The sequence below is a fragment of the Saccopteryx bilineata genome, chromosome 7 (assembly GCF_036850765.1).
Source record: "Saccopteryx bilineata isolate mSacBil1 chromosome 7, mSacBil1_pri_phased_curated, whole genome shotgun sequence".
NCBI lineage: Eukaryota > Metazoa > Chordata > Mammalia > Chiroptera > Emballonuridae > Saccopteryx > Saccopteryx bilineata.
The window spans coordinates 70,595,869-70,862,013 of NC_089496.1; the positions used below are offsets into that span (position 1 = coordinate 70,595,869).

The 266,145-nt window shown below is 49.1% G+C and overlaps 9 protein-coding genes, 1 long non-coding RNA gene, 4 other non-coding genes and 1 pseudogene across 23 annotated transcripts; 5 read left to right on the forward strand and 10 right to left on the reverse strand.

Annotated features, from left to right (window-relative positions):
• The first annotated feature begins 26,340 nt into the window (after positions 1-26,340).
• On the forward strand, positions 26,341-30,702 carry LOC136310492 (uncharacterized). The gene is made up of 2 exons (XR_010726575.1): positions 26,341-26,420; positions 30,330-30,702. It is a non-coding gene; the product is annotated as an uncharacterized lncRNA (long non-coding RNA).
• Positions 30,703-39,435: 8,733 nt separating this feature from the next.
• Positions 39,436-92,338, forward strand: TICRR (TOPBP1 interacting checkpoint and replication regulator). 3 transcript variants are annotated; one of them, XM_066238844.1, is made up of 22 exons: positions 39,436-40,366; positions 45,014-45,293; positions 46,594-46,835; positions 48,906-49,140; positions 50,038-50,167; positions 56,721-56,860; positions 57,375-57,587; positions 65,657-65,808; positions 68,152-68,252; positions 68,544-68,637; positions 68,762-68,841; positions 69,021-69,260; positions 69,734-69,830; positions 70,461-70,518; positions 72,220-72,363; positions 76,982-77,072; positions 78,687-78,742; positions 81,584-81,718; positions 82,481-82,638; positions 89,376-91,377; positions 91,471-91,596; positions 92,220-92,338. In XM_066238844.1, exons 1-22 carry the CDS (start codon positions 39,698-39,700, stop codon positions 92,327-92,329), a joined length of 5,553 nt encoding a protein of 1,850 aa, XP_066094941.1. In that variant the 5' UTR covers positions 39,436-39,697; the 3' UTR covers positions 92,330-92,338. The 3 variants fall into 3 exon arrangements, with proteins under 3 accessions (XP_066094941.1, XP_066094943.1, XP_066094942.1); XM_066238846.1 differs by having other exon boundaries at positions 72,223-72,363; XM_066238845.1 differs by having other exon boundaries at positions 46,597-46,835.
• Positions 58,166-58,297, forward strand: LOC136311398 (small nucleolar RNA SNORA42/SNORA80 family). The gene has a single exon (XR_010726786.1). It is a non-coding gene; the product is annotated as a small nucleolar RNA SNORA42/SNORA80 family (small nucleolar RNA).
• Positions 92,339-93,404: 1,066 nt separating the features above from the next.
• Positions 93,405-122,996, reverse strand: KIF7 (kinesin family member 7). Of its 4 annotated transcripts, none has more exons than XM_066238850.1 (19): positions 122,949-122,996; positions 115,887-116,238; positions 114,515-114,715; positions 113,744-114,137; positions 112,995-113,529; positions 112,198-112,308; positions 111,494-111,721; positions 110,513-110,655; positions 110,059-110,174; positions 109,661-109,813; positions 99,369-99,571; positions 97,744-97,941; positions 97,221-97,346; positions 96,935-97,108; positions 96,008-96,223; positions 95,317-95,523; positions 94,216-94,411; positions 93,988-94,134; positions 93,405-93,773 (listed from the first exon to the last, which is right to left on the reverse strand). In XM_066238850.1, exons 2-19 carry the CDS (start codon positions 116,212-116,214, stop codon positions 93,409-93,411), a joined length of 4,041 nt encoding a protein of 1,346 aa, XP_066094947.1. In that variant the 5' UTR covers positions 116,215-116,238; positions 122,949-122,996; the 3' UTR covers positions 93,405-93,408. The 4 variants fall into 4 exon arrangements, with proteins under 4 accessions (XP_066094947.1, XP_066094944.1, XP_066094948.1 ...); XM_066238847.1 differs by having other exon boundaries at positions 96,935-97,111; XM_066238851.1 differs by lacking the exon at positions 122,949-122,996 and adding an exon at positions 122,639-122,869 and having other exon boundaries at positions 96,935-97,111.
• On the reverse strand, positions 117,261-117,367 carry LOC136311311 (U6 spliceosomal RNA). The gene has a single exon (XR_010726714.1). It is a non-coding gene; the product is annotated as a U6 spliceosomal RNA (small nuclear RNA).
• Positions 122,997-126,743: 3,747 nt separating the features above from the next.
• On the reverse strand, positions 126,744-141,545 carry PLIN1 (perilipin 1). Its single transcript, XM_066240493.1, has 9 exons — positions 141,467-141,545; positions 140,760-140,818; positions 136,125-136,329; positions 134,397-134,479; positions 132,976-133,240; positions 132,518-132,690; positions 129,776-129,967; positions 129,152-129,403; positions 126,744-128,158 (listed from the first exon to the last, which is right to left on the reverse strand). The coding sequence occupies exons 2-9, from the start codon at positions 140,802-140,804 to the stop codon at positions 127,850-127,852; spliced, it is 1,524 nt and encodes a 507-aa protein (XP_066096590.1). The 5' UTR covers positions 140,805-140,818; positions 141,467-141,545; the 3' UTR covers positions 126,744-127,849.
• On the reverse strand, positions 131,431-131,596 carry LOC136311276 (U2 spliceosomal RNA; annotated as a pseudogene).
• Positions 141,546-144,272: 2,727 nt separating the features above from the next.
• PEX11A (peroxisomal biogenesis factor 11 alpha) lies at positions 144,273-152,556 on the reverse strand. Its single transcript, XM_066240495.1, has 3 exons — positions 152,417-152,556; positions 149,600-149,715; positions 144,273-146,883 (listed from the first exon to the last, which is right to left on the reverse strand). The coding sequence occupies exons 1-3, from the start codon at positions 152,470-152,472 to the stop codon at positions 146,312-146,314; spliced, it is 744 nt and encodes a 247-aa protein (XP_066096592.1). The 5' UTR covers positions 152,473-152,556; the 3' UTR covers positions 144,273-146,311.
• A 48-nt stretch (positions 152,557-152,604) lies between these two features.
• Positions 152,605-200,038, forward strand: WDR93 (WD repeat domain 93). 5 transcript variants are annotated; one of them, XM_066240487.1, is made up of 17 exons: positions 152,605-152,661; positions 154,752-155,093; positions 158,815-159,007; positions 161,054-161,118; positions 174,473-174,551; positions 176,605-176,720; positions 178,935-178,973; positions 185,623-185,707; positions 187,323-187,494; positions 189,228-189,298; positions 189,880-189,966; positions 190,986-191,105; positions 192,757-192,970; positions 194,946-195,009; positions 196,911-197,067; positions 197,379-197,568; positions 199,715-200,038. In XM_066240487.1, exons 2-17 carry the CDS (start codon positions 154,791-154,793, stop codon positions 199,806-199,808), a joined length of 2,049 nt encoding a protein of 682 aa, XP_066096584.1. In that variant the 5' UTR covers positions 152,605-152,661; positions 154,752-154,790; the 3' UTR covers positions 199,809-200,038. The 5 variants fall into 5 exon arrangements, with proteins under 5 accessions (XP_066096584.1, XP_066096588.1, XP_066096586.1 ...); XM_066240491.1 differs by having other exon boundaries at positions 192,904-192,970; XM_066240489.1 differs by lacking the exon at positions 152,605-152,661 and adding an exon at positions 152,662-152,908.
• On the reverse strand, positions 171,729-171,835 carry LOC136311323 (U6 spliceosomal RNA). Its single transcript, XR_010726726.1, has one exon. It is a non-coding gene; the product is annotated as a U6 spliceosomal RNA (small nuclear RNA).
• LOC136310470 (mitochondrial transcription rescue factor 1-like) lies at positions 172,632-173,552 on the reverse strand. Its single transcript, XM_066239115.1, is given in 2 exon segments — positions 172,632-173,262; positions 173,264-173,552. Coding segments are annotated over 2 exon segments (720 nt in total). The 5' UTR covers positions 173,368-173,552; the 3' UTR covers positions 172,632-172,646.
• Positions 200,039-203,858: 3,820 nt separating the features above from the next.
• MESP1 (mesoderm posterior bHLH transcription factor 1) lies at positions 203,859-205,130 on the reverse strand. The gene is made up of 2 exons (XM_066240494.1): positions 204,444-205,130; positions 203,859-204,203 (listed from the first exon to the last, which is right to left on the reverse strand). The coding sequence occupies exons 1-2, from the start codon at positions 205,128-205,130 to the stop codon at positions 204,129-204,131; spliced, it is 762 nt and encodes a 253-aa protein (XP_066096591.1). The 3' UTR covers positions 203,859-204,128.
• An 18,799-nt stretch (positions 205,131-223,929) lies between these two features.
• MESP2 (mesoderm posterior bHLH transcription factor 2) lies at positions 223,930-226,130 on the forward strand. Its single transcript, XM_066239076.1, has 2 exons — positions 223,930-224,754; positions 225,489-226,130. The coding sequence occupies exons 1-2, from the start codon at positions 223,930-223,932 to the stop codon at positions 225,756-225,758; spliced, it is 1,095 nt and encodes a 364-aa protein (XP_066095173.1). The 3' UTR covers positions 225,759-226,130.
• Positions 226,131-229,155: 3,025 nt separating this feature from the next.
• ANPEP (alanyl aminopeptidase, membrane) lies at positions 229,156-253,073 on the reverse strand. The gene is made up of 21 exons (XM_066238352.1): positions 253,016-253,073; positions 246,188-246,996; positions 244,725-244,867; positions 244,475-244,614; positions 243,994-244,120; positions 243,751-243,905; positions 243,398-243,511; positions 243,150-243,293; positions 242,906-242,971; positions 242,685-242,750; positions 241,041-241,216; positions 240,728-240,810; positions 239,366-239,499; positions 239,222-239,277; positions 237,984-238,131; positions 234,763-234,854; positions 234,218-234,328; positions 233,923-234,090; positions 232,992-233,132; positions 232,540-232,621; positions 229,156-229,765 (listed from the first exon to the last, which is right to left on the reverse strand). Exons 2-21 carry the CDS (start codon positions 246,793-246,795, stop codon positions 229,613-229,615), a joined length of 2,907 nt encoding a protein of 968 aa, XP_066094449.1. The 5' UTR covers positions 246,796-246,996; positions 253,016-253,073; the 3' UTR covers positions 229,156-229,612.
• LOC136311336 (U6 spliceosomal RNA) lies at positions 231,079-231,184 on the reverse strand. Its single transcript, XR_010726737.1, has one exon. It is a non-coding gene; the product is annotated as a U6 spliceosomal RNA (small nuclear RNA).
• Positions 253,074-266,145: the final 13,072 nt, after the last annotated feature.

Consider the following 266,145-nt stretch of genomic DNA (forward strand, 5'->3'; position numbering starts at 1 on the left):
CAATTCATACGGAGGACGTGCAAAACCAGGGAAGTCTGAGAACCTGCCACAGACCAGAGATGAGACATCCCAGTACGAGGTGGTACCCCGACTGCAGCCTGGGACAGATGGAGGGTGTCCGTGGGAAAACACGTGAAATCCAAATGACGCCTGAAGTTTAGAAACCGTCGATTTCTTAGTTGCGACCAATGCACGCTGGTTACCTAAGATGTTAACAGTAAAGGAAATGGGGGAGGGGTATACGGGAACTCGACTATCTTTGCAACTCTTCCGTGAATCTGAAATTATTCCCAAAGAAAGGGGTTTCGAGTAAAAATTTTATATAAAAGATTGTAAGAATCTGAGTTTTGCACAAGTTTATTGGGCTATGATCAGGAATTGTGTATTGGTTAACGGGTGTGCTTTTGACATGTGTTAACTATAGATTTTGAGTTAAGTCTATGCTTAGTCCATATTTTGTCAAAATATATTTGATTTTCTAATTTTGCTTAGAAAAGAGTAATATAGGTATATTGTAGAGATTTTGGAGGAAGGGACAGAAAAACATAAAGGAGAAACCAAAATCCACCTGTAATCTCACAGCCTAAAAACAACACTAATAAGAGAGGGAGTCATACTATAACACTGATTTATAGCCTGCTTTATTAGTTTAATATTTTGTAAAATCTTCTCTTATTATTATTCTTGTACAACCTTATTTATTTATTTGTTTGTTTATTTATTTTGAGAGAGAGAGAGATACAGGAAGGGGGAGAGATGAGAAGAATCAACTTGTAGTTGTGTCACTTGAGTTGTTCATTGATTGCTTCTCATACATGCCTTGACCAGGGGGCTCAAGCCAAGCCAGTGACCCTGTACTCAAGCCAGCGACCTTGGACTCAAACCAGTGACCTAAGGCTTCAAGCTAGTAACCATGGGATCATGTTGAAGATCCCATGCTTAAACCGGTGACCACAGGGACCTAGGTCCTCTGCACCCCAGGTCAATGCTTTATCTATTGCATCACCACCAGTCAGGTTACAACCTCATTTTTTTTCTTTTTAAATTAAGTGAGGGCATAGAGGCAGAGAGACAGACTCCCTCATGTGCCCTGACCGAGATCCACCTGGCAAGCTTCCTAACAGTAAATGCTCTGCCCATCTGGGGCCACTGCTCTGTTGCTTGGCAACTGAGCTATATTTTAGTGCCTAAGATAAGGCCATGGAGCCATCCTCAGCACCCGGGACCAACTTACTCCAACCAATCGAGCTGTGGCTGTGAGAGGGGAAGAGAGAAAGAGAAAAAAGGGAGGGAAAGGAGTGGAGAAGCAGATGGTCGCTTCCCCTGTGTGCCCTGACCAGGAATTGAACATGGGACTTGCACACACCAGGCCAACACTCTACCTCTGAGCCAACTGACCAGGACACAACCTCATTTTTGATGACAGTACTTTATGTAGCCAATCTCTGGTGTTAGACAACAAGGTTGTTTTTGATGTCTGGGGTATTATAAATAACACTATTATGAATATCCAGGTACATAAGTCTTTGCACAGGTTTCAGTGAATTCCTAGAGGCAGAATTATTTTAAGACATATCACTTGATTTCCCCCAAAACAAAGCATGCACCTGTGACTCAGGTGTGAGAGTGGTACCCATGCACCTTCACCAATGATGGATTTGAAAAAAATTGCTGCAAGTTTGGATTCCAGACTTGTAAAAACCAAAATGCCACATAGAATACTGACCAAAATACTGGAAACTTGAATGTGGCCCCACTGCACCAGCATAGGGCACCAGAGTGTCCCCAGTCTCTTGGCACAAGAAGCAACCTGCTTCAAGATGCAGACAGACACTGCAGAAACAATACCGGCGAGAGGGGTCATTTATCATGTGCCTGCTGTGGCCAGACTCTTTAAACATATTCTAATGATCAACAACCCTTGCAAGGTGAATATTGGAACCTATCCTACAGATGAAGACACTGAGTTGTCAGAGAGGCTAGGGACCGGGCCCGATTTCAAACACTGGGCTGTCTAATCTCATTATCCCATGCTTAGCCTCTCTGGGCAAAGCCAAAAGCAAGGTCTGATTTCAGATATGTGCACTCTCCAGAGAAAGACGTCTAAGCACACAGTGAGGGGAGTGAATGGAGGGCAGGGTGGCAAGGGCTTCACCTTGGGGATGAAGTGGGATGGGGCACCTAGTATCCATTCCCACAGGGGCCAGGAGCTCCTACAGGATAGGGGTGATGTCTTATTTATACCTCTCTCCGCTGCCCACGGCACAGTGCAGGTGAGGAGCAGGCACTCAGGGATCATTAGGAAAGGATGAAGGAAAGGGTGAATGATGTTTTTAACACCTACTATGTGCCAGGCACTTTTATTTTTTTTAAGATTTTATTTATTGATTTTAGAGAGAGAAGAGGGGGTCAGCAGGAAGCATTAACTCATAGTAGTTGCTTCTTGTATGTGCCTTGACCAGGCAAGCCCGGGGTTTTGAACTGGCGACCTCAGCATTCCAGGTCAAAGCTTTACCCACTGCACCACCACAGGTCAGACCAGGCTCTGTTTTAGATGCTGGAATATACCAGTGAACAGAAGAAGCAAAATGCTGTTCCTCATGGAACTTGCATTTGTTTGGGGGAGGGGGAGGGGACAAAAAGCAAACAGATGGGTGAGTAAAGTCTGTAGTATGTTAGAAGGTGATAAGTGTCATGGAGAAGAGTGACCCCCCCACCTCAGTTTGTCTTTGTAAGAGAAGGCACAAGTAATTTATCCCAGTGGCTAAAGCATAAACAAGCAATTCCTAGGTAGTTGAAGAGCTTGGGGTGAGCGGGCACTGGGGTGATCAGGGTGAGCTTCATGGAAGAGGTGAGCAGATCTCACATTTGCAGAGCAGATAAGAGGTAGACCTTTCCACTTCTGTCCTCTAACTTTTCTTGTGTCATCCACCCACAGTAGAGGATTCCAGGCCACCTCCCCAACCCAGCTCCATAATTTTGATGACCATCAGAAGGCTGGAATCCTGGGTTTGTCCTCTAAGACCAGGGTTCAGGAAACCAGTTGCTCAGGTTTATGGAGGTAGGCAGGAGTTTCCCTGGGAAATCAGCCACTTCCTTCTAAACTGTGGGTGCCTTGATGAGTAGTAAGGTAATCAACTTTTTTACAATGAAAAGGAGGACAAAAATAAATAGAAGAAAACAATATCGTAAATAAAAGAAACATTTTATTCATTGCAACAATAATACACTATAATATGATAGATGCATAATAAAAACATTTGTAATATTTTATATTGTACTTATACTTACATAGCTATTAATTTTTAATAATAATTGTAAGAAAAAAGTATTCATTTAGATCAGGAGTAGTCAACCTTTTTATACCTACTGCCCACTTTTGTATCTCTGTTAGTAGTAACATTTTCTTTTTTTTTTTTTTTGGTATTTTTCTGAAGTTGGAAACAGGGAGGGAGTCAGACAGACTCCCGCATGCACCTGACCAGGATCCACCCGGCATGCCCACCAGGGGGCGATGCTCTGCCTCTCTGGGACGTCGGTCTGCCACAATCAGAGCCATTCTAGCGCCTGAGGCAGAGGCCACAGAGCCATCTTCAGCGCCCGGGCAAACTTTTGCTCCAATGGAGCCTTGGCTGTGGGAGGGGAAGAGAGAGACAGAGAGGAAGGAGAGGGGGAGGAGTGGAGAAGCAGATGGGCACTTCTCCTGTGTGCCCTGGCTGGGAATCAAACCCGGGACTCCTGCACGCCAGGCCGACACTCTACCACTGAGCCAATTGGCCAGGGCCAGTAAAATTTTCTAACTGCCCATCAGTTCCACAGTAATGGTGATTTATAAAGTAGGGAAGTAACTTTACTTTATAAAATTTATAAAGCAGAGTTACAGCAAGTTAAAGCATATAATAATAATTACTTACCAAGTACTTTATGTAGGATTTTTGCTAAGTTTGGCAGAATAAATCTTTATAAAACAACTTAGTATAGTTAAATCTTTTTATTTATACTTTGGTTGCTCCACTACCGCCCACCATGAAAGCTGGAATGCCCACTAGTGGGCGGTAGGGATCAGGTTGACTACCACTGGTTTAGATACAAATACGCCACATCACACTCAATGGATCGACTCTGCATCGATCGAATACGTATATTTACAGATTAGTCTTCCAATATCAAAAAGGAGGACATGTAGGAGGACACTTTTCAAGGGAGGACGGAACTTATAAAAGAAAGACTGTTCTCCCTAAAGAAGAACGATTGGTCACCTTATGAGGAGGGCTGACAGGGAGGCTGACTGGGACAGGGAGCTGACATGGTTCCCTCCCCAGGGAAGAGAGGTAAGGTGTGGCTGCCACATTGGCAGGCAAGGGGGTTGGAGTGCTGTGGGTTGAGAGTCAAGGTGATTCAGGTTATCCTGCTCTGAGGAGGGGTCTCCCTGCTCTAGGCCTGGTGGCTGTGGTGAGGGAGACATGCAGGGACAGTCACTGACTCATCCTTCCCTCTTCCCATCCCCCTTGGCAGGTCCTCATGAGCACCCTTGGCCTCAGTCCCAACAGCAGCCTGAGCTTGTGACAAGGGCAGTAGGCCAGGACTCGGAAGTTCTTGGGACTGGTCCCAATACCACAAATTTGGTCAGAATACATTAACTTCTATGGGCTTTATTTCCTCTGTCTGCAAATGACTACCTCTAGTTGGCCCTGCCCACTACTCTGCTCTGCTCTGCTGTGAGGCTCCAGGGAGAACACACAGCATGGTACGTCACACCTGGACACAGAAGTTTAAAAGGGCCAGGGTTCGAGTCCCAGACCTGCTACTTTCTAGCTGGGTGACCCTGGGCAAGCTGCTTAACCTCTCTGGGCCTCCATTCCCCCATTCATACAATGGAGTGACAGATATACCCACCCTTCAGGTGGGTTGTGAGAACTAGATGACTCTAAAGCAGGGGTCCCCAAACGTTTTACACAGGGGGCCAGTTCACTGTCCCTCAGACCGTTGGAGGGCCGGACTATAAAAAAAACTATGAACAAATCCCTAAGCACACTGCACATATCTTATTTTAAAGTAAAAAAACAAAACGGGAACAAATACAATATTTAAAATAAAGAACAAGTAAATTTAAATCAACAAACTGACCAGCATTTCAATGGGAACTATGGGCCTGCTTTTGGCTAATGAGATGGTCAATGTGCTCCTCTCACTGACCACCAATGAAAGAGGTGCCCCTTCCGGAAGTGCGGTGGATAAATGGCCTCAGGGGGCCGCATGCGGCCCGCAGGCCAGAGTTTGAGGACCCCTGCTCTAAGGCATGTTGTGACTCAAGGCAGCTCACAACCCCTTTGGGAATGAATGACTCTGAAATGAATGACTCCAGTTACCTATAGTTGGTGCTTCGAGGAGGCAATAGCTCTTACTTGCATGTACAAATGAATGGGAAAGTCTTTTGTAAGGTATAATCAATATAACTGGGCTTGCTTCTGTGATGCAGACCAGTGATTTTCAACTGGTGTGCTGCAAGAATTTTTAAGACATGCGTACGTAGGCCCTGGCTGACTCATTGGATAAAGCTGTGGCCCTGGCATATGGACATCCCGGGTTCAATCCCTGGTCAGGGCACACAAGTGAAGCAACCATCTGCTTCTCTCCCCTCCCTCTCCCCCTCCCTTTCCTCTTCTCCTCCAATAATAAGTGACTTGATTGGTTTGAGCGTCAGGCCAGGCACTGAGGATAGCTCAGTTGGTACAAGTGTGTCAGCCTCAGGTGCTAAAAATAGCTTGATTGATTCAAGCATTGGCCCCAGACTGGGTAGCCAGGTGGATCCCGGTTGGTGCATGCGGAGTCTGTCTCACTATCTCTCTTTCTCTCACTTAAAAAAACAAAACAAAAAAAAATGTATACCTGACTATTTAGTCAGGGACATTGACCTCTTTTCCCTTAAATCAGGGGTAGCCAATCTTTTTATATCTACCGCCCACTTTTGTATCTCTGTTAGTAGTGAAATTTTCTAACTGCCCACCAGTTCCACAGTAATGGTGATTTATAAAGTAGGGAAGTAACTTTATTTTATAAAATTTATATAGCAGAGTTACAGCAAGTTAAAGCATATAATAATAATTACTTACCAAGTACTTTATGTAGGATTTTTGCTAAGTTTGGTAGAATAAATCTTTATAAAACAACTTACTATAGTTAAATCTATCTTTTTGTTTATACTTTGGTTGCTCCACTACCGCCCACCATGAAAGCTGGAACGCCCACTAGTGGGCGGTAGGGACCAGGTTGACTACCACTGCCTTATGTTGTCAAATTTTTTAAAAATGACAATTAACACAATAGCCACCTAGTGTGAATGAATCAAAATTATATCCTTTTTGGGGGGGTCAGATCAGTAAAATATATCTATATTTTTCGGTGGACTACAAAATTTTAATAATTAGTATAGGTGTGCTGTAGATGAAAAAGGTTGGAAATCTCTGATGTAGACAATGGCATTCTTCTCTGGGGCCCTCTGAAAAGTGGAAAGACAGGACCCCGGAGACGAAACCCCACACCCTCTCTGGGCCAGTGTGGTTAGCCTTTGGGGTGAAGGAAGAGGACACAGGTCTCTGTGCAAAACTCACCCCTTTATGACAACTTGTGGAGTCAAAATTAAGCTCACCAATCATGGGAAATGAGACAACCTGTGCTCCCTGATGAGCTGACCCAAGAAAGAAATAATATCTCATCCGTGCTACTGCTGCCAAAATGCATACCCGGGGTATAATCATGTGGAAGCAGCTGCAAACCCGAAGTGAGGGACATTCTGCAAAGCAACAAGTCCTGCAGGGTTACGTTTACTTAGCTCTTCTCCCCAACTGAATTCTGGTCGCAGGGGGTCAGAGGCCTGGTGGAGGGGCAGTGAGCGGCAAGGCTGGGCTGCGCCTGGCATTAGGGCAGTTTGACAACTGAGGTACCCTTTTTCCTCCAGCTCCCTTTATAGGAATTGAAGGTGGGTTGGGCTCTGGACCTGGAAGGCGTTAGGGATGAGACAGACCATGAGACAGACCGTCGGGGATAATAAAGGAAGAAGAGGAACAAAGGCCCATGTGGCCATGCTGATCCCAGAATCCCTGGCATCTCCAATGTTGGACCGCACTCCATAGGCCCTGCGCCCTCAGCTCAGGGTTCCTCTGTTCCTACTGGCTCAGGTGGGAGGTCTGCCCAGGCAGATCTTCTCATTCTGCTCCATTCTGGCAAGGCTCTCCCCCCCACCCCCCACCCCCCGCCACATCTGATGAAAACCCTTGTTCACCTCATTCCAGCTTTTCCAAACCAACCTCTCTGAAGGATGCTGCCTTCCCACTGCTCCCAGCAGCTTCCCCTCCAACCAGCCTTCTCACTCCTTTTGTAAGTATAATTTTCTTTCCTCTTTCCTTTCCTTTCCTTTTCCCTTCCCTTCCCTTCCCTTCCCTTCCCTTCCCTTCCCTTCCCTTCCCTTCCCTTCCCTTCCCTTCCCTTCCCTTCCCTTCCCTCCCCTCCCCTCCCCTCCCCTCCCCTCCCTTCCCTTTCCCTTTCCCTTTCCCCTTCCCTTCCCTTCCCTTCCCTTCCCTTCCCTTCCCTTCCCTTCCCTTCCCTTCCCTTCCCTTCCCTTCTCTTCCTCCCTCCCTCCCTCCCTCCTTCCCTTCCTTCCTTCCTTTGGATTTTTCCAAAGTGAGATCAGAAAGGCAGTCAGACAGACTCTTGCATAAATCCAACCAGGATCCACCCGGCATGCCCACCAGGGGGCAATGCTCTGCCCCTCTGGGGCATTGCTCCATTGCAGCAGGAGCCATTCCAGCGCCTGAGACAGAGGCCATGGAGCCATCCTCAGTACCTGGGCCAACTTTGCTCCAGTGGAGCCTTGGCTGAGGGAGGGGAAGAGAGGGATAGAGAGGAAGGGGAAGGGGAAGGGTGGAGAAGCAGATGGGTACTTCTCCTGTGTGCCCTGGCTGGGAATCAAACCCGGGACTTCCACACGCCGGGCCGATGCTCTACTGCTGAGACAACCGGCCAGGGCCGAGTATAATTTTCAATTATTTTATTTTTTGTCCTACAACAATGCATATTGGTTTGTTCTCCTTTGTGTAAACAGTGTCAGGGCCTTTCTCGTGGCCCTGGCTCCAAACCTCTCATCCTGGTCTCCAGCTCCCATGTCTGACTTCCAAGGTCAACTCTTCCTGAAACTGATCTCTCCAAGATCTATGTTCATATGGAACATCGTTTTTGTTTTTGTTTTTCTTTTTATTTTATTTTATTTTCTTAGTAGGACAGAGAGAGAGAGAGAGAGAGACAGACAGGAAAGGAGACAAATGAGAAGCATCAACTTGTAGTTGTAGCACTTTAGTTGTTCATTGATTGCTTTCTCATATGTGCCTTGACCAGAGGGCTCCAGCTGAGCCAGTGATCCCTTGCTCAAGCCAGTGATCTTGGTTTTCAAGCCAGTGACCTTTGGGCTCAGGCCTGCAACCATGGGGTCTTGTCTATAATCCTACACTCAAGCCAGTGAACCCACACTCAATCTGGTGAGCCTGTGCTCAAACTGGCAACTTAGGGGTTTAGAACCTGGATCTTCACTGAGTCAGGTTGATGCTTTATCTATAGCACCACCACCTGGTCAGGCTTAAATTTTAAAAAATATTTATTGATTTTAGAGAGAGAGGAAGGGAGGGAGGAAGAAAGAGAGAGAAAAAAGAAATCTATTTGTTCTTCCACTTATTTGGGCATTCATTGGTTGACTCCCATATCTGCCCTGACCGGGGACTGAACTTGTAACCTTTCTGTATTGAGACAATGCTCTAATCAACCGACCTACCCGGCCAGGACCTGGAACACTTTTTAAAACTAGGAGAAATTAAAAAAAAACAAAAAACAAAAAACCTAGGAGAAATTTGGAAAAAGCACTGGCTTTATTCTCAGACACAACCAATGTTCCATGTGGGCTAATAATCTCCAAATGCACCTGACCTATGGTGGCGCGGTGGATAAAGCATCAACCTGGAATGCGGAGGTCGCTGGTTCAAAACCCTGGGCTTGCCTAATCAAGGCACGTATAGGAGTTAATGCTTCCTGCTCCTCCCCCCTTCTCTCTCTCTCTAAAATGAATAAATAAAGTCTCTAAAACTTTTTTAAATAAATAAATTAAATAATCCCCCAATGGATCTTTTATCAAATGATGGTCCAAACATGGCAAAGGGACCCGGCACCCAGGAAGGGTCCTGGGCAGGGGTTCGAGTAGTGAGAAGGATCCCTATTCCTGCCCCCGCACACCTCGGCTTCAAGGGGCTCTAGGAGTTGAGCAATGACAGAGTGAAATGTAACCAGAGCTTCCTAGAAGAACTGCTGTCCTTCGGAGGGAGCAAAGGGACCAGTTTTTCTTCATTTTTATAAATCCTTGTGGAGAAAACAAAGGACACTGTGTTAATGCCACAGAGAAGATCGGGGCTTAAAATAAGGAAAAATTGCCAAACTGGTGGTGAGAACCATGGAACCGGGCATGACCTGGCAGGAACAGCTGGCAAGCCCCTTCCAGAAGGTCCTGAGCACAAAGAGAGACCCTGCTTCAGCTGCATTTGTGGGGTGGGCCCAAGCCAAGCCCTGCACTCGGGGCTGCTGCTGTTGTAGGACCAGGCAGGCTGGGCGCCAGGGTGGCAGCAGCTGTACCCACAAGACGGTCAGGGTGCTGTTCCCGCCGAGAAGGTTTCTGGGCAGGGCGGGGGCTCTGGAGGATGGGAACCTGCAGCATCGACACATGCCGTGAGGATGGTGCTCTAGTCACTGTCCTGAGTGACTCCTCCTGTTAGGGTTCAGCCTAGGTGTCACTTCCTCCCGGAAACCCTCCCCTGGGACTCCAAGCACACATAACTGAACTCTAGGCCTTAGCTGCTTCCCTCTACAGACTGCAGGTCCCTTGTGGGGACAGTGGGTGATACTGTCCTACTGACATTGTGTCCCTTGTGCTTGGGAGATGTTTGGGAGAAGTGGAGGGAATGAGAGGAGGACGGTTTGGAGGGAGGAGGGAGAGAGGATGGGAGGAGAGATGGAGGAAGAGAGGGAAGCAACATGGAGTGGGGAAGGATGGAGGCAGTAAGGGAAAAGAAGGGAGAAGGAGCCTGACCTGTGGTGGCGCAGTGGATAAAGCGTCGACCTGGAAATGCTGAGGTCGCCGGTTCGAAACCCTGGGCTTGCCTGGTCAAGGCACATATGGGAGTTGATGCTTCCAGCTCCTCCCCCTTCTCTCTCTCTCCTCTCTCTCCTCTCTCTCTCTCTCTCTCTCTCTCTCTCTCTCTCTCTCTCTCTGTCTCTCCCTCTCCTCTCTAAAATGAATAAAAAAAAAAAAAGAAGGGAGAAGGATGGGAGGTTGGGATACTTCACCCCTGCTTGATGGACAGTTTATCAACAGCGACATCGCTGGGCTTCCCTGCAGCTGGAACGCATGCTCTGCCCCACGCAGGCCCAGGCCAGGGAGAGGGCTCAGCCCAAGGCCAGTGGGTCCTGAGCCTGGGATTGTGGGGGGTAGCAATGAGCATAGGCTGGTAAGTGAGGGCAGGCAACTTGGGGGGGCTAAAGGGGAGTCCAGCAACAGATGGGACTGTGCAAATTCCTATGAGATCTAATTTCTTGTTCATTTCAAGTTGACTCACGTAATTTCAGAGCTGTGTTCTTAGAACAAAATATGCTTTTATTTAACTTAACGTTTTTCACAAAATGACAATAGCATTATTGTTATTCCTGAAAATAAAGGAAAGGAAGCTCATTATGACCAATGCAAACAAAGGAAAGAATACAAAAATGACCTGAAATCCCAAAGATAATTATTGTCAATAACTTTATTTTATTGTCAATCTTATTTTATTTATGGTTTTAGTGAGAGAAATGGAGAGAAAGAGAGAGAGATCAATTTGTTGTTCACTTATTTATGCTTCATTGGTTGATTCTTGTATGTGCCCTGACCAGGGATTGAACATTCAACCTTGGCGTATCAGGATTATGCTCTAACCAACCAAGCTACCTAGCCAGGGCTATTATTAATCTTTTGTTGCACATCAGTCTAGAAGTTATACAGCCTGACCTATGGTGGTGCAGTGGATAAAGCATTGACATGGAATGCTGAGGTCCCAGGTTCAAAACCCTGAGGTTGCCAGCTTGAGCGTGGGGTTACTGGCTTGAGTGCGGGATCATTGACATGATCCCAAGGTCAATAGCTTGAGCCCAAGGTCGCTGTCTTGAGCAAGCAGCTTAAGCCCCTGGTTGAGGCACATGTGAGAAGCAATCAATGAACAACTGAAGTAAAGCAACTATGAGTTGATGCTTCTCACTCTCTCTCCTCTTTCTCTCTCTCAAAATTCACTAAAAAATAATAGAATTTATGTATTGTATGTTATCTATAAGTTTTAGAAATAATCTTGTAAATGAGCAGTATTAGTATTCATTAAGTCAAGTATTATAGGAGAAACAAAAAACTGGGCAACATCTGTGACATAGGCGGTTGATAGTGAGGTTGGGAAAGGCAAGGTCTCCCCTTATAGGACAAGTACTGCACGATTCCACTTGGGTGAGGTACTTAGAATCAGCAAATTCACAGAGACAGGAAGGACAACAGTGGTTGCCAAGGGCTGGGATGCTGCGGCAATGTGCGTTAGGGTTTAATGGGCACAGAATTTCAGTGTGGGAAGAAGAAACCAATTCTAGGGGTGGACGGTGGTGATGGTTGCACAACCGTGTGTATTATACACGTAAAAATGGTTAAAATGGTCTATTTTGTGTTATCTATATTTTACCACAATTTAAAAATAGAATTAAAAAATCTGAAGAGAGGCCCTGGCCGGTTGGCTCAGTGGTAGAGCGTTGGCCTGGCGTGCAGAAGTCCCCGGTTCAATTCCTGGCCAGGGCACACAGGAGAAGCGCCCATCTGCTTCTCCACCCCTCTCCCTCTCATTCCTCTCTGTATCTCTCTTCCCCACCCGCAGCCAAGGCTCCATTGGAACAAAGTTGGCCTGGGCGCTGGGGATGGCTCCATGGCCTCTGCCTCAGTTGCTAGAGTGGCTCTGGTTGCAACAGAGCGACGCCCCCCCCCCCCGATGGGCAGAGCATCGCCCCCTGGTGGGTGTGCCGGGTGGATCCCGGTCGGGCGCATGCGGGAGTCTGACTGACTGCCTCCCTGTTTCCAGCTTCAGAAAAATACAACAACAAAAAAAATCTGAGAAGAAAAAAATCCCGATGGGAGCATATGTAGCACCATGAAGATGGGTGTCTGGAGTGGAGGTGGAAATAGCTAGAGAAGGTGGACAGGGGACAGCTGTGGGAGGGAGACTTCACTGTGTTCCTTCTAATACTTTGTCAGTGACTCTATTGCCTATTCAAAACATTAAGCACATAATACTTAAAAAAATCCTTCCTGATATTAAACTAAAGCCTATCCTATAACCATGTTGAAAGGTCAAATTCCTCATGAACTCATGAGTATGGCAGAAGTGATGTTATGTGACTTCTAACACTAGGTCATAAGATACCATGCAGTATTGACATGGTCCCTTGAGATGCTTGCTGTGGTGGGGAAGTTAGCCCCCATGTAAGAAATCCAATAACCCAGATGCTGCATGGACACATATACATGGTCCGGTGGACAGTCCCAGATGGAACTCCAGCTGACACATCAAGTACCAACTGCCAGCCGAGTGAGTGTGACATCTTGGACATCCAGCCCAATCTAGCCTTCAGATGATGGTAGACCCCTCATCCAACAACTGCCTGGGAAACCCCCAGCAGACATTCCCAGGTGAGCCTTCCCAAATCTCCAACCCACAAAACCTTGAACACAGAACTGACTGGGGTTTTTTTGTTTTGTTTTTTTTTTTAAATTTTTCTGAAGCTGGAAACCGGGAGGCAGTCAGACAGACTCCCGCATGCGCCCGACCGGGATCCACCCGGCACGCCCACCAAGGGGCGATGCTCTGCCCATCTGGGGCGTTGCTCTGTTGCATCCAGAGCCATTCTAGCGCCTGAGGCAGAGGCCACAGAGCCATCCTCAGCGCCCAGGCCAACTTTGCTCCAACGGAGCCTTGGCTGCGGGAGGGGAAGAGAGAGACAGAGAGGAAGGAGAGGGGGAGGGGTGGAGAAGCAGATGGGCGCTTCTGTGTGCCCTGGTGGGGAATCGAACCTGGGACTCCTGCACGCCAGGCCGACGCTCTACCGCTGAGCCAACCGGCCAGGGCCACTGACTGTTTTAAAAATGCTGAATTTGGGGATTATTTGTTACACAGCAATAGAAACTATATAGAAACTCGCTTGCTTGCCTGTTTATGTTCCCCCACAGAAAATTATATTTTTCCAGCAAGAGGAAAGATAACAGGAGAAAAGGCAATGAAACCTACATGTATTGAGTCCTACAGATAAATCCTTTTCATATACCCCCTCATGTGAAGCTCTCATGAGTCTGTGAGTTGGGGACAGTGACCCCCTGCTTGAAAAAAAAGAATTGGGGCTCAGAGGGGACAGGCACTAGATAAGTGTCACTGCAGAGCTTGTGCTTTTTCTGCACCGCAAGCAAGACTAAAGCAGCAGGGGAGGGAAGAAGGTTTAATTTAACAACATGATGTTGCAAGATAAAGATTACTGAAACTCTGAGGTTTTTAAAAAAGGATTAAAGTATCCATATTGCCTCACCCAACACATTAGTCAAAGGACGGGTGGAACATACAGTCTGTGAGGTGGGGCTAAGGAATGAGAGCTTTCACAGAACCTTCCAGTGACAGAGTGTTGCAATAGCGTGACTTTCTGGTGCTTGTAAACCACCAACCTCAGCGCTCAAACAATTCTGTTAAGACCTGGGCTGAGCACTCCAGCAGGCGATTAGCCTTGAGGTGGAGAGGTGGGATGCATTCACATTAAGATGGGAACTAGGAGGCTTAATCTTGGTGAGTTCCTGCTATGAGCTAAACATCTTCCTTAAGCCCTCAAGATTGACATTGTTATCCCAAGTGACAAGTGGAGATGCAATTACAGGTTATTAAGTTATTTGTCTCAAACATCACACAATGAGGAAGTGCAGGTTAAAGAAGTATTCCACTTAAAAAGAAAAAAAAAGTGTCCCACTGGGGTGGAGAAGGCAGGTTGACAGGCAGTGACACCAGCCCCTGCAAGCTGAAAGCACAGAGAGCAGGTCCTGGAGGAAGAGCTAGCAGATGTGGGGTCCCCAGAGGCCAGTGAGTCACAGCTGCTAGGGAAGGAGACCCCAGGACCCACATCTCGTATTCATTAACGCCCCAGCTAGCAGGGGCCGTGGCTGCAGCCAGAGGGGACTTGCTTACAGGCGTCAGCAGCGGACAGGACAGCAGTTCATGTTCCTGACTCCTGGGTCAGTTTTCTTTTCAGAGTCCCCTTCTTTTGGTGCTGGGGATCAAACTTGAGTTATAAGTAGGTAACCTTTTACTTTATCGTCCAAACAGAGCGAGAGGGGCATTATTAATAATTACACCGGGATAGCAGATGTAAACAGGACTGCCCCGGGCTAATGGGACATATAATCACCCTAGCAGAACAGCTGACTGCCACCGACTTTCCCACCAGGAAAGCTTCTTTGTGGTGGAAAGGACCTGGGAACATGTCATCACCCTCCGCACCCGGTGAGGGGCAGCCTTGAGGGTCCGGCCTTCCCGGGGTTTTCAGGGTGCCCAGAACCAGCTGCTCTGTAACTGGCTTCCCTCCCCGCCTGGCGCTGTGTACGCATAAACAGAGGCCCCGTTCGTACTGTCCCCACCTATCAGAGGACTAGTGTCCTGCCAAGCCCTGCAGAGCTCCGGTTTCGGGTGCTTCCTTCTGGGTGGTAGCCACTGAACTGAAACTGACCTCACCGAAGAGTGAACACGGGCCCCCTGTGGGCCACAGGGCGTGGGTCCTTCCTGGACTGTTAGCCAGGTCACAACAGAAGCTTCTAGGATTTCTAGGATGTCAGGAGCACACCCGAAGGCCTGGGCTAGTTGTGCTGTCTGCTCCCCCTGATAGTCACAAGCTTCTCAGACTTCACTGTGCACACGACACCCCCCCCCCTCGAATATGCATGTTCAGCGGGCCTGGAGAGGGGCCCGAGTTGCTGCAAGTCTAACAAGTCCCGGGTGATGTCAATGCTGGTGGTCCAGGGGCCGCTTGAGTGGCGAGGCCAGAGGTGTCCTGCCTTTCTTAGATACCTACTGCTACAAACAGCCCTCCTCAGGGAGGCCTGCCCTGACTACTCCCCCTATTCCAGTCCCCATTACAGCATCCTGCTCACTTCCCTCAGAGCAACCATCATAATTCGACACCGGCTTTCGTGTTTGTTACTGAGGATGGGAGATTGTTACAGTCTGTCCCTGACTGATCACTGATCGTGTTTTCTCTACCCCACACACTTTTGTTTTTTTAGCGAGAGAAACAGGCAGGCAGGCTCAGACAGACAGGGACAGACGGGAGGGGAGAAAGATGAGAAGCATCAATTCTTTGTTGAAGTACTTTAGTTGTTCATTGATTGCTTTCTCATATGTGCCTTGACTGGGGGGCTATAGCAGACCAAGTGACCTCTTGCTCAAGCCAGCGACCATGAGGTCATTCCTATGATCTCTCGCTCAAGCCAGCAACCCCTACTCAAGCCAGTGACCTCCGGGTCTTGACCCTGGGTCTTCAGCATCCCAGGCCAATGCTCTATCCACTGCACCACAGCCTGGTCAGGCTCTACCCACCCTCTTGCGAAGCCTCTTTCCATAGTGATGCTGGGCCTGGTGCTGTTATTTGCTTGGGCCAGGGGCACACTGGGATTCTGGCCTCCAGCACTGTCAGATCAGAGCACAGATTTGTGTTGTGTAAGTCTGTAGGTGTGTGGTGACTTGTTAAGGCAGCAATGGGACACTAGCACAGGTACCATCCCAGACCCACCTAGTCAGAAGTTGCAGGTAGGCCTGGCACCCTTGTTTAACAGGCTCTTGTGGGGGATACAGGGCGGCACTAAAGTTAGAGACCATTACTCTGTAACAGTGGTTCTTTTTTTTTTTTCAAGGGAGCAGAGGGGAGATAGAAAGACAGACTCCTGCCCTGGCCGGTTGGCTCAGCGGTAGAGCGTCGGCCTAGCGTGCGGAGGACCCGGGTTCAATTCCCGGCCAGGGCACACAGGAGAAGCGCCCATTTGCTTCTCCACCCCTCCGCCACGCTTTCCTCTCTGTCTCTCTCTTCCCCTCCCGCAGCCAAGGCTCCATTGGAGCAAAGATGGCCCGGGTGCTGGGGATGGCTCTGTGGCCTCTGCCTCAGGCGCTAGAGTGGCTCTGGTCGCAACATGGCGACGCCCAGGATGGGCAGAGCATCGCCCCCTGGTGGGCAGAGCGTCGCCCCTGGTGGGCGTGCCGGGTAGATCCCGGTCGGGCGCATGCGGGAGTCTGTCTGACTGTCTCTCCCTGTTTCCAGCTTCAGAAAAAAAAAAAAAAAAAAGAAAGAAAGACAGACTCCTGCATGTGCCCTGCAACCCCCTCTGGGGCTGATGCTCAAATCAACCAAGCTATCCTCAGCGCCAGGGCTGTGCTCAAACTAATCAAGCCACTGGCTGCAGGAGAGAGAGAAGGAGAGAAGGGGGAGAGGGGGAGAGAAGCAGATGGTCATTTCTGCTTGTGCACCCTGACCAGGGATCTAACCTAGGATGTCTGCACGCCAGGCCGACCCTCTACTACTGACCCAACAGGCCGGGGTCCGAGAGTGGTTCTTGACCTTCTTGTGCATAAGACTCGTCTAGGGAGTTTCTAAAACAAAAATAACACCCCCAGAATTTCTGATTTCATTGGTCTGGAGGAGGCATAGGCATCTCATTTCCAAAAGCTCCATGATTCTGTGCCCTGTGAAAATCAACCCGGGGATTCCTTCCCTCCTCCTGCTCCCCTCTCCCCAAGTGCTGGTTTCATCTTGATCTTCTCTTCCCCTTCTTGGCTGAACACTTAGTGGGACTTCTTCCCAGCAAAGGACAGCTTTGCCAATTTTTTTTTCCTGTATTTTTCTGTATTTTTTTTTTTTCTGAAGCCGGAAACGGGGAGAGACAGACTCCCGCATGCGCCCGACCGGGATCCACCCGGCACGCCCACCAGGGGCGATGCTCTGCCCACCAGGGGGCGATACTCTACCCTTTCAGGGCGTCGCTCTGTTGCGACCAGAGCCACTCTAGCGCCTGGGGCAGAGGCCGAGGAGCCATCCCCAGCGGCCGGGCCATCTTTGCTCCAGTGGAGCCTCCGCTGCGGGAGGGGAAGAGAGAGACAGAGAGGAAGGAGAGGGGGAGGGGTGGAGAAGCAGATGGGCGCTTCTCCTGTGTGCCCTGGCCGGGAATCGAACCCGGGACTTCTGCATGCCAGGCTGATGCTCTACCACTGAGCCAACCAGCCAGGGCCGCCAGTGTTTTTAATTAAAGAAAAAAAATGTATATATTTACCTGTCCCAAACCCAACGCTGTAGCTCAGGGTATATAAGTAAGAGTCGCATACTCCTAGAAGGAACGGATCTTGGAGAGTATCTGGTCCAGCCACATTCTTTCCAGTTGGGGAAACTGAGGCCCAGAAAGAGGACATGACTAGTCCAAGGCTCTGTAATGAGTGAGGTGCAGCGCCTGGGACACAACCTTAGTATTCCGGTTCGAAGCCTGCGGTCCTTTGCCCTCCCCACGTCACTCTTGGACTCAGTGCCCCGGGAGTGGAAAGAGGCTGACTCCAGGCGAGTAGCTGGCTCTTTAAAACCCTCCCCCATTTCCAGGCAAGGCAGAAGGGGGCCTGGGCAATGAGCAAGCACTGGAACCCTCTGGAGGTGACCTTGGGGCAGGAGAGGGAAGGCATGGCAGCGGAGGTTCGATGGCCCCAGATAAGGGCGATCTGGGGGGGCAGGAAGGCGGCCAGCTGAGACTGTCACTGGGGAAAGCAGGTAGCCCCGTTCCCAGGCAGTTAGAGAAAGGAGGGTGGAGTGGGAAGGGTCAGGGAGGGCATGGGGCACGGGCCAGGAAAAAAATAGCTTCCTCCCCACCACAGGGGCCCTGGGCTGACAGACAGACGGGATCAGAGGGAAGGTAACAGTGACCGAATGATCTGGACTCTGATGCTCCCCCTCATCCTCCCCCAACACCTGCAGGACCCTCCCCCACAAGGGGCAAGAGTGGGGAGGAGGGTTGGGTGGAGGGGACTCTACCTGGTTTGGAAGTAGCAAGTTTGGGAGGGGCTGCCTGTGGCATCTATAAAACCACAGGCAGCGTTTGGAATCCCACGGGTGCAGATTCAAATCCTACTGCCTGTGTGAGGCTATCTATCTCTCTGCCTGGAAACCCGGCATGGCAGTACCTGGTTCTTGTAAGGGTTCTGAGAAATCACATATACGCGTGGGTGCACGTGGAGCTCAGAAAATTCCTGGGTGTGCACAGCGATCTGTTTGGGCACATACTCCCGCTGTAAACCGTAAGGTAAAGGTGTGAAATCATACAAAATAGGTATGTTGGTTTGTGGCTCAGTTCCTGGCACAGAGCTCTCTTGGAATTTCCCAAGTGCTAAGAGCACCAGCAGCATCTCTTACTCTGTCGAGGAGACTCTGGGGGCAGGGGCCTCCTGGGCGGGGCAGGTCACAGAAAGATCAAGCCACCGTTAGATACTTGGAATTTTCAGCCCCACCCCCTCCTAAAAATAGAGTTAATAATTGTAGTGCCAACATGAGGAAGCCTCGGTAAACTCCCAAAGGGACAGGGTTCAGACAGTTTCCAGGTTGGCAAACACACCCACAGCGGGAGGGTGATGCTCTCCACCTCCACAAGGACAGGAGTTGCTGGGCTCAGGACCCTCCCAGACCTCACCCTCTGTATCTTTATCATGTCCTTTAATTAACCGGTAAATGTATATTCCTGGCCCTCACTGGTTGGCTCAGTGGTAGAGTGTCAGCCCGGCTGGTGGATGTCCTGGGTTTGATTTCTGGTCAGGGACCATCTACTTCTCCTCCCCTCCCCCTTCTCTCTCTCTCCCTCTCTCTTCCCCTCCTGCAGGCATGGCTTGATTGATTTGAGCTCATTGGCTTGGGTGCTGAAGATGTCATCAGCCCCAGATGGGGGTTGCTAGGTGGATCCCAACTGGGGCATATGCAGGAGTCTGTCTATCTCCCCTCCTCTCACTTGGAAAGAGATGGAAAAAGAAATGTATATGTCCCTGAAGTCTGTGAGTTGTTGTAGCAAGTAAAGCCAAAGGAGAGGCAGTCACGGGAACCCCAATTTGTAGCCTAGTCTGACAGAAGATGTGGGTGGCCTGGGACCTCCTTGCAGTTGGCATCTGAAGTGGGGGCAGTGTCATGGGACTGAGTCCTAACGGTGGGGTCTGATGCTGTCTCCAGGCAGGTGGTGTCAGAGTTGAGTTATATTGCAGAGCACCTGGCTGGTGTCACCGAGAATTGTTTGGGGGGGTAAAATACCACATGCCTGGTGTCAGAAATGTCGTGAGTGTGTAGTAGTGTGAGAATAAGGGAGAAACACAGGAGGTGGACTTAGGGTTTCCCTCTGAAAAGTTTCCTGTGAAACTCCTGTCATCAATCAAAAGTGCGGCAAGAGGGCTCTTGGTGAATGAAGGCTGAGTCAGGATAGGCGAACGCCGGTCCTCTGCTGAGCCAACCTCATGCTTTCATGAACTCTGTGCTAAGCGCTTTCTGTGGATTAGTTATATCCCGTAGAACAACCTGTAGGGTAGCTACTATCATCACTCTTATGTTAAGAATGAGAAAACTGGCCCTAACCAGGCGGCTCAGTTGGTTAGAGTCATCCTGACATGCCAAGGTTGCAGGTTCAATCCCCAGGCAGGGCACATACAAGAATCAACCAATGTCAGCATAAATAAGTGGAATGAGTTGATGTTTTTCTCTCTCTCACTCTCTCTCTCTCTCTCTGTCACTCTCTCCCTAAAGTCAATAACTAAAAATAAAAAAATAAAATAATGAGAAAACTGAAGATCAGAGAGGTGAAGTGAATTTCCCACAGCCACATAGCCTGTGTGTGGTGGTGGTGGGGGGATCAACCCCAGAGCAGTCCTCCTTAACCACTACACGACCCTGCTCACCCATGTGCACAAATCTCTGATGTACAGGGTGGAATTCAAGACCTAAGGCCCTTTTCTCATTCCCTGCACATCGTGAGAGTTTCCAAGATTACTGTGTGTGGGTGGAGAGAGAGAGAGAGAGAAGGGGCAATAGAGAAAGAGCACCCCAGTAAGGACTAACGTTGAATTTCCACTCTAGCCTGTTAGAGTTAGACTTCAAATGATTAAAAAAAAACAAACAAAAAAAAACTATGATATTTCTTGCACACCTAGGATGTGCCGTCAGTCTCGCATGCTATACAGCCTTAACTTATTTAATTCTCAAAGGACATGTCTCCCTTTTACTGGTGAAGGTGAAGCTCCTAGAAATTCAGAGGGTGGCTGAGTCACAGAGCTGGGGAACGGCAGAGCAGCATTCCTTGCTGAACTTGTCCTCCTAATTTCACGGCTGACTCGACCTTTCCACAGAACCAGAGGGGAGGGTGAGCAGGTGCGTGTACCCCACACCGCTTGAGGTGTACAACATAGTGATTTGGCATTTATATCCCTTATGAAATGGTCATCACAATGTCTATAATTATCTTTTTTTTTTTTTTGTATTTTTCTGAGGTTGGAAACAGGGAGGCAGTCAGACAGACTCCCGCATGCGCCCGACTGGGATCCACTTGGCACGCCCACCAGGGGGCGATGCTCTGCCCATCCAGGGCATCGCTCTGCCGCAATCAGAGTCATTCTAGCGCCTGAGGCAGAGGCCACAGAGCCATCCTCAGCACCCAGGCAAACTTTGCTCCAATGGAGCTTCGGCTGCGGGAGGGGAAGAGAGAGGGGGGAAGAGAGAGACAGAGAGGAAGGAGAGGGGGAGGAGTGGAGAAGCAGATGGGCGCTTCTGTGTGCCCTGGCAGGGAATCGAACCCGGGACTCCCGCACGCCAGGCCGACGCTCTACCACTGAGCCAACCAGCCAACACCTATAATTATCTTTTATTATACAAAGTTATTCCGATGTTAGGAACTCTATTCCCTATGCTGTACATTAGATCCCTGAGTTAATTATTTTGTACCTGGAGTTGGTACCTCTCACTCCCCTTCACCTATTCCAGCCACGCCCTCACCCTACTGCCCTATGGCAACCATCAATTTGTTCTGTGTCTTGAACTTGCATCCAAATGGCTGCCCCAGGTCAGAGGCCAGAAGATAAATCTGGCCCAGACCAGTTGCCTCAGTGGTAAAGCATTGGCCCAGTGTGTGGAAGTCCTGGGTTTGATTCTTGGTCAGGGCACACAGGAGAAGTGACCATCTGCTTCTCCCCTCAGCTCCTCCCCTCCCTTCTCTCTCTCTCTCTCTCTTCCCCTCCTGCAGCCATGGCTCGCATTGGCCCTGGGCACTGAGGATGGCTCTGTGGAGCCTTCACCTCAGGTGCTAAGAATAGATCAGCTGTGAGCATGACCCCAGATGAAAAGAGCATCGGCCCCAGATGGGGGGGTTGCCGAATGGATCCCAGTCAGGGTGCATGCAGGAGTCTGTCTGTCTATTGCCCTCTCATTGAAAAAAAAAAAAAAAGATAAATCTTAGGCTTCATCCAGTGATGTGGGAGAAAAGCCTGCATATGTGCACATGTCAAGTTTATTGATATAAAGAATATGTAGCATACAACTTACAAATAATAATAATACAATAGAAAATATTCTTTTTTTTTTTTTTTTTTCTTTTTCATTTTTCTGAAGCTGGAAACGGGGAGAGACAGTCAGACAGACTCCCGCATGCGCCTGACCGGGATCCACCCGGCACGCCCACCAGGGGCGATGCTCTGCCCACCAGGGGGCGATGCTCTGCCCCTCCTGGGCGTCGCCATGTTGCGACCAGAGCCACTCTAGCGCCTGAGGTAGAGGCCACAGAGCCATCCCCAGCGCCCGGGCCATCTTTGCTCCAATGGAGCCTTGGCTGCGGGAGGGGAAGAGAGAGACAGAGAGGAAAGCACGGCGGAGGGGTGGAGAAGCAAATGGGCGCTTCTCCTGTGTGCCCTGGCCGGGAATCGAACCCGGGTCCTCCGCACGCTAGGCCGACGCTCTACCGCTGAGCCAACCGGCCAGGGCCAGAAAATATTCTTTATTGCAAATTCCACACAATGGATTGTCACAAAGTACTTTTTATTTTTGCCAAACTCTTGTATCTATGGCCAACCTATGGTTGCAACTCACTGTTTCTTTGTTTGTTTGTTTGTTTGTTTGTTTGTTTCTTTCTTTCTTTCTCTTTCTCTCTCTCTCTCTCTTTCTTTCTTTCTTAAAAAGATTTTATTGCATGACGAGGCGGTGGCACAGAGGATAGAGCGTTGGATTGGGATGCAGAAGACCCAGGTTTGAAACCCCAAGGTCGCCAGCTTGAGTGTGGCTCATCTGGCTAGAGCATGGGCTCACCAGCTTGAGCATGGGATCATAGACATGATCCCATGGTCGCTGGCTTGAGCCCAAAGGTCGCTGGCTTAAGCTCAATATCCCTGGCTTGAGCAAGGGGTCACTTGCTCTGCTGTAGCCCCCCCCCCCCCGTCAAGGCACATATGAGAAATCAATCAATGAACAATTAGGTGCCACAACGAATAACTGATGCTTCTCATTTCTCTCCCTTCCTGTCTGTCTGTCCCTCTCTGTCTCTCTCTCTGTAGCAAAAAAAAAAAAAAAGAAAAAGATTTTATTGCTTTGTTTGGATGGCTTGGTTGGTCAGAGCATCCTCCTGAAGCACAGAGTTTGCTAGTTTCATCTTCCATCAGGGCACATACAGGAGCAGATCGCTGTTCCTGTCTCCCTCTCTCTCCCTTCCTCTCTTGCTGATTTTTAGAGGGAGAGGAGAAAAAGAGAGGGGGGACTGGAAGCATCAAGTCATAATAGTTGCTTTTTCTATGTGCCCTGACCTGGCAAGCCTGGAGTTTCAAACCAGTGACCTCAACATTCTAAGTTTAACGCTTTATCCACTGCACTAGCACAGGTCAGGTACAACTCATCATATTTCTTTTTTTTTTTTTTTTGTATTTTTCTAAAGCTGGAAACAGGGAGAGACAGTCAGACAGACTCCCACATGCGCCTGACCAGGATCCACCCAGCACGCCCACCAGGGGCGACGCTCTGCCCACCAGGGGGCGATGCTCTACCCCTCCGGGGCGTCACTCTGTTGCGACCAGAGCCACTATAGCGCCTGGGGCAGAGGCCAAGGAGCCATCCCCAGCGCCCAGGCCATCTTTGCTCCAATGGAGCCTCGACTGTGGGAGGGGAAGAGAGAGACAGAGAGGAAAGAGAGGGGGAGGGGTGGAGAAGCAAATGGGCACTTCTTCTGTGTGCCCTGGCCGGGAATCGAACCCGGTACTTCCGCACACCAGGCCAACGCTCTACCGCTGAGCCAACCGGCCAGGGCCTCATCATATTTCTGACATGAATGTTTGGTCAGCACTTCTGTTCATATAAAGGAGGAAGTTGAAATAAGACATATGTTGGGCCTGACCGGGCAGTGGCACAGTGGATAGAGCGTCAGACTGGAACACAGAGGACCCAGGTTCGAAACCCGAAGGTTGCTGGCTTGAGCATGGGCTCATCTGGTTTGAGCACAGCTCACCAGCTTGAACCCAAGATCACTGGCTTGAGCAAGGGGTCACTCACTCTGCTGTAGCCCGGCCCTGTCAAGGCACATATGAGAAAGTGCCGGGGTCCAGCCCTGGGGGGAATCCAGGGGTCCCACAGGAAGAGACGGCGTCGGCACAAATCGAGTGAGAGAGCTGAATTCTTTTTTCTCTCTTTAGCATTTACTGCCAGGCATCTCTGCCAAATGCTGGTCTCGCTTTATTTTTATACACACACACTAAGTTACAATCACATGGTATTCAGAATACATTGATTAATCATTGTTTTTGTTTCACTATGGTTACATATTTCTAGGTAACAGTTAATTCATTTCTATAAGCTATAAATCAGGTGGTAAGTCATTCAAAGTACAGTTATACAATAACTTGAACAGCAATAACAATATTGGTACAAACTTCTAAAAGGTCAGTACTGATTAATAACTCTACCTTACCTAATGTCCTATTGTCTAGTCAAATTGTATTTATCTACTATATTCATACACTGGTTAAGTTCTAACTTTATTCTTCTCAGAGTGTTCCACCACCTGCAGGTCAGGTATGCAAGAAGAAAGGAAAGTTTCTCTACTCTACCACATGAAAAGGCTAGGGAGGTAAAGTAATGAATTATATGAAGGCTGAAAGGTGCTTCTGTGTATAGTTACTGTTTCCTACCTATTCATAAGTCACCATCTATTTTTTCTAACATGATTAATAAGAAGGAATTCTCCTACAAACTTAACCCTTTTCGAGGGATATCATAGCCAGCCTCTTATGTCTATGAGTCCAGGCAAAGGGGCTTACAGGCTTTTCTGTGGAACTCACACCCTCTGTCTCATTTCCAAAGAAATTACTACGAATCTACAGGGAAAGCACGGTGCTATTATCCCTGTGCCATCAATGATAGCACACACCCAGAAAAGGGGGGACATAGGCCAAATTAATTCAAAAGGTCAAAGGGGGAAGTATCGTTGTGCCTCTTCTCTGCTGTGACTTTGTCAACCAGCAGCCATTGGTCTTCTCTGCTGTGACTTTGTCAATCAGCAGTTTTGGATCTTCTTTTGTTGTGACCTTGTCAGCCAGCAGTTGTAGATCGGCTTCCGACAAGAAAGCAATCAATGAAAAACTAAGGAATCACAACGAAGAATTGATGCTTCTCATCTATCTCTCTCTCTTCCTGTCTGTCTGTCCCTATCTGTCTCTTTCTTATCTCTGTCACACACACATACACACAACAACAACAACATATGATGGAACTTTATTAATTAGTCCAAAATGAAGCTACTTCAGGGAGGGACACAGGTGTGAGTATATAGGCATTCATTCTGTTATTTTTCTTTAAAACAGTTCAACTTTTATATGTTTTGTATTAGAAAATATTTTATACTTATAATTATGATCTTATAATATAACCTTTTTAAGAAAGAAGGAAAAGGTAGTTGTAAAGAAAGTTTTAAAATGGGGCTCTGCAGGCCCTGGCTGGGTAGCTCAGTTGGTTAGAACATCATCCTGATATGCCAAGGTTGAGGGTTCGATCCCCAGTCAGGGCACATACAAGAATCAACCAATGAATGCATAAATAAGTGGAACAACAAATCAATCTCTCTCTCTCTCTCTCTCTCTCTCTCTCTCTCTCAGCCCTGTGAAAATTTAGGGGTGAGCCATGCTAGGCACCCAGCTTCAGCATTGGGGTCCACAGCTGGAGGACAATTTAAACTCAGTCTAGTTTGCTGTCCTGTCCCCTTTGGTTCCCCATGGATGGGGACAGTGTCTTCTCTACTCTCTGACCCTATAGTCCCTTATCCATGGTTCAAGTTGGGCTCTCACAAGCCCCTCCCCTGGTTTGTTTTGTCTTCCTCTCCCACTTTTACTTGTCGTTTACGATACCCAATAGCTGGCTGACATCCCACAGGTGTTTGTTCAGGATCAGTGCTGTCCGGTGAGTTCTGCCTCTATCTTCAAAGGTTTCACAGTCTCCTTGTGGGATTAGGAAAGAGTTAAGTAGCTCAGAGGCTCTCTGTGTCTCCTGTGTTCATTACATAGATTATTACTGTCAGATGTGGGTGATGGACAATAGGGAAGACACCATACAGGTAGTAATTGCAATGAATATTCATTTAATGTGTATAAGCACTCTGCATGCATTATCTCACTTCACCCATGAACCAGGTAGTAGTATTATCCCTGATTTTCAGATAATGACATTTATCTGTAAGAGGTTAAGTAAGGCTGCACACGTGGTCAGAGGAGAGTCAGCCACGTGATCTTCACAAGGTGTCAGGCTCCTCTGGCTTCTTCTAGGTGCTTGTCTAGGGAACCAAACACCCAGAAAACCACTGAAAGCCTTTGAGGATTACGAGAAAAGACCCCTCATGTGTTCACAGAAAGCCCACAGAAACATCTTCATCCTCTAGACCTTCTCCGAGCAAAAAGCCCACACAGGAGTTAGGGGACAGTTTACAAGCTCACTTTCTACTCCTCTATCTATCTATCTATCTATCTATCTATCTATCTATCTATCTATCTATTTTAGAGAGAGAGGAAGGGAGGGAGAGATAGAGATAGACAGAAATATTAATCTGTTTCTTCATTCTTTTTTTTTTTTAATTCATTTTAGAGAGGGGAAAGAGGAAGAGAGAGAGAAGAGGGGAGGAGCAGGAAGCATCAACTCCCATATGTGCCTTGACCAGGCAAGCCCAGGGTTTCGAACCAGTGACCTCAGCATTCCAGGTCGATGCTTTATCCACTGCACCACCACAGGTCAGGCTGATCTGTTTCTGTATGTGCCCTGACCAGGAGTCAAACCAGCAACCTTTGCATACCTGGATGATGCTCTCTAAACAACCATCCAGCCAAGGCTCCACTCTGCTTCTTATCTTTATGAATGAATAGGCAAGTATGGAGCATGTGGATGAGACTTTGAACATGTCACTTAACTTCTCTGTGCCTTATTTATTTATTTGTTTGTTTGTTTGTTTTTACAGAGACAGAGAGAGTCAGAGAGAGGGATAGATAGGGACAGACAGACAGGAACGGAGAGAGATGAGAAGCATCAATCATCAGTTTTTTGTTGCGACACCTTAGTTTTTCATTGATTACTTTCTCATATGTGCCTTGACCGTGGGCCTTCAGCAGAAGAAGTAACCCCTTTGCTCTATCCAGAGACTTTTGGGTCCAAGCTGGTGAGCTTTTTGCTCAAGCCAGATGAGCCCGCACTCAAGCTGGTGACCTTGGGGTCTCGAACCTGAGTCTGCCAAATCCCAGTCCAACGCTCTATCCACTGTGCCACTGCCTGGTCAGGCTGTGCCTTATTTAAATGGAGATTGCAACGGTCCTTACTTCAGGAAGTTATATGCAAATAAAATGTTAATACATGCATCATTTTTAGCACAGTGCTTGGCACATGAAAAACACCATCTAAATGTTGACTATTACCAAGTTTTATTATCTGCGTCTAAGTCACCCAGTGACGACTCCTGAGAATTTCAGTATGGCTGGCTGCTACAGGACCATCCTCACCTGTGCCTAGAGAGTTAAGTTCCTGGTCCAAGTCCCATAGGAAGGCGGGAAGGTGGGCAGACCCAGTGTTGAGGAGGTTGGACTGGGTGAGTTGAAGCTCAGTGGAGTCACAGGCATGGGCATCCCCCCTTCCAATCATTGTGTGTTTTCAGGGCCCCCTGGCAGATGGCTGCGTCCAGGATGCTCACGGGCTTCATCCCCACAGTGTTAATAGAGTAGCCAGAGAGCGTTGTTTGGACAAAAAAGCTATATATGAGTTGGCTAATTGATTTGGAAAACTGTGTATACTCGTTGTCAAGAGTCTGAATCCCAGCCCTGGCCAGTTGGCTCAGTGGTAGAGCATCGGCCTGGCGTGCGGAAGTCCCAGGTTCAATTCCCGGCCAGGGCACACAGGAGAAGCGCCCATCTGCTTCTCCACCCCTCCCCCTCTCCTTCCTCTCTGTCTCTCTCTTCCCCTCCCGCAGCCAAGGCTCCATTGGAGCAAAGATGGCCCGGGCGCTGAGGATGGCTCTGTGGCCTCTGCCTCAGGTGCTAGAATGGCTCTGGTCGCAATACAGTGACGCCCCAGATGGGCAGAGCATTGCTCACTGGTGGGCATGCTGGGTGGATCCCGGTCGGGCGCATGCGGGAGTCTGTCTGACTGCCTCCCCGTTTCCAGCTTCAGAAAAATACAAAAAAAAAAAAAAAAAAAAGAGTCTGAATCCCTCTGTAGGTATGGTTTTCTTTTCTTTTTCCTCTTTCTCCCCCCCACCCCAGATCCACTGCACTAGTTCTCTGGGAGTCTTGAGGATCAAAGAACCATGGGGAGCCCTGGCCGGTTGGCTCAGCGGTAGAGCGTCGGCCTAGCGTGTGGAGGACCCGGGTTCGATTCCCGGCCAGGGCACACAGGAGAAGCGCCCATTTGCTTCTCCACCCCTCCACCGCGCTTTCCTCTCTGTCTCTCTCTTCCCCTCCCGCAGCCAAGGCTCCATTGGAGCAAAGATGGCCCGGGCGCTGGGGATGGCTCCTTGGCCTCTGCCCCAGGCGCTAGAGTGGCTCTGGTCGCAACATGGCGACGCCCAGGATGGGCAGAGCATCGCCCCATGGTGGGCGTGCCTGGTGGATCCCGGTCGGGCGCATGCGGGAGTCTGTCTGACTGTCTCTCCCTGTTTCCAGCTTCAGAAAAATGCAAAAAAAAAAAAAAAAAGAACCATGGGGAAAAAGATCATGGGGTCCTGGGACCAAGGTGATACTTCCCACTGAGCTCCAGGAGCATCCGGAAAGAACTGTTCATCACAGGAGATTTTAAGTTTCAAATGAGCTCTAGGGAAAATCCGCTTGGCTGGCTTGGAAGACGTTAGGCTCTCATTTGTCCGCTCTGATTAATGAGACCAGCTCTCTCGTGAGTTTTACGCAAACGGAAATGCCTTCAAGGGCCAGACAGGTTAATTAGTGAGTGAAGTGAGCAGGGGGATTGGCACACGGGGGACAGCTGAGGGATGGAAGGAGCAGCCACTGTTTGGTGCCAGATGTTCCCATTTGGAAAGATGGACCCAGTGGCCAGATGCTCTGAAGGTTCTAGAGAAGCCAGAAATCTGGATTTCTTTACATGAAATCTCCCAATGTTAAAATGTTTGCTCTGCCTGACGGGTGGTGGCACAGTGGCTGGAGTGTTGAGTTGGAATGCTGAGGTTGCTGGTTTGAAACCAGGGCTGGTCTGGTCAAGGCACATACAATAAGCAACTACTATGAGTTGATGCTTCCCACTCCTTCTCCTCCATTTCTCTCTCTCTTTAAAATCAATACATAAAATCTTTAAAAAAAGTTTGCTCAAATATTCTTGATCTTTAAAATTTTTTTATTATGAAAAATTTCAAACATACAGAAAAAGTGACAGTATGAGGAACACTCACATTCAAATATATTCATCATTCATTTATCACTTTTAATATTTTGCCATATTTATTTCACCTGTTTTTCTTCTTAAATATTTTACTGTAAAATATTTTCATCTTTAAATACTTCACTGTCATTTCAAAACATATTTTCCTAAATAGCTACAATAATACTTAAGAAAATGAACAAGTCTCTTGTTTTTATTTAAATTTCTTTCACTATCCCCAAAATGACATTTTTTTTAAGCAAGAAGAAGGGAGATAGAGACAGACTCCTGCATGCGCCCCAACTGGGATTCATCTGACGACTCCCGTCTGGAGCCAATGCTCAAATCAACTGCGCTATCCTCAGTGCCTAAGGCTGATGCTTGGGCCACCCGAGCTATCCTCAGCACTCAGGTCTGACACTTGAACTAATTGAGCTACTGGTTGTAAGAGGGGAAGAGAGAAAGAAGAGGGAGGAAGAGGGGAAGAGAAGTAAATGGTCACTTCTCATGTGTGTCCTGACTGGGGATCGAACCCAGGATGTCCACACACTGGCCTGATGCTCTATCCACAGGGTCCCAAAATTACTTCTTTAGATAGATTGTTCAAACCAGAATTCAATTAAGGGATCAAGAAGTGGCTTCAGTTGTTATGTCTTAAGTATCTTCTTTTTTTTTTTTTAGGTTTTTTTATTTATTGATTATAGAGAGAGGAGAGAAAAAAGGTAGGGGGTGGGGAGTGGAAGGTATCAACTCATAGTAATTGCTTCTCGTATGTGCCTTGACAGGGCAAGCCCAGTTTTCAAACTAGCAACCTCAGCATGACAGACTGACGCTTTATCCACTGCGTCATCACTGGTCAGGCTGTCTTAAGTAGCTTTAATCTAGAAAAGGTCCGTCCGTACTGGTCTGTCTTGTTACAGTTTCGTGTGCTTTTGCTGACATTGATTTGAAGAACTCAGACAAGCGTCTTGTTGAGTGGCCTGCCTAGATACGTCTGATTCTTTTCTTATGGTGGCCTTTGTACCCTGCATTTCCTGCAAACTGGAAGTCAGATCTAAAGACTTGATTAAATTTAGGTTGACATTTGGCAGGAACATCCCCCAGGTGCTGCTGACTTTGCCTGTAGATGCTTTGGAGCACGGGAACTCTCTCTTCAGCTCCAGATGAGGCTGGCCTGACATGCTTTCTGAGCTAACCACAGTAACACCTCCTTTTTTTGTGTGTAGTCAAATATACTTAACATAAAATTGACCATATTAACAAATTTTTTTTTTTTTTTGCCTGACTAGGTAGTTGGCGCAGTGGATAGAGCGTTGGACTGGGACACAGACGACCAGGGTTTGAAACCCCAAGGTTGCCGGCTTGAATGAGAGCTCACTAGCTTGAGTGTGGGGTCGCTGGCTTGAGCATAGGATCATAGACATGACCCCATGGTCGCTGGCTTGAGCCCAAATGTCACTGGCTTGAAGCCAAGGTCCCCGGCTTGAGCCCAAGTCTCTGGCTTGAGCAAGGGGCCACTCACTCTGCTGTAGCCTCCAGGTCAAGTCACATGTGAGAAAGCAATCATTGAACATCTAAGGTGCCGCAACAAACAATTGATGCTTCTCATCTCTCTCCCTTCCCGTCTGTCTGTCCCTATGTGTCCCTCTCTCTGACTCTCTCTGTCCCTGTCAAAAAAAACCCAAAACAAACAAAAGACAACAATTTTTTTTTCTTTTTCCAAGTGAGAGGAGGGCTGATAAAGAGACAGACTTCCACATGTTCCCTGACCAGGATCCACCAGGCAAACCCTCTGGGGCCGATGCTCTGCCCATCTGGGGCCATGCTCACAACCAAGCTATTTTTTAGTGCCTGAGGCAGAGGTTCCAAAGAGCCATCCTCAGTGCCTGGAGCTGATATGCTTGAACCAATTGAGCCATGGATGTGGGAGAGGAAGAGAGAGAAAGACAGAGAGAGAGAGAGAAGGAGGAAAGAGGGGGGTGGAGAATCAGATGGTCACTTCTCCTGTGTGCCCTGACCAGGAATCAAACCCGGGACATCCACACACCAAGCCCATGCTCTACCACTAAGCCAACTGGCCAGGGCCACCATGTTAACAATTTTAAAGTGGACACTTCTATGGCATTAAGTATGTTCACATTGCCGGGCAGCCATCACCACCATCCATCTCCAGAACTGTTTCATCATCCCATATTGCGGCTTCATCTTACAAAATGTTTTCCATCTGCCCTTGCGCTTCTGAGGAATAAATTAAGGGTAATTCCCCAGGCCTTCACCCCCAAATCACTTGGCAGCCCTGAGATTCCTGGTGAGAGAGAAATTATTTCCTCGTGACTCCTTTTAGCTGGTCCAGGCCTCCCTGGCTTAGCTCAGCTTGGGGCTGTGAAACTGCAGGTTTATTCTCCTAAAGGGGCAGGTGAATTCCAGGGATGGGGTGGAGCCTCAAGATTCCCTCCATCTCTCCCTTCTGCTCTGGCCATGGAGGCTGTAGCACCCCTGCCCCCCCCCCCGCCTCCAAAATACCATCTGGGGTCTCTATTGCTTCCTACCCATCCACCCATGACCCCATGGCTTCTCTGAGCCTCTCCAAGTCCCTCTGAGTGTAGTAAGGGGAATTTGAGCGTCTTCCTTAAAAGTGAGGCTCTTCCTTCTTGGGCAGGTAGCAGGGGTGGTGGTCACAGTGCCAGTTCATATACCAGAACTAGGTTCTTTGCAGCACAACTGGCTTCAGAGAAGGAGTTTGATCTTATCAGGAGTTTCAGCCCAGCTCAGCAGCCAGGGCCCCATCTGCCTCAGCTGCATCTCCTGAGGGGCTCCCTCCCGGAGCCTGGGCCTCCTCCCCAGGGGACCCTCCTTTCGTCCTTGGGTTCCCACATCAGTGAATGGACCCAGTGTTCCAGACCATTCCCACAGGGGTTTTCCGGGCTCCGCACTGTCCTGATAAGGCAGCCCTGGGCCATGCTTCACTGGCTTCAGCCATGGCTTGGCTCTCTCAGGTAGAAAGGGGAGGGGCAGTCTTGTAGGCTCTGGGCTTGTTCTGGCCCTCAGATGTGGTTTACCCAGGGAGCACTGCTGGGTGGGAATGAAAGGGGGTGAGAACAGAGAGTAGGGTCCTAGGCCTCAGGCTAGCAGGGTTCAGAGAAATGGCGGGGTAGGGGTGAGGCAAGCACCATTCCGCCTTACCCCTGCATTTAGGTCTACGGCTTTGAATCACAGCCCTGCCCCTCCAGGAAGCAGAAGGACCAGTCAGCTGTGTGATATGCAACAACTTACTTAACCTTTCTGAGCTGTAAAAATAAGGGTTAAAAATAATACTCAGAAGAGTTTAGGGAAGATTAAATACAAATGCTCCTAGTACAATGCCAAATACTCCAAAAGTGTGTAATAAATGCTATTTTCCTTTCTGCTTATTTCTCCAAACAGCTTTCTCGCGCATGGCTGTGGTTTGATTAAGGAATCTATGCAAGCTGGCAGTTCCCAGGAGGGCGGAGGAGCCACTCCTGTCTCTTTGTGCCCTGAAATACCGCCACAAAGGGCCTTGGTTAGGGCATCATCCCGACATGCCAGGTTTGTGATCCCTGGTCAGGACACACACAAGAAGCAGCCAATGAATGTACAACTCAGTTGAACAACAAATTGATGTTTCTCTCTATTTCTCTCTCTCTTTCTCATCAATCAATACAGTATGTCCGTAAAGTCATGGTGCACTTTTGACCAGTCACAGGAAAGCAACAAAAGACGATAGAAATGTGAAATCTGCACCAAATAAAAGGAAAACTCTCCCAGTTTCATACCTATTCAGTGCAGTTCGATGTGGGCTCACGCACAGATTTTTTAGGGCTCCTTAGGTAGCTATCCCTTATAGCCTCTACAGACTCGTCACTGACTGATGGCCTACCAGAACAGGGTTTCTCCACCAAACTGCCGGTTTCCTTCAACTGCTTATCCTACCGAGTAATGTTATTCCTATGTGGTGGCGCTTCGTTATAAACGCGCCGATATCACGTTGCACTTTGGTCACGGATTCGAATTTAGCGGGCCACAGAACACACTGAACTTTCCTCTGTACCATCCACATCTCGACTGGCATGGCCGTGGGCTGCTCCGCTGTATACACGGTGTTACGTCATCATCTGCGCATGCGCACATGCTGCCACATCATCCTACAGAAACTGGGAGGGTTTTCCTTTTATTTGGTGCAGATTTCACATTTCTATTGTCTTTTGTTGCTTTCCTGCGACTGGGTCAAAAGTGCACCATGACTTTATGGACACACTGTAAATTTTTAAGAATTAAAAAAAAGTAAAAGCGGCCCTGGCCGGTTGGCTCAAAGGTAGAGTGTCGGCTTGGCGTGCGGGGGACCCGGGTTCGATTCCCGGCCAGGGCACATAGGAGAAGCGCCCATTTGCTTCTCCACCCCCCCCCTCCTTCCTCTCTGTCTCTCTCTTCCCCTCCCGCAGCCAAGGCTCCATTGGAGCAAAGATGGCCCGGGCGCTGGGAATGGCTCCTTGGCCTCTGCCCCAGGCGCTAGAGTGGCTCTGGTCACGGCAGAGCGACGCCCCGGAGGGGCAGAGCATCGCCCCCTGGTGGGCAGAGCGTCGCCCCTGGTGGGCGTGCCGGGTGGATCCCGGTCGGGCGCATGCGGGAGTCTGTCTGACTGTCTCTCCCCGTTTCCAGTTTCAGAAAAATACAAAAAAAATAAAAATAAAAAATAAAAAAAAGTAAAAGAAAAAAAATACTGCCACAAATGGATAGCTTTCCTCAGGGGTTGCCAGGTAACAGTGGAATACTGGAACCTTGGGCAGAATGGGTGCTTGGCCAATGGCTGTGGTGGAGGAGAGACAATGTCTCCACAAGACCTGCCCCTTAGCCAGGGCCACCAACAACACATATTCCTTGTATCAGTAAAAATCTCCCAAACGGAGACCTCAAGACCCCTTACCCAGCTGGAACTGGCATTGTCTAGATACCTCAGCTGCCTTTTCAAAGGAGGGGAAGGACATCCTCATTGTCATCATCCCCTTCAAACAGAAACCAGAGTCCTAGAATGGGAAAGAGTTGACTCATGTGCCCATTTAGTTCAGTTAGAATCTTTGGGGTTGAGGCCAGCTTTGGGTGTTATTTAAAGTCTCTGACTGCTTCTCATGCTTAACCAGGGTTAAGAGCGACCAGTGGTGGTGCAGTGGATGAAGCATTGACCCGGAACACTGAGGTCCCTGGTTCAAAACTCTAAAGTCATCAGCTTGAGCATGGGGTTCATGGCTTGAGCGGGGGATCATTAACATGATCCTCAGGTCACTGACTTGAGCCCAAAGGTTGCTGGCTTGAGCCCAAGGTCGCTGGCTTGAGCAAGGGGTCACTGGCTCAGCTGGAGCCCTCTGTTCAAGGCACATATGAGAAGGCAATCAATGAACAACTAAGGGGCTACAACTATGAGTTGATGCTTCTCATTCTCCTCCCTATCTCTCTCTCCCCTTTCCTCTTTCCATTTCTCTCTCAGATAAATAAAAAACTAAGAAAAACCTCACTAAACTACTGGTTAACTCCAGAATTCTCATTATAGAGATAAAAACACACAGAGTGCAAAACAACACCAGAAAGGTAAGTGCCCCAAGAGTGAGACTATTACGATTTCATTATTTCTCTCATTTCCCTACTAGAGTCAACGGTCTGCTGACATTTACAAATTTTTTTAACAAGGCATCTCATGTTTTCACTTTGCCCTGGGCCCAGCAGGTTGTGTAGCTGGTCCTGGCCCTTAAACTAACTACACAGCTTTTAAAAGCAGGGTAGGTTATCACCCAATTGAAGAAAGATGAGGGATACAGGGACTTACGCAGGGTTCAGAGGCTTGCCGGGTGTGGAGCTGGCCTAGCCTGGCCCTGCACTGCCCATGAAGTTTCTTCTGTCTGCTCCGTCACGTCACGGGGAGGAGGCTGTCCTCACATCTCTTGGGAGAAGCAATGCAGAGCTTAGCTTTCCCTCTTACTAGCTGTGAGATGCCCTCTGAGCCTTGGTTTTCTCACCTGTAAAAGAGAGGATATAATGCCTGCCTGCAGAATTACTGTGAGGAGTGCACGGAATAATGACTGTCCCATTAAGGTGCTGGAAATATGAGTCTTTCCTTTCCTTTATAGCGAGAGAGGGGAAGCATTTTTTTTCCCCGAAAGAATGGGACCCATGTACTACAGGTGCAGCCTTGTCAACCCGCAAGGACTTTTTTTTCCCTGGGAAGCTCAACTAGAATAAGTTCCCAGAGGTCTGCTTTTCTCACTTAAACTAAGGACAAGCAGTTCTGGGGAAGGTTTCATAGTGAGTGGGACAGTGAACATCGGAGCCTTTTAGTAAAGGGTGGCTGCTACTGCCCTCTTGTGGTGAGTTATCTTTATCTGCACGAAATCTAAACTTCTGGGAAAGAAATGCTTGATAACATCACCACAATTCAATTAAAAAATAATTTATTGCTACTTTGTTAGGCACAAAAAATACAAAGACAGATAAAGCACAGTTCTTGCCCTCTCAGAACCCACTGTTTAGAAAATGAAGTGAACTCTTAAAGAGATAGCTTGAATAGTTACAATAAAAACAAGGACTCTGACTTCTGGTTCCAGACAAAATGGAGTGGATACTTTCATTTATTCCTACTCTTCCCACTGAGTGGATAGAGTGTCAGCCAGCCTGGTGTGTGGATGTCCCAGGTTTAGTCCCCAGTCAGGGCACACATGAGAAGTGACCATCTTCTTCTCTTCCCCTCCCTCTCCCCCTCTCATAGCCAGGGGTCCAAGTGTTGGCCCCAGGAGCTGAGGATAGCTTGACTGATTTGAGCATCAGCCCCAGACAGGGGTTGCCAGGTGGATCTCAGTCAGGGCACATGTGGCAGTCTGTCTCACTATCTCCCCTCCTCTCACAAAAAAAAAAAAAAAAGAATAGAAAAAGAAAAAAGAGATTAAAGAAGCAACAGACTGGTTGGGGATCTTGAGCCCTCAAGGGCCACATGGAGTGAGTTTCCTGAGGTTTCTTGTTTAGTTTGTTTTTGCCTTTTATATTCTGACTGGATTCTGGAAAAGCTGGCTACCCAATACACTCACCAATTAATTCTGGCAAAAAGAAAAGGCCCAAGAAAAGAATGCTCTAGTCAAAAGACCAGGAAAGGGGCAGACTAGCAAGACAGAAAACTTTTAGACGAGAATCACTCCAGTCCAGTCAAACTCCAGGAAAAGAAAAAGAAAAACTATGGCCCACAGCTCCCTTCCCCTCCATTTTCCGTTTCTCACTAATACCCATTTCCTTTACCTGTCAGTGTCCTAAAGGCATCTGGATCTTCCACCCATGATAAAATGCTCTTCTACACTCTGATCCTTTCCAGTCTGCAGTGAGGGTGGCACATCTGGCCACTCTAACTCACTGTGATGGTTTCATTTTGAATGGTTCCTTCCTTTGGCAATATTTTGTTTTATTTTATTTTATTTTATATTATTTTATGTGAGAGGAAGGGAGATAGACAGACCCCTGTATGCACCTCAACCAGGATCCAACCGTGGCCTGGCCGATGCTCAAACCGATGGAGCCACTGGCTGCAGGAGGGAAAGAGGGAGAGAAGGGGATGGGTAGAGGGAGGGGAAGAGAAGCAGATGGTTGCTTTACATGTGTGCCCTGACCAGGGATTGAACCTAGGACATCTGCAGTCAGGGCCAATGCTCTGTCCACTGAACCAACTGGCCAGGGCCCTTTGGCAATATTAAACATTCGGTTTATTGGGTTTTGCATTGAACTAGTCACTAATGCATTTTGGGTATTGTTACTCTTAATTCCTTCTAGGGAAAAATACACTGCTCACAAAAATTAGGGTATCAGGGGACGTGTAGATACTCCAGTACTTTCAGGCTTTTGTATAGTACAATTTCACTAATGAAATAAAAGTTAGTTTTGCTTCTCATTTGCATAATCAAATAACTTTCTTTGGCTTGTCATTTGCTTTTGTGATGTTCTTGTTTAATAAAAAACAAATGCTTCTTTTTTTTAATTGCTTCAAATTCATTTTGAAATATCCCCTAATTTATGTAAGTAGTATATTAAGGCTTATTCTTCCTTTACATCTATCCCTCACTGCCCTTAACAGTAGGCAGATAGGCAATAACTTTTTTAACTAAATAAAAGGGTAGAAGAGAGGGAGGGAAAGGAAAACAAATATTTAACAAACAACCTTTAAGGGAGATTGTTGCCATGGGGACAGAGAAGAAATGGAGATTGAATAGCCCCATTCTAGTCATTGTTTTAAACTAGCTTTACTCTTTCAAGTGTTGAGTCTCTCCTTATGAAGCTGTTTTGTTTCGATCTAGGCTGCAAGTATTGGGTCTAGCGATCTAGACCTGCTTTTTGGAATGTGACTTTGATTCCATTTGTGGTTTTGCTGTATATGAAATCATGGAGGAGATTCTTAATTACTGTGAGTCTCCCTTTCCTCTCTTTGTAAAATAATGAATTTAATAACTCTTAAGAAGTTAAGCTGGGAGCCTGACTAGGTGATGGCACAATGGATAGAGCATCAGACTGGAATACAGAGGACCCAGGTTCAAAACCCCGAGGTTGCTGGCTTGAGCTTGGGCTCATCTGGTTTGAGCACAGCTCACCAGCTTGAACCCAAGGTTGCTGGCTTGAGCAAGGGATCTGCTGTAGCCCCCTAGTCAAGGCACATACGAGAAAGCAATCAATGAACAACTAAGGAGCCGCAATGAAGAATCGATGCTTCTCATCTCTCTCCCTTTCTATTTGTGTCCTCCCCCCCCCCCCCCCCCCCCCTGTCTCTGTCACACACACAAAAAGAAGAAGTTAGCCGGGATAACAAGAAAACAAACTCTTGTCTAATGGCTTTCGCACTTGCTGTTCCCTCTTCCTGGAACCCTCTTCCCCTAGAAATCCATAGGGCTCTCCCCCTTATGTTCAGTTGTCTTTATTGAACTATTTGTCACCTCAGTGTGGCCTCCCTGACTATCCTACTTGGAAGTGCATACTCCTACACACTCATCCTCTTTTTCTGACTTTCTCCAAAGCCCTTATCACCACCTAACATATTCTATATTGTACTTATTTTGTTTATTGTTTGGCTCCCTTACTGGGAAGTAAGCTCCCCAAGGGGAGGGATGATTATCTGTTTTGTTCCCTGTAATAATTATTTGTTGAATGAATGATAAATAATACAACAGGTGTGGATGTTTTTAGCAAGTCCCTGACACATTAAGACTAACAAATGTGTGTTGCTCTAAAATCACAATGGGTGGATCAGAAAATGTTAGTTTAGTTTATTCATTCATGTATTTCATTCTGCACATCCAGCAGTCTCATCTCCCTGTTGCATAGGGTCCACTTGTTGGGCCACATAAACTCTGGTCAGTTCCACTAGTAGCAGTATGTCCTTTAGGATGTTATGAGTGTGGGTGGCCCTGGGTGTTGGCCAGTCAGGAAAGCATGATTTGGTGGCCTTTCTTGAAGCAATTGACACAGAGACTTTCAGTAGTGGACGGAAACGTAAAGGCAACCAGTCCTAGCTAGAGAGTTTAAATTCTTCTCTGCTGTTACAACCGATAATAGGTACTGCTCCCACCAAAAGTCACAACCATTTCTAAAACTGAGGATTCTTCTATTTGCAACAAGAAGATTCCTTCTATTCATTAAGAATATCCCCCCACCACTGTTAAAGATAATATAGAAATACAGAATTGTGAAAAACTTAAAAAATTCAGAAAGTATAAAATTAAAAAATTTAAAAATCACCATAATCTCATACCCAGACAACTGCAGACAAGTTTTGTTCACAGCATTAGCTTAACAGTTTAAAAATATACATATGGATAGAAAGTTTGGGGATCTCACTGTATGTGCTGTTTGTAGTCTTTTTTTTTTTCAATTTAACATTACAATAAAAATATTATTTTAAAAAGCTTCACGACGTTCCTTCCTTTTGGGTACCATACCTATTGGAGCTGTTTCCAATTATGTTCAAGTTAAACTCTATGATGTACATATACCTTTTATTTGGATCTGATTACCTTCTTCAAAAAAACTCGTAAGTTAACCGGGACAAAGGGAGTGAACTTTTAATTTTTAATAACTTAAGTTACAGAAAATTAAAGTCTTCACATCGAATTATAGTCCATTGAAAGTCTAGGGTGGCTTCAGCCCAGCTGGATTCAAACCATCCCAAATTCCGTCCCCGTGCTGTTTTCAAGGACCTAGTGAACATCTATCTCCTAGCTGTCCGCAGCCACATCTGCCCACAATCGCCCAAATACACACCTTCCCAGAAGGGCAATTTTACAGACACACCTCTTTAAATTTTAAAACGAAGGCGCAGGCCAATCAACGTTAAGTTTTTTCCAGAACACAAGGCCCCGCCCACGGACACGCTTTCCGCCAATAGAGCAAAGTTTTTTCCCCAATGCCCTTCCAATCAACGCCAAGGAGGGCTGTCGCTCCCGTAAGTTACGTAAGACAGGGGCCAATAGGAGCTAGAGCTGGGGGCTGGCTCCGCCAATGGTAATGTTTCCTGGAGAGCGCGGGAGCCTTTTGAGCAGGCTCCCTAGGAGAAGTGAATGGCGTTCGTTCCCTGAAGCCGGGGTCCAGGGCAGAACCCGAACCCAAGGGCGGTAGCGCGGCCGACATGGCCTGCTGTCACAACGTAATGATGCTGCTGGACTCCGCGGGCGGAGCCGCTGACCAGAGTCCGGTCCGGCGGGCTGCCCTGCGCCTCCTCATCTACCTCAGCTGCCGATTTGGCCTTACTAGGGTCCGCTGGGCCTTCCGGTTCTTCAACTCGCAGGGGGCGCGGAGCCAGCCCTCCCGCGTGTCTGACTTCCGCGAGCTGGGGTCCCACTCCTGGGAGGACTTTGAGGAGGAGCTGGAGGCCAGGCTCGGGGATGGCGGTCCCGGCGCCCACCTGCCAGGCCCCGCGCCAAGGGCCACCCACACGCACAGCGCCCTGATGGAGACACTGCTGGACTACCAGTGGGACCGGCCCGAGATCACGTCGCCCACCAAGCCGGTCCTGCGCAGCAGCGGCAGAAGACTGCTGGACGTGGAGAGCGAGGCCCAGGAGGCCGAGACTGCGCTCGGGGGCTTCGGGAACGCCATCTTCCTGCTGGCCCCTTGCCCCCATTCGCAAAGGGAGCTGCTGCAGTTCGTGTCTGGCTGCGAGGCCCAGGCCCAGGCCCAGGACCCGCTGCTCACTCCTAAGCAGGTGATGGAGAAGTTGCTGCCCAAGAGGGTCCAGGAAGTCATGACCGCCCGAAAAGTCACCTTGTACTGGGTGGATACCACCGAGAGGTCCAAGGTGAGGTGATCAGGAACTCGGATTTATTGCGGGGTGCTCTCATGGCTAACCAGACCGGGCAGCGTCTGCAAAAGGACAATCTAAATAGTAAAACGGGAAGCTTCTGGGTTATCTACTAAGTCAGAATGTCGGCAGCTGCGGAAAGGCACCAGGTGTTATCCAGGTAGTCAGACCCGGCTTTGGTTCAGCAACCTTGGTATTTGAATTCAGGCCAAGAAAGAATTCAGAGCCAAGACGAACTATAAGAGAAAGTTTATTTAGAAAGTAACAGACGTAGAAGAAATGGGTCCAGGAAACAAGTGACAGAGACCAAAAGCAGGGGCCCTTGGAGCGTAGGGGAGAGAAAGGTAAATGAACCAGGGAGGGGGGAGAAAGCGGGGGAGCGCTCCTGGAGGTAGAACCGCTGGCTGAGTCCTCCCGTCTTAAGGGCTTTTAAGGGTGGGGATTTCAGGGGAGGATCTCAATAGAATATTCTTCAGCTTTCCAGGTGTGTTCTTTCAGGGTGGTAATCTCCACTGATTGCACCAGGACTGGAGGTCGTTAGTCAATACAGCTGGTGCTAAGGTCAGCCATGGCTGGCTTGTCTGGTTTTGCTGCTTTTTGAGGCCTGGAGCCCATACGCAATGGAGGTCTAGATGATATCCCTAAGGGTTAATGTTTAGGGGAGTGGTCACACACTGGACCCGCAAAGGAGTCGCATGAGGCCACTCTTCTGCCCCTTGTTCCACCTCCAACGGGGTCTACCACATAGCTAGTGACATGCCAGGGCAGGAAAGATTACCCTGGGGAAGAGGTCCTTGTTTTCCCCTTTGATAGGCATCCGGGAATTTTCACTGTGGTCACCTTCCTGCCTGGCCTGTGGTCCTTGATCCGCTCTAGTTTGTCTACTGCCTACCACAAATGCTTGAAGATCCATCACTATTTGGGTCCTATCTGCCTTCCCAGACTTTATATTTCCTACACATGACCATATCTCAGCATTCTGAAGCATAGTCTAGTTGGTGGATAGATCTGACTGCTTGTTTGGTCTTAGTCACGTGGGACGTCAGTTTGGCCCTTATTTATTTATTTATTTATTTAGTGACAGAGACAGAGAGAGGGACAAACAGACAGGAAGAGAGAGAGATGAGAAGCGTCAACTCATAGTTGTGATACCTTCGTTGTTCATTGATTCCTTTCTCATATGTGCCTTGACCAGGGAGCCCCAGCTGAGCCAATGACCCCTCGCTCAAGCCAGCAACCTTGGGCTTCAAGCCCCGACCATTGGACTCAAGCCAGCGACCAAGGGGTCATGTCTATGATCCCACGCCCAAGCTGGCAATCCCGTGCTCAAGCCAGTGACCTCGGGGTTTCGAACCTGGGTCCTCAGTGTCCCAGGTCAACACTATGCACTGTGCCATGGCCTGGTCAGGCATTATGGACATTTTAATGATGTTAATTCTTTCAATCCATGAATACTATATATACTTTTGTTCTGAGTTGGGTCTCTTGTAGAAAGCATATAGATAGACCATGTTTTCCTAACCATTCAGCTACTCGATGCCTTTTTTGTGTGTGACAGAGACAGAGAGAGGGACAGATAGGGACAGACAGACAGGAAGGAAATGAGATGAGAAGCATCATTTTTTTAAAAATTTTTTTATTTATTCATTTTTATTATTAGAGAGAGGAGAGAGAGAGAGAGAGAGAGAACAGAGGAGGAGCAGGAAGCATCAACTCCCATATGTGCCTTGACCAGGCAAGCCCAGGGTTTCAGGTCAACGCTTTATCCACTGCGCCACCACAGGTCAGGCGAGAAGCATCAATTCTTTGTTGTGGCACCTTAGTTCATTGAATGCTTGGGGGACTCCAGCAGAGGAAGTGACCCTGCATTCAAGCTGGCGACCTTGGGGTTTCGAACTTGGGTCCTTAGCATCCCATGCTGATGCTCTATTCACTGCGCCACTGCCTGGTCAGGCTGTGGTTTCTATGTCCTTTTTAATGCTTAACTATCTCTTTGCGTAAGTTCTCATTGAGATCATTCTTTCTTTAAGTTCCTTGAGCATCATTATAATCATTGTTTTAACCTCTGCATCTGGTATTTTGGTTGCTTCTATTTCATTTAATTCTTTTTCTAGAAATTTTTCTTGTTCTTTCATTGGGGCATTTTTTAAAAAAATTTATTGATTTTTAGCGAGAGAGGAAGGTGGAAGAGAGAGAGAGAGAAATATCAATTTGTTCCTATATGTGCCCTGTCCTGGGATTGGCCTGGCAACCTCTGCTTCAGGTAGATGCTCTAACCAACTGAGCTCTCTGGTCAGAGTTGGAGCATATTGCTTTGACTCCCAAGCTTGTTATGAGGGCTTTCTGATGTAGGTGTTTCGTGGGTCTCAATGGCTCAGTCTTATAAATCACCCGAGCTATATGCTCCAAAATGATTCTTGTGTGTGTTACGTGCTCTCTCTTATTGTAGCTGAGTCTTGAATGCTGTTGGCCAGTTCGTGGATAGCGTTAACCCACAGGCTGGCTGGCTCTAAGGATAAGCCTCATTCAGCGATTCTGAACCACTGTTCAAGGACTGCCCCCTGAGGCAGAGTTGTTCCCGGCAGGATCTGGTGTCTGCTAGAGTCCCCCTTTGGCTGTACTGTTTGTGTGGCTAGTGGGTTGAGCTCTGGTGTGATTTGAAGCCCACAGCTGGTTGTATTGATTTGGGCCTTCCTGGCCAGGGCTCAGGTGCAGGTTGATGTCAGACATTGTATGTAACTGGCCTTGGGTTACCTGTCAGCTACTGGATACGCTTTTTGTGGCACTGGGCCTGGATGTGTGTGGTAAGAGCCAGGCTTTGGACTAGGGTGGGCTTCCTGAAACTTTGGACCCGGACTCCCTCCAGAGTCTTATGAAGAAAAGCTGTAGAATGGGTCTGAACTGCCCACACCCTTAGACCCTTTTATTGGGCTCAAGCTTGGTAAGGCAGGGCGATGGGGTCGGGAAGATGAGGCTAGGAGTTCCCTACTTGGAGGCAGTGCGGTCAGTTACTCCATGGGGAGAACGTGGCCCCTAATCCAGGCCATGCCACTAAGTCTCTGTTAGAGTCTCCAGCTCGAGCTCCTCCAGGGGGGCACACACAGGTTCAGGTTGCTGCCGCCAGCTGCAGGAGCAGACTCGGCAAAATGGGGCCACTGGTACTTGGGCAAAAGCCTTGGTTGGCGATGGCACTGGCTGGGCCACGGGAGGGAGGCGAGCGTTACTCCTCCCCTTAGCTCTGTAGCCATGCCTGCCTGAGCCGGGAACTGGAACCTCTGAGGGGAGGCACTCTGAATGTCCCAGCTCTGAGAGAAGCCACCTTCCCCCCAGCCGTGGAACTGAGCCCAGCAGGACGGGGCCAGTGGGATTTGGGAATTCAAGTCAAGGCGGCCCTCCGCTGGGGTGTTGCCGGCCCGCGCGGGAGGGCAGCAAGCTGCCTGCCTCCCCTTAGCTCCACAGCCACAGGGCTGGAGACCCTCACAGGGAGTCTTCTGTTGGGGGTGGTGCCCGCCTGGCCCATGGGAGAGGGGAAAGAGTGGCCCCCTTTCCAAAGCTACACTGTTCAATGACTGAGAGTCTGCCTATAATTTCTTCAGAAAAGGAATGTACCTCATGTTCCTGCTGGGTGTAGCCAACTGTCCTTTCTGCAGGACTCGAGTTTGGCAGGGCGGTCATCAGTATTTAGAGGACCGGGTTAGTGCAGTGCCCCAGCTGGTGCTGTAAGAATAGCAGTGCCTGACCCTGGAAGGTGGCCCCTGAGGGCGATATGGGATGTTGGCTCAGGACTAGAACCTCAGTAGCCGACCTCCAGACTTTCTCTTTGTGGCTTCTGTATGCCCTGAGTCGCCCTTCCTCTACCAGAGCCCTGGTGAGCTCGGTGCCCGTTAGCAGACTCCCTCCTCTTCCAGGTGGGTGGAGTCCCTGCTGCTTTTCACTGCCAGGTGCTACGCTGGCTCCCCTTCCTGGCTCTGGTGCCCTGGTTTGGGGGTCCTCAGGGAGGACTTTTGCAGCCAAAATATCCCTCTGGCTTCTCAGCTTCCACGCCTGAGTGCAGGGGCCAACCCTCTCCACGTCTCTGCCCCTCTTACCAGTCTCTGTAGCTTCTGTAAATTCTTGGATAGAACACCCCTGTTCAGCTGCCCTTCAGCTGATCGTTCAGGTTGATTATAGTTTGGCTGTAAATCGGTTTGGTGCCGGGAGGAGATGTGTACAGCTTCCACCTACTCTGCAGCCATCCTGGATCTGACACTTCTGACTCTTAACATTGTATGATGTATCCCCAGTGATTTGCATCATTTCTGTTTCTTGAAAGGAAATAGAATTAAAGTAGTATTTTCACTAACTGGACACTTTCTTGAAGGCATATTATGTAGTAATTATATTTTGGGGCTGTATAGTAATAGGATGCTGGCCATTATTACCTCTGCTGGGTTCCACAAATACATCAATTGTGGCATTTGATCCTTCAGTGTAGAAATCAACTTTCTCCTAGAGCTGTTTTCTCTGAACATATGTACCCTGATTTATCAATGTCACCCCATTAAAATTAACCCAAAAAAAAATCAACTTTCTCTTGATCCTCTTAGCTTTATTTCTTAATGCCTAATTTAGAATAACTTGAGGTTCTTTGTAATTTTATTTTAGTTGCGGGGGTCCTCAGACCACGTTGGGTACTGGACAGTGTGTGAACTGCTCCACCACGTAGGAGGCACTGTCTTTCCACTAGAAACTTGGAGCCAGGATTGTACAAAAGCTGGGAAAACGCTGCTTGGCAGCGAACAGCGGCTGTCAAGTGAACCTCACCTCTCCTCGTGGATTTTAACTCTGCCGACCGATTCCACCTTAAACTGGTTGCTCTATAATTCTCCTGAGTATGAAGCCTCATTTCCACGGATGGAAGGGACATTATTTCTCCCTGTTGAAGGTAAGCAAATAATGTTGGGGGCGGGGAGGTCTGTTCCTCAAGGCAGCCCTGGGCTTTCAAGCTTCTTTAGAATTTCCAGAAGCCCAGGCACTCAATTAGTGCTTGTAATTTAAATATGTCTAAGCACAATCAGAGGTACCATAGGAAAGATTGAACTCTGGTACAGTACGACTGCCAGTCCATGTATAAAAAGAACAAGTGGATGATTTCAAAGAGTTTCTCAACTGTTTGCAAGGAAAGATAATATTCCCCAAAGATAATATGCCCAAGTAAATGGATGGTAAAATTTCATTGCCTCATAGAAGAGACTGCTAAATTAAAGACCATGGAGAGACATGATTAATAATAACATATTAGTCCAGTGAAGCTGAAAGTGGTACTTGTTACCAGAAAGAGCCAGCATGTTGGAATCTTTTTAAATTTGCTTTACAATATTATTTCCTATACCGTAATCTCCTTTTGAATTATTATGAATTCACACAGAAGTAGTATTGTATACAAACGTGTACATAAAACTATGTTATACATTATGTGCACTTTAAGGACATTTTAAGAGTAGTTTTTTTAAAGTAATTTTGTCTTTAAAATTTAATCTTCTTGGCCCTGGCTGGTTGGCTTGGTGGTAGAGCATCGGCCCAGCGTGTGGAAGTCCTGGGTTTGATTCCCAAACAGGGCACACAGGAGAAGTGACCATCTGCTTCTCCATCCCTTCCCCTTCTCTCTCTCTCTCTTTCTCTCTCTTCCATTCCTGTAGCCATGGCTTGAATGGTTCAAGCAAGTTGGCCGTGGCTGCTGCTGATGGCTCCATGGCCTTGCCTTAAGTGCTAAAATAGCTCAGTTGTTGAGCAACAGAGCAGTGGCCCCCAGTGAGCAGAGCACTGGCCCGTTGGATGCTTGCTGGGTAGATCCTGGTCAGGGCACATGCAAGAGTCTGTCTGTCTGCCTCCCTGCCTCTCAATTAAAAAAAAAAAATCTCACAAGATATGCTATGTGTTATATTTTATGGATTTAAAAAACGATGTCTTATTTTTGTAAGTAGTGAGTATTGCTTGCATATTTACTTCTATGTCATAGTTACTGAGAAGTTCTGTCCTCAGGTCGTGCCCTTGTAATAATTTTGTTTGTGGACAACTTTGTCGAGCTACATGAGCTTGCTGTTGGCAGTAGAATGAGGGTTGAGTGAGAACTAAGTGGCAATACTAGTATCTCGACCGACAATCTATTTATTTTTCTTCTTACTATTAAACCTATTTTTAGTAACTATTTATTACATTAGAATTTTAATAGTCTTTCTTTCTAGCAGGCAAAGAGATTCAAGAACCATGGGCAGTCATCCTGGAGCCCTTGGCCATGCATCAGAGACATTTTCAGAGACCAGTCAGAATTTTTCTGAAGGGCACAGCCACCCACTGGTCTCTCCCAATGAGCGGCACTTTGGGCACTGATAGCTGGATGCTCCACAGTCCGGAGGGGAATAAATCAACTCAAAGGACATTATTTCAGCAGCTGGTAAACAGGCTGACTGCTGAGGAATTACATCTGGTAGGTATCATCCATGCACTAAGTCATTCTGTCTAATAACACGCTGGTAAAGTGAAACAAGAGTGTTTATGAAATACCAAGGGTTGCCCTACATGAGATTGTCTCAGTGAAACAGATGGTGGTTTTGTAAATAATAGTGTCTACACTATAGCAGCATGACAATGCTCATTAGTTAAGAAACAGTTTATAAAATTACATGTGCCTGGAATCCCCCTAAGTTAAATAAGTTAACTTATATGCACATAAGAAAAAAGGTCATGGGCCAGTGCAATGATTATACTAGGGGGGTGAGTGATGGGACAGTTTTCCCCCACCCCAATCCACAGTTGAATGCCATCTGAAATATTAAATGGATAATTTCAGAAATAAACAGTTTATAAATTTTATGACCTTTAAATTACAAGCTGTTCTGAGCGACGTGATAAATTCTTGTGGGGGCCTGCCTGGGACGTGAATTGTACCTTTGCCCAGTGTGTCCCCGCTGTGTATATATTGCCCGCCCGTATATATTAGCTTAGTAGCTATCTCGGTTATCAGATTAACTGTTTTGACATCACAAGACTTGTGTCCAAGTGACCCTATTTCACTTAATAATGTCCCCCAAGTGTAAGGCTGGTGACAGTGACAATTCAGACATGCCAGAGAGAAGCCAGAAAGCCCTCCTTCAAATGACTAGGTAAGGATGGTACAGTGAGCTATTTTGAGAGAGACAAACTGCATTCACATGGTTATTTTTACAATATATTGTTGATTGTTTGTTGTTGTTGATCTCTTATCGTCCTAATTTATAAATTAAACTTTATCATAGGTGTGTATATATTAGAAAAAACATGTATATAGTGTGTGGTACTGTGCAGTTTCAGGCATTCACTGGGGGACTTGGAACATAGAGGGGACTACTATATGTATTTGTTCCTTTTGTGTAAAAAAATACATTTCATTTTTTAAAAGCCCTACACTGTAAAATATAATAGTATCCAATAGTCACACAAACTTAGAAATGCCTTTTGAATAGGACTGCCTATCCAATTAAAGGTGATAGTTATTTTTAAGCTACTAGCAAATTCTTTACCTCCCCCCCCCCTTAAGTGAGAAGCTAGGAGGCAGAGAGACAGACTCCTGCATGTGCCAACCGGTATCTACCCGTTGTGCCCACTAGGGGGCGATGCTCTGACTATCTGGGGCTGTTGCTCGGCACCTGAGCTATTTTAGTGCCTGAGACAAGGCCATGGAGCCATCCTCAGTGCCTGGGGTCAACTTGCTCCAGCCGAGCTATGGCTGCAGGAAGGGAAGAGAGAGAGAGAGAGAAGGGGGTGGAGGGATGAAGAAGCAGATGGTTGCTTCTCCTGTGTGCCCTGGCTGGGAATCGAACCTGGGACATCCACATGCCAGACTGATTACCACTGAGCCAGCTGGCCAGGGCCCCTTACCTTGCTACATGTCTTTTGCCTTTATAACCTCAGAAAGCTTCTATCTTCTGAATCCCACTGGGAAACATTCTAGAGCAAACCTGAGCAGTCATCTGAATAGGTGTTCTGAGAGTTATGAGCTCTGATGGAAGGAGCACCCAGAGGGGAGTCAGGTGATCTGGCTCAGGTCCCCTCTCTGCTGCTAACCATGTGATCTAGTATCTCCTTTAGTGGCCCTATTGCCTTGTGGTTAGGAGCATGGGTTTGGAATTCATACCCACTTCACTTCTGCCTCTTACTAACTGAGTGACCTTAAACATGTTACCTGTTCCTCAGCCTCAGTCTTCTTCTATAAAATGGGAATGATAATCATTTTTACCTCAGAATGGTTGGGAAGGTTCAGTAAGTTGTAAGCCTACAAGACATGCTTAGTAAGTAAGTATTTCTGGTGACTTTAGGCTTTTCTTATTTGTGAATTGAGGAGTTAGGATTATACGATCAGTAAGTTCTATTCTAGCACTAATATCCATCAAGTCAGTCTCTTCCATATTTTTTAACGTTAATCATGGTTGGGAGGAACTATCATTGCCTTTTACTGAGCTACATTCTCCTTTACACACATGTCTACAGTCTTCTTGACTAACTAGAACTTCTTGTGTAGGTTGTCAGTGTGGACCCTGGTGAAGGCTGGCCCCCCATCACCGGAGTTATTTCCCCCCTCTCTGCCAATGCTACAATTCTCACTGTTTTCCGCATGGAGGAGGCTGAATTTCAAAGACATCTTCTCCAAACAGCTGTGGCAGAAAGCCCCCAGGATACAGCTTCCCTTTTTCCTGAGGTGGTGGACGTTGTGTTGACTCAGCCTCACAGTTTACTGGAAGATCCTGCGACCTCTGGTAAGTTCTGACCCGGCAACTAACACACCCCAGCGCAGTGGTTTAGTCTCTTCCAGCTTCAGAATTATTTTTTCACTGTGCTATTAGGAGAACCCCAATATCTGTTAGAAACAGGTAAAAGCAAACTGTAGTATTTCAGGCAATTTAAGTCATCATTATTCATTGAAATCCTGAAGGACTGCTGAGGAGGCCAAAGGCTCTGGGAAACCAGTTTGAAATCCGAGGCCTCTGATGAAGCCCAGTTTGTAACATATTTCATGCGGACTGCACGGAATACTGTTGTAATTCTGTCTGCCTTCCAGTTCGTGGCATTGCTACTTAAGCTAGGTAGATAAAAATCAAATTAATTTGATATTTCTTCCATGTATTCAACAGATTTATTGAGTGCCTGCTACATGTTAGGCACTCATCTAGGTATTGGGAATACATCAGTGAACAAAATAGGCAAAGGTCTCTGTTCTCATGGAACTGACCATTTAATCAGGAGAGACAAGACAATAAAGTAAATTAGGGAATTATATATTATATATAGTACATTTGAAAGCAATAAGTGCTATATAATAAAAGTAGAAAGGGAATGGGCATGTTAAGGGGTGGGAGGGGTGCAGTTTTGAACAGGCCTTGTTGAAAAAGCAGTATTTGAGCACAGACTTGAAGGAAGCAACAGGGAAGGAGCATCCCTCATAGAAGCCCTGGGCCTGGGTGTGCATTTCCGGAGGAGCAGTTTTCAGACACAGAGGCCTGTCCAAGTTGGTACGGGTGAAGGAAAGTAGTTAATGCTGCCGCTTGGTGTGTCGTTGGTGAGAAGGAGGGGGGTCCTCAGCAGGAGCAAGCGTGGGCGTTCTCCACTTTGGTTCTCATGCCTCCTTTATTCCCTGTCTGCTCTGGCCCTTGTAGCTCCTCCCTGTCCAGAGTGGGCCCAGCAGGAGCTCGGCCGCACCGTGCCCTGGAGAGCTGCTGTCGCTGAGAGGTGGTTTCTCTTCTCTAATCTTAGTGGCGCCAGTTCACATTTGATGGAGTCATTTTGGTAAAACTTTTATTTTTTCCCCCTCTGGGTATTGCTAATTTTATGAGTACAATTCAATATGTTAAAAACAAATTACATAACTGTGATGACAGGTAGGTACTAGACTTAGCAGGGGATGACTTTGTAAGTTATATAAAAATGTCTGACCACTACGCTGTATACCTGAAACCAATACAAAATAACATTGAATGTCGCCTGTAATTAAAAAAAAGAATTCTGGCCCTGCCCGGATAGCTCAGTGGGTTAGAGCATCTTCCCAATATGCAGAGATTGCTGGTTCGATCCCCGGTCAGGGCACATACAGGAACAGATGGATGTTTCTATCTCCCTTCCTCTCTTTCTAAAATCAATAAATAAAATAAAAAAGAAACAAATAAAATGTAAAGTTAAAAAATAAAAATAAATAAAAGAATTCTGGGAAGCAAAATTAAAACCACTGGGATCATATTAAAAACCACTTCTACTGGAATTAAATGAATTGCAAAGTTAAATGAATAAATAGGCCCTGGCCATTTGGCCAGTAGTAGAGCATCAGCCAGACGTGTGGATATCCCAGGTTAAATTCTCAGTCAGGGTACACAGAAGAAGTGACCATCTGCTTTCCCCTCTCTCCCCTTCTCTCCCCCTCTCTTCTCCCCCTCTCCTCTCCCTCCCCTTTCCTCCTTTTCCCATCTCCTTTTCCCCTTTTCTCTCCTCCTCTCCTCTTCTCTCCCTCTCTTTCCTCCCTCTCTCCCCCTCTCTCCCTCCTCTTCTCCCTCTTCCCTTCTCCCCTCCCTTCCCTCTCCCCCCCATTCTACCCCCACTTCCCCCACCTCTCTTCCCATCCTGTAGCCATGGCTTGATGATTGGTTTGAGCAAATTGCCCACCCCTCAGGGTGGCTCCACCTCAGGTGCTAAAAATAGCTCGGTTGCTAAGCAGTGGTCATAGACGAGCATAGTATCACCTATAGGGGGCTTGCAGTGTGGATCTCTGTTGGGGGGGTACATATGGGAGTCTGTCTCCCCTCCTATCAAAAATAAAAAGAATAAAACTAATTACAAATGGTGAGTATTGTTCAATGGGTATAAAGTTTCAGTTTTACAAGCTAAAGAGAGTTCTGGAGATGGATGGGGGAGTGATGGTAGCACAACATGATGAATATACTCAATACCAGTGAACTATGTACTTAAAAGTAGTGAGGTGAAGTGGGTATTTTACCCCCTTAAAAAAATTAGAAAAGGCCCTGGCTGGTTGGCTCAGCAGTAGAGCGTCGGCCTGGCATGCGGGGGACCCGGGTTCGATTCCCGGCCAGGGCACATAGGAGAAGCGCCCATTTGCTTCTCCACCCCCCCTCCTTCCTCTCTGTCTCTCTCTTCCCCTCCCGCAGCCAAGGCTCCATTGGAGCAAGGATGGCCCGGGTGCTAGAGTGGCTCTGGTGGCAACAGAGCGACGCCCCGGAGGGGCAGAGCATCGCCCCTGGTGGGCGTGCCAGGTGGATCCTGGTCGGGCGCATGCGGGAGTTTGTCTAACTGTCTCTCCCCGTTTCCAGCTTAAAGAAATTAAAGAAATAAAAAAAAAAAAATTAGAAAAAATTAATTAGAAAAATAAAATGTAATCTCTAAAAATGAAAAATAGCAAACTTGTATAATGCAGCTAAATTTATACTTAAAAGAATTTATAGACTTAGACTATCTTTTAAAGAAAAAAATTAAAAACCAATTAGCTAGCCCTGGCCAGATAGCTCGGTTGGTTGGAGCATTGTTCAGATGAACAACAGTTGTGGGTTTTATCCCAGGTCAGGGCACATACAGCAGATTAATGTTTCTCTTCCTCCCTCCTTCACCCCCTCCCTCTCTCTTTCCCACTTATCTCTCTAAAGTCTATTTAAGATAAAAATTAGCTAAATGTTCAACACAGAAAACAGTACAGGAGAGTAAACCAAAAAATGAAAGAACAAAGGCACTAGTAAAGATAAGAATAAAAATGAATCAAATAGAAAACAAATGATAGAAATAAGATAATTCTTTGAGAAATCAAAGTTATCTATAATAAGATTGAGCAGTTTCTAAAAAGACATAAATAAACTATTAGAAATGTAAAAGCAGAAATTCAAAATATTTTTTGTTTGGTGTTTTTTGTTTTGTTTTGTTTTTACAGGGACAGAGAGAGGGATAGACAGGGACAGACAGACAGGAACGGAGAGAGATGAGAAGCATCAATCATCAGTTTTTCGTTGTGAGACCTTAGTTGTTCATTGATTGCTTTCTCATATGTGCCTTGACCACGGGCCTTTAGCAGACTGAGTAACCCCTTGCTAGGGCCAGCGACCTTGGGTCCAAGCTGGTGAGCCTTGCTCAAACCAGATGAACCCGTGCTCAAGCTGGCGACCTCGGGGTCTTGAACCTGGGTCCTCTGCATCCCAGTCCGACACTCCACTACGCCATCGCCTGGTCAGGCAAAATTCAAAATATTATTGATATAGTGGACGTTTACTTCTCCCCAAAGATAGCCAGTTGTTACAACTCTTTTGTTAAAAGACCATTTTTATTCACTGAATTACTGTGGTACCTTTGTTGAACTCAGTTGACCACCATTGTACAGGTCTGATTCTGGATATAGTCTAGTTCAGAAATTATATTAACAACACATTGGAGTCTAAATCCTCTCAGCTTTGTTCTCCTCTTTCCTCTCCATTCCCAGAATTGGTTTCACTATTCTGATCCTTTCTATTTCCATATAAATTTTAGATTTAGCCTGTTAATTTCCACCAAACAGCCTGCTAGGAGTTTTGATTGAGTGCATACAGTCTATAGATCAATTTGGGAAGAATTGAACTCTTAATAATAATGAGTCCTCTGATTCATGGACATGTTACAGCTCAAAAAGGCTAAGAACAAAACAGGTTCTCCTATGAGGTAAAAATTCACCATAAACTGTAGTAGAGTATTGCTGTAAGGATCGACAAGTGCACCAATGGGACAGAATAGGGAGCCCAGAAAGTGACCCACACACATATGGGAACTTGGCATATGACAAAGGCAGCATTTATTTTTTTATTGTTTTAAGTGAGAAGAAGGGAGATAGAGAGACAGACTTCCACATGTGCTCCAACAGGGATCCACCCAGCAACCCTCATCTAGGGCCGATGCTTGAATTAACTGAGCTATCCTCAGTGCCTGAGGCCAACAGTTGGATATACCAAGCTATTCTCAGCACCTGGGGCCAATGCTCAAACCAATTGAGTCACTGGCTGCAAGAGGGGAAGAGAAGCAGATGATCACTTCTCATGTGTGCCTTGACCAGGGATTGAACCCAAGATATCTGCACATTGGGCTGATGCTCTCTATTCATTGAACCAACTGGCCAGAGTCAAAAGACAGCATTTATAGATCAAGGAAAAGAACAGACTGCTTAGTAAATGGTGGTATAACAATTGGCTCTTCAGAAGAAAAATATTCAATTTCTATTTCATAGCATACACGATGGTAAATTCCTAATAAATTAAAAAATGAAATCTGAGCCTGACCTGTGGTGGCGCAGTGGATAAAGCGTCGCCCTGGAAATGCTGAGGTTGCTGGTTCGAAACCCTGGCCTTGCCTGGTCAAGGCACATATGGGAGTTGATGCTTCCAGCTCCTCCCCACCTTCTCTCTCTGTCTCTCTCTCCTCTCTCTCTCCCTCTCTGTCTCTCTCTCGCCCTTTCTCTCTCCTCTCTAAAATGAATAAATAAAATTTAAAAAAAAAATTAAAAAAAAAAGAAATCTTAAAAAAAAAAGAAATCTGAAATATAGATCTAACCATAAGAGGTTAGATCAGACTGGGATGGATTTCTTTTTCTCCTTTTCTTTTATTGATTGATTTTAGAGAGACAGAGAGAGGAAAGAGAGAGAATGAAGCATTCATTTGTTGTTCCACTTAGTTGTGCATTCATTGGTCTTGCTTCTTGTATGTGCCCTGATGGGGGATTGAACCCACAACATTGCTGTTCCTGGACGATGCTCTAACTGACTGAACTAACTGGCTAGGGCTGGGGATGGATTTCTTAAATAAGACCAAAAATTCACCTGCAGAAGGAAAATAAGACTATAATGAATTTTAAAATTTCTATATGATGAAAAGACTTGAGCTGTAATTCATATAACCAACAAAGGATTAGTACCCAAATTAGTACAGAGCTCCTAAAAATCATTTAAAAACGACAAGCTATCCAATATAAAATTGGTTTAAATACAATCAAATTGCAAAGGATGGTGTTATATAATATTTTTAAAACACAGCATATAAAATAGTTTGTGTTGGTGTTGATCCATATATATGTCTCTATAAGTAAGACACAAATCTAGGAATATATCTGGGAGGAAGAGATGGGAAAAGTTTGGGGCTTTCTCTGTGTCTATAATGTTTAATTTCATTAAAAATAAAGATCTGGGCCTGACCTGTGGTGGCGCAGCAGATAAAGCGTCGACCTGGAAATGCTGAGATCGCTGGTTTGAAACCCTGGGCTTGCCTGGTCAAGGCACATATGGGAGTTGATGCTTCCAGCTCCTCCCCCCTTCTCTCTCTGTGTCTTTCTCTCCTCTCTCTCCCTCTCTCTCTCCTCTCTAAAAAAAAAAAAGAATAAATAAAAAAGATCTGAAGCAGATATGGTAAACTATTAAGTATTTAATCTTGAAAGGAGATAAATACCTATCACTTAATAATGCTTTCTCTACTTATCTGTGTATTTATAAAGTTCAAAATTCTAAAATATTAAGAGAAAGGCCCTGGCTGGTTGGCTCAGCGGTAGAGCATCAGCCTGGCATGTGGATGACCTGGGTTCCATTCCCAGTCAGGGCACACAGGAGAAGCCACCATCTGCTTCTCCACTCCTCCCTTCCCCTTATCTCCCTCCCTCCCAGCCATAGCTTAAATGGTTTGAGCAAGTTGGCCCCAGACGCTGTGGATGTCTCCATGGTCTCACCTCAGGCATTGAAATAGCTCAGTTGTTGAGCAACGAGCAACAGAGCAGCTGCTCCAGATGGGCAGAGCATCACCCTGTTAAAGGGCTTTCTTGGATGGATCCCAGTCGGGGTGCATACGGGAGTCTGTTTCTCTGGTTCCCTGTCTCCCTGCCTTTCAATTAAAAAAAATTAAGAAAATAAAAAGGCAAACTCCCCACTTGTAAAGGAAACACCAGCCACTTAGGGAGACAGTCTGCTGCATGTGCAATTCAACCAATGGTACCGTAACTTTACCCTATTTTTAAATCACGTGATATCAGGTAGTGGAAGATAGTGAAATACAAGTGATACATTTTTTGTCCCATTTTTGTGATTTCTTTAGTGACTGGTATTTAGCTCTAGGTGGAAGAGTATTTAGTAACCAACCACCACTGTCCTATTTCTCCTCTTATTAATTCCAAATTAGTTTACTGCACTGTGAAGGAATTATTCAGAAGTCATTGTGGCATTTATTACACTGTATTTCATCATCTTGTACTTTAATGTGTGGACACTGAGTAGAAAGTCACCATGGAAGTCCTGAAGTGAAACAGCTGCCATAATTAGACATATACCCGAGGACATGAAGAATCTTTATGAGCCTGACCTGTGGTGGCACAGTGGATAAAGCGTCAACCTGGAACTCTGAGGTCACCGGTTCAAAACCCCAGGCTTGCCTTGTCAAGGCACATATGGGAGTTGATGCTTCCTGCTCCTCCACACCCTTCTCTAAAAAAATGAATAAATTTAAAGTTTTTTTTAAAGTCAATACTATACATGCCTGACCTGTGGTGGCACAGTCAATAAAGCATCAGCCTGGAATGCTGAGGTCACTGGTTTGAAACCCTGGACTTTCCTGGTCATGGCACATATGAGAGTTGATGCTTCCTGCTCCTCCTTCCTTCTCTCTCTCTCTCTCTCTCTCTCTCTCTCTCTCTCTCTCTCTCTCTTTCCTCTCTCTAAAATGAATAAATAAAATCTTTTAAAAAAAAAGTTGCCTGACCAGGCGGTGGCGCAGTGGATAGAGCGTTGGACTGAGATGCGGAGGACCCAGGTTTGAGACCCTGAGGTCATCCGCTCATCTGGTTTGAACAAAGTTCACCAGCTTGGACCCGAGGTCGCTGGCTCAAGTAAGGGGTTACTCGGTCTGCTGAAGGCCTGCGGTCAAGGCACATATGAGAAAGCAATCAATGAACAACTAAGGTATCGCAACGAAAAACTGATGATTGATGCTTCTCATTTCTCTCTGTTCCTGTCTGTCTGTCCCTATGTATCCCTCTCTGACTCTCTCTATGTCTCTGTAAATAAATAAATAAATAAATAAATATCTTTTTTAAAAAAAGTCAATACTAGATACATAATGATTACTGGTTCTATGAACAGATAGCTTCTGCCCCTTAGTTTGTCCAAATTATAAATGAGAAAAGGGACCTTTTACCTCCTGAGCAAATATATTTTTGAAGACCTCTTTGGGGACATCTTTTGATTAGCTTATAAAAAGAGAATGAATTTTGTTGTTGTCGTTTTGTCTTAAAGCATTTTGGAAAATCGGAATTTCAGCTTTTTTATACCAGACAACCTTGACTTGTTCACAGGTTACTGCAGGCTGCCTCACCTAATAAGGAAGAATTGTCCAAGACTGAAAGTGAATTAACACGTGGCCTGTCTGAGTTCTACCTGAGAAGGTCGTGGGAGGGGTGTGCTTTGTTGAACCCGGAAGACAGCAAAAAGAAACGTAGGTGCTTACAAAGCAGGTTTCTTGAGCAGTCTTTTTTGAGACTGTTTTAAAAGATTGACCTCATTCCCTAAAATGAGGTTGAAATGGTAACTGAATAAACAAGTTCTTAGTACAATAGTACAATTCTTCCTTCTTAATGAATAAACCATTTTCGTTTTTATAACAGAAATTTAAATACAACTTTTGTGTGCCACTTACAAAATTATTTGTTCATCTGCTACGTTGCCTTTTCAGTTACTACTCCATCTCACAGCTTAACAAAATTTACAATATTCTTATGTTGTTGAACATTTAATTGTTATTTTTATCATTATAAATAATATTGTGTGTGTAAAAGATTTGTTCTTTAGTGATTTCTTTAGCATAAACCTCCAGGAAAAGTGACTACATCCTAAAGTGGGAAAAATAGCTCCTGGTATAGAATAAAAGTGGTGTTTTTTGTAACTAGAGCAGTTCTTGCTTCCCCAGGGGTGACATTTATTTTACTTTTCTGCCCACAATGTGTTGGTAGGAGGTGTCCCTCCTACTCCAGTGAGGCAGAAGATGAACACCATGTGCCGCTCCTTGAAGATGTTGAATGTAGCCAGGCTGAACGTCAAGGCTCAGAAGTTGCACCCCGAGGGCAGCCCCGATGCCGCTGGGGAGAAGGGGCCCCCACAGCCAGTTGGCGGAAGAATGGGCAGACCCGGAAGCAGAGGCAGAACAGGAAGTCCCAGACCTAAAGGTATCTCCTCTTCCATAGCGTGTGAAGTCTGAATCCATGCGTACTCCTCTGTACCATCCTATTTTTATAAGTTTCAGTCTTATCCTTTAGTTAACAAACATTCACAATAATGCATATTATTGCATATGTGTTTCATGCCCACAAATGTGTTATGGGGGAGCACAATAATTTTTTTTTTTGAGAGAGGCAAGGAGAGAGAGACAGAGACAGGGACACTGAGCTGCTCTTGTGTGTGCCCTGACTGGGGAATTGAGCCGGCAACCTTTGCACCGGGATGGTGCTCCATCCAGCTGAGCTGTCTGGCCACTGACTGATTTTTAGAGAGATGGAAAGAGAAAGGGAGAGAGGGGAGAAGGAAGAAGAGCATTCATTTGTTGTTCTCCTCAGTTATGCATTCATTGGCTGCTTCCTGTGTGTGCCCTGACCAGGAATCGAACCCGCAACCTTGTTGTTTCAGAATGACACTCTTAACCAACTGAGCTAACCAGCCAGGGCTGGAGCACAATAAATTAGTAAGATAATGTCCTCTCCTTAGATTTATGACCCTGCTACAAACAACAGTAATCAGCAGATATAATGCATAGGTTTGCTTTTATGGCAGGCCTGTCCCCCTGAGTCTCATAGTGTCCCATGGCACAGAGAATTGTGGCCTTGAACTGTTGCCTGGCTTCCGCCTGTAGGCTGCAGGCACTGAAGTGGGTTGCACAGTGGAAGGAAAGAAATCAGCAGCTATATATAGTACATATAATGGGAACCAATAAAACGAATACATAAGAGTTGAGAATCCACAACAGAAAACACTTGCTCGTTTGGGAAGTAAAGACATAATAGGAGTCGAGAAAGGAAAGGCCAGTCCTGGGCTAGAGCAGGCTGAGGAGGTCTCTAAGGAGCCAGTGGAGCCCAGGTTAGACTGTGAAGAATGAGCAGAATGAAGGTGGTGGGAAGGTCAGAGAAGAAGAGGATGGGACAGGGTTAGCATGTACAAAGTCACAAAGAAGAGCTGTGGTTGGCTGGAAGACACGTGGTTCAAGAAGTTTGATGTGTTGTGTAGGAAGAGGGAGGGAGAAGTTCATGCGGAATCTAGGGCTAGGTTGTGGAGGGCTTTCAGAGTTGGGCAAAAGACTCTAGTCCAGTAGCTTTTCTTTTCCTATTATTTTTCTTCTCATTTTTCATTTACTTTTTAAATGGATTTGAGAGAGAAGGACACACACACACACACACACACACACACTGATCCATTGTTCTACTTAATTATGTAGTCATCGGTTGATTCTTGCATGTGCCCTGACCAGGGATAGAGTGTGCAACCTTGGCATATCAGGATGATGTTCTAACCAAATGAGCTACCCAGCTAGGGCTTTTTTTTCTTTTGTTTTTTATTCAGTGAGAGGAGGGGAGGCAGACAGACTCCACCTGGCAAGCCCACTAGGGGGCGATGCTATTCCCATCTGGGGCGTTGCTCCGTTGCTCAGCAACTGAGCTCTTATTAGTACCTGAGGCAGAGGTCATGGAGCCATCCTCAGTACCCAAGGCCAGCTTGTTCCAATTGAACCATGGCTGTAGAAGGAAAAGAGAGAGAGAAGTGAGAGGTGGAGTGGTGGAAAAGCAGATGGGCACTTCTCCTGTGTGCTCTGACTGGGAATCGAACCTGGGACATCCACACACCGGGCTGACACTTTACCACTGAGCCAACTTTCCAGGGCTAGCTTTTCTTTCTTTTTAAAAAAATAGATCAGCCTGACTTGTGGTGGCGCAGTGGATAAAGCATCGACCTGGAACGCTGAGGTTGCCGGTTCGAAACCCTGGGCTTGCCCAGTCAAGGCACATATGGGAGTTGATGCTTCCTGCTCCTCCCCCCCCCTTCTCTAAAATGAATAAATAAAACCTTTAAAAAAATAGATCAATTATAGTCTGTTTCTCTCTCACTTTTTTTTTAACACAGAATTTTTTTAAAGTTTTTTTTTAATTTATTCATTTTAGATAGGAGAGAGACAGAGAAAGAGAACTGTTTATATCTTCCTTGTGATTGTCTTTTTATAGTCTTTTTTTTTACAGAGACAGAGGGATAGATAGGGACAGACAGACAGGAATGGAGAGAGATGAGAAGTATCAATCATCAGTTTTCGTTGCGACACCTTAGTTGTTCATTGATTGCTTTCTCATATGTGCCTTGACCGCGGGCCTTCAGCAGACCCCTTGCTCGAGCCAGCGAACTTGGGTCTAAGCTGGTGAGCTTTTGCTCAAACCAGATGAGCCCGCACTCAAACTGGCGATCTCGGGGTTTCAAACCTGGGTCCTCGGCATCCCAGTCTGATGCTCTATCCACTGTGCCACCGCCTGGTCAGGCTTTATGGTCATTTTTAATTTATTCCTAGTGACTTTATGCCTCCAACTTTGTTTCTCTTGGTATTAATATAACTACGTTAGCCTTCTTTTGGTTAGTGTTTGCCTCAATATCTTTTCTATTCATTTATTTCCAGTGTTTCTTTGTCATTGTTTTGGGTATGCCTTCTTTTGGGGCGGGGTATGCCTTTTATAAGCACATACTTTTTTGTTTCCAAAATCCAATCTGACAGTTTCTGTCTTTTAACCAGTGACTGTATTTGCAAAAGACATGTTTATAATTATTATGATTTCTAATCAGCTGGAGTATACTTTTGTGCCTTATTTTGTGTTTCCTATTGTTTTTCTTTCTAGCACGCTTTGGGGTTCATCCAGTTTTCTTTTTTAAATTTTTTTTTTGAGTGAGAGTAGGGGAGATAGACAGACTCCTGCATTCGTCCCGACCAGGACCCACCTGGCAACCCCCATCTGGGGCTGATGCTCTGCCCATCTGGGGCTATGCTCGCAACTGAGCTATTTTTAGCACCTAAGGAAGAAGCTCCACAGAACCATCCTCAGTACCCGCTGCTGATGTGCTCTATCAATTGAGCCATGCCTGCAGGAGGGAGAGAGAGAGGAAGAAGGGGGAAGGAGGGAGAAATGGATGGTTGCCTCTCCTGTGTGCCCTGACTGGGAATTGAACCCAGGACTTCCACACGCTGGGTGGACACTCTACCACTCAGCTGATTGGCCAGGGCCCATCCAGTTTTTTTTAATTCTTCTCTTTCCTTCCTATTAGGTTTGGACGCTCTATATAGTTTATTTCTTTTCCATTAGTAGTTACCCTTAAATTGATAACATGTATACTTTATGGGCAAAGTCTTTTGAAATTAATCACTGTCTCTGCACTTTCTCAACCCTGACTACTGACTTTGTGGATCAGACAATTCTCTGTGGCCAACAGGATGCAGAGCAGCATCCTGGGCCTGGGCCTGCTGTGTGCCCGCAGCGCCCTCCGCCTCCCCACCAGTCAAAGCAGCCCCGACATAGCCAGAGGCCCCCTGGGTGGCCAGTGGAAAACCATTGCTTAATATTTACATTGACTTCCGCTGGGTTTGATGATCAGTTTGACCTTTTAACTTCATTTATTTACATTTTTTTCAATTACAGTGTACATACATTATTAGTTTTCGGTGTATAGCGTACTAATTCACGCCTTCACCTTTCTTCCCATCCTTCCAACTCCCCTCCTACCTGGCAGCTATCACTTCGTTCTCTACATCTATGAGTTTGTTTTGTTTGTTCATTTTGTTTTTTAGATTCTACTTATAAGTGAAATCATGCAGTATTTGTGTTTCTCTGTTCACTGAGCATAATACCCGCTAGGTCTATCCATATTGTTGCAAATGGCAAGATTTTGTTTTTTTTATGGCTGAGTCATATTCCATTGTATCTATATGTACTGTATCTTCCTTATTTATTTGTCCATTGACAAATGCTTTTATGTCTTGGCTGTTGTCGATAGATAATGTTGCGATGAATATAGGGGTTCATATATGTTTTTAAAATAGGATTTTGGGTTTTTTTGGATAAATTCTCTGAAGATAGAATTGCTGGGTCATATGGTAGTTCTGTTTTTAGTGTTTTGAGGAACTTCCATGTTTTCCTTAGTGGCTACATTCTGACAGGTGTGAGGTAATATCTCATTATGGTTTTAATTTGCACTTTCCTGTTTGTTAGTGATGTTGAACAGCTTTTCATGTCTGTTGACCATTGGTATGTCCTTTTGGGAGAAATGTCTATTTAGGTCTTCTGCCCAGTTTTTAATAGTTTTTTTTTTTCATTGATATATGTGTCTGTTTTTCTGCCAGTACCATGCTGTTTTGATTACTCTAGCCTTGTAGTATATTTTGATAACAGGTAGCATGATTCGTCCAACTTTGTTTTTTTCTCAAGATTGCTTTGGCTATTCTGGGTCTTAGGTGGTTCCGTATAAATTTTAGAATTATTTGTTGTAGTTTTATGAGAAATCCCATTGGTTTTTTGATGAAGACTGCATTGATTCTGTAGATTGCTTTGTGTAGTACGAATTTCTTTTTGGAGAGAGAGACCAGAAGGGAGAGAGATGAGAAGCATCAACTCGTACTTGCAGGATTTTTTAGTTGTTCATTGATTGCTTCTCATACATGCCTAGACCAGGTGGTTCCAACCGAGCTACTGACCTCTTGCTCAAGCCAGCGGCCATAGGCTCAAGCCAGTGACCATAGGATCATGTTGATGATCCCATGCTCAAGCCAGCAACATCACGGTTTCGAACCTGGGACCTCAGCGTCCTCGGTGAATGCTCTATCCACTGTACTACCACCAGTCAATCTAGTATAAACAATTTAACAATGTTATTCTTTCATTCCACGAGCATGGTATGTGCTTCAATTTATGTGTATTTTTTATAGTTTCTTCAATGTATTATAATTTTCTGAGTACATGTCTTTTACCTTGGTTAAATTTATTTCTAGTATTTTGTTCTTTATGATGCAATTCTAAATAGGATTGTTTTATTAATTTCTATTTTCCTTTAAGTTTTTAAAATTTTTCTGAAGTGAGAAGCAGGGAGGCAGAGAAACAGACTCCCACATGTGCCCGACTGGCATCTACCCAGCAGGCCCACCAGGGGGCGATGCTCTGCTCGCCTGGGGCATTGCTTCATTGCAACCGAGCCATTCTAGCGCCTGAGGCAGAGGCCATAAAGCCATCCTCAGTGCCCGCGCCAACTTTGCTCCAATAGAGCCTTGGCTGTGGGAGAGGAAGACAGAGATAAAGAGAAAGGAGAGGGGGGAGGAGGGAGAAGCAGATGGGCGCTTCTCCTTGTGTGCCCTGGCCAGGAATCAAACCTGGGACTTCTGCACACTGGGCTGACGCTCTACCACTAAGCCAACTGGCCAGCACCTCTTTAAGTTTTTAAAATTGATTTTAGAGGAAGGGAGGGAGAGACAGACAGACAGAGACAGAAGGAAATGTTGATTTGTTGTTCCATTTACTCATTAGTTGGTTCTCTTATGTACCCTGACTGAGGATCAAACCCATAACCTGGTGTATCAGGAAGATGCTCTAACCAGCTGAGCTACTTGGCCAGAGCAGTTTCTATTTCTAAATGCATTATTGGTTATAAAAATGCACTGAGGCCCTGGCCGGTTGGATCAGTGGTAGAGCGCCAGCCTGGCATGCAGGAGTCCCGGGTTCGATTCCCGGCCAGGGCACACAGGAGAAGCACCCATCTGCTTCTCCACCCCTCCCCCTCTCCTTCCTCTCTGTCTCTCTCTTCCCCTCCCGCAGCCAAGGCTCCATTGGAGCAAAGTTGCCCAGGCGCTGAGGATGGCTCCATGGCCTCTGCCTCAGGTGCTAGAATGGCTCTTGTTGCAACAGAGCAATGCCCCGGATGGGCAGAGCATCGCCCCCTGGTGGGCATGCTGGGTGGATCCCAGTCAGGCGCATGTGGGAGTCTGTCTGATTGCCTCCCCGTTTCCAACTTCAGAAAATACAAAAAAAAAAAATGCAACTGATTCCTAAATATTAATTTTGTATTCTGCTACTTTACTGAATTCATTTATCAGCACGAATAGTTTTTTGGTGGAATCTTTAGGGTTCTCTTTATATAGTGTTATGTCATCTTCAAATAATGAGAGTTTAATCATACCTTTCCAAGTTGGACACATTTTATTTCTTGCCTAATTGCTGTAACTCAGACTTCCAGTACTGTGTTGAATATGGGTGGTGAAGTGGACATCCTTATCTCGTTCCTGATCCTAAAGAAGAGGCTTTCAGCTTTTTACTGTTGGTGTGACGTTAGCGGTGGGTTTGCTGAGATGTGTTCCCTCGCTTTCCACTTTGCCAAGAGTTTTATCTTTTTAAATGGGTGCTGGATTTTGTCAGATACTTTTTCTATCTGTTGATAGGATCACATGATTTTTTATTCTTCATTTTGTTTATGTGTTATATCACATTAGTAGATTTTATATCTATTTTCATCAGGAATATTGGCCTATAATTTTATTTTTTTCCTGTGAATAACTTGGTTACTTCCTCTAAGAAAATCTATGCCAGTGAGGTTTATCTTTTTCTTTTTTTTTTTCTTTCTTTTTGACAGAGACTGAGTCAGAGAGGGACAGAAAAACAGGAAGGGAGATGAGAAGCATCAATTCTTTGAGGCCCCTTAGTTGTTCATTGATTGCTTTCTCATATGTGCCTTGACCATGGGCCTCCAGCAGACTGAGTAACTCCTTGCTCAAGCCAGTGACCTTGGGTCCAAGTTGGTGAGCCTTGCTCAAACCAGATGAGCCCACGCTTAAGCTGGTGACCTCAAGGTCTTAAACCCGGGTCCTCCACATCCCAGTTCGACGCTCTATCCACTGTGCCACCGCCAGGTCAGGCCAGGTCATGCTAATTTTAGAATCAAGATAATGCTGGCCTCCTAAAATGAGTCTGGGATCCTTCCCTACTCTTCAGTTTCTTGTACTATTTTGGGAAGGATAGGTGTTCATTTTTCTCTGAATGTCTGATAAATTTCACCTGTGAAGCCATTTGGTTTATGGCTTTTGTTTGTTGGGAGTTTTGTTATTATTGATTTGATTTTGTTAGTAGTTATCAGTCTGTTCAGATTTTCTGTTACTTCCTTATTCAGTTTTGGAAGATTGTATGTTTCTAGGAATTTATTTATTTCTTTGAGTTTGTCCAATTTGTTAATGTACAATTGTATTTTCTTATAATCCTTTGTATTTCTGTGGTCACTTGTCACTTCTCTTGTTTCTGATTTTACTTTTTTGGGTCCTCTCTATTTCTTGATGAGTCTGGCTAAAGGTTTATCCATCTTGTTTTTCTTTTCAAAGAACCAGCTCTTGTTTTTATTCATCTTTTGTATTCGTTTTTAGATTCTGTTTGGTTTATTTCTGCTCTTTATTATCACCAGAGTGAGTGAGTTTGTGAACAAGTGAGTTTGTGCCCCTGCCCTTTAAGAGAACACCTTGAGCTACAGAAACACTTTCTCTTTCTTGATGTGATCCTGCTGGTTTTCACAGCCAGATATTATGGGGGCTCCTTGTTCCAGAACTGATGCTCGTGGCTTATCCGGGATCCCTTGCTCCTCAGAGGGGGCCTCAGCAGCTGAGAGAGCCCTCGGTGTGGCACCTGCCTGGTCTGCATCTCCACCCTTCCTACCAGTCTCAACATGTCTTCTTTAAACACTTAGTTACGGGACTTCTTTCTAGCTAATCTTTCGGTGGTTCCCAGTGTGGTTTTTTTTTTTTCCAAGTGAGAGGAGGGGAGTTTGTGAGACAGACTCCTGCATGAGCCCGACAGGGATCCACCTGGCAATACTGTCTGGGGCCAATGCTTGAATCAACTGAGCTATATATTTTTAGTGACTGAGGCTGACACTCTTGGACCAACTGAGCTATCCTCACTGCCTGGGCCAACACTCGAACCAGTTGAGCCACTGGCTGTGGGAGGAGGAAAGGGAGGGGGACAGAAGTAGATGGTCACTTCTCTTGTATGCCCTGACCGGTAATCGAATTCAGGACATCCACATGCCAGGCCGACACTCAACCACTGAGCCCACCAGCCAGGGCCCCCAGTGTGTTCTATAATGTAATTCTAATTTTGGTGTAGTTATGGATGGGAGGAGGCAAGCACAGCCTTTTCTTTCTCCACCATCTTGACTGAAAGTCTTCCATTTAACTTTTTTATTCCCATAGATTTTAAAACTGAAGAGGAGCTACAATCTTACATATGTGAAAATTACCAAAAGACAGTGGCCACAGGAGAAACCGAGTTGTATTCATGTGCTCGGAACATGATCTCAACCATTAAAGCATCTTTGAAGTCCAAAGGCACCAAAGACGTAGAGGTAAGAGAGCCCTGATGATGTGTCATAAGTGTCGTCGTTGCTTATTGGTGGGTTTGGGTCATGTGCTTATCATACATGTATGATTCAAGAATGATAAGGTGAGCAAAGAAGTGAGCACAGCTGAAGATCTTGGAAGTTGGGCACAGTGACTTAATAAGGTAGAAACCCGAGGAAGGTCGGCTGCTTACATGGGCTTCTCCTCTAGTGAGACTGCAGAAGGCAGCCAGCGGTTCTTAATTCTGCCTGTACTTGAGAGTCACCTAGAACATTTTAGTGGCTGATGCCCACCTTCCTCCAGGCCCACAGACATAGACCTCTGGGTGTTGGGACCCAGGCAGCTATACAATTAAAAAGCTCCTAAATGATCCTGATGCACAGGGAGCATTGCAAACCACTGTTTGTGACCGTGTTGTCGCTTCTGTTTGTGGTTAGCGAAGCTGTGCTCCTCTTAAGCGAATAGGAGTTCTTTTAATACTTAGGCAATCACTACTTTATAGAATCATCCTTTTATGAAAGTTCAGATCTGCAGACTTGCTATATTCATGTCCAAATACTTTTTAAACATGTTCATTTTAAAGATAGAAAGAAAGACTATTCAACCCTGGTCAGGTTGCTCAGTTGGTTAGAGTGTTCCCCTGATACACCAAGATTGCAGGTTCCGTCACCGGTCAGGGCACATACAGGGATCAGCCAATGAATACATAAATAAGTGGGACAAGGCCTGACCTGTGGTGGCACAGTGGATAAAGTGTCGACCTGGAACGCTGAGGTCGCTGGTTCAAAACCCTGGGCTTGCCTGGTCAAGGCATGTATGAGAATTGATGCTTTCTGCTCCTCTCCCTTCTCTCTCTCTCTCTCTCTCTCTCTCTCTCTCTCTCTCTCTCTTTCTGTGTCTCTCTCTCTCTTTAAAAAAACTGAATAAAGTTAAAAAAAATAATAAGTGGGACAAGTTCATCCCTCTCTCTCTCCCTCTCTCCTTCTCTCCCTCTCTACCTTTCCCCCCCTCCCTCCCTCCCTTTCTCCCTCCCTCTCTTCTCCCTCTCTCCTCCTCTCTCACCCTTCCTCTTTCTTTCTTGCTCTCTTCCTCTTCCTACCCCTCTTAAATTTTTTATTTTTTTATTTTTCTGAAGTCAGAAGCAAGGAGGCAGAGAGACAGACTCCCATATGCACCTGACCAGGATCCACCCGGCATGCCCACCAGGGGGTGATGCTCTGCCCCTCTGGGGCATTGCTCAACTGGAGCCATTCTAGTGCCTGAGGCGGAGGCCATGGAGCCATCCTCAGTGCCAGGGCCAACTTTGCTCCAGTGGAGCCTTCGCTGCGGGAGGGGAAGAGAGAGAGAGAGAAAGAAAGGAGAGGGGGAGGGGTAGAGAAGCAGATGGGCACTTCTCTTGTGTGTGAATTGAACCCAGGACTTCACATGCCAGGCCGACAATCTACCACTGAGCCAACTGGCAAGGGCTTAAATTTTTTTTAAAAGAAAAGAATATTTGTTTTACTCTTTCTTAGATTTTTTTTTTCCCCCGAATGCACGAGAGACAGAAAAATAGGCAGGCAGGTAGGGAGAGAGATGAGAAGCATCAAGTCATAGTTGCATCACTTTGTTTTCTTTTCTTTTGAGTTTAAAAGATTTTATTTACTGATTTTAAAGAGAGAAGAGGTGGGGGCAGTGAGCAATATGAACTCATAGTTGCTTCATTTTAGTTGTTCATTGGTTGCTTGTTATATGTGCCTTGACCAGGCAAGCTCAGGGTTTTGAACCGGTGACCTCAGCGTTCCAGGTGGATGCTTTATCCACTGTGCCACCACAGGTCAGGCTGTAGTTGCGTCACTTTAGTTGTTCATTAATTGCTTTTCATACGTGCCTTGATGGTGGGGGATGGGGGCTCCTGCCGAGCCAGTGACCCCTTGCTCAAGCCAGCGACCATGGGGTCATGTCTGTGATCCCATGCTCACGCTGGTGTCCATTGTGCCAACATTGGTCAGGCAGATTTTTTTATTTTTTATTAATTTTTACAGAGAGAGGAGAGGGTGTGGATGGAGCGAGAAGTATCAACTCATAGTTGTTTCACTTGAGTTGTTCATTGCTTGCTGTTGTATGTGCCGTGACCAGGCAAGCCCAGGGTTTCAAACCGGCGACCTCAGCGCTCCAGGTCGACACTCCATCCACTGCGCCACCACAGGCCAGGCCGTCATTTCACTGTTTTTGATTCACACGAAAGAAGGGGGAATGTGTAAGGAAGGGAATGTCCTCCCCTTCTTCAGACATTCGTCATGTGGGAAGAAATTAGAAATAATGACAGGAATGTAACATTCTCCTTTGTGATAATTTTGTATTTTCAGAGGAACTGCCTGCAGCAAGTTAAAAGTAACCTCTTAAAAACTAGCAGAAGTCTCAGACAGAATATAGGGAAAAGCCTGGATAAAGAAGACAAAGTCAGAGAGTAAGTAACGAATTTTTTTCTTTTTTTTTAACCATTCCTCTAAAACAAAGCTCTGAGCTGGGCATGTACGCATTTAGAATGACGGCAAATTGCTCAGAGGCTTTGTAGCAGATTCTTTATGCGTGAATAGGCAGTTTGAGGCGCTGATTTCCCTGTAACCATTGCGTTATTTAGAGAAAGCAGTGACTCTCCGGTTTGTTGTTTTTTGTTTAAGTAGGTCTGTGATTAAGAAAGGAGCCTTTAGTTAAGTGGCATTCAGAGTAGATGTAACCAAATGTTTCTTCCTTCAAGGTGCCAGCTTCAGGTGTTTCTTCGCTTGGAGACCTGTGTGCAGTGCCCGTCGGTACATGAGAATGCGGACGAGGTGGACCAGGTGGTGGAGGAGGCAAGTATGATGCCGGGGCGGCTGGGAACTGCCACAGATGCTTCCGGCTGCCCTGCAGCCATGGGTGATAGTTCTGGAAAACCCCTTCCGGCAGCATGTAGTAATTCTGTAGCGCCCCCTGCAGGTGGCAGAGTTGCTGCGCATGGTGTGTCTAACTGAGGACTCGGCATACCTGGCAAAGTTCCTGGAAGGCATTCTGGGCTTGTAAGTTGGATGACTCCTACCTTAACTTTAAAACTATTTTGCCAAGAACTACATATGGTATTGTTTCAGAATTCTGGAATTGTGAGGACTGTTCCTCATGCCCGGCGCGGGGTGGGGGTGGGGGGTAAGAGGGTGCTGTGGTGACGTACTGGTCCGGATTTAGTCGCTCTGTCCCACAGGTATCTCAGCTCCATCCCAAAGACCCTTGGAAAACTCTACGACAGCCTGGGCTTTGTGATTCCCCCGAAGCTGGCCGGTGTCCTTCCCACAGATTTTTTCAGTGATGACTCCATGACACAGGAAAGCAAGTCACCTCTTCTTTCTGTGCCTCTTGCGTCAAGTACTCAGAAGTCGGTGGTAGGTGGCACTGAATCTGAGCAGCTGGAGGAGCTTCGTACCCGATCAGCCAAGAAGAGAAGGTAGTAGTTCAGGAATTGAAGGAGCTCCTTGCACTGTTGTAGTTCTGCCAAAGGGCGTGTTTCAACCATAGGCAGTTGTCTTTGTGTATAAATCATAGAATTCCTTGTTGCCCTATGTCTGAATCACAGAAGTCATCGTTGGAGTTCCTACGATGTGTTTCCTGGTTGTTAGGAAGAATCTTAGGAACAGGACTGTATCATCCAGGGGACACATAGTCATTATCACATGGTCCGCGTGCTATTGGCTGTCCATGGGGTCTCTAGGAAGTAGGAGCCTTGTATGAGATGAGCTGAGGGTGTTTTTAAGTTTTCTTTAATGCTTGCTTTTTAAGTTTTCTTTAATGCTCTTTATTATTCATAACTGGTTCTGGTTGTTACTTTTGAAAATTCTGAGGTTGACTTGTTTTGCTATAAATTCAGGCCAGTGCCAAGATCACTGTCCTTTATTTAAAAGATTTTTCTATTTTTAAAAGGAAAAATGCATTAATAAGACATAAAAGCATTGCGGAGGTGTCACAGAATCTTCGACAAATTGAAATTCCCAAAATGTCCAAGAGAGCTGCAAAGAATGTAAGTCAACTTGCCTGACTGGTGGTGGTACAGTAGATAGAATGATGACCTGGGATGCTGAGGTCCCAAGTTCGAAGCCCCAAAGTCACTGACCTGAGTGCGGGCTCATTTGACTCGAGCCCTCTGGGTCAAGGAACATGTGAGAAGCAATCAGTGAATAACTAACGTGATGTAACTATGAGTTGATGTTTCTCCTCTCTCTCTTCCTGTCTCTCTAATAACAAAAGTGAGTCGTTTTTAAGAGACAGGAAATGGCACCAGCAGAGTTGTTCCTTCTGGCATGTAGATTAGAATGGAAGGCAGTGTCTCAACGAGTAGGAACTAGATATCGGAACTCAGAGAAGTAAAATTAGATTTAAAAAAAAAATTTTTTTTTTCATTGAATTTTGAGAGAGCAGAGAAAGAAGAGGGTATGCAAAGAGAGAGAGCAAAGCATCAACTCATTATTCCACTTAGATGTTCCATTTAGTTGTGCACTTATTGTTTGCTTCTCCTACCTGCCCTGACCTGGGATCAAACCTGTGACCTCTGCACTTGGGTGGACGCACTATCCACTGGACCACCCAGCCAGGGCTATTCTTTTATTTTAAACGCATGCCTGTTTTCTTATGGGGTTTTCTCATCTTTCAGGAGAACGCTCGCCCCACTCTGCCGCAGCCTTCACTCCCGGGGAAAGACACGGGCCAGGGTATGCTCTGCTCTCCCGGGCCCCGGCCCATCGCTGGAATGACAGAGTTATTTTGATTGCGTGTATTTAAACAGCCGCATGGTTTCGTGTAGTTGTTGGTTAGTGAAACATGTCCAGGTACCAGGTGCTAGGAGAGTAAGCTCTTCCCATTGTCTCAAAGTGTTCCATTCTGCAGAATGGCCTGAAATCTTTTAAAAACACCATTCTCATGAAAGCCAAAAAAATAAAAGACACAGTAAAACTGGTTTAGATGAGATGTGTAAACCGGTTTAGGTGCAACAGCTAAAGGCTCTACAGGGTCCCTGCTTAGATTTTAATTTAGAAAGTAAAAAGCTATAAACCACTGTATTTCCTCATGTATAGGACGCACCATTTTTCAAGAAATTTGGGGTCTAAAAATTGGGTGCATCTTATACAGCCATTGTAGATTTTTTTACTTAAATTTCCTACTTTTTCCGCACTTGTATTTGCGCTCATTGTTGAAGACAGTGATTCATCATTAGACACAGATGAGGACAAGCTAATGGATGGGAGTTTTGACAGTGAGAAGGAATTGTGTGAATTTTATGATGAGTAAAACTGGAGTTCAATAACTTTGTGTAATACATCTTTTCCCCTCAAATTTCGAGCCCCCAAATTAAGGTGCGTCTTATACATGGGAAATACAGTATATTGAGACAGTGAGAGAAATCTGAAAATGGGTAGTGGGCTGGATAATGTGTCCTTGTTCCTAGGAGACACTGAAATGGAGTATGGAGCGCAGAGGTGTGGTGTCTGCAGCTTGCCCTGCCCGCTGGGCAGTAGAGAGGTGGGGGGGGGACACCCATGTGGACAGTACAGGAATTTTCGCCACGACTTTTATTGTATTTGAAATTTTCTGTAGATGTTAAACTTTGAAAAAGTTGGGAAGAACAGAAAGTAACAAGTTCAAGTTTAGCTGTCAGGTCATAAATCAGTTTTCTAGGTAGCCTAAGGTAGGTAACAGGGGCTCTTATGTGAACAGTTTTTGAAACTTGGTTGTGTTATTGGTGTCCTTACCATTGATGGCTATGTCACTGATGGGAAGACGGGGCTCCTCCCAGTGTGGTGGCCCTTTCTTTGGTTTTCTTCAGTGACTGGCTCCTAGAGGAATTTATCCTAGGGGAGCTTTCGAGTAGCCTTTGCTAGGCCATCGCGAGGTGAAGGCATAATTTTGCTAGCTTTGTCAGGTGTTTCTTGATGCTTCGGCTTTCTTCCCTAACTTTGAGTCTAGAAGAAAGAACTCTGAAGTTGGAAAGAACAGTTTCTCTCTACTTCGGGCTGAGCTGAATACAAAGGAGCAAAAAAGTCCAAAGTGAGGAAATTTATCACAGTCCTGGTCTAGCAGAAAAGGACCATGATGGACATTAGCCAACCTTTTACTTAAGGATTACATCCATTTTACAGTGAGTGAATCTTCTAGTTTAAGTGCTCTGGGCCTTCCATGTGTTCCTGAAAGGTTGGGTTTAAATGGAATCTGTACAAGTAAAAATACTAATGCACCGTGTGAGTCTAATATTTAAGGAAATCTTATTAGTAAGTGTCAATATGGTAGTCTACAGATCAGCTTCTCTCTGTTTTGGATAACTTTCTTTTCCCATTATGGCATTTATTAGTGATAATATTGTATTTCTTCGTTTATTTATTTATTTGCTTGTTTGTTTATTTATTTAATGCTTTCAGAAGTGACCAAAGTTCGAAGAAATCTCTTCAACCAGGAAATTTCTTCTTCAAAGAGATCGGCGAAGCGGGGCTTGCCCAGAAGCCATTCTGTGTCAGCTGTGGAAGGCCTGGCCTACCAACCGGACAGCTTCAGGGGGACCAAAGGTACCTGTCAGAGCAGCCAAGACACAAGGGCCACGCCAGTCCCTAGACTCCTTTTATCGCGGAAGCTCACAGATGGCATCTGGTTTCCGCTTCTCAGTGGGGGCCTTCACTTACTTTTCTCAGCGGGGCTCTCCACGCTCTGATGAAAATGTAATCCTGGCCTCTCTCAGTCCTCCCTTACTAGTTACCCCTACAGACAAGCATCTGTTTTCTAAAACCAGTTAAAAAGAAATGCAGGATAGTCTTTTTTTGTATTTTGGGTTGTTTTGGGGGGGGGGTTCTTTTTGTTTTTATTTTTGCTTTTTTTGTTCTTTTTAAATAATTGAGATATAATTCATGTACTATAAAATCAACTCTTTTAAAGTATGTGATTCAGTGGGTTCAGTATGTTCACAGAGGTGTACGGCCATCACAGCTAATTCCGAACATTTTCATCAAAAAGAACCTCATACCCGTTAGGAGGCACCCTGCTGTTGGCAACAACCACTCTACTTCTGTTTCACAAAATTGCCTATTGTGGGTATTTCTTTTTTTTTTTTTTCTTCTTTTTCCAAGTGAGAGGATGGGAGATAGACAGACTCCTGCATGTGTGCAGTTCGGGATCCACCTGGCAACTCCCATCTGGGGCTATGCTCACAACCAAGCTATTTTCAGCACCTAAGGCAGAGGCTCCATGGAGCCATTCTCAGCGTCCATGGCTGATACACTAGAATCAATCAACACTAGAATCAATCAAGCCATGGCTGCAAGAGAGGGAGAGAGAGAAGGGGGAGGGGTAGAGAAGCAGACGGTCGCTTCTTGTGTACCCAACCAAGAATTGAACCCAGGACATCGACATGCTGGGCCAACACTCTACCACTGAACCAACTGGCCAGGACCCTATTGTGGGTATAAGTGGAATTCTACAGAAGGTCTCAGGACTTTATTTCTTCTTACCGCCAGCAATAAAATGATGTATGCAGTTTACATTTTATTTATCTACTCATCAATTGGTAGACTGTTGAGTTGTTTACACTTTTTGACTGTTGTGAATAATGCTGCTACATTCATGTACAAGATTTTGTGTAGACGTGTTTTAATTCTCAGGCACATGGATAGAATGGAATTGCTGGGTCATACGGTGACTCTGTTTAGCAAACTGTTCACCAGAGCTGCTGCACCATTGTACATTCCCACCAGCAATATGTGAGGGTTCCAGTTTCTCTACATCTTCGCCACCACCTTTTATTGTCTCCTTTCTCTCTCTGCTTCTTTTTTAATTTTTTTGAATGTTTTATTGATTTTAGAGAGGGACAGAGATAGGAACATTGATCTGCTCTTGTATGTGCTCTGACCAGGGATCAAACTAGCAACCTCTGCACTTAGGATAATGTTCCAATCAACAGAGCTATCTGGCCAGGGCTATCGTCTCTTTTTTATTCTACCATTTCTAGTGGGTGTTACCTGGTCCTGTGTTACCACAGTAATGACTTGCTTTTTTTCTGATGACAGATGTTGAGCACCTTCTCATATGCTCACTGGTTGCTTATGTATCTTCTTTAGAGAAATATCTGTTCAAATTTTTGCCTGTTTTTAGTTGGGTTTGTCTTTTTGCCATTGAGGTATAAGAGTTTCTTGTTGTTTTGTTTTTGTTTTGTTTTGTTTTTGTATTTTTATGAAGTGAGAAATGGGGAGGCAGAGAGACAAACTCCCACATGTGCCCAACCAGTATCCACCCAGCATGCCCACCAGGGGGCAATGCTCTGCCCATCTGGGGTGTTGCTCCATTGCAACCAGAGCCATTCTAGCACCTGAGGCAGAGGCCAGGGAGCCATCCTCAGTGCCTGAGCCAACTTTGCTCCAATGGAGCCCTGGCTGTGGGAGGGGGAGAGAGAGAGAGAAAGGAGAGGGGAAAGATGGAGAAGCGGATGGGCGCTTCTCCTGTGTGCCCTGACCGGAAATCGAACCCGGGACTTCTACATGCCAGGCCAATGCTCTACTGCTGAGCCAATTGGCCAGAGCTGAGTTTTTGGTGTTTTTTTTAGTGAGGGTAGCTTTTTTTTCCATGTGTGTGGCTCATATTTTCCTGTTTATTTGCATATCTCCTTTTTTCTTGCCAACTGGACACTTTATAGAGTAAGGCAGCTCTATCAGACACCCCACTCCTTCTGTCAGGTTTGTCATTACTGCTTTTGTTTGTTTTGTGTCTTTCTAGAACTAATTCTTAAAACTGTATTCTTTTGTGTGGAGCTCCCAGTCTCTGCTTGGTTAGCTCAGTGGTCAGCTCACAGGCGGACAGATTCTTCCTTAAATGCCTAGCCCAGTTAGCCTCCCAGCTCAGGGCCCTGCATGTGTGTTGGCTTATGGCTTTGATACTCAGCGAGGAGGTTTACAGCCCCTACTTTCTGCTTTCCCGGAGCCTCCAGGTCCCCAGAGGTGGCAGTTTAGACCTTTCTCAGCTGTGCTCAGCATGTGCACAGCCCTGCCATAGCTGGACTTCCAGGTTCCTTGGCATGGTCAGAGGTTCAGAGTGCCCTGTGTGCACCTCAGTCTCCAGTTTCCCCATTTTAATTTTTGGGCAGCTTGTTTGCCCCACGTATTATAACCATTTCAGGCAGCTCTTAAACTTACACTGGCTGATTTTTTAGTAAACGCTTCCTGGGAAGAGGTTGTTTGCCCTGGTGAGTTCTGAGTCGGGTCCACTAGAGACAAGCCTTGCAGTAGCACGCTCCAGGAACTGCTGGACAGGCTACATAGTGTCAGCTCTCTGGGAGTGGGGCGTGAGGGTGCCGCAGTCCCAGTCTGCCCCACCCACAGGCTCCTGGGCTGTGGGTTCGCATTCTTACCTCAGGGCTGGGGGAGGACGTTGGGGCAAGTGAGAGTTCCACAAAGCTCACTTTTCTCAGAGATTCAGCCATTTTTGTTGAATAAATAATCCCTGTAAGGTTGCAAATTGGTTAATTTCCAGAGTCTGGAAAGGTTGATTTTGGCCATGTGTGTCTGTGTTCTCATTGCTCTTATGGAGGAGTTTTTTAGAGGTTTTTACTCCACATTCCTCCTGATAACTCCTCTTTCTAGTCCTTTTTAACTCTGTTAAGATAAGTCCTCCTGTGAATGATTTGGCTACCTCCTCTAAGACAGTCTATGCCAGCTAGGTTTATCTTTTCTTTTTTCTTTTTTTCTTTTTGACAGAGACTGAGTCAGAGAGGGACAAATAGGGACAGACAGGAAGAGAGAGAGATGAGAAGCATCAATTCTTTGTTGAGGCACCTTAGTTGTTCATTGATTGTTTTCTCATATCTGCCTTGACCAAGGGGCTACAGCAGAGCAAGAGACCCCTTGCTCAAGCCAGCGAACTTGGGCTCAAGCCAGCAACCATAGGGTTATTTCTGATCCCACACTCAAGTTGGATGAGCCCGTGCTCAAGCCAGCAATCTGAGGGTTTCAAACCTGGGTCTTCTGTGTCCCAGTCTGATGTTCTATCTACTGTGCTACCACCTGGTCAGGCTAGTTTTATCTTTTTCTTTTTCTATATTTTTCTGAAGTGAGAAGCGGGGAGGCAGAGAGACAGATTCCCGCATGCACCCAACCAGGATCCACCCGGCATGCCCACTAGGGGGCGATACTCTGTCCATCTGGGGCATTGCTTTGTTGCAACTGGAGCCATTCTAGGGCCTGAGGCGGAGGCCATGGAGCCACCTCAGTGCCCGGGTCAACTTTGCTCCAATGGAGCCTCGGCTGCAGGAGGGGAAGAGAGAAACAGAGAGGAAGTAGAGGGGGAATGGTGGAGAAGCAGATGGTTGCTTCTCCTGTGTGCCCAGGTTGGGAATCAAACCCAGGACTTCCACACGCTGGGCTAATGCTTTACCACTGAGCCAACCAACCAGGACTAGGCTAGGTTTATCTTTTTTTTTATTTAATTTTTAATTTTTTTTCTGAAGCTGGAAACGGGGAGGCAGTCAGACAAACTCCCGCATGCGCCCAACCGGGATCCACCTGGCACGCCCACCAGGGGGCGATGCTCTGCCCATCCGGGGCATCGCTCTGTGGCGACCAGAGCCACTCTAGCGCCTGGGGCAGAGGCCAAGGAGCCATTCCCAGTGCCCGGGCCATCTTTTGCTCCAATGGAGCCTCAGCTGCGGGAGGGGAAGAGAGAGACAGAGAGGAAGGAGAGGGGGAGGGGTGGAGAAGCAGATGGGCACCTCTCCTGTGTGCCCTGGCTGGGAATTGAACCCAGTACTTCCGCATGCCAGGCCGATGCTCTACCACTGAGCCAACCGGCCAGGGCCTAGGTTTATCTTAATATTAGCTATTTCAGCATTCATGTGGCATATCACCATTTTCACATACTTTATTTTATTTAATTGTAAATGCAAGAGCCACCAACTAGGTGGAAAGATGTGTTAGTACTAATAGTGGGCACTGTTCATTTTTCAGGACTGCTTATTTTATGAAAATTTCATTATTATGTCACCTCGAATGGTGGTGATAAATTGTTAAATTGATTCCTATGTTAGACTGTTGTCCAAAGACCCTGAGATCCAGCTAAGTAATAAGCCCTATAAAAGGTCACTACTTCCTTGGCATTGCTGCTGCTTCTGCAGACGGGGAAGTGACGTTGGCGCTGCTCACACTGTAGGTGCGCACAGGCTGCTGACGAGGAGGGTGGCCGAGACGCCGGAGCACAAGCAGGTCTCCCGACGGCTGCTGCACAGACAGATCCAGGGCAGGTGCGTGACCTCCGGTGCGGCTTCCCCGTACAACAGACGGCCCTCCTACCTCCTCACGAGCTTTGTGACTGAGATCTTAACTGCAGTTCTTATAACCACGGCGCATTCTATAAACCCTCCAAGCGCTGGGGAACTTATGGTGTTGTGTCTGGCCTCTTCCCCAGTATCATTGTTTTGAGCTTTATTCATGGTGTTGCATGTACCAGTAGTTTGTCCCTTTTTATTACTGAGTAATATTCTGTTGAGTGGATGTTCCATAATTGTAAAATCTATTCACGTGCTAATGTGGGGAAGGAGGGAGCCATCATTGCGGCCGGGCAAGGCTGGAAGTCTAGGTCTTGTTAGCACCGCAACATCCCGTGCTGGCAGGAGCCGCAGCTTTCCACGGCAATTTCTTGTAGCAGAGCAGGTCTTATCAGCAAGTTTCTGTCTTGGCCCTGGCCAGGTGGCTCAGTCAGTGAATAAAGCATTGACCTGGCACGCCAGAGGTGTGGGTTTGATCCCCGGCCAGGGCACGTACAAGGAACAATCACTGGGTGCACAACTAAGTGGAACAACTAAGTGGAACAATGAGTTGATGCTTCTCTCTCCCCTTCTCCCCTCTCTTTCCCTCTCTCCCCTTTCTCTCTCTGTCTCTCTCAAATCAGTGGAAAAATTTTAAAAAGAAAGTTTGTCTTGCTTGACTGCCCCGTTCCTGTTCTCTGACCGGAGAGCCAGCTTTCCTGAGAGCGGTTTCTCTCTGCACCTCTGGGTGGCTTCGAGTTGCCGGCTTCTCCAGCCCTGCGGTCTATGGAGCAATAAAGGAAATTCCGGGAGCTCACTGCCCGTCTCTGGGGGCCTGAGTCCCCAGCCAGGCTGCCTCTCTTTTCCACCTTTTTATTGTTTTGTTTTTTGAGAGAGGGAGGGAGAGAGAGAGATAGGAACATCGAGCTGCTCCTGTTTGTGCCTTGCCTGGGGATCAAACCAGCAACCTCCGTGCTCCGGGATGACACTCCATCTAACCAAGCTATTTGGCCAGGGCTTAATTTTATTGATTTTTAGAGCAACAGAGCGAAGAAGGGAACAAGATGGGAGAGGGAAGGGGAGCATCTGTTGTTCCACTCAGTCGTGCATTCTTTGATTGCTTTCCATGTGTGCCCTGACCAGGGATTGAACCCACAACCTTGTTTCAGGACGATGCCCTTAACGAACTGAACTAACCAGCCAGGGCCTCTCCTCCCCCTTTGAGAGTTCCCCTTATGTTGGCTACAGGGTGTTTAGCTGTGCTTAATGGGAGACCAGAGAGAAGCACGTCTACTGGGACTTGTCAGGCTCCCACTTGTCATTATTGGCGTATAGGTTTCACACACTTGTGCATCTACAGGATAAATTACAAAAAGTGAAATTTATATTAGAAGGTATACATATTTTTAATTAATTTTGATGTTGTAAATGGCTTCCCCCCCCCCAAAAAAAAAATGTTTTAACTCTTGAGAGTAACTATGAGAGGGCTTGCCAGCCCTGGTGTCACCAAACTCTGTGGCCTTGGTTACCGTGTGGGCTGAGAAGCTGTAGCTCTTTAATGTGTGTTGATCATTAATGTTCTGAATCATCCTTGTACTTTTTTTCCTCAAGATCCTCTGATCCTGGTCCTGAGGTTGATGTTGTTGAAGAGTCCCCAGATAAAGGAGGTGGTATTACCTACATTTGTTTAGGGGTTTGGGGTCTTTGTGTTTTATCTACTTTCGGTGAAAACCTTTCTGTATGGTGTCACTCAGCATATCCTATGGTATTTTATAGACATTGTGACAGCTCTGGGCACAGTGGACATCAGTAAATATTGCTTGGTGAATGGTTTTTGGTTTTTTTTATACAGAGACAGAGAGAGAGTCAGAGAGAGGGATAGATAGGGACAGACAGGAACGGAGAGAGATGAGAAGCATCAATCATCAGTTTTTCATTGCAACACCTTAGTTGTTCATTGATTGCTTTCTCATATGTGCCTTGACCGAGGCACTACAGCCAACCGAGTAACCCCTTGCTCAAGCCAGCAACCTTGGGTCCAAGCTGGTGAGCTTTGCTCAAACTAGATGAGCCCTCACACAAGCTGGTGACCTCAGGGTTTCGAACCTGGGTTCTCCACATCCCAGCTCGATGCTCTATCCACTGTGCCACCGCCTGGTCAGGCGTGAATGGTCTTTAAAAGTACAGATGGTAGACTTTCCAAAAACTAACCTTTTTTTAATTTTAATTTTTTATTAAGTGAGGAGCAGGGAGGCAGAGACTCCTGCAAGCGCCCCAACCAGGATCCACCTGACAAACCCACTAGGGGGCAGTACTCTGCCCATCTGGGGCTGCTGCTCCATTCCTCAGAACCAAGCCGTTTCAGCACCTAAGGCAAGGCCATGGAGCCATCCTCAGTGCCCAGGGCCAAACTACTGGCACCATTTGAGCCATGGCTGTGGGAGGGGAGGGGAGTGGAGAGAGAGAGAGAGAGAAGGGGACAAGGGTGGAGAAGCAGATGGTCGCCTCTGTGTGCCTTGGTCAGGAATCAAACTGAAGACTTCCACATGCCGGGCCAATGCTCTACCACTGAGCCAACCAGCCAGGGCCCTAACCTTTTTCTTTTTTTTTTTTTTGTATTTTTCTGAAGTGATAAGTGTGTGTGGGGGGAAAGGCAGACAGACAGATTCCCACATGCACCCGACCAGGATTCACCTGGCATGCCCATGCTCGGCCTATCTGGGGCATTGTTCTGCTGCAACCGGAGCCATTCTGGCACCTGAGGGCGGAGGCCATGGAGCCATCCTCAGTGCCCCGGGCCAACTTTGCTCCAATAGAGCCTTGGCTGCGGGAGGGGAAGAGAGAGAGAGAAAGTAGAGGGGGGATGGTGGAGAAGCAGATGGGTGCTTCTCCTGTGTGCCCTGGCCAGGAATCGAACCCAGGACTTCCACATGCCGGGCCAACGCTCTACTGCTGAGCCAACTGGCCAGAACCCCTAACCTATTTTTTTTTTTTTTTTTTTTTTTTGCATTTCTCTGAAGCTGGAAACAGGGAGAGACAGTCCGACAGACTCCCGCATGCGCCCGACCGGGATCCACCCAGCACGCCCACCATGGGGCGATGCTCTGCCCATCCTGGGCATCGCCATGTTGCGACCAGAGCCACTCTAGCGCCTGAGGCAGAGGCCACAGAGCCATCCCCAGCGCCCGGGCCATCTTTGCTCCAATGGAGCCTTGGCTGCGGGAGGGGAAGAGAGAGACAGAGAGGAAGGCGCGGCGGAGGGGTGGAGAAGCAAATGGGCGCTTCTCCTTTGTGCCCTGGCCGGGAATCAAACCCGGGTCCTCTGCACGCTAGGCCGACGCTCTACCGTTGAGCCAACCGGCCAGGGCCCCTTAACCTATTTTTAATCTAGGAATTTATGTTTTGCCTGACTGGTGATGGCGCAGTGGAGAGAGTGTCAACCTGGGGCACTAAGATTCCAGGTTCAAAACCCCAAGGTCACTGGTTTCAGTGTGGGATCATCGACATGATCCCAAGGTTGCTGGGTTGAACCCCAAGGTCATTGGCTTGGCTGGAGCCCCTGGTCAAGACACGCATGAGACATAATCAATGAACAACTAAAGTGCTGCAACTATGAGTAGATGCTTCTAATCACTTTCTTAAAAAAAATTTAAAAAGAAATTTATGTTTATTTAGAAAGACCAGAAAATATAGAGAAGCTAAAATTTTAATGATTACTTTGGTAAACTTGTAACTCAGAAATATTGTTAACATTTTAGCTTTAATAATATTCTTAGAGGTTTTCTTTCCATACAAACATATGTAATATACACATGAAAACTGCAGTTTTTAAATTTAAAAATTTTTTTAAAAATAATTTATTTATTGCCCTGGCTGCATAGATAGGTGGTTAGAGCATCATCCCGAAGCACAGAGGTTGACAGTTCGATCCCCTGTCAGGGCACATAGAGGAACAGATTGATGTTTCTGTCTCTCTTTCTCCCTTTCACTTACTCTAAAATCAATAAACATTTAAAAAATATATTTTTTATGTATTGATTTTAGAGGAGAGAGAGAGAGAGAAAGGACAGGGGGAGAAGCAGGAAGCATCAACTCGTAGTAAGTAGTTAGTAAGTAGTTCCTTCTCGTGAGTGCCTTCATTGGGCAAGCCCGGGGCCTCGAACTGGTGACCTCAGCATTCCAGGTCAGCGCCCATCCCCTGTGCCACCACAGGTCAGACCATTAAAAATTGTGACAAAAGTCACTATACTTTACACACAGTTTTCACCCCACATGCTTAATGGTGGCAGTTTATGATGCTGTCGGAGGTGACAGTCTAGCGGGTCAGTGTTGTTTTTTGCATCTTGCCGGGGCCATGTATCATACACCTCTTTGTTACAATTAATTGTAAACCAGTAACTTGTCAAATTTATATCTTGTATTCGGTCTGACAGAAATTTTGCTCATTTCATACATGAGAAATGTCAGGCTTGCACTTCTCCCTGCTTACTGTGATTCTGGTTTTGTAGAAATAAGTTTGAGAAGAAGTCCTCGAATCAAGCAGTTGACATTCGGCAGGACAAATTCTGGTCCCTTCTATTCTGCGTCTCAGCCAAAGAGTCGAAGTGTGCAAAGAGTTCACTCGTTTCACCAGAACAAGTCAGGTAACAACTTAGCACCCCGTCTTCAGAAGTTCATACCAACTTGGTGGGAGAAAGAACTAGGAAATTTGACTCCCCCCCCCCATTTTAGAGAGGTGTGGGGGGAGAAAGATGGGCAGGGGGAAGAACAGGAACCATCAACTGCCATGTGTGCCTTGACAAGGCAAGCCCGGGGTTTTGAACCGGTGACCTTAGTGTTCCAGGTCAATGATTTATCCACTGCACCACCACAGGTCAGACTGACCTTTTGTTTCTTGACATTGGAGAAGTAGACTCGGTGTGTATATTTGAGGTTCAGAATGATGACCAAATGACCAATCCAGAGCCTTTGTCATCAGGGTCATCCCTTTGGATTCTCACAGCTGGTCACTCCCACTGTCCTTGTGAGTAGGACACTCACTGAGGAGGACTTGCCTGTGGTTTCCTGCACATGCTCACATCCAATACCCGTGTCCGGGGGAGGGTGCGAGCTGTTCGTATGTGCTTTACTCTTCTAGCCTTTATTAGGTTGGATCATCAGAAATGTGTTTTATAATTAAAATACTTTAGTTGCCTACATTTCCCAACACAGGGGCTGGGTTCACTGCAGTCTTAGTAAAATTCAAGAAGGCAGCATGGTTGTACTGGTCGCGGACATCATTAGGTGGAGTTCCCCTCTCCAGTTCTCAAAATGTTGTCTTCTTTGCTGTATGGAGTGGCTGTTCTGTTAGTGATGGGAGGGCAGAAGTTGAAAAAGAATGAAATGTCATTGTTTTCGACTTGCAGACCAAGGAGGAAACTCTCCCATCCAAAATCTTCAGTCCCCTAAGAGGCTCTTTTTCGGGGCGGTGTCAGCGATGGTCAGTCCCTCGGAGAAGGGCTCGGCTCGGGTTGAAAGGCCTGCAAGGAACACAGTGGACTCTGAGATGCCCACCGCTTATCAGGTAGGACATTTCTATAATGTTTGAGAACACGACACCTGGTCAGGAAAACCCACCGAGCCCATTAGGGAGAGACAGCGGTGAGAGATTAGGGAGCTCTGAAAGGTGGGAGGGGAAGATCAGGAGAGAGATTGAAATCAGAGGGAGAGAGAAGTATCAGAAAAAGATCAGACAGGAATAATGAATCTCAGTCTTTCTGATCTCTGAGAGAAGAAATGGAGAGGGATCAGAGAGAAAGAGCACAGGGAGAGATCAGATGGAGAGAGAACAAAGAAATGAGAGGAATCAAAAGATTTCAGAGAAAGATTGAAATCAGAGGAAGATCAGACAGAGAGAGCTCAGAGATTAGACAGATCAGACAGACCATTAATGTCTTACTCCCTCTCTGATCTCTGCCTCTAATCTCTGACCTCTGATCTGAGAGGCCACATAGAGATGGATCAGGAAGAGAACTCAGACAAGAGAGAACTCAAAGAGGGAGAGAGATTGAGATCATAAAAGAATGATAGAGATCAGAAAGGATGAAAGAGAAAAATCAGAGGATTGGGCAGGAAGAAAATAAAGGGCAAGATCAGAGGGAGTTCAGAAAGATACGAGATCTTAGAATAGCAGGCGGATCAGAGGGATTAGAGACAGTAGAGAATGACATCAGAGAAAGAAGAGAGAGATCAGACAAATCAGAGGAGAGATCAGTGTGATTACAAAGTAGAGATCACAGAGAAAAGTCAGAGATGAGAGATCTGAAAGAGGAGAGAGATATAGAGAGATCAGAGAGCAAAGCAAGATCAAGATCCGAGAGAGAGAGATGAGGGAGCGATCAAAAAGATCACAGAGGTTAGAGACAGGAGAGATCTCAGGAAAAGATGAGAGAAATCAGGGATTAGATCAGAGATATAGGGAGAGAAGAAATGGGGGGAGAGAGGGATCAGAGAGGAGAGGGGAGAGAAATCAGATTTCAGAAAAAGAGATGTCATTGTGATTGGAAAGGTGGAAATAGAGAGCAAAGAAGGATGGAGATCAGCTAGAAGTCAGAGATAAATAAGAGAAAGATCAGGGAGAACATCGAGATCAGAAAGAGGGCTGAGAGAGCTCAGAGAGATGGATCAGGAAGGGAACTCAGAAGAGATCTGAAAGAGATCAAAGAAAGGTTGATATCACAGGGAGCTCAGAAAGATGGGAGAGATCAGGAGAGATTGATCTCTCATAGAAAGAGATCAGAGGGACATGAGAGACCTCAGACATCAGGCAGAGATTAGAGAGGACAGATCAGTGTGATTAGAGAGAGGAGAGATCACAGAAAGATATCAGAGAAGGAAGTCTAAGAGAGATTTCAGAGATCCAAGAGAGGAGAGATCTGGGGGAGAGAGGAGGGAGGTATAGAGAAATTGAAGATTGGAAAGAAAATAGATAATCAGAAAAGAAAGATCAAGATCAGAGAGATGAACGAGAGACAGAGATTAGATCTGAGACATGGGAAAGAAATCAGAAGAAATTTCAGAGATGAGAGATCACAGCGATCAGAGGGGAAGTCAGAAGCACCACTAATCTCTGTACTCCCTCTGACCTCTCCCTGATTGTAGAAGCCAGAGAGAGATCAGGCAGGGCTGAGAGCTCAAAGAGATGGATCAGGAAGACAACTGAAAGAGATTAAAGAGAGGTGAGAGGGAGAGAAAGATGAGATCTCAGAGATAGCAAGCAGATCAGAGAGATTAGAGATAATAGAGAATGAGCTCAGAGATTAGAGATAATAGAGAATGAGTTCAGAGACAAAGAAATTTGAGGCGAGAGCAGTGATAAGAGTGGTGTTATCTCCCTAATCTCTCTCTCTCTCTGAGAGGTCACAGAGGGATGAATGAGCTAGAGAGAGTGATCAGAGGCAGATCAAAGAAAGATGGAGAACAGAGGGAGAGATTGGGGAGCTCAGAAAGATGGGAGAAAAGAGAGGGAGGGGAGATGAGGAGGGAGAAATCAGAGATCACAGGGAGAGATGAGATGGAGAGAGAGAGGAGAGAAGAGGGATCAGAAAAGAGGACAGAAATCAGAGAAGACATTTCAAAGAGATATGAGAGATTGAGATCACAGAGAAAAGGAGAGATGAAAGAAGAGGTACACACAGATCAGAGAGACCACTAATCTCTGTACTCCCTCTAATCTCTGACCTCTCTCTGATCTGAGGTCACAGAGAGAGAGATCTGAAAGAAATCTCAGACAGCAGGTAGATCAGAGGGATTAGAGAGAGTGGAGAATAAGATCAGAGAGAGCAGAGAGCAAAGAAAGATCAAGATCCAAGAGAGATCAGAGGGAGTGATCAGAAAGAGAAGAAATGGGTTGAGAGATCAGAGAGAGATGGAGGTCAGAGATTGGAGAGAAAAATGAGAGGGATCAGAGTTCACAGAGGAGAGGGGAGAGAAATCAGAGAAGAGATTTTAGAGAAAGATTGAGATCAGGGAGAGAATCAGAGAGGAGAGATCACAGAAAGCACAGAATGAGACAAATCAGAGAGAGAAGAGAGATCAGAAAAAGGGATGAGATTAAGATGTGATTAGAAAGAGATCAGAGAGCAAAGAATGATTGGGATCAAGATGAGAGATTGAGATTAGATCAGAGACAAATCAGAGATGGGAGAGGTCACACAGAAAGGGGAGAGATAAGAGATTTTAGAGAAGGAGCTCAAGATCACTATGATTAGAAAGAGATTGGGGGATAATGAGATCAGAGAGGAGAGATCACAGTAATTTCTCTACTCCCTCTGGCCTCTCTCTCACCTGACCTCTCATTCGTGAGAGATCAGAGGGATGAGAGAGCTCAGAGAGACGACGGATCAGGAAGAGAACTCAGAAGAGATCAAAGAAAGATCAGAGGGAGAGAGATTTCAGATAGCAGGCAGATTATAGAGAGGACAGAAAGCGGAGACATTAGAGAGGGAGAAAGATAGCAAGGTCAGAGGAGATGAGAGAAGAGAGAAGAAGAAAGAGCAGACAGATCTGAAAGAGAAAAGGGAGGTATAGAGAAACCAGGGAAGAGTCAGAGATATCAGAATGAAGAAAGATTGAGATTGGTGAGGGAGCGAAGATCAGAGGGAAGCCAGATCAGAGAGACGACTAATCTCTGAGCACTCTAATCTCATTGCTCTATCTTTGATCTCTCCCTCGTCATTTTGAGAGGTCACAGATGGCAGAGATCAGCAGGAGCCATCACAGAGATAGAGCAGAGAAAGAAGAGATCTGAAAGAGAGATCAGAGAGGGATCAGGAAGAGAGAGATCAAAGGGGAGCTCAGAAAGATGAGATATCTGAGAGAAATCATAGATCTCAGAGAGAGCAGACAGATCAGATAGAGAAGGAGATAAGAGTGATGAGAGAGAAATCATGAGTTCAGAGGGTAGCGAAGAGTGAGAGAGGAGGATACAAGAGAGAGAGAACAGAGATGAGAGGGATCAGAGAGATCACAGAAGAGACAGGAGAGAAATCAGAGAAACGAGTTCAGAAAAGAGGAGAGATAAATCGAGATCAGTGTGATTACAAAGAGGTCAGATAAGAGCAAAGAAAGATTGAGACCAGAGAAAGGCGGGAGAGATCAGAGAGGAGTGATAGAAGAGAGAGATTAAATGGAGAGAGATCTTTGACAGATAGCAGACAGTCAAAGATAGAAGGAGATCGAGATCAGAGAGAACATTAATCTCTCCGTACTCCCTCTGACCTCTCCCTCTAATCTCTCCCTGATCTGAGAAGTCACTGAGAGAGAGCTCAGAAAGATGGATCAGGAAGAGAACTTAGAAAGATGAGAGATCTCAGATAGCAGGCATGTCATGAGATCAGACATAAGACAGAAAGAGGTTAGAGATCAGTGTAATCAGAAAGAGATCAGAGATCCAAAAGAGGAAAGATCTGAGGGAGGTATAGAGAAATCAGAGAGGAAAGAGAGAGATCAGAGAGACAGCAGAGAGAGGTCGGGGGAGGAAAGGAATCAGAAAGAGAAGAGGGAGATGGAGAAAGATATGAGATAAAGAGAGGGGGGTCAAAGAGAAGAGACACAAGAGAAAGACCAGGGAGAGAAGCCAGAGAGAGGAGAGAGCAAAGAAAGGTCAAGATCAGATGGAGAGAGAGATCACACAGAGATATGAGGTATCAGAGATGAGACCTCAGAGAGACCACTACTGTCTCTGTACTCCCTCTCTGATCTGAGCGGTCACAGACGAAGATAGACCTGAATGAGAGCTCAGAGAGATGGATCAGGAAGGAACTCGGGAGAGATCTGGGAGAGAGCTCAGAGATAGCAGGCAGATCAGAGGATTAGAGAATGAGATCAGAGAGAACGGATCAGAGGGATCAAACAAGTGTGATTTAAAAAAAGAGAGATCCAAGAGAGGGAGGTATGGAGAAATCAGAGAGAGAAGAGTCCAATATCAGAGCAAAGAAAGGTCCAGATCAGAGAGACGTCGAGGGGGTGCAAGATCAGGGAAAGGGAGAAATCAGAGATATGGGGGGGGGGGAATGAGAAAGATGAGAGAAGAGAGATGAGATAAAGGAAGACGAGGATCAGAGAAGAGATTTCAGTGAAAGTGATGAGTAGAGGTCAGAGGGAGAAATGAGAGAACAGAGGAATCACAGGGAGTGTAGAGAGAGGCTGGAGAGATCAGAAAGATCAGGTGGAGAGAGAAGTCAGAGACAGTGGGCAGATCAGAGGGATGGGAGAGAGAGTGAGGTAAGAGGGATGAGAGAAATAACGAGGTCAGTATATCAGAGAGGGAGAGAGGAGAGAAAAGAGGGAGATGGAGATGAGAGAGATCACAGAGAGAAGATGAGAGAGATCACAGAGAGAAGAGATAAGAGAAACATGAGAGAAAACAGACATGAGAGAAAATAGGAGAGAGAGCTCAGAGATTAGACAGATCAGAGAGACCAGCAATGTTTTACTCCCTCTTTGATCTGTCTAATCTCTGACCTCTCTCTGATCTGAGGGCACAAAGAAATTGGAGAGATGGATCAGGAAGAGATCTGAATGAGATCAATGAAAGAGATCAGAGGGAGAGAGGGCGATAGATATGAGAGATCTCAGATAGCAGGTGGATCAGACAGAGAGGACAGGGATTTGAGAGAGGTCAGAGAAAATGAGAAAAGGAAAAGCAGACAGATCAGAGAGAGAACACAGAGGCAGATCTGAGAGAGGAAGGAGGTACGTATAGAGAAATCAGATGAGAGGGAAGAGTCAGAGATCAGTGGAACAGCAGAGAGAAGTCAAAGAGGAAGCAAGATCAGAGGGGGGAGACATCAGGAGAGACCACTGATCTCCCTAATTGCTCTCTGATCATTGTGAGAGGTTGCAGAGGGAGATCAGAAAGCCATAGAGATAGATCAGAGAAAGAACTCAGAAAGATCAGAGAAAAGAGATCAAAGAAAGATTGAGAACAGAGGGGTCAGAAATGGGAGAGTGATCAGAAAGAGATGAGAGAAAGATCAGAGAAAAGAGAAACCAGACCTCAGAGAGATAGGCAGATCAGATCGAGAATGAGGTAAAAGTGATGAGAGAGATAGCGAGTTCAGAGGATATCAAAGTTGGGGAGAAGGTATCAGATGAGAAAAAGAGACATGAGAGAAGTCAGAGATCAGAAAGAAGAGAGATCAGATGGGGAGAGAAATCAGAAATCTCAGGGAATAGAGAGATGACAGAGAATGGGGACAGAGAGAGATGAGAGAGAAGTAGCAAGTTCAGAGGACATCAGAGAGGGAGAGAGGAGGGCAAAGGAAGATCGAGGCCAGAGAGAGAGAAGAGTGAGCTCAGAGATGAGACCACTTACCTGTTTCTACTTCCCTGCAGCGATTTCCTTTTCTCTCTAGTGCAGACTTGGGGGGGGGGGGGTCTACATTACCATCCTTATTTCATAATGTGCTAAGAGCTCCTTCCTTAGGCATCTTTTTCTGACTCTCTTGCACAGGAAAGGGCAGATGTCAAGGACTTTGTCTTTTCGGGCCTTCACTCATACTTTCTAAGCCTACTGCCCCCCAAACCTCTTCCCTTCAGCTGCTGACACCCATCTGAAGACCTGACTCACTACTCCTGTCCCACACCCCAGCCGTTACTGGTTTAACGGCAAGCTTTCCTTGTGCCACATCTTGCCCCATGCATATCACTGTACTGGCCACACTAGTGTCCTCTGTTTCTACCCAGTGAACATGAAATGCCAGCTAGGCTGGTGTTCTCTCGAGATGACCAAATAAGGTTGCAGCAGTGAGGTGTGCGACTGCCTTACCTGTTGGAGTGCCACATTTCTGCAAGTAGGGAGGGACGTGCTTTGTTGGGGGAGGTCCCTTCTGAGTGCCCTCTGGATCTGAGCCCCGCACTCCGCCATTCTGTGCGCGCACGCACATACATTGCCTGGCACGTAGTAGGTGCTTAGTCAAGTGCACGTTGAATGTGGGTGAACAGGTGTGACACCTAGAGGTCCCCTCAGGCAAAGATCAGACATAGTTATGTAGAAGGGAAGGATAGTCAAGTGAAGTCGTTAGAGACACATTATGCAAATTATCTCATGTTTTAGGGAAACAAACTCAGATTGGATGTAGTGGCCAAGTCACCTCGAGTCCTGTCTTGGAAGTGGAAATGTGTCCCTATTGAGACCGCTCCTCTGGCCGACTAGCGTCTCCCACCGGCCTCCCTCGTGGTCTCCGTGGTTCCTAGAACGGTCCTTAGAGGACATGGGTTAGGACGTTCAGGCACTGAAACCGGCATTTTTCTTTACAGACTCCGAGGAAGAGTTCCTGGAAACCGAGCTCTTCTAAAGCTACGCCCGGCTGGTGCCCTGGCACCCCCCCGACTCCACTGCGCAGCCCTGAGCGGCTGTGGGGGGCCCCTGTGTCCCGGGCCCCGGCTGGACAGGCTCCCTCTCTGGCCCTGAAACACTGCTCGCCCCGGGGCTGCGAGTCACCGTCTCCACCGAAAAGCACGCCACCCAGAGGGCGCCCCCTGCGGGAAGGCCGGGCCTCTGCGCTGGGAAAGGGCCCCACAGTTCTCAGGAAGCCCGGAGGCCAGCCCCTTGCGTCTCTGCAGAGTCCCTCCAGCCTGCTCTCAGCGGACTCGAGTACTGGAAGCCCCCCTGGTCCAGCCATCACCCCTGCCAGGTGCTCTCTGAGGTCACCTCTGGGCACGGCCTCGGGGGTGGGGACAGAAACTGCCTCTGCGGGCAGGGCTCCGAGTCAGAGCTGCCGCTGTCCCCGTGTCCTCCGAGCGTCGCAGGGCCAGGAGCCGGTGCAGATACAGACCATTAAAGCTGTGGACACCTCAGAGAGACCAGGAGACACAGCCCTGACTTCCCCACCTATCCCACCAAACGAACCTTTTACCCCTCCTCCTGCCTGTGACATTGATGAGAGGCCGCTCTGGACCGCTCCCCCAGACTCTCCTGCCCCCGGAGAAGGGGGCTGGCAGGAGCCACGGCCCCCGCCCAGTGCCCCTCTGCTCGGCACCTGCGCTGCTCTGGCTCCTGTCACAGCCTCGCGGCCGGCCAGCTCGGACACCCGCCCCCGGCCGCCCTTGTCTAAAGTCGGGAAGATGCACAGAAAGACCTCTGATCCTGAAAGAAACGTCCCCCAGTGCCAGCCTCACGCCAGCGCGCCTGCAGGTAGCATTGCTGACCACAGGGTCACCACCGCAGGTGCTGGGCGGCACCTGAGGGGAGCGGACCCCTCCCTTCCGTCTCCTGAAAGGCACCAGGACCCTGGGCCTGGCTTTAGGGGGGGCTGGTGTGTTTCCCCTCCTTTGCCTGTTGCAGGTGACACAGAGCGTCTCTCCCTCCTCTTGGAAGTCGAGCTCCCCGGAGCTGAGGACCAGGGCAGCAGTGTCTCTCCCGCGAGAACGCACGAGGGGCCAAGGACGGTGGTTGGTGATGAGAAGCCTTCTCTGTCTCACCTGGGGGTTCCTCCGTCCCCACCCTCCTCCGGGCCTGGCTCCCCCCAAACACCGTCCTGCACCCTGCAGGGTGCCACTCGGCTTTCGGGTGCCCCTGCCACCCCCCCGACCTACGAGGTAGAGCTGGAGATGCAGGCTTCCGGCCTGCCCAAGCTCCGGATTAAAAAGAGAGATGCCAGCCCTTGGGCAGAAGCTGAGTCCCTAAGAAGGGAGCAGAGTGTCCCCCCAGGCCCCAGGGGCAGTTCCTCAGGCAAATCTGAAGCTACCTATATGTCGCCCCCCTGCCTTCGGCCCTTGCACAGCAGCCCCGGGAAGAGCAGCGGACAAACCTATATCTGCCAGTCCTGTACCCCCACCCGTTGCCCCTCTAGCACCCCGAGTCCATTTCAGACAGATACTGGGGTTCCTTGGACACCATCTCCCAAGCACAGCGGGAAGACAACTCCCGACACCATTCAGGACTGGCCTCGGAGGAAGAGGGCAGGCGGCTGTAGCCTGGGCGCCTCTGTGGGCAGGGGCGACGGCTCGGACCTTGCTGGAGGCATGTCGCTGCTCCCAGAGGGGAAGCCAGGCCTCGAACTCGGCATCAAGACGCCCATCCTGGGGGATTTCGAGCTCGAGGGGGTGTGTCAGCTGCCAGACCAGTCCCCTCCCGGGGACAGTGTGCCCAAGGCCGAGGAAGCCTTCTCTTGGGGACAGTTTGGGTTGGGTTCCAGGAAGAGACTCCTTTGTGTCAAGGAAGAAGCTGAGTGTGAAGCCAAACACGTGTGTGAGGAGCAGAGTGAGGAGGCGTCTCCACAGCTCCCCTCCACAGGGGATGACGAGGCCTTGATTTCAGGTGCGTTTATCAACGTGCAGCGGGAGGGGTGAGGCAGCAGCTAGGGCTTCCCTGCCTGGGGCTGCAGCAAGAGCTGACTGTGCGTTGCTGCAGGTTGCACCCCGCCTCCCGGCTGTGCCCTGTGGAGCTGCTTGTCTGCCAGCGGGCTGCAGGCGCTGACGCAGTCTCCCCTGCTGTTCCAAGGGAAGACGCCCTCCTCTCAGTGCCGAGACGCCGCAGGTAAGTCATGGGAGGTCCTGGGGACCTTGACCAACATCAGACCACTATCCCCTGGGTGACTCCCAGGAGTTAGCTCAGGGCTGCCAGGCAGTTGAATTTTGGAGTCGTAGGCAGTTTGAGTGTCAGACAGATGGCTTTGTCCCTGCAGTGACGTGCTGTAACCCCCCCCCCCCAAGACACACCCTCACAGGGAAATACCACATTAGAACTTCCACACGTTTGAACAGAAACCCCACAGAATCCTACCAAGATACTTGAGGTTCTTGAAGACAGTGGCCGAAATGGGCGCATGGTCCTGGAGTCTGAGGACTGTCAGCCAGCCACTTCCTCCCAGTGTCTGTGTGGTCAGCCTGAGTCTAGGTCCCCTTCCCTGCCTGCCTGTGAACTTCACGGGTTCAGTGCAGGAGATGGGGACCTTCGGGGGGTGTCTTCCCTCAAGACCAGGATTAAAGCATGCAAAATAGCACCAGCCCTGCAGACCTGAAACTTACAGATACTTGCACTGAGTGTGGGCAGCGCTAAAGCAAGGGGCAAGCACGGCCTTGTGTGTGCCCTCTGCAGTTCAGAGCATGCCCGTGATCCCGCCGCATCCTCAGTGACCCCATCTGCCTGCCTTTTCCTAGGTGAGGACACGGATGCAATTCCTGCCCCGGCAGATTCTCCTTTCAGCCGAGCATTTTCCAGGAGACGCCCCATCAGCCGGACTTACTCGCGGAAGAAACTGATAAGTTAGTAGGCGTGGGACTTAGAACTGCAAACACTACAATGCTCGTCCAGGGCCCCTGCTTCCCTGACAGAAGTGCACCAGAGCGCTTTTCTCTGGGCACGGCAGGTGCTGCAGACATGTCCAGTAAAGAAGTTCTTAGCAGAGGACTCAGATCAGGTGAGGGAGGGGCTTGCCGGGCGCAAGGCAGGCAGTCTGGGCGGAGTCAGACGCCAGACAGACCTACAAGACCAGGACCCCATTGCAGTCCTGCCCTGACCTCGACTGCAGCTCATGCCTGCGCTGCCTCAGCTTTGACCAGGAGAGAGCGCCCCACATGGGCCCCTTGTGAAGCTGCTATAAGGCTGCAACCCCAAGATGGACAATGCTTGTGAACTGACACAGCCCTGTAACAATATAGTCACCTGTGGCTACTCCGCATCGGTGTGTTTGTGTGAGGGCCCAGCCTGAGGTTACCTGTGACTGGGACCCGGCTCCTGTGCTTTGCGGAGCAGCCGCACCAAGGGTCTTGCTCAGCGCCAGTCCTCGGGGGGTTCAGGGGGGACTCACTGGAGCGCGCCCAGACGGCCCACTGGCAGCCTCCTGTCCAGTCTCGTCCAGGGGCAGATCCACACCTGTCTCGCGGGCTCTGAAAAACTTTGAAGACTTGTGTTCCCAGATCTGACTCCTACTATTATAAATCAGACTCAAAGTGAAAAGTCCCATTTCCAGAGATTAGTCTCCTTTATTATAAAATGGTTTTACAAATTTCTAAAAATGTGATGTTTCCCAGTTCCCCCCATATACATATGACCACAGGCCATTCTGGGACCAGCCTTGGCTGAACCCCAAAACTAATGGCACACACATAGACTGGACCAGAATTGTCCTTCTGAAACTAGCAAGCCAAGGTGGCCACCGGGGACCACAGCTTAATAGGAGTGATGGGACTGCTTTTAAAAAAAAGTTGGAGTCCAGTTCAAGTGGGTGGACTTGGCTGTGTATAGGTCAGGCCCAGACAGGGAGGTGTGGCTGTCCCTCCCCAAAGCAGATGCGCACTATACCTCACAGCAGGCTCGAGACCGCCCTCCTGACTGCTGTCCAAGGGCCTACAGGGGGTTTCTCCTGACGTCGATCATGCCGGGGCTGGGCCTCCGCAGCTCCCGCCGGGGCCGGGCCACGGGCTCGTAGCTCCGGGCCAGGCCCGCCTCCCTCACCGACAGCACTCGGCCCACAAGGGGCTCCGTGACCTCCCGTGGCAGCAGCTCCTCGAGGGAGCCCTGCTCCTCACCGCACAGGCTGGAGCGCTTCCACATCAGCGGGAGTGGGGCACGGACCGGGTCCCGCACCTCTTCCCGGGCGTGGGGGGCGCCCTCACCGAGGGCGGACGGCCAGAGCAGCTCCGGTGCTGCCTGGAGCTCATCATCGGGTCCAGGGAGCTGTCTGTTCTCCAGGCACGGGGGCTTCTCCCCACCTGACCCGAGAGCAACGACAGCCTGTCGGGAACGGAGGGGGCGGCACCGTCCACACGTCTGAGCCTCCCAGCGCCCCAGCACAACAGCCGCGTGTGAAGTGACCCAGGGAGAGCTGCAGTTCGAGTGGTTTCTGACCTTTCCCCCAAACAGGAGCAAACCCTGACACCACCACAGCCAGGCAGACGGCGGCCCGGGGAGGCAGGTGCCGCTTACCCCTGCTCTGGCCCACGGCGCTCACTCTGCCGAGCTTCTGTTTCAGCTCCTGGTTCGCCCACAGGAGGCGGCCCAGCTCCCTCTCCAGAGCCTGAATCCTGGTCTCGTAGTGCCTCCTGCTGTCCGCTAACCCCTCACCAAGGTGGTCTAGAGGGGAGGCGGAGAGGAGGGTGGGAGGGTGGAGGGCGCTGGGGGGCCGGGCCGAGCGCGGGAGCAGTGGCGCCTCACCTCGACTCTGCAGGAGCAGCTGCAGGTTCTGCTCGTGCTCCTTCTGCTGCAGGGTCAGCTGGCGGTCCATCTCCAGGCGCTGCCGCTCCAGCGCCACCTCCAGCCAGTACACCAGCCTCTGCTGCTCCTCCAGCTGCAGCTCCAGCTCCGAGAAGGCCACCTGCTGCTGGTGCTGCTCCTCGCGCAGCGTCACCACCTGTGCCGACCCCCTGGGCTCAGACCCCGCGCTGGCTCCCCTTGCCGGCTGCCCCTCCCCCCAGGACGGCAGGTGTCTCTGAGAAACCACCAGGGTCTGCTACTGGGAAGACTGGGCCCACAGACGCCTTCTCAGCAGTGTCCCAGGCAGCGATTTCCAAATGACGACACTCGCTCTTAGGACAAGTGTCATTGCCTCCCCTGCCTCACACTCTCCCAGCCACACAGGGAGACGCCCCTGGGCAGAGCCTCAAGCTGTGGGGATTCAGGGAGGCCAGGATGGGTCAGCCTCAGCATCGCTGACATTTTGGGCCAGGTAACTTCTGGTTGTGGGGCCCGCCCTGTGTATGGCAGGGGGAGTAGCAACATGGCCTCGGCCCCTACTGCTGTGACAACTAAAAGTATCTCCAGACTCAGCCCATCATCTGGGCCACTCCTGTTGAAAGCCACCGATCGGGGCAGAGGCCACCTGGAATGTGCCAGGCAGGCCAGAAGGGAGAAAATGGGGTTCGTTTCCCTAAGTAGTACAGGTAGCCCTAGAGCAGGGGTCCCCAAACTTTTTACACGGGGCCAGTTCACTGTCCCTCAGACCGTTGGAGGGCCAGACTATAAAAAAAACTATGAACAAATCCCTATGCACACTGCACATATCTTATTTTAAAGTAAAAAAACAAAACGGGAACAAATACAATATTTAAAATAAAGAACAAGTAAATTTAAATCAACAAACTGACCAGTATTTTAATGGGAACTATGCTCCTCTCACTGACCACCAATGAAAGAGGTGCCCCTTCCGGAAGTGCGGTGGGGGCCGGATAAATGGCCTCAGGGGGCCGCATAGGGGCAGCATGCGGCCCGCAGGCCGTAGTTTGGGGACCCCTGCCCTAGAGAGTGGCGGCGACCCACCTTGTCGAAGTACTTGCAGAGCAGGGCTCTGGTCTCTGAGGACGACAGGTAGCTGAGCTTGGCCATGAGGTTCATCTCGCACTGGGACAGCAAGGAGGCCGAGGCCCGCAGCACCCGCTGGCGGCACGTGATGGCCTCGTTCTTATACTCGATGGCAGCATCCAGGGCCTCGATGGCCTCGTCCAGCTGGAACAGCGTCCGCTCCTCCTGCGGGGACAGGCGCGTGCACAGGGTGGGGCAACCCGCTTCCCGCATGGAAGAACACCCACGCTCTTGAACGGCTAAGTCTGAGGCACACAGTACAACTGACCCTTTCAGTGTCCCCTTGGTCTGAGCTGTGTCACAGCCCGACCCCGGGGGTGGGGGAGGGAGGCCGGGGCTCTGCTAGCAGGCTGCTCAGGCACCTCTGGAGAGTCTACGCTCGAGAAGTCAGAACACCCACCACTGAAGGGACGGCCTGGCGGGGCCCCTCGGGGAAGGTACAGGATGTGGCCCGACACCTGTTGCCACACGGGGAGCCAAGATGCCACGCCAGCAGTCAGTGCGGTGGAGGAGGCCGAGCAGGCTCCGGCAGGGCGGGACTGGGAGGTGGCCAGGTCCAGCCTAGGGGCCGTCCAGCGCGCACCAGCACCACCTCCACCCCCGTGGAACCCACGTCTCCGCAGCGAGGCCGGGGCCCAGCACGGCGTACCTCGGGCGACAGCAGGCTGCCCTGCCTCAGCTTGCCATCGATCTCCAGGCGCTGCTTCAGCAGCGAGTCCTTCTCCTGGCGCAGGGCATCGATCTCCCCACGGATCTGCTGCTGGCTCTGGGCGCTGCCCTGCCGCAGCTGCCCGCTCTTCTCGGACAGCTCCTTCTCCAGGTGCTCCAGCCGGCTGGACACGCGCACGATGTCCTCAGTGAGGGCCTGGGGCAGCGCCGCCGGGCAGTAAGGGAGGGCCGGCCCCATCCTCACAGGGTGATGGGCCCCCTGTCGGATGCTGAGGAGGCCTGTCCTGCAGAAGCTCGGGGAGTGGGGTCCCAGAAAGAGTGCAGACAAGAGAGGACAAGGCACTCCTGACAAGGGGACAGCAGGGGCAGAGCAGGGTGTGGTGGCCTGTCACTGAGATGACTTGAGTTTGTGATGGGAATTTTGGGAAATGGCGGCCGGCCAGAAAGCCTTTCCAGGAACCTGAAGTGGGGGCTCTAATGGACAGAGGGTATCAGATAATCCAGAAGCACCTTGAACCTGCCTGCAACTGAGAGACGCAGCGGACCCTGGGCTCTGTGTCTGATGTATCCCCTCAAATCCTAACCGCAACGTCACCATGGCTCAGAAGCATCCCACTCACGAGGAGCAATGAAGCCCCGTGGGGCCAGGTCTTTCTGCCTTCGTGCCAATGTGGGTGTTCTCTTGGGCCACCCCCTTCTCTACCTGCTGTTCCTTGTTCTGCCTGTGCAGCCCCAGGGCAGTGGTTGATGAGGGGAAATGAACTGTGGGGAGGACACCTGGAGAGGTTCCACCCACACACCAGAACCTATGGGACTCGCAGGCTCTGACCCAACAGAATGGAGCTCCACCTGCCCAGACCTCGCCGGGATTGTCACCCGCCCGGGCCTCGCAGGGCAGCGTCCTCACCTGGCTGGACCGCAGGCGCTTGCTCTCCAGCCCCGTCTTCTCCTGCATCAGCGCCTCCTTCTTGGCCAGGATGGCCTCCCGCTTGCGCAGCTCCTCCCCCAGCTCCTCCAGCGCCCGCCGCTGCTGCAGGACCTTCTCCATCTCCTGGTCCAGCCACTTCTTCTGCTCCTCGATCTTCTGAGGGAAAGAGGGAGCCAGGGTGGGCACTGAGAATTCAGCTCTGCTGTGCGGGCAGCCCCCAGGTCAGGCTACGGGTGCTCGGGGGTCAGGCTTGGCCCGGGCCCACCTGCTGCTGCTCCAGGCTGGCCACCGAGCCGCTGCTGCCGCTGCGCCGCTGCCTTTGGAAGGCCGCGATCTCCTCCGTCTTGATCCTCAGAATCTTCTGCTGCTGCTCATGCTTCCGCTCCAGCTCCTGGGGGCGCACAGGGGACAGGCGCGGGCTAGGGGGAGAGAGGCGCGGGCTGGGGCTGGGGGGGCGCAGGCCTGGGGACAGGAGGGGCGGGCAGTGTGCGCACTCCTCTGGCGTCCCCACCTTCCCTGAGGACCAGCACGCGGAAGCAAACACTGATCTGGCTCTTACAAGGCGAGATGCCTGTCACCTTACAGGCTCACTGCACTGAATTCTCACCCTGGCCTAGGTTTTCCTATCATATACCCTCTTCCCCCCCTATTTGCAGGTGAGGAAAACTCAGGGAGACCAAGTGACCTGAGGTGACCTGGAGGTCGGGTGGTTGGGAGTGGCGGGCAGGAGGGGCCCTGCTTGGGTTCCCCGGGCTGGGACATGGCTCCGCAGCGGCCGAGAGCCTGACCTTGACCCGGTGCTGCCGCTTGCTCATCTCCGTCTCCAGGCGCCGCTTCTGCTCCGTCTCCTCGCGGAGCCGCCTCTGCAGCTGCCCCTGCTGCCGCCGCATCAGCTGCACATTCCGCTCGAGCTCCTGCAGCCGCTTCTCGCTCTGGGCCGACAGCGATGCCAGCCGCTCCGTCGCCTGCTTCTTCTCCTTCAGCACCTGGGACAACACAGCCTCCGCTGGGCTGCGCTGGAGCCGCCATGAACCCAGCACTCAACAGGGCAGTCAGAACCGATGGCCGAGGAGCAGAGGGAGGGCCAGAGAGAAGGGAAGGCCAGCGGATGGGTGGACTAATAAAAATATCAACAGACTACTAACGGGAGGCTCACTGACGTTTACTGTGCACCAGGCGCTGTATTTAGTGCTCTGTGAACACTAAAGGACCCTCACAATCCTATCAAAAAGCATGGTTATTACTAGCCCCAGTTAACAGATTAGGGAACCGAGGCACAGAGAAGAAACTTGACCAAAGACAAGAGCTAGTAAAATGGTAGAGCTGGGATGCAAACCCGAACAGTCTGGTTCCATCACTCGCACCCTTGACCCCGCTACCGTATAGTGTCCTGGTGCCTAAAGTGAGGAAAGGAAGAATGAATGATGGAATGATGGGTGGACAGAGACATGAGTGGACGGACAAAGATGGATGGGATCGTGTAACGATAAAAAACAGGATGCACAGCCTAACCGGGCAGTGGCGCAGTGGATAGAGCGTCAGGCTGGGATGCGGAAGACCCAGGTTCAAGACCCCAAGGTCACCAGCTTGAGCGCGAGCTCATCTGGTTTGAGCAAAAGCTCACCAGCTTAGACTCAAAGTCGCTGGCTCCAGCAAGGGGTTACTCGGTCTGCTGAAGGCCCGCGGTCAAGGCACATATGAGAAAGCAATCAATGAACAACTAAGGTGTCACAATGCACAACGAAAAACTAATGATTGATGCTTCTCATTCTCTCCATTCCTGTCTGTCTGTCCCTGTCTCTTCCTTCTCTCTGACTCTGTCTCTGTAAAAAAAAAAAAAAAAAGCAGGATGCACAGATAACAGATTGATCAAAGGGAACAGGAAGACGGAAGGGCGAAGGACAGATGGACAGCTGGTCACAGCTGATACACAAGTGGATCAGATGGACACACAGGCTGATGGGGAAAGACAGGGAAGACGAAGTAGAGATGTAAAGGAGTAAGGAGCTGGGACAGATGAAGGCGGGGAGGCTGCATGAGGAAGGGCTGATTTTCTTTTGACACCCACCACTCACCCTCAGGGGTCTCCTAGGTGGGCTTCAGGCGGGACCTGCCTCTGCTGCACTCAAAGCTGAGCTGACCCTTGGTAACGCAGCCTCCACCCAGCCCCAGCCCCAGCCCCAGCCCCAGCCCCAGCCCCAGCCTCAGCCCCAGCCCAGCAGCCTCCACCCATTCTCAGCCCCAGCCCCAGCCTCAGCCCCAGCCCCAGCCCCAGCCCCAGCCCCAGCCCCAGCCCCAGCCTCAGCCCCAGCCCCAGCCTCAGCCCCAGCCCAGCAGCCTCCACCCAGCCTCAGCCCCAGCCCCAGCCCCAGCCCGGGCGGCCGCAGCTGCCACCCCCAGGGGCCCCACTGACCTGCACTTGGCTTTGGGCGGCAGCGACCCTCCTGCGGAACTCCTGGAGCCGGGACCGCTCGCCGGGGTCCTGGGGCTCCCGGCCCTCCAGCTCCCGCAGCTGCCGCTGCCCTTCGCTCAGCTCGGCCCGCACCCGCTCCGCCTCTTGCTCCAGCTCCTGGATGCGCTGGCTGTGCTGTCGGTTCAGGGCCTGGGCCGCCTTCCCTGGAGAAGGGGGCCGCGTCAGCACGGCCTCCAGCCCCCCACAAGGACCGTCCGCTCCTTCCCTGGGGAGGTTTCCCCAACCAGTCGGCCATGGACACTGCACGGGTTTTACCAAGCCTTTGTTCTGCTGGCCGCGTGATTTCTTAGCATTCTTCTTTAAATTGACTGGCATTTTCAATTAGCCTCATCTATAGCAGTGACTTAGGGAAATTACGGATGAACTGGTATTTTTACCTAATACATGCAAAAATAAACATGTAACTTGAGCTGCATATAATTAATCCTGTAGCACTAACTTCCATTTGCAGGGAATGTGGAAGATGGGTTAAATGACACCACTAGGAATCAAACAGACATTCCCAGAATACCTGGGGTTTGGGACACTACACAGGATGGCTGAACAGTAATGTTAGAGACCCAACAAGCAAACATAAGGTGCAGAACAAGTCTAAGGCTTAAGGCAAGGAAACTGGCTGTGCAGAGATGTTGAATGATTAAGGAAGTGTGCTCATGCTCTGAGCACCGAGGTGATTTTTCTTTTTCTTTTTTGTATTTTTCTGAAGCTGGAAATGGGGAGAGACAGTCAGACAGACTCCCGCATGCGCCCGACCGGATCCACTCGGCACGCCCACCAGGGGGGCGCTCTGCCCACCAGGGGGCGATGCTCTGCCCATCCGGGGCATCGCTCTATTGAGACCAGAGCCACTCTAGTGCCTGGGGCAGAGGCCACAGAGCCATCCCCAGCGCCCGGGCCATCTTTGCTCCAATGGAGCCTTGGCTGCGGGAGGGGAAGAGAGAGACAGAGAGGAAGGAGAGGGGGTGGGGATGGAGAAGCAGATGGGCGCTTCTCCTGTGTGCCCTGGCCGGGAATCGAACCCGGGACCCCCGCACGCCAGGCCGACGCTCTACCACTGAGCCAACCGGCCAGGGCCTGATTTTTCTTTTTTTAAGATAGAAAAAGAGGGCCCTGGCCAGTTTGCTCAGTGGTAGAGTGTCGGCCCGGCGTGTAGAAGTCCCAGGTCCAATTACCAGTCAGGGCACACAGGAGAAGCACTCATCTGCTTCTCCATCTTTCCCCCTCTCCTTTCTCTCTGTCTCTCTATTCCCCTCCTGCAGCCAAGGCTCCATTGGAGCAAAGTTGGCCCGGGCGCTGGGGATGGCTCCATGACCTCTGCCTCAGGCACTAGAATGGCTCCTGCTGCAACAGAGCGACGCCCCAGAGGGGCCGAACATCGCCCCCTGGTGTGCATGCCAGGTGGATCCCAGTCAGGTGCATGCAAGAGTCTGTCTGACTACATCCTTGCTTCTAACTTTGGAAAAATACAAAAAGTAAATAAAATAAAGAGAGGGAGGGAGGGATGGAGGGAGGGGCAGGAATGAGGGAGAGACAGAGACAGGAAGGGAGAGAGATGAGAAGCACCAACTCATAGTTGCAGCACTTTAGTTGTTCACTGATTGCTTCTTATATGTGCCTTGACCAGTGGGCTCCAGCTGAGCCAGTGACCCACTGCTTGAGCCAGAGATCTTGGACTTCAAGCTAGCAACCATGAGATCATGTCAGTGATCCGACACTCAAGCCAGTGACTATGAGATCATGTCAATGATCCAACACTCAAGCCAGCGATCCCTCATTCAAGCTGGTGAGCCTGCTGAGTGTAACTAACTACACCCCATAGAACAGACAGCACTGCACAGCAACTAATACACACGATCAAGGTTGACCCTTACAGCCAGCCAGCCTAAAGCATTAACTCCATCCACAAAGGGGCCAACAGCATCCAAGACTCACATACAACAGGAGAGTAATTTTAACTTTGAATAAACATTCCTAGAGCAAAGAGCTCAGGTGGCCTAAAGGTTAGCACCACTAAGCCTACCTTCCTCATAAAGATGCCACAACAAATTCAGGAGTCAGAGCCAAGCTACCTAATATACAGACAAAATGGGCTGACAAAGAAATATGATCTAAATGAGTCAACAAGAGAAATCCCCAGAAAAAGAATTAAACGAAATGGAAGCAACCAAACAACCAAACACAGAGTTTAAAATAACAGTTATTAGGATGCTCAAGGATCTCAGGGTAAGAATGGATGATCATAATGAAAACTTAAAGAGATAGTAAACATTAAAAAGGACACTGAGCCTGACCTGTGGTGGTGCAGTGGATAAAAGCGTCAACCTGGAATACTAAGGTCGCCGGTTCAAAACCCTGGGCTTGCCCAGTCAAGGCACATATGGGAGTTGAAGCTTCCTGCTCCTCCCCTCCTTCTCTCTCTCCCTCTCCCTCTCTCTCTCTCTCTCTCTCCCCCCCGCCCTCTAAAATGAATAAATAAATAAATAAATAAAAAGGAGGGCCAGACCTGTGGTGGCGCAGTGGATAAAGCGTCGACCTAGAAATGCTGAGGTCACCAGTTCGAAACCCTGGGCTTGCCTGGTCAAGGCACATATGGGAGTTGATGCTTCCAGCTCCTCCCCCCCTTCTCTCTCTCTGTCTCTCCCTCTCCTCTCGAAAATGAATAAATAAATAAAATAAAATAAAATAAAAATAAATAAAAAGGACACTGAAATCATAAAAAAGAACCAGTCAGTAATAGCGAATACAATATCTGAAATGAAGGCTGTACTAGAAGGAATCAACAGAGGCTGAATGAAGTGGAGGAGTGAATCAGTGATTTAGAGGACAAGATAAACAAAAGCACAAAAGCAGAGTAGCAAAAAGAGGCTCAAGAAGGCTGAGGAAACTCTAAGAGAGCTCTGTGACAACAGGAAGCAAAACAACATCCGCATCATTGGGATGAAGAAGAGAATGAACAAGAGATAGAGAACTTGTTTGAAGACATCATAGCTGAAAACTTCCCTAACTTGATGAAGGAAAAAGTCACACAAGTTCAAGAAGGACAGTCCCATTAAAGATGAACCCAAAAAGGCTCACACCAAGACACATCATAATTAAAAGTTGAGACAAAGAATACTAAAAGCAGCAAGAAAAAAGCAATTAATTACCTACAAAGGAGCCCCCATAAGGCTGATACCTGACTTTTCAACAGTACACTTCGGGCCAGAAGATATTGGTATGAAATATTCAAAGTGATGCAGAACAAGAGCCTACAACCAAGACTATTCTATCCAACAAGGCTATCATTTAAAATTGAAGGAGAAATAAAGAGCTTCTCAGACCAAAAAAAGCTAAAGGAGTTCATTACCACCAAACCAATAATGCAAGAACGGGCATGCTATAAGAGGAAAGGGAAAAAAAATTGAAAGATGACAGGTTTAAAGAATAAAAAGGCAATGGCCCTGGCCTGTTTGCTCAGTGGTAGAGCGTCAGTCTGGCATGCAGGAGTCCCAGGTTCAATTCCCGGCCAGGGCACACAGAAGAAGCGCCCATCTGCTTCTCCACCCTTCCCCCTCTCCTTCCTCTCTGTCTCTCTCTCCTCCTCCCACAGCCAAGGCTCCATTGGAGCAAAGTTGGCCTGGGCACTGAGGATGGCTCTATGGCCTCTGCCTCAGGCACTAGAATGGCTCTGGTTGCAACAGAGCGATGTCCCAGATGGGCAGAGCATCACCCCCTGGTGGGCATGGCGGGTGGATCCTGGTCAGGTGCATGCGGGAGTCTGTCTGACTGCCTCCCCATTTCCAACTTCAGAAAAATACAACAACAAAAAAGGCAATAAATAAGTACATGTCAATAATAACCTTAGCCTGACCAGTGGTGACGCAGTGGATACAGCGTCAACCTGGGATGCTGAGGTCCCTGGTTCAACACCCTGAGGTCGCTGGCTTGAGCACAGGCTCATCTGGCTTAAGTGCAGGCTCAACTACAATAGAAAAACTGAAAAATATTCAAACACTTGGAGGCTAAGTAGTATGTTATTAAATAACGAATGGGTTAACAATGAGATCAAGGGAGAAACCAAAAATTTCCTTGAGCGTGACCTGTGGTGGCACAGTGGATAAAGCGTCAACCTGGAATGCTGAGGTTGCCGGTTTGAAACCCCAGGCTTGCCCAGTCAAGGCACATACAGGAAGCAACTACTACGAGTTGATGCTTTCAACTCCTCCACCCTTTTCTCTCTCCTCTCTCTAAAATCAATAAATAAAATCTTTTTTTTTTTTTTTCTGAAGCTGGAAACGGGGAGAGACAGTCAGACAGACTCCCGCATGCACTCGACCGGGATTTACCCGGCACGCCCACCAGGGGCAACGCTCTGCCCACCAGGGGGCGACGCTCCGCCCCTCTGGGGCATCACTCTGCCACGACCAGAGCCACTCCAGAGCCTGGGGCAGAGACCAAGAAGCCCTCCCCAACGCCCAGGCCATCTCTACTCCAATGGAGCCTTTGCTGCGGGAGGGGAAGAGAGAGACAGAGAGGAAGGAGGGGGGTGGGGGTGGAGAAGCAAATGGGTGCTTCTCCTATGTGCCCTGGCCGGGAATTGAACCCGGGTCCCCCGCACGCCAGGCCGACGCTCTACCGCTGAGCCAACCGGCCAGGGCAATAAATAAAATCTTTTAAAAAATTGCTTTTTCTTGAAACAAATGAAAATGAACATAGAACAACCCCAAATCTATGGGACACAGCAAAAGCAGCCCTGAAAGGGAAGTTCATTGCTTTACAGGCCTACCTCTAGAAGCAAGAAATATCTCTAGCCTGACCAGGCGGTGGCGCAGTGGATAGAGCGTCAGAATGGGATGCAGAGGACCCAGGTTCGAGACCCCCGAGGTCACCAGCTTGAGCGCGGGCTCATCTGGTTTGAGCGGAAGCCCACCAGCTTGAACCCAAGGTCGCTGGCTCCAGCAAGGGGTACTCAGTCTGCTGAAGGCCCGCGGTCAAGGCACATATGAGAAAGCAATCAATGAACAACGAGGGTGTTGCAACGCACAATGAAGGACTGATGATTGATGCTTCTCAACGTTCCTGTCTGTCTGTCCCTGTCTATCCCTCTCTCTGACTCACTCTCTGTCTCTAAAAAATTAAAAAAAAAAAGAAATATCTCAAATAAACAATCTAACCCTGCACCTAAAAGAATTAGAAAAAGAACAACAAACAACAAATAAAGCCCAGAGGAAGTATAGAAGAAAGGAAATAATAAAGATCAGAGTGGAAATAAATGACAGAGGGAAAAAAAAATCAATGCAACCAAGAGCTGGTTCTTTAAAAAGATAAGATTGACATCAAGAAAAAAAGAGGACCCAAATAAATAAAATCAGAAATAAAAGAGAAGTAACAAATGACATTCACAGAAATATAAGAGATGTAAAAATACTATGAAGAACTATGTGCCAAAAAATTAGACAGCCTGGACAAAATGGATCAATTCCTAGAAACACAATCTTCTAAAACTAAATCTGGAAGAATCAGAAAACCTGAGCAGGCCAATTACAACAAATGAAATTGAAACAGTTACCAAAAAACTCCCAGCACACAAAAGTTCTGGATCAGATGGTTTCACAAACAAATGTTACCAAACATTCAAAGAAGAATTAACACCCATCCTTCTCAAGCTATTCTAAAAATTCAAGAGGAGGGAAGACTTCCAAGTTCATTTTACAAGGCCAGCATTATCCTCATTCCAAAACCAGACAAAGACACTACAAGGAAAGAAAACTAAAGGCCAGTAACCCCGATGAACAGAGATGCTAAAATCCTCAACAAAATATTAGTAAACCAGATCCAACAATACATCAAAAAGATCATACATCATAATCAAGTGGGATTTATTCTGGGGAAGCAAGGCTGGTACAATATCCACAAATCAATAAGCATGACTCATCACATAAAATGAAAGATAAACATCACATGATCATATTAATAGATGCAGAAAAAGCATTTGATAAAATCCAGCACCCATTTATGATCAAAACTCTCAGCAAAGTGGGAATACAGGGAACATACCTCAACATGATAAAGGCCATCTATGACAAACCCACACCTTTATGGTCAGTTAATATTTGACAAAGGAGACAAGAGTATACAGGGAGTAAAGACAGTCTCTTTAATAAATGATGTCGGGAAAACTGGAGAGGTACACGCAAAAAAATGAAACTAGACCACCAACTTACACTGTTAACAAAAACAAACTCAAAATGGATAAAAAGCTTAAATGTAAGATATGAAACCATAAAAATCCTAGAAGAAAACATAGGCAGTAGACTCTCAGACATCTCTCAAAGCAGTATTTTTGCCGATATATCTCCTAGGGCAAGAAAAATAAAGGACAAAATAAACAAATGGGACTATATCAAACTAAAAAGCTTCGGCACAGCAAAAGGCATCAACAAACCAAAAGGACAGCTTACTCTATGGAAGAATATATTTGCTGATATGTCTGATAAGGGGTTAACACTATGAAGACAAACAATTAAAAAATGGGCAAAGAAAAAAAAATGGGCAAGGGAACTGAATAGACATACTGATGGCCAATAGGTATATAAAAAATGCTCAATGTCACTAATCATCAGAGATGCTAATTAAAACCACAATGAGGTATCACCCTATACCTGTCAGAATGGCGCTCATCAACAAATCAACAAACAAGTGCTGGTGAGGGTGTGGAGAAAAGGGAACCCTCCTGCACTGCTGGTGGGAATGCAGACTGGTGCAACCTCTGTGGAAAACAGTATGGAGATTCCTCAAAAAATTAAAAATGGAACTGCCTTATGACCTAGAGATCCCACTTCTAGCAATATATCCTAAGAAACGTAAAACACTAATTCAAAAGAAGATATGCACCCCTATGTTCACTGTAGCATTGTTCACAATAGTCAATATCTAGAAACAGCCTAAAATGTCCATCAGTGGATGAGTTGATAAAAAAGCTGTGGTACATACACACAATGGAATACTACATGACTGTGAAAAAGAAGGAAAGCTTACCTTTTGCGATGGCATGGAGGGACCTGGAGATTATTATGCTAAGCAAAATAAGCCAGGCAGAGAAAGACAAATATCGTATGATCTCACTTATATGTGGACTCTAATGAACAGAATAAGCTGAGGAACAAAATAGAAGCAGAGGCAGAGTCACAGGGAACAGATGGACAGCTGTCAGACGGAAGGGGGAAGGTGGAAGAGGGAATGGGATTCAAGAAGGTGAAGGGATTAGTGAAATTATATATACACCACACACAGATGCAGACAACAGGGTAGTAACAGCCAGAGGAGTAAGGGGGATGGAGGTGGAGGAGAGGGGTTATGGGGGGGGGGGACAGGGTAGAAAGAGACTTTGCATGGGGCGTGGTGGGCACGATGTGGGGGACAGTGTTATAGTGAGTGGGACACTTGACACCATGTCAACATAATAAAAAAAAAAGGCATGGTGGCCCTGGCTGATTGGCTCAGTGGTAGAGCGTCAGCCTGGCGTGCAGAAGTCCCGGGTTCGATTCCCAGCCAGGGCACACAGGAGAAGCGCCCATCTGCTTCTCCACCCCTCCCCCTCTTCTTCCTCTCTGTCTCTCTCTTCCCCTCCTGCAGCGAGGCTCCATTGGAGCAAAGATGGCCCGGGCGCTGGGGATGGCTCCTTGGCCTCTGCCCCAGGCGCTAGAGTGGCTCTGATTGCAACAGAGCGATGCCCTGGAGGGGCAGAGCGTCGCCCCCTGGTGGGCGCGCCGGGTGGATCCCAGTCGGGTGCATGCGGGAGTCTGTCTGACTGTCTCTCCTCGTTTCCAGCTTCAGAAAAATACACACAAAAAAATACCAAAAAAAAAATCATACACACATAAAAAAAAAAAAAGGCATGGTATGGCAGAAAAATAGACACAGACCAATGGAACAGAATTGAAAGTCCAGAAATAAACCCACATATATACAGGCAACTAATTTTCAACAAAGGAGTCAAAAACACACAAAGGGGAAAGGAAAAGCTCTTCAACAAACAGTGCAGGGGAGATTGAAAAATCACATGCAAAAGCATGAAAGTAGACTGCCATCAGCCTCCACACAAAAAACTAACTCAAAATGGATTCGGCGTTTGAATATAAGACTACGCTTATGGTCCTGGGTTTCAGAGTTAGTGAAAGTAAAATGAATAAATGGGCCCTTGGTAAGAGCGTCGTTCTGAAATACCAAGGTTGTGGGTTTGATCCCCAGTCAGGGCACAAACAAGAATCAACCAATGAATGCATAAATAAATGGAGCAACAAATGTGATACATATATGCATATGTATGTACATATATTATATACAAATACACATATATGATGGAATATTACTCAGCCATAACAAATGATGAGCTGTTGCCATTTGCTACAACAGAAAAGGACAAGAACCACAGGACTCCACTCATATGTGGCAGATAAAACAGAAAGCAACAGATGAACACAAACTCAGACACAGGCAACAGTGTGGCGGTGACAAGGGGGTTTGGGGAGGTGAGGACAGTCAAGGGAGTCGAGTATATGGTGACAGAAGGAGACTAGACGCTGGGTGAACACACAATACCACCTACAGGTGGCGTGTTACAGAAGTGTTACACCTGAAACTTACACATGTTATTAATGTTACCCCCATACATCTAATTTCACCCCAGTACAACTAATTCAACAACATATACAGTGTGTCTGTAAAGTCATGGTGCACTTTTGACCGGTCACAGGAAAGCAACAAGACGACAGAAATGTGAAATCTGCACCAAATAAAAGGAAAACCCTCCCAGTTTCTGTAGGATGATGTGGCAGCATGTGCGCATGCGCAGATAATGACGTAACACCGTGTATACAGCAGAGCAGCCCACAGCCATGCCAGTCGAGATGTGGACAGTACAGAGAAAAGTTCAGTGTCTGTGGCTCGCTAAATTCGAATCTGTGCCCTGGTCGGTTGGCTCAGCGGTAGAGCGTCGGCCTGGCGTGTGGGGGACCCGGGTTCGATTCCTGGCCAGGGCACATAGGAGAAGCGCCCATTTGCTTCTCCACCACCCCGCTCCTTCCTCTCTGTCTCTCTCTTCCCCTCCCGCAGCCAAGGCTCCATTGGAGCAAAGATGGCCTGGGCGCTGGGGATGGCTCCTTGGCCTCTGCCTCAGGTGCTAGAGTGGCTCTGGTCATGGCAGAGCGACGCCCCGGAGGGGCAGAGCGTCGCCCCCTGGTGGGCGTGCCGGGTGGATCCCGGTTGGGCGCATTCGGGAGTCTGTCTGACTGTCTCTCCCCGTTTCCAGCTTCAGAAAAATACAAAAAAAAAAAAAATCAAATCTGTGACCAAAGTGCAACGTGAATATCGGCGCGTTTATAACGAAGCGCCACCCCACAGGAATAACATTACTCGGTGGGATAAGCAGTTGAAGGAAACCGGCAGTTTGGTGGAGAAACCCCGTTCTGGTAGGTCATCAGTCAGTGACAAGTCTATAGAGGCTATACGGGATAGCTACCTAAGGAGCCCTAAAAAATCTGTGCGTGAGCCCACATCAAACTGCACTGAATAGGTATGAAACTGGGAGAGTTTTCCTTTTATTTGGTGCAGATTTCAAATTTCTATCATCTTGTGTTGCTTTCCTGTGACAGGTCAAAAGTGCACCATGACTTTACGGACACACTGTATTTCATCAATGAAAAGGGATAGAGATGAAACAAATGTGGGAAAAACCTTAATGACTAAATCTTAAGTGATGAGTATTTAGGGGGTCACCATACTACCTCTTCTCATTTGCCTGAAATTCTTCATAATGTATTTTGTAATAAATTCGTAATTATTAAAAAGTTCAGTTGGTCACCACCTAAAATCATCCCCTGCCCGGTCACACATATCACCCGTAGATGTAGCACGATCTGGGGACACTGTCTGCTCCCCAGTCCCAGAGGCCCTGTGCCCAGCGCAGTGCCTGGTACACAGCAGGCCCTCAATAAGTAACAACAGGTAAATGATGCTTCCTGAGAGCTGGTCTAAGCGCTTTACCCAAATTGACTCATTCCATCCTCAGAACAACCCTGGGAAGCAAGTACATTGTCCCCACTTCAGGAATGAGAAAACTGAGGCTCAGAGGGGTTATTCTACCTGCTCAAAGTCACAGAGCAGGAAGAGGCCGCGCTGGGTCTCACACCTGGCCATCCGGCCCCTGCTCCTGACCACCCTCAGGCGGGAGGCCGCCCAGTGCCAACCCTCACCTGTGCGGACCAGCTCGCCAATGAGCTCCTCCTTCATGCGGATGTTGATGGCCAGTTCCCGGATCTTCTGCTGGGCCTGGGCCAGCCGCCACTCGGAGGCCGTGGCAGCGGGGGCCTGGCGGGGCCGAGCCTGTGCCTTGCTCCCACGAGCCACTGTAAAAGGCCAGCTGTCAAGGCTGCTGCCCCACCTAACAGTGGGGGAGGCAGGGGAGGGGAGAGGGGAGAGGGGAGAGGGGAGAGGGCAGAGGGCAGAGGGGAGAGGGGAGGCAGGGAGTAGAGAGGAGAGAGGGGAGGCATGCCCAGAGCAGCCAGGGAGGACGTGTGGACTGCCCAGAGTGGCCAGTCAGGGCCATGGAGGGAGAAAGGGTCAGGGTCCTCTCTGCACCACACCAGCTCACCGCTGGGCTCCGGGACGGCTGCACCCAGCTCCTCAAGGCGAAGCTCTGGGCCCTTCCTGCTTGCCGGACTACCTGGGCCGGCCTCCACCCTCTGGTTCCACTTGCTGATCCCATTTCTGGGGGGCAGAAGCAGGAATCTGTACCACTCCCCAGCCCAGCCACCTCTGGGGCCAGAGGAAGGAAGTTGGTCACAGGCCTCCCATCCCATCAGCAGCAGAACCTTTCAGTCCAGCAGAAATCTGAGGCCAGGGGCTAAGCTTGGGGGTGCAGGGCAGCTGGAGCACCAAGAACCTCCTGGGAGGCTGAGAACCAGGAGGCCAGGCCCACCCCACCACTGTATGCTCTCTCCCGCGGGCTGGCAAGGGCATTGCAGTTGGGGGCACCCTGAGACCACAGGGTCCTCCCAGCCTGGACCCAGAGAGTCCTGGTCAGGTCCACAGTGGGTCCCACTCACCTGCGTAGGTGCAGGGTCTGCCGGGGCGGCCGCTCCTCCTCCTCCTCCTCCTCCTCCTCCTCCTCCGATGCAGCTGAAGAGCCACTTCCCAGCCTGTCTACCTCCGCTAGCAACTTGGCTCCCACTTCCCTGCAGTTTGTCACCTGCCAGGGAAATGTCAGGGTTTCTGGAGAGGAAGCCTCCAGGGCGTCCTCTATGGGCCATTCCCATCACCAAGTCTTTGTTCCCAACTATGCCCACCTCACGTCTCCACCTCAAGCCCTACCTTACCTTCAAGACCCAGCTCGACTGACACCCGTGGAAGGCCTTCCCAAACTCAGTCAGAGCAGGTGCTCCCCGTCCCTTTACCCACTGGTTCCCATAGCCCCTGACACTTTCAGGTGACCACCTGCCATTTCTGTCTTGTATACAGGTCATCTGCATCCAACTCTTATCTTGCTAACAATGCCTGCCAAGAGTGGTGGCTGTGGAACAGACTCCTGCCAAACCCGCGGCCTCCCTCTCCTCGGTCCCTCGGGACTGGAGAGCTGGTGACCCCGCGCTTTCAGGTAGATGCAGGCACAGCTTTTGTCCGAAATGCCCCATGTGACAGAACTAGGAGCAAGAGACCGGGCTTGGGGAGGTCAGGGCTCACGGAAGAGCAAACCTGCAGAGGGAGGCATCCAAAGATAGGGGGCGTGGTCTCAGAAGCGATAAGCTCCCTGTCTCTGGAGGTATGCAAGCTTCCCATCCACAGCTGGAAGCCAGACTCTCTCTGTATCCCCCAAGCAATCTCTAGATATGCCAGAGATTCCCAATAGCACCACCCTGCTGAGGTCCCAGTCACCCAGTGTTGGCCCTTCCTCTGACACCAGAATGGACATCCGGCAGCTGGTCCCGTGAAAGCCCAGGGTGAGGGACACATTCTGCAGCCCGTCCTTCCCTGCCCGAGCTGCGCAGTCCAGTAGGGCCAGCTGACGCCCAGACGCGCCACCTCCTCACCTCTCCCCAGTTTCCAGGGCCAGCTTCCTCTCCAGGGAGGCATGCAGGGGGCATCATGCCCAGCACATGGGTGTGGACACCAGCCAGGGGGGCTGTGTGAGGCCGGGGCACAAAGGACCCAGGAGGCAGGCCCTGCAGGAGCCCTGGGGTGCCCCAGCCTGGCCGCACCAGTTCTAGCCGCAGCCGTAGCTCCGCCATCTCCTCCTGCTGCTCACGCAGACGGTCGCTCTGCAAGACATGGTCCAGCTGCTGAGGGAGGGTAGGGACTGCGGGAAGGGGGTGCTACAGGGATGTTGACAGAAAGACGTACCCTGTGGGCTGACACTGAGGAGGGCCAAATACCTCTGACCACCTCCTGCCCTCCCCCACGCAAACTGCACTGTTCAGACTCAAGCTCTCACTCCACCCTGCCAGTCCTCCGCGTCCATGTCAATCATTGCCACCAGAGGGCGCCAGGGGAACTGCTGACCCAGTTAACCTTGGACAAGAGGTTGCAGTTCTAGCGCCCTGTTCTGCTGTCCCCTCCAGTCTCACTCGCATCCACACTCACGACCATCCAGCATTCCCACTCTCCTCGTTCTGTTCCTCACCTCCACACTTTTGCTCGTTTGTGCATGCCCCCATTTCTACCGGTCCCGGCTAACTTCCTCCATGTGAGGAAACGCGGCTAGCACGCGCCCCCTGGGTGGGAATGGCGGCCCCACCTGCAGCTTGTACTGCTCCATGGCGTCCTCCAGGGCAGCCAGAAAGTCCTGGTTCTCCTCCTCCAGCCGGGCCACCTGGCTCTGCAGGGCCAGCAGCGCCCCCTCATCTTCCTAGGGGACAAGGAGAAAGGCTTCAGGGCCAGGAGCTGGCAGAATAAGCCCGTCTGTCCCTGACATCCAGCCCTCCCTCTGCCCTTCCTAGGGGTCCCTAGCCCTCCCTGCTACTCTGTTCCAAGCCCTGCCTGCAGTCCCCCTGCAAGCCATTTGGGCCACCTCTTGTAATTAATCCTAGTTTTATTAACAATAAAAATATCACTCCTGACCTGTGGTGGCGCAGTGGATAAAGTGTTGACCTGGAATGCTGAGGTCACTGATTCAAAGCCTTGTGCTTACCTGGTCAAGGCACATATGAGAAGCAAGTAGGAAGCAACTAGGAGGTGATACTTCCCACTCCTCCTCCCCTTTCTCTCTCTCCTCTCTCTAAAATCAGTAAGTAAAAAAACCTCTTAAAAGAATACCACCACTATTATTACAACTTACTGAGCCTTTGCCAGTGTATGGGCTCTTGTTACACCTTCAGCCCTTACCTCACCCCCAGAAGATAAATACCAACGTCATCCTTATTTTACAGAGAGCCTGAGGCTGGGGGACATTATAGAAAGTGACCACGGTCCCCAGCAGAAGTGTCTCTGAACACCGAAAGCGCTCTGCTAATGGGTGGGGACGGGGACAGAGGCACTGCTGGGGCTGTTTGAAGACCTTCTCCTTCCCTTTCCCGGCCCTCAGCAGAGCCACACCTGGTCCTTGGCCACCTTTCTGCGGCCCGGCGCCTGCGTGGCCTGCTCCTCGGTGGTAGAGGCGCTCTCGATGCCGCTGTCCGGCCCGGAGGCAGAGCTCAGGGCGCTGCGCTCGCCCTCCACGGCGCACAGCCAGTCTCGCACCTTGCGGGCTGCGGCGCCGGGCAGCCCAGGCTCAGCCTGCAGCTCGCGCAGCAGGCTGTAGGCGGCGTCGGTGCGGGCCCGGTAGCGCGCACACTCGGCGTCCAGGCGGGCAGCGGCCACGGCGGAGGTGGAGGGGGGGTCTGGGCCGCGCCGGCCACGGTGGATGATGCGTGTCTCTGAGCGGTGCCGTGGGGTCGCCTGCGCACCCGCCGCCTCCTCGGGCACTCGCTCGGTTTCCGGCCGCCAGTTGATGGTGGCGCGGTTGCAGATGTTCTGGGCACGGCTGGCGTAGTTGAGGGTGTTGAGGGTCTCATCGAAGTCAGAGGAGGAGGGACTGACACAGGCGATCATCACCGTCTTGGCGTTCCCACCTAGTGAGTCTTTGAGGATTCTGAGGACATCAGACAGGCACGTCAGGGACCCCAGTGCACCTGGATCCGCGGTCCAGACCCTGCCTCAGGCCTGAGGCTCGGAATGCATGGCTGTGAGCCCCAAAACCTGGAGGGGGCCCCATCCTAATGGCCTCCCCCAGCTCCATGCCAATGACTACCTGGGAGCCATGACAGACAAGTGGCTCACGCGGGTCCCTTCTCCCGTGGACTCACCGGGTGATCTTGGAGTCTCGGTAGGGAATGTGGCTGCCGCGGCGCTGGGGGTCGCCCAGGGCGCTGATGACGTTGCCCAGAGCCAGGAGGCTGCTGTTGATCTGGATGCTCTCCTTGAGGCGCTCGCCCGTGCTGCCCGTCTTGAGCACCCTCTCGGAGCCCGCCAGGTCCACAAAGTGGAACTTGGAGAGCAGCAGAGGGCCTGGCACGGGCCGGGGCAGGCGGCTGGGGGCGCGCCCGCGCTGCTCCAGGGTCACGGTGAACACAGTGTGGGAGCGGCTGGACAGGCGGTTGAGGTGAGTGGCCCCCGTGTGCCGGGCGGCATTGCCCACCTCCAGAACGCTCAGCACCTCATCCAGGCCCTCCACGTCCACCTCCTTCACCCCGCACAGCACTGCGGATGCAAGGAGCAGTGAACCCAGGGTGGGGGCAGCACACGCCTGACCAGGAGGGCAGTCGGAACAGAGCCAGCCACGCCTCTCCAGTTCTTCCTGACTCGGGTGCCCCACCTCAGGCCTGGGACTCCCACCCATCCTGATTTGGGCTGCAGGGGTTCCAGCTTCCCCTAGGCCCACATCAAAGCCTCTCACTCTGGGTACAGAAGCACACACTAGTCAGTAGAGACAAAGGAAACCAAAGCAAAACTTTCTAGAGCTTGGGTTTCCCAGTCGGTGCCCCCCCATACAGGTAAACCAGCTTTCAGCAGATGAAGCCTCCTCAACCCAGGTGTCCCACTCCTCCTAGCCAGTGAGGGACTCAGGATTTCCTCACCAACGTTTCCACGGTCATCTTCCCGAAGCTGGATGTCACGGCTGGCGGTACCCATCTCAAGCAGGTCTCGGAACTCCTCCTTATACACTTCCAGGTAGGACACGTGCACGAGACAGTCGAGCAGGTCATTCTCATCGATAAGCTTAAAGGCCTCAGCCATGACCCGTGGGATGATGCCCTGCTCATCCTCGTGGAGGGAGGCTGGGGAGATACCACAGGGCCTCCTGTCACCATGCCTCCAGCTGGCGAGCTAAGGCTCCAGTGACCCTGACAGCAGCTAGAAGACGGCTCCAGTATGGAGAAGGCAGCAGCGGAAGCCAGGTTGGGCCGGGCAGCCTGAGCTCAGGGTGATCAGGCAGAACCATAAAATTTCAGAGGCAGAAGCAGCCTCTCAGGGGCCAACCAACCCCTTTCATGATATAAGCATCCCTCCACTACATTCCTGACAGGTCAGAGATACCCTTGGCTTGATTACCCCCTGGGACAGGGAGCTCATTACCATACTTTATGCTCAGCTATCTAAAGAACCTCCTAAGTTTATCCAGAGAATTAATTAGAGGATGTTCAGAGCAGCACTCTTTCTCATAACTTAAAAAAGAAATAAAGCAAACATCTTAAGTGTCCATCCCAAGAACCAATATGGGATCTGGTTAAATAAATTACCTTATATTCACAATGGAATGCCCAGCAGCCATTGAAAAATCAGAGTGAAGAATATTTAATGATGCAGAGAAATGTTCATGATATATTGTTAAGAAAATAAAACGGGATACAAAAGATTGGGTACCTTTTCTTAAAGGGTATAATAATTTCCAAAGAGAAACTGGAACGCTAACAGGGAATGTGATTTCTGAAAGGCAACTTTGTGTGTTTTTCTATATTTTGCTAATTTTTTATGACAAACTTGTATACTTTTATAACTCCCGAGAAAATACTCATAGTACTTAAAATCCGGCAGTTCCCTCAACTGTCCTGAAGTGTCTCCCCCAAAAGTCTGCTCTAGAGCCTCGTGGAACCAGCCTGCTACCTGGCCATCCAGTAGCCAGACTCCAACTAGAACATCGAACCCTGACCCTCAGCAGCCATCCTGACAACCTCCCACCCCTCCTCCTCCTAAGGTCCCCAGAACCAGACAGCATGGCCCCATCTCTATGGAACTGAGAAGGCCCCTCACCTTCCAGGCCCCTTCCTCCCTGCCCTGCCCTGCCCTGCCCACTGACATGGCTGGACCCACCCTGGGCTCTTGACCAATTCAGGAAACTGTTCCTCCCCCAGCATCCTCACCTTCAACAGGAACAGCAGCGAGAGGACAGGGGCAGAAATTCAGGAGCCATCAAGGCCCCTCCACTAGGCACGGGGCAGGGTCACTCACCCACACTGGCCTCCCCCATCGTGTACGTCTTCCCGGAGCCTGTCTGACCATAGGCAAAGACAGTGGCATTGAAGCCCTCGAAGAAAGCCTCCAGGAGGGGATGCACGCAGGCCTGGTACACGGCCTCCTGCCCAGCGTCCTCATCCAGCACCATGTGGAAATCAAAGTGGCGGTCTCGCCCCAGGGTGACTCGGCCACGCCCCACATCCACCTTCAGGCAGCTCTGGTGCCCGTGCAGCAGCTCCTTGGGCAGCAACGGGCGGACTCGCAGGGCCACCCTCACCGGGGCCTCCTCAGCCCCTGGCAGCCTCGGGGCCTCCAGCCCCATGTTGAGGGAGGGGTGCTCCAGGCCCTGCAGAGATGAAGAGGCCCCCTGCCATCAGCAACTGTGCTCCAGGGGTGGGACTTACCCTACAGGTGACCTGGAGTCAGCTCCTGCAGCTCCTGACCTTGGAGGGATGAGGGGGAGGGAGGTCAAGTTCAGGTCATCCTCTGTGCCCCAGTCTGGTCCCAAATTCTGCGAGGGCCACAAGACAGTCCTATATAGCAGTGGTGTTCAACCCCGAGTCCATGGACCATTCCACCATAAATTTCATGTCGGTCCAAAAGAGTCAACCACCCTGATATTGTATGAAGGATGTACACCCAATGATCTTAGTCAAATTTGCTTACATTCAGGGTGATTTCTGCCTCAGCGGTCCCTAAAATAATTCTCCTATCCTCACTGGCCCACAAGTGTAGAACGTTAAAAACCACTGCTTTACGGGAACATTCCACGGCTCTCATCACTGGCAAAATAAGGCCCTAACTTCTCCACTTGCCATCCAAAAGCTTGTATTCAGTTGTACTCTTCCCCTGTGATCCCATCTCCAGGAACAAACCCTGAGATGTGGGAAGGAGCACCAGGACTACTGAGATCACCACTGCTAGAGACATAAAGCAAGAAAGCTGAAGCCGTAAAACAGAATCTGTAAGGCCTAAGCCCTAAAGCCCTTACAACAAGCCCCACCTACCCACGCTACTGTGCCCCTGGCCTACATCATTGAGACAACAACATCTCAGCAGTGCACAGCCCAGGAACTTCAGAGCTAAAAGCTGTAATACAGTGACACCTACTGGAAGAAACCTCTCAAAACTGAAATTTATTTTTTCTTTTTTCCTTTTTTTCTTTATTCTTTTTTTCTTTTTCTCTTGGATTTCACCTTCTTAAAATTTTATATTTTTTATTCTTAGTTTTTGTGGTGTTTTGTTTTTTATTTTTTTGTTTGCTTTTCATTTTTTTTCTGTGGTTTTTCTTGTCTTAATTTATTGTAATTTTTTTGTTTTAATTTTTCATGTTTTAGTTTTTTTTGTTGTTTTTTTTTTCCTTTTTTAAAAAATATGGAATGCTTCACGAATTTGCGTGTCATCCTTGCGCAGGGGCCATGCTAATCTTCTCTGTATCATTCCAATTTTAGTATATGTGCTGCCGAAGCGAGCACTGTTTTAGTTTTTTTGTTGTTGTTGTTAGGGTTCTTTTTTTTGTGACAGACAGAGAGAGGGACAGATAGGGACAGACAGACAGGAAAGGAGAGAGATGAAAAGCACAATTCTTCGTTGTGGCACCTTAGTTATTCATTAATTGCTTTCTCATATGTGCCTTGACCAGGGGGCTACAGCAAACCAAGTAACCCTTGCTCAAACCAGATGAGCCCACACTCAAGCCAACAACCTTGGGGTTTTGAACCTGGGTCCTCTGTGTCCCAGTCCGACGCTCTATCCCACTGCGCCACCGCCTGGTCAGGCTTGTTAGGGTTCTTAACAATACCACTCTCAAATGCCATCAAGGAAGAAGAAATCAAATACCATGGCTACATAAGACAAAGACACAGTTCAGAAAGAAAATAAAAAATCTCTAGGAAAAAATCTCAGTCACATGGAAACCTTGGAGCTAAATGATAGAGAATTCAAAATTGAAGTTCTGAAAATACTCAATGAGATGCAAGAAGACATCAATAGGCAACTTAATGAGCTCAGAAATTAATGACCTGACCAGGCGGTGGTGCAGTGGATAGAGCATCAGAGTAGGACGCAGAGGACCCAGGTTCGAACCCTGAGGTCATCGGCTTGAGCACAGACTTACCAGCTTGAGCACAGGGTCGCTGGCTTGAGCATGGGGTCATAGATATGACACCATGGTCACTGGATTGAGCCCAAAGGTAGCTGGCTTGAAGCCCAAGCTCACTGGCTTGAGCAAGGGGTCAACTCACTCTGCTGTAGCCCCCACTCCCCCGGTCAAGGCACATATGAGAAAGCAATCAATGAACAAACAACTAAGGAGCCGCAACAAAGAATTGATGCTTCTTATCTCACTTCCTTCCTGTCTGTCCTCTCACTGTCTCTGTCTCTGTCATACACCACCAAAAAAAATAAAGACTCTTACAGGAGGTAATACCCTATTAGCCTATTCCAGGCATTCCCAAACTACGGCCCATGCGGCCCCCTGAGGCTATTTATCCGGCCCCCCGCCACCACACTTCCGGAAAGGGCACCTCTTTCATTGGTGGTCAGTGAGAGGAGCACTGTATGTGGCGGCCCTCCAACGGTCTGAGGGACAGGGAACTGGCCCCCTGTGTAAAAAGTTTGGGGGCCCCCATGCCATACCCTTACCATATAAAATTGACAATTCAATTTTTGTTTCAGCAAAAGAAGCACCCTTATACACTGACTGAACCTTACTTTTCTAAGGATCAACTCATTTTATGGACTCAATCACCATATGTTACACTCAGTCCCCTTATCTCTTTACTATTCTCATTGTACAAACTTCCCCTCCCCCTTTTGTACACAACTTAGGTTGTATTTTCATTTATCCATTGCTATACTAACATTACATATTATGACCATGCCACAGGGAAAGATCTTAATGACACATCACAATCAAAATATAAATTATTTAGAGGCCCTGGCCGGTTGGCTCAGTGGTAGAGCGTCGGCCTGGCGAGCGGGAGTCCTGGGTTCAATTCCCGGCCAGGGCACACAAGAGAAGCGTCCATCTGCTTCTCCACCCCTCCCCCTCTCCTTCCTCTCTCTCTCCTCCCCTCCCGCAGCCAAGGCTCCATTGGAGCAAAGTTGGCCTGGGCGCTGAGGATGGCTCTGTGGCCTCTGCCTCAGGCGCTAGAATGGCTCTGATTGTGGCAGAGCAACGCCCCAGATGGGCAGAGCATTGCCCCCTGGTGGGCATGCCGGGTGGATCCCGGTTGGGCGCATGCAGGAGTCTGACTGCCTCCCCGCTTCCAACTTAAAAAAAAAAAAAAAAAAGGAAAAAATATATATATAAATTACTTAGAAACACTATGAACATTACACATCAAGGTAATATTCAATATTCGGATTTCACTGCATTCCACCTTATTTACCACATGCAACAAACGATCTTATAGGATGAATGTATCTACATATCTGAATGACATAATGACACAAAAGATAGAATATAAGCCTTACATACTCAAACTGTAGAAATAATTAAGAATCTTAACAAAGACAAACACAAAATTAATAATTTGGCTGCTATTGCTAATGCCCAATCTACCTTTTTTTGTTTGTTTGTTTGTTTTTGTATTTTTCTGAAGCTGGAAACAGGGAGAGACAGTCAGACAGACTCCTGCATGTGCCGGACCGGGATCCACCCAGCACGCCCACCAGGGGCGAAGCTCTGCCCACCAGGGGGCGATGCTCTGCCCCTCCGGGGCGTCGCTCTGCCCCTCTGGGGCGTCGCTCTGCCGCGACCAGAGCCACTCTAGCGCCTGGGGTAGCGGCCAAGGAGCCATCCCCAGCGCCCAGGCCATCTTTGCTCCAATGGAGCCTTGGCTGCGGGAGGGGAAGAGAGAGACAGAGAGGAAGGAGGGGGGTGGGGGGTGGAGAAGCAAATGGGCGCTTCTCCTGTGTGCCCTGGCCGGGAATCGAACCCGGGTCCCCCACACGCCAGGCCGACGCTCTACCGCTGAGCCAACCGGCCAGGGCCCCAATCTACCTATATTAACAGTACATGATGCCTCTAATATTCATAAACCCTGCCCTGGCCGGTTGGCTCAGCGGTAGAGCGTCGGCCTAGCGTGCGGAGGACCCGGGTTCGATTCCCGGCCAGGGCACACAGGAGAAGCGCCCATTTGCTTCTCCACCCCTCCGCCGCGCTTTCCTCTCTGTCTCTCTCTTCCCCTCCCGCAGCCAGGGCTCCATTGGAGCAGAGATGGCCCGGGCGCTGGGCATGGCTCTGTGGCCTCTGCCTCAGGCGCTAGAGTGGCTCTGGTCGCAATATGGCGACGCCCAGGATGGGCAGAGCATCGCCCCCTGGGGGGCAGAGCACCGCCCCATGGTGGGCGTGCCGGGTGGATCCCGGTCGGGCGCATGCGGGAGTCTGTCTGACTGTCTCTCCCTGTTTCCAGCTTCAGAAAAATGAAAAAAAAAAAAAAAATATTCATAAACCCTGTGATTTAATAGAAACCACTCTCTTGTAAACCTAAGCAGGAAACTCTCAATCCTATGTAGTAGATATGGTATTCATACCTTCTACTCTATCTATAACAATGTTCGTGACATTTTAACTCTCATTGCTTGCTTTATACTTATTGTTTTTTGGGGGGGTTGTTTTTTTTTCATATTTTTCTGAAGTTGGAAATGGGGAGACAGTCAGACAGACTCCCACATGCGTCCAACCGGATCCACCCGGCATGCCCACCAGGGGGTGATGCTCTGCCCATCTGGGGCATCACTCTGTTGCAACCAGAGCCATTCTAGCACCTGAGGCAGAGGCCATGGAGCCACCCCAAGCGTCCGGGCCAACTTTGCTCCAATGGAGCCTTGGCTACGGGAGGGGAAGAGAGAGACAGAGAGGAAGGAGAGGGGGAGGGGTGGAGAAGCAGATGGGCGCTTCTCTTGTGTGCCCTGGCCGGGAATCGAACCTGGGACTCCTGCATGCCAGGCCGACGCTCTACCACTGAACCAACCGGCCAGAGCCTATACTTATTGTTTTACTTCTAAAAGTTTTGATTTCCTTCTGTAACAGAAAACAAAGAACTACTTAAGTTTCCCTTAGGCCCTCTAGTCCTTTGGGACCAAGGGGTGACTTAGGTGTAACCACTTTATGCCCTTTTGAGATAACTCCATATGTTTTAACTGCATGCCAATACCATGTGTAAATTAATGTGATTAACTCTATTTTAGGTAAAAGCCCACTATATAAGGCCCAATTACCAAGATGTAACAGGTTTATTCCCTTTTCTGATCACACCATCTGTCAACCTTATCAAGCCCATATATGACTTATGTCTGAAGTGTGAGAATGGAACTCTATGATGTGACAAGTGGTGGCCAGTCCCATAAAATACGGCACGCACAACTACGCACAGTACGCAAAGTTTAGCATTAATAAGCGTCTCCGTTATGGTTTACCCGTTTACCAGCTATACTATCAATGAAAGCATCCCGTCTCTGCTGGGGACACAGCGGCACCCTCACCGCTCACCCTGATAAAAACCAGATATAAGTAGCTGAGGTGAAGATCAAGTCAGTCACCTAAGACTCCAACACAGGCTCCATGTTGCCCACCATGACCATTTGGCAACTATCGCAAAGCACTCTGCCTCTCCAAGCAAGTTCGTTCTGGGACCCCCTGAAGCGAGGCCCTTAGCTGGCCACTCAACTGTGAGTGAATTAAAGTCTATGTTCTTTAACTTGCTATGAGTGTCTCTGCCTATTCAATTGACTCCTAATTACTTTCATTTTACGTTGTGAACTATCTAACAAACCCAACTATAACTTAATTATAACCAACTAAATAATTTATCATGACAACCTGCTGCTCCTCAGCCTATGCCGAAGCCCTAGTCTTGGCCACCAAGGTCCTGATAGGGTGACTTTGACTAGCCATTCACTGATTCTGTGTCCCTGTGCTCCTCCTACCCCGCAACTAGGGGCATCTTTCAAAAATGCAAATACAAAAAAGAAAAATAATAAAGCACCTGCTGGAACTCCCCCAGAAGAGGCTCCCACCACCCTTGAGATTCTAAACCTTATTAAGAAAAAAGTCCCTTTGTACCTGGACTGTTCCACACGTACCCCAGGCCTGGACCCCGTCAGTGTTGCCCATCTGCCTCCTCCCAGCGTCCCCGAGCTGAGCTGAGGCTGGCTCCACTCTCCTCAGTGAGCCAGGCCAGCGCCCCCGCTGTGCCCCCTCTCCATACACAACCCCCAGCGGCTCCCATCAACATTGGTCTCCCGAACCTCCCAGACTGGGAGCCGGAAGGCAGGACGGTCCTGTCCCCTTCCTGCTGTATCTATCTCCATTGTCCAGCACAATGGCCGAGGCTTTCTAGCGCCCCAATCGTGATGATAAGTATTTATCCAAGGAACTTGCCACATCTTCATCCTCCCTCATCACAGTAACCACAAGTTTACCTCCTTTATTATGATTGGCTTTATTGAGCTTCGCAGGTGTTACTTTATTTTTAATAAACTAGAAGGCAAGACCTTCCACCAGCAAAGAGATTACAGCTGGCTTTCCTGCGCGCGCCGCTTGCATGCCTGTGGGGATGCGGATGAAGACAAGACCGCGGCGCGGCCAGTCCCATAAAACACGGCCCGCACAACGACGCACAGTACGCAAAGTTTAGCATTAATAAGCGTCTCCGTTATGGTTTACCCGTTTACCAGCTATACGATCAACGAAAGCATCCCGTCTCTGCTGGGGACACAGCGGCACCCTCACCGCTCACCCAGAACTTTCTCAGTCCCTCGCGGTCCCGTTTCTCTGCGCGGCGAAGGCGCCCAGAACCGTCCACCAGGGCGGTCGCGCGCGGGCCGTGGGTCGGGCGCCCGAGGCGCAGGCTCCGGGAAAGTTTGGAAAAGCGGTCACAAATGCAGAGGCGACCCTCGCCGCCTGGCACTCCCTCCTCCCGGCCAGGCCCGGGAGGGATGTCGGCGCCCAGGAGGCTGGATAGCGAAGACGGGCTCCACAGGGATGCCAGCTTCCAGTGCCGCCCACCCGTATGGTCCTCGGCCACCGCCCTCCGGGCGCGTACTCACCCGCCCCGGAGCCGGCGCAGCCCCCGGCCCAGCAGTCAGGCTCTGAGTCCCAAAGCCGCGCGCTCTGATGCCGTCACCAGGACCCCCGCCCCCTAAATAATCCCGCCTTTCCCCGCAACCCCGCCTGCTCCTATTCGCGGGGGCTGAGGCACGAGCCGGGCGGGGCCGCCGAGTCAGTTGCAGCTGGACAGGGCGGGCCGGGGCCTCCCAGGCGAGGGCCTCGGGCGGGGCCACGTGTCCCCTTTTGCCCGGACCCCCGCGCTGACTCGGGCTACCCGCGCTGCGCGTTGATCCCCGCACAGATTCATCGAGTTTTGGGGACACAGCGACCCATGAGGCCGGCTTGATCTTCCGAGTTGGAAAAGCCCCCTTGCACACGGGCGGGGCACCCAAGTCTCATAACGGCAAGTTGTAACACGTGAGAAAATTAACTAGGGACCTTTTTCGCACTGCGAGCCGAGGCTGGGTTTCCCAACTCTGAGACCCGGTAACCCGAAGCTAGTATTCCTTTGTTCATTCGTTCATCTATTCAGGTGTAGACCTTCCCTCCGCCCGCCACCGCATTGCTCCCTCTCTCTGCACTCCCCGCGCCTCCTCAAAGCTTAGCAAAGCTCTCCCTCCCCAGGCCTCCTCTCTTCTCTGACTTTACGACCCTTCTAATGCGGAGAAGGATCCAACTCCCATGGTTTTCAGGGTGGGGAACCTGGCTGCACCAGGAAGTCCTCTCGGTGCATCTTCCCTGCCCCAGACCTGGGGAACCCAGCGGCTGGACACAGGAAGGTCTAATTCAGGGATAGTCAACCTTTTTATACCTACTGCCCACTCTTGTATCTCTGTAAGTATTGATAGTAAAATTTTCTAACTGCCCACCGGTTCCACAGTAATGGTGATTTATAAAGTAGGGAAGTAACTTTATAAAATTTATAAAGCAGAGTTACAGCAAGTTAAAGCATATAATAATAATTACTTACCAAGTACTTTATGTCGGATTTTTGCTAAGTTTTGCAGAATAAATCTTTATAAAACAACTTACTATATAGTTAAATCTTTTTATTTATACTTTGGTTGCTCCACTACTGCCCACTAGTGGGCGGTAGGGACCAGGTTGACTACCACTGCCTCTAATTGATGCTAGGCACAGATTGGGATGAGGTCTGACCCCTGAGGCAGCCACTCCCCTGGGGGGCCCCTGATAAGGGCTGGCGCACAGCTCTGGCTTGGAAGCCCCCAGTTTGGAAAGCACTTGGGATCCATGATTTCAATGGTGGACTTCACTGCCACCAGCCTCAAGTTCCTGGGTGGACCACTGCCCCCCAGGTGAGGGTTGCTGCCCACCCACCCAGTTGGGGACGTTATTCTGTGGGCAAAAGGCCAGTGGGAACACAGAGGTATTCATCCTGCACCTACCTGGGCAGGTGTTCCCACCCGATCACTCAACCCATCCTAGACTCCTCTCTCCTCACATCTACCACCAAGCCCTGATCTGCCCTCCAGAGTAGTTTCCAGTCCAGGCAAGTGTGTTTGTCAACCTCCACAGCCTCGGCCCACGCCACGCATCTCTGGCCTGGGCTGCCTCAGAGCCTCCTCATTCTCCCTCCTGCTCCTGTAATACATGCAAAAAAAAAAAAAAGAAATATATATATATAATGTTTTAAAGCACACAGGAGGCCAGTGAGCACAATGTCTTGGCAGGTCCCCTTCCAACTATCATCTGTATGTGTCTGAGTCCATTCAGGCTGCTATAATAAAATACCACAGACTGGGAGGCTTATCAACAACAAAGTTCTTTTGCACAGTTCTGAGGGCTGGGAAATCCAAGATCATGGCACCAGCAGATTCAGTGTCCGATGAGGGCTCACTTTCTATACAGCTGTCTTTCCAATGGGTCATCACAGGGCAGAGGGAGCAAGCTCTCTGGAGTCTCTTTTATAAAAGCTTTAATCCGCCTGACCAGGCGGTGGCGCAGTGGATAGAGCGTCAGACTGGGATGCAGAAGGACCTAGGTTCGAGACCCCAAGGTCGCCAGCTTGAGCGCGGACTCATCTGGCTTGAGCAAAAAAAAAAAAAAAAAAAGCTCACCAGTTTGGACCCAAAGTCCCTGGCTCGAGCAAGAGGTTATTCGGTCTGCTGAAGGCCCACGGTCAAGGCACATATGAGAAAGCAATCAATGAACAACTAAGGAGTCCCAAAGAAAAACTGATGATTGATGCTTCTCATCTCTCTTCATTCCTGTCTGTCTGTCCCTATCTATCCCTCTCTCTGACTCTCTCTCTGTCCCTGTAAAATAAATAAAAGCTCTAATCCCCATCCTGAGGGCTCTGCCCTGTGACGTATTCACTCCCAAAGGCTCCACCTCCTCCTCATCACATGGGGGGGGGTAGGATTTCAATATATTAATTTTGGAGGGACACATTCAGAGCATCGCATTATGATATACAAGCATGTACATGTTATTACACATATGTATGCATAATATAACTGTTTACTTGTCCATTTTATCCACTAAAATGTGAGCTCCTTCAAGGGAGTCTTATTTATTTCTTTTTAAAGATTTTATTTATTGACTTTGAATAAAGGAGAGAGAAAGGTAGGGGTGGGCATCAACTCGCAGTTGCTTCTCACATGTGCCCTGACCGGGCAAGCCTAGGGTTTTAAACTGGTGACCTCAGCATTCCAGATTGACTCTTTATTCACTGTGCCCCCACAGTCAGGCTTATTTATGTCACTTTGCCTTGGCCCAAGACCTGGCATAGTCACTCCATAACGGTTTTTGGTAAAACTTATTGAAAAAAAGATATGAGAAACTCTTTGCATTAACAGAAATAATGGATATAGGACAATATGGCTCATATTTTCTTATGGCAGGTATGTAAAGACAGAGCGCTACATAGAACATACTGGAGAATGGACAAGCGTCCTCGCGATGGCATCTCTTTATGTTTTACAAATCATGTCCCCAAAGTGGATACCAGACAATCCTGTCCTCTGCTCAGCGTCCCTTCTCTCTTCTCTCTTTTCCACTGTCAGACTCAACCTATCCCCTCAGAACAGCAAAAACTTCCATCTGATCACAGCCCCCCAAAAATGCTCCCTCAGTTCTAAGACTTGCATTTTCTCATTCTAATGTTTCTGAAATTGAGTTGCATCTTGCAGTCACTGCCAAGGAAAACTGCGCCGGGAGAGGTGATGAGGGGGGGCACACATCACCTGGAGGACATGGTGTCTTCACCTCTGTGACCTGTGATGGATTGGTTGCATTGGGAGCACCATGCATAGTTGACTTTTAATTAAAATCTAGAAACATATCTGTCACTTAAGATGTCATAATAAAAATTGAATTCTGATGTAGTAGCAAAATGTAATTAATTTGGCATACAGAAGATTCTACAGAAAGGCTGTCAAAATTAGCCAGATCTGTATGAGGAAACCCTCAGCCTCAAGGAGCAGAAATCACAACTTGAAGTGGCTTGAACAGTAAGGTCATTTGTCATCTCAGCTAACAGAGAGACCAGAGGGAGGAGGGCTCCAAGGCAGGCTGAGTCAGTGGCAATGTGACAAAGGACCCAGCCTTTCCATTTCTCCTCTGCCATCACCTTCAGACAGAAAACACCCAGAGGAGGCTAGCAAGCACTTAATTTTCTGCAGATGAAAATAATAAAAACAAAGTTTGATTTGGAAGCCTACTTGGCATTATCTAACAATTTTAAAACATAGAAACCATTTCAACCATCAAGTCACGGTCCCAAGTGATAAATTCACCCTATAGATATAATCACACATGTACCACACCAGGCGTTCTGTATAAAGACATTTATTGCAGTACTGTTTGCAGTAGCAAATAAAATGGAAACCTCAAAGCCCTTCATTAGGAAACCAGCTAAGTCAATTACATAATGAACTATATGGCCATTAAAAAGAGCGAGAAGGATTTATAATGGCTACAGTGTATTGTGAGGTGAGAAGAGCAGGTGAGTATAGCCTCCCACATGGTGTGAACCAAGGGGGAAGCACACACGCACACGCACTACCCGTGCTGGAATGACACCCAGAAGACTGGCGCCATGGTTGTTTTGTGAAGGGGAACCCGTGATCTCAAGGGAGAAAACACGTACCCGCTTGCAGGGTTTGAATTTTAAATTATCTGTGTGCATTTCTTAGATCAGCCAAATATTATCGTTTTCAAAAATAGAGCTTGGAATACTTTAAATAGTCTAGACTTTCCATAGTGAAGGGTCATCACTGTTGTCCCCCCGCACCAGCGGTGCAGTACCCCAAAGGGGAATGGAAGGGTCAATGTGCAGGTGGAAGACAGGCAGGACAGATGTGAATGGGTGTCTGTGAACCAGAGGCAGCGGCAGGGAAGTGGGGGGACCCAGCCTGTGAAAACACCGGGGACAGTGTGTGCAAAAAGTGACACTGATATTTCATACAAACACGTGAGAGCATTTGCACCTGACTGTTCTTCCTTCAAAGCAGCCCACTGAGAAGCTGCACTCAGGAAATCTCTGAGCTTAAAAGTGTGTCCAGACCTCCTGCCTGGCTGGACTTTCAGGTTAGTGACATATAACTCATTAGCCTCAAACATTTGTCTACAGAGAATGGATCTAACCTTGGAAACAGTCAAATGTCATTTGGCCACAAGTTTGATTAAAGAAGTGATATACCAAGTTAGCAATTAATCTTTTAGTCGGAAAAAAAGAATCAAAGCAGGTTGCTGCTCTGATTTCTCTTAACTGGCTGCAGGCTAAGCCCCAAAAGGATGCTCAAAAGATGACGCGCGCCCAGGCTCAGAGTGCCAGGGGGTTACTTTGAAGAAGTCAACGCTCTCTTGGACGTGCACGTTCTGCTTACTTGCTGGCGACACAGCCCAGGCGCCGGGTGGTGACCGGGGCGCGGGGTGCTCAGCTCTTCTTGCGCAGCTGGCTGTACTGCGCGCGGGCCAGGATGGGCTCCATGACGCTGGGCCGGAAGAAGCTGTCGCTGACCCTGCGCAACGGCTTCTCCCGGGGCGCAGCAGGGAAGGCCAGGCGCTGCGCAGGGGGCGGGTCCCCTCTGTCGTCCAGGCCCGGCCCCCTCGCGCTGCGCAGGCTGCTTCTGTGCAGCGCCGGGCCAGCTGGCGGCGCTCCGGACGCCCTGCGCTCGCTCTCATCCGGCGGGTTGTCGATGTCCCGGAACTCGCTCTCAGGCTCCATCAGTGACAACCTGGGGAGCTGAGGACCCAGCGGCCGCATCAGGGCCTGGTTTGGTTTCGCGTGGCACCTCCTACCCACTCCCTCGGAGTTCCCGCCCCCTAGGAGCAGCCATTAGGAGGGCACAAGCTGGGTGGTGGGACAAGGGCCTCCGTGCAGCGGAATGGGGTGCGCGGGCAGACAGCTGAGGGCCTGCCTGCTCTGCCGGCCTCCACGGTCCACACCCCCAAGGCAAGACCCTCTGAAAAAGTTTGTGGACCCCTGGTGCCTCCTTCAGAGGCCTTTTAGTGGGAGGTCAGAGGCTTTTCTGACCCATCCTGGGGCCTGAGCTGTAAGCCACAGCCCACATATGCCCCAGCCAGGGTCAGGGTATCCCAGCCTGGTTCTGTTTCCAGCCCAAGGTAGACGGGCTGGCTGTCAAGAGTCCTGGCACATCTCTGGGTGGGAGTGACTGAGTGACTCACTCCCTACCCCACCCTGCATCACTCTAAGGGGGGCTTCTGCCCTGACCAACCCTCCTGGAGCTTGCTCCAGGAAGGGGCCCGGGGACTCCTAAAAATCTAGTGCTGGCATTCCTTTGAGGTTTTCCATTGGTGACAAGTGAGAGATGGGGGCAGCTGCTATTACCTGGAACACAGCCCACCCCCAGGACCCCAACAGCCTTCCTCCAATAGCTTCCCAGGGAGCAGCATGCAAACCTGCCAGGCCCTGCAGGTGGGAGCTGAGGGTGAGGGCCAGGCCCCTGGGGACCCCCAGCCTGATGGGGAGGAGGGATTTGGGGAGAGGTCTCAGGCCAGGGCCACAGGTCTGCACATTCCTGGGGCTGGGAATGCCCCAGTCACAGCGACGCTGTGTCAGCATGTTTCGGGCGGGGGTGGGGGATGGCGGGACTGCAGCTGACAGGAGGATCACCCCGGAGATTGGCGGACAGAGGGCAGCTGCAGCCCCTCAGGGAAATCTTTCTGTCCTGCCCAGACCCCGAGGGGAGAGAGGGTTAGCAGGGGTGGGACTTACGGGGACGTAGTGCACCACCGTGTCCACCACGTTGTCTGTAACCCCCTTCAGGGCGTCTGACAGGGACATGGCCCTGCTCTTGGTCGAAGAGACAGAGACGGTGCGGGCCGGTGTGAGGTGCAGCACCCTCCCTGCCGTGCCCAGCACAGCTGCAGGCGCCCAGGTCACGGCCCAGATGGTGCCCTGAACGGCCTTCTGCAGGGTACGCGCCATGCTGCCCAAGAGGCCCTGTGGGCGGGGCGGAGCTGCTACCTGGGAACCAGAGCAAGGTCAGCACCTCCTGCAGCAACTCCCTGACCCTTCTCCTCCCCACCCCACCATCCCCAGAGCTAGAGGGGAACGGATATGGACACCTGGCTCTGCCACTAGCTGTGTGGCCTTGGGCAAGTCACTCCCCTCTCTGAACCTGTTTCTTCATCTTCAAGTGGAGATGCTAATCTCTGCCCTGCCTATCTGACAGGCTGCTGTGAGGGTCAGCTGGGAGAAGGGCACAGGACCTGTTGGCTGGGCCTCTGGGGCCAGCGGAGAGGGCTGCACCGTATGCCACGCCCCTTGGCCTCTGCTTCTCACCCCGTCTGGGCCGCGGGATGAGGCTGCCATGCCCCTACTCGGCTCCGCGCTAACCTCACTGAACTTGTCTTCCGTCTCTGACTCCGACTCCTCGTCCTTGGTCTCTTCCCCCTCCGTGTCCGTCTGGTCGTCCTGGTCCTCCTCCAGGGCGGTGGTGAGGTTGTGCAGCCAGGGCACCCGCACCTCGCTCTGCCGCCGGGACACCACCTGCATGGCTGCTGACGCGCCCCACTGGGCCAGGCTGTTCTGCAGGAGCAGAGGTGGTGGCCTCTGGCTTCACAGCCCGTGCAGCCAAAGTCCCTCCCCGCCAGGGTAAGGGTAGGGAGGTTACAGGGCTGAGCCCCAGCAGACGGTTCTTAAAACTTTTCATCGAGCAATAAGTGATATAAACTGCACACAGGACAAGGCAGAGATGATTTTCAACCACCCGGGGGACTTCCTGTGCCCCCTACCTCATCAGTACCCCCTGACGGCGACCACCTTCTGATCTCTGTGCACTTCGTATGAATGGTCTCATATACCGAGTGTATTTTCACAAATAGATTCTTCTGTTCAACATTAGGCCTTGAGGTTCACCCACACCTTGCATGTCAAGGTAGCCTTTCTTGTGCAGTTCTGTGTAATACTCCACTGTAGGAACAGACCACATTTGCCCATTCTGTTGGAACGTTTGAGTCGTTCTCAGTTCTTGGCTCTCGGCTAAGGCTAAAGCTGAGAGGGACATTGCTGACCTGTAATTTGGGGAACACTGATTCTCATTTTTTTTTTTTAAGTCTCATTTCTGATTGGTGGAATTGCTGGGTCACTGAGGATATGTATGTGTAACTTTAGTAGGTAGTTCTTGTAGATCTTTAAAGAGTGCAAAAATCATTGGGCCACAGTGTCCCATAGGAGGAAACCAGCAGGCCCCCACTGGAAAGGGGCCCCCCTGCAGGGGACACAGGGAACTACTCCTGTGTTCCTACTACAGACACAGAACCCAGTGCACACTAGGCTCGTGGCAAACATTTGCTTGAGTGAAAGAGCCAGGCCCAACAATGCTTTTGAACGGATCGCCCAAATGGTGGCTGAAAAGTGCTGACCTTTATGCTTTAATATTGTCACTTACTGGTATTTGATTGATTTTAGAGGGCAAGGAAGGGAGACAGAGAGAGACAGGAACATCAATCTGTTCCTGTATGTGTCCTGACCGGGTATAGAACCAGCAACCTCTGTGCTTCAGGATGATGCTCTAACCAACTGAGCCATCCGGCCAGGGCTTAATGTTTTTATTTCATTTTTTTGGCCTTGGTGTTTTGGAGGGGTTTTTTTTGTTTGTTTTTTTGCATTTTTCTGAAGCTGGAAACGGGGAGGCAGTCAGACAGACTCCCGCATGTGCCCAACTAGGATCCACTCGGCACGCCCACCAGGAGGCTATGCTCTGCCCATCCGGGGGGTCACTCTGTTGCGACCAGAGCCAGTCTAGCGCCCGAGGCAGAGGTCACAAAGCCATCCCCAGAGCCTGGGGATCTTTGCTCCAATGGAGCCTTGGCTGCGGGAGGGGAAGAGAGAGACAGAGAGGAAGGAGAGGGGGAGGGGTGGAGAAGCAGATGGGCACTTCTCCTGTGTGTCCTGGCCGGAAATTGAACCCGAGACCTCCGCGCGCCAGGCCGATGCTCTACCACTGAGCCAATCGGCCAAGGCCGTTTTGGGGGATTTTTTTGTCCCCAAGGACATGCATTGTTCCCAGAGATACTGTAGCACTGGGTCAGTGCACAGAGTGGAGGGACTAAAAATCCATTCAATATGTTGTCCTCGGATAGAGGACATATCAGATGTTAAACTGATGAGAACAGATATCGATGCCTGATCTTAACCAAAAGGCCAAGAAATGATAACCTTGGTTTCTTACTTATGTTCCTTATGAAAAAATCCAGGCCCTAGTTGGTTGGCTCAGTGGTAGAGCATCAGCCTGGTGTATAGATGTCCTGGGTTTGATTCCTAGCCAGGGCACACAGGAGAAGCACCCATCTGCTGGCACCCCTCCCCCTCTCACCCCACCCCTCTCACTTCACCCCTCCCCCTCTCATCTCTCTCCTCCTCTCCCTTAGCCATAGCTCAATTGGAGCGAGTTGGCCCTGGGCACTGAGGATGGCTCCATGGCCTCCACCTCAGGTGCTAAGAAGAGCTCAGTTGCTGAGCAATAGAGCAACAACTCAAGTGGATAGAGCATCGCCCCCTAGTGAGCCTACCAGGTTGATCCCGGTCAGGGCACATGTAGGAGTCTGTCTCTGCCTCCCTTCCTCTCACTGAATTAAAAATAAAGAAAAGAAAAAATCCAGCGCATGTCTGCTGAAATACATAGAGAGATGGGAGAGAAGAGAAATTAACCTCTCACTGGGCTGAGGAAAGGCAACTTTACCTTGGATACAGTGGGATGCAAGATGGAAGCCTCCAGAAGAGAAATGAGAAACCTCGGGCAGTCAGGAACACTACCCGGCTGGGCTCTCTCCCCCCAGACAGAGCCACACCCCCTACTGCCTGGACAGCAGTAGGAGGGTGGTCTCTGCTCCCTCACAGGTGGGAGAGATCACAGCAAGAGGCTCAGTTGGGGGAATGAAGGGAGATGGGACCCAGTGAGAAAATGGGAGAGACAGAAAAGGTGATGGGGCAGGACCATCCTAGCAAGGCAGGCCTGCTCTCAGCTCACATCCACGCTTTTCTCTCCCCCTGCAGCCTAGAAGACTGGCTCTCTGCCCCTGTAAGTCCTCTTGTCCTTACACTGGGGGTCAGTCAGGCTTCAGGGCAGACACTAACCAGGGGCGCCACCCCTGGGATCCACATGGCCAGGGCGTGGCCTGTCTTCAGCACCCGGGCTGTGGTCTGGAAGGTGTGTTGAGAGAGGGTATTGGCCAGGGTCCCCACCCTGCTCAGGAGGCCTGCTTTGGTCTTGGGAGGCTTCTGGGCCTGCTGGCATCCTGGAGTGGGGGCTGGGTAGGAGAGTGTGGGGAGAGAAGGGAGAGCAGGTCAGACGAGCCAGGAAAGCTGGTGTCCTAGCTCCACCTCAGGCTCGAGATTTGGACAACTCCCTTTCCCCACGTAAAAATGGGGAGGGACTAAGTGGGGATGGGTGCATCTGAAAACCCCAGTGGGTCTCCCCTGCTCCAAAATGGTAGCTGGATATTTTGGGAATTGCCAATTTTGCTAATTCCCATGGCAGCAGGGGGCTCAACTCACTCCCCAAGGTGGGTCTGCCAGCTACTACAGGCAGCTACCTGATTCTCCGTTGGCTGGAGGGAGGAGGCACTCGACCACCTTCTCCACACCGCCCAGGGCCAGGTCGGCTCCTCCAGAAGCCAGCCGGCCAGCTCGGGTGTTGGCAGCATACTCTGCAGTGTTTTTGGCTGCCCCCCAGGCAAGCTCACAGCCGGCCAAAGCGGCCCCCAGGACCTTGTCAGAAGTGCTGGCGATGGGCACACTGATGCTGTTCCGGGCGCTGCGGAGGCGGGTGGATATGGTGTCCTTCAGCTCAGAGGCAATCTGGGGGCAGTGGGGAGAAGGGGCAGGCATCTTTACAGGCCCAGGGGACTGGCACCAATATTTGGGCACCTGGATTAAGCCAGGCTTAAAAGGGGAAGGGCCCTAACCCTACCCGTGACCACCAGAATCACCCGGCTTCTTTGCACCGTTTCTGCCTAGTGAGCCCATAGCCATCCTGCGAGGACTCCCCTAGGGCCACCTCCTTGATGACGCCTGTCCTGAGACCCTTGCGCACACGAGGTATCTGTTCTTCGGAACCCCTCTCCTGTCTCTGACCTTCCCTCAGAACCTCAGAACAGGCTCACATGCCCGCATGCGACTACAGCAATTATAGATGTGGTTGATCTTCCTACAAGTTCTGCAATGAAAGAATTTGCCTCTCTATCCTATTTGCCTGGGACATCCTTTGTGACAAAGACATTGCCCTTCATCTGGAAAAGAGGAAGGAAGAACGCAGGCCTGGGGGCCAGGGAGACCCGCTCTCATGGGGCCTCCAGCTATGACTGTGTGATCGGTGGGAAGTCTCGAGTTTTCTCAACTGTAAAATGGGGACAACCACCCCATTCCACAGGGTTGACAAAAGGATTACATGGGACAGCTCTAGAAATCATGCATTGTGGCCCCTGGCATAGGGTGGGGCTCAGTAACTGGGATAGATAGTTGGTCAATGAGATGGACAAGGTCAGAGGCTTATTCGCCAAAAACACCTCACGTGACTGTTACCATAGCCAGTAACCCAATGAACATGTATCCAGGTCAAGTGGCTTTTCAGTCTCATGGCCCATAAAAGGTTGGATTTTGAGGACAAGGGACTGCAATCCTTGGATCTATGAATGTGACCCATGGTCTCAGGTGGCTGTCATCACCACTTGGTCCAATGCAGGCCTACAGGGTATCTCAGGGAGGGAGGTGGTGTCAGGAACAGGGGGACCCCTCCTCGCACCTGCTGGTGCCAGAGAGCCTACATTCATCTGGCTTCGTGGGGAGAGGAAGCAGCACATTGTGTGGCCTGAGGGGCAGGCAGCTGCCCCCAGCCCTGGAGGGTGCTTGCCGCAGAAACAAGACTCCCAGTCCGCGTCATCGGCTGGTACCCTCCCTACCCGAGAAGCAGTGAGGACAGAGCGTGGGGCACATTAGAGAAGAGAGAAGGCCTCACCTTTTCAGGAGGGTACTGGAGGGCCGGGATCTTTTCCTCCAGGTGGTCCAGGCCTCGGCAGGCCAGCTCATTGGCAGCTACGACTGGAAGCAGAGGGCTGTGGTGGGGTGAGCCCTTCCCGCACCGTGAGAACCTAGCAGTGGCCTTTGTGCCGAGAAAGGCACCTGGAGCCCTCAGACAACACCCCCTCCAGCCCTGCTCTATCCAGCGTGTCATGGAGCCTGGGGCCCTCTGCCACCTCTACTGTGACTCCCAGAGACCGGCTGGTTTCTGCCATCCGCATGAGGGCGCTGGAGTCAGGCAGACCTGTGCTCAGCCCAGCTCTGCATCTGCGGTGTGTGGCTTCACGCAAGTCCCAACCTGCCTGAACTCCAGCTCCCTCACGTCAAATGTGCCTTAATGGGGCCCACATTGTAGGGTAGGGAGGAGAAAGTGATGGAAACCATGTGAGGCAGCAACAAACAATGGGCTGGAGCCGAGGGGGAAGGGAGGGCAGCAGGGCCCTGGGGTGGGCCTTTGGAGGGTCCAAAGCAGCTCGGTGCTACTTAGTTCCAGAGGTGACAAACTCCCAGTTACAGCCCGGGCCGGCCTCAGACTGCCCATGACCCTTCCTTTCAACCTCTAGGAGTGAGATGGGCAATAGTGGGAAGAGCGCCACAGGGCAGAGGAGGAGTGACCCTAGGGAGAGGGAACAGTGCCAAAGGAGGCACATGCCTCCCGGGGACATTGCCCAATGGCCTCCGAGGACCAAGCTCTGCAGTCACAACCATGGAGATCACTTTGAAAGGCTATTTATATAGACTCTTTCGTATGTTCTTCCTCCAGAGATCTTATTTTTCTTCACAAAATTCTTAGGAGAGCCCAGATGACTTGGCCGTCTTCAGATCTGGCAAAATGTGACCCAGGGAAATGATCTGAGGAGCACGTGGCAGGAAGGCTGGCCGGGGGCCTGGATCTTGCTTGCACCTGCCCTCTCCTGTTGGTAGTGCAGATTCCTCAGGCACCTGTAATGCTCTAACCAGGATACTGGAAAGTTCTAGACTTCTTGGTGCTGCTGGAATGTCCTTCAACCCTGTCAGGAGCTGTGTCTTGGAGACCATGTTTTCGAATGGGGGCAGAACAATTTGAACAGGGGCAGGTCTGGGAAGGCCAGCGTGGAGAGGTTGTCCTGCCCCTCCTGGGCTTTGGTTGGTAGCTCTCTGCTGCCCCCACCTGTCAGAAGCTGGTACCATCAACTGCTGGGGCCAAAGGGCTTCCCTGGACCTCCACTCCCGCAACCCTTGGCAGGCCAGCCCTGCTGCCCACTGCCCCTGCCTCTGCGCCACACTCTGCTGGTTCCTGCTGCTACACTTGGAGCTGAAGTGGTGTCTGGTCTGCCATGGGCCCCACTCCCCCACCGCCCACACAGCTATGCCATCCCTCCTACCGATTCTTTGGCCCATCACTGTTACCCTAGGAAAATGCCAGTTGGGCACCTATGGATGAGAAGAGAGCTACCTACATCCATATCATCTAGACGTATACCTATGTCTACATCATCTATATAGAGCTTTATCACCTGTAGCTACAGATGAGAAGACTGTGTAATGAGTCAGACAGACATAGAAGCTGACAGACAAGCAAGCTATCAGATGGTCAGACAGACGGACAGGTGGACACACACACTGACAGCCAGGCAGTAGGCAAGAGGAAAGAGGCAGGCAGCCTCCGAGTGCGGCGAGGACTCACACTGGGTGGACAGCCTGCGGACCACGGGCTCCATGCTCCAGGCAGCCAGGCTGCTGGCGCCCTGCACGCCCTTCTCGTAGGCACTGCACACAGAGGCCACCAAGGGGTGGGCTTCCTTGGTGCTGTTGTAGGTCTTCTGGACGCACTCACAGGTGCCGCTCACCACGGGCAGCTGCAGGACCCGCTGCAGCACGTTCTCCTGCTCCTGGCATGGAAGGAAGGAAGGAGTTCAAGTTGTCCCACCTCTGGGGAAGGCAGCCCCAGGACCAAAGAGCCCATTGGTGAGGCCAGTCTGGGTCCGAGGAACCCAGGCCACAGAGGGCTCTGGAGAGCCAGCCTGCCATGCTCCTCTGGTCACAATCCAGCCCTGGAGAGGCTGCTGAGGCCATCGCCACCCTGCAGGGGTCTTCCAGCCCGCCCCTCCTGCACCTGTGGGTACAGAGCTGAATGTCGGCATACCTGCCTAGTTTCTGTCCATTTTTTTTTCTTTTTTTCTTTTCTTTTCTTTTCTTTTCTTTTTTTTTTTTTTGTATTTTCTGAAGTTGGAAACGGGGAGGCAGTTAGACTCCTGCATGTGCCTGACTGGGATCCACCCGGCATGCCCACCAGGGGGCGATGCTCTGTTTCAATCAGAGCCATTCTAGTGCCTGAGATAGAGGCCATAGAGCCATCCTCAGCGCCCGGGCCAACTCCAGTGGAGCCTTGGCTGCAGGAGGGGAAGAGAGAGACAGAGAGGAAGGAGAGGGGGAAGGGTGGAGAAGCAGATGGGCGCCTCTCCTGTGTGCCCTGGCCGGGAATCAAACCTGGGACTCCAGGCCAGTGCTCTACCACTGAGCCAACTGGCCAGGGCCTTCTGTCTTGTTTTGGGGGCTTCATCTAAACCAGTTGTAGTCAACCTGGTCCCTACCGCCCACTAATGGTTGTTCCAGCTTTCATGGTGGGCAGTAGCGGAGCAACCAAAGTATAAATAAAAAGATAGATTTAACTATAGTAAGTTGTTTTATAAAGATTTATTCTGCCAAACTTAGCAAAAATCTGACATAAAGAACTTGGTAAGTAATTATTATTATATGCTTTAACTTGCTGTAACTCTGCTTTATAAATTTTATAAAGTTACTTCCCTACTTCATAAATCACCATTACTGTGGAACCGGTGGGCAGTTAGAAAATTTTACTACTAATAGAGATACAAGAGTGGACGGTAGGTATAAAAAGGTTGACTACTCCTATCTAAACATTTCTCTGGTCTTTCTGGGACACAGCCAGCCTGCCTGTGCATGCTGGTCCCATTACCTGGCACACTCCCCATGTCCCTTCTATCAGGTGAAATGCTACTCCTGCGAGACAGTACCAGAGCACCACCTCTGTGAAGCTTCCTGATTCTCCTCTTGCATCAGAAGCCACTGCTTATGCCTGGCCTGTGGTGGCGCAGTGGATAAAGCGTTGACCTGGGATGCTGAGGTTGCTGGTTCAAAACCCTGGGCTTGGCCCTGGCCGGTTGGCTCAGCGGTAGAGCGTCGGCCTGGCGTGCAGGGGACCCGGGTTCGATTCCCGGCCAGGGCACACAGGAGAAGCGCCCATTTGCTTCTCCACCCCCCCTTCCTCTCTGTCTCTCTCTTCCCCTCCCGCAGCGAGGCGCCATTGGAGCAAAGATGGCCCGGGCGCTGGGGATGGCTCCTTGGCCTCTGCCCCGGGCGCTAGAGTGGTTCTGGTCGCAGCGGAGCGACCCTCCGGAGGGGCAGAGCGTCGCCCCCTAGTGGGCAGAGCATTGCCCCTGGTGGGCGTGCCGGGTGGATCCCGGTCGGGCGCATGCTGGAGTCTGTCTGACTGTCTCTCCCCGTTTCCAGCTTCAGAAAAATACAAAAACAAACAAACAAACAAAAAAAACCCTGGGCTTGCCTGGTCAAGGCACATATGGGAGTTGATGCTTCCTGCTCCTCCCCCCTTTTCTCTCTCTTTCTCTCTAAAATTAATAAATATAGTCTTAAAAAAAAAAAAGCCACTGCTCCCTGGGCTGTCTCATATCCCTCACATGAGTATCACATGAGGCTGTGACCGTGTGCACCTGTCTGTCCCTCAGTAGACTGTCATCTCTGTCCTTGGTGCCTCCCTAAAGCCTGCACAGCCGTGTTAGTTGACTAAACAAGTCAGTCAAGGCTGTACCTATAGGTGTCAACTTAGATCCACCCAGCTGCACAGAATCCCACCACCAGGCCTCCGGGGGCCTCCGCAGCAAGGGTGCTCCCACTGTCTGGATGGAGCAGGTCCCTCCCTGATGGCTTGTGCCCCTTGTTGGATGGTGTTGCTGCACTGACATCTGCTTCCACCCGCTGCCCCATCCCATGCCCTCTGGAACAGCACAGAGCAAATCTATTTCATCAACCACGGGCTGGCCCTTGTTTAAGTTCGCAGGTAGACGTGCCTCCCCTTAGGGTCCCTGCCCTGTGCTCAGCAGCGCCAGCTCCTGACTTAGTTCCAGATGGCCCACGCGGCCTGGCGAGCCCTCCTCCAGCCACTGCAGTTAGCCCCTGCCTTTCCCACAGATACAGCGCTCAAGCTGAAGGCAGCGTTTCAGGCATGGCCTAGATCTGGGGGGCACAGGGAAATGGTCACTTCTCACTGTTGAGGTGCTGTTCTCTTATTAATGTATTTTCACTCTTTGGCAGCAGTCACGGCATTAGTCTTCAGGTCACCAAGGAATCTCAGTAGGAAGACGCTGGTCTTTGAGTCAAAGAATGTGTATTTAGTCACACAGAGGGAAGCGTTTACTCAGTACCACAGGGCTCCAGGCACTGGCCCGGGTGCTTTGGTGACACAACCTCACTTAATTCTAGCAGCGACCCTCTGAGGTCAGCGTTATCACCACTGTGGTGCTGATGGGGAGACAAAGAATCAGAGATGTGAAGTGACTTACCCAAGAGCACACAGGTAGTAAGCAGCAGAGGCGGGATTCTTTTTTCTTGTTATTTTTAAGTGAGAGGAGTGAAGACAGAGAGACAGACTCCCACATGCGCCCTGACCGAGACCCACTTGGCAAACCCTATCTGGGGTTGATGCTTGGACCAAGTGAGCTATCCTCAGTGCAAGGGGTTGACGCTTGGACCAATCGAGCCACTGGCTGTGGGAGGGGAAGAGGGAGAGAAGGGAGAGAAGGAGAAGAGAAGCAGATGGTTGCTTCTCATGTATTCTGACTGGGACCAAACCCAGGACATCCACATGCCGGGCCAGTGTTCTATCTACTGAGCCAACTGGCTAGGGCCAGAGGCGGGATTCTGACTCAGACCTAAAATGGCATATCTGGGGTCTGCTTCAAAATAATGCAAGATGGGAGAGTAGAAGGGGGTGAGGATGGAGCAGGACTTGCTATGGATTAATGTCTGTTGGGGAGAGTGGAGGATAGAGTGTTAAAAATTCTCTACATAAAAAATAAAAAGAGAAAAGTCCCTAGATCTGACTTGGACGTGTGAGCTCTCTCTGTAATTCTGTTTGCCACTGTTACATGGTTCTGCTCAGGAGGCACTTCAGTTGGTAGGAGGCTGAGCAAGAATACCCCTCGCGAAGGTGAGTATGTACATTGACTAGACGACAAGCTACAGTGTTTTAGCTTTCTGTCTTGCAGGGGAGTTTGAAATCTGAGACAGAAAAGACTATGACTAGAAGCAGAAAACATTTTCTTTGTTTTGGACAGAGTTTTCAGGGGTTGTTTTAGGTAAAGCCAAAGGGGAGAGAGGTCCAGGGAAGAAAATAAACCACCACCTGTTAGGATGGTCTCACTGTGCACTTGATCATTTTATGCCTCTGTGTGTTCAATGATTCAATACAAACCTTAACACGGAGATTCCTCGTGTTGTCTACAGCCATACCACCATGAAGGTGCCCGATCTCGTCCGATCTCAGAAGCTAAGCAGGCTCGGGCTTGGTTAGTACTTGGATGGGAGATTCCCAGTGCAAAGGTTAGTTAAAGCTAGCTTGGGACACGGTGAGTATTGTATACACTCACAATTATTTCGTTTCACTTTCTGAGCTGCGCCTAACTCAGAGAGGCTTGCCAGGAAGCTATCAGGTACACCTACATCTAAACATGTCACACCTCTCCAAGTCACACTGGACACTAGGCTAGCCACACGACACTAGTCATGCCGCCCTCTAACCCTGCCCACACACAGCTGCACAGCTATGCACAGTGTGGCTCCACCATGAACAAGGCCCCGGATGACACCACCCCTCTAACCCTGCCCACACACAGCTGCACAGCTATGCACAGTGTGGCTCCACCATGAACAAGGCCCCGGATGGCAGAGCACAGGGGCTCGGCACTGAGTGGGTGTTCTGCCGGGGCGGACAAAGCCGGGGCCTCTGCGTCAGGGTTTAGCATACAGCAGTTTCCTTCTTCTCCTGTCCCTCCCAGCCAGTATTGGTCCTTTTTCTCCCAAGTCCTTGGTTTTTAATAGGCATCTTTCTCACCCTAGATCCTCTAAGTATCCCTGCAAAATGCAGTGAGGGAAAGAATGACTAAGACATGACCGTCAATGAACTTCAATCTCATCTAGAAATACCCAAGTCCCTGGAGTCTCCCCTCCCTGCTTCTTCCTCCCCGTTGTCCACCCCTGCCTCATACAAGCCCCAGTTACTTACAGGGAGGTCTCCATCCAGCAAGGTTGGGCCCTTGTTGACTGCCATCGTAGCTCTTCAAGCTGCAAAGCAGAGGGCCCAGGTCCATGAGCAAACTCTCCGTTTCAGATCCACAGGGTCAGTCCCTACCTCTTGTGGCCACCAACTGGGCCCAGGATGCCTGGGAACTCAAGTTCCCTGAACAGGAGGTATTATGTTGGAGGGTGAATGTCACAGACAGACAGCCACTCCTTGGAGCTCCCTAAGGATGAGGTGCCCACAGCCTGCTTGTCAAGACTGATGTTTCTTCCAAGGGTTCAGGGTAAGAAGTGAACAATGAAGGTAGCTTTAGGAATTAAGAGGTTTTAGGTGAAGTTTAGGGGCTCTTAGATGAGGGACCAAAACAGACTAAAAGAATAGGTTTCATGTTTAGCCTTTTCTTCTTTTTTTAATGAAGAAGTTCAACATTACTTCCCCTCTTTTTAAGCAAACATATCCGTCAGTCCTTCCCTCTATGCTCAACCGGGCGAGAAAGCATTCACCTTAAAACCAACTATTTCAGCTGCGTTCTGGAAAGGCGAGCGGCCCCAGACTACTGACTCTACATTCCAGGTCATTCACCTTGCAGGCCTCTCCATCCTCAGTAAAATTCCTAGGAGACCCTGACCCTCAACTTCTTTAACTTTCACAGACCAACCAGGTAGGGCAGGTGTCCCGGAACGCCCACTCACCGTGCCGACACCACTTCAGTCCCAGAGCCCAGGCTGCAGAGTGTCTCCTCCAGCAGAAACAATTCCAGTGGCTCCAAGGAGTCTTGGGCAATGCTGCTAACACCTCCCAGCTGGAGGAGGGCAGAGAAGAGAAAGCTTGGTTGTCATGGTTATCTGACCCAGGGTCCCCTGGGCAATAGCCTAGCTTCTGCAAGATTTAGCTAACTAGGAGAAAGGCAGATCTCAGAACTGAAGGAGACCCAGACTCAAAGGAGTTATTATTCCAGAGTCATGAAATATTAGCTCTGTAACATGTTTCTGGGCCCCCAGTTCTCAAAAAACTGTCTTTCAGAAAGGTGTTGGGATAGGTCCTTTTAACCTCAAGTTCTGAAGCTCTGTATTCTTTGGTTCCTTTTCCACAGAGGGTCCTGTGGGACCGTTTTCAACCCATTTCCCCACCCCTTATTTACTCTCCTGTGTGAATTCTGAACAGCAAGAGTTCAAGTCAAACAGGGACCTGAACATACCACTCTTTGGTTATGAAGAGAGATTGCCAGTCTCAATGAAGAGAACCAGAGCTGGGGTGTGACTCCCTGTCTAGCCTTTGAGGGAGCAATTGCAACCTCTGTAAATTCCTAGATTTCAAGGGAGTTTATTGAACTTTACCTGGTCTACGATGCCACCAGGATATGCGTAGCTGGAAAGCAAACTGGGTTTTGTCAAGTCTGGAAAATTGAGTACAGACCAAGATTCTGCTACTGGTCAACAGCCAAGAGCTAACACCTTGTATCCCTCATCCGTTCCTTTTTTTTTTTTTAATTTTTCTAAAGTTGGGAACGGGGAGGCAGTCAGACAGACTCCCGCATGTGCCCAACCGGGATCCACCTGGCATGCCCACCAGGGGGCGATGCTCTGCCCATCTGGGGCATTGCTCTGTTGCAACCAGAGCCATTCATTCTAGCGCCTGAGGCAGAGGCCATGGAGCCATCCCCAGCACCCGGGCCAACTTTGCTCCAATGGAGCCTTGGCTGCGGGAGGGGAAGAGAGAGAGGAAGGAGAGGGGGAGGGGTGGAGAAGCAGATGGGCGCTTCTCCTGTGTGCCCTGGCAGGGAATCGAACCTGGGACTCCTGCATGCCAGGCCGATGCTCTACCACTGAGCCAACTGGCCAGGGCCCCATTCCTTAGCAACAACAGGTCAAGCTGAGCCCACGTTCTACTTCCTGGCTTCAAATGATGGAGGATTATGGTGTAAACCATAGTTTTTAGACTGTCTGAGAAGCCCCTTTTAATAAAAATCAGAACAGATTTCCCTGTTGTTGATAGAATTACATCTGTTGTTGACTCCCTAAGTTGTACACTGTGAGCAATGGGGAAAGGCAGAGGGTGGAGGAAATAGAGCTTTACCACAGATCCAGGTAACCAATTCTATATCTGTGATAAAATAAACAGAGAATGAGAAGCCAGGAAAGGGAAGAGTCCAGCTGGGAGCTTCCAAAGGAAAGAGTGTCTGATACACTCAATACTTATGGATCCAACCTGGACTTCAAAAATTTAAGACAGTAAAGGAGAGGAAGGCAAGTATCCTAAGAAGTGGCCTCTGCCTTTGCTTCAAGGTTCAGGACAACTATCCACAAGGCTGTGTCCAGCAAGCAAACGTGGGCCAAAGGGCAGTTTTCAGCCTTTGGAGAAGTGGCTGTGTGCCAGAGGGAGTAGAGGGCTCAATGCCCGAAAGCTCTGCTGACAAAGCTGGTCCTCTGGCCTCTGCAGCTGGGAGCCAAGTGTGGGTGAGAGGTAAGGTGGTGAAAGGGCCCAGGAGAGCCCCCTGGGGAGGGTCTGTGTTCCAGCAGCAGCTTCAAGGACACACTTACCTTCTTCCCTTCCTCAACCCTATCTGCCTGCCACCCTCACTGCACGAGCACAGGGATTTTGTCATCTGGTGCACAGTGGGTCCCAAAACTAAGCAGGGCACTCAAACACTCATTATTGAACAAGTTCTCAGGCAACAAGTTCTGTGGTGAAAATGTTAGCTTGTACAATGTCTTTGGTTTTTGAATCACTCATGAATGTGGAGGCTTAGAGGTGGGGAGGTGTTCATTAAAGAGAAAGATGCACAGGGAGGTACCAGGGCACACAATTTCTAGGTTTCACAAATTCTACAAGGGGTGCATTCCCCAAACTCCCCACTATCCACCCTAACTTGGAGAGGATGAAAGTACCACCATGGATACCACCGTCACATGCCTCCAGGCAGAAGCCAAAACCCTACCGGCAGGGCTGATACAAAGGACACGGCCCTGGGCAGAAGTCTGAATGAGATCATCCCAGGGGCCTCTTTCAACCCAAAGGTTCTAACAGCTAATTCCTTCATCCTCCTCCACAACATTGGTCCTCTGGGGGGCAGCTCCTTTTACCAGCTCACTCGACCCCCCGTGCACACGCTAACTCTTCTGTCCCCAGAACACATTCACAGATACAAGAGTCAATTTAGTATAAACATTTCATCAGCCTGACCAGGCGGTGGCGCAGTGGATAGAGCATCAGACTGGGATGCAGAGGATCCAAGTTCAAAACCCTAAGGTCGCTGGCTTGAGTGCGGGCTCATCTGGTTTGAGCAAGGCTCAACACCTTGAGCCCCAGCTCACTGGCTTGAGCAAGGGGTCACTTGGTCTGCTGTAGTCCCCCAGTCAAGGCACATATGAGAAAGCAATTAATGAACTAAGGTGCCACAACAAAGAATTGATGCTTCTCATCTCTCTCCCTTCCTGCCTGTCTGTTCCTATCTGTCCCTCTCTCGGTCTCTGTCACAAAAAAAAACCCAAACAAACAAACAAACAAACAAAAAACATTTAATCAGACACAATTAACTTAGTACAGTAGAGGATCTGGACAAAATAAAAATACACTACTCACAAAAATTAGGGGATCAGGGAACGTGCAGATACTCCAGTACTTTCAGCCTTTTGAATAGTGCATTTTCACCAATGAAATAAGTTGGTTTTGCATAATCAAACAACTTTCTTTGACTTGTTTGCTTTTCTGATGTTCTTGTTTAATAAAAAGCCAAATGTTTTATCACTTCATATTCCTTTCGAAATATCCCCTAATTTTTGTGAGCAATACAGTTCTTCAAAGTTTTTATTTGCCCTGATCTTGCTTTAATTTCTCTTAAAATTTCCAAAATGTTTTTAAATTTTTTAAATTGATTTCAGAGAGAGGAAAAGTGAGGGAGAAGGGGAAAGAGGGGGAGGGAGGAAAGGAGAGAGAGAGAGAGAGAGAGAGAGAGAGAGAGAGAGAAACATCATTCAGTGGTTAATTCTTGTATGTGCCCTGACCACAGATTGAATCCACAACCTTGGCATATTGGGACGACGATCACCAACTAAGCTATCTGGCCAGGGCCAAAATATTCTTTCTCAAATCCTGCATCTTGATTGATCACTTTAAAATTAAAGAACCATGGACCTAAGTACTTTTTATGCTCAGTCACACTTATGGGAAATTTATTTAATGCACAACTTTTCTCATTTCCGCTCAGATAAATGAGGTGGTGTTACTGGTGGGTCTGACCTCGGCCTCCTACTTCTCTACCTCACTTACTTCAAACTAGAGGATCTGTAGTCACAAGTAAGAACCCAACACCCAAGATGAGTAGTGGCCCCTTTTCAATATTCAAATGTCCCGTTCACTAGCTTCTCTGGTTCCTTCTGCCTCTCCAACCACCCACACATATGAACTCTGATTTATCATAGACAATTACAACCCTCCTACACTGAGCATTCATAAAACTTAATTGCACAAATTATGATGAAAATTAATATGGTCATGCCCAAACTGTCATGTGGCTTTAAATAAAACAATCTAGCTGAAAAGTCTAAATATAGTTTTAATTTTTGTAGACAATGGAAACCAATGACCAACACAGGCTCTCAAAAAGCCTTCTCGCACAGAATTCTGGAGAATATCGCACTCCCACTCCACTAGTGAGGTGGTAAATATCACTGAAGGAACGCGGGACTGAGAGTCACACGAAGGAGATTCTGCTCAGTTTACCTTATCTGTCATGGGCTACTAACAAGTCCTTCTTTGACCTTCCAGTTTTTTTTTTTACCTCAAGTTCTTTCCATCTGCTTCTGATTTTTTGCTTAGTTACTGCACTACCTAAAGACACAATTTATACCTTGAAGGTGCCTGATGCATTTCTTTTGTTTTATTTACTTATTTATTCTGCCTGATGCATTTCTGACTGTACTTCCAGGCAGAGTGCAGTTATTCATTCTGCCTGATGCATTTTGAACTGTACTTCTGGACAGAGTGCAATATTTATTTATTCTGCCTGATGTGTTTTGGACTGTACTTTCGGGAAGAGTGCAGTGACCTCAGGACAAGCAATTTAAGAGGCTCTCAGCCCAACTCCCTCCCCCACCCTGGCACTGGCCTCTGCGGAGGAAGGGGCCTTTGCATTGGAGAAGACTGTGTATCAGACCCGCTGTAGTCATGCAAAAGCGGGGAGGCCCACAGCCCAAAAGTTTCTGTACATTAGTGTTTACTTGTTAGTTTGGGTCTTTAAAATTTTTTTCTTTCAATTTTTATTCATTCTGCAAACATTAGATCCTATGATGTGCATAAGAGATGTTCAGTCAATGTTAGATGAAGGGAAAATACTCAGAAATTCAGAAGTCACCTCAGCACTTCAAAAAACACATATAAATCTTAATGCTTTCCCCTCCTCCACTCTTGGCCTGACCTCTGCTCACATGCCAGGCCGCTAAGTGCTCTCGTGAACAAGTCTTTAAACACATGACGGTCTGTACCGAATGGGAATGTCCGCTCCACTAGGGGGTACAGGTCATCAGCCTGAAACCGCCTCAGTGGGTCTTCAGCTTCATGTGAGGCCATGCCACAGTGACAATGCCTACTAGAGAGGACACGAGACCTCCAAGTCCAATGATGCCAGCATTGGACTTATAGATCCCCAACTGGGCCAGCGGGTTCAAGATGTCACAGAGGTTCTTCACCGTGTCCAGGAGCAAGGGCGGATGCTTCCTCAGAGAGCGGAACAAGAGCAGAAGAAAGGACTGGAGCCACTCTGTCTCCTCATCAGCCACGCTGTAGCCCAGAGGATCCTGGGACGGTGACTGCTCCCTGTTTGCCCTGTCCCGGGCGACCTGCTCCATCTGCAGGGAGAGTTCGTACAGATCCCTGACCAGGTTCAGCAGGAGAAAATAGTAATAGTGGCGTGCGGCCCACGTCCGCCATTTCTCTTTGTTAATGCCGGAGGCGAGCCCTACGCTCCTCACCCAGAGGACAGTGTCACAGATGAAATAAACCACGCGGTTCAGGTTGGCAAGCGTCAGGCATAAGCGGGGCACCAGGTCCGTGGTGTGAATGCTCTGCTCAGTGGCCTGTACCGCGTGCACCACATTGCCTAGTCTGAACCCTGCAAGAAGAACCCACAATAGTAAATGGTTAAATAATGTGCAACAGGAAGGCAGGGTCCCTGTATCAGGGTGAGAGGCCAACACTGGTCTTTTAACAACAAACTGTCACTTGAGGCTTAGTCCTTGCTCAGGAAAGGAGACGGACCTTACAATGTGTTTCGGACAGCTAAAATGATCCTGGAAGGCACAAAGACAGTGGCTCTTCAACTCTACTGCCTTACAACATACATTAAGCAAGGTCCATTATGACTGTGCATTGTCACATTTGATTATTACCAGCTTCTACTTCTTTAGAAGGAAGGTGCTATGATTACATGTTGCAACATTCTTTTGGAAAATCTAATGCCTTACATTTTATTTACTTTCCAGACAAAAGATTGCTTAAAAAAATGCACCATTATCAACTTGCCATTTTTCTGGTCCTAACCCCCTTTGGCTCCCTACTATCAAGAAAACAAAGTAAAAAAGTAAAGACAGGACAGGACAATTGATAATATTGTCATATGTAACTCCCAGGTGAATTAACCAATGCAAGGCATGCCTTTATCTGAGTGTGTAATTCAATTAATCAGGAATGTAGCAATCAAATATTTATGCATCAATCAAATACTCAGAATGAGTTAGTCTTTATTTATTTACTTATTTTTTTGTATTTCTCTGAAGCCAGAAACGGGGAGAGACAGTCAGACAGACTCCCGCATGCGCCCGACTGGGATCCACCCGGCATGCCCACCAGGGGCAACGCTCTGCCCACCAGGGGGCGATGCTCTGCCCCTCCGGGGCATCGCGCTGTTGCGACCAGAGCCAGTCTAGCGCCCGGGTCAGTGGCCAAGGAGCCATCCCCAGTGCCCGGGCCATCCCTGCTCCAATGGAGCCTCGGCTGCAGGAGGGGAAGAGAGAGACAGAGAGGAAGGAGAGGGGGAGGGGTGGAGAAGCAGATGGGCGCCTCTCCTGTGTGCCCCGGCCGGGAGCCGAACCCGGGACCCCCGCACGCCAGGCCGATGCTCTACCACTGAGCCAACTGGCCAGGGCCTTTATTTTTTTATTATACATTCTTTTAGAGAAGGGGGAGAGAGAGAGAGGAAAAAAGAGAGAGAGAAGGGAGGAGCAGGGAGCATCAACTCTCATTTGTGCCTTGACCGGGCAAGCCCAAGGTTTGGAACTGGCGATCTCAGCATTCCAGATCGATGCTTTATCAACTGTGCTACTCACAGGTCAGGCAAGTTACAGTTTTAAACATTAGAGAAGATACAAAAGAAGTACTTTCCCTAAAGGACTGTATCTTAGACTCAGCAAATGCTCTCAAGTAGCTACAGTCAGGAAGCTTATATTGGTATTATTTTATCAAAAATAAAACAAGCCCTGGCAAGGCTACTCAGTGGACAGAGTGTCATCCTGGTGTGCAGAGGTCACAGGGTTGGTTGCAGGTCAGGGGACATATGAGAAACAATCAATGAGTGCACAACTGAATGGAACTAAGTGGAGCGAGTTGATGCGTCTATGTCTCTCTCTCTCTCTTCTCTCACTCCGCCCCCTCCCCAGTCAAAGCAATGGAAAAATTAAAAAAATAATAATAACAACACAAAACAAAACATGTAATGAATACTCCTAGGTTCCAGTTCTGGCTCTTGCACTTACTGAGTGACCTTGGGTGAGTCCTTTCTGGACTTCTCAGACTGGTGACCTTTAAAGGACTTTTGAGCTCCAATATTCTACAGGAATCTGAGAATTTCTATTCTTGGTCTTCAAAGCCATCCAGAAAAGTTCACCCTACCCTTCCAATCCTGCTTGACAACTTAAGTCTTCTCTTGTCCAACCAGTTTTCTCACCAATCCTCCAATCCAAATGTTTATTCATAACAGCTCCGAGCCTTCACTAGGAAACCACCCTTCAAGAGCACTCTCCTTCCTTCTCCTGCTAGCCACACCTCAAGTTCCACCTCCTCCAAAGCACCTTTCTTTTCTTCTACCAACATATCTGGCACTAAAGTTAATATTATTTATCCATGTGATCGTAGTTCTCCCGCAAGGCTCAGGACTGTGTCCATATGAAGCAGGTGCTCACAAATAATTGCTCAGCACCTGATTTCTACATTCTACCTAGCACCCCTGCTTACCCACTGTGGCAACCTCTGCTTTCCTCACCTAGGAGCCAGCACGTGACTGTTACTGAAAGTACAGGATTTCCCAGTCTGCTTTACTAGTCAAGTGAACTAAATGAGCATAAAATACTGACTTCACTTTTTGCCTTTAACATGAAACCATGTCACAAGTGGTCTAAGAACATGTATCCGTCCATTTCCTCTAGCAATCCCTCAGGAGAAGGGGAAAGGCAGGGGAGCCAGGATACAGGTATTTAGTTTTTCTAGAAAATACAAAAGGCTCCTCGGAGCCGGGAACTCATGTCAGTGATTGCCAAAACATTTTGTGATTCTATGAACTAAAGGTGAATTAACACAATGCATGTCCCACAGGTTATGATTAACCAGAAGGATATGGTGTAGCACCAAATGTGAACAAAGCAGGGTATTTATGAATGTTCTGCAGCAAAACATTCAACTTTTTTGGACTGTCGTTCCATGAAGGCAGACTGACTGGTCGACTTCATCAACAAACCTGACTGACTAGAAATTAATGATCTAAAAGGATGTTGTGCATTACAGAGTCTGAAGATCGAGACCAGGAGCCACTGTCCCTCAGGAGACAGGGTACTTACATTTACGGCCAGTGCTCACACTAGACTCCAGTTTCTTGAGCTTCATTACCACCTTCTCTTTGTCAGCTTTAGGCTCTAACAAATATCTAAGCAACATGCATGTGTATTGAGTGGCTCTGAAATGGAAAAAAAGATGAAGAGAATGATTTACAAAACAAATAAAACTTAATTCATGAAGTAAGGCAGTGGTTCTCAACCTTTCTAATGCCGTGACCCTGCAATACAGTTCCTCATGTTGCGGTGACCCCAATCCAAAAAATAATTTTGGTGGCTACTTCATAACTGTAATTTTGCTACAGTTATGATTCGGAATGTAAATACTTGATATGCACTATGTATTTTCTGATGGCTTTAGGCGACCCCACTGGGGTCGTGACCCACAGGTTGAGAACCGCTGAAGTAAGGGAAGGAGAAACACGTCTTGGTAAGGCAAGGTTTCCAAGGCAATTCCTCATGCAAGCAGCTCTTACAAGAGCAATGTTCTGCAACAGGCACTCCACAAGGCCAAAGGGTAGGACACAGGATGGAAATGCAACACAAAGGTAACGAAGGAGAACTCGGCGACAAGGCAGAGTGCAGCCCCTCGGAGGGCCTTTCGCTGGCACAGAGAAGCGGGTCTAGTCAAAGTGGTAAACTGCACAAAAACCTCCCTCGTGTTAAGTCTGCAAAGTCTTTATTTTCTCAAGTGCAGCATGATTTTGCATATTTCTAAAATGAACTTTTTTTGCCATAGAGTTAACCAAGTACTTATGTAACAGCAGACACAAACTAGGATGGAATGACAAGTCCAGTTTGAACAGTGCTTAATTTTTTTACAAGGACCGAATACGTACCAATACATAACTAAGTTTAGATATCTGTATTTCAAAACTATTAGTATTTTATATAAATTACAGGCAGACTCCTGTTTAATTACACTAAAATGTTCAATAAAGTAATTGCTGTCGTGACTACAAATAACAATTCCTTACAGAAGTATAACATGAGAAATTTTATATCCAATAATCAAACACCTAAATGTATTTGGCAGTCTATTTATAAAGTAGGTGCCTGTTTCCTATTGTCCTGCAACTGCATTTGAATCCCTTTATGCTATAAATATTACTCTTGTGGGGAGGAAGAAACCTTTTTCTACCCACAAAGTTCTTTTGACTGGTCTCATAGACTCTTCAATCTATACAAGACAGATTAACAAGAGGAAATTACCAAGCTTAATTGCATATGTTCGCATGGGAACCCCCCACACAAGAGGTTCAGACACAGAAAGGGGAACTGAGACGTATCAGACATTCTGAACTAAGGAAGAGGCAAGCGCGTTGGTGCTTCAGAGTGGGGGGAGGTCATTAGCAAAACAGTAAGACACACAGATGTTCAATAGTTAGAAGTTCACCCTGCCCAGAGATAGGTCATAAAAAGTTATTTCTAGTGACAACTCTTAATATGGGCAAGGACCCTAATTTAAATTCTTCTAGGTAGTTAAGGGGGGTGAGGCAGAAATTTCTCTTGAGCCTTGGGGTCTTGGTTGCCTTTAGCTCAAAAAAGGCACATCTTGGGGTGACTCATTCTGAATCCCCAAACTCTCAATTAAAATGTAGCACATTTTCCAAACCGGTGAACTTGTGATTGGGGATGAAGTAAAAATCAGTCACACTCTCCTCTCCCCTCTTAAATTATGCTTCCTGGCTAGAGGGCTCAAGCTGGTCCCATTGTCAGATTTAATCTAATAGGAAGGTGTTCAAAAACAAGGCATTGCTTTAGGAATGCCAGTTTGCTCGTAGAAGCCTTAGATCACCAAGAGGACTGGGAAATAAATACAAGAGATTTCAGATCTTACTGAGTAAGTATAGGATAAACAATTACTTTATTAACCAAACTCGTTGATAACTTTGCAGGATCGTCTGAGTCCACTGGAATTGAAAGCTTCTATTTGATTGAAGCTTGTAATATATGATGCAACCATTTTTAAAATCTTTCAAATTAATGAGAAAGGTAAGTTTGGCTTGATAGTTAAAGAGGTGGGCACCGGAGTCAACTGTGAAAATTTAAATCCCTGGGCTCTGACATTGAATCTTTCTGCTTCAGGTTCTCCCTCTGTGAAATGGGGGTGGTCAGAGCATCTGTGCCATAGGCTGTGATGGGCGTAAATGAGTTGTGATCCATTGAGAACCGTAGCTGGCACAGCCTCGCTCCCCAAGTCTCCTTACTGGGGCTGTTCTCACTGGTCTGTTTGCATTAGCACTTGACACGCAGAAGAGGAGGAAAAACTGTTAAACCAAACTGCAACTCTACTGTTTTTTAATTATTAAGCAAGAATCAACCAAATATCTAAAAGATCATGAACTGATCAGTATTAGAGCCACCATGTCTAGGTACAGCGTGTGCATAAGGGGTGCTGTTAGCTTGTTCCAGGGTCTCACACCGCGTTTTGTTTTCTAGTTCATAAAATTTCCACCGAGGCACACAGGACGATAACGCAAGACAAAGAAAATAACTACGGTTTCTGTCACTCCGTATGTATTTCATGCGCTATTAGAAGCCACAGCCAAGAGGTTGGTTCCCTAGTCACAAATGCCAACCCAAAGTTTCCTTTTAACATCAGCTGCTCGCCGCACGCTGGGCGGAGAACCCAGTGTCTCCAGGTTCAGAGAAAGGGACCCGTCGACTGGTGTGATAGGCGGTGGGCACGGCGGTGCGGGGCTCCGGCCCACGCCCTCCGAATTCAGGGTGCGCGGCCGGCTCCTCCCCCCTTCCGGGGGTGCGGTCGGCGGAGCGGGAGCGGTGGAGGCGGAGTGGTGGAGGCCGCTGGCACCAGCTCACCTGAAAAGCCGTTCCCGGCCCTGGGTCTGGTTGGTGAAGCGGATGAAGGCCTCCATGGCGCCCAGTCCACGGCACAGCGTCGCGCCGGGCTCCGTCGCGAGTCCTCAGGGGCGCCGCCGGATCTCCGCGGGAGGGCGAAGGGACTGTGTCGCTCAGCTCCAAAGGGCGACTTCGCGGGCTTCCGGTCAGAGCCGGAAGTTGTTACCAAGGCGACGCCAAGCCGTGAGCCCGGTGGGCGATACGAGGTGCGTCCGCTTCCCACGTGACCTTGGACTTTCCCTACATCCAGGGTTTCGTTAGGGGAGCTCCGAGGAGGTTCATCTCCCGGTCTCAGGTGTTTCCGGACGCCCCGCGCCTCCCCGCGGATCCAGGGTCCCAGGAACCCAAGATAGGATCCCGAATGTTGCTTCCCCTGAGCTTCTGCTTGGGAACGACAGATCCTAATCTTTCCCAGATCTGTGCCTCCGTCTCCCTCAGCACCACCAGCTCAAGGTATGGGGAAGCCCATGGTTAAAGGAGAAATAAGCCAACCAGAGATTTGTATTTCTAGCATGAGGGCCGGGTCAAGTGGGCGAGTTTTCTGTTAGGATTAAAAAACAGAAGATTGCTATTTGAGGAAATCTTAAAACAGTTAACATAAAGTGGGGGCAAAATAGATTACAATGAAACTGCACCACTGAACGTTCCTCCTTTGGGGCTTGAAGACATGGAGCCTCATCCATTTTTGTAATCTTTAGTCCCTTGTTCAGGCCTGCCCCTAACACTTGCAGTCCCCCAGGGTCGGGTGGGGGGATATCAGTACAAATAGAGACCCACCTACCATATATTTAAGTATCTAAAGGTTTTAAGTCAAAGTAACACAATGTCAAATAAAATATGTTCTGTTTTCCTACCTGATAAATATACTTTCATAATGATCTAGAAATCGTTTCACATTCAGAATTCTTGGGCTTTTGAGGATACCTGGAAAAACAGCCAGAATACTGTACTGCTGGGAGAGTTGGCCCAGTCCTTTCCCACCCCCCTTCTCTTCCCATTTCTAGCTCCCACCTATGTCACTGATAAGGGCCTTGCATACAGTGCGTGAATACTCCGAGCCACATCCAAGCTCTGCCCATACCCCTGCAAACAGCCATCCCTGGGTCACCTTTCAGGTCTAGGGGTACATGCACGCACTAGCAGCTAGGAGGAAAGCTGGGAAAGAGACTCCTGCAGGGATCATTTGGTCAGTAAATTTTAGGAGTATAGTTTGCCTGAACATGGTCTAGACTCCAGAAGGAGGCATCTCGACTTTGAGGTGGTATATCCTCTTGGCCCCACAAATTTACTCATCCTTGCCTGACCTGTGGTGGCACAGTGGATAAAGCGTCAACCTGGAACGCTGAGCTAGCTGGTTTGAAACCCCAGGCTTGCCCAGTCAAGGCACATACGTGAAGTAACTACTACAAGTTGATGCTTCCTGCTCCTCCCCACCATCTCTCTCCCCTCTCTCTAAAATTAGTAAATTAAAATTTTTTAAATTTACTCATACTTTGCACAGAAAAGTGCCTGTAAGAGAGCCAGAAGTATTCTCCAAGTTCATATCCCGGGGCAGGACAATACTGCAAGAAAATAAGAATTTGTTGAATGCTGGTCATGACTGTGTTAAGCTCTGGGCCTCAGGTATTAGGTTAATGAGGGACACAAGTAAATAGGTAAGCTCAACACAAACTAGACAGCAATTATCAGAAGTGCTAGAAATGTCTCTGGTTGGCAGTGAGGGAAAGGAAAGGAAAAAAGCCATGGCTCACTACCCAGCTGACTTGAGCACAGCCATTTGCAGAAATGGAAGAACCAGAAGACACGAGTTGTGGGAGAGAGGGCGAATTCACTTTGGGACAGAAAGACAGCCTCTCCCTATCAGGAGGTGAAGAACGACAACAAGGCTACCAGATTCCTTTGTTTCCAGCCTAGCACACTTCGTATTGGGCTGGTTTGGAAGATGTGACTAGTCAACACCTGTCTCTGCTCTTGTCCTTCTAACATGAAGTGTATCTTAGTAATTAGGAACAATCCCATAATAAATACAGAAAATGCCAGCCTCTAGAATAGATAGTTGGAATGCTGAGGTGGCCCGTTCGAAATCCCCGGCTTGGCTAGTCAAGCAAGGTACATGCGAGAAGCAACTATGAGTTGATGATTCCTGCTCCCCCCCAACTTTATCTCTCTCTCTCTCCTGTCCTAAAAAAAGAAAATCAATAGACTAAATAGTCCCCATAGACTATTGTGCTAGAGAAGATACACTGTTATAACTTTCCCATTTTCTCAAAGTACCAATGCTTACTTCCTTTATCAGCTCCTCAGTTTCATAGCTGTTCCCAGTGCTGCCTCTGTGATGTCATCCCCAACAGGAAGTCGAGGCCAGAAGATGAGGCTGCCCATTTTTACACAAAAGGGACTGCTGGAGGTGCAGTCCCCAACAGAGAAGGACTGGTCGAAGGATGACGAAGAGAATTATGTCTTCAAGGATCCAGCTCAGGAGCTAGATTCCCTGCCTCAGCCATATCGAATGATCAACAAGCTGGTGAGCCTTCTGTTTGACCGGTCGTGGGACATTATTCAGGAGAGGAACAGGCTGAGGGAAGCTGAACTCAGCCGGATCCAGCCCACCATCTACTCTCCAGTTTTTAAAAGCGAGGTATGGAGCAGCTGACTGGGGATCCCTGTTTCTCAGATGAGTGTTCATAAATGAAAACACCTAATCTAGGGAAAAATTTCCTACCAGGAACCTTCATTCAATAAGACAGCTGCATTTTTTGAAAGATTCTAGGCACGCTGATGTGGACTGAAATGGATCAATCAAAAGCCATTGTCTGGGCCCTGGCCGGTTGGCTCAGCGGTAGAGCTTCAGCCTGGCGTGCGGGGGACCTGGGTTTGATTCCCGGCCAGGGCACATAGGAGAGGCGCCCATTTGCTTCTCCACCCCCACCCCCTCCTTCCTCTCTGCCTCTCTCTTCCCCTCCAGCAGCCGGGGCTCCATTGGAGCAAAGATGGCCCGGGCGCTGGGGATGGCTCCTTGGCCTCTGCCCCAGGCACTGGAGTGGCTCTGGTCGCTGCAGGGCGATGCCCCGGAGGGGCAGAGCATTGCCCCCTGGTGGGCAGAGTGTTGCCCCTGGTGGGCGTGCCGGGTGGATCCCGGTCGGGCGCATGCGGGAGTCTGTCTGACTGTCTCTCCCTGTTTCCAGCTTCAGAAAAGTACAAAAAAGGAAAAAGAAAAAAAAAAAGCCATTGTCTGGGGAAATGATGTTCTGGCTATTGAAAGTCACACAGGTCTTTTATATTCAGCTGTTGTTATTTTTAAATCTAATTGTAGTAATCACTCTCTTGCTTCATGGCTGATAATTTGCCAGTGCCTTGGCTATAGCTTTTTTCCACACTGGTACCAATGAATGAAGTACAGGAACAGGGCCATGTGTCCACCACGTAGTGTAGTGAATATACCAGGGGTCAGGAACTTATGGCTCATGAGCCAGATGTGGCTCTTTTGATGGCTGCATCTGTCTCACAGACAAATATAATAACGTTAAAAATATAAAACATTTTCATGTATTACAATCCATTCATTTCCTACCGCTCATGTTCATGGTTGTGGGTGGTTAGAGCCAATCACAGCTGACCTCTGGACAACACCAAATTTTTATTGGATAATGTGTAACACACATGGGTCATTGTGAGGTCAGGAAGTAAACTTCACTCCTTTTAATCAAGTAGTCTGCTAGCTAATTGCAGAAACCCTTTTGACAAAGAAGATGGCTAAAAGAAAAAAAGATGAGTATCGTACTTTTCAGCAGGAATGGACAGAGGAATTCGCCTTTGTGGAGAGAGCAGGTTCTGCAGTGTGTTTAATATGCAGTGATAAAATTGCATCAATGAAACGGTCAAATATAAAGCGGCACTTCGACACACGCCATACTACATTTTCATCGAAATATCCAGCGGGGGACAGCAGGAAGAAAGCATGTCAAGAGCTACTGTGCAAAGTGCAAGCTAGTCAGCAGCAACTCCATGTTTGGACCCAACAAGGTGACTGGAATTCGGCTAGCTATGCTGGTGCTTTAGCAATTGTGAGAAATGGAAAGCCATTCACAGATGGGGAGTATGCCAAAACATTCATGCTTGATGTTGCCAATGAACTTTTTGACTTTTTGGATAAAGACAAGATAATCAAGCAAAAGACTTGCCTCTGTTGGCAAGAACTGTTCACGATCGTACCATCATGATGGCAAATCAAATTGAGGCAACACAAGTGAAGGACATAAATGCAGCACCATTCTTTTCTCTCACTTTGGATGAGTCAACAGATGTAAGCCATTTATCCCAGTTCAGTGTGATTGCAAGGTATGCTGTCAGTGACACACTACGTGAGGAAAGTCTTTCTGTTTTGCCTATGAAAGAGACAACAAGAGGAGAGGGTTTATTTAAGTCTTTCACTGAGTTTGCTAAAGAAAAAAATCTACTGATGGATAAACTTATTTCAGTGTGTACTGATGGTGCTCCTTGCATAGTGGGGAAAAACAGGATTCGTAGCGCTTCTTCATGAACATGAAAAGAGACCCATCCTAAGTTTTCACTGCATCCTACATCAGGAGGTGCTTTGTGCTCAGATGTGTGGCGAGCAGCTTGGTGAGGTGATGTCGCTGGTCATTCGGGTGGTCAACTTTATCGTTGCCCGAGCTTTAAATGATCACCAGTTTAAAACACTGCTGGGTGAAGTTGGGAATAATTATCCTGGTCTGCTTCTGCATAGCAGTGTGCGTCGGTTGTCAAGAGGGAAGGTGCTCAGCCGTTTTGCGGCTTGTCTGAGTAAAATCCGGACTTTTCTTGAAATGAAAAATGTCGAGCATCCTGAGTTAGCTAACACTGAGTGGCTCCTGAAGTTCTACTATCTCGTGGACATGACTGAACATCTGAACCAGCTCAATGTGAAAATGCAAGGCGTTGGAAATACAGTCTTATCCCTTCAACAAGCCGTGCTTGCATTTGAAAACAAGCTGGAATTCTTCATTGCCAACATTGAAACAGGTCATTTACTACACTTTGAAAAACTGGGAGAGTTTAAAAATGCATGCACAGCAAGTGACCCTGCTCAACATCTTGATCTCCAGCAGCTAGCGGGCTTCACATCTAATCCCCTGCAGTCATTCAGAGTGCACTTTGGAGAATTTCGTGAGTGCACTCATCTTTTTAAGTTCATCACCCATCCACATGAGTATGCAGTGGACAACGCTGACCTGAGTTACATCCCCGGTGTCTCCATCAGAGATTTTGAGCTACAAGCTGCTGACCTGAAGGCCTCAGACATGTGGGTGAATAAGTTCAAGTCACTGAATGAAGATTTGGAAAAACTCGCACGACAGCAAGCAAAGTTGGCAAGCAAACACAAGTGGGGAGAAATGAAAAAACTTCAACCTGCGGACCAGGTGATTGTCAAAACTTGGAATGCACTTCCTGTCACATACTACACACTGCAGCATGTGAGTATTGCTGTACTGACAATGTTTGGCTCTACATATGCATGTGAGCAGTCTTTCTCACATCTAAAGAACGTTAAGACCAACCTATGATCATGTTTAATGGATGGAAGTCTCAACGCCTGCATGAAGCTTATCCTCACCACGTATCAACCAGACTACAAAGCCATCAGCAAAACCATGCAGCACCAGAAGTCACATTAATTGTAGGAAATACTTTATTCATCATTGATTAGCAACAGCATAACAACATTATTAAAAAGAATTCAGAGACTTATTGTACTTTAAAAGTGTTGGTCTTACATAAAATGCACACATTTACTTTTTTTTTTAACAAGATATTTTATTTTATTTTATTTTTACATTTTATTCTTTTTTTAGAGAGAGGAGACACAGAGAGAGAAAAGAGATAGAAAGAACAGAGGGAGGAGCAGGAAGCATCAACTCCCATATGTGCCTTGACCAGGCAAGCCCAGGGTTTCGAACTGGTGACCCCAGCGTTCCAGGTCAACACTTTTACCCACTGCGCCACCACAGGTCAGGCCACATATTTACTTTTATTTAGTGTTAAACATATTGTATGGCTCTCACAGAATTACATTTTAAAATATGTGGCGTTCAGGCTTTCTCAGCCAAAAAGGTTCCTGACTCCTAGAATATACATTAATTCTTCACTTTTTCGTTTTCTCTGGCCCCTTCCCCCTAAAAGTGGAGTGCTATGACTTCTTGATACATGGGCAAGATATTTAGAAAAGTTCTATGTTTGGGGATGATATTATATCTATGAAGGGACCACATTCCTCTTTGAAATGTTAGCTTATGTTACTTGCAGACGGTAACAGCTGAAAATCATTCCTTTTCTCTCTTTTTATTTTATTTTTTTTCCAGTTCAGCAAAACACCAAACTGCATGGCTATTGCCCAGGACTATGTGTTTATTGGAGGAGCCAAAGGATTCTCCATCTATAGTCTGTACGATGCTAAACGAATATATGTTTGGGATAAACTTAAGGTTGATGTCACGTCCATATGGGCCACAGATTTGGGAAGTGAAATACTTATTGCTCCTGTGGATGAAATGGGTACTTGTTCTTCATCTTCCTTTTAGCCTAATTTACATGTACCTGTAGATTGCTGTTCAATATAATTTCCTTCTCAGGTGTGGGTAGGGCTGGACATGGCAAGTTCTCCCCAGTCATGTCATCATAATAAACACCTACAGAATAGTATGGTGTGCCAGGAACTCTTCCAGCATTTCACATATTTGGCCCATTGAAGCCTCACAACAGGAGGTAGGTATAATTTAATATTTCCTGTTTCTCAGAAGAGGCAACGGAGGCATGGAGGTTAAATAATGACTTGAGGTAACGTGTGGAGTATAGCACAGGCAGGATTAGAACCATGCAGTGTGGCCCCGGCGTTCACACCCTACGGGCACTCGGCAATCCTGCTGCTCACATACACCAGGGCTGCTTTTCCCTTTCAGCCTGAGGACAAACAAGGCCCTCCTGGGGACTACAGTATAGAGCAGTAATTTTTTACCTTTTTATACTTGGGCATCAGTGAAAATAGAAGAATTATTTCAGGGACCGCTAAGGCAGAAATCACCCTGAGCATAAGCAAATCTGACTAAGATCATTGGGTCTATAATCTTCATACAACATCAGGGTGGTTAACTCTTTCATGGACTGGCATGCAATTTCTGGTGGACCCAGTCCGCAGACTGGTGGTTGAAAACACTGGTCTAGAGAACTTTAGACAGTTTTCTGGAGGACACTGTCTCTGCAGTGGGCAGGACCCGACCTGATTGATATTTTAGGAAGGGCACACCAGTGGGAGTTCACAAAAGTCAAACAAGAGGCAGAGAGACTAGGAAGAACCAGTGTATTCACTGAGGACAGAATCTGTGAAGGTCTAGACCAAGGCAGGGGCCATTTGAAGGACAAGAAAAACTGTACTGTGGTTATGTAAAATGTTAACATCAGGGGAGGAGAGGTGAGGGATATAAGGGAATTCTTGTACTCTTTGTGCACATTTTCTTTGAGTCTGATATTAGTTCAAGATAAAAAGCTTTAAAAAGGAAAAGGAAAATGTAATGGAAAAACTTGGTGAGTGATGGAGTATGTGTATGCAGTGGGGAGGTGAGTGAGGAGGTGAGTGAGGGAATGGCTTCCCTCGATAGCCATTGTAGGAGAATACGTCTTCAGGGCTCTGTGAGGTGAAGAATTCCATTTACATGTGCCCAGCTTTGAGGCACCTGGAGTGGGAACATTGATACTGGGGGGTGGGTCTGATCACACTGTATCTGGTCAGTTTCATGCCTGTGTGACCCTCAGTGCAATGAATTTGAAGGAGAGGCTAACTGGGTTGTCCTCAGCACATTTGTGGTCGTAGAGCAAGTATCCCATGGATTTTTATTGGGTTGAGTGGGCTGGTTGCCTTTGCAAGGCAAAACGACTTGAACTAAGAGGCAGAATGACTTGAATGTTTCAAGTGTGTGGAGGAAGGCGGGGAGACTAAGGCCATCACCAGCGTTATTATGGGTGGAGGGATAGGTTTATGAGTGTCTGGGAAGCACCTAAAGAAAGAGTCAAGAAGTCATGGTGGATGATGATCCTGCACTGGAGCCCATAGGTTAAACAGGAATTAGAATGACAGATTACTTACTAAATCAACAAAATCAACGGCATGCGGAGCTTGTTGGAGGATGAGAAGTGAGGCACATAGAAGAGTGAGATACAGCCTTTCCCTCAGAGAATCGATGAACTTGCTAGAAGAATAAAACACCCACAGGAAACAGATGGATAACAATGTGAGGCAGTATGGGGTGGTGACCAAAACAGGGAACAGAAGTTGGAGGGGGCTGGTGTGGCCGAAGGGCTCCCAGGAGGCTCCCAGAAGAAGAAGATAGGGCCAGGGTGAGCAGAGAGGACACAGAAGGCAGACCCACTTGGACATTTCAAGTGCAGGGTGGAGGAAGGCAGGGAGAGCAAAGCCATCACAGGCAGTGGAGAGCCAGGGAGAAGGCCTGAGAATACATGAGCTTATGATGACAACTTCAGGAAGTCCAAGAGAAGATTCCAGTTCTACTTGTCTGTCTTACATCCCTACTTATTTCTCTGTTTCAGGTATCGTTAGATTGTTTTATCTTTGTAAGGATGGTCTTTTCTTCATCAAAACTATCAATGAAATGGTAAGTTCCTCTAGCTGGGCCACAAGCTGTAGCAAATCAAGTTTACTTTTTTATTTTTAAGGGGAGATAGTGAAGCAGATTCCCGCATGTACCCCAACTGGGATCCACCCAGCAACCCCTATCTGGGGCTGATGCTCTAACACATCAAGCCACTGGCTGTGGGAGGGGAAGAGGGAAATAAGGAAAGAGGGAAGGGGAGAGAAGCAGATGGAGGCTTCTCCTGTGTGTCTTGACCAGGGATCAAACCTGGGATGTTCACATGCCGGGCCGATGCTCTATCCACCGAGAAAACTGGCCAGGGCCTCAAGTTTTCTTTTAATATTATGGATGCAATGACAGCTGCCCTAGAATAGTGAGAATTAGACACTTCCCTGGTCAGAGAGCCTTCTCTGAAATATTTAAAACCTGACCATCAGAGGGTAGGTGCTGAATTGCTTGGATTTATTTACCCTGTGGTTGAAAAAAGAAAATTACTATGGAGTTCCCATCCAGGTTGAGCACCAGACTAACATCTTATATCTACTTACAAGTGCCTAAAATTTTCAGGCTGCCTTACATCCTGTTCGCTGGCCCATGCTTGGAGTGATCTCCCTGCCTCCCTACCTACTACTTGTGCCTCTGAAATTTCTCCCAGGCCTCAAGACCTGCTCAGATATCTCCTTCTCTGACATACTTTCCCTGATGTACCCAAGAGAAGCTGATCTTCCCTCCTCTGTGCCACCACCATACAGAACAGAATTTCTATGCCATGTCTACCCTCATCCCTATTTGTTTATGAGACTGCTTCTTCTGGATGTATGTTCCCTGAGAGCAGAGGCAGATCTGATGTGTGTAGCCCTTGTTCCTAGCATATTGCTTGTGTATTACTGTAAGTTCTCAGAATGTAGGGGTTTATTATTATTATTATATTATTATTAATGAATCCAAAAAAGAGAGGGTATTGCTTAGGGTAGATTTCTAATTGCAGTTTGTCTTATAAAAGACATTATTGAGGCCTTGGCTGGTTTGCTCAGTGGTAGAGCATTGGCCCAGTGTGTGGATGTCCTGGGTTCAATTCCTGGTCAGGGCACACAGGAGAAGCACCCATCTGATTCTCCATCCCTCCCCCTTCTCTCTCACTCTTTTCTCCTCCTGGAGCCATGGCTTGATTGGAGCAAGTTGGCCCTGGGGCACTGAGGATGGCTCCATGGCCTCTGCCTTCTGCACTAAGAAGAGCTTGGTTGCTGATCAATGGAGCAACACCCCAGATGGGTAGAGCATCAACCCCTAGTGGGCTTGCCAGTGGATCCCAGTCTGGGCGTATGTGGGAGTCTGTCTCTGCCACCCCTCCTCCTCTTGCTGGAAAAAAAAAAGGCATTATTGATGGGACCCAAAGCAGTTCAGTGGGGGGAAAGATGGTATTTTCAATAAATAACGCTGAATAAAGAAATGAGGGAAATGAATCTCAACTCTATTTCACACCATATGTAAAAATTAATTTGAGATGGATTATTGACCTAAATGTAAAGGCTAAAAACATTATCCTCTTGAAGAAAACATGAGAAAATATTTTCTGCAATCTTGGGGCAGGCAAAGATCACATAGAACATAAAAGCACTAACCATAGGGGAAAAAAACCAAAGTGAATATTGGACTTCATCAAAATTAAAACCCCATTCCTCACACCATATATAAAAATGAACTCAAATGGATCACATATCTATATGTAAAATCTAAAGCTATAAAACTTCTAGAAAACACGGAAGTCTTTGTGACCTTGAGTTAGGGCGATTTTTTTAGTAAAAACACCAAAAGCAAGATCCATACAAGAAAAAAGTTGATAAATTGGACTTCATTAAAATAAAAAAATTCTGTTCAAATAAATAAATACAAACAAAAAAAATACTTCTGTTTTGCAAAAGGCACTGTAAAAGAGTAAAAATACAAGCCATAGATGGGGAGACAATTTTTTTTTTTTTACAGGGACAGAGAGAGAGCCAGATAGAGGGATAGATAGGGACAGACAGGAACGGAGAGAGATGAGAAGCACCAATCATCAGCCCTTTGCTGTGATACCGTAGTTGTTCTTTGATTGCTCTCTCATATGTGCCATGACCGTGGGCCTTCAGCAGACCGAGCAACCCCCCGCTCGAGCCAGTGACCCTGGGTCCATGCTAGTGGGCCCCTCGCCCAAGCCAGATGAGCCCACGCTCAAGCTGGCAACCCCGGGGTCTCAAACCTGGTTCCTTCCGCATCCCAGTCCGACGCTCTATCCACTGCACCACTGCCTGGTCAGGCGGGGAGAAAATAATTTCAAGTCACATCACAAATCTGATACAGGACTTGTGTCCAGAAAAATAAAGAACTCGCAAAACTCAAAAACAAGGAAACAACTCAATTTTTTTAAATGATCAGAGGGCTTGAAAAGAAAGGACAATTCCCAAAGAATATATATGCGAGGCAAATAAACTGTCAACCTCACAGTCATTAAGGAAATCAAAATCAAAATTACAACCTATCATTGCATGGGTATTAGAAGGCCTAAAATTCAAAAGACTGACCATCCCAAGTGTTGACAGAGGTATGGAACTCCTAGAACTCCCACACATTGTCCCAAAGCACAGAGGTTGCTGGTTCAATACCCAGTCAGGACACATTCAGGAACAGATGTCCCTGGCTCCTTCCTGCTTTCTCCCTTCCTCTCTCTAAAATCAATAAAATAAACAAAAAATAAATAAATAAAAATTGAGCCTGGCCTGTGGTGGCAAAGTGTGTATAGCCTTGACCTAGAGCACTGAGGTAGCCAGTTCGAAACCCTGGGCTTGCCTAGTCAAGGCTCATATGACAAGCAAGCAATGAACAACTAAAGTGACGCAACTATGAGTTGATGCTTCATTTTTTCCCCTTCTTTTCCAAGTGAGAGGAGGGGAGAGAGACAGACTCCCTCATGTGCCCCAACTGGTATCCACCTGGCAACCCCCATTTGGGGCCAATGCTCTGGCCATCTGGGGCCATGCTCACAACCAAGCTATTTTTAGCGCATGAGGCAGAGGCTCCATGAGCTATCCTCAGTGTCCAAGGCTAATGCGCTCAAACCAACGGCTGCAGGAGGGGAAGAGAAAGATAAAGAGAGAGAAGTGGGGGTAGGGGTGGAGAAGCAGATGGGTGCTTTTCCTGTGTGCCCTGAGAGGGAATCAAACCCGGGACATCCACACACTGGGCTCAAGATCTACCCCTAAGCCAACCAGCCAGGACCAGGTTGATACTTCTTGACCCCCACCCTCCTCTCTCTGTAAAATCAGTTTTAAAAATAACAACAAAAAACCCTCTAACACACTGCTGATGGTAAAGTGCAATGGTACAACCACTTGGCAGTTCTTTAAAAAGTTAAACATACAGCTACCATATGATCCAGCCATTCTGCCCCCAGTTACCCAGAAGAAATAAAAGCCTATCTCCTTACAAAGCTTGCACATGAATATTCATAGCAACTTTGAGATCGCCAAAAACCAGAAACCACTCAATGTCTATCAATGGGTGAATAGATAAGCAAATCGTGGTGCATCTATACAAGATGAGCACCCACCTCAACATTGCATCCCATGACTGATGCAGACATACAGAAAAACCTAAGCCACAGATGGCCAGGGGACAAGAGCAGCCAAGTATTCCGCTGAGGCATGAGCTCTGGAGGCTGAGTAAGGGTGGGCTTACCCCCTGAACAACACCTGGTTCTGTCTAACTGGAAATGAATGTAAAATTGCAGTAATAAGTGAACAAAGAATGGAGCAGAGGCGCTTGAGTGTCTGTTTTCTGACCATTTTCCAGATAACTAGAACTACAAGCATTATCTACAGTGTCTGGTTTTTATTTTTATCTAAAGTCTTTTCTTTTTGGCCATACCAAAAAGGTCTTTTTTTTCTCAATTTGGTTTTTAAAAAATGTTTATATTATTTATTTTAGAGAAAGGATAACATGGGGAGAGAGAGAGAGAGAGAGAGAGAGAGAGAGAGACAGGAATATTGATCTGTTCCTGTATGTGCCCTGATTGGGGATTGAACTGGTAACCTCTGCACTTCAGGATGATGCTCTAACCAACCAAGCTATTTGGCCAGGGCCAAGTTGAGACTTTTAAGAACCTAATTTTTTTTGATTAATTTTAATGGGGTGACATTGATAAATCAGGGTACATATGTTCAGAGAAAACATTTCTAGGTTATTTTGACATTTGATTATGCTGCATTCCCATCACCCAAGTCCAATTGTCTTCCCTCACCTTCTAACTGGTTTTCTCCCCTCCCCTAACTCCCTTCCTCTCCTCCCCCCACCCTGTAACCCCCACACTCTTGTCCATGTCTCTGAGTCTCATTTTTATGTCCCACCTATGTATGGAATCATATAGTTCTTAGTTTTTTCTGATTTACTTATTTCGCTCAGTATAATGTTATCAAGGTCCATCCATGTTGTTGTAAATGATCCGATGTCATAATTTCTTATGGTTGAGTAGTATTCCATAGTATGTACGTACCAAAGCTTTTTAATCCACTTGTCCACTGACAGACACTTGGGCTGTTTCCAGATCTTCACTATTGTGAACAATGCAGCCATAAACATGGGGTGCATTTCTTCTTTTCGAACAGTGCTATGGTGTTCTTGGGGTATATTCCTAACTGGTATAGCTAGGTCAGAAGGCAGTTCGATTTTTAATTTCTTGAGGAATCTCCATACTGTTTTCCACAGTGGCTGCACCAGTCTGCATTCCCACCAGCAGTGCAGGAGGGTTCCCTTTTCTCCACATCCTGGCCAGCACTTATTCTGTGTTGTTTTGTTGATGAGCGCCATTCTGACTGGTGTGAGGTGATATCTCATTGTGGTTTTAATTTGCATTTCTCTAATGATTAGTGATGTTGAGCATTTTTTCATATGCCTATTGGCCATTTTTATGTCCTCTTCGGAGAAGTGTCTATACATTTCTCTTTCCCATTTTTGGATTGGATTGTTTGTCTTCCTGGTATTAAGTTTTACAAGTTCTTTATAAATTTTGGTTATTAACCCCTTATCAGATGCATTGTCAAATATATTTTCCCATTGTGTAGTTTGTCTTTTTATTCTGTTCTTATTGGTTTTAGCTGTGCAGAAACTTTTTAGCTTTTTAGTTTGATAAAGTCTCATTTGTTTATCCTGTCTTTTATTTCACTTGCCTGTGGAGACAAATCGGCAAATATATTGCTGCGAGAGATGTCAGAGAGCTTACTGCCTATGTTTTCTTCCGTCACCTTCTAACTGGTTTTCTTGGTGCCCCTCCCCTCCCCTAACCCCCTCCCTCTCCTCCCCACCACCCTGTAACCCCCACACGTAAAACCATAAGATGCTTATGGTTTTACGGCTTACATTTAAGTCTTTTATCCATTTTGAGTTTATTTTTGTGAATGGTGTAAGTTGGTGGTCTAGTTTCATTTTTTTGCAGGGAGCTGTCCAATTTTCCCAACACCATTTGTTGAAGAGGCTGTCTTCACTCCATTGTATGCTCTTACCTCCTTTGTCAAATATCAGTTGTCCATCCTGGCCGGTTGGCTCAGTGGTAGAGCATCGGCCTGGCGTGCAGGAGTCCTGGGTTTGATTCCTGGCCAGGGCACACAGGAGAAGCGCCATTCTGCTTCTCCACCCCTCCCCCTTTGCTTCCTCTCTGTCTCTCTCTTACCCTCCCACAGCCAAGGCTCCATTGGAGCAAAGTTGGCCTGGGCGCTGAGGATGGCTCTGTGGCCTCTGCCTCAGGCGTTAGAGTGGCTCTGGTTGCAACAGAGCGATGCCCCAGATGGGCAGAGCATTGCCCCCTAGTGGGCATGCCGGGTGGATCCCGGTCAGGCACATGCGGGAGTCTGACTGCCTCCCCGTTTCCAACTTCAGAAAAATACACACACAAAAAAATATCAGCCTGACGAGGCGGTGGTGCAGTGGATAGAGCGTCGGACTGGGATGCAGAGGACCCAGGTTCAAGACCTCGAGGTCACCAGCATGAGTGTGGGCTCATCTGGTTTGAGAAAAAGCTCACCAGCTTGAGCCCAAGGTCACTGGCTCCAGCAAGGGGTAACTCAGTCTGCTGAAGGCCCACGGTCAAGGCACATATGAGAAAGCAATCAATGAACAACTAAGGTGTTGCAACGCATAACGAAAAACTAATGATTGATGCTTCTCATCTCTCTCCATTCCTGTCTGTCTGTCCCTATTTATCCTTCTCTCTGACTCACTGTCTCTGTAAAAAATAAATAAATAAAATTAAAAAAAATATATCAGTTGTCCATAAAAGTGTGGGTTTATTTCTGGGTTCTCAGTTCTGTTCCATTGATCTATATGCCTGTTCTTATGCCAGTACCAGGCTGTTTTGAGTACAATAGCCTTATAATATAACTTGATATCCGGAAGTGTGATACCTCCCACTTTATTCTTCCTTTTCAAGATTGCTGAGGCTATTTGTATTCTCTTTTGGTTCCATATAAATTTTTGGAATATGTGTTCTGTATCTTTGAAGTAAGTCATTGGTATTTTAATCGGTATTGCATTGAATTTATAAATTGCTTTGGGTAATATAGACATTTTAATGATGTTTATTCTTCCTAACCATGAGCACGGTATATGCTTCCACTTGTTTGTATCTTCCCTGATTTCTTTTATCAATGTTTTATAATTTTCCGGGTACAAGTCTTTAATCTCCCTGGTTAAATTTATTCCTAGGTACTTTATTTTTTTGGTTGTAATGGTAAATGGGATTGATTCCTTTACCATTACATTTCTTCTCTTTCTGACAGTTCATTGTTAGTATATAAAAATGCCTCTGATTTCTGAGTATTAATTTTATATCCTGCCACCTTGCTGAATTCATTTATCAGGTCTAGTAGTTTTTTGACTGAGACTTTAGGGTTTTCTATATACAATATCATATCATCTGCAAATAATGATAGTTTTACTTCTTCTTTTCCAATTTGGATGCCTTTTATTTCTTTTTCTTGTCTGATTGCTGTGGCTAGAACTTCCAGAACTACGTTGAATAAGAGTGGTGAAAGGGGGCACCCCTGCCTTGTTCCTGATCTTAAGGGGATTGCTTTTAATTTTTGCCCATTGAGTATGATGTTGGCTGTGGGTTTGTCATAGATGGCCTTTATCATGTTGAGGTATGTTCCCTGTATTCCCACTTTGCTGAGAGTTTTGATCATGAATGGGTGCTGGATTTTATCAAATGCTTTTTCTGCATCTATTGAAATTATCATGTGGTTTTTCTCATTCCTTTTGTTTATGTGATGAATCACATCGATATGCAAATATTGTACCAGCCTTGCCTCCCAAGAATAAATCCCACTTGATCATGGTGTATGATTTTTTTCATATTTTGCCGGATCTAGTTTGCTAATATTTTGTTGAGGAATTTAGCATCTAAATTCATCAGGGATATTGGCCTATAATTTTCTTTCTTTGTGTTGTCTTTGCCTGGTTTTGGAATCAGAATTATGCTCGCCTCATAAAAGGAGCTTGGAAGTCTTCCTTCCTCTTGAATTTTTTGAAATAGCTTGAGAAGGATAGGAGTTAGTTCTTCTTTGAGTATTTGGTAGAATTCACTTGTGAAGCCATCAGGCCCAGGACTTTTCTATTTTGGGAGTTTTTTGATAACTGTTTCAATCTCATTTGTTGTAATTGGTCTGTTTAGGTTTTCTGATTCTTCCAGATTAATTTTTGGAAGATTATATGTTTCAAGGAATTTGTCCATTTCATCTAGGTTGTCTAGTTTTTTGGCGTACAGTTCTTCATAGTATTTCTTACAATATTTTGTATTTCTGTTGTGTCAGTTGTTATTTCTCCACTCTCGTTTCTAATTTTATTTATTTGAGTCCTCTCTCTTTTTTTCTTGGTGAGTCTGGTTAAAGGTTCATCGATCTTGTTTACCTTTTCAAAGAACCAGCTCCTGGTTTCGTTGATCCTCTGTATTGTTTCTTTAGCCTCTATGCCATTTATTTCTGCTCTAATCTTTATTATTTCCTTCCTTCTACTAGCTCTGGGCTTTACTTGCTGTTCTTTTTCTAGTTCTTTTAGATGTAGGGTCAAGTTGTTTATTTGAGCTTTTTCTAGCTTCTTGAGGTATGCCTTTAATGCTATGAACTTCCCTCTCAGGACTGCTTTTGCTGTGTCCCATAAATTTTGAGTTGATGTATGCTCATTATCATTCGTTTCTAAGAATTTTTTAATTTCTTCTTTGATATCATTGTTTACTCATTCGTTATTTAATAACATGCTATTTAGTTTCCAAGTGTTTGAGTATTTTTCAGTTTTTCTGTTGTGGTTGATTTCTAGTTTCATGCCATTGTGATCAAAGAAAGTGCTCAATATGATTTCAATCTTCTTAAATTTGTTGAGACCGCTTTTGTGCCCTAACATGTGGTCTATTCTAGAGAATGTACCATGAGCACTTGAAAAGAATGTATATTCTGCTGTTTTAGGGTGAAAGGTTCTGAAGATATCTATTAAATCCAGTTGATCTAGTATGTCCTTTAAGTCTGCTGTTTCTTTGTTAATTTTCTTTCTTGAGGATCTATCTAGTGATGTTAGTGGGGTATTGAAATCCCCTACTATTATAGTATTGCTGTTGATCTCGCCCTTTAATTCCATCAAAGTCTGCTTTATATATTTAGGTGCTCCTGTATTAGGTGCGTAGATATTTATAACGGTTATATCTTCCTTTTGGATTGCTCCCTTTATCATTATGTAGTGACCTTCTTTATCTCTAACTATAGTCTTTGTTTTAAAGTCCATTTTGTCTGATATAAATATTGCTACCCCAGCTTTTTTTTCATTTCCATTTGCGTGAAATATTTTTTTCCATCCTTTTATCTTCAGTCTATGTGCATCTTTTGTTTAAAGGTGTGTCTCTTGTAGACAGCATATGTATGGGTCCTGTTTTCTTATCCACACAGCTACCCTATGTCTTTTGATCAGATCATTTAATCCATTTACATTTAAGGTTATTGATATGTAATTGTTTATTGCCATTTTATTCTTTAAAACTGTATTCCTTTTGCTATATTCTTTTTCTCCTTTGATCTGTTTACAAAAGGCCCCTTAGCATTTCTTATTTTTTTAACTTTTATTTATTTATTTATTCATTTTAGAGAGGAGAGGGAGAGACAGAGAAAGAGAGAGAGAGGAGAGACAGAGAGAGAGAAGGGGGGAGGAGCTGGAAGCATCAACTCCCATATGTGCCTTGACCAGGCAAGCCCAGGGTTTCAAATCAGCGACCTCAGCACTTCCAGGTTGACGCTTTATCCCACTGCACCACCACAGGTCAGGCCCCCTTAGCATTTCTTGCAGCCTTGGTTTGGTTGTAGTGAATTTCTTGAGGTTTTTTTTTTTTTTTTTGGTCTGGAAAGGTTTTTATTTCTCCTTCAATTTTAAATGATAGCCTTGCTGGATAAAGTAGTCTTGGTTATAGGCTCTTGTTCTGCATTACTTTGAATATTTCTTGCCATTCCTATCTGGCCTCAAGTGTTTCTGTTGAGAAGTTGGAAGTCATTCTTATGGGGGCTCCTTTGTAGGTGATAGTCTTTTTTTCTCTAGCAGCTTTTAATATTTTCTCTTTATCACTTAGCTTTGGAATTTTAATTATGATGTGTCTTGGTGTTGATTTCTTTGGGTTTCTCTTTAATGGAATTCTCTGTGCTTCTTGAACATGTGAGATGTTTTCCTGCCTTAGTTGAGGGAAGTTTTCAGCTATAATATGCTTGAACAAAGTCTCTATCCCTTGTTCTTTCTCTTCTTCTTCGGGAACCCCTATAATGCGGATGCTATTTCTCTTCATGTTGTCACAGAGCTTTCTTTCTTTCTTTTTTTTTTTTTTTGTATTTTTCTGAAGCTGGAAACGGGGAGAGACAGTCAGACAGACTCCTGCATGCGCCCAACCGGGATCCACCTGGCACGCCCACCAGGGGGCGACGCTCTGCCCACCAGGGGGCGATGCTCTGCCCCTCTGAGGCGTCGCTCTGTTGCGACCAGAGCCACTCCAGCGCCTGGGGCAGAGGCCAAGGAGCCATCCCCAGTGCCCGGGCAGTCTTTGCTCCAATGGAGCCTCGCTGCAGGAGGGGAAGAGAGAGACAGAGAGGAAGGAGAGGGGGAGGGGTGGAGAAGCAGATGGGCGCTTCTCCTGTGTGCCCTGGCCGGAATCGAACCCGGGACTTCCACACGCCAGGCCGACGCTCTACCACTGAGCCAACTGGCCAGGGCGATCACAGAGCTTTCTTAGAGTTTCCTCAGACTTTTTGAGTCTCTTTTCTTTTTTATGCTCTGCTTCCGTGCCTTTATTTATCATGTCCTCTAACTTGCTGATTCAATTCTCAGCTTCATCCATCCTGCTTTTAATTCCTTCCATTGTGTTCTTCATTTCTGATAGTGTATTTGTCATTTCTGATTCTTTTTTATTATTTCAATATCTTTTATATTTGCTATCTTTATTTAGGTGTTTGTAATGACCATCTATTGTTGTTCTATTATCTTTGAGCATCCTAACAATCGTTATTTTAAACTCTGCATCTGGTAATTTGGTTATATCTGATTCATTCAGGTCCTTTTGTGGGGATTTCTTTTTTTTTCTTTTTCTTTTGGAACGCTTCATGAATTTGCATGTCATCCTTGCACAGGGGCCATGCTAATCTTCTCTGTATCGTTCCAATTTTAGTATATGTGCTGCCGAAGTGAGCACCTTTTCTGGGCATTTCTCTTGATTCATTTGTGTTGCACTTCTCTGCCTTCTCATTTTCTCTGTGTAAAGGAAGGTTTTGGCCACTGGAGTCCACTGGTTGTGGCCTCTGTTCCCTAGGTATGGTCTGTCTGCAGGCCCGCCACCCCCTCTGCTGTTGCTCATTTGAACGTTTGAACCTCATTTTTATTTGTAATGAAACAACTCAATTTTTATTTCAAGTCAATAAAATCTAAGTACCCATTAACAAAAGTCTAAATAATAATAATTATGATGATGATATACTAGTAAGAAAATGAAAAAAAAAACCCACAGACAAACTGGGAGAAAATACCTGAGGTATATTTATTTTAAAGTATATCCAGAATAGGCCCTGGCTGGTTAGCACAGCTAGTTAGAACATCATCAGGAAACACCAAGGTTGTGGGTTCAATCTCTGGTCAGGGTACATACAGGAAGCAAGTACTGACTGCACAACTAAGTAGAACAGGGGGCGGGAATCTTTTTGGCTGAAAGAGCCATGAATGCCACATATTTTAAAATGTAATTCCGTGAGAGCCATACAACGACCCGTGTACCTTACGCATTATCCAATAAAAATTTGGTGTTGTCCTGGAGGACAGCTGTGATTGGCTCCAGCCACCCGCAACCATAAACATGAGCGGTAGGAAATGAATGGATTGTAATACATGAGAATGTTTTATATATATATATATTTTTTTAACTGATAAGAGAACTTTAATATAAATGTCTGCTTTTTGAGCTAGCTCCTCCCCCCATGAGAAAGCAGCATAATCACTAAAAAGTAACTCATTTATTTACTGGTGCTCTTTTTAGGCAATCTGAATTTTTTCCACCGTCGTAAGACCACTCTGTGTTTTTCACTTTCAGTCTTCTCTTCAAACACTTTTTTCAGGACAACCCGCATCACTATCTCCGTTTCTGTTTCTTTATCTTCTCCAATTAGAAGATCCAATGTATCGCCCACTTTCACCGTTCTGCTCTTCTTCCATAATTTTTCCCCGTTCAGCCTGAGTTCACCTTTGTAGAATGCATCTTCCACTTTGTTTCTTCCAACATCTAGGCCTGTCTTCAGGATAACATCATACCGAAAGGACTGAACCACCTTTTCCAGGTCTTTATAGTCTCTGACCACGCTGGCGTCTTCCTCTCGCTCCTCTTCCTTCTCACTCATTTCATTATGATCACTGTCTTCATCAGAGTCCTCTTCATCTTCGACTTTTCCTAGAGTCTTTCTAGTGGACTTTTTAGAGCTTATATTACTTTTGAGTCATAAGGAAAATGGAAAAATATATTCTGGAGGTATTAAAAGCCCTGGGAGTCTCAATGAAAAAATATTATGGAAAAGTGTTTTATAATTTGATGCATTTAATTTGGTACTAGAAAAAGATAAGTACTGATTCCAGGAAACAGAGTTTGTGTGAAGGCGTCCCTCGTAGCACTCCCCAGAGTCCAACCCAGGCATCTGGTTTTCTTAAAATACTGGTGGGCAATCTGATACTAGTCACAGCCATGGTGCATATAACCTTCCCGGGTCCTCAAGGTCGAGGGAAGCTGGACCCCTGCGTCCTCGCTCCGGGTCTGTATGTAGACAGAAGTAGGTGCCGAGCCCTGCGGCGAACAGTCTCGGCCCGCCGGGTGCCCACAGGGCGTCCCGTGGCTGGGCAGGACGCGGGACCTACACGGAGCGCTAGCACAAGCGAGGGCGGGGCCTGTTTTATATTTTTAACATTATTTTTTTTATTAAAGATTTGTCTGCAAGCCAGATGCAGCCATCAAAAGAGCCACATCTGGCTTGCGAGCCATAGGTTCCCGACCCCTGAAGTAGAACAACAAATGAATGATCCCCTCCTTCCCTCCAACCCTCCCTTTTTTCTCTGTCCTTCCCTTCTTCTCTCTGTCTCTCTAAAAATCAATCAATAAAAAAAGGTATTATAAAGAACACTAAATCAATAATGAAAAGATAACACAACAAAAAATAGGCAGAAGGCCTGACCTGTGGTGGCACAGTGGATAAAGCGTCCACCTGGAATGCCAAGGTCACTGGTTTGAAACCCTGGGCTTGCCCTGGCAAGGCACATACAAGAAGCATCTCCTACAAGTTGATGGTTGATGCTTTCTGCGCTTCCCCCTTTTCTCTTCTTTCCTCTCTCTAAAAATAAAATATAAGCAAAAGACTTAAACTGACACTTTACAAAAGAAGATATCAAATAACTAATGTTTAAAAGTACCAAATACTATTAGTTAACAGAAACATGCAAAATAAAATCACAATGAGATACTACTGCACTCCCATTACAATGCTTAAACAATGAAAAAGAGTACGACAAATGCCGATGGAGATGTGGAGCACCACGAACTTTCCCGGTGCTGGTAAGAGTGTGAAGTGATCCACCTACACTGAAAAACTGATAGTTTCTGATAAAATTAAACTGATCACTCATCAATTGCACTCCTAGGTATTTACCCCAGAGAAATAAAAACACCCACAAAAGGGCATCTCTTCAAGCCTGTAGCTTAAAGGGTTTATGTTTCCTGGTGAGAACCACACCAGTCCTGACATGCACCCTTCTCTGTCACCAGGCAACCTCACTCTAGCAGCCTCTCTCTTCTTTACAGGATGACACCAACAGGCAGACCACCCTTGTAAAGATGGAGATCTCTCACGGAGGGGACTTTGCAGCCTTCCTCCTCCAAGGCAAGATTAACTAGAGGCTGTTAAGAAAGTCCAGATTTGCGGTCTCTCCCAGATAAGCACTTTTTCCTGCAAGCCTCTTATTTAGAAGTAATTTACAGAAGAATTGCAAAGACAGCTGAGAGTTCCCCTATACTTTTCACCCAGCTTCTCCAGTACCAACATTTAACATAACCATGGTGCATTTGTCAACTGAAACAAATAACATTGGTGTAATAATATTAACTACATTTTTTTTTTCAAATTTCACCAGTTTTCCACTAATTTTTTTTCTCCAAAGTTCCATCCAGAATTACCATATTGCATTTAGTCATCACATCTCCTTTTTTAATTGTTTCTTTTTATTAAGTGAGAGGTGGGAGGCAGGGAGGCAGAGACAGACTCCCACAGGCACCCCAACCAGGATCCACTTGGCAAGCTCCCTACAGGGCAATGCTCTGCCCATCTGGGACCACTGCTCCATTGCTTAGCAACTGAGCTATATCAGTGCTTGAGGCAAGGCCACAGAGCCATCCTAAGTGTCTGGGGCCCAGGGCCAAAATTCAAGCCATGGCTGCAGGAGGGGAAGAGAGGGACACAGGGGGGAGGGGGGAGAAACAGATGGTTGCCGCTCCTTTGTGCTCTGACTGGGAATTGAACCCAGGACTTCCACGCACCGGGCTGATGCTCTACCACTGAACCAACTAGCCAAGGCCATCATCACATCTCCTTAGTCTACTCCTATCTGTGACAGTGTCTTGGTCTTTCCTTGTTTTTCATGACCTTGACACTTCTGGAATACAAGTCAGAAACTTTGTGCAATGTCCCTCAGTTTCAGTTTGTCTAAATTTTTCTCATGATTCAACTGGGGTTAAGGATTTGGGGGGAATATACACAGAGGTGAAGGGCTCTTTTCATTGCATCATATCTGGGCAGGGGGGAACATGGTAGCAACATGACTCCCTCCTGCTGATGTTAACCTTGACCCTTAAAGTGGCGTCGGCTGGCTTCCTGCACTGTTGAGCCCATTTTTCCCTGTCCAGACTTAGAAACAAGTCACTAAGTTAGAAACAACCACACTGAAGGGGAGAGGATTTAAACACCACTCCCTGGGGGTAGGAGGATCAAAGAAGTTTTGAATGAATGTTGAAACCACCACAGTGATTAATAAACACTTTGGGGATGGGGGACACTTTGCAACTCTGCAAATATCCTGTTTCTCCTGAAAGTTTCCACCCACCAATTTCGGCATTCATCATTGGATCTTGCCTGCTGCAATTACTACTATGGTGATAGAACATATTTTTCTCAAATGGATTGTTGGCTTGATTTTTAACTTTTAAATAATTAGACATATGGTTTATGGTCCTCTATTTATATTCTTGCCCAGGTCCCTCAAATGTTGAACGCTTGAGTAAGAGATGTATTTCATGATGCTTTATGCATCAAAGGAAACTTTCATTCTGTAGTAGTTTCCTAGGGCTGCCACAGCAGGGTGGCTTAACACAGCAGTTACTTATTTTGTCTCAGTGCTGAAGGCCCGAAATCTGAAGTCAGGGTGTCCAGATGATCACTTTTTAAAGGAAAATTTCAGCCAGAAACCCATCCTACGGGAAAGCACCCCTCCCCAGATTGGCAGGTATTTGGTATAGAAGCTGACCATATTTCTATGACAAGATCAAGTCCCACAACCCCCCATGTGTTGCCATCAACTCAAATATTAGAAGAATTCTCTGGAGGCATTTCTCCCAGGTATGGCCTTCTCAGCCATACCCCTGTCAGTTACTGATTCTATATATGCCACCTTCCTCCCCAGACAGGGATCACTGTGAGAAAATGTCAGTGGAATTGACCATTTGGAACCTGGAACACATGGGGACAGGTGCAGCAGAGCTTGGTTAGAAGCTGTTAGGTCAGTGCAGGGTGGTGGCTTTAGGACAGGTCAGCTATCTGGGTGTGAGGACCCTGCTGTTCAGAGATGTCTGCTGGTCTCCGTGTCAGGGGTTCTGGAAGACTCTCAGAGGACACTTGGTGCCTGCCTGCCATTGCTCAATGGCCCCTTGGTTTCCCAATACAGGAGCTGGAGAGACTTGGCTGGATGTGTACAAATTGCCCAAGGAGTCTTGGCTCAAGGAAGTGGAGAACCCCCAACTCACTACAAATCCAAAGAAAAAAGTCAGACAGCCGCAACTGGTAGGAAACATCTGTTTTTGTTTGTTTGTTTGTTTTGTATGAAGTGAGAAGCAGAGAGGCAGGGAGACAGAGTCCTGCATGCGCCTGACCGGGATCCACCAGGCAAGCCCACTAGGGGGCAATGCTCTGCCCATCTGGGGCATTGCTGCATTACAACCGGAGCCATTCTAGCACCTGAGGTGGAGGCCATGGAGCCATCCACAGCACCTGGGCCAACTTTGCTCCAATGGAGCCTTGCCTGCAGGAGGGGAAGAGAGAGAAAGAGAAAGAGAAAGAGAAGAGGGGGAAGAGTGGAGAAGCAGATGGGCGCTTCTCCTGTGTGCCCTGACTGGGAATTGAACCAGGGACTTCCACACACCGGCTCTACTGCTGAGCCAACTGGCCAGGGCCAGGAAACATCTGTTTTTAACTGCTCTGTTTCTCCCTACCCTGGTCCCACATCTGGCCTAAACCCTCCTTGAAATTTCAAGATGAATGTGGCCTTCTGGAGGTTGTGAGAGAGGACAAATGCACACTGGCCCATGTCTCCCTGCTTTGGTTAAAATCAGATGTTAAAAAGCAGAGGGTCAGCCCTGGCCGGTTGGCTCAGCGGTAGAGCATCGGCCTAGCGTGCGGAGGACCCAGGTTCGATTCCCGGCCAGGGCACACAGGAGAAGCGCCCATTTGCTTCTCCACCCCTCCGCCGCGCTTTCCTCTCTGTCTCTCTCTTCCCCTCCCGCAGCCAAGGCTCCATTGGAGCAAAGATAGCCCGGGCGCTGGGGATGGCTCTGTGGCCTCTGCCTCAGGCACTAGAGTGGCTCTGGTCGCAATATGGCGACGCCCAGGAGGGGCAGAGCATCGCCCCCTGGTGGGCAGAGCGTCGCCCCATGGTGGGCGTGCCGGGTGGATCCCGGTCGGGTGCATGCGGGAGTCTGTCTGACTGTCTCTCCCTGTTTCCAGCTTCAGAAAAAAGAAAAAAAAAAAAAAAAAAAGCAAAAAGAAAAAAAGAAAAAAGCAGAGGGTCCTCTGTAATGGGACCTTCAGTTTCTCCCTTGTCTGGGAGTCATCTGTGCACCAAGAACAACTCCCAGGCCACTTCTCTGAGGGGAGGGCCTTGCATCCTCACTCCGGCCTCCCAGATAATTTCTCTTCCTTTCTGGGCTAAAATAACCCTTTCATGCCTTGCATCCCACTGAATTTCCCAGACTTTGGTATAAACAGGTTGTTCTCAATGTACAGAAATGCATGTATTTTTCATGTGATTCTTAGACGTTAGGACTGCTACCATTTCAGTTTAATTTTTTGTGTTCCCTGGGCCTCGTGCTGTGTCTTTGAAATATAGTTTATAGTTCCTCAGTAAATATTAAGACAATCTGCTTTACTATCCCATGTGCCCTTATTGTTTTTAACAACTAATATTAACGAGTCTGCCTTTAAAGCCTATTGTACTAGGCACTCAAGGCTCAGGGGGGTGATGGGCGGAGGAGACCGAGACAGCCTCACGTGCACTCTGAGCTCGCGGAGTGGCTGGGAAGGAAGCCCTCTCGTCCAGGATGTCTCTCCAGGGGTGGTCCTGTATCTCTGGGAGCGCTATCAGCCTGGAAAGCGTGCCTCTCTGAGCTTTTACAGAAATTATTCTTTGTACCTTTTTTTGACACCTCCCACATGCTACCTTTTTAGCTATTGTGTTATGCATGAAAGCTCTTCTTTTCTTAACTAGATGATACATTTCTGGATTAAGAGCATACTTTCTGCTTCTTTTTATCAACCAGCCCCAGTGTATCATATTCAGTGCCCAACACATATCTTTTTGGAGGGATTCACTTATTACCCAACTGAGGAGAGCCCCGTGGGGTGGGGGTGGTGTCTCACTGTAATTCAGTTTCCACACGCGCTGAGGAGCAGCCAGGCGCGGCGGCAGCTCTCACACTGTGGGCTACATTCGAAGTTAAATAAAATTGCTAAACCTTACCAGTATATTTTGCCAATCAGAAATAAACTTACCTCTCTGTTCGTTTTCTGTTTCCTGTTTCCCCAACTATCCCTTAAGATCCTGGAGAATAGGGATCATGTATTAAAATCCTGCAGGCGGGGGATCACATAAATACCAGTCCTCCATTTCTACTGATGAGTTCGGTACTTACAAGAGTAATTGGGAGGAAGAAAGAGCACCTCAGAAGGTTAAAGGCCACACATCACACCCACTGTAAATTAATTCCTCATTTTCCTCCTCAGAACACTCTTGATCCTGTGACTTTGGATAATTTAGAAACGGTAAGAAACTTTTTTTTTTTAAGCGAGGGTAGAGGAGATACAGAGACAGACCCCTGCATGCGCCCCGACTGGGATCCACCCGGCAACCTCCATCTGGGGCCAATGCTCTGCCCATCTTGGGCCATGCTTGCAGCCAACCTATTTTTAGCACCTGAGGCCAGAGGCTCCAGTAAGCCAGCCTCAGCACCTGTGGCCAATGCACACCAATAGATTGGGCTATGGCTGCAAGATGAGAAGAGAGTGAGAGAGAGAGAGGGAGGGAGGGAGGGATGGAGAGAGAGAGAGAGAGAGAGAGAGAGAGAGAGAGAAAGAGAGAAAGGGGGGAGGGGGGAGAAACAGATGGTTGCTTCTCCTGTGTGCCTTGACCAGGAATCAAACCTGAGACTTCCAGAAATGGTAAGAAACTTTAAAGAAAATCTCCAGAGAGATTTAAATTACATGTTAGAGATTTTTTACTTGAAATTGACCTTAAATATCAAATATGCAAGTAAAATGTCCCAACAGGACACTGTTTTCAGATTCTCTGGGACTAAATCTTATGCATGTCCCTTGAACATGGCCCCCTGTCCTTGAAGATAACTGACCCAAGTCATTTGTCCAGAAGTGGGTCTCACTGGAGGGAGGTTAGATTTCAGGATCCCTCCTTGTCTGCCCCATTCCAAAGCCTTGAGAAGAGCCTAGTAATGTGCTCACGTGGTCCCATATTTCTGTAAAATTGGCAACAGGAACATTTTGGGCCAAAGCCTTACTGTCTTTTCATTCATACTTCCCCTCTGTCATGGGTATTTTGTGTTCTTTTTCTTCCAGAAGTCTCCAAATTGTTGGTATGTCACACCCCATGAAACCCAATTTGTTCCTGCCCAAAGAGCCCAATCTAGCAAACTGAGTTATTTGAAGGGGGATTAGGGTGGTGTATGTGTGTGCGAATTGGTTTTGGCTTTGTGTTGCAATCAGGGTGAGAATCTGAGTTTAAATGTTTCATAAAGAAATTTTCAACCAGTCCTCTTGTTGCTCATTCCACGGACACTTCAACTTCCAGAGACCCATGGAGCTACCGTTTCCCTGAGTCTGAAGGGTTTGTGGTGTAAGTCAGTGGGCACCTAGGCTCTCTCTCTTACTGGGTTCAGACCTAACTTTCTTGAGTCTGCTCAATCATTTAGCCATTGGCTTTCCAGCTTCAAAATTTCTTGCTTTTGTCTCCTCTTTTATTTAGCTATTCCTTATGAATGTATTCCATAAAAAAAAAATCCCACCTTTTTGTCATTTTAATAGAGGTTCAGGAGAGGAGTTAAATGCATGTGTTCATTCTATGACCTATATTTTCCAACTAGTTATTGCTCGCCCACAGCTATATGGGTATTAACTGTGTCCTTAGTTGCAGCAAAGAAACTGGAAGGACACTGAGTTTCAGAAAACTAGAAGAAAGCAAGGGAGGGAAGACAGTGAAAATACAGTAGCCAGGACTCCACCACAATGGCCACTGAACATCTCCGCCCCCCGGAGCCACAGCCACCAAAGTGATGCTGGACTTCCCTCAATGGCTCTGCCACTGGGCTATGACATGGCTGCCTCCACTGTGAATGATTCCTCTACTATTTGTGGATCTCCATGTCACTCCCTCAAGAGTCACAGTGTCGGGCAGGAGCATGCAACTGGTAGAGCCTACGTCATGTACCAATGCTCTAATCTCCAAGGGACAGGAAAAAGTATCTGGCCCTTTTGGCTCCTTGGAGGGAGACAGATTGTTCCAGATTCACACAACAGGGAGTCCCCTTAAAATAGGAAAGGTGTTTAGGCCTGTGTAGCCAAAAAGATGACATATGTCCACAACAATGGTGCATAGAAAACTATTGATTTTGGGATGTTGATCCCATATCTGACCTCCAAGGCCAAGACTAGGGTGAAGTCAGTGAGGTCCTTAAGGTGGAAAACTAAAAAAGACATTCTTAGGGTCTCCTTAAACTCCATACCCTGGTTGCCTGCTTCCTATAGGAGTCTCAGCTCTGTCACCCTCTCTACTGAACTTTGTTCTTTTTTTTTTCTTTTTATTAATTTTAATGGGTGACATTGATAAATCAGGGTATATATGTTCAGAGAGAACATCTCCAGGTTATTTTGACATTTAATTATGCTGCATTCCCATCACCCAAAGTCAAATTGTCTTCCGTTACCTTCTAACTGGTTTTCTTTGTGCCTCTCCCCTCCCCCAACCCCCTCCCTCTCCTCCGCACCACCCCATAACCACCACATTCTTGTCCATGTCTCTGAGTCTCATTTTTATGTCCCACCTATGTATGGAATCATATAGTTCTTAGTTTTTTCTGATTTACTTATTTCGCTCAGTATAATGTTATCAAGGTCCATCCATGTTGTTGTAAATGATCCGATGTCATCGTTTCTTATGGCTGAGTATTCCATAGTATATATGTACTAAAGCTTTTTAATCCACTCGTCCACTGACAGACACTTGGGCTATTTCCAGATCTTCACTATTGTGAACAATGCAGCCATAAACATGGGGGTGCATTTCTTCTTTTCAAACAGTGCTATGGTGTTTTTGGGGTATATTCCTAACTGGTATAGCTGGGTCAAAAGGCAGTTCGATTTTTAATTTCTTGAGGAATCGCCTGACCTGTGGTGGCGCAGTGGATAAAGCGCCGACCTGGAAATGCTGAGGTCGCCGGTTCGAAACCTGGGCTTGCCTGGTCAAGGCACATATGGGAGTTGATGCTTCCAGCTCCTCCCCCTTCTCTTTCTCGGCCTCTCCTCTCTCTGTCTCTCTGTCTCCTCTCTAAAAATAATTTCTTGAGGAATCTCCATACTGTTTTCCACAGTGACTGCACCAGTCTGCATTGCCACCAGCAGTGCAGGAGGGTTCCCTTTTCTCCACATGCTCACCAGCACTTATTCTGTGTTGTTTTGTTGATGAGCGCCATTCTGACTGGTGTGAGGTGATATCTCATTGTGGTTTTAATTTGCATTTCTCTAATGATTAGTGATGTTGAGCATTTTTTCATATGCCTATTGGCCATCTGTATGTCCTCTTTGGAGAAGTGTCTATTCATTTCTTTCACCCATTTTTTTTTTGTGTGTATTTTCTGAAGTTGGAAAGGGGGAGGCAGACAGACTCCCGCATGCGCCCGACCGGGATCCACCCGGCATGCCCACCAGGGGGCGATGCTCTGTCCATCTGGGGCTTTGCTCTGTTGCAACCAGAACCATTCTAGTGCCTGAGGCAGAGGCCATGGAGCCATCCTCAGCGCCCGGGCCAACTTTGCTCCAGTGGAGCCTTGGCTGCAGGAGGGGAAGAGAGACAGAGAGGAAGGAGAGGGGGAGGGGTGGAGAAGCAAATGGGTGCTTCTCCTATGTGCCCTGGCCAGGAATCGAACCCGGGACTCCTGCACGCCGGGCCAACGCTCTACCACTGAGCCAACCGGCCAGGGCCTCGTCCATTTTTTCATTGGATTGTTTGTCTTCCTGGTATTGAGTTTTACAAGTTCTTTATAAATTTTGGTTATTAACCCCTTATCAGACGCATTGTCAAATATGTTCTCCCATTGTGTAGTTTGTCTTTTTATTCTGTTTTTATTGTCTTTAGCTGTGCAAAAGCTTTTTAGTTTGATATAGTCCCATTTGTTTATCCTGTCTTTTATTTCACTTGCCTGTGGAGACAAATTGGCAAATATGTTGCTGCGAGAGATGTCAGAGAGCTTACTGCTGATGTTTTCTTCTAAGATGCTTATGGTTTTACAGCTTACATTTAAGTCTTTTATCCATTTTATTTTTGTGTATGGTGTAAGTTGGTGGTCTAGTTTCATTTTTTTTGTAGGTAGCTGTCCAATTTTCCCAACACCATTTGTTGAAGAGACTGTCTTCACTCCATTGTATGCTCTTACCTCCTTTGTCAAATATCAGTTGGCCATAAAAGTGTGGGTTTATTTCTGGGTTCTCTGTTCTGTTCCATTGATCTATATGCCTGTTCTTATGCCAGTACCAGGCTGTTTTGAGTACAATGGCCTTGTAATATAACTTATATCTGGAAGTGTGATACCTCCCACTTTATTCTTCCTTTTCAAGATTGCTGAGGCTATTCGTGTTCTCTTTTGGTTCCATATAAATTTTTGGAATATGTGTTCTATATCTTTGAAGTAAGTCATTGGTATTTTAATCGGTATTGCATTGAATTTATAAATTGCTTTGGGTAATATAGACATTTTAATGATGTTTATTCTTCCTAACCATGAGCACGGTATATGCTTCCACTTGTTTGTATCTTCCCTGATTTCTTTTATCAATGTTTTATAATTTTCCGAGTATAAGTCTTTAATCTCCCTGGTTAAATTTATTCCTAGGTACTTTATTTTTTTGGTTGCAATGGTGAAGGGGATTGCTTCCTTAATTTCTCTTTCTGACAGTTCATTGTTAGTATATAAAAATGCCTCTGATTTCTGAGTATTAATTTTATATCCTGCTACCTTGCTGAATTCATTTAACAGGTCCAATAGTTTTTTGACTGAGACTTTAGGGTTTTCTATATACAATATCATATCATATCTGCAAATAATGATAGTTTTACTTCTTCTTTTCCAATTTGGATGCCTTTTATTTCTTTTTCTTGTCTGATTGCTGTGGCTAGGACTTCCAGAACTACGTTGAATAAGAGTGGTGAAAGGGGGCGCCCCTGCCTTGTTCCCGATCTTAAGGGGATTGCTTTTAATTTTCGCCCATTGATCTACTGAACTTTGTTATCAGTGCTAATGGTTTGCCAGCTGTTACTCTTGGACTTTCTAGATACATACATGATCATAATTGATATAACTGCCACATCTTTTAAATTTTGATGTTGTGTTCTCATTTTAAAAAATATTTCTAAATGCTTCCTAATTTGCTTTTTAATTTTTTTGATTAATGGATTACATAGAAGCATGTTATGAAGTTTCCAAATATTGGCGATGCTCTAGATAAGTCTGGTGGGTTGCTTTTTATTTATTTATAATTCCATTGAAACCAGATTTTGGTTTCATTTATTTTCTCTATGGTTTTGTGTTTTCTATCTCACTAATTCCCAGTTTTATTTTTTTTTCATTTCCTTTCTTTGGCTTACTTTGGGTTTAATTATTTCCTTGTCTTCTAGTTTCTTTTCCTTTGTGCGTGCGTGTGCGCGCGCGCATGCACATGAGAGGGAGAGAGAGATGAGAGCATCAACTCTAGTTGTGCCACCTTAGTTGTTCATTGATTGCTTCTCATATGTGCCTTGACCAGGGGGCTGTAGCCAAGCCAGTGACCCCTTGCTCAAGCCAGCAACCTTAGGCCCAAGCTAGCAACCCAGGGCTTCAAACCAGCGACCTTTGGGCTCAAGCCAGCGACCTTTGGACTCAAGCCAGCAACCATGGGATCAATTGATGATCCCACACTCAAGCTGGCAACCCTGCACTCAAGCTAATGAGCCTATGCTCAAGCCAGATGAGCTGGTTTTCAAGCCAGTGACCTCAGGACTTCGAACCTGGGCCCTCAGTGTCCTGGTAGATGCTTTATCCACTGCGCCACCATGGGTCAGGCTTATCCTCTAGTTTCTTAAGATAGGAGGTTATTTCATTGATTTACGATCTTCCTTTTTTTCTGATATAGGCAGTTAGTGCTATCAACTTACATCTAAGCACTGCTTTAGCAGCATCCTTTAAATTTTGTTGTGTTCTCATTTTCAAAAATATTTCAAAATGCTTCCTAATTTGCTTTTTAATTTCATTTTTGACCAATGGATTACTTAGAAGCATGTTATGCAGTATACAAATATTGGTGATGTTCCAGATAAGTCTGGTGGAGTTTTTTTTGGGGGGGTTATAATTTAATTCCATTGTAATCAGGGAACATACATACTTCATATGATATGAAGCCTTTTAAATTTATTAAGACTTGTTCTGTGCCCAGAATGTGGTTTATCCTGGGTGCACATGAAAAGAATGTGTATTCTGCTGTTTTTGATTAAGTTATTCAAGTCTTCTGTATCCTTACTGCTTTTCCTTCCCTATCCTTACATATTCACACTGATTTTCTGTCTACTTATTCTATCAGTTATTGAAACATGAGTGTTTAAATCTCTAAGGCTGTCCATTTATCTATTTCTTTCACTTCTTTGAGTTTTTGCTTCTTGTATTTTGAAGTTCTGTTATTAGGTGCTTAAACAAAAAGAACGTTATGTCCCCTTGATGCATTAAATATTTTATCATTATTCAATGACCGTTTGATCCCTGATAATATTCTTTGCTCTGAATGTATAATGTCAGATATTAATATAGCCACTTCAGCTTTCTTCTAATTAGTTTTACAAGATGTATTTTTTTTCTATCCTTTTAATATATTGGTGTCTTTACATTTCAAATGAGTTTCTTTTTGATAGCATATACTTGGACCTTGCCTTTTTATGCACTCTGACAAACTCTGTCTTTTAACTGGGGTGGTTAGGCTATTTATATTTAATGTATTATTGATATGTTTGGGATTAAATCTGCCACTTTGTTATTTACTCTCTATTGTACCACCTGTTTTTCTTCCTTTTCTTTCTATTTCTGCCTTCTTGGGAATGAATGTTTTGAATGATTCTGTTTAATCTCCTTTGTTGTTTTATAATTGTGCCTTTTCCTTATTGTAGGACATAAACATTTGTTTTAAAGGGGATATTAAGTTGAGTCTTCCAATTTACATAATGAAGATCAAACCACCCAAACCAATCACAGGTAAATAGTGACTCAAATAATACTCTCTTTCTTTTTGTCATGGTTTCTCAGTTTTTTCTTTCTTTGCCTTTCCTCACATTTCCTATCTTTTCTATTTATTAGCAGTCATATCTAAATTATAAGTATAGTTCTGAAGAGGAAACTTTTTTGAAGCCATAAACTCTGGGACCTAAAGACAAAAATTATAAATGTTACAAGGATACAGTTAACAGAATTGGGAGATCAGGAAAGAGAGCCATCATTCCTGAGTGCTAGTTGGAGTTCATGTATTCCTACATTCCCATGTTAGTTCATTCATCAGTACAATAAGTCTTCACTTTGTAAGCAAAGCAATGTATAATGAAACCAGTTTGACCATACACTAATTCAGTGGTCCCCAACCTTTTTTGGGCCACGGACCGGTTTAATGTCAGAAAATATTTTCACGGACTGGCCTTTAGGGTGGGATGGATAAATGCACAAAATAAAATTGTGCAACTGGCATAAAAACTGTGGTATTTTTAAATAATTGTCGAACTTACAAGATAAGTGTCAAGAGTGAATCTTAGACGGATGTAACAGAGGAAATCTGGTCATTTTTAAAAAATAAAACATCGTTCAGACTTAAATTTAAATAAAACGGAAATAATGTAAGTTATTTATTCTTTCTCTGAGGACCGGTACCAAATGGCCTATGGACCGGTACTTGTCTGCGGCCCGGGGATTGGGGACCACTACACTAATTGATAATAAAAAAGAGTTAAATTCCCACAGCATCTCGTCAACATTGTAAGGAAATGACATTTAATAAAATGTTATTTAAGGACCTGCTGTATTTGCTGAATGCTGATAATGCACCAAGCACGAAGATAAGTAAAAAACCCTGTGCCCTAAAAGCTGCTGGTGTATTGAGAGACTAAGAGGAAACCACCATAGCAGGATGTGATCAGTGCAGCAATGAGGAACATCCAGAACCATGAAAATCATAGAGGAAGCAGTGACCAACTCTGCCCTGGGAGTAGGCAAAGGCTTTATCAGAGGGAGGGACATTTGGGAAGGTATTGATGAGTAAATGGGAGTTTGTCAAGAAGAGCAGAGGGGAAATCCATTGTAGGCAGAGGATACAGAGTGCATCCTCTCAGTACTCACACATGACCTCATAGAGGTATCTGCAAGAATGTTCACTGCAGTGTTATTTATGGAGACAGACTCCCATATGTGCCCCGACCAGGATCCACCTAGCAACACCCATCTGGGGGTGATGACTGAATTAACCGACCTATTTTTAGTGCCTGAGGCTGATGCACTCGGACCAACCAAGCTATCTTCTGCACCTGAGGCCAATGCTTGAACCAAACAGCCACTGGTTGTGGGAAGGGAAAAGAGAGAAGTGGGGGAGGGGGGGAGGGGAGAGAAGCAGATGATTGATTCTCCCGTGTCCCCTGACCAGGGATCAAACCTGGGATATCCATACACCAAGCTGAAACTTGATTCACTGAGACAACCCGCCAGGGCCGAGACTGGATTTCTGAGGAGGAGGGATTCTTCAGGAAGCTAGGAAGCACAGAGGAAGGAGGGAAAAATCGGGAAGGGACAGCCAGATGGCTTGACCAATTCCAGAATATTTCCAACGTAGGTACCACATTTAAAAGTCCCCTGGAAGTCTTTGCAAAGATAGAGGGCTACTACGGGCTGGGCTCGGGGCAGAACCACTTCATCAAGGACAGCCAGTGGGAGCAGCAGGCCACTATCTTCAATGCCACCTATAAGAAGTACCTGGATGGGGAGTGGGAGGAGGAGCCGCTCAGGTGAGCCAACCCCCTGCGCCCCAGAAATCAACCTAAGGGCCTGAATTTATCTGGCGTCTAAAAGCTATTTCTAGTTTGGGGCATTTTTCTGAGAACTCCAGCAGATCTTTTTTTTCTTTGTATTTTTTCTGAAGCTGGAAACGGGGAGAGACAGTCAGACAGACTCCCGCATGTGCCCGACCGGGATCCACCCAGCACGCCCACCAGGGGCGGTGCTCTGCCCACCAGGGGGTGATGCTCTGCCCCTCCGGGGCATCGCTCTGCCGCGACCAGAGCTACTCTAGCGCCTGGGGCAGCGGCCAAGGAGCCATCCCCAGCGCCTGGGCCATCTTTGCTCCAATGGAGCCTTGGCTGTGGGAGAGGAAGAGAGAGACAGAGAGGAAGGGGGGGGGTGGAGAAGCAAATGGGCGCCTCTCCCACGTGCCCTGGCCGGGAATCGAACCCGGGTCCCCCGCACGCCAGGCCGACGTTCTACTGCTGAGCCAACCGGCCAGGGCCTCCAGCAGATCTTTTGAGAAGTATGGAGATTATTTAAACAGAACAAAGACTGAGAAGAAGGATTTCAAGGCCTGACCTGAGTGGCGCAGTGGATAAAGCGTTGACCTGGGATGCTGAGGTCGCCGGTTTGAAACCCTGGGCTTGCTTGGTCAAGGTACACATGGGAGTTGATGCTTCCTGCTCCTCCCTCTCTTCCCTTTCTCTCCCCCACTGTCTAAAAAATGAATAAATAAAAAATAGAATTAAAAAAAAGAACAAGAATTTCAAGAAGGAAGAGGTATGGAGATGACCAACAGAGCTTATACTATTTTATGTGTGATACCATCTCCTAAAATGTTTTCCCTGATTTTCTAAACAACACAGAAGATCCTAGGCTTAGAACTATTAAGTTACTACTATTAACCTCTGTCCCCACTTCCACCCAGTCTTCCTAAATGTGATATGTTCATGTGTAATTAGTAAAGATATATCACTTTCTAAGCCTAGTCGTCAGTCAGCAGGTGTACCTCACCCCACATTGTGACAATGAAAACCGAGCCCCAGCCTTTGAAGTGTCTGCTGAGCTGGTTTCAGGCACCGGCTCTCCTTGCAGCTTCTCAGGGACCATCTTGCTTCAAATGGAAGTGAAACCTCCTCTTGCTCTCAAGTGGGCCGAACCTGCTCACTTCAGGACACTGAGTCCTGGAGCTGAGCGCTGGCAGCACCAGCTGCGGCCTGAACTGGAACCAGCCCAGCTCAGTGGTGTGCTGCCTAGCGAGGCACTTGGGAATTCTGCAAGCCAGCTGTAAAACCACTGGTAATTGTCCATCTTGAGAGTGCTTATACCACAAAAAACTACAAACCCTATAAATCAGGAAATTGGGGCTTTAAAAAAAGAGAGAGAAAATGCGCCGATTTTTTCAGTGCACTGCTGGTTGTATCGCCGCCAAAATAAGAGAGCATTTGTGCACATCACCCAAATCTAGCCATTAAGGGGTCTTCCCCAAGGACAGAGGTGGCTCTGTCCAGTGCTGGGTGCCGTCCCTGGCCTGGGAGAGACTCCTGCAGCTCCTCCTGCCCTGCTCTCACTGACTTCCAAGGTCTGCACCCACCAGGACCAGCACAGATAGACTGCGATTTGCCCCAAGGAAGGTCCATCCTAACTACCCATTTCTGGTCCTAGTACCAAGACTGCCAGCAACACTCCTTGCCCAGGAGTCGGCCATAGCTCTGACTACTATCTCTTTCTCTCCCAGTGTGGCCACGTTCCATTTCCTCCTTCCTAGCTGCATAACTACAATGCCAGCAGAGGCCAAGATCCCCTCAGGTAAATGAACATGAAGCAGGTGGCCGTCCTGGGCACATGGCCAGTCACCTTGGGGGAATGCCTCAGCAAGCCCTCCTAGAGGCGTTCCCCACAGCAGGCCCTGCGTGGGGGAGGGGACAAGGTGGAAGTAGGTGCCAGCTGTAGTTGAACAGTTCCTGGTGGGACCCGTGGCCCAGACTCCCTGGTCATGGGGGCTGGCACTGTCTTCAGGGAGTGGCCTGCCACAAAGCAGGGGGTGGACGCACATCCCTCCAGGCTGCTTCTGGGTAAGAATTTATCTTGTAGAAAATGTTATTTAAAACACTGACAGTAAAGTGGACGTGAATAATCGAGAAGCTGTGAAAACAGCTGAGGGCAGTTGCAGCCACTGTCCCTTCCCAGGGAGGTGAGCTGGCCCTAGGAACAGACCCCCTGGGGGGCCAGCCGTGCCTCCCCAGAGAGCTCTACCTTGCGTTGGGTGTTGCCCACTGGAACAAAACACTTCTGATGTCAAACCAACTTCCCTTGGGAAAACACCATCCACACAAACCAAAGGCCACCAGACTGTTTACATGGTGCTCCTTTCCTCTCTTCTTTCCCAGGGGTTGCCTGTGTCCTTGGCATACACTGGACGGGACGTCACAACTTCTTCCTCTATTCACTTAACAGAACCTCGAAGGATAAAGTTGGTACTTTGCTGTCTCAGCTCAGGGCCCTCATAACATGTCCACCTTCAGCCTAGCCAAGAGCACGTGGCTGACACCTCAGTGTGGCTTTAGGGGACCAGAGCTGTGCAGGCAGGAGTGGGTGGCATGATGGCAATGGTGTAACCCAAAGCTCTGTCTCTGAACTGCTGTGCTTCTTTGACAGCAGGAAAATAGGGACAAAACTCGGTCAGGGCCACGGGGCTCCTTAGGCAGCTAAGATCAAAAGAAAGTGGGCTTGGCCAGTTCCAGCCCAGCTGTCTGTGAACTTGGTTGTCTCAGGCCCATCACTTGACACCGCTTACCCTCCAATTTCTCTAACACACAGCTAGTTAATTACACTGTCCTGTCTACTGCACCTGCACACACACACACACACACACACACACCTCCTGTATGTGAAAGCTCTGTGAAGTTCAAAGGCACTTGGGATATATGTGTGGTTGGTTTTTTTATACAAATTTATGGAGGCAGTTATATGAGCAAGTTCACTTTGTGCCAGTTCCGTGAGCTGTATACTTATGTTATACTTTAGAATTATACTTCAAAAGTAATATTTACATATTTACAAAGGAAGAGTTTCTCTCCTTCCAAGGCAGCCTGTCTGCTAATCTGAACTTTGGTACTGATTGCCGATGGGACCGTGGGCAAATCGGTCACTTCTCTGCATCAGTCTCCTCATCTGTAAAATGGGGGGCTAGCAGGACCCACCTCACAGGACCCTGTGGGAATGAAATGAGTTGGTGCATGAAAGTCCTCACACATCGCCAGCACTCACTAACGTAAGCTGTAGGCTAGCAGTAGTGTGACTCGTTCTATTATCCTGAGGAAGGAGAGAGCGTTGCATGGACAGGAGAGAGATGACAAGTCCAGACAGTTGCTCCTGCCTGTGTCCTGGACAGGCAGACTAGTCTGGGTCTCAGCTTCTGTAGGTGGAGGTGATGGCAGGGTCTGGGGTCTGGGGTCCAGGGGAGCAGCCTGGTGAGTGGTGTCTTCACTGCTAGACCCCGAGGGCGTGTGGCCCTGTGCCGCGCCCATTGCTGTGTCGCAGCTCAGCCCCTGCTGCTCCTACCTGGTGCTGGCCTGCGAGGACGGTGTGCTCACGCTGTGGGACCTGGCCGAAGGTAAGCCCCCACCTCTGCCCGGCACCTGGATGGACCTCCGGGTCCTAAGACTCCAGGATCTTTGAATTCCTACAGGCTCTGGGTCTCCTGTTAGTTACTCTGTCCTTAAAGGCCCCTTAGGGGGCTGGTCCTGCTTTCCCCTCATTCATTCGTTCATTCAACAGACGTGTATTCAACATAACATGTGCTGACACTTCCCCATGTGGTTACCCAGTGCTTGCTCTGTGCCCGGCCCTGTGCCAAGTCCCAGAAGTCCAACCATTACCTTCACCATCACCTTCCAGCACCGCCTGTTAGATCATGGTGGCCTCAGCCCTCCTCCTCGGCCCCCCATGCTCTCAAAACAAGCGTCTTCCTTCCTGCTCTTCCAACCTCCCTGACAGCAGGAATCCCACTGCTATGGAAGCTAAGAGACCTATAAAGTGATCCAAGTGAGACCAGCAGCTATTCTGGGTGGGTGGCACCACGGTGGGGTCCCGGGGTCCTTGGTCCGGCTTTGTAGGTGTCGAAAAATCAATGGTATCTATTTACCCTGATTTGATTAGCCTCTAAGGGAATGTCTCCCTCTAACCAAACTTTTAAAAAAGTGATGAATGAATCAGTGGTTTGTTTTTCAACCAGTTTTACCGCTCATATGTGTTTCATTTGAGAGCAGGGGTGGCTTCTTCCCTGGTAGCCCTCCAAGCAGGTGAGGTGCTGAGGAGAAGCAGAGGTGGCGCCCTGTTTACTTGAGAGTTCGTGATCAGAGGGCGGAGTTGGTGTCTCTCAGAGAGGCTCTATCAAGTCAGGGACGTGCCTTCCTCACTTGGGCTATTTCCATATGAAAAATTCAATGGTTGTTTCAAATAGGGGGTCAGTCTTCCCACATGCTGGAGGCCCTCCTAAATTTTACTGATTGTACCCACAGCATTAATATAATAGTGAAAGCTATTTCAAGGGCAGAAGAACGGTCATACTTTCATAATCCCTTGCCTAATAGCTTGATTTCATTTTTCTGGAAACAAGGGGTCCTTGAGTTACGACAATCTCAACATACAATGTTTTGAGTTTATGATGCTCACTCCCATAAAAACTTTCAAAAATTGAGACATGAGTGTTTTGACTTACGCCATTAGCATCGCACTTGCGCATGGCGGAAGAATATGCAGTAACGTGTGTATGAGGGAGGGAGTTGGCGTCCCCCAGCATGCTTATCTACGCCCTTCTGGATTGTCAAAAAGAGCAAGTGTTCCTTTCATGTTAGGCTATATCGCATGCGGCCCGCCCACCAATTTTGTGCGGCCCGCAGACTAGTCAAACTTCGTGGATTAGTCTGCGGGCCGCACAAAATTGGTGGGCGGGCCGCATGCGGCCCGCGGGCCCAAGTTTGAGACCCCTGGGCTAGTGTGTTTCAACTTACACCAAAATTCGGGTTATGTCACTGTCGTAGGAATGGAACTGTGTCGTAACCCAAGGACACCCTATATAGATAAATTCTTGACTCTGCCCCTCTAGGGGTTTGGTTTTCCCCACCCAGCTCCTCTTCATACTTATGCAGGGGCGCTCATTGCTGGATTTTGCCCTCACATTCCTCATGTGCTTGACTGGCCCCGCACCAGGGCTGCATTGCTTTGTCCCCTTTCTGACCTGCCTGTGTGGTTGGTCTCTCCAGGATTCCCTCTCGGGGTCGTAGCTCTTCCTGATGGGTGTTTCTGCCAAAGCATTCACTTCCTAAAATACTTCGTAGTCCACAAAGGACGAAACTTGTATCCAGAAGGTCTGGTGAAATCCCAAATGACGTGTGTGGTGCTGTGCACAGATGCTTCTCTCCATTTGGTGGCAGCCAAGGGGACCCAAGGACCCACCATCAGCGTGCTTGTTGAGAGGTCAGTGGCTCTGAGAGGAAGACGGGAACAGTGACCTGCCAGTGACGGGGGTGAAACACTGACCATCTGTCCAACTGGAGGCCACTCTCCCAATGAGCTTCTCAAGATCGCCAGTCTTTTATGTGGGGGCGGGGTATACATAGGAAAACGTCATAGACATATATGTATGATGGCACAAATGACACCTTTCATATCCCACATGGCCAAGAAGAGGGTCATTTCTACCAAAAGAGCCTATTGGCAGTTTCCCTAAGGATCTCTCTCTCTCTTCTTTAAACTGAAATATTTTGAGCATGCAAATGACCTATACGATATGTGTGTAAGGAGAAAGAGAGAGAGATACTACTGTGTGACCATCACCAAGCTTAGGAAGTAGATCATCTTCGCCTGACCAGGCGGTGGCACAGTGGCTAGAGCATCAGCCTGGGATGCTGAGGACCCAGGTTTGAAACCCCGAGTTTGTTGGCTTGAGCCCAAGGTCACTGGCTTGGGTCACTAGCTTGGCTGGAGCCCCCTGGTCAAAGCACAAATGAGAAGCAATCAATGAACAAGTAAGGTGCTGTTACTATGAGTTGATGCTTCTCATCTCCCTACCTGTCTGTCTGTCCCTCTCTCTCTCTCTTTCTCTCTCACTAAAAGTAGATCATCTCCAATTTACCTAAGGCTATTTATGTCTCCCTGATCACACCCTTCTCTGCTCAAAGGTAAACCACTTTGTTCACAATCTGTTGCTGTATACAGCAAACCACCCCACAACTAAATGGCTTAAGAGAACCATCATTGTGCAGCCCCTGATTCTGTAGGTCAGCAATGTGGCCCAGGCTCAGCTGGGTAGTTCTGTTGATCTTGCTTAGGCTCTCACACACGCCTGCAGCAGGGGGTAGCTCGGGCAGGGGCTGGCCTCACTCACGTACTTGGCGGCTGGCAGGCTGTTGGCCAGGGCACTTGGTGCTCCTCCTGGCGGCCTCTCCTGCTGGCGATCTCAGTCTTCATCACCTGGCAGATGAAGTGTCCCTAGCAGCGAGGACAACCACCACACACAAATGTTTTCCAAGCCTCTGCTGGTGTTATCTTGGACAAATAGCGCCACATAGCCTCACCTGTACTCAAGCAGTAGAAAGACAGACTCCATTTTTGATGGGAGTTGTTCCCAAACATTATGTCCAATTTTCTTTTTCAATCCACCACCTCGTTTCCCTAAACTCTTTCCTTTTCTTTCCATAGGCCTGTGTCTCTAAGCAGCAGTGTTTAGCTCTGCGTAACGAGAGAGCACGTAAACAGCACTGCAGTCTATTCTACAACTTATTATTTTTTTAAGTGGGAGGTGGGGAGATAGAGAGACAGACTCCTGCATGTGCCCTGACCAGAAGCCACCTGGTAACCCCCATCTGGGGCCAATGCTTGAATCAATCAAGCTATCCTCAGCGCCTGAGTCTGCCACTCAGACCAACCAGGTTATCCTCAGTGCCTGGAGCCAACGCTCGAACCAATTGAGCCACTGGCTGTGGAAAGGAACAAGGGAGAGAGAAAAGGGGGAGAGGGAGGGAGAGAGAAGCAGATGGTTGCTCCTCATGTGTGCCCTGACCAGGGATTGAACTCGGAACGTCTGCACACCAGGCTGACGCTCTATCCACTGAGCCAACTGGCCAGGGCCCAACTTACTTTTTAATGCCCTTCATTCTGTAACTTGCTTTACAACATTGCTCATGAGATTCGCTGTGACAGTGTCCTCGGCTCCGGTTCTCATTCTCACTGCTGCATTGTGTTCCATCGCATATATTTTATACCACAATTATTTATGCATTCTATCAGTGGAGATTTGGGTTGCTCCCAGTTTTTTGCTGCCGTGAGCAGTCTCTAACATATCTCCTGATGCTCATATACAAGGGTTTATCCAGGATATATGTCCAGGAGAGGATAGCAAAAACTTATAAACTCTTCACAGATGAATATCTGTGTGTTTTATTTCCTACAGGCCTGTAAAGCACCCAGACGAAGCTATCTGTGCAGTGGCCCCGGTGCCAGCCTTGCCTGGCATGGTAGGTTCCTCACGCCCCTCATTCCCTTCAGTAACTGTGTGCACGTTTCCTTCGCAACATTCTGTCGTGGGCCTATCACGTGCTAGGCGGTCCACAGATAGGAAAGAGAAAGTCCCTGCCCTCACGGAGCTCACAATTCAGTGGGGAAGAGAGACGAGTCACCAGGCAGCTGCCCTAGAATGTGAAAAAGGCTGTGATCCATGATGTAGCAATCTGCAGAAGTAGGTGGGGACAGGGGGTGCTTTCTGGAGGTGACAAGACAGCTGAGCTGAACATGGGAGTTAAGAAGACGGCAGCGTGGTGGTGAGAGAACACTAGGGGTCCAGGCACCACAGGAAGTTCAAGCAGCTACAGGGTCAGGTCCTCGGGCTGTGGAGATGGAGGAGCTGGGGTGAGGAGGGTACCGACGGGCCCTTGTATGGGACAAGGCTTGAAGGACAGAGGGGGGTTGAGCAGGGGACAGCATACTCAGAGAAGACGGAGAGGGAGAGGTGTTGATGACAATGGACTCATATCCTATCACACTGCTGGGCTGCCTAGGCTGTGGCCAAAGGAGAGGGGGGCACTGAGCGGATCCTGGCTGGTAGAGCTGACGCCCTAATCCTCACAGGGCCCACAGGAGGGAGCACAGCTCTGGAGGGAAGTGTGATTGCATGGTGGCCCTGCCGAAGGGGAGGGGCCTGCAGGACCCCCAGATGAGGCCAGGCTCTCAGCCCAGGTTCTGGGCCAACCCTGGTTAGTGGTGGTTAAAGCCATGGGGATCAGCAGGTTCCTCTGGTCAGAGAAAAGAGGCTCCCTGGGGGTCCTGCCATCGCTGACAGGATGAGGGAAATGAGCTCAGGTTGTGACTGAGGGACACCCCAGGGGAAAAGGAGGGGGCTCCTGGAAGCTCAGGGAGGAGACTGTGAAGAAGGCGAAGGCTTCCTGTGCTAAAGAGAAACCAGTACCTGGTGGAGACAGATGGTGAGCAGGGAGGTGGAAGCAGGGAGACGCTGAGGATGTTTGAAAGTGGGGGAAGGAGAATGGAGGGCAGCTGGAGGAGGAGGCAGGGTCAAGGAGGGCGTTTTAAAGATTGGGTCGATGGCCCTGGCTGTGTAGTTCAGGTGGTTAGAGCATTGTCCTGACATGCCAAGGTTGTGGGTTTGATCCCCGGTCAGAGCACATATAAGAATAAACCAATGGCCTGGCCAGTGGTGGCACAGTGGATAGAGAGTCAACCTGGAATGCTGAGATCACTGGTTCGAAACCCTGGGCTTGCCTGGTCAAGGCACATATGGGAGTTGATGCTTCCTGCTCCTCCCCACTTCTCTTTCCCTTTCTCTTCTCTAAAATGAATAAAATCTTAAAAAAAAAAAAGAGTTGCTACAAGATATTTAAAAATATCAACCAATGAATGCATAAATTAAAAATATCAATCAATGAACAACAAATTGATCTCTCTCTCTCGCTCCCTTCCTTTCTAAGAATCAATTAAAACAAGAGATTGGGGCTAGTTTCATATGTTTATTTCCAGAGAGGAGGAGCCGGGTAGGAGAGGCCCGTTTCAGACGGCAGGCGAGGAGGGGCCGCTGGCTTGAGCAGGGTCCCGGAGAAGGTGGGAGGAAGAGCGTGCGCCCAGATGTAGAACCAAACCCTGGCCATGTGGAGGGGCCAGCTCTGCAGCAGAGAAGCTGGGGAGACTGGACGAAGCCAGGGCAAGTGAGGAACAGACACAGCGGCCAGACGAGGGCCGCCGCTGCTGGTGGCACCACCTTGCTGCCGCCGTCCTGAGCAGGGTCCGGAGGCTGCATGCCTGAGAGCACACAGCTGTTTTCATTGTTTATGTCCAGCTGCTTCTCTCATTCTGTCTGGGATGAGTGACGCTACAGAGAGGTCCCCATTCCTGTCCCTCTGTTCCCCAGGTGCTACTCTTCTCCAGGAATGGCTCTATGCACCTGCTGGACGTGGCCAAGTCTCAGGTCATCTGTGCCTTTGCTCCTCCCCGACCTCAGCACCTGGTGGTCGCCTGGAAGCCAGTGTTTGCCGTGTCTTCACACCACCCATATTTCCTGCTCCGAGGTATGGAAGTGGGACCACAAGGGCAGGGCGCCCCACAGGCCTGTGGCCTGCTGACTGTGTCCCTGACTTTCTCAGTCCCCTCACAAAGTCTAGGTGACTCCACCCAACCTGCTCTCCACTCTTTGTCCCCTGCCACAGCCCAAAAGTCCTCGCTGGACACTTAGATGAAACGCCAGGCAGGCCTCTCTGGACTCCTGCCCCTCCAATCCAGTGAGCCCCTCACAGCTCAGACCAGATGAGCAGAGAGCGGATCCCTGGACCCACCTGGGCCACATCACAAAGAAGTCCTTCCACTTTTGTCTCTCATCCAGATGAAACGAAGGCCACCACAAAGGCCAGTGACACCCCAAATTCTGTCTTCTATTTTCATTTCGACGCCTACCCACTCCTGGAGAACATCTCCAGAAACTGCACCATTTCTCAAGCCGACCTGACTGAAGCCACGGCCTTCGCCCACATGCTGCCCTTGGAGAAAAGATGCGAGAACTTCCTCTGGAAGAGGTAGAGTCCTGGGTCTCTCCCATCCCTGCCCCGGGCAGGGCCCGGGTGAGGAACAGTGGAGTTGGTTTGGTGGTAAGACCCTTTCCGCATTTAAATTCTCCCCTCACACTTCGATGCCCGTTCCAGTTGGTAGAAAAGGAGTAATGAGTTCAAGCTAATGGAGGAGGGCCTCCCGTTGGCACTTTCTTCCTGTTGAGGCTGTCTTTTCTTTCTGCTTTCTCAATTGTTCAAAGCACATTCGGGTTATTAGACACAATCGTCCAAAGCAGGGCTGGCAAGTGAGAGCCTGCAGGCTGGATTCAGCCCACAGCCCGGATTCAGCCCACAGCCCATCTGTGTGAAGGAAGCTTCCCTGGAAGTCAGGCCGCTGGTTCGCAGATCTTTGCTGGCTGCTCATGCGCTCAGCGGCAGAATGAACAGTCACATCAGAGACCGTAGGGCCCCAGAAACCCTGGCCCAGGACCCCTTTCCTTTACCCACCATCTGGGAGCCATAAATTGGGAGACACTATGATTTAAAGAAGGCTTTCCTGTTCTGCTTGCTCTGAGGTTGGTATCTAGGGTTTTCCTACCCCATTTTATTAGGAAAAAATTCACACTCAGCAGCTTTGAAAAGAAACTTCAGGGAACACCCACATACTCACAAGCTCGATCCCTCATAAACATTTTACTGTTTATCACTCATATCCATGTGTACCCCAGAGATTTTAACCCTATTTTATTTTTTCCTATTTATAGCTCATGTGAAAGTTTCCATTGGCCCTAAAACTTGGTGAAACTTGAAGGCAGTGGGTTCATGTGGCAATAGAGTCAAAGTTTTAGGCCTGCAATCGTCCATCCAAGTTGCTTTTACAAAATCTTCCCGGGGACTTTCATAAACAGCAGTGTGAAAGGCTTTGAAAGGCGGCCAGTTAGGGCCAAATGTGCCAACACCCTCCTGCTGCCCCCCAGCCTGGCTTCTGCCCCCACAGTCTGGGCCTCCGGGGCACCATCGCCATCTGGTTCCGCTCCCCGTCTTAGTGTCTGCTACCTACAGCTGGGTCAGACTCTGGACCACAGGGGAGAAATTTCAGACACCAGGAGGCAGGCAGAAACAGAATCTCTCTCTCTCTCTCTCTCTCTCTCTCTCTCTCTCTCTCTTTCCCCCCTCCCTCTCCCTCTTTCCCTCCCTTCATTCCCTGTGGAACACAAGGCCAAGCACAGTCCAGGTTCGACCAACCCAACTTTCTGCTATAATTGGGCTTGTGGGGTGACCCAACAGTCCCAGGGCCCCCAGGGCACATGGCTCCCTAGGCGAGGGACTGGGCAGCCCCTGTATGGACACCAGGTGACATTTCCCTTGAGGCTGGAGGAACAGGGTAAGGATGCTGTTCCAACCTCCTTTGTTACTATCCTAATGATAGAGGAAATGGTGGGCCCACCTAACTGTCCTTGGCCCGCCTTGAAAAACAGAAGGATGAGTCCCTGGAAAATTATCTACAGAGGCACAGACCCAGATGTGCCAACAGTCAGGCTCCTGAAGTCAAAGGCTTTGTGCAGGCCTGCAGGTGTCCCATGCATTTGAAATGCATGTGAACATGTATTCATTTATTACTTAAACAAACAAATGAAAACCCTCTTATTTTTTAAAAGACCCAGCTCAAAGGCTGTCTCCTGCAGCACTCCCCAGGTGGTTGGGCTCTTCCTCCTTGCTGCATTTGACCTCTGTGGCACTTAGACGCCTCCTGTTACGAGTGCTCTATCACTGTGTCGCCCTTATTCACTGGGGACAAGGACAGGCTGTTGTGGTCACTTTGGCTTTCCTAACTTTGGCCTTTGCACCAGTGTCTGTCACTGCCAGATGCTCAAGAAATGCTTATGAGACGGCATGTTGGCATCACGACGGGTTTCACGTCTGCTGTGCGGCCTATCACTGTCCACCTCGTGGTTTGGAATGCTACTCCGCATTCATTCAGTAAAGGCATTTCGGGTGCCTGCTGTGCACCAGGCTGAGTCCTGAGGACACAGAGATGACGCAGACATGTGTCATTTGGAGAGTCCCTGATATCAGCACAGGGTGGTCAAGGCCCTGTGGGGACCTGGGGTCAGGGTGGGGTGGGGACACTGCACAAAGCAGGCTCTTCCCATCTCCAACCATGTGCCCACAGGTTGCAGGAGGTGGAGACCAAGGTGCGAGAGCAGGAGCACCGGGCCCGGCTGCGGAGGTACTCCCTGCTTCTGCAGAGAGAGAACCGGAAGTGATGGGCCGCCCTGGCGCCCGGGAGAGGGGCAGCTTCGCCCAGGAGGCCGTGCAGCGCAGAGACACGGCGACAAAGGGCTGCGGCTCGGTAGGTTCAAGGGACTGGCACTTGCAGTCTGGGACCTCCACAGAGCCGGTACAGGCAGAGGGTCTATTTGGGGGGATTTCAACCACTGTGCCCTTGTCAGAGCCCTCAGGCAGACAGATGTGTCACCCTGAATAAACAGACATATTGTTTCCAGAGTGGTTGTGATGTGTAACCCTTTGGTCCGACCCCTGCAGGGCCCAGCAGTGCGTTCCACCAGCATCCCAGACCTTGTGAGGACCACCTGCCTGATGGGCCCGGGAAGGCCACTTTGCTTAAATGAGCAAGACACCCAGCCCACCGCAGCTACTATGTGACCCCTTCCACCCCCATCCACTTCTTTTCCCTCTCAATGTGGTGCATAACCTTTATGGAGTCACTATGGAGAGGCTGAAGCTCGGAGTGGCTGAGGGACTGCCTCAGGCTACACAGGTGTGAGAGGCAAAGGTACCAGGCGAGGTAGCAGACGGGAACCACGCCACTACTGTCCCTTACCTAATAGCCAGGAACCCTAGAGAAGACTGGAGGGCCTGGGGGGCACAGGAGAGGGGCAGAGAGGTACATTTTTCTTCTCTAGAAACTGCCCTTTCCAGGAAAACTGGATGGAGGTTCCTAGCAGCTCAAGGGGTATGCCTGCCTCTCTGAGGACACCATGTGGTGCCTTTGGGAACTGCAGGCGGTCTGAATGGTAGAGCATGACCCAGAAAGCTGAGGTTCCAGGTTCAAAGCTCCGAGGTTGCTGGCTTAAGCACAGGCTCCTCAGGCTTGAGCACAGGGTCGCCGGCTTGAGCGTGGGATCATCAACATAATCCCAAGGTCACTGACTCGGTTTGAGACCCACCAGTCAAGGCACATATGAGAGCACAATCGATGAATAACTAACTAAAGTGAAGCAACTACGAGCTGATGCTTCTCACATGCTCTCTCTCAAAATCAATTTTTAAAGAGAGCGAGAACTGCAGGAGGTTCATACGTCCCAGGCTCCATAACAACCTGCCCACTGACTGCACACAGCATCTGTGACGACAGCTTCTTTTGTGTCCCCACCCACCTCCTCTGGGTCACGCACTTGCTCCTTGTTGGTGGGACGCCTCTCTCACAGCACTGGTACTAACTAGCTGAATGTCCTCTGAATGGAGTGGTCTCCTACTGAGACGTTCCCCTTCTGCACACATCCCAGGTCTCTAGTGTGACCCTGGCATGTCACTGAATACAATCAGCCTAGCTGCCCCCCCTTAAAACTCTGGCCCACCCGCACCAGCATCTACAAAGCACAGCTGTCTCACCCGGGACATGTATGGTCAACACACAGAAGTATGTTTCCCGCCCATGTAGATGAAGAACTTTATGTTACAGCCAAGATACATGCACACACATACACTTGCCCACCAGGGCTGTTCCAGTGACCGGATGTGCCACCTGCCACCCACAGTTCTCCCCAACTAGCCACATACTAGTTTCATGAAAAATTACTCAACCTTCCACATCCCGATCTGTGAATGGTACACACCCATCCACCCCGCCCCAGCTCTGAGGCTAAAATGACTAGATCGTGAATTTAATGTCCTAAGCGCAGAGCCTGGCCCATGGTCACTGCTCTAGAAATGTCTGTTTCTCCATCATGTGAGTTTGAACTCATCAGGCCGTGCAAGCACTGTTGACTGGTGGTGACCAGAGTCAGCAGACTGGACAGGCGGGTGCCCGGTGCTGATGCTGTACCTTACTCCCACCTTCCAGACTGATCCAGACCTGGGCGCCCTGCCAGGGCCCCAAGTGAGGTGAGTCCTAGCCAGTAGCCTCTGTCCTTGACATGGGCCGGTGTTCAGCTGTCACAGAGGCAGAGCACCCGTGAGTAGGCACACAGGCTCGGGAGTCGAATCTGGGGCCCAATCTCAAGGCTGCCCCTGAACGTTGGTGGTACTAACGTGTTACCAGTTACTCTCTTCCTTACTTCACTTTGCCATCCCTAAGATGGCTGTGTTAGCTGCGGCTTACCTCACAGGTTAGCTGGGAAATAAGAGAGAGAGAACGCCCCCACAGCTCACCTGCCTGGACACGGGTGACTGTCCTGTCCCTCTGAATGGGCCTGCAGGACTGCTGCCAGGTACGGTGCAGTGGGCCTGGCCCAGGAAGGGGCGGGGACGAGGAGCGGTGGGAGGAGACCCTTCTCATCTGGTCCTCCGTCTCATTAGCAGAGACCTGTTAATGAAAATCACACCCGGGTGCTAATAAACGGTGGGAGGCCCCGCTCTGAGAGGGAGGAGAGGCCCTCTGCAGGGGAGGGGCTGGCCAACAAGCCCCACTTATCTGTGAAAAGACTTGCTAATAACTTTAATTCCCCCTTCTAAACTGCAGAGCCTTTGCCATGCAAATAGATTTTCTAAACCGGGGCGGTTCCTGGAGAAAACATCCCAATTACCCGGCTTAGGGCCCTGGGAGGGGAGAGTGGCAAGGGGGTTGAGGCACAGGAAAGTGCAGCGATAACTGAAGGTGTGAGGTCCCACCCCTACTGCAGGGCCTCTGCTTCGGGTTCCCATTCTCTGAAGCCAAATGCGGCCAGCGTGCGCCCGAAGTGCAGGGCAATGACCCCCACCCCACTATGATTACTGTCTCTCCTGGCCTGGGCAGAAGCCCTGGAAACAATCCCTGAGGTGGGTTCAAAACACACCCGTCAACATCAACGGATAAATAAGCTGTGGTCTATAAATACAAAGGTATACTACTGGGCAACAGAAAGAAACCAAAGGACTTCTACACAGATGTGTGAAGCAACCTTGAAAACATTATGCTCAGGGGAAAATGCTAGACACAAATGGTAACATATCCTGTGATCCACTCATATGAAATGTTCAGGACAAATCTATAGACAGAAAGTAGAGTAGTGGGCTGGGGGTGGAGGAGCAGGAGTGGGACAGTGGGGAGTGACTGCTAATAGAAATCGGGTTTCCTTTTAGGGAGGTGACAAAAATGTTCTAAAATTAGTGGTGATGGTTGCATAAATATGAAAACCATTCAAATATACATTAAAGGTTTGAACTTTATGGTATACAAATTATATCTCAATAAAGTTCTTGTAAAAAAAATACCAAGGTCTGTGTTTCAAAGAAGCTTGAGGGGGGTGGAGGGGGAGCTAAGTGTCCATAGGGGGCTGAGGGATGTCCATGCTTGGACAGAGAGGATATGTCCCGTTGACCACCTCACCCCAAACTCCCTGACCCAAGCCACGCTCCCAGGCCCAAGGCTTCCCTTACCCCACACATCTCCTCCCTAATCTGAATCCAACCAAGGTAGACAAGAGTGTGGCACCCTGGCCTGGTTCTGGGTCAGCTGTGTGGCCTTGGATGCAGCCCGATGGGCCTGTCATCTCACAGAGGCTTCTGGGAGGTCACAGTTCCGTAAAATCAGGATTGGTTCGCCAACGTTATTGTATATTCCTAAACCACATGGGAGGGACACCTGAGTGAGGGAAGGTGGGAAAACCCCCGAGTCCCAGCCAGGAAGCTCCAACCAGGGGAATAAGGGCTTGGGACATGTGAAATGGCCCCTTTGAGCTGGTGTCCCCTCAGTCCCCAGAATAAATGGAGCTGACAAAATCCTACCAGAGCCAAAATGTTAATCCTTCTGCAAAATGGTTATTTGGGTATAAAATGTGCAAAGGACCCAATACAACAAGTACTCACTAATGGAGATGTATTTTCTAGATACATTGGTTTTCTCCAGCTCCTCACCAAGTTCAAAGAAAAGATGGACAGACTCCATTTCCTGCTACTTTCCCATATAAAGTGCTTCTTCCTTCCAGACCTACCCCTCTGAACAGGAGGTGCTGGGGACAAGGAGGAAGGGGTCTGGGCCTGTGTACCCTGGGGGCTAAAGCTTGCAAGGAATCCTCCCAACTAACTCCCCTATGTTCTCAGGAGGAGAGGGAGCTTTGCATCTACCCAAAGAAGAAATTGCCAATTGACACCAGCACAGTTTATTCACAAATAAATAAATACATAATAAGCAGGGCTTCCTGCCTTCCTCAAAGTGTGTACTCTATGGGTCTCACCATGAGAGGGGCTGGGGAAGGTCGTCCTGGTGGGGACAGGCTCTCACCCGTAGGAATGCCCTTGCCAGCTTCGCCGGTGCCCTCGGTCAGGAGAAGAGTCTGGAAAGGGACCCCTTCGAAGGTGCTCAAGCCAAAAAAGGCCACAGTGCTCACAGACAGGCGCCAGTTGTTCTTCGTCAGTTCAACTACTTAGGCAGGTGGCCACTCCGGGGAGGAGAGGGACATCCAGGTCTCCAGCTGGGGCAGCACGTGGCCGGGAAAAAGCTGGGAGTGGGGTGGGGGGGGGTGAGAGTGGGGAGAATAGTGTGGCCTTCAGCGCTCACAGGCTCCACTGTCAGGGGACCCCGTCCCCTGCGCGTCCCCTCCCTCCCCTCGCTACGTGGGCGCCCAAGGTACATCAGCTGGGAAGCTCTGGAGGGCGCGCCGGGAGGTCGGGTTGCGCGCCTTGGGCGCGGACAGTGGGTGGCGCCCCCACGACGGCGGGGTTGGGTGCAGGATACTAACCGGAGAGGAGGCGTCCGACCCTGTCGCCAGCCCTTCCGGGCACGCTGCCTCATCACAGAGGGCTGGAGGGGGCACCGCTGCACCTTCGGGATAGGAGTGCAAGGACCCCCAGAACCCCGTGGCGGGGACCACGGAGGACAGGCCCAAACCACGCGCCCGAGTCTGCGCCTGCGCGGGGCCGCCGTCTGGGCAGAGCAGGCTGCCTCGAGAGAGCGTCGCGTCGGTGCGTCGCTGGTGCGGGCGCCTCAGGCTCTCCTCGCTGAGGCCCAGTACGGCTGACAGGTGGCCAATGTAGCGGATGGCCAGGCGCAGCGTCTCGATCTTGGTCAGGTTCTGGCCGGCGGGCGCCACGGACGGCGGCAGAAAGCGGCGCAGCTCGTGCAGGGCGCGGGCGAGCGTGCGCATGCGCAGTTTCTCGCGCTCGCTGGCGCTCTGCCGCTGCCCGCTTCCCAGACGGCTGCTCCCGGCGCCGCGTCTCCCGACGCGCGGGCCGCCAGGGGCCGCAGGGGCGCCAGGCCTCCTGGAGCTCAGCACGGGGTTGCCGGCCGGGGCGCTGCCCCAGGAGTCCGGGGACGAGGCGGGGGAGCAGCCGCAGCCCCTGTTGGAGGGCGGAGGCGGCTGCGCTTCGCCCCAGCCCGAGGGTAGCATCCAGGGTTCGGAGAGCGGCGGGCACAGGGACTGGGCCATGGCAGCAGCGTCGGCGTGTCTCCGGACCTGCGGCCTGCGACCGCTTTATCCCGAGTCCGAGGTGTGAAGTGGCCCCTTCCAGGCCACATCAGCACTTCAAAGCGGGCTCTGGGCCTGGAGGGGGCGGGGCTTGACCCTTTGAATCAACGGGGCGAAAGGTGCTGGCCGGCTGACTGCAGCAGTTGGCCCCACCTGAGCCATCGCACGGACACCTGACCCAGGCACCCTGGCCTCCTCCCCGCGCCCAGCCCTGGGTGTTGGGCCAGCTCAGCAGGTTAAAGAAAGCAGAATCACAGGCCTCGAAGTCCAGTAGGTGTGGGGCTGCCTTCACCTGTTGGGGACCTTTGACAAATAATGAATTTTTCTTGCACCTTTGTTTCCAACTTGTATGATGGGTTTCTAGAGGCACATGGTACCCAAATCTGTAGAATCGGCTAGGGACCAGGAGTGAGGCCCTGATTCCCGCTACAGGAGAGAGGAACAGTAATCCATATCTCCTCTGGGGCAGGCTGGTCCTGGATGCACCTCTACCTAGTGGTGGTGAGTTGGGGCAGAACCACTGTGAGGAAGCTATCCCAGGTCCCTCCAACAAGCTTGCAGAATCTGGTCAGGCTGTGGGGCCATCTGAGCGGAAGGAGGGGTGAGCCTGCTGCCCGCCAGGACACCCTCGGGCTGGCAGCATCAGGGGCTTGGCTTTTACCACCACTGGCCTCTAACTGGTATCTGTAACACCTGGGGTGCGTATAAGAAGTTTTGCCGCCTGACCTGTGGTGGCGCAGTGGATAAAGCATCGACCTGGAAATGCTGAGGTCGCTGGTTCAAAACCCTGGGCTTGCCTGGTCAAGGCACATATGGGAGTTGATGCTTCCGGCTCCTCCCCCCCTTCTCTCTCTCTGTCTTTCCTCTCTCTCGGTCTCTCTCTCTCCTCTCTAAAAATGAATAAATAAAAAAAACTTTGCCTGACCTGTGGTGGCACAGTGGATAAAGCGTCGACCTGGAAACGCTGAGGTCGCTGGTTCAAAACCCTGGGCTTGCCTGGTCAAGGCACATATGGGAGTTGATGCTTCCAGCTCCTCCCCCCTTCTCTCTCTCTCTCTCTCTGTCTCTCCCTCTCCTCTCTAAAATGAATTTTAAAAAATTTAAAAAAAAAAGTTTTGCCAATGAAGTGAGTGGAAGTGACACAGAAAAAGCATTTGACAAAATTCAACATCCCTTCATGAGAAAAATTCTCAGCCAACAAGGAATAGAGGGGAATTTTCTCAACCTGATAAATGGCATCTACAAAAAACATACAGCTGACAAAGCTTTCCCCCACATTGAGAAAAGGGCAAGGATGTCTACTCCTACCCACGCCTATTCAGCATTGTCCTGGAGGATCTAGCTTGTGCATTAAGGAAAAAAAAGGCATACAGATTGGAAAGGAAGAAGTTAAATTGTCTCTTATTTGCAGACAGCATGATTGTCACAAAGGAAACCTCACAGGGAATTTATATTGTCTACCTGACCCCTCGGTTGGAGTTTGCACCCCGTCATAACAGCTACTTCATGCATGACGCCCCTCCAGCTGGACTGTGAAGTCCCTCATGTCTGGCTTCATATCTTCAGGAGAAGTGCCTAATGTTTTGCATTCTACATGGCTTCCAGCCCCATAAGACTGATGGATGAGTTGGTAGGTAAGAAAGCAAAGCAACTTGGAATCTTCTCCCCTGGCATCTCTGCCCGCCACTGCCCTTCCCCTTTTCTCTTTCATCTTCTATGCACTTGACCTCTTCTAACTCTTTCTATACCCCATCCTTGGCAGGCTGTCCTAGCAGCCCCAGAATGTTCATGCCCACAGTAACACCCAGAAGAGGCAGTGCCAACCCACCCTGGGCACAGAGCATAGGACCCTTCTTTTCCTAAGGAAAACCTGGCCCCTGAGCCTAAAGCTGTCAGTAGGGTCTGCCTCTTCTGGACCCTGGCTGATGGATACCTTTTTCGGACTCCAGATTCAAGCCAAGAACCTGGTATTGGAGCCCGGTGACGGCCCCTTTGATCCTGCTGGACCCGAGGGAACAAGTGGTTGGGACTTGACAGAGTGTGCTGTGCAAAGGATGGGAGGGGTGCAGGGTAAAGGTTGGACAGGCAAGAGGGTGGGACCTCAGAGGGCCTGGGCACCCTGTTGCCAGCCTTCTAATATCAAAAAATCCCTCCAATTCCCACATGGTTGTGATCTTCACTGGTTTCTTGGCAACAATGCTCCGAAGTGAATTTGTATTTCATTAAGTACAAAATCAACTAGACATACTTGGTAAGACTATCTTGAAAACACAGCTCTGGTCCCTGAGGATTCTCAGATCTGAGACCAAATAGTTAACATTCTTTGAGCACTTACATAGGAGTCACCGAGAGATATGGAGCAGTATCGGGCACCCTAAGTGGTGTGTGACAAGAGGGTCTCTGGTGTCAGCACTGAGGAGGGTTAAAAAGACCCAGGGTTGGCGTGGTTGGATAGCTCAGTTGGTTAGAGCGTTGTCCTGATATGCCAAGGTTGTGAGTTCAATCCCCAGTCAGGGAAGATACAAGAATAAACCAGCCCTTCCTGGCTAGATAGCTTGGTTAGTCAGAGCGTCACCCTAATGTGCCAGGGTTTGAGTTTGATCCCCAGTCAGGGCACATACAGGGACAGATGATGTTTCTGTCTCTCTCTAAAATCAATTAATAAATTTTAAAACTATATGATTTATAGCACAGAAAAAAAATTAAATTTTACCAGAAACCAAAGGGGGGAGGGAGAGTAAACCAGTAAATGCAGAAATCAGAACAACAAATCGAACTCTTCCCCCCCTTCTTCTCTATCTAAAATCAATAACAAAATTTTTGTCTCAGTTGTAAAAAGAAAAAGAAAAGAGCCCACGTGTGAGTGTGGAGACAAAGAGCCCACAAAAATGGCATGAAACAGGTGGGCTCTTCAGTCCTAACGGCTGACAAATTCGGGTGCCATGTGGAAGTCCCTGCCTCTCTTGCTGGCCCTGGAGTCTCTGGCCTCAGATTGCATAAAGGCTATGGTCAGTGGGCCTGATGGAGCCAGGTGGGGTCAGAGGAGGGACCCCAATCTGGGGCCTGGGGCCTTCCACCTCCTGCCAGCCAGCTCCTCTCTTCCCTTTCCCCATGCCTCTGTGACCTTTGATCTCCTTATCACCAGGCTCTCTGGTGGGTTCATTTGGGAGCTGCCCGAGTTAATGAGTTCTCCGGGCCAGGGCCCACACGCCCTCCTGCTGGGGTGAGGACTTCACACCTTGGGGGTCTGTGTTTTGACAAGTGCCGGAGCCAGTGGCTCCTGCTCCCCTGCCCGAGCCTGCCTTCGCCTGCCAAAGTGTAAGGCTGGGAAATGAGGCCTGGGCGCAGCCCCGCTGAGCAGAAGGGAGAGTTCAGTGGGGTCCTTGGCCAGGACTGGGGGCAGACAGGACAGGGCGGCACCCCTGTAGGCTGGGGAACGAGCCTCAGCCTTCATGCTAGGAACGGGCAGGCCTCCTCAGGCCAAGCCGTGGTCCTGGGTGCTGCCCCCTCCCACCTCCCAGCCTCAGTGCCCTCATTTCCCGGCTAGCCCCTCTGACATAGGAGTGCTAATCAAAGGTGCTATGTCAGTATGTTCCTTCAGCCCTTAATCCCCGTCCCCACTGGAGCCGGAGCCCCCAGGGGAAGGAAGCACTCCTGTACTACCAGCCTGCTTAGCATCAGCGGGCACATCCCCTGAGGAGCTCTGATTTTGGGGGTCCCCTACAGCCAGGGGTCTTTCTGCCACACCTCACACAAGCCCAAGAGGCAAGCACTTTTGAGGGAATGGTTGTTATTTCCTAAGTTCCCACCTTCAGACAGCCTAGGACACTGCTCTGGCGTATGGCTAATGTGGGTTGGAATCCCTGTCCTGCCATGTCCTATCTGTGTCACCCACTCCGTCTCTGGGCCCCAGCTTCTGCTTCTGTGCCTCGGGGTGTGACACTGACCGTGTTGATGTGGCAAGGATCAAATCCCACCCCACAGAAAAGCTTCGTGCAGCACCCATGACGGTTTGTGACTGTCACTTGGGGCCTGGAACTGTGCTGGGGCTTGGCTGGGTCACAACTCACAACCATGCTGTGATATGTATATTACTAACTCACTGTGTAGACGAGGAAACCGAGTGGAGAGAGGTTGTCTCATGTCAGATGGCAGGACGGGCAGAGCCGGGGTCTGTTTGGCTGTCTGGGCCCACAGCCTGTGTTGCCCCTGCCACCTCTGAGTCTGGGGGGACTCGAGTGGCTCCTTTCATCCAGGAGGGCCACCCTGAGAGTGAGGTGCTGGGTGGGGGTGATGCCCTGGAGTCTCCAAGCCCCCATGGAACCTCGTTCCATGTCCAAGGGACCTGTGGAGATGAAGAAAGAAAACGGTTTGAGGTCCACCCTGGACTTACTGAACTAGAATCCCCGAGGATGGAGTCAGCGAGTCCAGATTTGAAAAGTAAAATCTCTCTAGTGTTAGGAGACTCAGAGAGTGGAAAAGGCCCTGAGAAGTGCTCTCCCCCCCCCCCATCCTAAGCACCCCCTGGGTCACAGCTAGATGAAGATGTGCTTAGGCTGGAGAGGAGAGTGAGGCGGCCTGGAGCCCAAAGCAGTCAGAGGGCCCAGCACTGAGACTCTCAACTCCTCCACCTCCTGCCTTCCCCAGCAGCCTCCCAGCTACAGTCTGAAGCTCCCAGAGAGCCCCTTCTAACTGAGATCACCCCCTCTCCTCACACCTCTGGCTCCCGGAGCCATTGAGTTGGCAAGCCATATGGAATAGATTATTCTGGAACCACGATAATCAGATTATCTTGGCCATGGATCAGCTGGATATGCAGCCAGTGGAAGTCGCAGGAGGCAGAGGGGTGATGAGGAGGGAGGGGGTGGGAAGAAAGAAGAGATTTGGCGAATTCCGGGGAAGGATCAGAGAAGGGCTGGAATCTCTGTGGTTCTGGGAGCCAGGCTGAGAAAGCTGGGCCAGTAGACAGCACCTCTCTCCTTAGGGAAGTCATATGTTATTCCTTTGCTTCATCTGGGTACATGGGGTGGGGGGTTCAAAGCTTTACAGTGAAAGGTGGGAAAACTGAGGTGTAAAGTGGGGAAACCTGTCACACTGGACCTGTGTTTCTCCAATTGTAGAATGGAGCAGGGACTCCCAATTTGCCTGCTGATATGTCCTGGGAGCTCTGAATGCCTTGGTCAGAAAGCATCCGTATCAGGCCACAGTGCGGACCCCTGAGTCACACACACAGGATACAGTGTATGGATAGGTAGGTGTACAGAATATGCTGTGTCCTTGCATTGCCATTCATAGACAGCAGAGGGCGCTACCTAGCTGCCTGGGATCTTGCGATGCAGAAAGGGCAGACATACTTCTAACCCCGTAGAGGCCTTTTTCCTGGAGCGCAGGCCAGTGCAGGGTGGGAGTGCTGGGCGCCCAGAGCTAAGTAGACACATCAGAGATGCTGGGGCTGGATTAACAAGTGGGTGAAGCTGGTTCAGCGCCAGCGTGATGGCCTCTGTGACACTGACAGGCCACTTGCCTTCTCTGAACCCCAGTTTGCTCATCTGTCCACTGGGAAAAAACACACATCTATGTATAGAGAGGCAAAGCAAGACGGAGCTGAGAGGAGAGAGGATAAGAGGACTGGCTCAGGAGGGATGGGGACAAGCAGAGCTCAGGTCCCTTCTCCCCTTCCCTATTCACACCCCTGGAACAAAGATTGGAAAAGAGTCAACCCACAAGCTGACCGAAACTCTGGGCAGGGAGACCTTGGGCTCTGCGCCCTTGTCAGCTCCCTCGTGAGGATCTGCAGACCCAGCTCAGCTGCCAACTTGGGGGACATGCAACACCAGCCCTTCCAGAAAGCACAGGACGGAACTCTCTCCAAGCAGGATGTACAGGTTTCCGGCCCCTTCTAGCCCTGCCCGTGCCCTCACTGACTGCTCAGTGCGGTGCCAGGGCAGCGATCGGTCCTGGCAGGAGGGGGAGGTAGTAATACAAGGCCAGCCTGGAAGCCTAGCCTGGGCTCCCACACCAGGCCACTGGGATGCTCTGGCCCCCACCCAGCTCCAGGCCTCCTTCCCGCACCCCACCCCAACTCCCCAGAGGGACCTGACTTTAGACACAACTAAAAGCAGAGTGGGGCTCCTAGACTGAGCTGGAATGCCCACACAGGGCCTGGGGGAGTGAGGAGCTGCTGGGCAGCCTCCTTTGTCAGGGGCTGGAGGACAGGATGTCCCTGGACAGGTGGGGAATATCTAGAGGAAGTGGATAGAGCTTAAGCTGACTAGATAGTAAATCAAACAGAAGGATCTTACACGATCAATACTGAGTATAGGCCCAAACTGAGGATAGGATGAACTCAGTCCTCAGCTCTGGAGGGTCCCCCACCAAGAAAATTCCTGAATGCAACCCTTGGCCTGAGCCAATAAAGTTTTCTTCACCCTTGGAGGTCATCCCCCAGCCCAGGCCCTGGGCATGCATGGTCAGTGCCTGGCACAGGCAGTCACACCAGTAAGCCACCCCGTGTGCTGTGTGCTGGCGTGTGCTTCCAGCCACCTATAACCAGGTACCCACCTCTGAGGCTCCCTGGGGCTGGCTGGAGGCTTCAGAACAGCCTCCATGTACCCTCAGCCAAGCAGTTCCCCTGACAGGACTTCATCCTGATTAGAAAAGATTTAACATACAGGTGAAGACATACTGCTAAGTGACAGAACCAAGTTGCAGAAAAACACCACTCCATGTGACACAGTTGATATAAGCAAAACATAAGAATCTAAAAAAACACCCTACATAGACAGTCATTGAATGACACCATGAATTTTATAAAGGTTTACTTGTAAGAGCACGGACTAAGGCCTCAGTATTCATAAAATCCATAATAACTGCCTGACCAGGTGGTGGTGCAGTGGATAGAGTGTCAGACTGGGATGTGGAAGACCCAGGTTCGAGACCTCAAGGTCGCCAGCTTGAGCACGGGCTCATCTGGTTTGAGCAAAGCTCACCAGCTTGGACCCAAGGTCGCTGGCTTGAGCAAGGGGTTACTCAGTCTGCTGAAGGCCCACACTCAAGGCACATATGAGAAAGCAATCAATGAACAACTAAGGTGTTGCAAAGAAAAACTGATGATTGATGCTTCTCATTCTCTCTGTTCCTGTCTGTCTGTCCCTATCTATCCCTCTCTATGACTCTCTCTCTGTCTCTGTAAAATAAATAAATAAAAATTAAAAAAATTTATAATAACCTACCAGGACTTATTTGGCAGGGGAAGGGCAGGTCTGGGCTCTGAAGCACAGTCAAGGAAGCCTTTAATCTTATCTGTAATGCTTAAATTTTTGACAAGGATATTGCATAGTTTAAAACTGTATGTTGGCCTTGCCTGTGGTGGCACAGTGCATATAGCGTCAACCTGGAATGCTGAGGTCACTGGTTCAAAACCCTGGGCTTACTCAGTCAAGGCCCGTATGGGAGTTGATGTTTCCTGCTCCTCCCCCTTCTCTTTCTCCTCTCTAAAAAATGAATAAAGACTTAAAAAATACTTTAAAATAATAATAAAAATAAAACTATGTTAATGGACAAATGAAACTATTTTTAAAATTGGAAATACAAGGATGTACTTTAAGGCATATCAGTGTATACTAAAGCATGTGTTACTAAACTGTTACCGCTACACCTTGAAGTACAGGCAGGCCCTCAAACTTTTGATTCAGAAGTAAATCTACTGGCCTGACAGGTGTTGGTGTAATGGATAGAGCACTGACCTGGAATGCTGAGGTCCCTGGTTCAAAACCTCAAGATCACTAGCTTGAGTGTGGGATCAGCAACATGATCTCAATGTGTTGGGTAAACAAGTGAGTTAGGTTTGCTCGCTTGTATTTTGCATTGGCGTGGGGGCAGTGCCATGAGTGTATAGTCTATGGAAGGCTGCAAGTGCTTGCCCTCAGGACGGCAGATTGCAAATTACAGATCGCCTTCCTGCTTGGGAGAGGCCATTATTTGCTATTGTTTGCTGGAGAAGGGGTTTTTCCCCTAGCCTGTTTTGCTAGAGAACTCAGAGAGAGAAAGAGATTTTGGCCCAGCATGTTTGGCTGGGGGTGCTGAGGCTGGTGGGGGCTTGTGATTCCGAAGGGCCTGTTTGCTCATCTGCTATTATAAGACTTTAATAAACAGAATGGCCCACCACTTTCTGCCTCCACTGTTCCTTTACTATCTGCCCAAATCAATGAGAACCTGCATGGTCATGGCGGTGGCCTCTGGCCTTACACCAAGGTCATTGTGGCTTGAGCCTAAAGTCGCTGGTTTGAAACCAAGGTTCCTGGCTTGAGCACAGGGTCCCTGGCTCAGCTTGAGTCACACACACCACACCACCCCCGCCCACCCTCACCAACAGGGCATATATGAGAAGCAATCAATGAGCAACTAAAGTGAAGTAACTTCAAGTTAATGCTTCTCACTCTCTCTCTCTACAAGAAAAAAAAAGCATCTCCTGATACAGAAAATGATCTAAATATATCAGTGAGAAAAATTGGTCACAAAACAATGTGCTCTTTAAATACCCAAAGGACTTGAAAGCAGGATCTAGAATAGATAAGTGTAAGGCCGCACTCACATCAGCATTAGTCACTGGTTATCAGCAATAACCAAAAGGTAGAAACAGCAAATGTCCCATCAACTGATGAATGAATTTTAAAAAGTGGTATAGCCATATAATGAAATATTATTCAGCCACAAAAAGGAGTGAAGTTTGGACACATGCTACATTGCAGAAGAACCTTGAAGACATTATGCTAAATGAAGTAAGCCAGACACAAGGAAAAATACTATATGATTCCACTTATGGGAGGTACCTACAATAGGCAAATTCATGACAGGAAGCTGATTAGAGGTTACCAGGGGCTGGGGGAAGTGGATAAGGGGAAGTTGTTTTTTAATGGGGAAGAGAATTTCTACTTGAGGTGATAAAATTTAGAAATAGAAGTGGTGATGGTCACACACATTGTGAACATAATAAATGCCACTGAATTGCACACTTAAAATGGTTAAGATGACATTTTAATGTTATATATATTTTATCACAATCTAAAAACCTTTAATGTCATATTCAAAAACTATTGTACACTTTAAACAGAATGTATGGTGTTGAACAAAACAATGTGTTTCAAGTGTGTTTAGATTTACTCACTGGTATTGGGGCAGCCCCATGTGTGTGTAGTCTGTGGAAAGCTGCAGGTGCTTGCCCTCAGGGGGGCGAATTGCAGACTGCCTGTCCATGGGGAGGAGTGATTGGTTGCCAGAGAAGGGGTATTTCTGCCCCACCTGTTTTGCTGGAGAGTGCTGAGGGGCGTGGGAGCTCGGCTGCGGCTGGTGGGGCTGTGAGTCCAGAGGGTGAGTCTGAAGAATGAGTCCAGGTGTGGAATTGGAGACTGAGTCAGGGCTTGGGAGCCCTGAGAGAAAGGGAAGCCGTCTTCCCTGCCTGTTTGCTCGTCCGCCCTTAGGAGACTCTAATAAACAGAATGGCCCACCATCCTCGGGCTCCACAGTTCCTTTACCATCTGCCCGAATCCAGTGATAACTTGCATCTGCATGGCCATGGTGGCGGCTCCTGTCTTTACATACGGTATTGAAGTGTGGAAAAGAAAGGCTCTTAACATGAATAATTTTTGGCAAAAAATTTACTTTCTCTAAAACAAAGAGACTTTTAGCAGAATTTACTTTTTCTGAAAACAAACAACTTTCTATTCCTGGCCTGGAGGCCAGTCTCCCAGACTGTGGCCTTGGGCCAGCTCTGCAAGGTTGCAGGTGTTCTCAGAATGTGCCTCCCTGAATTACCCTGTAGGTAAACATTGTAAGAAAGCTTGTTTCACTACTTCGTTTTACTGCTATACTTTCTCCCCTCCCCATTCCTCAATCAGTATGTAATTCCACCTATAAAACCTAACTCCAAAATGCAGTCGATGCCGCATTGATTTAAAGGGCTTCAGCCTCCGTGTGGTCCACGTGCATAGCTAGCTAATCAAGGCTCCCTATTTCCTAATTTGGCTTCGTGATTGTGTGGCAAGACGTCCATTATCTTGCTGCCCCATCATAACAGTATGTGAATTATATCTCCATAAAGCTGTATGTATATGTTTGTGTATTTGCAGGGCTGCAGAAATATGGACCAACATGTAAATGTGGTTCTCTTTAGATGGATAAAACCGGGGGCATTTAAATTCCCTTCTTTTTAGTTGTATCTTCTCATTTTCTGTAGCAAACATTCATTGCTTTGGTAAAGGAAAGGAAAAAAAAGGAAGGGAAGGAGGGAGGGAGAAAGGGAAGAAAAAGAAAAAGGAAGGGAGGGAGGAGGATTTTGCATACCCCTCCCAAGCTTATCTGCGTCCCAGCAGGTGAGGGCACCGCGCACTTCCCCCCCCCCCCCGCGTCCTTCCCAGGAGCTCCAGGACTGCAGGTGGCCATTGCTCTCCAGCGGGGCAGCACACAGGACTTGTGGAGTCTCACATGTTGAACACACGGTGCCAAACCTACTCATCTCAGCAAGGAAACCCATTTCATAGATGACAAGACTGAGGCTCAGGGGGGGTTGAGCCCAGGCACGGCTGGCTCTAGGCCGGAGTTGCCCCTAGCAGGCCCCAGGAGCTGGACCCATGGGGCCTCTGCAGGCCATTGCACACCAGCCTCCTTTGCTCAGCTTTCTTGTTAAAAGAGAAGCAGGGTGCTCCCTCCATGCCCCAGCTCCATGGATACCTGTGGCCCCCAGTGCCCAACTCCACCCCTATTCTTGCCCAGCCTCCAGGGGCCACATCCTTCCCCCCTTACTCCACATTCTCTCCAGGCCTGTTCTCCACCCTCTCCTGAGCCCTGCCTCCAATAGCCCTTGCCCTGATCTGACCCCTGCCTCCAGCTCTTCACCTTCCAACAGTCTCCCTCCTCAGAATTTCTGTGGAATCTGCCTCCCTGAGTCCAGTCTCCTCACTCAACAGGATTGCCAGCTCCTATCTGCTCCTCCACTCCTCCCCATCCCTTTCCTGGGGTCCCGGCCTGCTTGGCATTGCCCTGGGCCTCCCCACTTCTAGAGTTGGGTTCACACCTTTCACTGCTGCCAGGAATGCCCTACCTCCACTTGGAGGAAAATCCATAATTTAAGGTCCTTCCTTTCCTTCTGCAACCCACCTTGATGATGAGCCAGGGGGCACCTCTGTCACCCTTGGGCTCCAGCACACAAGGCGACTGCAGACTCAGAGTCAACTTGCTCCTCTTTCTCCTCCTCCAGCTCGAGTTCCCAGAGGGCAGCAAACTCATCCTCCCTGGAGCCTTGCCCCCACCACCCCGGTGGTGTTTCCCAATAGTGTGGTGCATAGCCTCGGTGGGTTCAAATCCTGACTCCAAGGGACCTTAAGCAAATGATGGGACTTCTCAGGCCTGGTTTCCCCATCTGAGCAAGGGCAGAACAGCAGGCCAGGGACCTGGGTTTGAGCCCTGAATGGCTATGCAGGCACACACTGGGCACTTACATTGCAGAAGCTCTGGGAAGACAGGCAGTCTGAGGCCAGGTCAGCAGAGCTCCATTCCCAGCACCTGCTTTGTGACCTTGTCCTCGTGGCTGTCAGTCTCTGGGCCTCCCAGTGACACTAACGGTGCTCTGCCTGGCACAGCCTAATCATCAGGCTCCCCTAGCTGCGCCCAGAATCACGCACCAACACCTGGTCCAGGGAGTTTCTGGGCAGACTAACTCAGGGCTTCTGAAGTTAGGAGCTCATATAGGCCCCCTGTCCTCCCTCACTTCTTCCTTCGCCATCCCAGGGACATAGAAACTGCCTTTTCCCTGGGTCCTTCAGGGTGGAGACCTGGAGTCTCCCACCCCTACCCCAGACGAGCATTCCAGGGTTTCTGAGGGGGCCTGCTGCCAGGCTGTTTTGGAGGCCCCTGCACACCCTTGTTCCCAAGTCGACACCTTCTGCCCTGGAGGAGGCAACCCTGTGTCAACAGGCAGAGCGAAGGTGTGAAGGCAGCCCCAGTGGCCAAGGGGGAGGCTGGGCTGGCCCTCGCTGCTCGCTGGTAATGAGAATACCACATGGCCCTTGCAGCCCCCACACAGCCTGCCTCCCTCCTCCCCTCCCGTGTCCCCACAGCCTGCCTGCCCCAGGACCTGGAAGGGAAAGGACCTAGAGGGTAGAGGCCAGGCCATAGCCTGGCTCCAGCCTTGGACCTGCTCCCAGAGGCCCTGCACTGCCCACCCGGGAGAAAGAGTAGGTGCAGGACTGGGGCTGCGGGCGAACAAATGGGGAGGCCTGCGCTCAGCCACCCAAAGCAGGCCTGCCCAGAGCCCCTCCCAGAGTCCCTGACAGCGCCAGGTCTGCTGGCCCTTCTCATCTGACTGGTGGTCGGGGGCAAAGTCCTGGCAAGGGGATGATGGCATGGAGGCCTCAGTGTCCTCACCTATATAACAGGTATACTGACGTGGGGACTGCCAATCTCACAGTGCCAAGATAACTGGTGCCACACAGGCAAACTCAGCCAAAGGTGGAGGTGGCCTAGTGGTTCCAGCCCCAGAACAGGCAAAGCTGAGCTGGAGCCTCAGACATGGAGGAGGGTGGGGATGAAGCATCTGTGAGGTCTCATGTACTCCCCCGCCCAAGACCCCTTGAACAGTCCCCTGTGGCTCCTCCACAGAGACTGCCCAGAGCCCGAGGCAGCCTCTGCCATCCTCTCCCTGATTCTTGGCTTCGGCTCTCAAGGTACCTCAGGATCGTCAGCTCCAACTCCCTGTTTGATGGAGCTTGTCAGGTGGGCAGAGGCGGTGGCAGCCTTCCACTGCACTGTGTGTGCCCACCGTGTAGTCTTCCGCCTCTTCTTGATCAGCTCCAGGAACAGGCTACCCACTCCCAAGACAGCCCCTCTGACCTTAGGAAGTTCTTCAGATTCTCCCTGGAGTATTCCCCTTCAAGTATCTGAAGACAACATCACATCTCATTTTTTTCTTTTTGGACAAAGCACTCCTGAGTTGTTCAGCTATTTTTTTCTTTTTTAGTGAGAAACAAACAGACAGACAGACAGAAAGGGACAGAGATGAGAAGCATCAATTCTTTGTTGTGGCACCTTAGTTGTTCATTGATTGCTTTCTCATACGTGCCTTGACCAGGGAGCTCTAGCTGAGCCAGAGACCCCTTGCTCAAGCCAGCGACTTTGGGCTTAAGCTAGTGACCTTGGGCTTCAAGCCACAGACCTTTGGGCTCAAGCCAGCGACCATGGGGTCATGTCTATAATCCCACGCTCAAGCCGAAGACCCCATATTTAAGCCAGTGAGCCCACGCTCAAGCCGACAACCTCGAGGTTTTGAACCTGGGTCCTCAGCATCCCTGGCCAATGCTCTATCAACTGCTCCACCACCTGGTCAGGCCTTTAGCTATCTCTCTAGTGATCTGGCTTCAAGTCCCCTCACCAGACTTCCTCCCCTTAAACTGTAGCCCCCAGGTTTGGCCACTTTCTCTGGGTATGGCCCACCCTGCCTGGGGAATAAGAGACCAGCCTCCATGGTGGAAGACCTTGTTTGTTGTTTGTGGGAAGGGGATCACATTTCTCATGCCCTTGACGCCTGGAAGGCAATGACTGCCATGCCCTTTCCAAGTGTGCTGCTGGTTACACGATGCCCCCTGACCCTGAACTTAGGGGGAGAACACACAGGGCTCTGTCGATTCCACATTTCATCTGATGGGTTCTTCCAGCCTGGCAGGATCTCTTTATCTCCTGGCTGTTACCCAGTTCACTTCTTGGGTTAGGATCTTACCCTACATCAGAGCAGTTGATAGCTTCACTTAATATCATAATCCTGCCCATGACAAGACTGGGGATAGAGCTGGTGGCACCTACCTAGGGACGTTCCTCTAGGTGAACATTCATCCATTCATCTGTGGGAACAAAGAATGCTATGAATTCACTAAATTTAACAATCATCCAGCTCACATGGCCCCATCTGTTCACAGAAATCTCCAAGGAAATTCTTTATTCTGTGGACAGAAACTGTGTCAGCTGCTCACAGCACGTACCCAAAATGCTAATGACTGAAGGTGGGTGGTTCACGTTCTCTTGCATTAAAGAAACACAGGGGTAGGCCCTGGCTGGTTGGCTCAGTGGTAGAGCATCGGCCTGGCGTGCAGGAGTCCCGGGTTCTATTCCTGGCCAGGGCACACAGGAGAAGCGCCCATCTGCTTCTCCACCCCTCCCCCTCTCCTTCCTCTCTGTCTCTCTCTTCCCCTCCCGCAGCCAAGGCTCCATTGGAGCAAAGTTTGCCCGGGCACTGAGGATGGCTCTATGGCCTCTGGCCTCTGCCTCAGTCGCTAGAATGGCTCTGGTTGCAACAGAGCAACTCCCCAGATGGCCAGAGCATCGCCCCCTGGTGGGCATGCCAGGTGGATCCCAGTCGGGTGCATGCGGGAGTCTTATCTGACTGCCTCCCCGTTTCCAACTTCAGAAAAATACAAAAAAAAAAAAGAAAAGAAAGAAAGAAAGAAACACAGGGGTAGATAGTCCTGGGTTAGTGTGGCTTCACTGTTGTCACCAATGCCTTGGGACTCTTTCTGCCCCACCCTCCTTAGTGTGTGACTGGTTGCTATAGCCATCACATGTTTTCTGGGTAGAAAATATTAGTACTTAGAGCCACAGAAGCAAGCCTCCCTGCTTTAAAGAGCTTTCCTAGAAACCCCATCCACTACTTCCACTAACATTTCATTGGTCAGTCCATTTGTAAGAGGCTGGGAACTGCAGGTTTTTAGCTGGGCATATAACCATCCACAATAATACAGGGTACTATTACTAAGGAAGAAAGAAGAAGAGAGTCTATGAAAAATGACGTGTGGACAAATAGAAGTCCCTGCCAGTCGTGAACATTCTATTGACCATGTTTCCTGGATCCAGGCACCACCTACTTCCTCAGCTGGTAAAGCATGGAGCTAAGGCTGTAAAATCCAGGTCTTTCTGGGTTTGAGACACAGTCTGGCCTCCTAACCATTAAGCTACACTACTTCCCTGTACAAAATGGAGGCCCATGAGAGATGTACTTCAGCTTCCCACTGGTGAGTGGGGCTGGCAAACAGTATGCCCCAGGGCTGCAGAATCTGGCTTCAAGGTCCAGTGAAGAGCCAGGGGCCACAGCAATCCAGGCTCAGCGCTCCACTTTCCAAAACTTATACTCAGACATCCCAGTCAGTCTAAGGCACAGGCTCTGGACTAGCCCAAACCAAGACAGAAGGCCAAGCTATCCCAGAGAGGAAAAACCACACAGGATTCTGTGCTGGGTGGACTCCCATCATTCAAATCCTTTCACAGGAAATCCCTCCAGACTGGCTCTGATGGGTGGGGGCAGGATGGGAGAGAAGAAGAATAATTCCAGGTATTTGGAACCTTCCTAAAGATCACAAGGCTACTTCATCACTCCAAATCTAGCTACCTGTACACAAGCCAGCACTGTTTGGCCCAAACTAAAAACATGCCAAAGGTACATCAATAAGGGACTATGGTGTGAGCATGCTGTAGAATATTATACAGCCGTTAAAAAGATGGGCTGCCCTGGCCTGTGGTGGCGCAGTGGATAAAAAAAGCGTTGACCTGGAAATGCTGAGGTCGCCGGTTCGAAACCCTGGGCTTGCCTGGTCAAGGCACATATAGGAATTGATGATTCCAGCTCCTCCCCCCCTTCTTTCTCTCTGTCTCTCCCCTCTCTCTCTCTCTGTCTCTCCCTCTCCTCTCTAAAATGAATAAATTAAAAAAAATTTTTTTAAAAGGTGGGCTGGAAAGCTCAAGATCAACACTCCATTAACCTGAAACTTCAGAATCTGGATCCAGAAATATATATGAAATCTGATGAATTTTTTTTCAACTGTCAATCCATGTATATAAATTCCTTGATGGTACAATTTGTCAGAGTTTTATAGCACTGTGCAGCTTTGGATGAATAAATGATGATTTACTTGCATTTGCCATTATTTCAATCTCAATAGTGTAGGACAGAATGTTTTCTAAATCCACACTGCCCTCAGGGAAAAGTAGTATTTTTTTAACCTTGGTTTAAACCCTTTTCAGTCATGAAATGTTGCATAACTAACTGCTTCTTTCCAAAGAAAGCTTGTGTGATAATAGGCATGATTAGCCCGATTTCATCTTTTAAAAAAACTATCATTATTGATTGAGAGAGAGAGAGAGAGAGAAAGAGAGAAACATCAATTTGTTGTTCCACTTATTTATGTATTCTTTGTTTGATTCTTGTATGTGCCCTGACCGGGGATCAAACCCACAACCTTGGCATACTGGTATGATGCTCTAACCAACTGGCCAGAGCTCAATTCAATCTTCTTTTTGTGTTAGGGATAAATTGAAGTCTCCTCTTCTCATTTACAGCAGCTATAACAAACCGAACAACAGCTGCCTGAAGCAACATGATTCCAGGTCAATTGTTACTTCATCATAATGTTACGATGGTAACATAAATATCTTTCCTCCAATAATAAGTTCTGAGGAGAAAGTTATGTAATTTCATTCTTTTTCTTTCTTTCCTTTTTTTTTAGGTGAGAGGAGGGAAGATAGTGAGGCAGACTCCTGCATGTGCCCCGACTGTGGGATCTACCCAGAAACCTCGTCTGGGGCTGATATTGAGATTAACCAAGCTTTCCACAGCACCCAGGACCAACACTCAGACTAATCGAGCCACTAGCTGTGGGAGGTGAAGAGAGGAAAAAAGGGGGAGGGGGGTGGGGAGGGGTAAGGAAGCAGACAGGTGCTTCTCCTGTGTGCCCTGACCAGGAATCAAACCTGGGATGTCCATACACAGGGCCAACACTATCCAATGAGCCACCAGCCAGAGCCAGTAATTTCATCATTAAAGGTCTATCTGTACCTCCTGCCACATTTCCTCCCCCAATTAAAATTATCCTCTATGACTGAAATGGATGAACATTGAAATCAACTATGACCAACTATGTGTTAAATATGTCCTGCCAGGGAAGCGCTAATATATGCTGCTGAATGAAAAAAAGAACAAGTTATAGGCTGGTATGTTGCCTCCTTTATACTATGCGTCTTCTAAGGATACATGTTGATTGAAGTGAATGCATGGACCAGGTCTGGAAGGATACCTGCCAACACGAAATAGCTGTTACTTTTGGGGAGGGATTACAGGGACTCCAGCTTTATCTCTAATGTTTCCATTTCTTACAAAGAGACTGTATTCGTTATGTAATTTGTCCTAAAAGTTAAATTTTTTTATTTTTATTTTTTGTGACAGAGATAAAGACAGAAAGAGGGACAGATAGGAAGGGAGAGAGATGAGAAGCATCAATTCTTTGTTGAGGCACCTTAGTTGTTCATTGGTTGCTTTCTCATATGTGCCTTGATCAGGGGGATGGGGGGTGGCTACAGCAGAGTGAGTGACATCTTGCTCAAGCCAGTGACCTTGCACTCATGCCAGCGATCTTGGGCTTCAAGCCAGCAACCCTTGGGCTCAGGCCAGCAACCATGGGGTCATGTCTATGATCCCATGGTCAAGCCAGTGACCCCGTGCTCTAGCTGGTGAGCCTTGCTCAAACCAGATGAGCCTGTCTGTGAGTAGATATGTAATTATTATTTCTGTTTTTATGGAGCAGAAGGCTCAGATAGGTTAAGAACTCTGATGGAGCACACAGCCAGTTAGTGGTGGGCCTACTAATTATATAATGGCCTGTTTATGTGTCTCTCCACAAAACTGAAATCTCATGACAGCAAAGAACACAGCTAGCTCGTTCACCCTGGTGTGCCTGACATTTACCAGTTGACAAATAAACATGAATTACATGAATAATGCCTACAAGCATCTTGAAATGTAAGTACTTTCTTTATAAATTGACAGCACCAAACACTCAGCTCTCTTGCCAGGTCCACACTAAGTGGTTCCCCGGATGGTTCCACTTAGTACCAGCAACCGTCCCAGGTGGTGGGTATTTTTATTATTGCTGAGAATGAGGAAACTTGAGCCTCAGGAGAGTTAAGTCACTTGCCCAGTCACACAGCAAACGAAGGCCTGACTCTGGCGGGCTTTGGAGAGGGGCTCATCTTCCCCCATTTCTTCACCCACTGCATCGCATTCATTCTTCTCCAGGCTGCTATGTTCTATTTTTTCAGGAACAGAAATGAACTGTGGGCAGTGAGATGATTTTCTATGTGTCACATAGCAAGTCAACAAGTGCAAGTTCCAAAGAACCCGGGAAGGGTCCACCTGTATGTCCCGCCGCCTCCATTACTGCTGGCAGGACCGTCCGGACTTGTCCTATAGGCACACTTGTAAGCACAGGGTGTAAGTTACCTGGCACAGCCCTCCACCCCGGAGCCTGGTGATGAGAGAGGCGGCCACTCTTTACAGGGGTCCATGAATCACTTGAGAGACACCTTGGGCGCCCGCAGACGATGGCACTGCCCACCGTAGTATTCCCGAGCACTCACCCGTGGGCAGTGGACAGGGCGGGGTGGGTGGGGAACCTGGTGAGAAGCTTAGCAGCTCCATCCAGATGCGAATTGTCCCTCCCACACTTCCCGGGCTGTAGGGGCCTCCATTAGAGCCCCTGAGGAGTCAGAATCCACACCTCCGCAAATGGGCCTGCTTTCCCAGGGCCCCCCCTGCCCAGACCTTCCCTGGGCTCTGTGGGTTTTGACACCTCTCTGTAACCTGGCGGGGGGCCACCTTGCACCTTTGGTCCAGATAAAAGCTCGGGGCTGGAGGTGGCCGGCCCAAGCCTCCCGGAGCCCGCGGCCGGCCATGGCCCAGTCCCCTCCTCTGCAGACCCTCGACCATTGGATCTTATCACAAGGTTGGGGCTGGGCCGGACACTCGGACTCCACGTCCCCGGCCTCTTCCTCGGATTCGTCGGGCTCGTGCCCCTGCGACGCCGCCCGAGGTACCTCGCAGCCCACGCCCCCAGCCCGCGGCGCCCACGCCGCAGAGGCCGCCCCGACGGCGCCGGGACCAGCGCGGTGCAGACCCGCAGGCGGGCAGCGGCAGAGCGCCAGCGAGCGCGAGAAGCTGCGCATGCGCACGCTCGCCCGCGCCCTGCACGAGCTGCGCCGCTTTCTGCCGCCGTCCGTGGCGCCCGCCGGCCAGACCTTGACCAAGATCGAGACGCTGCGCCTGGCCATCCGCTACATCGGCCACCTGTCAGCCGTACTGGGCCTCAGCGAGGAGAGCCTGCGGCGCCGGCGCCAGCGACACAGCGATGCGGCGCTCCCTCGGGGATGCCCGCTCTGCCCAGACGGCGGCCCCGCGCAGGCGCAGACGCGCGGCCGGGACCTGGGCACAACCACCCCCATCGAGGGCTCCTGGGGGTCCCCTCCTGCCGGTCCCGTAGCCCCAGCGGCTCCCAAACACTTGGGAAGCAGGGTCCCCGACGTGGGTCCCTGGGTCTCCTCCCCTTACTGCCCTGGGATTCAGTCGCTTCCGCAGGTGTCCCAAGGGAAGGCCCCCGACACGGCCCTTTGGACACCGCTCCCAGCCCGTTCTGGAACACAGACAGCCCCGGAGCCCCGGACTCAGGCCACGCCCTGGGCGCCGCCCCCCGTCGCCGCGGAGCGGGCTGCGGTATATCAGGTACCGTCCCTAGACTGCAGTTGGAAATAGACGGTGTGGGTAGGTTCTAGTCAGCAGCGATCCTTACTTTTTTAGATCCCTATTATCTAATTCAACCCTGGTTAGGGCTGACAGAAGCTGGGAGGATAGAGAGGGCTCTAACCTCTTTGAGGAAAGAGGTGGGAACCCTGAGGAGTTAAGGCCACCACCACACCCTCTGGAAGAGGGAGTAGCCCTCAGACTTGCTCCTTCTATCCTGGTCTCTGGACATTGCAGGGTCCAGGGTCCAAATGCTCCAATAAGGGCTGGGAGGAGAGAGGAAGACCCCGTGGCCCCAGGGTTAGGGGTTTCCTGATGGATGGGCTTTGAGTGGGTGACCTTTATGTTTCCTTCAAGAGGAAGGAAACTCATGGCCCATAAAACAGCATATTAATAACCAAAATTATTGAATGCTTACTATGTTTCCAGCACCATCCTTTGTACATAAATGGACTCATTCTGCCCCATTTTGCAGATGAGAAAACTGAGACGAAAAGAGGTTCTCAGCATTCTTGGAGTTAGTGAGTAGCGAAGCTGGGACTTGAACTCTGGCAGTGTATTTCCAGAGGGGACACACTTAACCACTTTGCTTCACTGCATTCGGGATGCCAGGGCTGTTCAGAACCTGCCAGCTACACTCTGGGAAGCATGCAGGTTCGAGATCTCAGGGCATCAGACAGTAGCCCACCAACCAGTTGCTCTTGTCTCTTTTGCAGGGTATCTCTGTGTCTTCAGAGTCCTGTGTGTTGCCAGAAACCCCACCCCTCCTGCCTGGGCCGGCCTGCCAGAGACTCCAGCCTCCCACCCAGTGGGAATACTGGAGCCATGGTGTGGAGGTGCTCCCCAGCTCGGAGGACCAGGGACCAGGCCCCACCTTCCACTTCAGTGATGAAACCCCTCTCCAGAGCTCAGACCTGCAGCTCAGTGGCTGCCCTGAACTTTGGCAGGAAGATCTGGAGGGGGGCCACCTGAGCATCTTCTACTAATGGCCTTGCCTGTCCCCTTGTAGCTAGGAATCAGGCCTGTAGAGTGGGTGCCCTCCTCATTTACAACACCAGTGGTTTACAAGGTTTCCTTTAGCCAAGGATCCTTTTTCCAAGTGATGTCTTTCATGGAAGTAGTGTTTGAAACAGATAGTTGGTGGCCTCCCTGGCTGGAGTTGGGGCTGGGGCAGTGCCCTCTGCTCCTAGACACCTCCACCCGAACAACCAGCGCCCTGAAGAATACAGCCTGAGCTTCAGTGTGATGTTGGGTGCTTGACCACAAAGTTGTCCAGGCTGGGACTGATGGGGGATGGATTGGGGTAATGGAGTAGGGGGAGGGCAGAAGCCTGTATACTTTGATTTTGCTTCTTAAAGAAAAACACACAACAAAAATGTGCTTTGGTCTGTTTTTCTTCTATCAGCTTAGGTTTTTATGGCCTCTGAGAAAGGAAAAATGTTCCCATCCTGTGGGGAACAAGTCATGCCTACCAAGGTTGACATAGGCCCTCACTTGCCAATTTGACCACATTTATTGCACAGGGTCTCCACCTGGCCTACTTTGCAAGGTGGCACAGGTGGGTCGACATGTGGATGTATTCACTTGCCTCAGACCCATCAGCATTGCCCTCTTCCATTCTTCTGGGTGAATTCCTGCTGACCAGTAGGGCTCTTTCACAATGATATTAAATTGTTTTCAAAGGATGCCCATAAATGGCCCCCAGGGACGAGGCCCGTTTATTAGTTTGCTCAGACTGTCCTGACAGAATACTACAAATCGGGTGGCTTAATCACAGAAATGTGTGTTTTCTCCCAGTTCTGGAGGATAGAAGTCCAATATCAAGGTGTCAGCAGGGTTGGTTTCTTCTGAGGCCTCTCTCCTTGGCTTGGACCTTCTTGCTGTGTCCTCACTTGGTCACTCCTTGGTCTGTGTGAGTCTCAATTTCCTTTTTCTATAAGGACGTTAGTCCTTAGGGCTCATCTATATGACCTCATTTTTACATTGATTACCTCTTTAAGGTTCTCAACCCCCTGCCCCACCTGGGTATGGATGTTGGGGCCCTGACTCCCCATCTAATGCTCTCTCCTTTCCAAGAAAACCCAAAGTCTCGGCTCCAGTTTAATGGCTTCTGCACCAAAGGCAGAACAGAACACCTGCCTGTCTCCTTGCTTTGGGTCCTACCCATCTGGGATGAATCTTACAGGGACAGAGAATGGTACTCCTGGTGCAGTCACTGACGGCCACACTCCCCCAGCTTTGAAGCCCTGCAAGACACCCAAGAGCCCCGGAGCAGCAGCCAGAGCCGAGCATCTTCTAGAACTTGGCAGCTTTGTTCTCCCAGTTCTCTAGGAGTAGTCAAGGCAGAGATCAGAGGCTGCCACCCCCACTCCACCCCCTGCTGTTGGCTACACCTCTCTGCAGGGGGGCAGAGTGACTGGCAGGGGAGAAGAGGCACTGATGCCAGGGTTCTGCCTGGGATGTTGGTCTCCACACACTTTCCTGGGGACCCCATTCACCATCTGTGAGATGACATTTGCTGAGTGCCTCACCTAGGCTTTTGATGACCCTGCACTGTCGAGGACATACATGCCTCCTAGGGAGCCTCCTGGAGGACAGGGAGGTGGGGGAGGGCACTGTACCCGGGCTGCTTCATGTTCATCCTTCAACCCTGCTTCCCCCCGTGGCCCTGAGCTCTAGACCTGGAGTGAGCAGCGCGGGTTCTAGTGGTCTCCCACTCTGTGTGTAACCTTGAGCAAGGTTCTGCAGACAGGTGACTGGCTCTGTGTGTCCTTGCTGCAGCCCGGGAACCAGTTTCCTCCAGCCTCACAGGGCCTTATGAATGCCAGTGTTGTACGCTGTCCAGTGGCCTGAGCAGGTAACTGTCACAGCCCCTGCCCTGATTCCAAGTGGAGTCAGGCTCCACTCATGCAGGGGCAGAACAGCCAGTCTCAGGTCCTCCCTCCAGCTCTACTGAGTTGTGACTTAACCTCCTAAGCCTGTTTCCTTATCAGCAAAACCTAGATAAAGTCAGTCCTTATCTCCTGGGACTGTTGAGAAACCAAATGAGATAATGCACATAAACGCTGAGCTCAGGCGCCAGGCACAGAAACTAGGATCCTTGCCGACTCTTCTCCCTGGAGGCCAGCTCTCCCCTAGAGACACTAGATAGCGGGGCAGCCCCCTCTCCCAGCAGGGACCACCTAAGGGGTCCTGGGCTGCGGTCTCCAGAAGGTCAAGTGCCAGCCGCTGCTGCTGGGCACTGGCGACAGGAAGGGCTGGCCCAGAGGGGACCTGGACAGTGGAGAGACCCCGCCCCACCCCAGGCAGGCCCCGCCCCATCCTTTGATGTGCAGGCCCCAGGGGAGCACAAGGGTAGCCTTCCGGCCTGGCAATCAGCTCCTCCCAAGGGGGAGAGCCTGTGAGGGGAGAGGACAGGTGGAGCCTTGAACCTGAGGATAGGGCTGAGGACCACAGTAATTGCCGGCTCTTACATATTATGCCAAGTGGTAAGGACGTGACTCCTTCCATTCACACGTCAACCCCAGGCTCAATCTTCTTTATTGCGCAGATGATGAAACCAGAGCCCAGGGCGTTTTGGCCACTTGTCCAAGAAATAGTGGCTGAGCCATGATCTGAAAACCAGGCCTCTGGAGTCCAAGGCCCCAGCAGTTGGAGCCCCGCAGGCCTTCTGTCTGTGCTCTCTCTCTCTCTCTCTCCCTCCTCTGATGCTCAGCTGGGCATCCCGGGGCTGAGGCTGAGGGGAGCTTCCTACCACCTAGCTCTGCTTCCCAAGAAACTCCCAGCAAGTCCCATGTGAGCCGTGGAGCCCATGGGACCTAGGCCTTCTTCTTAGAGTTGGCCCTGGCCACTGGCTCCCCAAGGTGGTCAGGAGGGCACCCGCCTTTTTCAGTACGCTACTCTTGAAAACAACCAGCTTACAAAATTGATACCTCACCCATCCACCATGAATCCCAGAGCCGTGGCAGAACGTGCCCTCGGCTAGCAAGTGGCTGCATCAGGCCTGGGACCCAAGGTGTGCTGCCCTTGGTACAAGCCCTATTCTCTCACTGTCCCAGGTGTGCTGGCTGAGGTGCAGGAAGAAGGGCACTGTCAGGACCTGCTCCGGCCTGGCACCAAGCCCTGCTCTTCACACTCTGGATGGAAACACTGTACCCCGTGCCCCCCCTCCACCCCTATGGCTCCCCGGCTCCTGATGGCTCGGGCCTGACTGGGAATTCGGATGAAAGGAACATGCGGACAGACTGTGCACTGTAGGAAGGACCAGCAGGGGGGACTTCCCTCTTGTGCTCCTAGGGGTCCCAGGCCCCACAGGGCTGCCCATACACCCCTGCTTCCCTCCAGCCCAGTCTCCCCAGCTGTTGTACAGACCTGCTCCTGCTCTGGTTTAGTGGGGAGTCTGGAACCTCACCTAGAAATCCTTTATTTACATTTTCTCTTAGGAAAAAAAAAAATACAGATCTGATGCTCTGCTGAGTCCCCAGGTTCAGGGTCTTCACAGGAAAGTAAGAGAACACAAGTGAGCTCCCCGAGGCCGTCCAGAGTCCACTGAGGGCTTCTGTTCCTCTGGCCCTGGAGCTGGGCTTCCCTGAGATCAACCCCAGGGCCCTGGATGGCAGGAGCCATGGGTGCGGTTGGCACAAGGGGTAGGGCCTGGGAGGTGCTTGGACCCTCTGGCCACCAGGAGCTGGATCAGCCCCACAGGAAGAGTGGAGAGAACGTGGGCTAGGACTTCATCCCTGAGGGGAGGACGCTAGTGCCTCAGGGTCCAGGAGTGGGGGCCCTGCGTGGGGGGCCGCTGGGTCAGACACACGTGGGCATCTCACATGGGGACCAGGGACTATTTGCTGTTGTCTTTGAACCAGGAGTGCACCTTCTCCTTGTTTTCCTTCACCCACTTGATGTTGGCTTTGGTCTTCTCCAGAGCTTGCTCCAGAGCCCGGGTGGCTGAGCCGAAGCCTGTGTCCATGTTGTTCTTCTTGAACTGCTCCAGCTGCCGGAAAAAAAAGATTCTTAGTTCAGGCTCTGAGAAGAGGGGGGCCCAGTCCACAGTGGGGCTGGGGATGGCGACCACAGCCTGTTCTCCAGGACAGGAGGGGCCCGTCTTTCCCCTTTCCTGGGGCCAAGTCCTTATCCAGCACAGAGCTCAGAAATGATAGCACCTAGGAGCCATCCTAGGTGTCGTTAGCCTTCAGTGTGTGGTTCTTCATCGAGTTGACTCCCAGTTTTTAACTGAATTACAATCTCAGTCCAGTCAAGGGAGGACAGAGGAAAAAATTAAGCAGACACCACAGGGAACAACCAGCAAAATTCAAAATGTGGCCATTTCCATAATACAAATGACCCAGTTGCTTCAACAAATAAATGGTATTTTTTTTAAAAAAAGAGATGTTACAGATGAAAAGATGTATCAGAACTGGAGGTTATAAATAGGGCAATTAGACAAGAAAGAAAGAAGTAAAAATATCTCTAATTGCTGATGACATGATTTGAATATAGAAAATCCTTAGAAACCTTAAAAAAAAAATACTTGTTTAAACCAATGAGTTCAGCAAGGTTGTAGGACCTGAGAGCAATGTGTAAAAATCAACTGTGTTTCTACACACTAGCAATGAACAATCTGAAAATGAAATCAAGAAAACAGCTTCATTTATAATAGCATCAAAAAGAATAAAATACTTGGGAATAAATTTGACAAGACAAATACAAGATTGGTATGCTGAAAACTATAAAAGATTGTTGAAAGAAATTAAGAAGACCTAAATAAAAGGAGAGAAGATCCAAATGAAATTGTGTTAATGGATTGGAAGATTTAATCTTATTAATATGGCAACACTCCCCAAACTGATCTACAGATTAAACACAATCCCTATTAAATTTCCAATGGCTCTTTTTTGTAGAAATTGGCATCTGATCCTAAAACTCATAAAGAAATTCAAGGGACCCAGAAGAGACAAACAATCTTTCTTTTTTGCCATTGAAATAATTTCGTCTTTTATTTTTCAAATTAATATGCAGCCAAATGGTGCTGGCAACAGTGGATAAAGCATCATCCTAGGACACAGAGGTCCCAGGTTAGAAACCCCAAGGTCGCTGGCTTAAGCGCAGGCTCATCCAACTTGAGTGCAGGCTCACCAGCTTAAGCATGAGGTTGCACAACCTTGTAAATATACTAAAAGCCACTTAAAATGGTGAATTTTATGATACGTGAATTATTCTCAATTTTAAAAACGACAAATCAACCTAGTACAATGAATTAGCTTTGGCTTCTAATTCAAACATAACATTAATGGCAAAAAAAATTTTTTTAATATGGAACACGTCTGAATTTGTGTGTCCTCCTTGTATAGGAGCCATGCTAATCTTCTCTGTATCATTCCAATTTTAGCATATGTGCTGCCGAAGCCAGCACCAAAAAAAATATATATATATTTTTGTATTTTTCTGAAGCTGGAAACGGGGAGAGATAGTCAAACAGACTCCCGCATGCGCCTGACCGGGATCCACCCGGCACGCCCACCAGGGGGTGATGCTCTGCCCCTCTGGGGTGTCACTCTGTTGCGACCAGAGCCACTCTAGCGCCTGGGGCAGAGGCCAAGGAGCCATCCCCAGCGCCCAGGCCATCTTTGCTCCAATGGAGCCTCGCTGCGGGAGGGGAAGAGAGAGACAGAGAGGAAGGAGAGGGGAAGGGGTGGAGAAGCAGATGGGTGCTTCTCCTGTGTGCCCTGGCCGAGAATCGAACCTGGGACTTCTGCACGCCAGTCCGACGCTCTACCACTGAGCCAACCGGCCAGGGCCCAAAAAATAATTTTTTTAAAAATGTAGAGAATTTGCCTGGCCTGTGGTGGCTCAGTGGATAGAGCGTCAACCTGGAATGGTTTGAAACCCTTGGCTTGCCCGGTCAAGACACACACACACAATCAACAAGTAAGCAATGAATAACTAAAGTGAAGCAACAATGATTTGATACTTCTCGCTCCCCACCTCCTCTCTTTGTAAAATCAATAAATAAAATCTTTTTTTTTTTTTAAGTGAGAGGAGGGGATATAGTGAGACAGACTCCTGCATATGCCCCAACCAGGATCCACCCAGCAAGCCTGTTTGGGGCTGATGCTCGAAGCAACTGAGCTATCCTCAGCACCTGAGGCCAATGCTCAAACCATTCGACTGTAGGAGGGGAAAAGAGAGAGAAGGGGAGAGGGAGGGGAAGAGAAGCAGATGGTCATTTCTCATGTGTGCCCTGACTGGGGATTGAACCCGTGACGTCTACATGCCGGGCCAACACTCTATCTACTGAGCAAGTTGGCCAGGGCTCAATAAATAAAATCTTAAAGAGAATTTGAAAACAGCCTGGGTATAAGATGGTTATTAATTTCCTTGGGTTTGCTAATGACAGTGAGATTACTTCATTTTAAATACAACTAAAGTATTTAAAAGTGAAATTATATAATATCAGTGATTTGCCTAAAAATTATCCACCCCAAAAAAAGTGTCAGGAAAAATGTTGATAACTGTTCAATCTGGGTAATAGGTACATAGAGGTTCAGGATATTATTCTCTTTCCTTTTTGCCTGTATAAAATTTTCAAGATGAACTTTTTTGATTGAACTGTCACCATTTAAAAAGTCTGAACCCCCAGATCCTCTGGAAATGAGGGAGGTCTGACAAGAAGCACGTGCTCCCTATGACCACAGTCGGTAGGGGCTGAAATACCTTTCAGCTGTGCCCTTAGACTGGGGATGGGTCCCAAGGTCCAGGACTTCTTACCTGCTGTAGCTCATACTCAGTGGAGAATCGCCGAGTCACTCCCTGGATGAGGTTGGAGAAGGAGAAGGAGCCACCACCATAACTGCAGGTCAGGGAGAGAGTGCACTGTGAGGAGGGCGGGAACTAACCCTCAGTGACTGGCAGGCGACACTATATCGTCACAGCTGGCCTGTGATTGGCCCATCTTGTAGATGAGATGAAATGACACACCCAAGGAGACTTGAAGACAGGTTTCACTACAGTGTCATTACTCCCATCTCTCCAGAGATCACTCCCGCCAGCCAGACTTTCTCTTTCCTCCAAGTGGGAAAAGGAACGGCACACACCCTGCCTGGTCTTTCGACTCCCGCCCCAACTCTCTTGTCGTGCCCAGCTCTTTCTCTCCTGACTGTGGTGTTCCATGCACAAAGACAACCCCCCAGGCAGCCTTGACATGCTCTTAGCAGACTCACTCCTCAAAGAGCTTCTTCCAGTTGCTCTGGATAAAGTCCCAGGCCAGAGTTTGCCCAACAACGTTGCTGGAGATGCTGATGATGGTGGAGGTGGCATCCTGTTTCCGGATGTAGTCAGGGTTTAGCGTGTAAGCCAGGTACCTGCGCGAGCAGGATGCTGTGTTAGGGACCACTTCCAATGGCTGAAGTCAGATGATCTGACAGAGAACCAGGCTGGCAAAAGACCTGGCCCTCCCCCTACACCTCTCTTGCATCCTTTGACATCCCCTCAGCATGCTGAGGGCTGATGACCCCTTGGTCCTGCCTCCCTGTTATAGATGGGACACTGGATCTTCTATGCAGGAACACTGGCTATGCCAGGTGTCGTGCCTGACATGGACCAGGTATTTGACAAATATCCGACAGTGAAGAAAGGTGGGAAGGAGTGCTAGAGTCATGATCCCCACACCAGGTAGGGTGGCCACCCCTGTCTTTGACACTGAAGGGAACCTTCCTTTACTGGGTTCCAGGCGATAGTGTATGAGTCACACAGGGGGAGCCAGGAGCCCTCATCAAGGGCTGTGGGGAGCAACTGCCCAGCTGGATATCCAGAAGGACTGAGATCCAGCTGTGCCACAGGCCTCACAGAGAGGGAAACTGAGTCACTGTCAAGTAAAAGCTGAGAGGCCACAGCAGTGAAAAGCACAGGACATGGGCCCAGACCTGGAATCGAATCAGCGCTATCACTTCGTAAAGCTTCCAGACCTTGGGCAAACTGCTTTGCTTCTCCAAGCCTCAGTGTCCTCATTTGTAAAATGGGAACATCCTGCCCCACTGCGCAACTTTGAATGAGAATGCGGAGACACCGTGAGGCTGGTTCTTCTCTTACACCTGGGGATCCTGGTCCCCAGCGGGAAGGGAAATTCATCCAGTTCTGCTGGCCAGTCCTCACCTGTTCAGGATCCAGACCTCCTTGCTGCAGGCCAGGGCCGCACGGAGCTTGTCAGCTTCATTTACCAGCGTGGCTTTTTGGAACTGGTCCCAGGCAAAGTCCCACTCTGCCTCACCACCCTGGGCGATGGCATTGCAGTAGACAGTGGACCGCAGGTTGGGGTGGATCCTGGCATGGGGTGGGGTGGGGAGTCAGAGGTGGACGGGCAGCAGGGAGGGTGGGACCAGGGTCTGATGAGGACAGGGCTATGGCTTGAGGGACGAATGAAGACAGGGGCAGAGCAGGGGACACTTACGGATTATTAGTGGAGTTATTCATCCACTGGGAGAAGAGGTTCGACACCAATCGCTTGCAGTCAGGAAGCCCACTGGAGCAGGCGGTGCTGATGGCATTAACCTCGTTGTACCTGCCCCGGGTGACACATGGTCAGCTGTCTGGCCCAGACTCCGGAAAAGACTCTCCAGCTGACTCATGACTCCAGGCAGGGAGGCCAGGCCAGGGTGCTAAGGCTACAGTCCCCCCAGGGCATCTGGGTCCCCGTTTGCTCTGTGCCTTGGGACCCACAGGGGCCGGCACAAGGTCTAGCTCCAGCTTCCACACCAACAATCTCAATGACCAAGCTGGTGAGGAGACCTCAGAGTTTCAGTTTGGTTTCTGGGCAAAGAGGCCAGATGGGCCCATAGGCCTCCTGCTCCTAGGCGGGGTCACTCCCTGGTAGTCCTAGTCCGGCCAGGGAGTTGGGAGGTCCAAAGGGGGACCCTGCCTGGGTGTTGCTCTAGACTCCAGGTCAGGGTGGCTGGGCTCCCCATGACCTCCAGACCCAAAAGAGGGCATACTCACTGGTCCATCAGGTTTTGTGGGCGCTGAGTCCAGTTGTTGGTGATATTTCCAAAATGATAGAAGAGGGGTGTGACTTGCTTCTTCAGGTATTGCTGAGGAAAAGAAAACATGAATAGTTCAAAGGGGAAACTCAAGCCTGACCTTCCTGGAGCCCCCAGCAGCCTGTGATGGGGGTGGGCTGGAGTTGCAAGGACGAATGGCTACAGAGGACACGTGGCCAGAGGCTCAGGCCTCACCCAAGCCCAGGTAGTACTCAAAGGGGCCACACTAACCCCAGTTTCACATGATGGATTCCTCCTCAAAGCTCAGCAGCTCTAACACTCTCAAATGTCACCAGAAAATGTAGCATTGGGTTCCATTGTCCCCTGCCACCTGATTGTTAATATTGTGTTTTCTATGAAGAATTTAGAAGACAAAAGACATATGCAGAAAATACAAACCACCCAGGAGCTTACCAAAACTACAATTTCCAAATTGGTTGGGGTGAAAGAAGAGCGTTTCCTCCTCCCTTCTCCTTTTCTACCTTGTGTATTTACCACTCTGAATGCTGTACTTTTTGCCTGGCATTATAACGTAAGCCCCACCCTAGATTATCAAAATCTTTTGCAGACTCTGGTTCAACATGGTTGATCGGTTGTCATGTGTGTCAACCGGAATCCACAGCGAAATGTAAAAGAAAGAAACCGCCAAGAACAAAGAGACTAGGAGAAGAAAGAACGGTGGGAGAGGCATGCACCCCATTTAGCTGCTGGAAGGCAGAGAGAGGGAGGCGTAACAGGCTAGGCAGAGTGGGGGAGCCTGCAGCAGGGGAGGGGGAGATGGGAGCGAGGGGGCTTGCTGTGACAGACTTGGCTTTAGAAAGACAGGTCTGCGAGGGACAGAAGTGAGGCAGGATCTATAAACAAAGAGAGATGGAGTCCAAGTCCACAGAAGAAGGAATTAACCCCCAGCCCCCACTTTTCTCCTTGAAGCAGTAGGCCACCCCCTCCCTACCAAGGGCAAGGCTGAGTCAGAGGGACTCAGAACTGGGGGTCACTGTGGGGGAGGTAGCTGGACTGCAAAGGGGACCAGAGGTGAGCTTACATACTGAATGGAGGTGTCTCTCCTTGCCTTCCCCACTCACTATTCCCCAGAAAGAGAGCACCTCCAGCCTCCCGAGACAGAGGATCACGCCCTGAAGACTGCATGGTCTCAAGGGAACACCCGTGGATACTGATTCTTGAGGGTCCCCATGAGGAGTCACTTGAGCACCCAGTCACCCCACAGCGAGACCCATAGGCAACAAACCCCACCTCCCCACAGGCTTCCAATCCCGTTTTACTGCCTCATTCTCAAATCCAAAGAGACAGCTCAGCCTCCAACTCAAAAGAGGAGACCAAAGCCCACAGGAGGCTCAGAGGAAACAAGTCAATGGGAGAAAAAGAAAACTTAGGCAAAGCCTGTGATGAGTATCTTCCGAGGGGTCAGAGAAGACACCGCACAGGACGCTGGGCCGGGAGTAGCCCTCAGAAGTTTACAAATATGATTGAGGAAATGAATACAACCTGTACAGGACAGTGGGTGGGCAGGTCCGAGAGGACAGAACAAGAAGTCAATACACTGGAAGACAGGAAAGGAAAGAAAACGAGAGGGCCATAAAAATAAATAAATAATAAAGGAGAGGAAGAAAGTTTAAAGGAGCAATGCAAAACTGTCCAGATTGAAAGAGCAGAAGGATGAGGGAGGCCCATCAGGATTGAGAGAAGGGCCCACCAGCCTGCACAAGGGGAGGCAGGCCACATTCAAAGAACCGGAAACAAGAAAGGCTCTGGGTTCCTCAACAGAGACTAGACATCAGTGCAGCGAAACCCGACATTCTCTTCTTTTCTCTCTTTTAAAAAAAAATTTCTATTGATTGATTTTAGAGAGAGGATGGGAGGGAGAGAAAAACGTTGACTTGTTCCACTTGTACTTGCTGGTGGACTCCTGTATGTGCCCCAACCAGGGATTGAACCTGCAACTTTGGCGTATCAAGGTGATGCTCCAACCAACCGAGCTACCCAGGCAGGGAAACCTGACATTTTCAAGGAATAATTTCCAACATAAAAACTTCTAAACCAACATAAGTTCTCATTCCAGTGTGAAGGTGAAATGAAGGCATTTCAGGCAAATCTATCTCAGAACATCCACCTCTTACGAACCCTTTCTCAAAATTCCTGGAAGATGAGCTTCCCCAGGAGACAGAAAACTCAAGGAAGATCCCATGGTTTCAGGGACCAGGAGAACCTTCTAGAATAAGAGCTGAGTGGAGTTCCAGAAGAAAGCAGGGGTACCTGGGGGTGGGGGGTGGAAGTAAACCTGCTGTGTTATCTGATACATTTATATAACATGGAGAAAAAAGGAAACATACACATAGTACTCTATGTGGCTCAGCAGAGAATGTTATTTAAATAATCCCAACAAAGTAAATGTTACATCCTAAATTGACCCAATATTATGACTGAACCACATTTGGAAGATGAGGCGAACCCACGGTACATACATTAATGAGCTACGATGAGTTAAAACCTCATTTACCATAATACCTCATTTATCATAATGGGGAAAATGTTGAATTAAAAAAATGATCTCTTTAAGTATGATCTAATGGCTACATAATATTTCACCAAATGGATAGCCTAGTTAACGAATCCCCAACTGTTGGACATTGAAGTGTTTTTTATTTTTTGGTCTTTTATAAACCACATGGCAATGAACATCCTTAGAGACCAGCTTTTCCTAGTAGGAGCCTGAGCGCCCCCTGCTTTACAGCTGTTAACAGCTGCATCTCCCTCCCTCCTGTCCCTTGGGCAGGCTAGGCAGGTATGGGCTGCTCAGTTCACAGAGGGTTTCACTGGGGCTGAGGAGGGTGACCCAAGGCCACATAGCTGATAAAAGACAGGCATCCTGCGTCCCAGCACAGTGGCTTTTTCCAGAAGTGCTAACCTCCACATGGCAAAACTTTGCTGGAAGCCTGGGTCCTTTCCTCGCCCCTCCCAACCTGCCCGCCTTCTCAGTCCCCCTGCCTCCACTCCAGTCCCTCCTGTTCTCACCACTCTGCCTGCACTCAGCAGGGACCTGGTGCTGTGTCAGCCTGGAGGGTTTCACCACTCAGGGCAGGATTTCCATGAACTTCCTAACAGTGCCGTTTCAGGCACCAGGCAAACTGGTCCTCGTGCCTGACCAGCCGTGCCCCTCTGTACCTGCATGGAGCTGTAGACCTCGGAGCGGTCGAGCATGAGCTTGAAATAGCTCAGGCTGCTCAGGGCGGCCTGCCAGGGCATGTATTCTGTCTCTTTGGCTAGGAAGAGGGTGTTGCTCAGCGCCAAGGTGACGGGGACCCTCTGGGCACTGGGAACAAACAGAAGGGCTCAAGTAAGCACCCCTACCCAGTGCTCTCTGGGAACCCCAACCCCTTCCTGGAGTTTCAGGTCCCAGAGCCCCAACTGAGCCAGCTCTAGTGTTCACTGGGGTGGCAAACATGGGTGCTGGGCGATTCCACAAACAAGGCCAGCCCAGGCCCTGCCCTCACCCATTGCCAGCCACAATCTTCCCATTTTACGGGTGAGGAAACTGAGGCTCAAAGGGGTAAAGTGACTTGCCTAAGGCCACACAACCTGTAGAGACAGAGCCTAGATTCAAAAGGACAAAATGCCTGTGCCTTTTCCTTAATTCAGCGGTTCTCAACCTGTGGTTCGCGACCCCAGCGGGGTTGCCTAAAGCCATCGGAAAATACATAATGCATATCAGGTATTTACATTCCGAATCATAACTGTAGCAAAATTAGAGTTATGAAGTAGCCACCAAAATTATTTTTTGGTTTGGGGTCACCGCAACATGAGGAACTGTATTGCGGGGTCACGGCATTAGAAAGGTTGAGAACCACTGCCTTAATTAATCTATTTTTTTTATTACCATGGCCAGCAGCTCCTCCTCCGGCTGTTTGTGCACATTTGGTTCATAAATGTCCATGTCTATGGATTACATCACGTGTATCAAAGAGCTTAGCACAGGAAGTGGTTAATAGTTGTTTATGCATGTCACGTGTTGCCTGCTCTGTCCTCCCCAGATTTTCTAGCACTAGCACAGTGACCTAGCACAGTCAGCTCTCAGGAAAAGCTTGGCGCCATGGGTACAGTGTGACTCTGGAGTGGACGTGCCTGAGTCTGGCAGTCCATGGGTCACGTCGCCTCAGGCAAGGTACTCAAACTCAGAGTTCCAGATTCCTTATCTGGGAAATGGGGCTGTAACACTCACAATCTCCAGAGGGATGGGGACCACAGGAGGGGTGCTCCGGGCACAGGGAGCCTGCTGCACTGAGCCTGGCTCAAGTGAGAACAGCTGGTTCTCACCATGGAAATACACTTGCTAAAGTCACCAGGCTTAAGTCCATGGCTTCTAGCAGAGCCACTGTGGACCTGAGAAGGAAGGGGACACTCACCTGGCCAGGTCAAAGGCATCGTGGATGATCTGTGCCCGATTGATGACAGGGATGGCCTAGAAGGGGCAACAGAGGGTGTGACCTCAGGGTGTGACCTCAGGTGGGGCCTGGGACAGGGGACGGGGTAGGGGTGCGGACACCCACCAACAGGTTTGCCTGCAGCTGAGCCTGAATCTTCCTCCAGTTGTCTTCGTCATAGTTCACCAGGTAATAACCTGTCACATTGACGTTCAGCAAGACCCACTCTCCACTCTGGGTTTTGAACAGGTTATCCTGGGCTGTGGGAGAGAACCAGAGCTAGGGCGGGGCTGCTCAGAAGGCCACAGGCTGAACCTCGACCCTCCTCTCTCCAGGTCTCAGCAGGAGCAGCTTCCTGCAGCTTGGCAGCAGCTGGCTTGCCAGCCTCCAGGATGATGCCAAGGGGAGAAGAGGTGCGGGGGTATCGAGCAGTCTGCCCAGCCAATCTTTGCCTCTGGCTGGGGGTGACCTCAGAAAGACCATGTACCATGGCTGCACTGCAGCGCCTGCCCTGCCTCCTACAGGCTCTGTGTGCCCAGGACAGTGCTGGCTACCTGGATGTTTCTATCCTCACACCTCCTGGCCACTCAGACTCCCACCCAGTCGGCCCCCAGCACTGCCTGTCTCTTCTTCCATGGGGCGTAGTGCCCCTCCTCTCTGCTCTCCTTCTCACCCTTCCATCCTTTCTCCTGGCAGCCAGGAGGGACCCTTCCATAGCTGCAGGTCAGACCCAATCATTTGCCCACTTCCAACCTGCCCCAGCTCCTCTTGGCCCAAGGACATGGTGAGTGCCTCCTGCATCCTTCAGGAACCTCTACTCAGTCCCCATGTTCTCTCCTGCCTCTATGCTTTGCACTTGCATATGTGTGTTCCTCTGCCCAGAATACTTTCCTCTGCCACCATTAGCCTAGCTAACTATTTTTCCTCTAACACTCAGCTCACCTCCTCCATGAAGTCTTCCCTGACCTCTCCATGAAGTTGAATCTCCCTTATTCCTGGCTCCTGGCCCATGTGCCCAAGTAGCCCAGAGGTCACCCGTGCCTCTATTAAAGCATTCAGAACAGCTCTGGAAATTTTTAACTGCCCACCTTCCTTCCCTTCATTGACAGCCTTGCCCTAGGCAGAGGCCGACTTGCCTTGACCTTGGTTTCTTCAGTGCCTGGCAAAATAGGGCAGCTCATACTATGTGCCAAGCACCATTTAAAACATTTCATGTGGATTATCTCCTTTAAATCCTCACAGAGTTCAATGGGGTAGAGAGTGTTCTTTGCCCCACTTTATCAATGAGGAGATGGAGACCCGACAGGGATGGTAACTTGCCCAGGGTCACACAGCAGCAGAGTGATTAGAACCAAACAAGTTGGCTCCATTTGGGGAGTGAAATGAGGAAAGAAGCCCTCGCTGAGGCTGCTGTAACCCCCCAGCACCCGGGCCAGGAGCTGGGAGTGTGGGGTGGGGCTGCTGTCCACAAGGACAGGGCTGGATTACGTTCTGCTGGATTATCCTTCAGCCAGAAGTCCACCTGCGGGTTGCCATTTCTCAAAGACGTGATGTGAACAATCCACCGGTAGCTGCAAGAGGAGACCCGAGGTCAGGCAGTGACAGATGCCAGTTCTTGGCCACTGCCAGCAAAGAGCACCCCTGCCTGGGCTCCCACTTTCTGCCCAACCCTGGCACCAAATGCCCCAATCCTCCCGGCCCAAGAGGGAGAACCTGCCTACTGTCACGGGGGGTGAACCACGGCAGGCCAGGCCCTCCGAACCCTCACCGGGATGCCTGCCCCGTGACCCTGTCTGCTCACCCGAACTCTGAGGGGCGAGTGACAGTGGAATTGCGGTCAAGGAGGAAGTGCTCCTGGGAGATTTTCCCTGTCTTGGTGTCCACAGTGATGACAGGGAAGCCCATCTGCAGGATCCAGCGGTCCATGATGGTCTTCACAGAGTCAGGCAGTTTGATGGCTGACTGACTGTTCACAGCCTGGAAGAGGACACACAGGTGAGGAAAAACCAGTGTCACAGTCAGGGTGAGGGTAAGAGCTGTGGGCTCCCAGATGGGGGCCAGGGACAGGCTTAAGGTGGTTGTTCCTGTAGTCACAGGTCATTTTTTATCTTTCCCATGCATGTGCACTTGTTTTGTTTTTTTTAGAGAGAGAGAAAGAAGGGAGAGAGAAACACACATTGATTTGTTGTTCCACTTATTTATGTACCCACTGGTGGATTCTTGTATGGGTCCCTGACAAGGAATCAAACCCACAACCTTGGCTGAGCGACCCGACCAGGTCCATATGCATTGTTTTTGTAAAAACAACAAAACTCCAACAATATATGTTAATAGCTGAGAAAATAAAAACAAGAAGAGGGCCAGAAAGTGGGCAGAAGAGCATGTCGGAGGGTACAGGCTGAGCAGGAGGGAGCTCTGGGGGCTGCAGGAAGAGGGGGCCTCAAGGGAAGAGAGAGCAGATGGGAGCGATGGAGTTGGAGGGGCACCTGGTCTGGGGGAGGGCTCAGCTTCGCAGGACGGGGGAAATGGGAAACTGAGGCAGGGCAAGGAAGAGAGTGGAAGCGGAGGGGAGAGGCCGAGTCAGTGAGGGAGGAGGGGAGGTGGGCCAGGCTTATGGTGGAGGCACCGTGGGCTGGAGCTGGGCCCAGAGGACACTGGAGCCCAGCTGTGACTCTGCGACTGAGCCCTGGGTCTCCCCTCCCTGGTCAGTCCAGCCTTGGAGCCTGGGCACCTGGGGAGCAGCTGGCAGGAAGCCTGGGGTGTGGAGTTTTGGAGGGGCCGATCGGTTTGGGGAGGGTCTGGGGGGGCAGGGCAGCTGTGAGGGAGAGGAAGAGAGATGGTGGATGACAGAGAGCGGGCAGACTCCAGCCTACAAGAGGCAGGAGGGGAGTGCAGAGTGGGGGAGGCAGTTGGAGAGTTTGCCCCCCAGTCTGGGGCTGCTCCAGGTCTGAGTTGACAGGAATGCAGGGTGGGGTTGGATGGCAGCATCCCAGTTTGCGCTGAGGGTGCTGAGGTGCGAAGTCGTGTCTGGAGGGCCCGGGAGGGCACAGGGCAGCCAGGACTGCTGAATGAGTGGCTGAATAGGTTGAATGAGTGGCTCCGAAGTTTCGGGCAGAAGAGGGCTTGGGCGTGGGAACCATGAGCGCCTATTTCCTCAGCACTAAGATGAGGGGATTCCTCAGCTCCCGTCACGGAGCTCACTATAGGTGAGGCAGGCTGCCTGCTGTGGTCTTGGCCTATGGTTTCTCACACTACCTCCATCAAGGTGCCACCGTAGCACCCATTTTATAGATGACCAAGCAAGGCTCCCAATGACCTGCCTGAGCTGGTAAGCAGTGGGACTGGGCACATTCCCCTTACACATGTACTACTCCCTTACACATGTACTACTTCTAGCATCTCAGGACCCCAACAGAATGGCTTCAGAGGGCCGGCTGTTACCCACTTTCTGTAGGTGCTCCCACAGGTCCAGATAGGTGGTGCTCTTGTAGGCAAAAGTCTGGAGGTAGGACTGTGGGAAAAAAGGCCATGGTGAAAAAAAGCTGGTGTCCCCCAGGCTCTGCCACTCAACCTCTGGGGCGGGCTGGGGCTGGGGCACAAGGGGCAGCGGCTGGAGGAAGCCCCCTTCCCTGCCACCACCACCAATGGCTGGCCAAGCACACTCACCGCCAGACCCTTCTTGAAGAGCTCCTCGGTCAGGAAGCTGGACAGCATCCTGAGGACGGAGGCTCCCTGGGGGAGAGGCAGGGCTCAGAAAACTGTGCTGAGCCAGCAGGACCCTGTAACCCCATCGGGCTGGGACAAGTGCTCCCAGAGCCCCAGCGGCAGTGGGGTCCCTGCAGGCCGAGTCTCCGCCTCCTTCCCCACACCCCTCACTGGCTCAGGGCTAATGCAGAGGCTGGGGCAGCACCTTGCTGTAGGAGATGGAGTCGAACATCTCACTGATCTGGGCTGGTGTGTTGACCTCCTGGGCAGGGGTGGACAGCGGGTGGGAGGAGGCCAGGGCGTCCACAGCCATCACGCGGTACACATCGTTCAGCACTATGAGGTCTTTCTGCAAAACCCCAACAGCCATCAGTAGACTGTCCTGGGAGGGGTGACACAGGTCTTCCCTTGTGCCCACACCCAGACCCCGGGGACCCTGTGCAGCTGGCTCACCAGGTTCCAGCTGGGCTCTGCCTTGTCAGCACCCAGGAACTCCACGTAAGAGGCAAAGCCCTCGTTCAACCACAGGTCGTTCCACCAGGCCACGGTCACCAGGTTCCCAAACCACTGTGGAGGACAGCGGTCAGCCCAGCCAGCTACTCTGGCCTTGCGTTCACCACCAGGACTCAGAGCAGCCCTTCAGGAGCGCCCCCACATGCTAGGCCGAGCTGGCGAGCCTCTAACATCATTATGATCCCCCCCTGCCATTTCCCCTCTCAGCTGCCAAAGGCAGAGCCAGGACCTGTGTCATTGCCTTCCAGAACCCCCCTGCCTCTTGCTCTGCACTCCCCGTGCTGAGGGGCTACCTGATGGGCCAGCTCGTGAGCAATCACGGTGACCACCCGCTCCTTGTTGCTGCTGGAGGAAGACGTTGGGTCAAACAGCAGAGAGTTCTCCCGGTAGGTCACCAGCCCCCAGTTCTCCATGGCACCCGCGTTGAAGTCAGGCAAGGCGATCTGGTCTGTGGGACCCAGGCAGTTGGCAGGATGGCCCCTGGCCATGGAGCCCCCTCTGCTGTCGCCCCCCCTACTATGACGCCCTTCTCTCACCAGATTTTTCGAGGGGGTAAGATGTGTTATAATGTTCTGCAAAGAAGTTTAGGATGTCGCCTGTCACATTCAGGGCATATCTGCCATGATCGGCCATGGTTGCACTAGGCCGAGCCCAGATCCGGATCTGCAAAGAGGGTGGAGGTAAGTCAGGGGCCCCTTTTGGGTCCTGCTGCAGGTGGGCTGAGTCCCAGACACTGGACAAAGTTAAAATGGGAGGCCTGGTCAGCAGAAGAGAGGGTTGGGGTCTCCGAGGGGCTTTGTGTCCTAGGACGGAGTCTTTGAGAAGTAACAATAGTCATAATCACCATCTGTCTGGCACCTATGGGTCGGGAACTCTGTTAATGAGGAGAGACCCATTTTTCAGCTGCAGACACTGGCCTAACAATTCAAGGACCGGGACAGGGATGAAGCTAAACAAAAATCTCCCTCAGGCAAGGCCAATCCTGGGAAGGACAAGCAGGTGGGCCCAGCTTCGTACCAGGACACCATTGGGCGCCATCGTCTCCACACTCGTGAACTCGCTAACGATGTAGGCCAGCAGGTACGTGGACATTACAGGCGTGGAATGAAACTCAGTGATACTCCAGGTGGGGTCTTCAAGAAACGGGACACTGGAACCTGAGCATGGAACATTCAGGCGTGTAGGCATGCACCCTCCCCCCTGCCCTGGCCCAGCCCTGAGGTGTTGGCTTCCCAAGGCTGTGTGGCCCCAGGACACACCCACTCACTTTTGGGCAGCATGTTGGACAGGGCCGTGAGGTTACTGGGGTGGATGAGGGTGATGTTAAACCTGGCTTTCATGGCTGGCTCGTCAAAGCATGGGAAGGATTTCCGGGCATCTGCAGATTGCATCTGTGTCGTGGCCAGCACCCTGCCCAAACCAGGGTGTTAGAGGGATTGCCAGCAGAACGCCTGCTCCAGTAAGGGGGCTGGGGGTGCTTTAGGGTATTGCTGGGTGTGCAGGGGAAGGGACACGGAGGGCTGATCCGGCCTAATCCCTGCCCTCCCTGTTTCACCCCCGCGGCCTCCAGCCCCTGATAGAACAGCTGACCCTGTGAGATCAGAGCTCCTTCTGGACTCAGGGTCAAAGTCCAGGCAGGCTTCATCCCTGCATTAGTTGGGAGACCAAACTTCTCTCCTCTGAGCCTCAGTTTTCCTGTCTAAATAAGGGGCACTTTCATCAGTCATCCCTGGCTCCCTAAAGTGGGGACGGGAGGCCCTCTAGGAAAGGATTTGTTGTCTTGGTAGCTGCTCCCCCCAGAGCTACAGATAAAGCAATGGATCAGCCAAGGACTCCAGAAGTTCCAAAGGCCTCGAACCCAAGCCCTTCTTTGGTCCTCAGACTCCAGCTCTGCCTCATTTCTGAGAATCTGCCCCAGCTGACAGACTCAGCTCCAACTCATTTTTTTTTTTTATTTAGTGAGAGGAGGGGAGACAGAGACAGACGCCTGCATGCCCCCCCCCCCAGGATCCACCCGGCAAGCCCTCTAGGGGGTAATGCTCTGCCCATCTGGGGCTTTGCTCCAACAATAGCGCCTGAGGCAAGGCCATGGAGCCATTCTCAGCGCCCGGGGCCAACTCGTTCCACTCGAGCCATGGCAGCAGGAGGAGAGGAGGAGAGAGAGAGAGAGGGAGAGAGAGAGAGAGAGAGAGAGAGAGAGAGAGAGAGAGAGAGAGAGAAAGAGAGAAGAGGAGGAGTGGAGAAGCAGATGGGCGCTTCTCCTGTGTGCCCTGACCGAGAATTGAACTCAGGACATCCACATGCCGGATTGACGCTCTACCATTGAGCCAACTGGCGAGGGCCCAACTCACTTTTTTTTTTTTTTAATTTTTCTGAAGATGGAAATGGGGAGGCAGTCAGACTCCCGCATGTGCCCAACCAGGATCCACCCGGCATGCCCACCAGGGAGCAATGCTCTGCCCCTCTGGGGTGTTGCTCTGTTGCAACCAGAGCCATTCTAGCACCGGAGGCAGAGGCCATGGAGCCATCCTCAGCACCCAGGCCAACTTTGCTCCAATGGAGCCTTGGCTGCGGGAGGGGAAGAGAGAGACAGAGAGGAAGGAGAGGGGGAGGGGTGGAGAAGCAGATGGGCGCTTCTCCTGTGTGCCCTGGCTGGGAATCGAACCCGGGACTCCTGCACGCCAGGCTGACGCTCTACCACTGAGCAAACCGGCCAGGGCCCCAACTCACTTTTTGACATTGCCGTCCATGTACTCGCTGCGGTAGAAGCCTGCCAAGTCATCAGCCAGCTCCCCCTCGAACACAGTGTCCATTTCGTACATGCTGCCCTTGTTCAGTGGGCTCTTCAGGTGCACCACCAGGTACTCGGTGATCTCTACCAGCTCGGTCCTCTCAATTTCGGGGGCCTGGGAGCCTCCCACATCCCGCAGGACAACCATGTGCCCGTTGGTTTTGGTGTAATTGAGCTTTTTGCTGTGAATGATGATGACATTGGTGGACTCGTTGCATATGAAGCGGACAGTACTTGAGCCCTTAAAGATGTACAGGCCATTCTCATTGGGGGTGAGGTAAGGCCTCAGCTTCACCTGGTAGGAGTCGGGCACCAGTGTTTTGGGGAGGCGGTATCGGTTCCATGGCTTGCTCTGGTCCAAGGTGGTGGCCACAGTGGTGGACACGGTGGTGGTGGGGCTGGTGGAGGCCTCAGCAGAGTTCTCAGCATTCTTGTTCTTCTCCTGGGCATATACCACAGACAGAGCGATGATGGTGCACACAGCTGCCACCCCCAGGATGATGCCCAGGATACCTAGGGTCTTGGAAATGTAGAAGCCCTTGGCCATGGTGAGGGTGGGAAGGGAGCTTGGGAAGCTCAGGGCCGGCAGGGAACAGAGCAGCCTGGGGCCAGGCTTATATTCCAGAGAGGAGGAGCCCCACAGCCCGCAGACTGGGCAAAAATTAACCAGACAGGCGAAGGTCACTGCACTGGGCAGGGGCGCGCTTTGCCCAGGCTCTGGAGAGGAGATCCAGGAATAGTGCACCTGCTGGAAGCAAACAGTGTCTGGTTACAGGCTGCTGGCTGCCCTGGAGCCTGCCTGACAGAGTGCTGAAGGGTAAGGGGCAGGCTGCAGGCTCAGTGGTGGGGGAGCAGCCACTATCTGTGTGCAAGCTGAGTTGGTGAGGACAGAAGTAGGAGTATCAAGGTTAGAGTGAGGGAAGGACTTCCCAGGAACAAGAGGTGGGAGATGCAGAGAATGAGAGAGTCAGTTTCTGGGTCAAGAACACACTGGGTCTCCCCTGTGGTCCAGAGCTGGAAGGATGTCTATTCCTCAGTGACTTGCTCCCAGAGTAGGCTCCTACTGCATTCCTCTAGAGTAGGTAGGGCTCCCAGCTACCCCTGTCTTTTCCCTCAATTATCAGCTCACTGCATAGAATAAAACAAGTTGCTTTGCCTCCTTTTTTTTTTTAAAGAGAAAGACAGGAAGGGAGAGAGGTGAGAAACATCACTCTTAATCGTGTCACTTTAGTCGAACTTTAGCAAGGGGGCTCAAGCCGAGCCAGTGACCCCTTGCTCAAGCCAGCAAACATAAGATTATGGTGATTATACCGCACTCAAGTTGACAAGCCTGCGCTTAAGCAGGTGACCTTCAGGTTTTGAACCTGGGGTCTTAGCATCCCAGGTCAGTGGTCTATCCACTGTGCCACCACTGGTCAGGCAAGTTGTTTTGCCTTTTTTTTTTAAGTTTTTTTTTTTTTTAATTTATTGATTTTACAGAAACAGGAGAGAGAGGGGAGTGTGGAGCAATAAGTATTAACTCATAGTTGCTTCACTTAGTTGTTGATTGCTTGCTTGTTTTATGTGCCTTGAGACCAGGCAAGCCCAGGGTTTCGAACCAGCAACCTCAGTGTTCCTGGTCGACACTTGATCCACTGTGCCACCACAGGTCAGGCAGTTTTGTCTTTCTAAGAGAAGAAGTGGTGGAGGCTTAACCTCTTGACCAGGCATGATCTTGGGGCGGCAGCTTGATCTTTCTGAGACCTCTTTCCTCATAATGATAGTATTTACCTCTCTTGTTTGTTGAATAGATTTAATGAGAAAAAGATACTAAACACCACATAGCAGAAACTAAAAATCGTCCCCACCTTTTTTACCCAGAGCTCACCCACTGCCTCTCTCCCTATCCTTGGTAGAAATGAAGATAGTACTTATCATACTCAATAAAATATGTTCTCAGAGGACAACGATGTTCATTATTATTCTTCCCATTCACCAGCCCAGTTTCTCAGACCTTGGCTATTGGCTGACCCTCATCTCCACAGCCAATTCCCCCCTCCTATGATTTCACCATGTCCTTGGTCAAAGCCACTCTTTATGTGGACACCGCTGTCCCCTCATGGACTCCCCACATCCACTGCCCCCCCCAACTCTTTGCCACACCAATTAAATCATTATTTTCTACCACTGCTTAAATCCTTCTCTTTGGTTTTGGAATTCAGACCAAATCTTCTAAAGGGACCCCCAAGTTTAGGTGCTATCAGCTTGCCCACTGTCCAGCCTCGTTTTCACCACATTCCCCTCTGTTTTGGTCCTCTAGCCTCTCTGGACCTCACCCAGCCCCCTCACCATTGGACCTTTGTACTTGCTGTTTCCTCCATCTGGGTCATCTTCTCTCCCTTCTTATCTGGGTTAATTCCTATTTATCCTTCAAGTCTTTCTTAGAGAAGATGCCTGACTTCTCTGACCTAGTCAAGTCCCTATTAGTTCCATTAGCACCACAAACCTTTTCTTCAAAGCCCTGTAACTCAGTGAGTTTTCCATTTGATCTGTGTCGTTGATGACTTGAGTCCTGCCTATTTCCACCACAAACTGGAAGCCCCCTGAGAGCAGGACCTTGGCTGCTTCTGCTTACCAGTACTTGGCACATGCCTGGCACATAGTAAGTGCTTAAGCACATACTTGTTGAGTGAATGCACACACGGGCGAATGAATAAGTGAATGGGTCAATTCAGGAGTCTCGCCTTATTGAAGTCTTTCTAGCCCATCTCCCCTCCTGTTCCTGCCCCGCCTCTTGTCCTAGGAGAACTGTCTACCCCCTTCTGTGAGCTCCATTCGTGGCAAACAAGCAGGACTCCTGTTGGGGCCAAATGCATCTCAGGACTCATATCTGTTTGCTCCACCAGCTTCTCAGCTCCTTCGTCTGCCACTCCCTGGGCCTGCATGAAGGCTTGTTCAGTGAATATATGTGTGAACTGACTCAGAGATGAATTCATTCAGGTATAACTGCAAGAGTGAATGACTGCCACCAGCCATCTGGCCAGCAGAGGGTCTTCAGGGGAATCCTGGGTATCCACCTTTCAGAGGGAGGGTGCTCCAAGCGCTCAGCACACCCTGTGCCCAGGGCCCTGGTCTGGGCAGTGTGGACTTCCCACAGCCGTGACCAGCAGTCACCCTATCAGGTCTGGGCTGATGGCCAAGGGACACCAATGAGAAGCCAAGTGCTGAGGGCAAAGCTGCAGCTTGGGCATGGTGACAGAAGGAATGGTGACACCCAAGGGGGATGTAGCATGTGTTCCCAGTTCCCTCAATCAGTGCTAGAATTTGCCAAGGAAGGCCATCTGTATAGCACCCCTGGAGACTGGCACCTACGACCCATGCAGCCCCCTGAACTGTACCTCATGTGTCGTTGGTGGGGCCTGCAGCCCCTTCTACCTTTGCAGCGGAAAGACCCACAAATCTGCTTGGCCTAATCCCTTCTCCAAACAAAGAAAGAGGCCCCGCCTGGCCCACCATAGTCTTTTCCTGTTTGCTTTGGACACGGCCCACGGGCCCAGCTGGCTGGAATCTTGACTCTTTCGGAAAGGGCCTCTGGTCTTCAAAGTGGGCGCAGCAGGCAGCCCTCTGCCCCTGTGATGAGAGGTCCCGGCTCCGGGCGCCGGGCCAGCCCAGCTGTGGGGTGCAGAAAGGGATGCGCTCCATAGCCCCCTCCTCTGTAGTACTGAAAAGAGCCCTCTCCTTCAGCCCCTGCTGTGGCTCAGGCCTGCCATCTCTACACCCCACCAGAAAGTGGTGGCAATGCAGCCCTTCCCTGTCACCCAATGCCACCACACACCCTGGCACAGAAGCCTTCCTCTCCCGCCCAGTTTCTGGCTCCTCACTGCCCTCAGTATAAAACCTCAACTCTGAGCCTCAAGACCTTTTGTGAATTTGACCCTCGCGCTCCTGTTTCCAATGCCCACTGTGGCTCCAGCTGCCAGCATTTCCCCGGCAGCTTTTTTCCCCCATTTTTTTCTAAATTTATTGATTGGTTGATTTTAGAGAGAGAGGAAGGGGGAGTGAAAGAGAGAGACAGAAACAATGACCTGTTCCTGTATGTGCTCTAATCAGGGATTGAACCCACAACCTTTTCCTATCAGAACGATGCTCCAACCAACCAAGCTATCAGGCCAAGGCCCCTCTGGGCTTATGTCTGCGCCTTTGTTCATCCTGTAAAATGCACGTGTTGCATTTTTTCCCAATACATGTTTCAATTCATGACTACTGACTTAAAAAGTATTCATCTGGGTAGCTCCTAAAATCATCTTGTATGGCTACACCCACTTTCGGAATTGCTGCTCCATCCCACATGATTCTGGGGGTGGCATCATGGGTATTTGTTTTTGGAATGGAACCTTTCTGCAGGTGAACAAAATGCGTGTTCCTTTTACTGTTCGTTTCTCGACTGGGGACAAACCAAGTACCTCCAGCCCCATCTCAACCAAAGCAGCCTTTCCGTGGCTTTATATATTTCTTCCCTGCCTATGTCTTGGTCTAGAGAACAAAATATCCTCTAAATTAAAAAAATATATATATTAAGGTTGAAATTGATCATGCAAGAGAATATTTAAGGTAGAGCCACACGTCTGGAAAACATCGACTGAATGAGAAAAGGCAGCTTTGACTCAGACGTCGGGGGGACAGGTTGCCTTTTACTGAAACATGAAAATGCCAGGCACCTGGGAAGGACTATGGCAGGGAGGACCAGCAATCAGGCAAACTGCGATGAGATGCAGGCTCTCTCACTGACCTTGGGGGTCTTGGGTAAGCTAATCACACTCACTCAGTCACAACGCTACTCACCCAACCCATCCTGTCAGCTGCAGGGCTGGGTGAACTGGGAGCAAGCGGGCAAACTGAGTCCATCTGTTTGCTCTGAAGGAATAGTGAGTAGGCAGCAAAGATGAGGCTGGGGCCTCAACACAGGCTACACTCTGGCCTCTCTGGCCCCTGGCCTTCTCCAGGCTTCTGAGCCCTCCACCCACAGCTGCATGAGACTTGGCCTGGGCCAGCCCCCGGGGTGCTTCCTCTGGGAGGCTGGGACATTGTCCATCCTGTGAGAACCTTAGAAGGCTCCCTGATGGGAAGTCAGCTTCTGTGTCAGCCTCTGGAGCCCGATGTAGGGCGCTCGAGAGGGAAGGAGCAGAGGGGACCTAGTGGGACTGGGAGAAGTACACCAGCCATGGGGGAAACATTCTGGGCTGCAGATCCTTCTTAGAAACTCCCATCTGTTTAACTGAGTACCTACCATGTGCGCTACCAGGATAAACACTACTATTTGGTAGCTGAAGAAACCAAGGTACAGAGAGGGTAAGTGGTTTGCCCAAGGTCACATAGCTAGTTAGTGGCAGGTTATACAGGCTTAACTACACATGCTTCCTAAAGCATCTTCCCATATCCCCACCCCATTTTCTACTACGCAGTGCCCATGAGGGTTAGAGACCACAGGAGGGGAACACGCACCTGTTAGTGTGGTAACCTGGAGGCACATCCCCACTTCTACTTGGCCATGCCCTCATTTCATCCCACCACCACCCTACATGTCTACTGCCCCACCTGCAAAACAGATGACCTGAGGGCCCATCTGGTCCAAGACTTCCCCTTTTACAGGTGAATATACTGAGACCCAGATAGGTCTGTGTCATTTAGACACTAAGCCACAGTCAGACCTCAGGGCTAACTGAGACTAGTGCTCGGATCACCTGAAGACACAGCCTGGCTGGTGTGGTCCCTGGGCTGGGCTGGTGGGAGGAGGGGGTTCAAGTCACAAAACCCAAGGCAGGGCTCACCTGGGCCCCCCTGCACTGCAGGGGTTTGGAGGTGTGAGGTAAGGACCCCATTGGCCCCATTTGGAGGAGCCCTCCCCAGAACAAGTGCAGGTACAGTGGGAACCTTGATCGGTGCATTGGGAAACCGGCATCCCGATGGGGTGATTGTATAGAGAGAGGGAGACCGCGATTGTAAAATGGGTGCTTAAAAATAGGAGTACAGCCTGGCCTGTGGTGGTGCAGTGGCTAGAGTGTCATCGACCTGGAACGCTTAAGTCACGGGCTCAACCCTGGGCTTGCCTGGTCAAGGCACATACAGCAAGCGATGAACAACTCAAGTGAAGCAACTATGAGTTGATAATTCTCGCTCTCCCCTTTCCTCTCTCTGTAAAAGTCAATAAATAAAATCTTCAAAAAGAAAAAAAAAGAAAAAGAAAAAAGAAAGAAAGAAAGAAAAAGAAAAGAAAGGAGTACACTTTTCCTCTTCTCTTGGGGGGCCAGCGAAGGGCTTTGGACAGAGGCAAAATTTGAAAAGCTCTTGAAGAGGCCCGCGGAGCCATCTCTTCTAGAGGCTAAACGCCCCGGGATTTTCTTTCCTCTCTGGCTCCACCCTGCCCACTAGAGACTAAGTGCTCAGGCTCACCTTTAGTCCCACCACCGCGTGAGGCAAACCTTAGCAGGGTGCAGTCCACCCCTTCCCCCGGAACCAGGTCTCCCCACCATCCCTCCCCCAGAGGCTCCAGCAGCCCCCTCCCACCCTGGGGGCCACCTCTCCAGGTGGGCGGACCCCTGCCCCAACTGAGCCAAGAAGAGATACAGTGGGATCTTGGCTAAAGAAATTCTTGGCTCTCCCTGGGCCTTAGTGTGCCCGCCCCAGAAAGGGGCGTGGGCAGCAGCTGTGGGGCTCCCTGTGCGTGCTGGCGTCGGGTCCCTGCCCTCTCCCCAACACCCCCGTACCCGCTCCACCGGCCCTCCACTTGCCTGGGCCACCGGAGCCACCTCCAGGAGGACGAGCTGTACTAGCCACCCGCAAACCCCACCAGGACCTGACTCCTCCTTTCGCAGGCTTTTTAAAGGGAAGTAACCTGACCCGGCTACTACTCCTCCGGGTTTAACCCTTTCGGGCCGCCCACCAACAGCTGCGCCTGGACTCGCTTGCCCGTCCCTTACCGGTGTCCCCTGACAGCCCTGACAGGCAGACGACAGCCCCGAATGGGTCCTTGGTTCCTGGTCTCCTGCCACTCAATCCCCCGCATGATCCCCACTGTGGCCATAGCCTGGGGCCCCACCTCTACACATCTGGACAGCATCTGCCATTGGGGGAGGGGCACAGAGCTCGGCCTTTCCAGCTGGGGTGAGGGAAGCCCCAGTCATCCAGGAAAAAAACCCTCGAATCCTGCCAACTCCAAAGATGGGTGTTCCGGATAACTGAATCTTGCCAGGACGTTTATTTAACTTTCATGATTCCAGGGGCTTATCAGAAAGAAGGCAGAGCAGAAGGTGGACCTAGCAAATAAAGTGACTGGAGCCAGGGGACGGGCTTCTCACCAGATGCTGCTTCCAGAGGCTGTGCAGGCAGGGGCGGGGTCCTTCTCTTCTCTGAGCATCTTTTTACTGGGCAATACCAGATGGTATCAGTATTCATTTCCTGTGGCTGCTGTTAACAAATTAACACAAACTCAAAACAACAGCGCACTTACTTTACAGTTTTGTAAGTCAAGTCCAAAATGGATCTCACCAGGCTGCACTCAAGGGCATTCACAGGGCTTTCTTCTGGCCACCCACGGAGCATCTGTGGGTGTGTGTTTTTTTGTTTGTTTTTTTGTTTTGTTTTGTTTTGCCCCTTTTCAGCTTTTGGGGGCTGCCCACATTCCTTGGCTTGTGGCCTCTACCATTTTCTTTTTTCCTTTTTTTTTTAAAGGTTGTATTTATTGATTTTACATAGAGAGGTGAGGGGCGACCGAGAAGTATCAACTTACAGTTGCTTCACTTTAGTTGTTCGTATGTGCCTTGACTGGGCAAGCCCAGGGTTTCAAACTGGCAACTTCAGCATTCCAGGTTTCGAACCCGGTACCTCAGCGTTCCAGGTCAACGCTTTATCCACTGCGCCACCATAGGCCAGAAAAGCCCCTGCCATTTTCAAAGCCAGCAATGGCCAGTGTCAGTCTTCCTGACATCGCAGCACCCTGACATTAACTTTTCTCCTGCTTCTTGCTTCTAAAGGTTCCTGGTGATTACATCGCCTCTACTGGGATAGTCCAAAGTAATCTCAATTTTAAGGTCAGCTGATAGCAATTTTAATTCCTCTCACTTTTTTAATTCCCCTTTGCCGCATAGCATAATATACAGGAGTGCGAAAAAGTAGGTTTACAGTAGTGAATATGCAAAACAGTTTATTCTCATATTACTATTTTTAATTATTGTATTATTTTCCATACAAACAACTATAAACCTACTTTTGCCCACCCTTGTATATAATAACTCTAAAGACACACAAGACATTGATAGACTGGTTTGTTTCCTCAGAAGGGAGCCCTGGCAGTGAGAAAATGAAGTGGGAAAGAGATTTTTCTATGTATCCTTTTATCCTTTTAAATGCGAATACACTGTCTATTCAAAATGTAAATACAACTAAAGTGGATTAACCAATTCTACAATATAAAAATTTGAAACCTTTTATGTTTATGGATGAAATGACTTGATGTCTGAGGTTTGCTTTGAAATAATCCAGATGAGGTGAGGATAGCCAGGGATAGCTGCTCAGTCAATCCAGCGGCTATAATAGGGGCAAGTCAGAAACAAGCTAATGCTTGGTAATTGGGATTGGTTAAATAAATGATGGTCCTTCTTGTGAAAAAATACCACACCACCATTTAGAACATAATAAATCATGTTTTCCAAGTACTAGAAGAATCTGTTTTGTTTTGTTAATAATCATGGAGTGAGAAGACCTTTTTTAAGTATTTCACAAAGCCTAGAAGCCACAAAAAGGAAGATTGAGAAATTTGTCTACACAAAAGCAAAAAATCTCTGCATTGCAAAAACCACCACAGGCAACGTCCAAAGGCAAACTTCGTACTGGGGGGGAATGTGCCTTATCATGATCGCTGTCAAAGCTCAGAGGTGGTACAGTGTGAATTCATTATACTGTTCTTATTACCTTTGAGTATGTTTTCAGATTTCTATAACAAAGAGTTAAAAATAAGTATATACAAGCTTCTCTGTAGCAAAAGTCAACTGTCACACTGGACTATAACATTTGCAACACATAAAACAAAGGGTTAATATCAATAATGTTCAAAAATGTCCTACAAGCCTGACCAGGTGGTGGCACAGTGGATAGAGCAATTTCCTGGACACTGAAGATCCAGATTCGAAACCCTGAGGTTGCCAGCTTGAGCGCCAGCTCACTGGCTTGAGTGTGGAACCCATGATCACTGGCTTGAAGCCCAAGGTTGCTGGCTTGAGTCCAAGGTTTCTGGCTTGAGCAAGGAGTCACTGACTCGGCTGGAGCTGCCTGCTCAAGGCGTAAATGAGAAGCAATCGATGAACTAAAGTGCCACAATGATGAGTTGATGCTTCTCATCTCTCTCCCTTCCTGTCTGCTTCTCTGTCTCTCTCTTCTGCTAAAAAAAATAAATTGTCCTACAGGTGATTTAAAAAAATTAAGATGCCACAATTGAAAACTGGGCAAAGGATTAGATTCAAAAACTCATGGAAGAGGACATTTTAATAAGGCCAAACAACACAAGAAAAGATGTTCAACCTCAGTCATATTCAGGAAACACAATTTCAAAACAATGAGATGTCAGTTTTTGCTCATGACACTGGCAAAGGTTTAGACGACTGACAACATCTAGAGTTGGCCAGGATGTGGGCAACCAGCATTCCCAGGACCTCCTGGAACCCTTGAAAATTGCTATGAGCCCTTGAGAAAGCTAAACAGCAAAACTGATTAAAAATTTAAATACATATACCCTTCGGGGACTCTGCTTTGGAGGCATTTACCCTAAGCCCAAGGGAACTCAACGAGAAATTATAGCCTCAAGTATCCACCTACAGGAAAAATTACACAGCAGTTAGAACGAGTTAATTCTGTACATATTTACCTCAAAATGGTGTCCACAGTCTATTTTTAAGTTTAAAAGCAAATGCCAAAGTAATACATTGACTATGATCCCATGTTCTCAAGAACTTGCGGTAGTTGTACGCGTGTTGGGACAGAGAGGGAACCCGTGAGCCAAATGGTGAACATAAGTGGCTTCATTGAGGTTACAGTGGACGGAGAAGGTCAGGGTGAGAGAGACTACCATTTTTGTCCTTATATACCTGTGTATTCTTTGCATTGTTAGAACATACACTATTTTTGTGGTAACCACCACCATCACCAAAACTATTGCAATACTACTTTAAAAAGAAAAGGGGAAAGAAAGCACTGGAAAGTGGGAGATGGCAGGGGCTGGGCCCTGCCTGGCCCTCCCCATGGGCAGAGCCCTGGCGGGTAATGCTGGGTTTCAGGGTGGGGCCGGGACCAGCTCCAGGCAGCTCAATGGTGACCTCTCCCCGAAGTCCCCTTTCCAAGCTGGAGTCCCTTGGTTGGGACTGGGGCACTTATTTCCAGGCCTCCCTCCCTTCTCTGGAGCCATGAGATCATAGTGGGGTGCAGGGAGGGGATGCGGACTCCCAGGCTCCCCCAGCCTTGAGGATCATGAGCTCTCAGTTTCCTTGCCCTGCCCTGCCCCTTGCCCACACTTTTGCTTCTCCCTGGAGAGCATGTGTCCGAGAACTGAGCACCTACTCAGAGAGTGATTCAACTCTGAGTCCAGCACAGCCCCTACCCAGGAGTGAGAAGTTATGGTGATTCACTCACGCACTTGGTCAGTCAACAAACATGTAAGGAACACACGCTCCCAGCAGGCTGAACTCCGCTCTGTGCTTAGGTGGTGCCTGGCCTCATGGTCTCCCCGGGCGACAGCAGTAGGGGTAAGTCTGGACTGTTTGCACTGTGCCTGGGCCCCAGTGCCTAGCACAGGACTTGTCACGACCGTGGAGAGGAGCACCACTCTGGTTGGAAGCACAGGACAGCGTCAGGGTCAGGTGCAGGGCGTACGCCTGGGGCGGGCGGGCACTGGACGCTGCAGCCTTGGATGTCCTGCCAAGGAGCTCGGGCTTTATGAATGTTGAGAAAAGGACACTGATGGATGTCCTTTTAGAGTGAGGCTCTGGGGACAGTTGGAGGACCAGCTTGGAGAGTGGCAGAAGGGAGAGACTAGGGGCTCTGCAGAGGCGAAGGAGTTCAGCAGCTGGCAGAGACTAGGGGCTCCCAGGGGGGGCAGTTAGTGGATGTTTAGGAGGCCTGGTGACCGGCCCTGCAGGTGCGGAGGGGCGGGCGGAGGGGAACCCGAGCTGCTGCTGGCCTGGAGAGCACAGTGCAGGACTCAGCACTTCCTGGAGTTGAGTTTATTTAAAATTCTTATTTCTTATTGCTGTTGTTTCCAAGACTTCAGTTTGGGTTTTATTATAAAATTGATTAAAAACACATTTGGGGGGGGAGGACAAAGAGCAGCTTTTAGAACAAGCTGTCTTGGCAAAGAAGTGGGACAGGGCCTGTTGATTTAAATTGGGCCCAGTGGGGGCCAGGGCTGTGGAAGGGACAGAAGTCCCGGAGGCAGGGTGAGGGAGGGACGGGCTGGGCAGTGCAGGAGAGCAGAATGAGCCCTGCACCCGGGGCGAGCTCCCACCCAGGGCCCCCTAAGCCCCCGTCCCCTCCCCCGTGACTGACCTCACTCTGGGAGCCTCCTGCAGGCAGGGCAGGGTGCTCAGGACAGTGGGCTTCCTGTCAGGGCCTGGCACTTAAAGCTGGGCCATCCGGAACCTTCACCTTCCTCATCTGAAAAGTGGGGGCAGGTCCTCACAGGGCTGTCCTGACACAGTAGAAGAGGTGTGGGTAGTTTTCCAACAATTAACCCATAGGATGGCCTCAGCAATGGCACCTCCATGGACACTGTCTCTGACCAACAGGCACGACCACTTCCTGGGGCATTAGCCTCTTTCCCTAGGAATCCTCAGCTCTAGGGGTTTCTCCATCACCAGCCTCCTCAGCCACCCCTCCTGCATCCCTTCCCAGGGCCCTGCCATTCTTGAACGTGCCCTGTCCTGGATCTGCCTCCCAGATGCCCACCCTCCCACCTGAAAGCCCTAGCCATCTATCTGCCTGTCCCCCTCCCACAGTCCCATCATCTGTCACCCTCTGCAGCTCCCCTGCGCACACCCAGCCTAGCCCACCCTGAGACAACCCAGCAGACCTGCTCCATAACAAAGTTACCACAAACTGGGTGGCTTAAAACAACAGAAAATTATCCTCTTGCCCTTTGGAGGCCAAAATTCTGAGACCCAGACTCCCTCCAAAGGCTCTTAGGGGGGTTTTCAGGAGTCTTCCAGCCTCTGGTGACTCCAGGCTTGTGGTTGCAGCGCTCCAAGCTCTGCCCCTGTGGTCACAGGGCTATCTCCTGTGTCTTTTATAAGGACACTTGTAACTGGATTTAGGGCTCACCTGAATAATCCAAGATGATCTCATCTCCAGATCCTTAATTAATTATATCAAACAACCCTTTTAATTTCATTTATTTATTTATAGAGGAAGGGAGAAGAGAGCGAGAGCGAGCTAGTGAAACACTGATTTCATTGTTCCACCTATTCATGAGTCACTGGTTGATTCCTGTATGTGCCCTGACCGGGGATTGAACCTGCAACCTTGGCATGTTGGGATAATGCTCTAATCAACTAAGCCACCTGGCTAAGGCCAAAACACCCTTTTTAAAAATAAGGTCATATTCACAGGTTCCAGGAATTAGAACCTGGATGTATCTTTTGGGTGCCACATTCAACCCACTACACCCAGCAGGGTGTGGCCCCCAGCCCGTCTCAGGGCAGCCTCTGCCCACTCCCCACATGGCTCACCTGAAGCACATACCCCACACCCCTGCCTCTAACATGAGAAAATCAGGGGGTGTTCTTCCCTCCTCTCTCAGGCCCCACCTGTCCAGCACCTGGGAAACTTGCTTCAACCTGTCTTGTTTCCTCCGCTTGCTCTGGCAGCCTGGGACCTTTTCTAGAATTCCCTCCTTTGAAAACCTGTTCTCAGCCTGGAGGCCTCTCCTCTGTCACAGCCCAATGATCAGTGGTGCCCTGAGGTTGCAGAATTCCCTAGATCTCCTCCTTTGGTGCCCTCACTAGGCTGGGAGCCTCTACCTGTCCAGCTTAGACCCTAGCACTCCAGGCCCCTACCCCCCAGTGGCCCCAAGCCGTTTCGGGCAGAGGCCCTGGGAGTCAGGTAGTCTCCCTGGTACTCAGATTTGCACAAAAGTTGGTCCCCAGGGACTGGCTGTCCACAGAGATGAGGCCATGAGCCTGGTGGTCACTGCAGCCCCCTCCAGGCTTTTAAGGGGTCCAGTTCTACACCTGGACAGAGGTTTCAGGAAAGGGTTAGGCCAGACCCTGTGTCCAACATTGGGAGGCAGGAGGTGGACAGTGGCTATTAAGGGTCAGACTTTATCCTGGCTGTGATAATTATTAGCTAAGTGACTCTGGGCTAAGCCTCTCTGTGTAACAGCACTTTGCTTCACAGGGTGGTGGTGAAGATTAAGTGATGGGCTGGTTATTCCTTGATGAATGAACTGAGATGTGCTAACCCGGCGTCTTTCCCCTTTGGACTCATAGGACCAGCTCTGTCTACTGGACAGATTTGAGGGCTGGGAACACAGGGGCTCCTCCCAGCCTGGGAGGACTGTGGGGGCTCACGGTGGGGCCAGCGAGACCAGTCAGTGACAGGACATTGATAACAACCTAACATTTATTTAGCTTATACCGTAACTAGGCACTATTCCCAGTGCTGCCACTTGTGACAACTGAGTTCCCAACTGGGGCAAAGCTGGGGACTGCAGGCTCAGAGCAAAGGGACCACCTGTGAAGACACGTGAGAACTAGACATCACGCGCAGGCCAGGGGAGCCCAGAGCAGCCCAGCAGGGCTGGGCTGGGCTGGGGCGGGAGCTGGGTGTGGGGTGACCGGAGAGGAAAGGGGTGTAATACTGAGTACTGTGGCTCAGGGAGGGGCCTGCCAGGAACGGCCGGTTTCCACTGTCAACCCGTGCCCGGTGCCAGGAGAAGCTCAATGCCAGGCAGTGTCATGGTGACGCTCCCATTTGGCAGTTTGGACCCAGGGATTTCCCTCAAATCCAGTATCATCATCATGAACTTTAAACAGCTGTTGGGTTGGTTGGCACTTCCCAGGGCCCAGCTGGTGGAGAAGAGGCAGGTACTTGCTGGGAACCTCATGAGAGGTCATTTCAGCAGAAAATGCCCCAAAGCACCCAGCCCAGCATCTGAGAGGGAGCCACCTCCTTGGTGGACTGGTGCTGAGGGAGCAAGCAGGTCCAGCCCTGCCTCCCGGACACACAACGAAATCCCAGAGAAGCTGGCTTAGCAGTTGGCAGTTCAAATCCCAGCTTGCCTCAGTTATACAGGCACTTCCCTAGCAAGAGAGGACTACCTCCCAGGCCATACATGTCGCCATCTTCACGCCAGACTGAGCAAGATTTGTGTGGCCCATGGCCAGCTGGGGAGCCACGCGGAGGCTTGCAGAGGGGTCAAGGGACTGGCACCCAGTGCCCAGACCTAGAGGCCAGAGAAAAGCTTCACTCTCAGGCTGCCCAGCACAGGCAGTGGTCTTCTGCAGCAGGCAGTGCCTGGGCTTGCGGCTCTCTCTGGGTCTCCAGTTTCACTGTCAGCATGTGAGGGTCCAGAGATGGGGCACGAGGAGGCCCCTTGTCCCTCCCACTATAGTGCCCGAGTTGGAGGAGACATTCAACAAGCCTAACAACAAGCCAAACATTCAACCAATGGGGCCTTATCCGGGCCTCACCCAGGCCAGCAAAGAGCTGAACTGCAGCTGCCCTAGGTGTGGCAGTCTCTGGGTTCTCCCTCTGTCGCCTCAGGAGAGGCAGGCTTCTGGTGGCAGAACCAACAAGGACTGCCAGTCATCCCCCACCCCCCATCTGGACCTCCACTCTGACTGGTCAGTGTCTGAGCCATGCTGGTTGGTTAATACACTCGCAGAAATTAGGTGGTCAGGGAACGTGCAGCTACTCCAGTACTTTCAGCCTTTTGTATAGTGTGTTTTCACCAATGAAATAAAGTGGGTTTTGCATCTCATTTGCATAATCAAACAACTTCTTTAACTTGTTTGCTTTGTGGATGTTCTTGTTAAATAAAAAAAAAATCAAATGCTTTCTTTTATCACTTCATATTCATTTTGAAATATCTCCTAATTTTTGTGAGCAGTGTATTTTGAATACCACCTCAGGGAGGGCTTGCTTCAGGCTGTCAATCTGTGCCAAGAAAAATTTACACGTTAGGTCCTCGTTCTCATCAATGGGGAAGACAACCTTCACTTGCCCTCTTGAAGGCATGGAGGACACACCTAGGAGGCAGGGGAGCCTCCCGGTTCCCAAGTACTCTTAGCAGGCCAGACTGACATCAGAGTTCAAGAAAAATGTCAGATTTCTTTTCTCATTTTTGTTTTTTAGCAAGAGAGAGACAGAGATAGGGAGAGAGATGAGAGGCATCAACTTGTAGTTGCACACTAGTTCTTCAGTGATTGCTTCTCATATGTGCCTTGACTGTGGGACTCCAGCTGAGCCAGTGATCCCTTGCTCAAGCCAGTGACCTTGGGCTAAAGCCAGCAACCATGGGACCATGTTGATGATCCCACACTCAAAGCTAGTGACCCTGTGCTCAAGCTGGTGAGCCTGTGCTCAAGCCAGTGACTTGGGGTTTTGAACCTGGGACCTTAGTGGCCTACATAGATGCTCTATCCAGTACCCTTCCCCTAGCCAGGCAGGTTTTCTCTTAAAAAGACCCAAAGACCCCATTTTTTATGGGCAGTGTAGAGTTCCCTACAAGCCCCGACTCTGTGTCTGCAGGGCCTCTGGGTCTCCCTGCTGACTCCAGGGGAAGGGAGTTCCCCACACTTCTGGTCCTACCAGTCAGGAGTTTGCTCTTCTGTCTTCAAACTCCTCATCATAGGGGAAGCTTCCAGAGACTGCCATTTCCCCTACAACTTTATCCAGTGGTGGCCTCTAATATAGAGGCCTGGGACCGCACTGGTGGGGCCAGGCCAGCAGCCACTGTCCCCATTGTCCCTCTGCAGACAATCCTTTGAGGCACCCCTAATTCCCTCTCCCCCTGGACTTGAGGACCACATACCAAACTTCTCCCAGCTTACTGCATCTACATCAACACCCCTCCCCTCTGCAAAAATCCCAGTGGCAGCAGCCAGTGTTGATGGAGCCCTCTACGTCTATATCACTTCTATTAACCCTTAAAACCCCCCGAGGCAGGAGTTCCAAAGACTGTGAGTGTCCCAGAACTCTTACACAACCCACTCTTAGTACAACCACCACTTGGCCAGAACCAACCTGTTGGGGACCAAATAAGCCAACAGGGTATTTTGCAGTTGGGATATCTAGGGGACCTGCCTAATTAACAAAGGGCTGTGCTTCTCTGCTCGTTCTGCCCACCCATGTTCCCCAGAAGAGACTGGAAGCTAGTTTCTTCTTGGTGTAAAGTTAGATTAACTAGTATGGTGGGGGTTGTCTTTGAGTTGCCTTGGAAACTTAATTGAATTGCTAATGGCCCATGTTACCCAGAAAATAGACAGATGTTTTCTGGGGGTGGCCATGTTTTTGCGGCTCGGACCGTAGTGACTATTGACAATGAGCTGTGGCATCCTCCCAAACCCATCCTGTATATATCCTTAAGTCTCTTTCATTCAATTTCATGCCATTTCCCGCTGGAGACCCTGGAATAGACTCGCTGCACGGGACGTGGCACCAACCCTTCAAAGTTCCCTCATTTTGCTGCATCACTGGGGGAGGGGCCTGGTGGGGGCAACTGCAAGCCCAGGAGGGGGTCATCTTTCTTAGTCCCTAGACCCCTGGTCTCTCAGCAGGGGTGGCCTCCCACTTAAAGTCCTTCCGCTGTCTAGACTCTCCTCTCACTTCCCCTCCCACAGGCTGGGTCAACCCTCACCTCACATCCCTTGGCCATGTCGCTTGCCCCATGGCTTCAACCACGTCTCTGGATGGACACTTGTTTCCTCTCCTGCCCACTCCCTGATTCCCAGCTGGCTGGTGGACATCTGCCCAATGTGCTGAGCACAGGGCCCTGGAGAGCACAGGTTGTGAGTTCCTCTAAGAATGATTACTGTTCGCCTCAGACATTCACTCATTCTAGTTATTTATTGAATGCTGTGTACAAATGTATAAACAGCATTTATTGAATGCTGTTTATAGCAGCTGGGATACAGTACCGAGCAAGAGACAACCTCTGCCCTTGAGGGGCGAACATCTAGTAGGGACAGACAGTAACTATAACCCAAACAGAGTCCACGGCAAAGGGAAGCAGAGCAAGGACAGGCAGTGCTGAGTGGATGCCGCTTCACACGGGTGGTCTGGAATCCCCTACTCCCTATAGCAGAAGATACACAAAGTTTTTGTAATAAAAATCCAGGGACTTCTTAATCCTTTAAATTGAAAACATTTCTTTCTACCAGGAATGGGGAAGGGAGCTCTGTAGTTTAGAGGAACAGGGTGAGTCTGGCTGAAGAACCTATTGTTACCTCAACTTTTGAACTTCATGAGTGTTTGATTTTTAAAACATTCAATCATTGAAACAGCAAAGAATTTAAACAGTCTTGGAAAAGATTAATCATTTTCATGAAACTACTTCCTTAAAGGGGGCCTGTCTGCATATCTGCTAACTCTTGCTAGAACACTGCAGGTGTACAACCTCCAGGGCTCCTGAGGCCCAAGTCTTAGCCACAAGGACAGCCACTCAGCACCTGTGAGCACTGACCACATGCTGGTAGATACTGGGCTGACAATGACCATAATGACGTGGGCACCTTCTCAGCAGCAGGTTAGAGGACTTGGGAGGCTGAAGACCAGGACGTCTGCTAGGAGCTAACAACGCCCTGGGTTTGTATTACTTAAGTGACTCATCTCTATGTTTACTGTCAGGCTTTAATCACTGTTGCATCCTATTAGGAAAGCCCTGGACAGATGGCCACACCAAGAAAAAAACCCTGCCAAAGACTGCTCCACAAGGCAGGTTTTAACAGTCTGGTTTCCTTTCTGGTGAAGCTGAGGCCAGAGGGGGCTTCATCAGGGTGGCTGTGTGGAGGTGGAGGGGGAGGTGAGGGAGGGCTGGCTCTGATGTGGCAGAGGTCTAACAGGAACTTGAGAAAACATGCTACGCTGACTTCATCTTCAATGTGACAAGCACAGTGCCACAATCAGGCCCAGGGGGAATGTGGGTAATTAGATGCACTGTATGGATGGAATGTTTGCATCACCCCAACTTCATATGTTGAGGTCTAATCCTCAATGTGAAGGGATTTGGAAGTAGGGCATTGGCAAGTAACTAGGTTTGGATGAGGCCATGAAGTAGAGCCCCCATGATGGGAATGGTGCCTTTATAAGGGACAGAATTTTCTCCACCACATGGACACAGCAAGAAGGCCATCTATGAAACAGAAAGCAGACTCATAAGATACTAAATGTGCTGGCACCTTGATCTTGATCAGCCTGCAGAACTGTGAGAAATGTCTGTTGTTTAAGCCTCCCAGCGTACAGTAGTTTTGTGACAAGTTTGAACTAAGACAGGCTGTTCGGAGCACAGCATGACAGGGTCACCTGGGGGTAGGAAACGGGTTGTTTAAATATTCCATATAGGCCCTGGCTGGTTAGTTTGGTTGGTTAGGGTGTCGTCCTGAAACAACACGGTTGCGGGTTTAATCCCTAGTCAGAGCACACACAGGAAGCAACCTATAAATGCACGACTGAGTGGAACCATAAACGAATGCTTCCCTTCCCCCTCCTCTCTGTGTCTCTCTAAAAATCAATCAATTAAAACAATTAAACCCTGGCTGGATAGCTCAGCTGGTTGGAGTATTGTCCTGAAGCGCAGAGGTTATTGGTTTGATTCCCTGGTCCAGGCACATACAGGAACAGGTCGATGTTCCTGTCTCTGTCTCTCTCTCCTGCCTCTCTAAATAAATAAATAAATAAATAAATAAATAAATTTTCCATATAACACAAAGTCCTGGACTCCCGGCTCCACAGAGCTTCAGGCTGCCAGCCAGGCTCAATCCGAGCACTCAGAGACTAAGGTGGGAAACAGAGCCTGGTCTATTGATCTTTGCTACCTAGATCTGGGCTTGTACCCACCAGGCACTTAGAAACTGCATAATGACAGGACTTTCAATTTTAATTAGTGACACTGGGCACTGAAAACCCAGCATTCTGCCCTGGCCATATATCTCGGCTGGTTAGAGTATCGTCCCAAAGCGTAGAGTTGCTGGTTTGATCCCCGGTCAGGGCACATACAAGAATAGCTCAATGTCCCTGTCTCTCTCTCTCTCCCTTCCTCTCTCAAAATTAATAAAATAAACATTAAAAAAACAAAAACAAAAAACCCCAGCATTTTTGTACCACTTTAGGAAATGCTCTTGTGTAAACCATCCAGGGCCAAGATTCCCAAATTCAGTCCCAGTTCCTATTTTCATAACTGAAACCTCTCAGCAGCAGTATCTACCTCTCTTCAAAAACAGGCCAATAAGGTTTTTCTCTTTGCTTATAAGAAAAAAAAAAGTTTATGGCTTTACTGATAGTGGACAAGAAAGCCAGCTGGATTTTCAACCTCAAGTAGTTAATGAACAATGATGGGGCTTGTCCAAAGGGATCAAGTCTTCCAAACACAAAACCAGGTTGAAGTTGTATACCATTTTAGAGGCAGAGTTAGGGGTGTGGTTGGGGTGCTCACTCTTGGAGTCTACAGGGCCAGTGAATGGTTTGTGGGAACCACTGGTTTCTGGCAGACAAAACATCTGAAAACTGTCCCAGGAATTCCAGGACACATGGCTTCCTACTGTAACGCACTGAACCACAAACAAATCAAGAACAATGACCTGTCCTTAGCTTTGTGACACTCAATACACTTAACACTCTGGGTTTCCGTTCCCCATCACTACAACGCAGCCCGCACAGGGCC

Excerpts from the sequence above, each read along its gene's own strand:
- MESP2 (XM_066239076.1), top strand. The coding sequence starts at position 223,930 with ATGGCCCAGTCCCCTCCTCTGCAGACCCTCGACCATTGGATCTTATCA. Across the intron at positions 224,755-225,488 it reads AGCGGGCTGCGGTATATCAG|GGTATCTCTGTGTCTTCAGA; the intron begins GTACCGTCCCTA and ends TCTCTTTTGCAG.
- ANPEP (XM_066238352.1), bottom strand. The coding sequence starts at position 246,795 with ATGGCCAAGGGCTTCTACATTTCCAAGACCCTAGGTATCCTGGGCATC. Across the intron at positions 244,615-244,724 it reads GTCCAACATGCTGCCCAAAA|GTTCCAGTGTCCCGTTTCTT; the intron begins GTGAGTGGGTGT and ends TTCCATGCTCAG. Across the intron at positions 239,278-239,365 it reads AGCTGCAGGCAAACCTGTTG|GCCATCCCTGTCATCAATCG; the intron begins GTGGGTGTCCGC and ends TGCCCCTTCTAG.
- MESP1 (XM_066240494.1), bottom strand. The coding sequence starts at position 205,130 with ATGGCCCAGTCCCTGTGCCCGCCGCTCTCCGAACCCTGGATGCTACCC. Across the intron at positions 204,204-204,443 it reads GGTCGGACGCCTCCTCTCCG|CTTTTTCCCGGCCACGTGCT; the intron begins GTTAGTATCCTG and ends CCCCACTCCCAG.
- PEX11A (XM_066240495.1), bottom strand. The coding sequence starts at position 152,472 with ATGGAGGCCTTCATCCGCTTCACCAACCAGACCCAGGGCCGGGAACGG. Across the intron at positions 149,716-152,416 it reads GGCCGGGAACGGCTTTTCAG|AGCCACTCAATACACATGCA; the intron begins GTGAGCTGGTGC and ends TTTCCATTTCAG. Across the intron at positions 146,884-149,599 it reads TGTGAGCACTGGCCGTAAAT|GGTTCAGACTAGGCAATGTG; the intron begins GTAAGTACCCTG and ends TTCTTCTTGCAG.
- TICRR (XM_066238844.1), top strand. The coding sequence starts at position 39,698 with ATGGCCTGCTGTCACAACGTAATGATGCTGCTGGACTCCGCGGGCGGA. Across the intron at positions 68,253-68,543 it reads AAAGAAGACAAAGTCAGAGA|GTGCCAGCTTCAGGTGTTTC; the intron begins GTAAGTAACGAA and ends TCTTCCTTCAAG. Across the intron at positions 69,831-70,460 it reads CCAAGAGAGCTGCAAAGAAT|GAGAACGCTCGCCCCACTCT; the intron begins GTAAGTCAACTT and ends CTCATCTTTCAG.
- WDR93 (XM_066240487.1), top strand. The coding sequence starts at position 154,791 with ATGTCATCCCCAACAGGAAGTCGAGGCCAGAAGATGAGGCTGCCCATT. Across the intron at positions 159,008-161,053 it reads TGCTCCTGTGGATGAAATGG|GTATCGTTAGATTGTTTTAT; the intron begins GTACTTGTTCTT and ends TCTCTGTTTCAG. Across the intron at positions 185,708-187,322 it reads ACCACCCAAACCAATCACAG|GTACCACATTTAAAAGTCCC; the intron begins GTAAATAGTGAC and ends TTTCCAACGTAG.
- KIF7 (XM_066238847.1), bottom strand. The coding sequence starts at position 116,214 with ATGGGGCTGGAGGCCCCGAGGCTGCCAGGGGCTGAGGAGGCCCCGGTG. Across the intron at positions 114,138-114,514 it reads AGATGACCGTGGAAACGTTG|TGCTGTGCGGGGTGAAGGAG; the intron begins GTGAGGAAATCC and ends TTGCATCCGCAG. Across the intron at positions 113,530-113,743 it reads CGAGACTCCAAGATCACCCG|AATCCTCAAAGACTCACTAG; the intron begins GTGAGTCCACGG and ends TGATGTCCTCAG.
- PLIN1 (XM_066240493.1), bottom strand. The coding sequence starts at position 140,804 with ATGGCAGTCAACAAGGGCCCAACCTTGCTGGATGGAGACCTCCCT. Across the intron at positions 133,241-134,396 it reads TCCAGTACCCTCCTGAAAAG|ATTGCCTCTGAGCTGAAGGA; the intron begins GTGAGGCCTTCT and ends CACTGCCCCCAG. Across the intron at positions 129,968-132,517 it reads TCCCAGGGGTGGCGCCCCTG|AACAGCCTGGCCCAGTGGGG; the intron begins GTTAGTGTCTGC and ends CTGCTCCTGCAG.